The sequence below is a fragment of the Homo sapiens genome, chromosome 2, assembly GCF_000001405.40.
Source record: "Homo sapiens chromosome 2, GRCh38.p14 Primary Assembly".
In the NCBI taxonomy this organism is placed as follows: Eukaryota; Metazoa; Chordata; class Mammalia; order Primates; family Hominidae; genus Homo; species Homo sapiens.
Genome location: NC_000002.12, coordinates 239,588,253 through 239,852,852, shown reverse-complemented (window position 1 = coordinate 239,852,852; position 264,600 = coordinate 239,588,253). Strand labels below are relative to the sequence as shown.

At 49.7% G+C, this 264,600-nt stretch overlaps 2 long non-coding RNA genes across 2 annotated transcripts, besides 15 other annotated features; both read right to left on the bottom strand.

The window, feature by feature from the left end:
• Positions 20,969-21,484: an enhancer, noted in NCBI's record as "H3K4me1 hESC enhancer chr2:240753063-240753578 (GRCh37/hg19 assembly coordinates)". NCBI's record gives its function as "activates a minimal SCP1, AML or CMV promoter by ChIP-STARR-seq in naive H9 embryonic stem cells {active_cell/tissue: H9 hESC(naive)}" and the evidence as "EXISTENCE:reporter gene assay evidence [ECO:0000049][PMID:30033119]".
• Positions 33,044-33,544: an enhancer, noted in NCBI's record as "H3K4me1 hESC enhancer chr2:240741003-240741503 (GRCh37/hg19 assembly coordinates)". NCBI's record gives its function as "activates a minimal SCP1, AML or CMV promoter by ChIP-STARR-seq in naive H9 embryonic stem cells {active_cell/tissue: H9 hESC(naive)}" and the evidence as "EXISTENCE:reporter gene assay evidence [ECO:0000049][PMID:30033119]".
• Positions 34,262-34,848: an enhancer, noted in NCBI's record as "H3K27ac-H3K4me1 hESC enhancer chr2:240739699-240740285 (GRCh37/hg19 assembly coordinates)". NCBI's record gives its function as "activates a minimal SCP1, AML or CMV promoter by ChIP-STARR-seq in naive and primed H9 embryonic stem cells {active_cell/tissue: H9 hESC(naive and primed)}" and the evidence as "EXISTENCE:reporter gene assay evidence [ECO:0000049][PMID:30033119]".
• Positions 52,189-89,993, bottom strand: LOC150935 (uncharacterized). The gene is made up of 3 exons (NR_037808.1): positions 89,921-89,993; positions 72,428-72,549; positions 52,189-53,012 (listed from the first exon to the last, which is right to left on the bottom strand). It is a non-coding gene; the product is annotated as an uncharacterized LOC150935 (long non-coding RNA).
• Positions 94,995-95,931: an enhancer, noted in NCBI's record as "H3K4me1 hESC enhancer chr2:240678616-240679552 (GRCh37/hg19 assembly coordinates)". NCBI's record gives its function as "activates a minimal SCP1, AML or CMV promoter by ChIP-STARR-seq in naive H9 embryonic stem cells {active_cell/tissue: H9 hESC(naive)}" and the evidence as "EXISTENCE:reporter gene assay evidence [ECO:0000049][PMID:30033119]".
• Positions 99,335-99,904: an enhancer, noted in NCBI's record as "H3K4me1 hESC enhancer chr2:240674643-240675212 (GRCh37/hg19 assembly coordinates)". NCBI's record gives its function as "activates a minimal SCP1, AML or CMV promoter by ChIP-STARR-seq in naive H9 embryonic stem cells {active_cell/tissue: H9 hESC(naive)}" and the evidence as "EXISTENCE:reporter gene assay evidence [ECO:0000049][PMID:30033119]".
• Positions 100,973-101,042: a silencer, noted in NCBI's record as "silent region_12504". NCBI's record gives its function as "represses an Ori minimal core promoter by ATAC-STARR-seq in GM12878 lymphoblastoid cells {active_cell/tissue: GM12878}" and the evidence as "EXISTENCE:reporter gene assay evidence [ECO:0000049][PMID:35858748]".
• Positions 102,150-103,060: an enhancer, noted in NCBI's record as "H3K4me1 hESC enhancer chr2:240671487-240672397 (GRCh37/hg19 assembly coordinates)". NCBI's record gives its function as "activates a minimal SCP1, AML or CMV promoter by ChIP-STARR-seq in primed H9 embryonic stem cells {active_cell/tissue: H9 hESC(primed)}" and the evidence as "EXISTENCE:reporter gene assay evidence [ECO:0000049][PMID:30033119]".
• Positions 104,796-105,520: an enhancer, noted in NCBI's record as "H3K4me1 hESC enhancer chr2:240669027-240669751 (GRCh37/hg19 assembly coordinates)". NCBI's record gives its function as "activates a minimal SCP1, AML or CMV promoter by ChIP-STARR-seq in primed H9 embryonic stem cells {active_cell/tissue: H9 hESC(primed)}" and the evidence as "EXISTENCE:reporter gene assay evidence [ECO:0000049][PMID:30033119]".
• Positions 104,796-106,618: a biological region, named in NCBI's record as "CDK7 strongly-dependent group 2 enhancer GRCh37_chr2:240667929-240669128".
• Positions 105,419-106,618: an enhancer, noted in NCBI's record as "CDK7 strongly-dependent group 2 enhancer chr2:240667929-240669128 (GRCh37/hg19 assembly coordinates)". NCBI's record gives its function as "activates an origin of replication core promoter dependent on BRD2, BRD4, P300/CBP, MED14 and CDK7 cofactors, with strong dependence on CDK7, by STARR-seq in HCT116 cells {active_cell/tissue: HCT116}" and the evidence as "EXISTENCE:reporter gene assay evidence [ECO:0000049][PMID:35650434]".
• Positions 128,579-129,144: an enhancer, noted in NCBI's record as "H3K4me1 hESC enhancer chr2:240645403-240645968 (GRCh37/hg19 assembly coordinates)". NCBI's record gives its function as "activates a minimal SCP1, AML or CMV promoter by ChIP-STARR-seq in naive H9 embryonic stem cells {active_cell/tissue: H9 hESC(naive)}" and the evidence as "EXISTENCE:reporter gene assay evidence [ECO:0000049][PMID:30033119]".
• Positions 129,145-129,710: an enhancer, noted in NCBI's record as "H3K4me1 hESC enhancer chr2:240644837-240645402 (GRCh37/hg19 assembly coordinates)". NCBI's record gives its function as "activates a minimal SCP1, AML or CMV promoter by ChIP-STARR-seq in naive H9 embryonic stem cells {active_cell/tissue: H9 hESC(naive)}" and the evidence as "EXISTENCE:reporter gene assay evidence [ECO:0000049][PMID:30033119]".
• LOC105373966 (uncharacterized) lies at positions 190,448-196,445 on the bottom strand. The gene is made up of 3 exons (XR_924055.3): positions 196,114-196,445; positions 194,231-194,382; positions 190,448-192,165 (listed from the first exon to the last, which is right to left on the bottom strand). It is a non-coding gene; the product is annotated as an uncharacterized LOC105373966 (long non-coding RNA).
• Positions 191,869-192,368: an enhancer, noted in NCBI's record as "H3K4me1 hESC enhancer chr2:240582179-240582678 (GRCh37/hg19 assembly coordinates)". NCBI's record gives its function as "activates a minimal SCP1, AML or CMV promoter by ChIP-STARR-seq in primed H9 embryonic stem cells {active_cell/tissue: H9 hESC(primed)}" and the evidence as "EXISTENCE:reporter gene assay evidence [ECO:0000049][PMID:30033119]".
• Positions 207,537-208,062: an enhancer, noted in NCBI's record as "H3K27ac-H3K4me1 hESC enhancer chr2:240566485-240567010 (GRCh37/hg19 assembly coordinates)". NCBI's record gives its function as "activates a minimal SCP1, AML or CMV promoter by ChIP-STARR-seq in primed H9 embryonic stem cells {active_cell/tissue: H9 hESC(primed)}" and the evidence as "EXISTENCE:reporter gene assay evidence [ECO:0000049][PMID:30033119]".
• Positions 208,063-208,590: an enhancer, noted in NCBI's record as "H3K27ac-H3K4me1 hESC enhancer chr2:240565957-240566484 (GRCh37/hg19 assembly coordinates)". NCBI's record gives its function as "activates a minimal SCP1, AML or CMV promoter by ChIP-STARR-seq in primed H9 embryonic stem cells {active_cell/tissue: H9 hESC(primed)}" and the evidence as "EXISTENCE:reporter gene assay evidence [ECO:0000049][PMID:30033119]".

Sequence of the window (264,600 nt, the reverse complement as noted above, 5' to 3'; positions counted from 1 at the left end):
AGGACAAGAAAAAATCGAGAAGGATGCCATGTCATAGGAGGGAAAGACTCCTTGTTGTAAACGTATCAGTTCACCCCAAATTAACTTATAAAATCAATGCAAATCTAATCAAAATCGCAAAAATGTAATAGAAAAAAAAGAGTTTTCAGAGGATGTCAGCAAGATGGCTGATCAGAGTTACCTGCAGCATCCCCTGCCCCACAACACACACAAAAAGTACCAAAACAACAAATAAGCAACTGTATTTCAACCAGCATGACTGAGGATGTACACTGGAGAGCACCAGGGCCGTGGCACAGTCTGTGGAGCACAGAAGCCCAGGATAGCACCGTAAAGACGAGAGCAAGGCATCCTGCTTCTGCCACACTGTGTCCCCCGCCCAGGACTGGCTCAGAGTCAGGGCCGATTTCTTCTTACGGGTAATGGAGATCCACAGCACTCCTCATTGCTTTCACAAACACCAGCAATCCTTGCTACGGGAAGGGCCCCCAGTCCTCACAGGCCCCAAATCCAGTTTGGAGAGTAGCTGGGACTTGTTGCAGTTATATTACCTGAGTAGGAGCCTGAACTGAGTGCCCCCAACCCTGTTACCTAAGCTGCTGCAACTCAACACCATTTTGAAACTGAACCTACTAATAGGGTATGCCCTGTCCTGGGGATGAGTAGCAACCAACTATATCCATCCTTCAGGCCCTACTGTCACTACCATGTTCACACAGGTGCCTGCAGTACCTTGAACCCAACTTCCCAGAGCCTAGCCCAGACAGAACACCTGAGACCCCACCCAGCATCTGAACCCATGTGGCACACCATCCCCACCACCCCCCCACCCAGGGAACAGGTGGGCCTGCACAGCAGAGCAGTCACCCAACAGCTGGCTGGTCACCTCACCTACATGCACCTGAAATGCTTAGCCAGTCAGCCCTCTGAGCTTATGCATGTCTCTGCATAGATCAACAGCCAGCCCTGTGATGACCTTGCCCTGCTGGGTAGATTGCTATAAAGCCACCTAGCCCTACTGCATCCACATGTACCTGTCCCAATATCCAGTCCACCAGCAGCCCTGTTTCCCTAAAGAGACAGTACATACACAGTTTCCTGGCCAGCCATGCCCACGCATGCCTGAGTCTTGCATTTAATTCACCTTTTCTTGCTTCCAGAGAACCCAATGGACAGCTTTTTGGCCCTCCATATCCGTATGTGCCCAGCCCAACAACCAGCTCAGCACTCCCTCCCCCAGCAAAACCACACCACTACCATCACAAACTCCCATACCCTACACCACTGAGGCAATCACAGACCTTGATGATGAAGATTATTATATGATATGAGGAAACTATATGACAGCTGCACTACTGAGTCCACCCAGAACCAAAGCCAACATCCTAGGACATATCTACAGGAAAATGTCTTTCCCTATGAAACCTACTCCATAAAATTGGAAAAAGTGGCTATTCCACTAGATGCACAAATATCAATGTAGAAACATGAAAAAGCAAGAAAGCATGGCACCCCCAAAGGAACACAATAAATCTCCATTAGCAGACTCCAAAGATAAGGACATTTGTGAAATGCTTAAAAAGAATGTAAAATAGTGATCTTAAGGAAACTCAGTGAGCTACAAGGGAACACAGACAAATCAATAAAATAGTTTTTACAATTTCATGATTGGAATGAGAAATTCAATAAAAACACAGATAACATAAAAATAACCATATAGAAATCTTGGAGCTGAATAATTCAATAAATGAAGTTAAAAATACAATTGGGATTTTCAACAACAGAGCAGATCAAGCAGACAAAAGAATTTCAGAACTGAAGAACAAGGCATTTGAAATAACCCAGTCGGAGGGGACAAAAATAAGTAAGAATAAAAAAGAATGAAGAAAGCCTACAGGACTTATGAAACAACAACTAAGCAAACACATATTCATGATATAAGAATGTGAGAGAAAAAGAATGAAGAAAGGTACAGTAAATTTATTTAACAAAATAATAGCTAAAAACTTCTCACATATCAGGAGAAATATGGACATCCAGATGCAAAAAGTTCAACAGTCCCGAATTAGATTCTGCCCAAAATGACTCTCTCAGAGGCATATTATAATCAAACTCTTTAAAGACAAAGAGAGAATTCTAAAAGCAACAAGAGAAAAGCATCAAGTCACATATAAGGGAATCCTCTTTAGATTATTAAGAGATTTCTCAGCAGAAACCTTTCAGGGCAGGAGAGAATGAGATATTCATAGTGCTGAAAGAAAAAAAAAAAGCCTGTCAGACGAAATTACTATATCCAGCAAAGCTATCCTTTAGAAATGCAGGAGATGTAAAGACCTTAGACAAGCAAAAGCTGAGAGAATTTATTACCGCTAGACTGGTCTTACAAGAAATGCTTAAGACAGTGCTACAACTGGAAACAAAAGTGATAATTACCATTATGAAAAAATATGAAAGCATATAACTCACTGCTATAAATACATTCATAATCATACTCAGAATACCCCAGTGCTATAATGCGCTGGGTGCCATTATAAAGTTTTTTTTTAATTTTTTTTATTTCCATAGGTTTTTTTGGGAACAGATGGTGTTTACTTACATGAGTAAGTTCTTTAGTGGTGATTTGTGAGATTGTGGTGCACCTATCACCTGAGTGATACCATGAACCAAATTTGTAGTCATGTATCCCTCACCCCCTTCCCATCCTTTTCCCCTTAGTCCCTAAAGCCCACTGTATCATTCTTATGTCTTTGCATCCTCATGGTTTAGCTCCCACTTATGAGTGAGAACATATGATGCTTGGCTTTCTGTTCCTGATTCACTTCACTTAGAATAATAGTCTCCTGGGCTGGGTGTGGTGGCTTGTGCCTGTAATCCAAGCATTTTGGGAGGCCAAGGTGGATGGATCACCTAAGGTCAGGAGTTCGAGACCAACCTGGCCAATATGGTGAAACCCTGTCTCTACTGAAAATACAAAATTAGCCAGGTATGGTGGTGCATGCCTGTAATCCTCACTACTTGGGAGGCTGAGGCAGGAGAATTGCTTGAACCTAGGAGGTAAAGGTTGTAGTGAGTCAAGATCGTACCATTACACTCCAGCCTGGGCAACAAGAGTGAAACTCTGTCTCAAAAAAAAGAATAATAGTCTCCAGTCCCATCAAGATTGCTGCAAATGCCATTAATTCATTTCTTTCTATGGCTGAGTAGTATTCCATTGTGTATATGTACCACCACAGTTTCTTTATCCACTCATTGATTGATGGGCATTTGGGGTGGTTCCACATTTTTTGCAATTGCAAATTGTGCTGCTATAAACATGCATGTGCATGTATCTTTTTCTTATAATGACTTCTTTTCTTCTAGGTAGATAGTAGTGGAATGGCTGGATCAAATGGTAGGTCTACTTTTAGTTCTTTAGGGAATCTCAACATTGTTTTCCATAGTAGTTGTACTTGTTTACATTCCAACCAGCAGTGTAGAAGTGTTTTCTTTTCACTACATTCACACCAACATCTGTTATTTTTTTATTATGGGTGTTCTTGCAGAAGTAAGGTGGTATCACATTGTGGTTTTAATTTGCATTTTTCTGATCATTAGTGATGTTGAGCATTTTTTCATATGTTTGTTGGCCATTTGTATATATCCTTTTGGGAATTGTCTATTCATGCTCTTAGCCCATTTTTGATGTTTTCTTTTTTCTAATTTGTTTGAGTTCCTTGTAGATTCTGGTGCATTTAGGCCATTTACATTCAACATTAGTATTGAGATGTATTATTTCATTCATTGTGCTATTTGTTGCCTGTAAAGCTTAGGTTTTGTTTGTTTGTTTGTTTTCTGTATTTTATATGTCCTGTGAGAGTCATGCTTTAAAGAGGTTCTGTCTTCATGTGTTTCCAGGATTTGATTCAAGATTTAGAGCTCCTTTTAGCAGTTCTTGTAGTGCTAGCTTGTTAGGGGCGAATTCTCTTAGCATTTGTTTATCTGAAAAAGACCCTATCTTTCCTTCATCTATGAAGCTTTGTTTCTCTGGCTACAAAATTCTTGGCTGATAATTGTTTTGTTTAAGGAGGTTGAATATAAGGCCCCAATCCCTTCTAGCTTGTAGGATTTCTGCTGATAAATCTGCTGTTAATCTGATAGGTTTTCCTTTATAGGTTACCTGGTGTTTTTGCCTCCCAGCTCTTAAGATTCTTTCCTTCATCTTGACTATAGATAATCTGTTGACAATGTACCTAGGCAATGATCTTTTTGTGATGAATCTCCCAGGTGTTTTTTGAGCTTCTTGTATTTGGATGTCTTGGTCTCTAGCAAGACTGGGAAGTTTTCCTTGATTATTTCTCCAAATATGTTTTCCAAACTTTTAGATTTCTCTTTTTCCTCAGGAACACCAATTATTCTTGGGTTTGGTCATTTAACATAATCCTAAACTTCTTCAAGGCTTTGTTCATTTTTTAAATTCTTTTTTCTTTATCCTTGTTGGATTGGGTGAATTTTAAAACCTTGTATTTGAGCTCTGAAGTTCTTTCTTCTGCTTGTTCGATTCGATGGCTGAGACTTTGCAGAGAGTTTTGCATTTCTCTGTGTCCTTTATTTCCTGAAGTTGTGACTGTTTTTTATTTATGCTGTCTATTTCTCTGAATACTTCTCCCCTCATTTCTTGTATCATTTTTTTCCCCTTAAATTGGACTTCTCCTTTCTCTCATGTCTCCTCATTAGCTTAACAATCAACCTTCTCAATTCTTTTTCAGGTAAATCAGGGATTTCTTCTTGGTTTGGATCCATTGCTGGTGAGCTAGTGTGATTTTTTGGGGGGTGTTAAAGACCTTGTTTTGTCATATTACCAGAAGTGTTTTTCTGGTTCCTTCTCATTTGGATAGGCTATGTCACAGGGAGGATCTGGAGCTCCAGAAGGCTGCAGTTCAGATTCTCTTTTTTTTTTTTTTTTTGATGGAGCCTCGCTCTGTTGTCCAGGCTGGAGTGCAGTGGCATGATCTCAGCTCATTGCAAGCTCCACCTCCTGGGTCCATGCCATTCTCCTCCCTCGGCCTCCCAAGTAGCTGGGACTACAGGTACCCACCACTGCGCTCGGCTAATTTTTTGTATTTTTAGTAGAGACAGGGTTTCACTGTGTTAGCCAGGATGGTCTCGATCTCCTGACCTCATGATCCACCCTCCTTGGCCTCCCCAAGTGCTGGGATTACAGGCATGAGCCACCCCACCCGGCCAAGGCTGCTGTTCAGATTCTTTTGTCCCATGGGGTGTTTCCTTGATGTAGTGCTCTCCCCCTTTTTCCTAGGGATGTGGCTTCCTGAGAGACAAGCTGTAGTGATTGTTATCTCTCTTCTGGATCTAGCCACCCCGCAGGGCCACCAGGCTCCAAGCTGGTACCGGGGGTTGTCTGCACAGAGTCCTGTGATATGAACTATCTTTATATCTCTCAGCCATGGATACCTGAACCTGCTCCGGTAGAGGTGGCAGGGGAGTGAAATGGACTCTGTCCTTAGTTTTGGTTATTTAATGCACGATTTTTTTGCGGTTGGTTTCCTGCCAGGAGGTGGCAATTTCAAGAGAGCATCAGCTGTGGTAGTATGGATCAGGCAGTGGACAAGCCCTAGAACTCCCAAGAGAATATGCCCTTTGTCTTCAGCTACCAGAGTGGGCAGGGAAGGACCATCAGGTGGGGGCAGGATTAGGAATGTCTGAGCTCAGAATCTCCTTGGGTGGGGCTTGCTGAGGCTGCTGTGGGGGATGGGGGTGTGGTTCCCAGGTCAATGGAGTTATGTTCTCAGGAGGATTACGGCTGCTGCTGCTGTGTCATGTGGGTTTTCAGGGAAGTGGGGGGAAGCCGGCAGTTATAGGCCTCACCCAGCTCCCACACAGCCCAAAAGGCTGGTCTCACTTCCACTGTGCCCACCCCTCCAACAGCACCAAGTTCGTTTCCAGGTAGTGGGTGAGCAGGGCTGAGAACTTGCCCCAGGCTACCAGCCTCTCAGCTTAGAGAGCAAGCAGGTCTTTTGTGCCTCCCCACCTGTAGAGTCTGCACACCAGATTTATGCCTTCCCCCAAGTTCTGGCCAGGAGACTTCAGGTTTGTTTGGAATTGTTATAAATTGACTCAACTCCAGGTAAGGTCAAATCCTTCTCCCATGATCTAGATCTTCAGGTTCCCCAGTGAGGGTGTGTGTTCTGGGGTGGACAGTCCCCCTTTCCCACTTTCACAGCTTGGGCGCTCACGGTGTTTGGGTTGTCTCCCAGGTCCTACAGGAGTAATCCACTTCCTTCAGAGGGTCTGTGGATTCTCTCAGCTTTCCTGATGTGTTCCTGCAGTAGTTCTGGAGCAAAAGTTCACAATGCGAGTCTCCACATGCTGTTCTGTCTGTCTTAGTGGGAGCTGCAATCTAGTCCTGCTTCCTATCTGTTATTTCCCTCTCTGTCTATTATGAAGTTTTCAAGTCAAAATAACATCAGCTACAGTTAATGGATAAGGACCACACAATATATACAAAAGTAAATTAAGGGAACATTAATAATTTTTTTTTGGAAAGAGGGAAAAATCTAGAATATTTTCATGAAACCAAAGTTTAGTTGCTATCAGCTTAAAATAACATATTATAACTACAAAACCCTTTATGTCAGCCCCATGATAACCACAAAGAAAGAAATTACAGCAGATACACAAATGAGAAAGAGAAAGGAAACACAGCTTAGCACCTTAGAAAACCATCAAACCACAAAGGTAAACAACAAGAGAGGAAGAAAGGAACAAAGGATCAACAAAACAACCAGAGAAATGTTAACAGAATGGCAGGAATAAGTTCTTGTCTATCAATAATACCTTTGAATGTAAATGGATTAAATTATCTGATTAAAATATATAGAGTAACCAAAATTAACAACAAAAAAGACCCAACTATATGTTGCCTACAAGAGACTCACCTCATTGTTAAAGACAGACTGAGAATAAAGGAATGGAAAAAAATTTTTCATGCAACCAGAACCCAAAAGCAAGTAAGGGTAGCCATACTTATATCAGATAAAATAAATTTTAAGTCAAAAACTGTACAAGGAAACAAGTAGGTCATTAGATAATGATAGGGATCCCTATTTGATACACAGGGATCAATTCATCAAGAAGATATAAAAATTGTAATTATATATGCACCCAACACCAGAGCACCCAGATACATAAAGCAAATATTATTAGACTTAAAGAGAGAGATAGACTCCAATACAATAATAGTAGGGTATGTCAGCACCTACTTTCAACAACAGATATATTATCTAGACAAAAAAGTCAACAAAGAAACACTGGACTGAAACTGAACCATAGATCAAATGTACCTCACAGATATTGAAAGAACATTCCACTTGGAAGCTACAGAATACACATTCTTCTCAACTGCACGTGGAACATTCTGCTGGATAGATCACATTAGGCTACAAAACTAGTTAAGAAACTTAAGAAGACAGAGATTATATCAAGTATCTTTTCTGACCCCAGTGGTATAAAACTGGAAATGAACAATAAGAAAAACTTTGGAAACTTTATAAATACATGGAAACTTGTCAACATGCTCCTAAGCAACCAGTGGGTCAATGAAGAAATTAAAAGAGAAATTAAAAATTTCCTTGAGACAAATGAGAATGGAAACACATCATACCAAAAACCTATGGGACACAGTAAAGCAGTTCTAAGAGGAAAGTTCATAGCAATAAATGACTATATTAAAAAAGAAGAAAGATTTCTAATAAACAATCTAAAGATACACTTCAAGAAACTAGAAAAATAAGAACAAACTAACCCAAAATTTGTAGAAGGATGGAAATAATAAAGTTCAGAGTAGAAATAAATGAAAGAGGTTTAAAAAATTGTTAAGATCAATAAAACAAAGAGTTAGATATTTGAAAGGATAAACAAAATTGACAAGCCTTTTGCTAGATTAAGAAAATAAAAGAGAAGACTCAAATAAATAAAACCAGAGATGAAAAAAGAGACATTATACCTGGCACCACAGAGATACAAAGTATGATAAAAAATGATTATGAATAACTACACCAACAATTTCTTTTTAGACAGGGTCTCACTCTGTCACCAGACTGGAGTGCAGTGGCGTGAGCTGGATCATAGCTCACTGTAACCTTGAACTCCTAGGCTCAAATGATCCTCCTCCCTCAGTCTCTCAAGTAGCTGGGACTACAGGATTGCACCACCACAACCTGCTAACTTTTTATTTTTTGTAGAGATAGGGTCTTGCTATATTGCCCAGGCTGGGTCAACAAATTTGATAACTCAGAAGAAACAGATAAATTTCTAATCACATATAAACTACCAAGATTAAATTATAAAAAAATAGAAAATCAGAGCAGACTGATAATGAGTGAGGAAATTAAATAAGTAATAACAAGCCTTCCTTTAAAGAGAAGCCCAGGACCTGATGGCTTCACTGCTGAATTCTGCCAAGCTTTTAAGAATAATAATACAAATTCTCCTCAAACGATTCCAGAAAACTGAAGAGGAGGGAATATGTACAAACCCATTTTGTGAGGACACCATTACCTTAATTCTAAAACCAGACAGGGATGCAAAAACAACAATAACAATGAAAACTACAGGCCAATATCTCTGATAAACATAGATGCAAAAATTATCAACAACGTACTAGCAAATTGAATCAAACAGCACGTTAAGAAGATCATTCACTATGGTAAAGCACATTTCATCTTAGGGATACAAAGATGGTTTAACACACAAATCAATAAATGTGATATACCACATTAACAGAAAGAAAGACAAAAATCATACGATAATTTCAATAGACACAGAAAAAGCATTTGACTAAATTTAACATTTCTTCTCTCAAAAAATTTGGTATAGAAGTTATGTCCCTCAACATGATAAAGGCCATTTATGACAAACCAACAGCTAACGTCAGAATGAATGATGAAAATAATATCAGGAACCAGACAAGGATGCTCACTTTCACCAATTCTATTCAAGATAGTAGTAGAAGGCTTAGCCAGAGCAATTAGGCAAGAAAAAGAAATAAAAGGCATCCACATTGAAAAGGAGAAAGTTAAATTGTTCCTATTTGCATAAAATACAATCTTATGTATAGAAACCCCTAAAAACCACCAAAAGCCTGTTAGACCTAATTTTAAAAATTCAGTAAATTTGCAGGGTATAAAATCAACATAAAAAAATCTGTAGTATTTCTACATGCTAATAGTGAACCATCTGAAAAAGAACTGAAGAAAATAATTCCATTTAGAATAGCTACAAAAAATAAGCTAGCTAGGAATAAACTTAACCAAGGATGTGAAGATCTCTACACTGGAAACTATAATACTTTGATGAAAGAAATTGAATGGGACACAAATAGATAGAAAAATATTCTGCATTCATAAATTGAAAGAATATTTTTAAATGGCTATATTATTTAAAGCAATCTACAGATTTAATGCAATTCCTATCAAAATACCAATGTCATTCTTCACAGTCATAGAAAAAAAACCCTAAAATTAATATAGAACAACAAAAGACACTGACTAGCCAAAGCAATCCTGAACAAAAAGAACAAAGCTGAAGGCATCACACTACCTGACTTCAAAATTTATTATGAAGCTATAGCAACTAAAACAGCACGGTACTGGCATAAAAACAGACACATAGACCAGTGGAACAGAATAGAGAGGTCAGAAATAAATTCACACATCTACAGCCAATTGATTTTTGACAAAGGTGACAAGAACTCACATTGAGGAAGAGATAATCTTTTTAATAAACTGTGCTGGGAAAATTGTATATCAACATGCAAAAGAATGAGGCTAAATCCCTACTTCTCACCATATAAAAAAATCAACTCAAAATGGATTAAAAACTTAAAAAATCTGAAGCTATGAGGCTACTAGAAAAAAAACAGGGGAAACACTTTGCAACATTGGGTTGGGCAAGGACTTTTAAAATAAGAACATAAAAGAATAGAAAAAAAACCAAAATGGACAAGTGGGATTACATCAAACTAAAAAGATTTTGCATGGAGTGAAAACTATTAAGAGTGAAGTGACAACCTGCAGAATGAGAGAAAATATTTGCAGTCTATTTGTCTGGGAAGGGGTTAATATCTAGAATGTATGAGGAATTTAACACAATTCAGCAGAAAAAAAATTTTAAATGGGCAAAAGATGTTTTCTTTTGACATTTCTCAAAAGAAGACATATTTGAGAAATGTCAAAAGAAAACATACAAATAGCCAACAGATTTATGGAAAATATTCAACATCAGTAATCATCAGGGAAATGCAAATCAAAACCACTGTGAGATACCACTCACTCCAATTAGAATGGCTCCTATTGATAAAACAAAAGAAAACAAGTGTTGGCAAGGATGTGAAGAAAAGGAAACTCTTACACATTGTTAGTGGGATTGTAAACTAGTAAAGCTGTTACGGAAAACAGTATGAAGATTCCTCAATAAATTAAAAATAGTACTACTATATAATCCCACAATTCCACTACTGGGTATATATCCAAAGGAAATGAAATCAGTATGTCAAAGAGATATCTGCACTCCCATGTTGATCGCAGCAGTAGTTACAATAGCCAAGACATGGAATCAACTTAAGTGCTCAACAGTGAATGAAAGGATAAATAAAATGTGGGACTTATACACAATGGAATACTATTCAGCCATAAAAAAAGAAGGAAATCTGATCATTTGCAACAACTTAAATGAACCTGGAGGGCATCATGTTAAGTGAAATAAGCCAGACGAAGAAAGACAGATACCATATGATCTCACTCATATGTGGAATCGAAAACAAACAAAAAGGTCGCTACCACAGAAGTAGGGAGTAGAACATGGTTACCAGAGACTAGGGTGGAGACAAGAGAGGGAAACGGGGAGAGGTTCATCAACAGGTACGAAGTTGCAGTTGGGAGGAATAAATTATGATGTTTGTGTGCACAGCCAGGTGATGGTGGTTAATAGTAAGGTATTGTATATTACAACACAGCTGGAAGGGAGGCATTTGAATGTTCTCACCACCAAGGAATGATAAATACATGAGATGCTGGATATACTAGATACCCTGATTGAATCATTATACAACACAGATGTGTATCAAAACATCAAATTCTATCCCATAAGTATGTACAATTATGTCAATTAAAATTCATTAATTTTGAAAGATTTTTTTATAGAACTTGACAAAGTGATCCTAAAATTCATATGCAAGCATACATTTCAAGCAACTTAAAATAGAAAAGCAAAGAGTTTTGTTTTTAAAAATTTACTCTACCAAATATGAAAGAACAAGGTTGGTATTTACAACAGTGAGTGAGTCATAGTGTGGACATAGACACCTGTATCAGTGAAACAACAGAAGCTCCAGAAAGAGGCTGTTTGTATGTGTGACCTGGGTCCATATAGAAGCAGCCTCCCAGACCAGTAAGGAAAGGACAGGCCATTCAATAGAAAGTGCTGAGAAAACTGGTACCCATGTGGGAAACATTCTATTTCTACCTCACACCATAGACATAAATAAATTCCGGATATATGTAATGAAAAATGAAATTTTTAAAAATGGAGCTCTAAGATTATCTTATTTAAATGTAAGATACAATATTTTTCATATTTACACGTAGAAGACGGTGTTTAAAAAAGACTTCAAAGCAAAATTCATATAATAAACATATTGATAACACTGGTTATGTAAAATTTAGATTTTTGCATGACATTAAGATATAAAAAACTAAGCTAAAAATAAGAACAAATGGCCAGGCGCAATGGCTCACGCCTGTAATCCCAGAACTTTGGGAGGCCGAGGCAGGTGGATCACGAGGTCAGGAGATCGAGACCATCCTGGCTAACACAGTGAAACCCCGTCTCTACTAAAAATACAAAAAATTAGCCGGGCGTGGTAGCAGGTGCCTGTGGTCCCAGCTACTTGGGAGGCTGAGGCAGGAGAATGGAGTGAACCTGGGAGTTGGAGCTTGCAGTGAGCCGAGATCACGCCACTGCACTCCAGCCTGGGCAACAGAGCAAGACTCCGTCTCAAAATAAATAAATAAATAAATAAATAAATAAATAAATAAATAAGAACAAACTGGAAAAAATGTCATTGCTATCCAGGCAAAGATGAGTGATCCAAAACATATAAAGGGATCCTGCACACGCCCAAGAGACAAATAGCCTAGCAGAAAATGGGCAAAGATCTGAGTAGCAAACTGCATAAGAAGAAATAGGAACGGCCAATAAACATCCAAACAGGGGCTCACTGTCATTGGCAATCAGAGAGCTGCAAAGTAAAACAACGATTACACGACACTTTTCATCTGATTGTAGAAATGACATTGTTACAATATGAGATGGGAAGATATTAGGATGGGAAGACACTAGAATACCTGATTCTTTTAGACATCGCCGATGGGGCAAACGGGCAAAGGTTGCCTGGAGCTACCTATTAAAATTTTGAACTCACATACACTGACCCAGCAATTCCATTTCTAGGAATATTGCCGGAAGCTCTCACACACCACCAGGAGGACAATGCCATTCATCACAGCATGGCTGATGGTAGGGAAAATACTCATTGTTAGAGGAGTGGACGGACAAAATGTGGGACAACCCCTTTGGGAAGTTACATGGCATTATCTTAAAAGTGGACAGTACACTTCCAAGTCAACTCCCAGCCATCCAGCCTACAGAAACTCTCAGATAAGAGTTCCAGGGATCCTATATGAAAATGTTCCCAATAGCATTGTTTATTAAAAACAACAAAACAAAGAAAACCCAAATGCCCATCCACAGGAGAGAGGAGCAATACACTGTGCATATTGTATACAACACACTATGATGTGTGCATGACGGAATGTCAGACAACAGAGGCAATCAGGGCTCAGCAGTTGTGTCATAGCATGAATGTCCCCAGGAAATTCAGCATGATGCCAGGTAAAGAAGGCAACATGCAGAAGCCCTCAGAGAGCACAGTATCATTTTATAAGTTACCATTGAGACCAGCCCAAATTAAACAATCGATTGTTTAAGGCAAGACTTATGGTATAAATCCATAAAAACAAAGCAAGGGATTAGACCCCAACATTCTGGGAGTGGTTACCTCTTGGGAAGCAGCCTGGGGTGTGAGCCTGGGGCAGGGGTCTGGGGAGATTCCGGTGTCACCTCAATGTCCTGTGTGACATCTGTGCCTCACACTGTTAAAGGATCCCTGGGGTGTCACTTTGCCAGCCAGAAACCTCTGCGGCCACTGGTGCATTTGCCTGAGTTTTGCTCTGGCCCGCTGGGTTTGTTCTGCCCACTTAGCCTGGCAGGCTGTGTTCAGCTCCCACTACCAGCCTGGATCTCACACCTGCCAAGGGCGAGCCAGGCATGGAGCAGCAAGGGATGTGTGAGCAAGTGTGAGGTCCCACCATTGCGTGGTTAGGCATGCTGGCTCCCTGCAAGGCTACAGTTGGACCAGGTGTACCATAAGCAGCTTCCATGGCTGATACCAGGGAATCTGTTATGGCACCTAGAAGCTTGGAGATGCCAGGAACTGCAGAGCCCTAAAAAAGGTGTCACAGCCCTGGCTCAGGGCACTTCTAGGTCTGAGCTATCTGAAGGGCTGCAGCTCTTCTCTCCTTCTGTCTTCCCTCCCTCTTGTCACCCACAATGTGGTGGGCAAAGGGCATGTTTTAGCCCTGTTTGTGTTACATCTTTCTTTTATATATATATATTCTTTTATCATACTTTAAGTTCTAGGGTACATGTGCACAATGTGCAGGTTTGTTACATATGTACACATGTGCCATGTTGGTGTGCTGCACCCATTAACTCCTCATTTACCTTAGGTATATCTCCTAATGCTATCCCTCCCCCCTCCCCCCTCCCCCCACCCCACAACAGGCCCTGGTGTGTGATGTTCCCCTTCTTGTGTCCAAGTGTTCTCATTGTTCAATTCCCACCTATGAGTGAGAACATGCAGTGTTTGGTTTTTTGTCCTTGCGATAGTTTGCTGAGAATGATGGTTTCCAGCTTCATCCATGTCCCTACAAAGGACATGAACTCATCCTTTTTTGTGGCTGCATAGTATTCCATGGTGTATATGTGCCACATTTTCTTAATCCAGTCTATCATTGTTGGACATTTGGGTTGGTTCCAAGTAGTGCCACAATAAACATACGTGTGCATGTGTCTTTATAGCAGCATGATTTATATTTTTTTGGGTATATACCCAGTAATGGGATGGCTGGGTCAAATGGTATTTCTAGTTCTAGATCCCTGAGGAATCACCACACTGTCTTCCCCAATGGTTGAACTAGTTTACGGTCCCACCAACAGTGTAAAAGTGTTTCTATTTCTCCACATCCTCTCCAGCACCTGTTGTTTCCTGACTTTTTAATGATCGCCATTCTAACTGGTGTGAGATGATATCTCATTGTGGTTTTGATTTGCATTTCTCTGATGGCCAGTGATGATGAGCATTTTTTCTTGTGTCTGTTGGCTGCATAAATGTCTTCTTTTGAGAAGTGTCTGTTCATATCCTTTGCCCACTTTTTGATGGGGTCGTTTGTTTTTTTCTTGTAAATTTGTTTGAGTTCTTTGTAGATTCTGGATATTAGCCCTTTGTCAGATGGGTAGATTGCAAAAATTTTCTCCCATTCTGTAGGTTGCCTGTTCACTCTGATGGTAGTTTCTTTTGCTGTGCAGAAGCTCTTTAGTTTAATTAGATCCCATTTGTCAATTTTGGCTTTTGTTGCCATTGCTTTTGGTGTTTTAGACATGAAGTCCTTGCCCATACCTATGTCCTGAATGGTATTGCCTAGGTTTTCTTCTAGGGTTTTTATGGTTTTAGGTCTAACATTTAAGTCTTTAATCCATCTTGAATTAACTTTTCTATAAGGTGTAAGGAAGTGATCCAGTTTCAGCTTTCTACGTATGGCTAGCCAGTTTTCCCAGCACCATTTGTTAAATAGGGAATCCTTTCCCCATTTCTTGTTTTTGTCAGGTTTGTCAAAGATCAGATAGTTGTAGATGTGTGGTATTATTTCTGAGGGCTCTATTCTGTTCCATTGGTCTATATCTCTGTTTTGGTACCAGTACCATGCTGTTTTGGTTACTGTAGCCTTGTACTATAATTTGAAGTCAGGTAGCATGATGCCTCCAGCTTTATTCTTTTGGCTTAGGACTAAAATCTCCTTAAGCTGATAAGCAACTTCAGCAGTCTCAGGATACAAAATCAATGTGCAAAAATCACAAGCATTCTTATACACCAATAACAGACAAACAGAGAGTCAAATCATGAGTGAACTCCCTTTCACAATTGCTTCAAAGAGAATAAAATACCTAGGAATCCAACTTACAAGGGATGTGAAGGACCTCTTCAAGGAGAACTACAAACCACTGCTCAACGAAATAAAAGAGGACACAAACAAATGGAAGAACATTCCATGCTCATGGATAGGAAGAATCAATATCGTGAAAATGGCCATACTGCCCAAGGTAATTTATAGATTCAATGCTATCCCCATCAAGCTACCAATGACTTTCTTCACAGAATTGGAAAAAACTACTTTAAAGTTCATATGGAACCAAAAAAGAGCCCACATTGCCAAGTCAATTCTAAGCCAAAAGAACAAAGCTGTGTTATGTCTCTTTTAGCCCTCCTGTCCTGCTTCCAGGAAGAATGAGGTATGCAGAAAATCGGGGGATGAGCAGGATGAAGAGGAGCTTTATTGAGCAATAGAACAGCTCAGAGGAGACCTGCAGTGGGCAGCTCCTCTCTATAGCCAGAGTGTCCTGAGGAGTGTCCAGCTCTCAGCAGACAGAGCAGCTCCTCTCTGCAGCTGGTCATCCATCACCTCTTCAGCTCTCAGCAGAGAGGGTAGCCCCCTTCTACTAGGCAGGTCATCCTGATGAATGTCCAGTTCTCAGCAGAGAGGAGATGCTGGGGTGGGCGGCTTCTCTCCGCAGCTGGTCATCCTGTCATCTGGACTCTGGCTGAGTCTGGGGCTTTTAAGAGCCTCAGAGGGGAGGAAGTGAGTGCTGATTGGTTCGTGGGTGGCCAATGGTGGGCCAGAAAAGACACCACAAGTTCTCATTCCAGTTCATTGGACTGGCAACCTGGCCCCCAGGTTTTAGGTCCCCATCAACTTGAGGGTGGGGCTTCACCAGGGACCTACCCCCTTCTGCCCAGGATCCTGTCTGCTTTCTGCCACCATTCATGGTGCCCAGGCTGTTTGTGCCAAGGGGTGCATGTAGGTCAGTGCTGAGCTGCCCTCAGCACACTGTCAGTCTCCCTCCCATGCTCATTGGTGCCCAAAGTCCAGAGGGGGCCAAGGTGGCAGGGGGCTGGTGTGTCAGTGCTGCCCCAAGCATGCACACACCTAGCTGGGTTGTGACGGTGCCTAGGCTCAGTCTCAACTTTGCTCCATGATTGGAGCAGGTGTTGACAGCGGGAAGAGGCCAGGTAGTGGAACCAGACACCTCTGAGCCTGTGGGGGCAAAAGGGGGCCTTCTCAGGGTCCCTGAGAGTGCAGAGATGCCTGGGTCCACAGCCACAACTTGGGTATCTGCAGCCATACCTGGGAGGGTGAAGCTCCTTCCTGTTCCTGGCTCCCACTGGCTCTATGGAGCATGGCACCACCCTGGGCCCAGCTCCACCTCGGGGAGCACGGTTGAGGTTGTGGCTGAGGCTCTGGGCCTGGGAGTGGGTCCTGCCCTCACCACCACCACTGCTACTCCTGCAGCCACTCCTGCCACCACCGCTCGTGTCTCTCTGCTGCAGCTGGTGTGATGACAGCGGCCACTCCAGATGGCTCACTGTTGCCATCCACACCATCATCCATATAGGTGCATTTCATCCCAAACTATTTTAAAATATGGCAAGTTATACATTGAAACACATATGAACAAACTAGATTCATGAACATGGCTGAACCCTCAAGTTAGTTTTTAATTGAGGAAAGAAGCAAATTGTAGAATAACCCATATAACCTGGCATCATTTATGCAGCACATATGCACACAAAATAATTCTATATGTTTCCTAAGATGCAAACATGCTTTAAGAGGCCTGAGATGATATAATGAATAATGAATTCATAAGGTTGAATAGTGTTGGGAGTGGGGACAGAGTTTGCATGGGAGGGGCCTTGTTAAGAGGGGCTCTTGAGAGACCAGTTAAATTTCACCTTTTTTTTTTTTTTTTTTCCTGGAGACAGTCTCATTCTCTTGCCCAGCCTGGAAAGCAATGGCATGATCTCAGCTCACTGCAACCTCTGCCTCCCAGTTTCAACTGATTCTCTTGCCTCAGCCTCCCGTGTAGCTAGGATTACAGGCACGTGCCACCACGCTCAGCTAATTTTTTATATTTTTAGTAGTTTGTGGTTTCACCAATCAGGCTGGTCTCAAATTCCTAACCTCAAGTAATCCACCTGCCTGGAAGTTTTACCTTTTTAAAGTTAGATGAAGAGGAGGAGATGATGTGCAGCAAGATCAGGATAGGAGTTACTGAACACATTTAGAAAGACCATGTGGGGGATCACAACAAAAGTCCACGTGCACCCTACCCTTTCACTTGAACCTGAGCTGTGGAAGCCGTCCCCTGGCCAGCCGTTGGGTGTGGGCCACCACTGTTTCTTGGATTGGGGCAGCGGCTGCGTTCCAGGCCATCTTTATTGAGCCACCCCCCTAGTGCATCATCTCTGCTTCTCACTGCCATTAAAAAAAAACAAAAACAACAACAACAAAAAAAAAAACATTAGAATGAAAGCTTAGAGACACTTGCAGAATAACCTGAGTGTAGTTCTTCATCCTTACAATTGTTCTGCTGGCCTGTCTTTTACACACCTTTCCAGTACACAATTCAACTGCCTTTAGTAAGGCTTTCCAAAGAATGCAACTTGAGTTTCCCAAGAAATCGCTCTTTCAGCGCTCACCTTTCACCAGTGTGCGGATGTTAAAATTAAATGGCGCAGCAGACATGCAAGATAGCGGCTACCGCATGTTTTTTTTTTTTTTTCTGAGACGGAGTCCCACTCTATCTCCCAGGCTGGAGTGCAGTGGCGCGATCTCGGCTCACTGCAAGCTCCGCCTCCCGGGTTCACGCCATTCTCCTGCCTCAGCCTCCGGACTACAGGCTCCGGCCACCACGCCCGGCTAATTTTTTGTATTTTTAGTAAAGATGGGGTTTCACTGTGTTAGCCAGGATGGTCTCGATCTCCTGACCTCGTGATCCGCCCGCGTCGGCCTCCCAAAGTGCTGGGCGTGAGCCACCACCCCCAGCCATGATTTGCTTCTCTCTGCTGCCACCGTGTTCCCTGCCTCTTTAGAGACAGGGAAGGATCTTGCTCTGGAATTGGTACTCACGGGTCAAGCTCTGGGAATCCTTTGCACGTAGCCCTAGTCTTGGCAGTTGCTATCCCATGTGGGGTTCAGCACCCAGGCGGAGGGCTCAGCCTTTCTGCAGGCTGCCTGCACGCTCCCCTCGCCCTGTGAGCAGGCTCTGGCCACCAGGATGGCTCACGGGGATGCTGAAGACCCCTGGCCAGGGAATGTGGGTAAGGTCATCATCAGGAGTTGACGTGTTGGTGAAAAGAGGATGCTTTTGGTGCCGTTGTTTTCTCCTCCCTGCTCTGGTTCCAGACCACCTTGCTTCAGAGGCTTCTATTTGGTGACTCCTCCTATTTTTTTTCCTAGAAGACCATTATCCAGATGCAACTCCTGATGAATTTTGGTCCATGAGAGGCAGTTCTCACAGATTCGACTAGCTCAGAGGAGACGCTCTGAAATACTCTGCAGATGGCCACCTGTTTTCTGATGTCCTGAGTGCCCACATAGTGGACAGCGGCCATCGGAGTCTGACTCGGGCTCTACGGGGGGCCCACTGGCCTGCCATGACCAGCACTGTCACTTCCTCTGCGGTAGGGAGGGAAGGAGGGAGAGAAGGACTGGTCCTGCCATCTCCTTGGTGGGGTTGATGGTCCTGGCACCATGTCCCTCCCAGGGTGGAGGAGAACTCGATTTCCGAGCAACCAGCCTAGGCGTATGGTGTCTCTGCCCTTCCCTTCCCCAACCCACCTCCTCCCCCTCTTCCCCTTCTTCACAGGCACCCACACGCATGACCACAGATCTTAGCTGCCCCAAGCCACCTGGGAGCATGGCCTGCTCATTGCTGCCCCTCTGCCGGCCAGGGACAGCCATGGGTGGGGCAGACACTATGATACCCACAGCATCTTCATCTCCAGCTTCCCGGAAGGGCTGGGGTCTGTCCACTGCCTCCACCTCTGCTCATTTACTCTCTTCGCCCAGGGCCATCTCTCCCTGGACTTTCGTGTTGCCAACCCTCCCGGCTCTGCTCGATGGGGATGGCCTTTCTCGTTTGCTCCTCTGCTGCCATTGTCCCTGGCCCCATTCTCCATGTCCCCCGTGAGGCCCCTCACCTTCCTCTCTTCCTGACAAAGCTCTCAGCCATGTTCCTCCGGGAGCCTCCTCTCCAGGGGCTGCCACCAGCTGGATCCTCCCCGTGTGCCTGCTCCCAATCTGTGCCCTCTTCTGGGTGTGCTTACCTGGGTGTCCCTCAGCCCTGGAGCCCATGATCTGCTGTGGATTCCCCACTCTCTCCTCCGTGGCTGTACTAACTCGCCGTGGACCTGGGTGGAGCTGGTGACCCTCCGTACTCCCGCTTTCCTCGGAACTGGAAGAACTTCGATGAGGCTGGTGCCTTTCAGAGGGGCCAACTGCCCGGGCTGCTCCATCTTATTCTCTCCTCCCCAGTTTAACACCAAGGTCAATGCTCTGATGTTCCTCCTGTTGTAGCTAAAGGCAGAGAAAGCCACCCAGTAACTCTGGGATCCTCCCATCCCAGGCCAACCACAGGACACAGGGAATCTGTCCTGTACTAGCCTGAGGCTGTCTCCCCGGAGGAGAGCACTAGCAAGGGACTGCCAGGCTCCTGGGCACTGAGTGGCTGGTTTGCAGACGACCTTGACTTACAGCAGAGGCAGGGAGAGCAGCAGCAAATGTGTGGGGTTCCCCACTCACTCCTGCAGGCTCTCCTGGGTCCTGCCGGCCTCCCTGCCCTGGGCGTCTCAGGATGCCCCTGCCCCTGCCCCAGGGTAACACGAGGCCCCTTCCTTCCCTTTCCTTTGACGATCCTGTCCCGGAATCACAGGGGTGCTTCCCATCTGAGGCTCCCTGGCTTTGCACACACATGTCAGACTTGGTGATACCATATGCTAGTTATTTACCAAGTGTGCACCAAGCGTTACGCTTCTGTGATGAAAACAATGGAAAGCGAAGACCTTCCCTTCCCAGTGCATCTCACTGAACCGTGGGGTGCTAGTCTGGCCTCCTGGTTTTCCTTTCTCTGTCTTTTTTTTTTTTTTTTAATTTTTATGCTTGCTTGTCAGAGACCTGATTTCCTTTGACTTGCTTCTGATATGTTATTGCACACACTCTGAACTCCTGACCTCAAGTGATCCACCTGCGTCAGCCTCCCAAGATGCCGAGATTACAGGCATGAGCCACCGGGCCTGGCTGTACAGGAAAAAGGTTTAATGGACTTACTCTTCCACATGGCTGGGGAGGCCTCACAATCACGGTGAAAGGCAAGGAGGAGCAAATCATGTCTCACATGGATGGCAGCAGGCAAACAGAAAGAGCTTGTGCTCCCCTTTTCAAAATGATCAGATCTCATGAGACTTATTCACTCCCCTTTTTAAAACTATCAGATCTCATGAGACTTATTCACTGTCATGAGGACAGCATGGGAAAGACCCATCCCCATGACTCAATTACCTTCTACTGGGTCCCTCCCACAACATGTGGGAATTCAAGATGAGATTTGAGTGGGAACACAGCCAAACCATATCAGCAGGGCTCAAGAGATATTTGTTGAGTGAATAAATGACCTGGTTTGTGAATTTCCACAGTTACTTACTTCCCTATTCATTTTCTCAAATTGCAATATGGAGAATTCTCTGCTTCCCTCATGGGATGATAGTTTATATGTGACAGAGCTTTGTGCCTGGAGTGACTGTTTTCACTAAGGATAACCGAGCAGCCCGTGACCCCCCCAAGACCAGCCACGTCACCCTCACTGGGAGTTTGCAGAACAGCAGCGCCTCCCACCGAGGCCACCAGTCAGTATCTGCATCCGCTAATACCTGCAGGGAGGCGTGCACCACCCCCAGCCCAGAGGCTCCGTCTCGGAGGGAAAGTTCCCTTGAGGGAGCAGGGAGGCCTGCAGTCAGCATGTGAGCCCTCCGGGCTGTTCTGCAAAGCTGGCCAGGAGGGCTGGGCTCATGGGGCCAGGCCATTATCTCTCATCCCCCGGTTTACACTTTCCCCACATTCCTCCCAGCCCGGAAGGGTCAGCAGCTGGTTTCTTAGGGCCCCCAGGGGGCATGTGTCACAGAGCATGTGCAGAGCCTATTGTCAGCCGCAGCAGCCATCGAGGAGCCCTCCTCGCCCATTTCCTGTGGGCCATTGATCCTCTCATGGCCCTTTCCAGCTTTAGACCAGCTGGCTGCCATTCTAGGCACTTAGCGTGTGCGGAAAAATTTTATGTTTTCATGATATCAGCAGGAAAATAGGAAATGGCTTGGAAAACAGGGAGGCATAAAACAATGGTTTGAGGAGAGTGAGCCTTGGATAAACATCCCTGGTTGCCCTTTGGAATGTGTGGATTTAAACACACACTCAGGAATATATGCTCCGTGGTGTGAGAGATAAACATCCTGAAACTCATTAGGCCAGCAGCTCTGTTCTAGCAAACGCTGCTGAGGGACGCAAGAAGGGCTGGCCAGGGCCCAGCACAGGGTACCCTGCAGCTGCTTGGCCCTGCTTGTGAAGGCAGGGGACCTGCCATTGGCCTCAACAGCACAACCTGGCCCAGTCACCTAACAGGTGCAATGCTCCCCATGAGCTCTGCATGTACTGGGCCAGTGCTGGGAGCCCAGGTCCCTGCCAGGTGGGCTTGGGGTCTGGTGCCTGGGGAGGACGGTGGCTGGCTGCCAGAAGGGAGTTCACGTTGTGGTCTGCCTCTTTCTTGACCCATCTGCAGGCAGCCGGCTCAGGAGTCTGTGATTTTCTATAGGACAAGGAGATTTTATAGTTGGTTTTAAAGATACACTTACTCAAGGAATACAATACCTTGAAATTAGCCCTGAGGTGTTTGGCAGTGAGACTGAGGCATGGCCTGCACAGCTGGAGCTGAAGGTGACCTCAAGTGATTGATGTTTAATACTCCTAATAATAGCTTGCATGACTAAGTCTTAACCACACATCAGAGGCTAAGCTCTGCACACACTCTTGCATTTGACCATAGGTCAACCCTAAGTAGTGAGGACAAGCATTGCAACCATTTCACTTCTCAGATGAAGATGCGGGTGTAGGCCCAGGGAGCGGACGGTGCTGCTGGGGCCACAGGGACCAGAGCTGCAGGCTGAGCTCCCATAAGAATGGGGGCCTTGCTTCCCAGGGCTCTTTCTGTCATTGAGCCGCCTCTGCCATGGGGTGAGTGCCAGTGGTCAATGCCAGGCCAATGGGCTTGAGGGGCATCTCATCCAGTCTGAGAGCTGCAGGCTGAGTGCCACGCCCCCACTTGGAAGCACACTCCCTGGCCCTGCTGGAGATGGGTGGACAGTCCATGTCTGGGAGGCAGTCTCTGCTGGCACGTCTGGGGCTCCTTCCTTCTTGAAGGCTGCTGCAGCAGGCACAGCCCTCAGCTGCTCTTAGCCCACGCTGTCTACCTAGTGGTCTCAGGTACACCTGCCCTCGCACTCTCCACCTCCCTCCCCCAATTCGCAGACGTGAACAGCGTGGGAAAATATTTCTCAGTAATAATAAAAAATGGTACTTTGTTAAAGTTTACAGCGGCTTGCAGTCATGGGTTTGTAATCTCTCTTGTCCATTCTAAAAGTAGGTAGGTGGCTTTCAACAGACTCCCCTTCTCCCCATTAATGTTTTGTTCTGCTGAAGAAGCTTGGAATTAAAGGAGCTCCGTGTGTGGCTATGCCGAGACAGAGTTTGAGCCTTCTGCAGGCTGGACCCAGGCCTGCAGGCTCTTTTTTCCTAGAAGTGAAGGATGATGGAGTCCCAGATCTTAGAAAAGGACAGAAGAGAATGGATTTAGAAAAGGAAAGAGGAAAGTGTGGAAATATATTTTTAAAATGAAGTTTGGATGGGGGAGAGCTTCTGCTTTGCAAAATTTTCACCCTGGAAGGTTGAAACCTTTTTGTGGCCCGTGGGTTCCGTCCCCACCGCACCCCCGGAGGCTTGACAGCCGTCTCAGGACAAAGATCCCTGCCTCGCAAAGCTGCTCCAGTCCGGGAGATCTTGGCTTGCTGTTACTTCTCGTGGAAACCCAAAATAGCTCTTGGTGATCGTTGCCCGTTTTCTCCACTTCCCTTTGGACTCACGGCAGTCAAAGCACTAACGATTTTCAAATATTTGAAGATGCTCAAAGCTCGAGTCTCTTTCCCAGCATGGGTGTCCTCAGTTCTCCCGTCTGGCCCGCCTACAGCAGAGCTTCCGCACCCCTCCATTTCCCTTCCCAGGGTCCCCTCTGGGAAAGGGATGGTGGCAGCCACCGCTGGCCCCGGAACTCTTGGCTGTGCCCAGGGCCCCCTCTGGGAAAGGGATGGTGGCAGCCACCGCTGGCCCCGGAACTCTTGGCTGTGCCCAGGGCCCCCTCTGGGAAAGGGATGGTGGCAGCCACCGCTGGCCCCAGAACTCTCGGCTGTGCTGGGCCGCACTTCCAGCACGCTCTGCTGCCAGGGACCTGGGTGGCTGAGTTCTGGCCCAGAGAGTGTGAGGGAGCGACTCAGGATTCCTCCGCACCCGGCCCCGGAAGGCCCTCCCAGGTTCCTTCTCTGGGATGTCTGCTCTTCCGGCGATTAGGATGGTGGCCCAGGGTGCTTTTGGAAGCTCTGAGTTCCAGATGGCCACCCTTGATGGCAGGTCCTGAGTGACCACATGCAGCTGACCCCTTCCCTGCCCAGGTCTGGCCCGCCCTCGTGGTGAGGGGTGGGGAATGACCCTCCGTCCTGTGGCCCTTCCATGCTTGAGGGGTGGGGATGACCCTCCGTCCTGTGGCCCTTCCATGCTTGGCTCTATCTGTTGTCACAGCACCTCACGCCCCCTGCAGACACGTGTGCTCCGAATAACACAGTGAAGTGGCCTGGAGCAGCAGAGGCGAGTGCTTCTGTGCCACCCGCCAAGACCTCCATCCCTGCTGGAAGCCCAGGGGTTGTCTGGCCTCTCATTATCCCCAGGAAACACACCCTGCGGTGCCATTCACAGTTCGGTGTCCTCATAGCAGTGTTGGCTCTTGCAGAATCAACTCGAAGACCTCAAGTTTCTCTCTCCCAGATTCATCTGATGAGCAGGACCACCAGGACCTGGAGACTCCCCAGCTGTGGCCTCTTCCTGTGCTCCGGGCCCTGCAGCCACAGCTTGTGTTAGATTAGAACACATTGCCATGTGCCCATGGAGAGATTCAAATTATTTTTCAAAACGAGCTGGAGATCGGTGCGGGAACCCATGTGGCTGGTGGCTCTGGGGGAGCTCAGGGCCAGTCAGCAGTGCAGGGCACGGGCTCTCGGGAGAAGCAGTGAGCTCTGGCTCTGGGATACACCTCTTTCCCTAGAGGATTACACTTCTGATGGCTGGGTTTTATCCGGCATGAAAAGGAAGAGTTTTTCCCTGAAGGAGAAGGTAGCCAGGAGACTGCCAATTGCAAGAAAGCAAAATAATAAACCTCCGTCCCTCTCCCTTCACCTCATATGACATTTGTCCAATTTTATGGCCAGTGGTTCGGGCCGTCTTTTATTTTCCATTAAATGAAAATGAGAATTGTTCCAAGTGATGAATTATCTGGGCAGTCCTGCCAGAAATGAAGCATGCTCAGGTTGTTAAGTAAAATAAACTACGCGGACGTCCTTGCACAGGGATTCTCACGAGCGCGTCCTCTTTCTACCTGGTCCGGTTTTCCCACGGGAGCAGGAAAACACCTCCTGGAGACAGGGAGGGCATGGAGGGTGGCCCGGGGCCCCAGGGTGGTGGGAGCCTCACTGGGATTTTTGATTCCTTGTGGAAAGCTGGGAGCCGAACCCATTTCAACTTTCCCAGGCCTGGCCCAGCCCTTGCCCAAATCCTGTCGCTTAGTCACCCTCAGGAGCAAACCTCCGCCGCGCCACAAGCCCAGGGACGCACAGGGAGACACAGGCCCAAAGTGGGGTGGGGGAGACCAGCACAGGCATGAAGAATAGGAACCGTGCAATGGGAAAAGGAAAAGACGGTTTCCCCAGGAGTCCTGGGTTCCAGGAGGCACTTAGAAAGCCCCTCTCAGGGGTCCCCATATCTCCCTTCACGAAGATAAAGCTGTCTCAGACATGCAATCCGGGGACGGTTGTCCAAGGCCGTGCAGCCTGTGGCAGGGAGCTGCTGGGGGTGGTGCCTCCGCTCTGCCCGATGACAGAGGAGACAGAGCCCATGGCCTAATCCCGGTCTCCTCTACCCCACATGGGGAAGAACCTCCTTGAGGTTCCTCAGGAAACTCAGCAGGTCTCAAGTGGGTGGGTCCTTACAGGCCAAGGACTGGGGCAGGGGGAGGCAGAGACGCCAAGTGGGCCCGGGAGCTCTTGGTGCATCTCAGTTCCCTTTGTCTTCAGGATTCGACCTTCACATCATCCCGGAGCCTTTCCTGAAGGACCTAGCTAATGTGGCACCCCTCTGATTGCCTCTTGCCACCCCCAGTTTTACATTCCTTCCTAACCTGCATCACTGTTGGAGGATGAGTTCCAGGTTTTCCTCGCTGCTGTCTCCTCCCTCCCTGCATGGAATGCAGGATGGGGTTTTGTTCACTCGCGCACTTTTGTGCCTGGCACATTGCCCGGCTGTAGTCGGTGCTCAGTAGGTAACCACTGAGTGCACGGAGAGAGGAAGGACGGGCTCTGAAGCTTGCCTCTCCCCAGGAACAACTCCTGCTTATTCTTGATCTCTGACTATCAGGCTTTCCCGGGGAGCCCCACCCTTGTTATGGGACAGAAAACAGGGTCGATCACACCCCGGACCCCAGGTCACTGCCTCCAGCAACCTCTTCTGCTTTTATTTCTATTTTAAAAACCTAAAGCAGTGTTCTTGAGGTCTGAGTACATCCAGTAGGTTCGACATGGCTTTGGTGGAAGATTCCACGAGTACGTCACCATTCCATGGAAGACTAGAATGTTCTCAGCCTCCAGACTTGCCGTTCTGCCGCTTCATCCGCAGCCCACTGCTGGTCAGTTCACCCCTTGCGGTGAGTTTTGGAGGCTCTAGGACTTCGCAGTCTTGAGATTCTACGGCTTGTCATCTGGTGTCCGGCCTCTTGCTCAACATGTTTTCTGAGATTCATCTACATTGTGTGTATCGGTAATCCGTAATCTGTTCTTTGTTCTGTTTTGTTTTTTTGGAGATGGAGTCTCACTTTTGTCGCCCAAGCTGGAGAGCAGTGGTGCGATCTTGGCTCACTGCAACCTCCACCTCCCGGGTTCAAGCGATTCTCCTGCCTCATCCTCCTGAGTAGCTGGGATTACAGGTGCCCGCCACCACACCCAGCTAATTTTTGTATTTTTAGTAGAGATGGGGTTTCACCACATTGGCCAGGCTGGTCTTGAACTCCTGACCTCAGGTGATCCGCCCGCCTTGGCCTCCCAAAGTGCTGGGATTACAGGCGTGAGCCACCGCACCTGGCCTAATCTGTTCTTTTTTGTTGCCGAGTAGAATTCCTTGTGTAAATACATTGCAGTTTAATTGTTCATTTGGATAAACAGTGTTATAAGGACATTTGGATTGCTTCCAATTTGGGGTTCCTATGAACAAGGCTGTTGTGAGCATTCATGGACGTGTCCTTGCATGGATGTATGTGCTCATTTCTCACGGGAAAAATGCCTTGGAGTGGAGAAGTTGGTTCACAGCTGTGTGAGTGCCCTGGGGCTGCCATAACCAAGTCCCACCCACTGGGTGCTTTAAGCTACAGCAGTGTGCTGGGTCATGGTGCTGGAGGCCTGAAGCCACAGTCACAGTATCGGTAGGGCTGTGCCTTCTGAGGCTGGGAGGCAGCCGCAGCTCCAGGCCTCTCTCCAGCCTCTGGGGTTTGCCGGCAGCCTTGGTGTTCATGGGCTAGCAGAAGCACCACCTTGATCTGCGCCTTCACCTTCACGTGCCCTTCTCCCCATTTGCTTGTGTCCAAATGTCCCCCTTTTAGGAGGACTCCAGCCCGCCATGCTCCAGCATGACCTTATCTTAACTAGTAACACTGGCAATGACCCCATTTCCAAATCAGATCATGTTCTGAGGGGCAGAAGGTTAGGACTCCAACACATGAGTTTTGGTGGGACACAACTCGACTCTCAGCACTGGGTAGGTGGATTTGACCTTGATGGAACGCTGACAGCCGGGGCTATGAGTGGCCTTTCTTGGTTTTGAGGCTCCCCATGTCTGAGCGTGCCAGCCTTTCCTCCACCTGTTGCCATCTGTGGAGTTCCTGACCACCTCCCCCAGGTCCCCTCCCCACAGGCCCCAGGAACTTTGGAGCCTGGCTCACTAAATTTTCCACCCAAGTCCAGACACCACTGCAGATGACTTTGAAGCCCAAGAGGGTGGCACATGCATCATCCTAGCCCCAGGCCCCTTAGCTTTCTTCAAATGTGGACTCATCGTTACCCAAGCAAACATCCTCATGGCCGTGGCCAGATCTTGGCATTCCCCAGGACTTTTCATCTCTCGAATCTTCATCCCCACTGTCTGCTCCGCACCTTCCCAACCCTCCCCTCTGACAGCGGCTCCATCATTTGATTAAGAGGTCAACTTCCGCATGCCCCAGACTCTGACTGGCTCCCCCAACTGGCAGATCCAGGAACCGCTGCAGCCAAGGGCTCGAGAGACGCTGTCAGTCGTTTCCCTCTTTCTTTTTCTCTCTGTCTTCCTCCCTTCTCTCCATCTCAATTTGGATTGGCTTTCGTGTCAGTCCATTTTTGCATCGTATAAAGAAATCCCTGAGACTGGATAATTTATGAAGAAAAGAGGTTTAATTGGCTCACAATTCTGCAGACTGTACAGGAAGCATGGTATGGGTATCTGCCTCTGGTGAGGGCCCAGGAAGCTTCCAATCATGGCAGAAGGTGGAAGGGAGCAGGTACATCATGTGGCAAGAGCCAGAGCCAGAAGGAAGGGGGAGGCACCACACTCTTAAACAACCAGATCTTGCAGGAAAAAACTGAGGGAGAGCTCACTCATCACCAAGAGGACGGCGCTAAACCATTCATGAGAGATCCACGCCCATGATCCAGTCACCTCCCTCCAGGCTCCACCTCCCACACTGGGGATCACATTTCAATGTGAGATTTGCAGAGAAAAAACATCCAAACCACATCAGCTTTGTTCTTAAACAGGTGTCTCCACCTGGCTGTCATGGTGAGTACTGGACTGTTTCATGTCCAGATTCTTGTGGCTTGTGGTCTAGAAGGAAGAAAGTCCTCCTTGCAGAGTCCAAATATTAAATCTTGTTGAAGGACTGTGGTGGGCTGTGCTCGACAGACACACATTGGATTCCCCATAGGGGATGGTGTGGCATGAGCAGCCCACCTGAGCCGGCGGGGGGCTGAACCCCACGACTGCAGGGCCCTCCGCAGTGAGGCTGTTCGGACTCTGCCATTTTGACTCAGTGGGCATTTTCACCCTGAGAGCTCTTGACTCCAAGTTCATGACCCATCACGTTAATCAGAATTAAAACAACTGTTGACATTTGTCAAGGAAGCGTTTTCTGAAGCAAATTCCATGAACCCAGTTTAGTTTTTGGGTCAATTTTCTAACAGCAGTTAACCAAATTGTTTCCATTTTTATTTTTCGGTGATAACTTGACTCATCCTTTCTTTTTGTGGGCTTTTTGTTTTTTTTTCCTTACTCGAGTCTAATTTCAAAAAGTGAATCTTCTGCTCTAATGAGTCTTCTTTTTGTGGCCATTACTTCTACAAAGCCAAATTTCTCGAATAATTTGCACAGCTCTAAATTTAAAAAAAATTCTTCTTCTTCTGTCAATACAAATTTTAAATTTAACATCTGTATTTTTACATACTGTCAGTTGCATTTTCCACTGATAATTTCTAATTTCCCCAGTTCAATTTTTATAGTTTTCAATGTTAACAATGACTGATTGTTCAATTTTTAATCTAAAACAACTTTTGCTGTATGCTTCAGTTTTATAGCTTTTTAAATCTATAATAACTTTTGCTTCAGTTATTGTTGGCTTTATTTTGTGTTATGTCTGCTGTAATATTAATTTTGAATTGAAAAAAATGTGTTTGTATTTCTTAGGTAATCCTGAGCCATTACTCTTGATAATTGCTCTTGTCCACAGCTGGTCCACTTTATGGCTCATCAGGCTCTTTCATAAGTTTCTAACAGCTCTACGAACTCTCAGTAACCATCTGCTCTGTGGCAAATGGGCAAAGTATCTGCCATGGAGTCAAAACACCTCCGGGTAAATGTGGCAAGGTCAAAGGAACTTCTTTGATTCATCCAGAGCCACGTCCAGCAGATAGGGTAGTGGCCATTCCCTAGGAGAAGCTGGGTACTGCTCCTACAACAAGGGCGAAGGAAAATCATGCTTGGACCTAAGAAGGCTTTGCAAGGTCTTGCCTATCCACTTCTTAAGATCTCTCCTTCCCCCAGTCTTTATCCTGCCTGTTGCCCATAGCACACCTCCGTATCCCATGTCTCACTTTGGGATATGAACCTCAGTTAGCCCCCTCCCCAGGGTACTTATGCAGGGGCTTGGGAAATTACCAATGGAGGACCAGCCCAACACTCCCTTCTCTACTAGTACCCAACACCCACCTCCCCTCCCAAATCCAATGCTCTTCTTCCCTCCCATACCTAGCACTCCCTCTCACCTGTATTAGTCCATTCTCCCACTGCTATTAAGGAATACTTGAGACTGGGTAATTTATAAGGAAAGAGGTTTAATTGGCTCAGGGTTCTGCAGGCTGCACAGGAAGCATGGCGGCATGTTCTCAGCTTCAATCATGGTGGAAGGTGAAGGGGAAGCCTGCACTTCACATGGCCGGAGAGGGAGGAAGGGAGAGACGGGGAGGTACCACACACTTTTAAACAGCCAGATCTTGTGAGGACTCACTCACTGTCATGAGAACAGCACCCAGGGGGAACTCCACCCCCATGATCCAATCACCTCCCACCAGGCCCCACCTCCAACACTGGGGATTACAATTCTACATGAGGTTTGGGCAGACACACAGATCGAAACCATATCACCAACCATACCCAACGCTCCTTCTCTGCTAGTACCCCATGCTTCCCTTTTTGACTCATGCTTCAGACTGCCGCCCACTGCCAGAGAAAATGCAAACGCAACTGGCTGGGCCCCCAGGGAACAGGGAACGCAATCCTGGCTGCAGCCCTTGGCTGCACAGGACACCCTGTCTGCGCCTCTGGATGCTCTACAGTGACTCAGTTTCCCTCTCTGTGCACCCCACCTGCCCCTCACTCTCAGCTGATGCCCTGGCTCCCTGCTTCTCTGAGCAGACAGGGACCGTCCCTCAAATCCCTTCTTGCCTTCCTGCAACCCCCGACAGCCGAACTTGCATCCACGCTTTATCTTCTCCCCTGGTGCCCCAACGCCCTACGTATGGTTTATTAAGAACCGTTCCCCAGTGATGATCTCTCCCTCTTTGTTGTCTTCAGTCTTCTCTGTGCAAGGGGCACGGCACCCCTAAGGCACCCTTGAGTCCTGTTATCCGGGGACATCTCAGGCTCTCTCTCCAAAGCCCTGAGATCTGTTGTCCTGCCTCCTCCCTGTGCCGTGTGACTGCTGTCCTCTTGCACTCTCCTGGGCCTGCCACCTGCAGGGATCCTTGTCTTCCTGAGCCACCCCTTCCCTACCAGCATGGTGGCTTTTCTGCCTCTGCTCTCAGCCCTCTGCCTTCCAGCCAGAGCCCCCCTTTCCCATTGCCAGCTTAGACCCCAGCTGTTCTCCTGAGGTAGGGCCCTTCCTTGCCCAGGAAGGAGCCCAATTCCAGTATCTTCTCTTTGTCCTGGAGTCCCGTGGTCTTAGCCTCGGTCTTACCTGCTCCTGCCTGGGGCTGATGCTCCCATTAGGCTGCAGGTTCATGAGGGGTGAAATGGAGCAGTGTGGGATGTTTCTTGACCTTGGGAAAGTTGGGGAGGCAGAAAGCGGTGGGTCCATCTGCTCCAGCTGGCTGGGAAGCCTGCTGTTTGAATATGACCTGGTATATTCTAGACGTGGAGGCGTCAGATGGCCAGAGCTCCAGGACTACTCCACAGACACTCCTGTGCTGGTGGATGGCAGAAAGCCGGGGCTGGGCAGATCCGTGCTGCCTCCTTGGGCCCAGTGTCCACTCCTCTGGAGAAGCACTTGGGCTTCAGTGTCAAAGGCACAGATCCACACAGCAGCCCTGCAGCTCACCAGCTCTGAGAGCAGGCGCCATGTCCTTCCCTTCTGCACGGGGTGATAACAGCCTGGCCCTGTGACAGCTGGGTGATGTGGTGCTGAGGACTGTTTCACATAGAAGCTGGCAGGCTCCCTCCCAGTGCGTTACAGTGGAATCACTTATTTTTCCTGGGTCCCTGCGTGTTTTCTTCCTCCTGAGCACAGCATGCTATTGTGCCTGTCTGTGCTGTCAGAGTCACCGCCTGAAGTTAATGATGGTGGTCACAAAGTGTCACAACTGTCCTTGGCTTCCCTTGCCCTCATCCGAAGCAGCTCTGGCCCCAGCGGTGTCCTGGCCTTGGCTGGGATGACCCCTGTCTTGCCTTCCCTCCAATCTCTGCCTGGGAACTCTCCGCCCCGCCCTTGCCCCCACGTGGCCTTTCTAAGGTGACGCCATCAGACCTCTGCTTCCTCCCCCTCTCCTCTTTCTTGGGATCACAGCAGAATCCACCCATCTGTCCTTGGAAGCCCTGCCTGACACTGAGGCTGTTTGTCTGGATGACCTCCCAGCATCCATCTCTCTGATTTTGGCCACCTGCTCCTGATTCCCTGGGAGGTGGGTCTGATTTTCCCTCTTCTGTCATGGCCAGGATCAAATGCCCACTGTGTGCTCAGTGCTGGTGGCAGAGAGCTGAAGCCCCTGAGTTCCTACTCTCAAGGCATAAATGATCTAGAAAACAAGGATGTGGGTCATTTCAACACAGGGGACAGAGATTTCCAAAGGTGCAGTCATGAAACTGGACTGGAAATGCCATGGGGGGCTTCCCAGGAGAGGTGATACCCCCGCTAAATTGAGAGGAAGGGCAAAGTGCCCAAATCGAAGCACGGGGAGAAGGGGCTGAGGCCACAGGAACGGAGGTGCCAGCAAAGGCCCAAGCACTTGCAGCACGGATACGCACAGATCAGTGCGAGCTGGACGGGCACCTGCGTGGGGATGAGAGGAAGGGAGAGGGCACTGTCCCGATCCTTGGGCCAGGAGCGCCAGGCATCCCAGCTTTGACATGGCTCCTCTCCAGAAAAATCATCAGATACCAGATAAGGCAGAGGACGTGTGTGGGCGGCTGCATGGATGACTTCACACAGGCGGTTTGATGCTGCTGCTGATTGGATCGTGTTCCTGCTGCTACTTTCTGGAGTGGAACTCGAGGGAGAAGTTCTTTAAACAACCTGTTTCTGAGGTTCAAAAAGAGGCTCTGACACTCGGCCACTGTCCCCAGACAGAGCCTCTCCTCCTTTCCCTCCAGGTTCCTGGAAGACGGCCCCCTCTCCTCCAAGCACATCTGTCTCTTGGACTCTGAATTCCACCCCTTTGCCCCTGCAGACCCTGGGCACCCCTGCCTGGCACTGCTGAAGGACCACTCCCTCCCTGGGGACTCCCACCAGACCTGGGCGGTGGCTTCACCAGCCAACATGGAAGGGGCTCAGGGCAAATTGTCCTTGTTTGCAGATGAAGAAACAGAGCCTTGGTGTGCAAGACCAGAGTCCAGCCACAGAAGCAGCTGTGCCCCCTCCACTCCTCATCTTGAGAGACACCTTCCTTACACAATGCTGGGTGACCCAGGAACCCACATATTCAAGACAGAGGCCCCATTTATGGCAGCCGATGGCCCTGGGCAGGGGTGGGCTGATGTCTGCTGGATACAGACTGTAGGGTGCACTGGTTGTCAATTCTGGAATGTCCTGGAGAGCTGTGACTGGGAGGTGACAGCATCACCCACCCCGCTGGACACTTGTTCCCTTATGGGAAAGTCACAGCCCCTCTCGGGTGACCTTCTGAGCTTTAAGGCCTTCCTGCAGGCAGCTGTGTCCTCTGCCGGGCCTCCCCCGAGGTCCCCTCAGTGCTCTCCCATCTCAAGGCCGCACACACGTTTCTGGAGGCCTGGGCTGTCCTTCCTGGAGGTGCTGGAAGGAAGCACTGACTGCTCACCGTGTTCTGTGCTGTTTGATGCCTCCTTGGCCAGGGTTCATGACTTATACCATGTGCCGGATACTGTGGTCAGTGCAGGGTGTGTCATCAGCTTGCAGAGCATGCCCTCGCTGGGATTTGAGGACCCATGGGGCCCCCTGAGCCGATCCCAGCACCTTACTGGAGCTGAAGTACTTTTTCTGATTGAATCGTCATCTCCAGAGGAGCCAGGGCCACGTCTCAAGGTGGCGGAGGCAAAGGACTGGCCCTTCCCACAGATGCATCCGCTGAGTGACGTGCCAGAAAAGCCTCCACCTCTGAGAAGGGGCAGCTCCCCTAGACTGAGCCTGGGGTTCCTGCCACAGGGGAGGAGCCCAGCCGGGCAGAACCCCCAGGGTTAGTCCTGAAGGGAATCAAGGATGGGGAGGAGGAACTGGTGGGGTTGGAGGGACAGCGAGAGTGTGGCTTGGTGGGGAACGGAGAAAGGATCTATGGAGATCTCTGCAGCATGGGTGCCCTCTGTTACACGTCCAACTTGGCCTGAACTCTGATTGCTACTGTTTGGGGGAACAATGGAGCTTTGTGTGGGCCATGATCGTAGCAACACTTCCCAGGATCCAGGGCAAAGCCAGGAGCTCCCTGCTCTTCCCATGGGGGGCCCAGCTTGCCTGCCCTGGATGGGCAGTGTGGGCATCCTGCGAGGAGCCCAGCTGCCCTGGATGGTTGTGAAGGTGCCTGAGGGCTGGGGGAAGCTGTAGGAGGGAGGCCAAGACCCAACAGTGGGCAGCAGATGCCGGGTGGGTAGAGAAAGGCCCTGGATACAGGAGGCAGAGGCCGGTGCTTGGTCTGAGGCGGGACAGGACGGGAAGGGAAGAGAAGGAGCTTTCACCCCTTAGGCAGGTTCCATGTTTTCATGTTCGCTGCAGCAGGCCAGAGCACCCCTGAGCGGACAGGGCTGGGGCCTCGGGCTAGGAGGGGCCAGCAAGGCTGGACATCATGCTTTTGCTTTGGTGCCATTTATGTGACTTTTTCATTAGCTTCATTTAGCCAACCAGGAGTAAAAGAGAAATCAGATGGCCAGATGCTCTCTGGGCTGGGTCCTGGCAGGAGGGATGTGATGAGAGGTCAAGGGCCCGAGGGATTTAGGGTTCAGGTCAGTGTGCTGGTGAATGATAGATGAGGTCCAGGTCAGCGTGCCAGTCAATGATCAGATGGGGCCCAGGTTAGCGTGCTGGCCAATGATCAGATGGGGCTCAGGTCAGCATGCCAGACAGTCATCAGATGGGGCCCAGATCAGCATGCCAGACAGTGATCAGATGGGGCTCAGGTCAGCATGCCGGACAGTGATCAGATGGGGCTCAGGTCAGCATGCCGGACAGTGATCAGATGGGGCTCAGGTCAGCATGCCGGACAGTGATCAGATGGGGCCCAGGTCAGCATGCCGGACAGTGATCAGATGGGGCTCAGGTCAGCATGCCAGACAGTGATCAGATGGGGCTCAGGTCAGCATGCCGGACAGTGATCAGATGGGGCCCAGGTCAGCATGCCGGACAGTGATCAGATGGGGCCCAGGTCAGCATGCCGGACAGTGATCAGATGGGGCTCAGGTCAGCATGCCGGACAGTGATCAGATGGGGCCCAGGTCAGCATGCCAGACAGTGATCAGATGGGGCTCAGGTCAGCATGCCGGTGAATGATCAGATGAGGTCCAGGCTAATAGCCAGGGCTGGGATCCCAGGAGGGCAGGGACAGAACCGTGGGCAGAAGCTTGGAGTTTCCCTTAAGAGGGACCTGGGCTGGTTGGCATCTAGTACAGTGGTCAGGATGAGGAAACACCCCACTCAAGGGTTTAGAACAGGAAATGCAGCATAGTACCTACCTAGTGATGAGAAAAATACCACAAAGGGGAAGAAAAAGACCAGGACAAGCCTATGAAGCTCTCTGATCCTGAGTCCATCAGCTCAGCCACCTCGGGCACCAGCTGGTGGTGACCAGCCACGGGGGCTTAGATGTCCCTGGGATGACGAGTCCCACATGGCCTGGACCCCATGCTGGCGATGTGGATGGCAGACACCCCTGAGTGCACTGACTCCACTTCTCACCAGCCAGATCTGGGGCTTGCTGTGAGACAGCTCTGGAGATCCAAGGCCCCCTTGGGCCTCTCCACTCCCCAGGACAGGGCTGACCCTTCTCAATGTCTGGCCTCACCCACCTCTTTACCTAGCATAAAAGCTTAAGCCAGTCACCAATCGCATCATATCCACATTAGTGGGACGGCAGGGCTCCTGAACACACGGCTTTAGTAGATTAGATATCCTCGTTGGTCAGTGGTGCTGGTCACCAAGGGACCTTCAGAAACCGGGGAGAAGCCATGGGAGTGCAGAGAGCCCGTGTGTGGTCCTGGCATCAGTGGGCACAGAGGCAGGCCCTGGGAAAGTTGCCTGGACTCCTGCGGAAGGTTCTGATCGTGCCCGTTCTCATGTCCCTGAAGCCGGCCCTCTTGGTGTCTTCAGTTCAATGTGACAAGTTGTTTAATGTGGCAAATGGAGGCCTTATCACCTCTAAGGGATGTTGGGTGCAGCATCTCTGTCTGCTTATCATCTGTCACATTGCTGCTAGGATATGCAATCTCTCTCTGTGGGGGTAGCCCGAGTTTTGCTGCTAATATTAATGGTGCATGACATGTGTGCATCTCCATTTCATCATGAAGCACTTCCTCAGAGGTGGTCTCGGTAGTCCTCCCAGGCCTCAGGCAAGACAAGTCTCATGCACTAGGTGCCTCGAGAATGCAAACATGCACATGTCTCAGTCCCCCCACAAGAATGTAAACATGCACACGTCCCAGTTCTCTCTCAAGAATGCAAACATAAATGCATCCCAGTCCTCCCTCGAGAATGCAAACATGCACGCGTCCCAGTTCCTCCCTCGAGAATGCAAACATGCACGCGTCCCAGTTCCTCCCTCGAGAATGCAAACATGCACGCGTCCCAGTTCCTCCCTCGAGAATGCAAACATGCACGCGTCCCAGTTCCTCCCTCGAGAATGCAAACATGCACGCGTCCCAGTTCCTCCCTCGAGAATGCAAACATGCACGCGTCCCAGTTCCTCCCTCGAGAATGCAAACATGCATGCGTCCCAGTTCCTCCCTCAAAAATGCAAACATGCACATGTCCCAGTTCCTCCCTCGAGAATGTAAACATGCATGCGTCCCAGTTCTCTCTCAAGAATGCAAACATAAATGCATCCCAGTCCCCCCTCGAGAATGTAAACATGCACGTGTCCCAGTTCCCCCTCGAGAATGCAAACATGCACGCATCCCAGTTCCTCCCTCGAGAATGTAAACATGCACACGTCCCAGTTCCCTCTCGAGAATGTAAACATGCATGTCCCAGTCCCCCCTCGAGAATGTAAACATGCACACGTCCCAGTTCCCTCTCGAGAATGTAAACATGCACGCATCCCAGTTCCCCCTCGAGAATGTAAACATGCATGTCCCAGTCCCCCCTCGAGAATGCAAACATGCACATGTCCCAGTCCCCCCTCGAGAATGTAAACATGCACGCGTCCAGTCCTCCCTCTGTGTGCTCCCTGCGCCCTCTCTGGTTGTTATTGTGTGATCCAGATCAGGGGTTGGCAGAGGATCACCTGGGGCTGAATCTGGCTGACTTTTTAAAATAAAGTTTTATTGGCACACAGTCCTCCCACCATTTGTATGTTGTCTGTGACTGCTTTCCCACTGCCCTGGAATCAGTGAGGTGAGTTGTCCCACCGACGCTGTGTTGCCCAGAAAGCCTAAAGTGTTTCCTGTCTGCCTCTTCACAGAAAATAAATGTCTCCCCTGATCCAGATAATGGAAAGGAAGAAGTTGTTTTGATTTGGGAGCGCAGCCCCCAATTGGCACCCCTCTGGGGAGTAGTAAATACTCAGCTCTTTGGATGTTGCCATGGTGGGGGTTGTCTGTCTGTGTTGTAAGGAAAGGCAGTGTTCAGACAGCACAAAACCAACCATTAGCACACGACTGTATTACAGTGCAAGGTTTGCCTCACACCATTCCAGAGCTGTTATTTTCTGGAGGGCCATGAGGCACTCCAGATGTATGTGGATTCTATTGTCTTCCTGATTTTATAGATGACAAAGCTGAGATTCAGAAAGGTGGTGGTGTTTGCTCATGGTAGCTTCCAGTCTAAGACTTGATTTAAAGCCAAGACTGTTGGCCACAACCAGCACCTCCCATGCCAGGAGGGAGGCCAGCTGCAGTGGACACGACTGTGCAGCGGACACGCTTGTGTAGCGGACACACCTGAGCCCACCACGCACCTGAGCTGACCCCTGACAGGGCTCCTTGAAAGCCTTCTGCCTGCCAGGCTGAGCCGCAGCCCGTGCCTGTGATTCTGCCTCCCGCGAGCCTGTGTGTGCATGGATGACGGCATTGGGTCCACGTCACGGAGCCGCAGGCAGACATGCGGGCTTCATGCACTTGTGGCCTCAGCTTGTGTGTGTGGAGATGTGCGCCTGATCGTGCTCTCGTGCTGAATTTTAAATTAGTTTAAAAAGATTGTTTTATTATAACTGAAAGTGGAAAATATACCTCTGGAATGATATCAGCTAAACCTTGCACAGTAATAAATCTGTGTGCTCATGGTTTGTTTTTGTGCTGTTTAGTCGTTATGGTGACAGGCTGCATTAACTAATACGTAAGTTTGTTTTGAGAATTTTAACACTGGCTTGCCAAATGTTCTCTTTCTGCTGCGATCTTAGGCCTTTACAGTTCTCATTGGTGAGGATCAGCTTGGATTTCAGGGCCCTTCATGGTCTGAAAATGGCCAGAGCCCCCTCAACAACCCTGACTGGCACGTCTGAGAGAGGTGCCTTGTGTAAACAAGTGTAAGAGTAATGACACTTCAGAGGCACTACAGGGGAAAATAAGCAGCAAGACTCTCTCAGCCTTTGTGGAACACGTTTCCACACAGGAGCTGGGTTGTGATGGCCAGCAGGGAAGGCAGCCATCTCTCCCCGGTGGCCAGACAAGGGCTCTCGTGGACGGGGCACTGGTCCCAGTGGGGAGCAAACCTGACTGGGCCTTCCCCTGTCACCATCAACTGCTCAGGCAGGGCCAGAAAGACAGAAGAACTGCTGAGACACGGGGGCAGGGTGGCGGGGGTCCAGGCCGGGCGGGCAGCCTCTTGCCTGAGAGAGGGAGATAACAGTGAGGTCAGACGAGAAGGCCTGTGCTCCAGGTTTAGCCTAGGAGTCTCCAAACAGAGCACTGCCTCACAGCGAGGCAGCGTGGGGAAAAGGATGGGAAATGGGGGTGAATCAGAGGCCTCTGCATTCGTGCCGGGCTGTTTAAAATGCTCTGGGCCTCAGCATGCCCGCTTTAAAAATGGAGGAAGTATGTGGGAATGTGGAAACAAGTGAACGATTAATACTGAATTCCAGGAACGGCTGTGCCAGGAAGGAAGCCAACCTGGGAAGGGGCAGCAGGGGAGAGATGACTGTTTAAAAAATTGGCCAAGGGCCAGTCCTGGTGGCTCACGCCTGTAATCCCAGCCCTTTGGGACGCTGAGGCGGACGGATCACAAGGTCAGGAGTTCGAGACCAGCCTGGCCGATATGGTGAAACCCCATCTCTACTAAAAACACAAAAATTAGCCAGGCGTGGTGGCAGGCACCTGTAATCCCAGCTACTTGGGAGCCTGAGACAGGAGAATCTCTTGAACCCAGGAGGCGGAGCTTACAGTGAGCTGAGATTGCATCACTGCACTCCAGCCTGGCCACAGAGTGAGACTCAGTCTCAAAAAAAAAAAAAAAAAAAAGTTGGCCAGGGAAAGCCTATGAGAAAGGGACTTCAGGCCAAGTCTGAGTGGCGCGTGCAGGACCGTGGACAGGGGTGGGGAGTGTGGGAGAGGCTGTGTTTAAAGGGCTCCCTCAGGGGCACAGGTTCAGAGAGGCACTCGGAAAGCAGGTGCCATCAGTGCCTGGGAAGGGTGCTCTGCGTGTGCCGGCGGCAGATCTGACGCCCTCCTCCTGGGAATGGCAGGGCTCCTCCAGCAGCTGAAGGCACCCGTCACCCGGGCCTGTGGGGATGATGTGTTGGCCTCAGCAGGGGCTCTGGGCAGCCCGGCCTTCCCTTGAGATATGCCTGAGCATGCAGCAGTGACGGTGGCCCCGGGCCCTGGACGGCCTGGAGACAATGTAGCAAGGCCAGGCCCAGGCAGTTTTAACAATTCAGAGTCCTTCACATTCATTCAGAAAGTTGTTGACAATTGTTTGCAATTTTCTCTTAACATTTCTCTGCCTCCATCTCCTTAGCTGGAAAATGGGGAGCTCGTGTTTGGACAGTCAAGGATGGACATGGCAGGAGAATGGGTAGCCAGGGCGTGGGGCGCAAACGTGACCAAGATGTCCAAAGCTAAGGTTGACGTTCCTCCAGTAGACGTTTCCCCAGTGAGCTGGGCAGGGTGGCTCCCGCCTGTAATCCCAGCACTTTGGGAGGCCGACGGGGTCAGATCACAAGGTCAGGAGATCGAGACCATCCTGGCTAACATGGTGAAACCCCGTCTCTACTAAAACTACAAAAAATTAGCCAGGCGTGGTGGCAGGCGCCCGTAGTCCCAGCTGCTCAGGAGGCTGAGGCAGGAGAATGGTGTGAACCCGGAAGAAGGAGTTTGCAGTGAGCCGAGATCACGCCACTGCACTCCAGCCTGGATGACAGAGCGAGACTCCGTCTCAAATAAAAAAAAAGAATTGTCCCTGGTGGCCTGTGGGCCTTATTTTCGGGGTTTCTTGGGAGTGCAAAAGGGGCTAGAACATGGCGATGCACTCAAAAGAACCATTGTAACATATATTTTGGTGTGTCATTGATTTTGGAATTTTGAGTGGTGTGTGTGTGACTGCGTCTGTGTGTTTGGGACGGAGTTTGGCCTGGTTTTCAGGGTCATTTCCAGAAGTGACATTCGTGGATGTCTGTCATTACTCTAGACAAGGGCGCTGATAACAACAGGACAGAAACAGGTGGCCACGCTGGAGTACCTTTTCCTATGAGCACCGCCGAGAACCAAGATGCAAAAGCAAAGGGTTCCCCACGCACTACACTTCCGCATGTGACTGGGAAGGCCAGCCCTGAAGACCCTCCCTGGAAGCCCACTCCTTCTGCTCCACACACAAAGTACACACATCTGCTCACCTGCTCTCCTGAAGCACAGTAGATTAGACACAGCTCAAAGGCAGGAGCAGGGCTTTTCATGGCAGCACATTTGGAAGTTGCTGCTAGGATTAAAAAAAAAAAAAGAGTGCAAGGAAACAAAACATGGAAAATAACAAGGGCCCCTGACTGTCCTCGAACACGGGACACTTTAGGATTGGGGCAGCTACAGATTCCCGCGTGTGTGCCGTGACGGGACAGACCTGCAGCCATCATCCGAGAAGGTGTGTCATACAGGAACTTGCTGTTGGTGTCCTCGTGAAAGGAGGTACAAAGGCATAACACAAAAGGCGAAGCGTTCGCACTCACTCTGCTCTCCTGACCTCATCCACTCTGGCCCCTTAATTTTATAGAAAGGCCAGGCTCAGTGCAGACCAAAGTACATTGCTCATTGGTCAGCAGAGCCATACACAGCTCTGTCTAGCTCAGTATTTCTCTCTGTGGAAAAACGAGGCTGAGGAGCACGTGGACTGTCCCAGGTGGGGCAGGAGGACGATTGTTCCTCCTTGCAGGCAGTGCCTATGAACCCCCTCCCTAAGCCGGGTGTGTTCTAGTTGCAGGGTGGTGTAGGGATGAAAGCCAAGATTAGACCATTGGAACAGAAGGGATTGAACGCTTGGAACCCAAGGCAGCACGGGGCAGGGAGAAGGTGCCTCTACTGTGACATGGAAATTCCTCTCTGCTTAACGAGAATGTCCGTTAATAGTTCACTTCTGACCAGATTATTGTATCACTGCCAGCAGATCTGAGAAAAGCCTCTGCGTTTCCAAATTCTAAAGCCATTTCACTTTTTCCTAACGTCAGAAATTCCTTGATTCCTGTTCAAAGTGGCGATGGATGCCAACTCCGCTTAGCTGAAGGCTCTGAGCAGACTCCTCTGGCCCTATTTACAACCTCACGGCCATTTCCACTCGAGGTTCCTACATGGACCTCCACAGAGATGAGCCCTGCTGTCTGCTCAGAGGCCCTCAGAAGAGCTCCAAGGGGGCCTCTCGGGCTTAGAGGGGAGCTGAGAGATGTAGCCCCTGTCCTGGCCAAGCTGGAACTGTGCTTTCATTCCTTCTGAGCCCAGCTCAGCTCCTGGGACTTGGGGAGCTGAGGAAGTGCAGACCCACCCTCTGCTGAGAAGCTCCTGTCTTTGTTGACAAGAGGTGGGTCATGAGGGGACTGGCTAGAGTTCTTCTCCTAAATGGCATTGAGCTGAGGGTGTCTTCCTGGGACACAGACTGAGCCTACAGTTACCCTTTTAGCACCTGAAGGGAGCTTCTGTCGTGAACCCACTAATTGCCGGACTTTGAAATTCGTTATGCATTTGCACGAGGCTTTATGGGGTCTTTCTAGGCGTGTGGTTCCCTGGATGGTTGCAGCTCCCTGAGAGATCAGTAAGAGGGTCCCACCTGGGAGCCCTACAAGCACAGGCTGGGAGACCGTGGAGCAGGCGGCCCAGCAGGAATCTGCTCCCACTTGGAGCTAGAGCTGGGACCAGGACCGACGTTCTGATGACTCCCTGCCCCATGGGATGGAGGGGTCAGCCTGGCCCCAGGGCCACCCTCAAGTCAACAGCAGGAGTCCTTTAGTGAGAGCACCTCTCAATGGAGCCAAGGGTTCTAATGGGATGGAGAGAAGAGAGAAGAAAGGGAGCCGACTCGAAGGGGTGAGAAGCATGGGAGACAGGAGGCAGGAGAGTGGCAGTCTCATCAAGACTAGGACGGTGCTGCCAGAACGTGACTCCACAGGCCCCTCTCCGGGAAGTGCGCACGGCTCACACCCCTGCTGCCCGTGAGGGCAAAGGCACATCTAGATCCCAGCTTGCTCATGTGTGGTCCAGGAACCAGCAGCATCAGCATCACTTGGGAGGCTGTTAGAAATGTAGGCCCTCAGGCCCCACCCCATGGCTCCTGGGTCAGAATTCTCATTTCAGCACAGTCCCTGGGGCATGTGAGCATGTTGCAGCCCCACAAGCTCTGTTCTAGATGACATGGAAGAGTTAAGGGGCCAGGTGTGGTGGCTCACACCTGTAATCCCAGCACTTTGGGAGGCCGAGGGCAGGAGGATCCCTTGAGCCCAGGAGTTCAAGACCAGCCTGGGCAATGTAGCGAGACCCTCTCTCTACAAAAAAATTTAAAAATAATTAGCCAAGCATAGTGGAGTCTGCCTGTAGTCTGAGCTACTCTGGAGGCTGAGGCAGGAGGATCACTTGTGCCTGGGAGGTCAAGGCTGCAGTGAGTTGTGATTGCACCATTAAACTCTAGCCTGGAAAACAGAGTGAGATTTTGTCTCGAAAAAAAAAAATGTGTGAAGGGCAGATTGTGAAGGAGGCTTTCTCACACTGTGGCTTGGTGCCTTCTCAAACAGCCCTGATTAACACCTAATGAGCTGGGATCTCATTAAAACCCTTAAGTGAAAACATGTTTGCTCTATCCCCCTGTTTCATATAGTCACAGGGGATGCTGACTCCAGGTGATCTGATGTGCATTGAGGGAAAAGTCTCCCGGACGGAAATGGCTTTTGTTGGTTTCCTGCAGGATCACTGGGCCAGGGCCAAACACAAGACACTGACAAGTCGAGTGCCCCTGCCCCAAAGGAAACCATCCACAGGACAGTAGGGCACGCCAGGCAGCAGCGAGAGATGGCAGGGGCGACTGTCTCAGGGGAAGAAAGGGCCGGAGCCTAGTCACTGCCCAGCCACTCCCACCACTCGCCATCGACCGAGTCAGTCTCCAAGGCTGGCCCAGTCTCTGGGGAGGGAGCAGCGCCCACACAGGGAGGAGGGAGGAGGGAGGTGGTGGACACCTTCTGAGACTCTACACAGACCCAAGACAGAAACACAGACCCAAGACAGAAACACAGACCCGAGACAGAAACACAGACACGAGGCTGGAACGCAAGACCCTGGGCTCCAGGACACAGGGAGGGTCTTGGGTGGGGGAGCAGAGTTGGCTTTAAAGGAAGGAAGATGCTACCATGAATGGGTGCAGAACAGGAAGGGCCCTTAGAGAATGTCCAGGGTCCATGGGCTGCAGGATTCCTAGGAGTCTGTGATGGTGCCTCGGCTGGTTCCCTGGGGTAGCAAGAGGGTTATAGGGTACTTCGTATCCTGAATTATTTACTTCTGTACTTATCTATTATTCTAATGACAAGATAAGATGATGCTTATTATAAAAATTCAAAGATTCCTTTTCCCTTAAAATGGAAAAATGAAAATCATAAACTTCAAACAGAAAAATTGTAAAAAGGAGCCACGTCAAGTCAAGGAAGTAACATGGTCAGGAGTTAAATGTCCTTAAAGCTCCTGCCATTGCACGCAGCACTCATGGGGCAGGCTGGACGGACAGACAGACTGGCATCAGGGGAAGGGGTTCTTCAGACACATGACAAGGATTGAGTCTATCTTTCAGAAAAACATTTTGAGCCAAATGGCTTGGCACACGGAGAAAGAACACAGTTTGAATCTCATGTCTTTAAAACTCAGTAAATTCAGATCCATCAAAGAATTAAATATTAAAAACTAAAATGTAAATGTTCTAGAATCCAATGATGCTGAAAAGGCTTGGAGTTACTGAAGGAGGCCTTTTTTTAAGCATGTTCCCAACTCCAGAAATCATACTGAAAAATATTGATAAGTATGACTACATAAAAATGTAAAATAGCTGAAAAAAAAAACGCCTACAGCCAGGATGAAAATCAAATTTAAAAACTGGGAAGGTGTTTTTCACACGCATGATTGACAAGGTCTATTATGCAAAGGATATTTACAAATAAATTAGGAAAAAATCCCAATAGAAAGAAATGGCAAGAGGCTATGCACAGGCATACAAAAAGAAAAGAAAAACAACCAATAATTACAGAAAAGAAATGCAAAATAACAATAAGAGTGTTAAACATTAGCTATTGGATTGAGAAATATTAAAGATCAAAGAAATCTGTGCTGGCGAGTCTTCTTGTGTGCTTAGTAGCGGCTCACGTTAGAACCATCAAAAACACAGTTCCGAAACCAGCACCATAATGTGTGATGGCTCCAGCTTCTGCCTGAGTCGTTATTTGTTGTAAAGGTGATAACTGCACAAGGTTAAACGAGGGATGCACGAAGATGTTCATAGGAAATGATTTATTAAACAAAGGGAAAAAGAAAAACATGACATCTCTAAATGCTCATTAATGGAGATTGGCTATATAAGCTCTGATAAATCTACTGAAAGATCACATGCTAATTAAAAGCAATGACGTACATGTCTGCTTGTTGTGAACTATTTCTATATCATATTGTTGACAGAAGAAAGCTGATTTCAGAGTAAAGTGTACATGCGTACAGGATAAACTTGCATTTAGGTGGACAAGCAACCCTTTCCTCTCTCCCGGAAGTGCCATCGCCCAGGAACGTGCTTGGGAAAGAAAGAGGGGTGCTCGAGTATTCTTGCCCAGTTTGTTGACGTGAGCGCTGCACCCAGACCTGCCTGCCCCCTGCCCTACCTTGCTGTGGGTCCAGCATTGGTGGGAATTGGTGGGAAGCACTTTGCTCTCCCAGCTCCAATCTGATAGATGGAGGAACCCCGAGCCAGGGCAGCCGCAGCCATTTCTAGGTGGTTGAGCTTTAGTGGATTTCTACTTTCTGTTTTACGGATTGTGTAATTTTTCCCCCATGTGTAACTTCAAAAACAAAGAATAACTTTTCAAAGATAGGCACAGAGTGGTGTGTGGAGGGCTGAACATTCCTGCACCTGGCAGTGTGTTTGAAGAAGTCCAGGGCATTTATCAAAGCACGGCAGGATTTGAGAAGAGTGCCTAGCTGCTGTGAGCTACCAGCCCTGGGGTCCTGGTGATCCTTCCATTTGCGTCTTGTGCTCTGGCTTTCAAAGCCGCTCTCGTCCATGATCGTCTGGGGGAGTTTCAGAGGCGCCTGAAGGGAAGTGAATGGATACAGGGGCCTCTCTGGGCATTCCTCGGAAAGTCCAGCAGTGCCTCCGGGAGGCGTGGGTACCGGGCCTGGGTGCTGGCCTGGGGGCCCTGGTCTCAGGGACAACCCAGCCTGGAGGCAGCGTGAGGGGAGGACGCCTTTCTGAGTCTCTTCCAAGAGCACCTTCCATCCTGCAGCAGTGGGAGCGGTTCACCCTGGCTTTATTCTGTTGGCCCTCTCATCCTGTCCCTGCCGCTTAGACAAGGATCAAGGATGGGCCAATGGGATGCAAAGGTAGCTGAACCCACACCTGCCCCTTGCAGCACCCGTGGGGGGGCATGTCCCTACTCAGGACTGGTGGGAGGATGGGCATCAGCCAGGGCTGAACACTGAGTCTACCTCCCTCTGGGACACAGCCTGTGGCTTGGGCCGGGCAGTGGCCTCACTGCCACACATGCCCCACTCTGCCCCATGTGCCCCCGCTCTGTCCACGTGCCCCATGCTGTCTGACTTTGCTTTGATGTTGTGCAAGTGGTACATGGAGGAGTTGTAGCAAAAGTTGGCCGTGAAGTGCGGTCTCTTAGAAGCCCTTTGTGTCTGGCTCTCTGCATCCTCAAAGGCCTTTGTCTCCACATTTGCCCATTTTCACCCTCCCCTCTGAGGGAGTGAGGTCTGATGATCCCTGGTAACTCTCTGTAGGTAGTTTGGACTCAGCATCTCTCTGGATCCAGCAAAGAAACCAAAGATGAGAACCACCACGGCGACTTCTCAGAAGTTCCCCAGAGAGCAGATGAGAGAGAAGACTTCCTAACTGCCCGCTCTGCAGGATTGGTTCAAACCCCAACTCACTGGGCCCCTCTTCCTTGCCTGCTGCTCACTGAGTAGGTGGGACCAGTGAGGGCTCAGAGACCAGAAGCAGGTCCCCTGGGCCGGGGCTTGAGGGAGCTGGGTAGGACCGTCAGCTTCTTATCAGCCAGGCTCCCCTTCCCTCATTAGGCAGAAGAGCAGGGTGGTAATAAAATAAAGGACTGCCGAGTGCTCTCGGGGAGCTCTGAGCAGGGGGCAGTTGGCTTAAAAGGCAAAAAGGCAACCACGAAGCTCACGGCAAGGTGAACACCATGCGCCGTGAGGGTGGTGCTGCAGCTGGTGGAGCCGCACAATAGATAACACCCGCTCTGGCTGATCCAGAAGGCTCAGGTGTGTCATGATGCGTTTAGCTTTTTAATGTATGTCACGGCATATCTCAGGACCCAAGTTCACCGTGCCAAAAGGAAAAATAAAGCTGGATGGAAGCTCTGTCATGTTGTCATGTGAGAAACTGCCTTCCCTTTTTTTTCTTTTTTTTTTTTTGAGACGGAGTCTTGCTCTGTCACCAGGCTGAAGTGCAGCGGCTCACTGCAACCTCTGCCTCCCGGGTTCAAGCAATTCTCTGCCTCAGCCTCCTGAGTAGCTGGGATTACAGGTGCCCGCCACCGCACCTGGCTAATTTTTTTGTATTTTTAGTAGAGACGGGGTTTCACCATCTTGGCCAGGCTGGTCTTGAACTCCTGATGTTGTGATCCACCCACCTTGACCTCCCAAAGTGCTAGGATTACAGGCGTAAGCCACCGTACTCGGCCTCCTCTTGTTCTTAAGCAGAGAGCTCGGAGAGGAGGCCCGGGATCTGCACAGTGGCTCTGCTGTGCTTCCTGTGTCTCACGGAAACTGCTGATTTACCGAACGCCAGAGAAATGCACCACCCATTCCTCTACCTGCTCCTCTTCACGTATGACACGAGGGTTCAGTCACGTGACCATGCCCTCCAATTTCCCTCGCTGCCCCCTTTTCCTCTTAAAATATGGAAACCCTCGAAAGCCTCTTTGGAAAAAGCACAGATCACAGACTCTTCCTGTAGTTTTGTGTTCCTTTTTTCACAGTCTCATCCTTAACCCGGGCAAAATAAACCTCTGAGTAGACTGAGACCTGCCTCAGACACTTTATGGTTTACACAGTCAATGACAGCATACGAGCAGTTGAAGCTACCCATTTATTCTGAAAGGGGATTATCCGTGTGAATGTAAGAGTGAGGTCCAGGAGGAGATCCTCGGAGACCTCTTCTTCCTCGCTGAGCATCACCCTGTAGGAGCTGGTGGCCTGGGCGTCCCACTGCGCATCAGCCTCAGGTGCACTGGGCTGGGGGATCTCCGGAGGCCTGGGCCTCACAGACCGGACAGGTGGTGCCTGCTTGCCCCGCTACTCCTCGCTGGTTCAAGGCCCAGGCTCTGGGGAGCTTTGGGCAAATGACGGGGGACCGCCGCTTCCATAAAATCCTGCCGTGACCTGCCTACAAGGCTGGGTGAGACCTGATTCTTTCATTTTAAAACCGGGATGGAGCTGAAAGGAGCATCATGTCTTGGAGACTCTGAAAACTCAGCCCTTTTGTTTTACAGGGAGGGAGACAGAATCAGACTGTGGAGGAGGCGTGCCTGGAACTGGGGACTCCGGCAGCCACAGGTCTGGCTCCTGGCCCAGGATCTTTTGCTCCATGCTGCTGCCCTCGGAGGGCCCTCAGCTCCCTCTGAGACAGTGAGGATGCCTAGGGCCGTAGCCCCTCACTCAGAGAGCCTCAGAAAGCTACCAGGGGGCCTGAAAAGTGTCTCCAAATACTGGGCTCAAAGATGCCTGGCCACACATATGGCCCGTTGTCAGAACTGACCATTCACAGGTGGGTGGTGTCCACCATGGTCTGACCATCTCCAGAGACCCTGCCCTCCCCATCCTCTGCCCGTCAGCACAGCTGTGTCCAACGAGCCTGAGGCTGAGGCTACTGTGACTTGCTGGCCACATGTGCTTGGACAATGATTCTCACCACTGCACCTCGGTGTCGCACGCAGAGGTCTCTGGCCTCCCTGGAGTGAGTGGATGAGCTACAGGGACATTGGAGTTGCTGGCACAGAGCTGGGCCTCTGTGGGTCAGCTGGAGCTGCACCAGGCATGTCCCTGGGAGCCTCCCTAGGGCTGGCTCTCAGAGGGCAGCACCCATGTGGTACATGCTGGGGGCAGCGGGGCCCAGCTGGGGCCATCACATGCAGTGGCAGTGAGGAAGGGGCGTGTTCGCTTAGACACACCGGTCCGTGCCTCAGCCACCCCCAGCACCCGAGGGACTTCACACACCTGGGATATTTTCAAAGCCCACACCAGAGCTATGTGATTGTTCTTTGCAGCTTCCACACAGGTGCGTGGCCTCCTCGGCCAGCCAGCGCTAACCAGCAGTGAATTTGTCCCTCTCTTGGGAAGCATGACTCCAGCTTAATTTTTTTTTTCTATCTTTAGCATCTTCAACTTCTTTTCCCTTTATACGACAAGGCCGTCCTTGTCCCCACTCCCTGCTGCATGCAGCGAGCCCTGTGTTCCCTTTGTCCTTTCAGAAGCACTGGCTGCCATCTCCCGCACAGCAGTGGCTCCCTGCGGATTGCGGCGAAGGCGTTATTCCAGGGGAATAATAAGGAAATGGAGACTCGGAAAACAAGGCACTGGCTCGTCAAGCCTGCGAGACAACCACATTGGTTCCTCCTGAATCTTGTTAAGAATTTGCGGTAACATGTTTTGGCTGCTGCTGGAGCACTGAAGGGTCCTCCCTGGTGGCCGCTGGCAACAGAGGTGGTGAACCGGGGAAAGGTGTGCTGTGATGCTACGGCGCCAGGATAAGGACGCTACGGCGCCAGGATAACGATGCTACATCGCCAGGATAATGACGCTACATCGGAACTTAAAACCCTGTCAAATTCAGTGAAGACACTGAGTACTCAAGCGAGAACAGCAAGTGCGAGGCCCTAGGGAGGCTAGTGAGAGCTACGCTTCTGTATGTGGGGCCTCCTGGGAGTCAGACTCAGAAGTGAGCATAAGTCAGAGATCAAGCAGGGCTTCATGGAGGAGGTGTCCTTGCAGGGGCCTGTGAGGATAAGGAGGAGCTCACCAGGCAGCAGCAATGGAGGCAGAGGGACATCGCGGGTAAAGAAGGGAAGATGAGAGAAGATCCAGCCTGTTCCTCACACATGGTGTCCCCAAGGCCTCGGCAAGTGTGACAATGACACAGGCGTGTAGGGTACAGCAGGGACGGGGCAGCAAGGGTGTGGGGTTTATATCCAGGGATCTTCTATTTGATCAGCAGGACCTGGAGCACAACTTTAAATCTATGGAATCTATTATTTGTTTCCAACACTAAGAGCATTTCAGGCGGGGAAGGATGGAAGGGGCAGGGGCTCGGGATGACGGTTAAAGAGACGTTATCTTTATTTTTTATTTAATTTTTTTTTTTGAGACAAGAGTTTTGCTCTGTTGCCCAGGCTGGAGTGCAGTGGCACGATCTCAGCTCACTGCAAACTCCACTTCCCAAGTTCAAACAATTCTCATGCCTCAGCCTCCCAAGTAGCTGGGATTATTATAGGCGCCTGCCACCATGCCCAGCTAATTTTTTTTTTTTTTTTGTATTTTTATTAGTGACGGGGTTTCACCATGTTGGCCAGGCTGGTTTCAAACTCCTGACCTCAGGTGATCCGCCCACCTCGGCCTCCCAAAGCGCTGGGATTACAGGCATGAGCCACCGCACCCGGCCAGAGAAGTTAACTTTAACACTCATGCGTTTAAAACGAAGACTGGAACCTGAGCCAGCAGTAGGCTCATAGTGGCTTTTCCTCATAGCTGCTCGCTATTATGATACTCAGTATTTTTAAGCTTCTTGAGAGTGTGCAACGTGTGTACACAACATTTCACGGTTTCCCCGGGCCTTGGCCTGACCTTTGCTGATAACAGACTCGGGGCTTGCTTCAGCTCCGAGGCTTCTCCCTCCTGCCTGGCTGTGGCTGGGATGTGTTCCCTTCCCTCTGACGCTGTCTTCGCGGGGACCACTCCTGCGCGCCACGCCCAATCGTTCTTGCCCGTCGTCTTTGCCATCGTGGGGGGTTTTCATTTTGTTCTTTGTCCTTCCCCTCTACATCCCACGACGGTGTCTGGGGTTTGTCCTCTCCATCCCCAGCAGGTTTCTGCAGCAGCGTGGGGTCTTGAAGCTGAGTTCACAGCTTTGCTCAGGTGGAACTTCCCTTCCCTGCTGTCCCCAGCGCCTCGCCCAGCCTGCGTGTTCCTTCCTGCTACTCCTCAGCCAATTCCATTTTCATCCCAGTCTGTCACTTAGTTATCTCGCTCTCCATCTCTTTTCACAGAGTTTCCTGAGTCTTGTTGAGAACACAGAACAGATGCTTTCTAAAAATTGCCTTTTATCCCACGGTGAGCAGTGACTCTATACCATTCACATTCATGAATATATAAAGACACAGACGAATGGATACAACGAGCTCCCTCTCTGCAGCTCCGGAGCTCTGTGCAGGTTGTAGAATGACTTGTCCTGGAAGACAAACCATTTTCCCAGGCATAGCAGGTGGGCTCCCTGGCTCCTCGCACCATCCATCTGGCTGACTGAGGACCTTCGCTGCAGCTCACCTGCGGAGCCCAAAGGCCAGTGTCTGGCCTCCACCAAAAGGACCACCCCAGCTCCATGCAGAATTTCAGCCCCCACCCCTCAGTCATCTCACAAGGAAGAACGGAACTCACCTCCAGATAACTTCAAAGTTCATCACTATTCTCTTACCAGAAAGGGTCAGTCACCAGGTACTAGAACCCTGGGTTGCTGGGCCCACGGGCTCTTCCAGGGCGGCCGTTCCCTGCAGCCAGCTGTGCCTTCCCAGATGCGGTCTCTCCCTGGCCGCTCTCACGTGCCACCCAGTCCCGAGGTGGGACAGAAAATGGTTCCAGCGTGGTGTAGACATGAACATGTATTCATGGCCCGGAAAGTGGCAGACGCACAGCAGAGGGGGGCTGCGGCTAGGGGGTCTCAGTTCCAAGAATCCAACCCAAAGAGAGAGAGGTGCCAGTGGGGACCTGGTCGCACTCCAGCTCACTGACCACACCGTGGGAGACAGAAATCCCTGCGGCGGAGCACTGACCCATAGTCCTGGCTCCCAAGGCTCCTCCACGGGTATTTCAGTGGGGAGGTGGTGACGGGTGGTTGGCAGAGCGAGGGTCCAGCAAAATAGAAGCACCTCCCCCTTCACGCTTCTTCTCACCAGCTCATTTTCACAGGGCAAGAGGGAGTGGAATAAATGATTTGGGGTATTTTACGGCCCGTTTTACAGCACGATTAATGGCCCATTGACATATGAACTGGTTGCAGAACCAGTTGCCCACGCACGAAGAGACTGGCAACAGGGAGGGGGTGTGGCTTTGCTCACTCTCCTCTTAAATGAGTCTGGCTTGAGTTGGGTTCAGGTGGCAGTCGACGGGACTTAAAACTGAGTCTGGCTAGAGTTGGGATCAGGTGACAGTTGACTGGGCCTGAGATTTTGTCCGGAACTGGTTCCTTCCCGTGGGTTTCTGGTCCTGCTGACTTCAAGAACGCAACCACAGACCCTCGCGGGGAGTGTCACAGCTCTTAACGGTGGTGCGGACCGAAAGAGCAAGCAGCAGCAAGATTTATAATCAAGACAAAAGAACAGACCTGAGCATGTTCCCGCAGCAAGCTGGCAGTGGCCAGCTTTTATTCCCTTATTTGTCCCCGCCCATGTCCTGTTGATTGGTCCATTTTACAGAGCACTGATTGGTCCATTTTACAGAGTGCTGATTGGTCCATTTTACAGAATGCTGATTGGTCCATTTTTACAGAATGCTGATTGGTGCATTTACAATCCTTTAGCTACACACAGAGTGCTGATTGGTGCATTTACAATCCTTTAGCTAGAAAGAAAAGTTCTCCAAGTCCCCACCTGACCCAGAAGCACAGCTGGCTTCACCTCTCAAGATGTCATCACCAGGATAGAGAAAATTACAGAAGCAATTGAACAATTTAGTCATCAGATGTAGTCAGCTGAAGAGTTTGTCCCTGGATATTTGTACTAAAACATAGTAAAACCAAAAGCCAACACATGATATTAGTTAACAAATGGTTCAATTAAAGAATTCATTGAAGAATCTGACCTGCAATGGAAGAGCTGTTCAATGGATCCATTTTCTAAATACTTTCCTGGGCTTGGCTCTTCTGAGCTTAGCTCACTTTGGGGACAGAGGCAGGAGAAGGATGTGACTTTCATGTTCTAGATGAAGAGGTTGGTGCTTAGGGAGGTAGGTGCTTTCTGGTCTTCTGGCTAGTGAGCATCTGAGCTGAGGCTGAACCCACACCATTCTGCCTCCAGTGAGTGGGGTTGGGGGCTGGGGTTCGGGTTGATGTATAGGAACAGCATGCCAGTATGGATTCTAATTCTGGACATAGAGTATATGTGTTGCTTCCTACTCCTCTCAAAGATGAGGGCTTCTCTGCCAATTTCGGTGGCTGGCTTAGTATCCCTAATGGCTGGGATGTTATCGTGATCATTTGGAGATTTCATGAAATCATCCCTCTTTGGCAAAATGTATGAATCATCACTGTGTCTTCCTGGACTTCTGAGGTGTTGGGGAACCCGTGGAGAAGGGGGGCTCATTTTCCTAATGAGAAAAGAGACGAATTAAATGAGGACTTTGATGATCTGAGGCAGCACCAGCAAATGCACGGCTCACCATGGAGAGTTAGTACAGAAGTTAACCGTTTACTTAGGAAATTTCAGGAATGAAAAAAGAGAAAATGAGGCCAAGCAGGAGTCAATTCAAAGAAGTCTTCAACATGCTTATTTATTCTCGGCATATTTTCAACTTCTTCTTATGGAGAATTTTAAACATATAAAGAACATGTAGAATGCTACAGTGTATTTTCATGTACCTAACACCCAGCTTCAAGTACTGTCCTAAATCAATATACATATTTTTACATCTAAATTCTCTCAGCCTGGCCAATATGGTGAAACCCTGTCTCTATTAAAAATACAAAAACTAGCTGGGTGAGGTGGCGGGTGCCTGTAATCCCAGCTACTCAGGAGGCTGAGGCAAAAGAATCATTTGAACCCGAGAGGTGGAGGGTGCAGTGAGCCAAGATTGTGCCATTACACTCCAGCCTGGGCAACAGAGAGAGAACCTCTCTCAAAAAATAAATAAATAAATACATAAATTCCCTCACACTTCCCCTTTCCTCATATTTTTTAAGAAATAAACCCAAGGCATTATAAAATATCTTTTGTACATGTTTCTGCATGTATTTCTAAAAGGTAAAGGCTCGTGTTTTTAGGCAAGATAATGGTTATGTCCTTACTATTTCAAAAACATTTAATATCAAATATCATCAGTGTTCAAGTTTTCAATGGCCTCATAAATGTCAATTTGTCTTTCTTACATTTTGTTTGTTTGAGTCAGAATCCAAATAAGGTTGACACAGTGTGATTGATGGATGTTTTTAAAGTCTCTTTCAATCTGTAGATTTCCCTTTTCTATAATTATTCTTTGAAATATATCTGCGAAAGGAACATTCCTGCATATTTCATTTTGTGTAGTCATTGCTAGATTTCAAGATGAGAGGGAGAGCAAAGAAAGAAGGCCTGGGTCCAGTGGAACTCTCAGGGTTCTGGATAAATCGGTTTCTTATGGCTCTTTTCCAAGTGGGGAGTGCAAAGGAGGATTTGGGACATGTGCACTCTGCGCTGTCTTTGTTCTGGGTTAAAGCTCACATTTCAGCTCTCTGTGGCTGTCTGTAGAATGGGTTGAAATAAATGCAAGTCCCAACCTTTCGGAGAACCTTTCAGAGAACTTCCAAAGATAAAAATACAAAGACAAAAATATGAACCTCTTCAGAGGACCAGGAAGGTGCTTCAAGAAGCCAAAAACAATAATAAGTAACTGAGTGCCCGCTGTGTGGCAGGAACCAGGCTCAGCGCTTAGATTACCATTTGGATTTTTTTGCTGTTGACTATAATTTGATTTATTGTTTCCTTTTTAACAGGACAAAATGATGCCATCTAAAACTGTCTTTAAATTGTTGGAAAGCATTTACCCCTCTTCCTGATCATCCCAACGCCCCACAGGGAACAGGCCAGGAATGAATCATGTACTTCACCTCTAGTACCTTGCATAGAGTGGGCTTTTTATGAGTGGCCAACAGATGCCATTCATGGTCTAGGACTCCACTAATTTGAGAGGAAAGGAAGAAAAAATGAAGTTCATTTCTCTCACTCACCTGTATTAAAATGTCTAAGGGAAGGCATCCATTTTTTATAATGGTGAACTATGTTAACCATTGTCACTAACAAATCCTAAAAATCTAGATTAAATGTATCTTAAAAATTGGTTTAAAGGCACCAGAGGACTACCAAGGCAAAGAATAGTCCAGGGGTCAGGATCCTGGAGAGAAGAAAAACAAAGAGAAATGAGTCCAACATTTATCTCTTCTTCCTACGTGGAGACATTCATAATCTTTGGCCCAAACAACTGGTAAGTTGAGCAAATTGCCCCAGCTGAGAGCCTGAGAAGTGTCAGCCACATCATGGGGCTTGGAGGACAGCAAATGGAATGAAACTCCCATCAGAGAGTATGGCCTAGCAGAAATTCCAGTCTTCACCTGAAGTCAATAGTCAGCCTTCTCAATGACCAAACACCTCACTTCCAGGTGGGGCTAAGTGAGCTTCCCCTTCCCCTTAACTAGTTACCAGAAGCAAAAATAAATCCTCTTTGGAGGAAGATAAGTAAAAACCTCAAACTTTGATTTGCCTCAAATATTTATACACATTATCAACTGTTCAATCAAGATTACCAGACATGCTAGAGACAACAGCAAATGACCAAACACCAGTGGGGAAAAACAGAGGATAGAAAGAGATCCAAAGAAGATACAGATACAGAAGTTACTATGGACTTTAGAATAGCTCATGAATATGCTTAAAAATAGCTGGCAACACAAAAAATTTCAATAAAGAGCTGAAAATTTTGAAAAATTCAAATGGAAAATAGAATTAAATTAAGAAGTCATCAAATGGATTTAAAAGCAAATCAGACATGACAAAAGAGCATATTAATGAGCTAGAAGGTGAGTCAATAGAAAACAGCCAAAATGAGGGACCAAGAGGCAAAAGGATGATATGTACAGTATAAGAACATAAAAAGCACGTGGGAGATGGGAAAAATAAAAGCCTAATGTATACGCGGTTGGAGTCAGAGAGAGAGAGAGAGAGAGGAAAAGAGAGAATAGGACAGAGCATATAGAAATGTTGAGGATATGCTGGCTGGGCATTTTCTAAAACACTACGTGCATCAAGCCACAGAACCAGCAAAGTTACAAACTCCAAGTAGAATGAATAAAAAGAAAGCCACAGCTAGGCATATTGTAGGAAAACTACTGAAAACCAAGGACAAAAAGAAAATATTAAAGGAAAGTTGGGTCATCTCATACCCATTACGATAGCAACTACAAAAAAAAAAAAAGAAAATAAGTTTGCTGAAAGAGGTGGAGAAATTGGAACCCTTGTGTACTGTCGGTGGGAATGTCAAATGGTGCAGCCACTACCCAAAACAATACCGTGATTCCTCAAAGCATTAAAAATACTTTTACCATATGATCCAGAAATTCTATTTATGGGTATACTCCCAAAAGAACTGAAAGCAGAGTCTCAAAAAGATATTTGAAGATTGATTTTCATAGCAATATTATTCACAATTGCTAAAATGTGGAATGAACTCAGGTATTCATCAATAGATGAGTGGATAGGCAAAATGTAGTATACATATAAATGCAATGTTATTTAGCCTTAAAGAGGAAGGAAATTCTTTTTTTTTTTTTTTTTTTTTTTTTTTTATTGATCATTCTTGGGTGTTTCTCGCAGAGGGGGATTTGGCAGGGTCATAGGACAATAGTAGAGGGAAGGTCAGCAGATAAACAAGTGAACAAAGGTCTCTGGTTTTCCTAGGCAGACGACCTTGCGGCCTTCCGCAGTGTTTGTGTCCCTGGGTACTTGAGATTAGGGAGTGGTGATGACTATTAACGAGCATGCTGCCTTCAAGCATCTGTTTAACAAAGCACATCTTGCACCGCCCTTAATCCATTTAACCCTGAGTGGACACAGCACATGTTTCAGAGAGCACGGGGTTGGGGGTAAGGTCATAGATCAACAGGATCCCAAGGCAGAAGAATTTTTCTTAGTACAGAATGAAACGAAAAGTCTCCCATATCTACTTCTCTCTACACAGACACAGCAACCATCCGATTTCTCAATCTTTTCCCCACCTTTCCCCCTTTTCTATTCCACAAAACCGCCATTGTCATCATGGCCCATTCTCAATGAGCTGTTGGGTACACCTCCCAGATGGGGTGGTGGCTGGGCAGAGGGGCTTCTCACTTCCCAGTAGGGGTGGCCGGGAAGAGGCGCCCCCCACCTCCCGGAAGGGGCAGCTGGCCGGGCGGGGGCTGACCCCCCCACCTCCCTCCCGGACGGGGTGGCTGGCCGGGTGGGGGCTGACCCCCAACCTCCCTCCCGGATGAGGGGGGCTGGCCAGGTGGGGGGCTGACCCCCCACCTCCCTCCTGGATGGGGCGGCTGGCTGGGCGGGGGGCTGACCCCCGACCTCCCTCCCGGACGGGGCGGCTGGCCGGGCAGGGGGCTGACCCCCCACCTCCAAGAGGAAGGAAATTCTAACACATGCTACAACATGGATGAATCTTGAGGACACTGTGCTAAGTGAAACGAACCCATCACAAAAAGACAAAGGCTGCATGAAAGTATTTGAAAAAGGTATTCAAAGTACTTGAAAAAAGTATTAAAGAAAGTGGAATGGGGTTTGCCAGGGGCTAGGGGAAGAGGGATGGGGAGGGAGTGTTTAATGGGGACAGAGTTTCAGTTTGGGAAAATGGAAAGTTTCTGGAGACGATGGTGATGATGGTTGTACACATTCGGAATATATTTAATACCATGGAATTGTACACTTAAAAATGATTATTGTGGAAAATTTTATGTTATGTGTATCTTACCACAATAAAAATTGAGAGAAAAAAAGAAACTGGGGTTGGATCTGGGAAAGATAGATACATTATTTACAAAGAAATAAACCCGACAGCTACTTCCTCAACAGAAAAAAGTAGAAGTCAGGAGACAATTGAATGATGTATTTCAAGTGCTAAAAGAAAATAATTGCCAACTCAGAATTCTATGCCCAGTGAAAATATCTTCTAAACCTAAAGGTAAAATAGATGTTTTCATATAAAGTCTGAGAAAATTTGCAACTAAAACACAGACCTAAAGGGGATTATTTATTTATTCATTTATTTATTTATAATTAATTAATTATTATTTTTTTGAGACTGAGTCTCACTCTGTTACCCAGGCTGGAGTGCAGTGGCATGATCTCGGCTCACTGCAACCTCTGCCTCCTGGGTACAAGAGATTCTCCTGTCTCAGCCTCTCGAGTAGCTGGGATTACAGGTGTGCCCCACCACACCTGGCTAATTTTTGTATTTTTACTAGAGACGGGGTTTCCCAGTGTTGGCCAGGCTGATCTCAAACTCCTGACTTCAAGTGATCCACCCACCTCGGCCTCCCAAAGTGCAGGGATTACAGGCGTGAGCCACTGTGCCCGGCCAGTACAAGGGGATTCTTCTTGTAGAGGGAAAACGATCCTAGGTGGAATCTTTGAAATGAAGGAATAACGAGAAAAAAGGTAAACCTACATGGGCCAATCTAAGTGAATATTTAGTGTTTAGGACAACAAAAATCATGTTCTGTGAGATTTAAAATAAATGTAGAACTAAAATACGGTAGCATAGTAGCAACAGTAGCATAGAAGTAAATGGAATCTAAATATTCTTAGGCCCTTGCAGTGTATTAAAATTATTTTGGAGTTTTATTTTTATTATATAAACTCATAAAATTTTACTGTATGTTATGTAAAATGTACATAATAAAACTAGATCTTATAAATTTGTATGTAAATATATACTATATGAATATACATATTTTATAAGTGAAGGATACATTTTGAAAATCTCTAAGCCTAAGATAACCTCTAAAAGAAGAGTGAAGAAATGTACGATTAAGGAGTTTATAGGAAGGAAAAAATTCACAAAAGAAAATTAATACTGTATAAGCTGAAGGAGAGAAAAAGATACAAACGACATTGAGGAAAAATGGAAAAACAATAAAACAGTAATTTTAAAGGACAGAGTGTCCTTGCCATCCACATAACCCATGACTCATCCCAGAGTATGGAAGGACTCCTGGACATCAATGAGGAAACGTCAGAAAGCCGAATGGGAGATAAGCAAGAGACCTAACAGGCTGTGGATGAAAGAGGCCACACAGCTGGCCAGTGGACATCGAGGTGCTCAGCCTGGCCAGATGTCAGAGAAACACACATGAAGGCCACAGCATGGTGGAAAGGCTCAAAGACAGCAGCCTGCGCTGGCCAGGGCTGGCCAGTTGTGGGGCAGCGGACCCTTGCCTGCTGGGGGAGCCTATGGTGGCACAGCTATGTTGGAGGCCAGTCAGGGCATTGCTATACCCTAGCGTGCACGCTCCCCATCCCACCAATGGATCCCCATCCCAGCCAGAAGCCAGAAGCCATGCACACATACCCAAACCTGGGCACAAGGATGAGACATCCCTGAATAGCAGGATGAATGCATTGTGGCATCCAATTCAGTCCCAATCAGCAATAGCAATGAGTGCACTCACAGCATGCATGCACTCCCAGGCATGACTCTTACAGGTGCAATGGTGAGTAAAAGATGTCAGGCCAGGAGAATATATGCCACATCTTTCCATTCATGCAAACTTCAAATCTTCACATTCATACAAACTTCATGCAAACTTTAAATCTTCAAGTTCATACAAACTTCAAATCTTCACATTCATACAAACTTCATGCAAACTTTAAATCTTCAGATTCATACCAACTTCATACAAACTTCAAATCTCCATACAAACTTCAAATCTTCAAGTTCATACAAACCTCCAATCTTCAAATTCATACAAACTTCATATCTTCAAATTCATGCAAACTTTATACAAACTTCGAATGTTCACATTCATACAAACTTCGAATGTTCAAATTCATACAAACTTCAAATCAGTGGGATGCGTACCGTGGGGAGAAGGGGCCAGGTGGAGGCTGGGGAGGGCTCCAGCCCCAGGAGGCCCAGGAGTACCAGTAACACCCTGCCTGTTTGTCTGGAGGCGGTGAGACAGGTGCTGTGAAAATCCAGCATGCTGTACCCTGGTGATTTGGCACTTTTCTGTAGGGAAGTTAAACTTCAATAAAAGAGTTTATTTAGAAAAATAAAAGAGGCCAGGCCCATTTTTGGGGTTATGGTTATGTAAGTGCAGATATTCTAGGAAACTCCTTATTAAAAGCATGGTCTAGAGAAGAGATGATGTCATTCTGTCCCAGCACTGTGCGGGTATAAGGCAGCAATGTCAGGATAAAGTGGAGCCCAGCCTGGAGCGGGCAGCAGAGGGATGGGAGGATGCGTATGTTGGCGGTGACCCTGCAGGGCCTGGGTGGGCCGAGGAGCAGCTGCAGACTCCCACTGCTCTCACGAAGACCTGGCCAGGCATGCGCAGCGTGCTGTGGTGGGGGCAGATGTGAACAGCACTGGCCCCTCCCTGTCCCTGAGGGCCCTGCCACTCACCATGGGATGCCAGCAGTGCAGGGGCTTGACCTGCTGGGATAGACTCCGGCCGCATTAGGACCCCTGGCAAGGGGCCTTGTTTCCTTATTTGTTTGCTTGGACTTGTGAGTTAGGCTAACTTGATTTTTTTTTTTTTTAAAGTCACTAACCCTGTAGTCCATACGAGCCCACGAGGGTCAGCTCGGGCACTGGGAGACAGCCCAGGCCAGACACGGACAATGTGGATGATGTGGACGACGTGGATGAGGGCACCTGCAGGCAGCAAGGCCCCGTCCTGTGGGAAAGCAGGAGGCACTGAGTGGAGCCAAGCACAAGGTCCCTGCTCTCAGACTCTCCTTTCAGACAAGGCACGTGCACCAGGCAGGAGCATGGGGGACAGAGAGGAGTCCAGATGCCGCCCCTGGGCTTGCTTCCTGGGAAGGCAGAAGGGGCTGGGAGGGAAGCTCATCCCCAACATCCAAGGACCAACTCCCGAGCTGTGTGCTGTGTGGGGTTTTCCTGGGTGAGAGACTGTTGCAGGGACAATTCGTTTCCTTCCACGCAGCAGCCCTGAGCCCTCTTGCGAGGGAGACGAGGCAGGACTGGACCTGCTGCTGCAGGGGATGGGAAGGCAAGCTGCCGAGGCCCTGGCTGCAGGAGCATGTGGGCATGCTGAAAGGTCTGGGCGTGCAGTCAGAGGCCATGTCCTAGGGGCTCCAGTGACCCCCTTAGCACCTGATGGCCTCACTCCTCCTCCTCTGTTTCGGGTGGTTGGGCTTCTGTCCTCCTGGCTTCCTGGGGCCCCTAGAGCCGCATGCTTTAATTCCATGGCAGCCCCATTGCTCACCCGTGCTCCCCACCTCGTCTGCCTGGGCTCTCTCTGCGTCCACACCCATCCCTGTCAACAGCATGGCAGCCACCCCTGCTGGGGGAACGGGCACATCCTACGTCACCGGATTTTCCACAGTGCTTCAAAAACTGCCTGGAATTGGGAGTGCGGGTCCTCGCTGGGTTTATGAACTTGGAATTGCATTTCTGAGAAGCATCTTAGGCCGATAATAGCACTCCACCATGGAAACACTCCCAAGCTCACTGGCCATGGCAGTTTTAATGCTGCAGTTTATAAAAGAGTTTTTAATTATGCAATGCTCCCTTCCTGTGCGGTATTATGCTTGAGTCCTAATCCTTCGAATTAAGTGGCTAATCGTGAAAAATGCCTCTTGTTGTTCTCTGTAATACTTTAGTTCTGCTCTTTACAGGACTTTTTTTATTTTTTTTTAAGAGAGAAAGAGGTATTATATAATACTGATGTAATAGAATGCAGCTGGAGTTCCAGTATGCAATAGAGTAACTATGGTATTCTTGAAAAGGCTGCTTCTCAGTTAAAATCTTCCCATTTTAGAAAAACAAGGAGGCTCAAATTATGCTACGTTGATATCTGTAGATTGCTCAGTATTGTCCAGGACCGTGGGAGTGCATGAGCAAGAATGGGGGGGGCTCTGGTTCCACTTCCTTGTTTTACAAGTAAGGAAACTGAGGCACAGAGACATTCCCTGCTCAAGGTTCATAGCTGCTCAGTCCAGGTCCTCATAGCTGCTCAGTCCAGGTGCTCATAGCTGCTCATTCCAGGTCCTCATAGCTGCTCAGTCCAGGTCCTCATAGCTGCTCAGTCCAGGTCCTCATAGCTGCTCAGTCAGGTGCTCATAGCTGTTCAGTCCAGGTCCTCATAGCCGTTTAGTCCAGGTCCTCATAGCCGTTTAGTCCAGGTCCTCACAGCTGTCAGTCCAGGTGCTCATAGCTGCTCAGTCCAGGTCCTCATAGCTGTCAGTCCAGGTCCTCATAGCTGTCAGTCCAGGTCCTCTGCCTCCAGTATGCAGAACGCTGCACACGGGAGGAGGAAGCTTCCATCTGCGGCTCTCAGCTTCCTCTTCATCCATGAAGGGAGCAGTCGGCGAGTGTGAGTGGGTGTCCAGGCTGCCTCCTGGGGCCTCGTGCTTTTTAAAAAAACATCCACACTGTATCCTCCCCTACTATGCATGAGGAAACAGAATGATACTAGGTGGGATTATATGGTAGAGAATTCTTACCGAAGAGAAACCACAGAATTAACAGTGAACACTTGCTGGCCCACAGTCTGTTCGAATTCTGCCTCATAGCTCACACGCTCTGCAGGCCAGCCTGGGGATGACCTGAAACGCTGCCCTTCTCCCCTGGGGAGTGGGCATTCAACAGAACCTACGAGCTGCCTGAGCCGTGTGTCAGTCATCTCAGTGACAATGTGTGCCAAGTGCTGGTCGTGGGTAATAGCTTCGGAGTCCCCGTCTGCGGGTGGTTGGTGGAGCTTCAGCAGGAGTCAGCGGGGCCTGGAGGGCTCCATGCCCGGGAGGAAGAGTGCTCGGTGCTTCCCTGTCCCCTTCATGTCCAGCAGTCCCTGAGCCTGTGACTGCCCTGGTCCAACTTCCGTGAACTTCAGGTTTTAATAGTCTCCCTTAAGAATGTAAGGGGATGTTTATAAAATAAGATGCTGGCAGGGTGCTGGGTGCCAAGAAGCAGCAAAGATGGTGGGGCACAATCCCACCCTCAGGTCTTGCCATCAGCCTGGAGGGCACTGGTCTGCTCTTTGGAGCCTGTGTTTGAGAGACACGTTGTTAGATGCTTGCTCTGCGTTCTCTTTCTCCCCTTCTCCAGGATGTTCTTTTCTTTTATCATTGTTCTCTCCTGCATCCGGCGCACTTGAGGCCTGGCCAGACCCCCTGATTCCTTGGTTCTGCCTCCCAAAGTGAGAAAGTGGGGGTGGGCACTGCTGAGTGAACCTGTCCCCCACCTCCTGGACTTCCCACGACGCTGCCTCCTGGGAAGGACTTCAGAGGTCACCCTGTTCCACTCCTTCACTTTCCAGGCCAGGAAACGGAGGCTCACAGCTTCCTGCTGCTCACAGATAAAGTGAATTTCAGTCTGGGCCTTGTGGCGCTGCCCCCAGGATCTGGGGCGGGGTGAGAAAGCGCTGCTCTGAGAATTGAGCCTGGTGAGGGGCCCAGTCTCTGAATCTCAGACCTGCCTTTCACACTGTGCTCCAGGGCCAGGGGCCTGCAGGTGCAATTTTACATACTCCACTGTCCTTAATGTCTACAACTGTTGAAATTCCAAAAATACAACAATGACTTTCTCTTTTAGAAAAAAATCGACCTGTCCAAGACTTGGAAGCCCTAGAGAAATGTGGCCTGGTGCCATGGGACAAAGACCACACAGAGGCTGGCTGTGGCACACCCCCAGGAGGTAATCCTGCTCTCCTGAGGCCATCCTCGTGCTGGACATCAAGTATTCCCTCCAACGTCCGTGTCCCTAGGCACTGAGGACACAGAGATCTAGCCTCAAGTGGTTTCAGCAGGAACCCTGTGGGGTTAAATTCCCAACACGACTAATGAGGCAGGAGTAAGGGTAGGAGGCCATACTGACGGGTCTCCCTGTGGGAAGCCTGGAAGACTCTTCCCTGCACCTTCATGCATCAGCACCTGACTCTTTTGCAAGGTAAGCGCTCTTGCAGGATACCAGCCGCCTGCCAGATGGTTACCTGTTCCTGATCCCTGGCCCAGGAAAGAGAACAAAACCCCTTTTTCCTGATGTAGCTTCCTCAATCTCCAGCCAATCACCACCAAAAGCCCAAGAAGCTATTAGCTATAAATTCTTGCCTTGTGGGGGGTGGCCAGGGACTTCTCCAGGGTCCCTCATGTGCTAGGCTCAAGGTTTAGCTTATAGTGACCTTTTCTTCATTTTAGTAGTCCAAACACATCCACAGGTGGAGATTTCATATGCTAATTATGCATGGAATACGTGTTAGATCATGTAGATTCTGAGCACATGCGCTAGCCGCAGGTCCGCCTTTGCACACCTGACCTCACCAGTGTTTTATGAATATTCATACACAGCTCCCATAAGGGGAATTCCTCTTAAGGCACTGGCTGCTGTCTCTCCCTTTGAGAGGTCCACCCTGCCTCTCAGAGTGTACCTTTGCTTTGCAATAAACTTCTTTGCCTACTCTTACTTTGAACTTGCTCTCAAATTCTTTTTGTGACAAACTCAAGAACCTGAACCAACCTACCAATAACACTTTTACAACATGAAAATTCAAGCACAGCAACTAAATTAAAGTAGCTCGATGGCCTGATCCTTGGCTTTTCAGTCACGTGAATGCTTAGATCTTAACTGATTTCCTCAGGCTATTTTTAACAACAGTGGCTCTGTTGATATAGAATAAATACAAGCTAGCATAGCCAATGACTACTCATGGGAGCAGTAGGTAATATCAAGGTGTTTTTCCTCTTCCCCAACGCTGGAGATATTTATTAGAAAGGGAAAGTGAAGGGAGAAAGGATAACCACATGTTCATGCTAAGAGGACCCATCCATCACTTTAATTCAAGTCAGAATTTAAAAATATCGCACTACGTTCTTGTTTGTTGGATCCAGAGATCCAAGTTATTGGGCATTTCAATCTTGACATTTGCATCCAGACAGTTTGCAAAGGGTAAAGGTAGAAAATGCTGTAAACCCAATCAACTGCTGCTTGATATTCCAAGTAGGGTGAGTAACCTTTTCAAATAATAGAGGAACTTGTGAGTGATAAGATGAACTTTGACCTCTGGAATCACAGATTCTTGGTAATGCATCTCTTTACCTTTGACTTGCCTTCTTTATAAATACCTTGAGGTGCTGGGTTTTGATAATAAAGAAACAAGATCTAGTAAATCTTGTAGAGCTTACAGGCAAGATCCCATATGTCACTGTGGTGCTTTCTGGCTGCAACCGCAGCAACCTTCATGACACCCTGTCATCCTGCCTGGCCACACTGGCCTTTCCAATTGCAGAAACACTCTTGGGGGCTGGAGTGGGTGCAATCCTGCATCATGACCAGAGCTTTCCAAGAAGGGATCTTATTCCAGCCTGCCGATGTGCATGGGGCAGACCTGCCTCAGTCACCCTGACTTCATTTCTAATTGCTTTTTCTAATGACGTGGTGCTGTGGCTGAGATGGGCAGCCTCGCCATGGTGACACTGCCCGTGTAGATGTAGATGAGGTCAGCTCATCTACATCTGCCTCTGCCATTCCAGTGGCCCATGGAGCTTTGGTTGCTGGGTCTCCAGGGACATAAGGCACAGTAACCACTGTTCAAACAGGACAGTCCTCAGCGTAAAGAGGACAGTAGAAATGATAAAAATATGTAATGTTTGAAATATGTATTTATTAACCAGCAAATTGATTACATTACATTACTGAATCCATAAAATAGCTCCGTGAATAAATAAATTTCAAAAATAACATTCCTATTAAAAATAATGTATTTTCATGTTCATCAAAGCAAAATAATCTTTATATTGGATATCTGAACACTGAAAAAATAGCCAAACAGATTATTCTTGATATATATTCATATACTATATTTGAATCTGCTACTTAGCCATTTCTCTTTTCATGAAATTCATAGTTTATCTCTCATCTTTTTAATCTCTTCATAAAATTACAATCTTCTTTAAATTTTTGCTTTATCATTAATAAATTTAAAATGATAGACACCTTCAATGGACTCTTCTCTGCTGCCCATCGTATGTTAGAGAAAACATTCTCTCTAACCGTGCTGAGGTATCAAGTAAGTGCAGCAGAATTTCTGCTAAGTGGAGGATAATCTTAATTCTATTTCTCATATATAAGTGTGTAAATATTTCAGGCCAAATGTTTCCATAGATACTATCTTTATGCCTCCATTCAGAGTACATTTTTTTTGGCAAAGATAGGATAAAACTTGTCAAATAAATTGTGTCTATTTATGGTTCTTTTGAATCTCTCACCATATTTAGATCATGCAAAACTGTAAGACTTCTCAATTTAATTCCATTCTGGTACAGAGTATAAATTTATCCAATTAAAAATAGGTGCTCCCTCGAAAGATTTTTCCCACAAATTGAGATATACTAAAGCAAAGCCATACAATTTGAAAATTAAAGCTCATACATGGCTAGAGCTTTCACCAAGTTAATGTGTTCGATTTCTTCTTTAATTTTATTCCATTTACATTTAACACAATTACCAATAAAGTCTAACTATTTGCTTTCCATTTGTCCCATCTGTTTTGTTCTCTTCCTTTTTTTAATTAATAAAGTGCTATTGTAGTTATTGAATTTTGTTGGACATTTAAATGTGCATTTTTGTATTTTTCTTTTAGATGTTGCCTAGAGATTGCAGTAAGCATCCTTGATTTACTAGATCTACCTGGAAGTACTGCTTTTATTACACTCAGAGTAACACAAGTGTGATGGCCGTGGTGCTCTGAGGGTTCTCAGGGTGCTCAGAGAACCCACTGTCAGGAAAGTAGCTGGTGGATAGGTTCTAGCTGTGCACCTGCAGACACACCATAGTGTCATGCCAAGGCTTTGTTCCCCTCCCCGGGCTGTTCTCAGTCAATCATGGAGCATGGTAGGAGTGCAATGCTAGCTTGTTCCTGCCAACAGGGTTCCTTTGACAGACAATCTTTGCTGGGGCTCCCTTGCAAACTGGCTGAGACCACAGTCTGAGGCTCTTCCTGTCCAGTCCTTCCTCCTCTCCTCTCTTCTTTCACAGGTGTCAGACCAGCATGATGGTCTGAAGATTCTACGCACCCAACCCCCTTGTCCTCCCCTGTGTCTTTCACAGGTGTATCCCCAATACATCTCTGCAAGTCTCAGTTTTTAAAAAAACATCTGCTTCTTGGTACCAGATCTGACAAAAGAAGAATCTTACAGGAATGTAATTCCATTCATTCCCTTCTGTCCTTTTGCTACTATGTATTGTATTAGCCCATTTTCATACTGCTATGAAGAAATACCCGAGACTGGGTAATTTATAAAGAAAAAGAGGTTTAATGAACTTACAGTTCCACATGGCTGGGGAGGCCTTACAATCATGGTGGAAGGTGAAGGAGGAGCAAGGGCATGTCTTACATGGTGGCAGGCTAGAGAGCATGTGCAGGGGAATTGCCTTTTATAAAACCATCAGATCTCATGAGACTTACTCACTGTCAGGAGAACAGCATGGGAAAACCCGCCCCCATGATTCAATTACCTCCCACCGGGTCCCTCCCATGGCATGTGGGGATTATGGGAGCCACAATTCAAGATGAGATTTGGGTAGGGACACAGCCAAACCATATCATGTGTTTTACAAGCTTGGCAAACATAGTTGCTATTGTTGCTTTGCACAATTAACATCTCTCATATTTGTACACATATTTTATCTTTCTCCAGCTCTGTGTTCCTTTTGCAATTCCAATTTCCAGTTAGAATTGTGTTCCTGCAATCTGAAGAATTTCCTTTACTGTTTCTTGACGTATGGTCTGATGGCAATTCATTCTCTTTGCCTTTGTTTGTCTGAAAGTGTTGTTATTTTTACCTTCATTTTTGAATTTTTTTTCTGAATATAGATTTCTAGGTTGGCAGGATCCCCCCTCCACCCCTTTATTTAAAAATATCATTGCATTATTATCTGGCTTCCACTAGACCATCTACTATTATTCCACATCTTTCATGTTCTGTTTGGCTCTTTACCTTTTTTCTTTTATTTCTCTGTTTTATCTCGGATATTTTCTATTAACTTATCTTCAAGTCTACCAACTCTGTTTTCAGCAGTGTCCAGGCTATTTTTAAATCCATTGAATGGCTTTCTGATTTTGGATATTGTGTTTTTTTCTGCTCTAGAATGTCTGTTTGACTTCTTTTATAGATTTTAATCCCTGTTGAAATTCTCTGTCTTCCATTTTGTATATCTCTCCCTGGCACTTAACATATTAATCATAGTTATTTTTAAAACCTTATCTGCTAACTCTGATATCTGAATCACCAGTGAGTCTGATTTTCTTGTCTGTGGGTAAAAAATTATAGAGGAAGGCATGCTTTTCCTCCGAAGAGTTTGACATTTCCACTTTACTCTCCCATATTTCAATAATTATATCCCTTCCAGTTTCTTCTCAGTATCTTAAATTAGTTAATTAGAAAAACAATTTTTTTAGCTTTTATGATTGTTACTGGCAGGAGAATCAGAGAAATAGAAGCTACTTCATCATGATTGAAACTAAAGTCTTTTTCTTTCTTTTAGTTAGTTAAGTTTCAATGCCTTCCAATTATGGCTTTGTTTTCAATAATTGTACTTGCTTAAGTCCTTTGACACTCCAATTAGTTAACATTTTAAGCAAAGATTTCAAAATGTTTTTTATAATATATCATTGATAGCATTGCAGGATATTTAGGTTGATTTACAGAACTCACATATTCCTAAAATTAAATTTATGATAGGTAATAAGGGGAGAGATTTATTTCCATGATATGTATATTTATACAACATCAGTGTAACCATAAAACATTTATAGTTCAATCATTCCGTGTGTGTGTGTGTGTGTGTGTGTGTGTGTGTGTGTCTATAGTGTCAGTTTGAATGGGCCACAGGGTGTCCGGATTAACCATTGTTTCTGGGTGTGTCTGAGGGTGTGTCCAGATTGGATTAGCATTTGAGTTGGTGAATTCAGTAAAGTAGATTTCCCTCCCCAGTGTGGGTGGGCATTATCCAATCTGTCGAGAGCCTGAATAGAACAAAAGGTGGAGGAAGGAGAAATTTGCCCCTATCTTCCTGCCTCAATGCTTGATCTGGGAAAACTCATTTAATCTTCTTCTGCCCCTGGAGATGTTAACATCAGTACCCTAGTTCTCAGGACTTCTTTCTCAAAATAAATTAAATCCACAACTTTCCTGTGTCTGCAGCTTGCAGACACAGATTGTAATGCTTCTCAGCCTCCATAATCACTTGAGCCAATTCCATAATAAATCTCTCTCTCTACACACACACACACACACATACACACACACACACACATACACACACACACACACACCCCTATCTATCTATCTGTCTGTCTATCTATCTATCTATCTATCTATCTACTGTTGCTTCTGTTTCTTTGGAGAGCCTTAAATAAATGCATACATGCATACATACATACATATATGGACATTCCTCAGTGTCCACAGGGGATTGGTTCTAGCCCCTCTGTCTCTGGTAGATACCAAAATTCAAGGGTACTCAAGTCCTTTATAGTCAGACCTCTATATCTGCAGGTTCCACATTCGAAGATATGAAGATATGGAGGACTGACTCGCTCTCTGTCTCTCTCTCTCTCCACACACACACACACACACACAAATTTACACATGCATAAAATGATATATATAAATATACATAATTCAAAAACTTGATGGCTGTGACATCTATTTCAGTTGGTAGACTATCATACCTTGTTTGACAAAATTGTGGATTCTATTTGCACCACAACCAACTCCTGGTTTCCATCCTGCTGTGGTTTGAATGTGTTCCCCAAAGTTCATGTGCTAGGTTACATCACAAGGGCATTGCCCTCATGAATGAATTAATGCTCTTATTAAGAGAGTGGGCACCTGATGAAAGGATGAGTTTGACCCTCTCCCCTTCTCTCTCTCTCTCATACGCTCTTTTGCTCTTCAGTTTCCACTAAGGGATGATGTAGCAAGAAGGCCCTCAACAGATGCCGGTCCCTTGGATCTCCCAGCCTCTAGAACTATAAGAAATAAATCCCTGTTCTCTAAAAATTACCCAGTCCACATGTTCTGTAATAGCAGCACAAAATGGACTAAGACATGTCCTGAGGCTTCTTAGTTTAGCAAGAAACTTACCATAGTGCTGTACTCCACCAAACTTTGTATTTGTATTATCACTGCAAAACAACTAACTTTATCTCAATGTTGAATTGTTTGACTGAACTGCATCTACAATAATATCCGATGTTTCACTTCCAAGAGGATAAATTTCTCAAGGCCCTGCTTTGATTCCATAAATTAAATTTTGAAAATTGGAATCCTTTATTGGAATTAACGTAGTGGGTTTGCTGTTCACAGCATCTCATGGTGCTGGTTGAGTAATTGAAGAGCTGGCCTCTCAGAAGGTCTGTGAAGCCCTTCTTCTGTTACTGGAACCCACACGTGAGCAGCTAGGGCCTCATTCTTCATGTGTGCACACGGATGCTTAGAATTTGAAGTGAGCAAAATTAATTTAGAACAAGAATGAATTGATCTAAATAAAAAGTCATGCTTCATAGAATATATGTAAATGTGCCTTCTGTATCTGCATGTGTTACATTATGATTTTTGGTCACAGTTTTTTATGAATAACAACTAACTTTTTAAAGTAGATGCTGGTACATTTTCAGCAAATTTGTGTCTTCTACTTTTTATAAGTTCAGGATTATCACCATGGCTCCACAGTGAATGGTCCATGTCAATAAACATTTCATGCAGCTTACACATATTCATCATCACTGAGAAATAAATGGCATAGAATTTTGTGTTAAAAACAGCAACATTTTTAATTTTGTACTTTTTAAAGCTTATTGTACTGAAAGGATTCACTGCAAAGTTAAAAAGTTTTATCAAATGATAAATTGATTACCTGTATTCAACAATGGCAAAGCCGGCAAAGCCACCAAAGCAGAAGTCTCTGACCCATGATGCTCTGCAGTGGGGCCCACTCGGCTTGCACTTCCCTGCAAATGTGTATTTGTTTCTAGAGCTGCCCTAACAGCTTATCACAAATTGGAGCACGTAAAACAACAGAAATTGTATCTCTCACAGTTCATGAGGCCAGAAGTCTGAGACTGAGGTGTCAGCAGGGCTGGATTCTTCTGGAGGCTGTGAGGGTGCATTCCTTTCTCCCCTCTATGGCTCCTACCATGGCAGCAGCCCTTGGTGTTCCTTGGCTTGTAGATGGACCCCTCTAACTTCTGCCTTTATCTTTACATGGATTTCTTTCCTGTGTGTGTTTTCTCCTTGTCTCTATATGCAAATATCCATGCTATTGGATTTATGGCCCACCCTACTCCAGGATGACCTTATCTCAACTTGATAACATCTTTAGAGAACCTGTTTCCAAATAAGGTCACATTCACAGGTACTAGGGATAAGGATTTGAAATTATTTTGTTGGGGGGACACAATTCAACGCACATATACTTTCCTTATTATTTCCTATGTTTCCCCTGCATGGCAGCATCCTGCCACTGGGCATCTCACAGACCACGAGGCTTTGGGTCATGGCCCAACTGTTTGGCTCGGCCAGTGCCCAGCAGGGGCAGCAGCATCCGCACTGGAGGACTGAGGTCCTTCCTGCTCGCACCTGAGCACTGTACCTCCTTTAGATGTAAGAGCTGGTGCTATCCCTGAAGGGGGCATGTTAGTGATCATTGTCTGAAAGGTGTGGAATAGAGAGGCAAGTGTTTGAGGTATTCTTCCAGATCAGACCACCTGTTCTGTGCATGTGTGCCTCCTGCTGTTCTGACCCCAGGACACCCCCCTCCCCATGACCAGCCCCTTTGCTTTTCTCCTTGGGATGCCCAGCGACAGCCTCTGCCAGCCTGACCCAGGACAGGCATCCAGAAAGTGCGAGGAGGGATGTTTTGGAGGCTTAGGAAAAGCAACTGCAATGGCCTGAATGTTTGTGTCCCCCAAATTCGTGTGTTCAAGCCTAATCCCCAATGTGATTCTGTTAGGATGTGGGGCCTTGGGAAGGTGATAAAGTCATGGGGGCAGATCCATCCCGAATGGGATCAGTGCCCTTATAAAAGAAGCCACAGAGATCTCCCTTGCCCCTTGACCATTTGAGGACACAGGGAGAAGGCATCATCTAAGAACCAAGAAGCAGCTCTCAGCAGACATACAGCCTGTTGGCAGCTTGATCTTGGACTTCCCAGCCTCCAGAACCATGAGAAGTAAATATTTGTTGTTAATAACACACCCAGTTTTTGGTATTTTGTCATTTCAGCCCAAAGAACTAAGATGGCCACAGGCATCTCCAGCAGAACCAAGAGATGAAGAGGGGATTTGGACACAGGCAGATCTGGGCAGGGGTCCGAGTCCTGCCACGTCACAGTCACAGGGACCCTGCCAGGCCTTGGTGTGTCCACTCTAAGACAGCACCCAGCGCTGCCTCACTTCATCTGGGCACTGGGAGAATTCGTGCATGTGAAACTCTCAGCACAGTTCCAGCCGCTTCACAAAGGTCTTTTCCCTGCTCTATCCCCAGCACGTAGAACAGTCGGTTTCCCGCACATAGCAGACACTCAAAGCTGTGTGTTGAATTAACACATCGTCCTAATAGCCGTGATTATTTCTGACAACACTCTCGGGTGAGTGGCTATCACCCCCATGCCTGCCTTGTGATCCTACCATGGTCATTGCCTCCGACCCGACCCTGTCATACACACACGTCTGGAAAGGTGTCCACCTGGCTTTTGACAAGGGACCCCCCTGATCTTGGGCCCCCACTTGGCCTCATGGCACCCACCCCATGTGCTTGTCCAGTGGCGGTCAGGTGTCCTGGGCTTCTGCTGGTCTAGAAGGGGACCTGGAAGCATCCCATGGGCACGTGGTGGGTGTCCGGCCACAGCTGAGCCCCAGCCCCTGCTCCTGTGGGGAGAGAAAAGGCAAACGTGAGCATGCTCACTATTCCGGGTGATCCCCCTTCCCCATCACCAGTGTGGCCTCAGAACCCACCACCTTTCAGGGGTCTTTGCAGGCACTGGCGTCTCCTCCTTACCACTTGGTTGGAATTAGCTGAGAGTGGACTCCCTTCCCTATGGGAGAAGCTGTAAGCCTTGGTGTTAATTCCAGAGAGCCCCTCTGCTGGGCTACTTGGCATTTGGACTCTCTGTCAAGGGGGAAAGCCTGAGCCCTCCAGAAAGCTGAACCTGAGCGTCAGGCTTTGGTGCTAACTCTGAGAGAGGAGGGCAGGCCTGGGATGCAGGGAGGGAGGGAGCCACAGTCAGGCAGGTGATGGAGCTGGGCCCCGGTGAGTACAAGGGTTGCTCAGCCTCCTGGGAGAGACTGTCCCCTGAGAAGTGCCACAGAGCGGAGGGGAGGATTCTGTCCATGGGCGCCCACGTTCTGCTGGCCAGACCCCCCGCCTGTGGTACACAGGGCCACACGTGGTCCAGGGCATCTGTTGTTCCAGCATCGACAGGGGTGGGGTGTGGGCGACCCTGTGGTGGAGCTGATCTGGGGGCCACAGAAGCAGTGTCTGAGGGGTTGTGTGAGGGGCACAAGGAGTTAGCTGCTGCCTCCAGACCACCAGGAAGAGGTCAGAGAGAAGGACCCAGGAGGCAAGGCCGCGAGCAGAACTGGCCAGTGCGAGGCCGATGAGCTTTTTCTCTTGTCTGCACTTGGCCTAAAGACGGCATGAACTCAGAGAAGGGCTCCAAGAAAGGGTGGGTGCAGCACACAGGCTGCTTGGTGTGAGGTCTGGGGGTGTTGCTGAGATCATCCACAGGAGTCAGCTTCAGCCGTTCCAGGAAAGCAAGCCTGGGGCAGGGGTGCTGCCTCCTGGGGGTCTTCACCCCAAGATCCCAGCTGACATGGATGCTGTGTGTGGCCAGGGCAGGGCCTGGTGGCTGGGCCCCAGAAGGGATGGGCGGGTTGGGTAGACCTGGTTGGAACCCGCCTTTGCTACCTCCCACTGCACAGCCCCAGGCAGATGGCACAGACTCAGCCCAACACCATGTGCTGTGGATGAGTCCCTTGGGCACAGGGATGCAGGCCCTCGGGCACACAGAGACACCCCCTCCTGCATCTGTCCGCTGTGAGGGTTCCACCTGTCCTGTCACCTCAGTGCCTGCCATAAAGGCCGGGTTTGATAACTTGCCCCTGGGACATCAAGACCCCACCACCCTGACCTTCTAGCACCATGCCACAGGGGTTGGAGGGCTGGGGTTGGAGCACAGGGACGTGGGGACACGAGGTGGTCCCTCCTTTTTCCCTCCCAAGATGGGTGCTGACGGCGGCCAGTGTGGGAACCCAGCCAGCGCCTCCTGGCTCACTCCACTGTGCGCTTTCCAGCCTATCACAAATGCCATCAAAGAAGCAATTTTCTTCCTCCTTTACCGTGAGAAGGGTGGTCAGGCCCAGCCTCGACATGGGAAATGTGTTCCACGCCGACTGACTTCAAGTCACAGCACGGGCCTGCATCCAACCGTGGAACTAATTACTCGGCAGCCTGAGGGCGATTTCCAGCACAGGTGCGGCCGGCTCGCAGTGCTGTTCCCAGGCCCCGAGGGGATGCTGGCGGGAGGCTGGGGAGCTGCCTGGGTTTCACCTCCACTCCTGGGCCCAGGCAGGGTCCAGGCCTTCTCAGGTCACCCCCTAGGCAGCAGGCGTGACCCATCACAGCCTGCTTTGTGCCGAGTGCTGCACCAAACCCCAGGATCACTGAATCCCGCTGTCAGTCCCATGAGGATGGAGCAGCCCCACACCTGCCTGTTCCTGCACCAGGAATCTGAGGCCCGGGAGGGGCATGGCTTGCCCCAGATCACCGGGTTTGGAGCGGAAGTGGGGCTGCTTGTCCAGTCTAGTCAGTAGGAGCTTGGGCCCTGGGGCCAGGGGGCTTGAGTCCAAATCCAGGTCTTCCCTCCATGGCACCAGGACCTTAGGAGCAATTCCTGCTCTCCTCTGGGCCCGGGCTCCGCTCCTGGGAGTGGCGAGGTCATAGCTTCCCTCCCAGGGCAGCTTGAGCCCTGCCGATGGTGGCTCTCTGGGGCCAGCCCCAGTTCCAGCGTGGCACCCCTCAAGGCTCACGAAGCCTGTCAAGCTCATGTTTGTCGCCCAGGCAGCCTCCTCTTTCCCAGGCTCCCAGCAGATCTAGGGCATCTGTTAGCTGCCTTGAAGGTTTTGAACTTAATCCGTGTAAACCCATCCACAGAAGTGCATGGAAACCACCTACAGAAGCACCTGGACTGCTCCAAGCTCACCCTGGGCCAGCTCAGCAGCACGACAGGAGCTACTCCCTCATTCATTTGTTCAGTAAGTATTCGCTCAGAGCTGGACACCCCAGAAAGGCCTCCAAGCACATCATCCTCTCACTGCTGTCCTCAACCTCAACTTAAACTCAGGAAACTGAGGCCCAGAGATGCCTTGGCATTCCCCGGGTTCCATGCTCTCAGGACCCTAGCTTGGATTTGAACCTCAGTCCTAGCAATGCTTGAAGAGCACCCACCCACTGGGGTGGCACAGACCCTGGATGGGGCGGGGGGGTCTCAGCTCCCAAGAGGAGACTCAGGCCAGGGTGGGCCGGGGTGGGCGGGCGTACCCACCTTCTTCCACCCAGTGCATGCTTCCCGTTTGCTCCCACCTCTCCCGAGTGCAGGCGGAAGTTCCTCTGGCCTGAATGAGAACCAAAAACGCTCCCTAGGACTTCTGGATGCACAGCTGAGACCAGGAGGAAGCTGACGAAGGCAGCCGGGCTAGGGGCACCAGGCTTCTCTCCTCACCTCGCATGGCATCAAGACAGCAAAAGGGAATCAATGTGGAGCCCCCAGCAAGCAGGCGTGGCCTCAGGCAGGGCAGCGTGGGCTGGGGAGGGGGCTGAGCCCGGCTCCTCATAGACTTGTCTCCATCCCCAACCTGCCCTTGCCCAGGGACACAGAACTCCCACCAGTCAGACTTTGATCTCCCCCAGCCAGACAAGAAGGGGGCAGCTATTCCATAAAGAAATTAAATGCGTCGTTGAGGATGCTGTGCCTGCAGATTGATATTTATGGAATGAACAGGGAGACCCCCAAGCAGCCCGTATGTATGGCTGTTGATGTCCCCGAGCAAAGGTGTCCCCGAGGTCCTCTTTCTGGCATTCACCAGTCCCCTCTGTGCCCCAACTGGCATTTCCTTTGCTTCATTCTTCAAAATACCCGGTGATCCCGGGTTGTCCATGCCTGTATTTGAGAAAATCCACTACAGAAAGGAAAGAGAGGCAGAAAAATACATAGCTGACCCTGCAGGAAATGAACACAACACACGGAGCAGGAAGAAAACCCTTAAAAAGCCAGAATTCCCATCCTCTGTGGAACAGGAGGGTGGAGCCTTCCCGGACCCAGAACAGGGTGCCGTGCGAGGACGCAGGTGAGAGCAAGAACAGCCCCTGGAAAGATGCGCTTGCCAAGACTGAGACAGAACAACAGCCAGCTGCGGTAGAAGTCTTGGTGGAGAAAGTTGACGAAATCTTCCAGAAAGTCAGATGGAAAGACAATGAAATGGAAAACGTGGTAACAGAGGAGAGGAACTGAATTCTCTTGAGAAGAAATGAGACCCCACGTCACTCAGCAAGGAAGGCTTGAGCCGGACTCTGGGCTGCAGCCCACTGCTCGCTGGCGGTCCTGACCCCGCGGGATCCCTCCCTGGGTGGGCGCCTGGTCCCACTGGCCTCGGGTGGTGGCTCTGTGATTCACCGTCTTTCCTTTGTGCCCTGGGTGTCTCGTTCTCCCTGCTAGAACCAAGGACTGACAGGGTATTGTCTCTTATGTAAGTGAATCTCACAGCAATTTTATTCTTTCCAAACTCTGAAGGCATAAGAATAACAGGAAGGTCATGATGGGATGGGGCAGCGGCAGGCGTGGGGCCTCTGGGCTGTCTGCCGGCTCCTGGGGAAGTCAGCAGGCACCCCTGCCACCTCTGCTACTGTGGCCAATTCATGTCGCTGAGCATTCCAGCTCAGGGAAGGCTGGACTGAAGGGAAATGGATCCAGGGCCCCCTTAAAACCATGGAACTATAACCCAGCTGATACCAGGGGCCTCACCTCGGCTGCCTGCCCTGATTTTTTGTCTCATCTTTTAGGATTTTACTAGGACATTTAAATCAAGCTGCACGCAAACGTGTCAACCACAGTGCAATAAAGAAAAATGCCCTCCTATGATGAAAGAGCCGTGGTCTGCGATAAACATGAAGGCTGAGGCTCTGGTGGCATTTAAAACTGGGGAAGAGCTGAGCTGCAGTAAAGCATATCTGCGGTCGCTTCCCCATTGTCACAGCCCCCCGTGCATTTCTGAAAAATTAACAAGGCTAATGTTCGAGATCTAGAAAGCTGCCATTTCCCACATACCAGCGCTTTCTCATAATCTTTTTGTGTAGGAATCAAAGGGTAATGGGAGCCACGTGCTGTTTATGGAGCAGCAACGGGTTTTCCGTGCTGCCCCGTGACGGCGGCTCAAGGAAATGCACACTCTCCTGGGAATTCGACTTTCTGGCTTTATTCACACAGTGTCTATTTCAAGATGGGCTTTGTGGTTTTGGGTCAAGAAATGAGACAGATGAGTCTGTTCTGCACAGTTTTAGCGTGCTGTCAGAGAAGCTGGTGTGGCTCTGCACCTACACACGTTCCAGGGAGCCTCCGTGTCACGTCCTTCCCGCTGCCTCCAAAGGGCAACACGGCTTCAGAGTCATGTGGCTGACGGGTCCAACAGCTCTTCCAAAAGCAGGTTTTCCCTTCTGCTCATGCAGGAAACCCAGTCTCTTTTCTTGGGCTGGGAGCTTCCGAAGAGGGGTCCTCTCTTTTCAGGGCAGCTGGATGACAGCATTCAGGTGCTTCTTGGGAGATGGAGGTAGAAGGAACGGGGACGACTCCCTTCATGAACAGCTGAGAAAACTGAAATAGTAGGAATATCAGCTCTGGACCCAGAACGCAGGTCTCACCCTCTGTTCCTTGTTCTGTCACCTTTCCCTTCTTTTCTCACCCACATCAGAGCTCACGCTGGCTTCCAACTTTCCCCGTTTTCCCATCCGGTTCTGTGCGTGGCACACCCAAAACCCAAGACTCACTGGTCTTGGCTCTGGTGTTCCAAGGGTCCCAGGCACAGCCTCCTGCCCTCTGGGAGGTTTCCTCCTCCCCCTTCCCTCTGCTTCTATGTTGGGTCAGTCTCTGGCACCTCACACCCAGCCTCCTCTTCTCTCCCTGCTTCCAGTTCCACGGGTGACCCATCCATCCCAACCTTGGCTCCCCACTACGACAGAACTAATCTTCCAAAGCCAGCACCTTCATTGTGCCAAACTTCTGCAGCAGCCTAGAATCTCTCCTGAGGACCCCAAGTCACTAGCGAGGTGAACAGTACTCTGTTCACCTCCTAGATCCCAAAATCATGTCCTCCTAGCACCTCAGAATGTGACCTTATTTGGAAACAGGGTCTTTGCAGATGTAATTAGTTAAGGATCTTGAGATCGAGTCCTCCTAGATTTCAGGTGGGTCCTGAATCTAATAACCAGTGTCCTCATAAGGACAAGAGGGACACAGACACAGATGTGACATGGGGGCAGAGACCGGGGCAATGTGTCCACAAACCAGGGAATATCAGCAGCCACCAGGAGCCAGAGAGAGAGGCATGGCACAGGTCCCCCAGAGCTTCTGGAAGAACTAACGTTGGAGATACCTTCATTTCTGCCTTGTGTCCCCCAGAACTGTAAATAAATCCATTTCTACTGTTTTAAAGACTCCCTGGTTTGTGGTACTTATCTATACTGGCCCCAGGAAACTAACACTGATTACTTAGGCTGGACAAGAAAGCCAAGGTCTGCATCGGCTAGCCAACCTTCAACACCATCGGGCCATTCATGTGCAAGCCTTAGGGACAGAGTCTTAGCCCTGTCCCCCCTCGACACCATCCCACCTGTGACAGCATCCTGGCTCAGCCCTGGGGTCACAGCCCAGCTCTGCTGCAGGAGCCTTCGGATGCCCACAGCAAACAAGCCTACACTTGGAGCTTCAGGCATCATTGTTCCTTTGAGGACTCCAAGTCTTGCTTTCAGCCTGGCCCCTTCTCCAGGCAAGGCCCTCATTTTAAATTCCTGCAAGGACTTCCCCGTTGGAGACTCTGTGACAGTCATGCCCTCCTTCCATGCCAGCGCCTCTTCCTGTCCCGGGGGTCCTGGAAGAGGCATTAATGCAAACACAGTCTGCCAGACTCCCGGGTCAGGGCTGTATGGAGCATCCATCGGGAGATGTGTCCTTGACTTTAACCTGAAAGCGTGGATGGCTCCTGTCAGCCATTCACGCTTAGGGCGAGGAAACACCTGTTACAAAGGGAAGCTCTGATGCCTGCTAGAAACCACTGTCCCTATAGCCCTGGGAGGCAAGTTGAGACTCCAGCCTCCTTTGCTCCATGTTTAATAGTTTTTCATCTTCTCTGATCGCCTGTGATAACTCTGGCTTGATGTCTTGATAGAAAAGGTGTCTAAGGGCCCTAAAGGACCTCACCAGTAGGGTAGGGATCCTCTTGTCTGATGAGCCTGTGGCTCGGGCTGGAGCTGGCAGCTGCCTCAATGCAGAGGCTACATCTTTGATCAATATCTGAACTTAAAGGTAGGAGTCTTGGCAGGGGTGGAGCCCACGCTGTAGCCTGGCAGGGCTGGGCCAGCAATGACCTCCCAGCTCAGTGGACACTTCCTGTTAAGTTGAGCAAATGGGCTTTGAGTGAGGGAAATTACTAATGGGAAACATAAAGAACCGAGACTGTGTCATGGTGACAGCTATGGCTGGTGCGGAGGCTTCTCGTCTCTACAAATGAAATATGCTGTCAGGAAGGCCCTGCCTAGCACTTACTACTGGCCCCACACAGCCGTAAACACATTGCAGGGTTTAACTCATTTCATCCTTCCAATGACTGTTATGCAAGGAGGAAATACTCTGATCCTCATTTTACAGACAGGAAAACTAAGGCACAGAGTAGCAGTGGCAGAGTGGGGTTGGATGCAGCCAGTCCAACCCTGAAGTCCACACCCTTCACCACTGGGCTCAGCACTGGGATATTAAGCCAACTCCACACAAGGTTGGGGCAGTTGGGGATGTACCTGCAGGACAGAGGCAGCCCTGCTCTACCAGACAGTGGGATGCAAGCTGCTGTGATAGATAAACCTAGAAACCTCAACCGCTCAACGCAATGAGATGTGATTCTTGCTCCCATGAAGTCCAGTCAGTGGTGGCCGAGCTCCAGGCACAGATGTAGATGCTGCCGTCTTGAACCCCTGGCTTCCGAGGTCTCCCTGAGCATGGACATCCAGCCAGCAGTGGAAGGAGGAGAGGAGGAGGGAGGAAAGGAGGAGGGAGGATGGAGAAGAGATGCTTTGGTGGAGAGAGAGGTGACTATGGGCCAGGCTTGGTATGGTGGTCATGACCTCTGCTCATACTCCAATGGCTAGAATGAGTCACATGACCACTCCAATGCTCAGGGCTGGAAAATGTGGCTTGAGGGGCTTGGTGACTGACTGGGTGGTTCTGGTGGGCAGGTTTTCAGCTCCGTGCACCTGAGGCTGGTGGTGCTCCCTCCTTAGCTGCCAACTGTCTCCTGTCCCCTCCCTGCATTGTCAGTCTGGACCAGGACAGTAGCATGGAACTGTGCAGAGGACATTTTGGGGGAAAAAGACCCATTCCTGGGTCTGTGCAGTGGGACCATGGGGTCACTGTTTTCTGCAGTGGGAGGGGGATACTCAGGGCTACCTCTCCAGGCTTTCTTTTGGTGGGCTCTGGGACACTCGTCTCCCTTTGATTACCTGCCCCTCACTTTCCCTGTGAGATGGGGTAAGATGTCATGACCCAGTTTGAGATGTGGTATGAGCCAGGATGCTAGGTTGGCACAAGTCCTTTCACCAGTATGCCCTGCAGCTGGGCAGATGAAACCAGAACCCAGCAAATGAAATGTTCCTTTGCTGTTGTCCCTGGGTACTCCTGGGGACTTGCAAAGGAGGAGTGGTGTCTAGAAATAACAATAATGATTATGGTAAACAAACTTGATTGAGGGTTTCATTGACAGTGTTCTAAAAACTTGACATGTGCCAATTTGTCCTCCTAACAATGATATGATAAATATTAATATTGTCTCCATTTTACTGGTAAATAAACTTGAGACACAGATTTGTTCATATAACTAGTAAGCTTCATGGAGGAGCTTTAAACTCAGACAGTCCAACTGCAGGGCTCACACTCTGACTGTGATTTCCTTGAGCCCTGCAAATGACATTATTCAATAGGAAAAATGTTGCTCTCTCACTCCTACCAATTACACTAACAAAGCAGTATTTTTGGTTTACCCTGCATTTGTGAAATGACATTCTCTTGACTACTTCTAGAAGACCCAGGTATCGTTGTTTCTGGAGGCAGCCTGTGAATTCCCCAGCAGTCAGGGATGGTTTGATCCTTCTGTCCCTCCTGACCATCTGGAGAAGACAATCTGGAGATTGTCTGATCCGTGCAGGTTCATGGGGTTCTGGAAAGTGTACAGGGGAATAAGCCACAGAGTAAGAGAGGAGGGGACAGTCAGCATGAAGCTCCCTCAGGGGACCAGGGTGCAGGATGCAGCAGGAAGCCTAGGGGTCTTGGTTGTATGATTTCTATAGAGTCACAGACAGGCAGATTGCCTGCTGGAACTAAATTTTAGACACATTTTGACTGACTGAGCATTATTTTTTAGAGTTCAGATTGATTTAATACATTCAATAATCTAGAAATCCTGGTTTCTCTTGATAAACCAGAAGAGCTGGCCACATTAGGTTCAATGTTCCCCAGGACAATAAGCTGGGTTCACACGGCTCTTTGGGTGGGGACTGTGTACTGCCAGTCCCTGCTGACTGGGCCACATCCAATTGTTGACACCAGTTGGCCAAGCCCCTCACTGCAGACATTATGATCTGGGCCCTTTGGTATGGGGGCAGCCAGGTTCTGAAAACTGCTTGGGGAGGGCGTAGTTCTCAAATTTCTAATATAGATTAATGCAGTTGAATGTTTGTGATCAATCTCTCATAGATTTAATCAATAACATGAAGTCATATGTAGTTGTGTGGGTCCTACTTTACAGCCACAAAAGATCAGCTGTTTTTAGAAACTGTGAAAACTTATATCTTAATAATATATTTTTATGAAAAAGGTAGTTCCAGGAGTTCATGTCCCATTTTACACCTGCAGTTAACTAAGTCCTGCAGGCTCACAACCACTTCTCAGGGGATGTTGACGAAAATGGTATGGCCAATTGGTGTCAACAACTGGATGTGGCCCAGTCGGCAGGGACTAGCAGTACACAGTCCCCACCCAAAGAGCACCTAAGAGTCGTGTGAACCCAGCTTATTGTCCTGGGGAACACTGAGCCCTTTGTGGCCAGACCTTCTTGTTTATCAAGAGAAACCAGGATTTCTAGATTATTAAATATGTACTATCTACACTCTAAAAAATAATGCTCAGCCAGTCAAAATGTGTCTAAAATTTAGATCCAGCAGGCAATCTGGATCTATTTTTCTGGACCCACTCTTCAAATGTGCGCTCTAGGAGAGGGTCATGGCGGCGTCCACACTTATAAAGTGGACAGAGTTCAGAACAGCATTTGCCCTACCAAAGCATTTTTCAGGTGACATAAGGTCCACGGCCGTTTTCGCTAAACTGGATCCCTTCATTGTGTTTCAGGTCTATTTATAGCACCGGGAAATGCTGATGAGGTCAGTGCTCACAGGTGGGGCTGGAGACTGAAAAAGCACTTTTCCACCTGCAGGGGAATCTGAGCCTCCCAACACCTGTCAAGTGAGAGAGAACAGCTTCCACCTGAGACTCCTGGATGGGTGTGGGGGCAGGGGTGGTGAGCTCTGAGCTCTGGCCTCTGTCTGAAGGCAGCTGCAGAGGGGTTTTTGTCATCCTACCTCTGCTGCTGTGACCCTGAGGGACCCAGCGATATGACCCAGGAAGCCCAGGTGGCAGGGAGCCCTGGCCCCCTGCTCTCAGTCCCTCAGAGGCCGATGGCTCAGCTCCCTTCCTGGAGGGGGCAGTTCTGCTCCAGGCTATCTTTGGGCGGGACCTGAATTGAGTGAGACCACCAAGGCCATCTCTAACTGGATTGTAACATCTGCTGCCTCACTGCGAATGCCAGGGCCAGGGTGTCATGGGAAGATGCTGACTCTGGGTTTTGTGTCTGAGATGGCCGGAGCAAGTGATTGCAAAAGGCCATTTACCATGCTCACCCTCCACCGTTGACTGGGTCTCTTGGAGTGACATGGACAGTGTTGCGGTGACCAGTAATCAAATGCATCTTCTGGCCGGCCTGGCGATGACCCGGCATGCTGTCTGTCCAAACCCTGATGATGGCAGGTGTCAACCGAGACCCTGCACTCTGCCCCTGCCTCTGTGCCTCACTCTGGCGGGGCAGCTCCGAGGGGCTATGCAAGGGCCCCTACCTGGGCAAGACCTCTGCAGAGCCCAGCCCCAGCTGGCAGGGGTGTTCATGGCATGGAGTCCCCTGCCCGCGGCAGACAGCGATGTCTCCTGGCACCAAGGCCACTGCACCTGCGGTTTCAGATTCCTTCCCTGTCCCGTCGCTGGTGTTGTGGGTGATTTATTTGCTGCTTGGCAGAACTCAGCAGCCCTTAGGAAATGGATGTCAGCTTATTGTGTTTGGGGGAGGGATGGATATGTACTTTCCGCTACATAAACTGGAGGCTTCCTAGCTTTACGTCCGTCTGCCCACAGGCTGTGTTGGGAGCCTCGGCCTGGCCCTCACCCACTCACCTTCTTCATGGTCTTTGCCTGCCAACAGTGTCTGCAGCCTTTCCAAGCCCCAAGTTCATGAAAACGGCCCATAGTAAGAGATATTTGTTTTAAACATGAACCTGGATTCATTGTCATCTGATATTAGAAATCTGAATTCAAAGATTTCCTGGTGCGATAAGGAGAAGATGAGGCTCTCCTCAGGCCTGCTCTTCTTTGTTCCTGGCTGGGCACGTGAAGGTCTCAGCTCTGAAGACAAGGCTCTCCTCATGCCTGCTCTTCTCTTTTCCTAGCTGGGCACGTGAAGGTCTCAGCACTCACAAGACATATCTTCTCATGAATGACCTTGTGTTTGGGACAAGCAACAACAACACTTGGCTGGGTGGATGGAGCCCAGAGTCAAGAGATGTCAGGGAGACCTTGAGGCCAGGAAGGCCATGGGAGCGGCCTCATAGTCCCGAAAGTGCTCTGGTGCAGTGAGCTGTCCTCTGAGATGTGCAGGATAAAGGGAGGTAAAGGGAGGGTGAAGATGGGGGTGGCCAGTAGCCACAGGGTTATTTGATGTTGAATGTCTTGCTCCTTTGGTGGTGCGCGATGCTTGGGGAGTGCAGACACTCGCAGGCACCCTGGGCCCCACTCCACAGCCCGGCATATGTGCTGTCGACAAAGGCCCCATACACCTTTCCCCCCATCAGCCAACAGGCTAAACCTCAGAGCCGGGGCACGTGCGGGACCTGGATCGAGGATGTGTGAGGGACTGACTTTGCCGAGCCACCGTCCAGCCCAGGATGGGAGACAGTTGTCTCCTGGTTCCACTCAAGATGCTGCGTGATGCCAGACCTGACCGTGACCCTCACCACAGGGGGCCCAGGCTGCCACCAGGATGGAGAGTGACTCAGGAAGGCAGGCCACCCCCTGCTAACAAGACTCGGTCACTGCTTTGGGAGAGGTGGGCAGTGGCCCTGGGAGGAGAGGGTGGGGTCCGGAGCATGGACCAAGGACATCAGTGGGAAGAGGTGGGAGGTAGGACTGTGTGTGGACCCAGGCTCCACGCCTGGAACATGTGGTTCGGCCTCATTGGATTGTGCTTACAAAACATAGACTAAAGAAAAAGTGACCATAGGTTGCAGGGGCAGGACTGCAGAGCTCTGAACCCCGAGCATGGAGCCCTTCTGAGCATGGGTGCCAGCGCTCGCGGGTCAAATGCCCATAATGCTTGCCTGGTACCTGATGAGGTTTGGATATTCACCTCTCGTCCACGAAAAGTGCCACTGGGAGAGACAGAGCGCACGCCAGCGTGCCTGGGGCTGAGGGTAGAATTGGGGGCTGAGAGCAAGCAGACTCGAGAGGATTTTGAGGTGATGAAAAGGTTCTAAAACTGGAGTGTGGCAATGGCTTCACAAATCTGTAAGTTTACCAAAAAACATGCAATTGTATGCTTGCTCACGGTGGGGGAATTTTATGGCATGTAAATTATACCTCAATAAAGCTTTAAAAATCACACTGCTGGGCATTCAGAATTTGCAGAGCAAATGGTCAGCCACGGGGCTCTGCCTCTGTTCCCTCTTCCCTGCCTCGGTTTCCCAGTCCATGACATGGGAGAGGGATTTCTAGAGAACCTTGTGCTCTGCAACTCTGGGCCTTGTTAGCACCAAAGCCGCTCCCAGCCAGTCACTCCCAGGAGGAGCGAAGGCCATGTGGTGCCTGAGGTTGGCCCAGGAGAGGGGTCTCCTGCCCCTGGGAGGAGCACCAGGCAGCGACCACTCCTGTGGTTGTTCTGGAACTGTCGCCCAGCCTCCCGAGCTGTAGGTGACGGCAGGCTGAGGGTGCCCTATGCCAGGTAGTGCCCGGAGCCATTAAAGCACAGCATTGGTCTCAGTGCACCTTCTCCACCACCCAAAAGCTGCGCTTGTGGCCGTGGTGCAACCTCATAGCCCGGGCCCGTCAGGCCTGGAGCAGTGTTGAAGCTTCACATCCCATTCCAGGTGTGGTTTCCGGAATGCATCTGCTACAATAAACCCCTGGGGTTCAAATAACCGCCAGAAACATGGCTCTGTGTCAGGGCTTGCCATTCCAGCGTCAGTACCGAGTGCTCACTGCTGTGGGAGCGGCAAGGCAGGCGGGGAGCCCTAGGCCTGTACAGCTGCTAACCGAGCTCCCTCGCAGACACAGAGGCCCCGAGAGTGAAACCGTGAAACTGAACACAGCAGCCAGTGGGTAGGAGATGCTCAGCGCAGCTCTCCGTGCCTCAGCTCCCTGCAGAGATGCAGGAAAGCGGTCAGGTGTGGACCCTGCCCAGGGTCTCCCCAGAGGCCTGTGGATCTTCAGGCTTCATCCAGAACAGGTGGGGTCCCTAAGCCAACCTCCCCCAGCCCTGCAGGCACAGGCACCTTCACACAGAGGAGCAGAGGGAGGGAGTCAAGTTGGAGAGGCTGAACTTCTCCCTCATGGGCTGGTTGGCATTGATGCCACGGGCGGGATCTGCAGTCAGTCCGGGGGCTCCTTAGGGAGACCGGCTGTGCTGGGAGACGAAGACACCACTCCTGCCACATCACCTTGGCACGCGAGTGTGGTGGGGACAGATTTTCATCCCCACTATCAAGCACGTGTCACATGAATATTCAGCCACCAAAGGTATGGGGGAAAATTAATGGATTCTGATTCATCTGGAAAGCTCCCTTCCCCACTGACAATATCTTCGATTTTTTTTTTTTGGTTTATCTTTGCCAATGGCCAGCATGAAGTTAGTTAAACTAATATGAAAATATGGACATGCCCTCCTTGAGCCCCTGGGGAAAGACTGGTCCCAACGCAGCCCCCACCATGCCCCTGAGTGCACGCTGTCTCGTGGGAGGCCCTCAAGCTTCCCTGAGTCCTGACCCAGGTGAGTGGGCACCAGCGTCTTCCATTGCACACAGCGTTTCTCCTGAGTCCAGATTCCCGTTTTCTCTGGAGACTGCCAAAAAAATGTCACCTACAGCATCTGCCTTTCTTTTCTTTCGATTGAACTGGCTGTCCCCAGCAGATGAGTCTGCGGGAGCAGATGGGAAACTGACGGAAAGCCAGGGAGGAGGGGGAGGCAGGGTGGCCGGACACCTGGAGGCCAGGAGTTGGCCACTGCAGGGCACCCCTGCCTTTGTGGGAAGGAGCCTCCTCCCTCGAACCCTGCAGCCCTCAGCATGACTCAGAACACGCAAGTTTTCCCACTTAGAATTGCAGGGTGTGCTTCTGTGCTAAGGTGGCCACAGCGCACATGGACGTGAGGACTCAAGCACGGCCCAGAGTCAGACTACACTCTCCACCTCCCATCACCATGACCGCCAGCTTCTCCAACAAAAGGTTCTGGGTGCTGGCGAGGTCCCCAGGGCACAGCGCTGGGTGTGAGAGTGCACAGGCAACTCTGATACGGCCCTGCCCTCAAACAGCTCCAGGATGTGTGGGGAGAGAGACATCTGGACACCAGTAACATGTTTCGGTGGCACGGTACTCACAGGCCCGCCAGCCTCCAGCCTCTCTGCTCCATATGGGGTGCGGCTGTCCCTGGGACGGTCACCTACAGAGGCCAGCAGTTGGCAGGCCATCTTCATCTGAGAGGCAGGGAGCAGGACGGAGGGAAAGGCTGCTTTGAAATCCTGTCCCTTCACCCAAACCAAGGACACTTGACGATAAAGCAAAGCTCCCTAGGAGCGGACGCTTCAACCTGTCTCCCCAGGTACCTCCCTGTGCACCCCCCATTCAAACCTGCTTCCCATGGGGATGCCTGCAAGGACACACTCTGAAAACACATCCCAGGAGATGAGCGGCAGTGTGAAACGACCCTGCCCACGAGGGTAGGCTGCGTGTCCAAAGGAGACCGACTGCCCTGGGCTGCTGGGCAAGAGAGTGTGAAGGCTCTGAATCGGCATGCAGAAGGCACTCGGTAAGTGCTAGAGGAACTTGAATCTGCCACGTGGGGATGACAAGGTGCTCTGAGCATCTACTGCTGTGTAACACATGACGCCTGAACTTGGTTGAAATAACAACAATCGGTCACTGAGCTCACCAGTCTGCACTTTTGGGGTGAATGGGGCTGAGAGACAGAGACAGAAAGGGAGAGAGAGGGGAAGCTGGCCACGTTGCTCTGGGAAGACATGTCTGGGCAGTCCTCCCGTCATGGCAGTGATGGTGGGGTATGCTGGTCAGCTGTTTCTCACTAGAGAGAAGAACCCTTTCGAGAGGCCTCCCTCCCTTTGGCCAGGTCAAGAGCTAAGGCTGAATGTTACCTGGCATGCTGTGAAGTCCCATGGGCCTGTGGCCCTGCCTGACTCTTGGGGAGCCTGCAGAAGTGAGGAGGGGTGAGCAAGAGGACACCAGGAGGAGAAAGATCAGTTCGGGGGAATCAGCACCAGGCTGGAGGGCAGGAAGAACAGCCGTCCCCACTCTCCACTTAGGATGGCCAGGCCTAGAGCCTGCAAAGAGGTCAACCCTTGAAATTCAGAAGTCCCAGGCCAGGCTGCTGGCTCTGAACCTCACATATGAATTCTCCTGAGCCACTCCACATCCCTGAGACTCAGTTTCCTCATCTAGGAAAGGGTTAATCACTGCACTTTCTTCCCAGCTTGGGTGAGTGGCATGTGATGCTCGGGGCCCCGCTGCATGGCATGGAGACCCCTTTTCTGATCGTGAGATCATCTTAGTTTCCACGCAGCCATGTATTTTGTCCCTCACGTTCGCACAGCCTAAGATTTTGTCTGTTACCACCTACCCTTGAAAGGCCGGTGAACCTCAAGCCTCTTCCGTGTGCACCTGCAGCTGCAGCCTGAGTTGATGGCAGGGCCTGCTCTGCCCCCAGGCAGCAGTGGAAAGGGCCAAGGGTCCTTCATTTCCACACCTGGGTACTCCCTAACCCTACAGGATGGATCTTTTTTTTTAGCAACTGGGGCATCTAAGAAGGAAGTACAGTGCATAGGAGGAAGAAGTGACCGGTGAAGCATCTCAACTTCATATGCTATTTGCTAAAGGCCTTTCTGCAGCTGTCTCTGGATAGGAGGGCCCCATGTTCTCCAGTGGACGTGTGTGTATGAGGAGGTCCCCATTGGACTCAATCAGATCACAAAGAGCAGGTGGCTATACCTGCAGACTTTACCTGTGGGGTCACTTCTGTGGGCTCTGACTTTGGCACACCTAGGATGACCTTGCTGGGGACCTGGGAAGAATGCCAGGGAGCTGCAGAGTTCCTTTCTTGCCTCTTGACTTGTGAGCTGGACAACAGGCCCTCTGTGCCCAGGATCCATGGGGCTCCTTCACTGGGCCCCGATGGGCAGGTCACAGAGGGTCTCCAGAAGAAGCTCTCACCCTTCACAGGAGCTGCCATGAAGGGCAAGTGACACAGTGTGCAAAAACATTGTACAAAGCAAAGCAGGCCGCACAAATCCAGAAAATGTGGAGAACAGGGGGCTGCCCAGGAATTTGGTATCATTTGTAAGTAAGACAAGAACTGCAAGTTCCAGGAGGTGGCGGTGTGCTTGGCAGGCGCCAGGCTGTGATTCTCTGACGGGTCTGATGGTGCCTGAGGCCGTCCTCAGAGGAAGGGCCACCTGCTCCATGTTAGGGAGAGAAAGCACTGCCTGCACCCTGGGAGCTGATGTTATGCCTAAAAGAAACGCACACAAGCAGAAGTGTCCTCGGGCAGATTCTCCCTCACTACAAACATCTTTCAGCCAAAGAGAAATTCTAGTTGCTCTAAGGGCAAAATCTGCAGAGCCCGTCTGATCGCTGGCATTGCTGCCACCTTCTCATCCTGCCATGCAGCCCTTCCCGTTGCACCACCCTCTCTCCACCTCTGTCACCTGACAGGCCCCACTTTCCAGGAGCCCCTCAGCCAGCGGGATTGCACTCTCAATTTCACCGCTGGGCATTCCTAATGGAATTCTGCTTCTTTTCCATTTCTTTCCAGGCCTCCTTTTATCCATGAATCTTAAAATTTCCAAATGATTTAGCTAGTCCTTGGAACGGAATCCCTTGTATAGAAGAACATAACAGCTCAGAGAATAAAGACAAGTGGCCAAAGCCACAAACAAAGCTAAGGGCTGAATCGTGGCTGGAATTCAGGTTTCCAGGCCAGACCCTTCTTTGCAGCTTGGAGGAGAAGGATAAAACCTCAGCAGAAAGAAGGTGCATGAAGCAAGCTGCAGATGCTGCAGTTAGCAGGGGGAGTGAGCTGAGGAGGCACTCCTTCCACTCACGGGAACAGCCAGGAGCTGCCAAGTGACACGCTCTGACCAAGGAGAAATAGTGGAAGTTTGCCAGGGACATCTGAGAAAGCTTTTCCTTTCCTCATGGAAATGGCCAAACAGCTGGCACTGCCCTTTGAGACTGGACACAAAGCCTGGAGGAGCAGCAGACATCCCGCAAAGGCGAGAGAAAGGCCGGGAGAGCCACAGAGCCTCTGCTGGGATGTGCAGCTGCTGAGCTGACACCAACCAGCACTGACCCCCAAACCACCTGCCCGGTGAGAAAAACACACTTACTGGTTTACGCCATTGTTTTCCGGGTATTTGATCACATGCAGCCTCATTTATTCCCACATGATGCAGGCTTTTCTGCCTTGATGCAGCCCACAGCCACTCCATCTCAGGGGAGCGATAGACGCAGGAACAGCAACAACAAATTTCAGTCTGTCGACACAGTCGACTTTGTTGCCTCCTGACTGTCCCACACAGCAGGTGCTCCTGGTCCGTGGAAGCCTTCCTTCTGCACTTTTGCCCTCTCCCAGGAGGATGCTGCATTCAGCCGGCAGATGGGAAACATGGGACAGTTATCTATTGACACAGAACAAATCATCCCCACAACTCTGAAGCACAAACCGGTTTGAATGGCTTCAAACCACAAACCGTTATGATCTCACAGTTTCTGTGGGTTGGAAATCCGTGCACAGCTCAACTGAGTGCCTCCATCTTGTATTCTTGGATGAGGATGGAGTGAAGCCCTCAGCAAGGGCTTGGGTTTTATCCGAAGGTTCAACTGGAGAAGGTTCCATGTCTAAGCTCATTCACGGTTGTTGGTAGAATTCAGATCCTCATGGACTCTTGGACTTAGAGCCTTTGTCTCTGGATGACCATTGGCTCCAGTCTGTGCTCAGGCCCTTGCCAGGGGGGCCTCTGCCTGGTGTAGTGCACAGCATGGCAGCTGGCCTCATTAAAGCAAGGGAGGAAGGGAGAGAGGGAGGGTGCTGGGACAAGACAGTGAGAGCAGAACAGAAGCCACTGTCTTTTTATGTCCCATCCCATTACTTCTGCAATGTTCTGTGTAGTCCCCTCCATACTCAAGGAGAGGGGTCCCACAGGGTGTGAATGCCAGGAAGTGGGGATTGCTGGGTATCTCAGAGGCTGCCTCTCACAGGCATAAAGGCAGGCCTGTGCCTTGTTCACCTGTCCTGGGGTGGCACACTTCACTTTTGCTATCTGTCTCATCAGGTGACCACGACTGACCACGGGGACGCTGGGAAGGCAGTCTAGTGGAGGTTCAGGAGCCACAGGATATGGTGAGAAGAGTGACCACAGTCAGGCTCTGCCTCACCAGGTGGAAGCTCCCTTCCTCCAGGACCTGCAAGGCTCCCTGCCCTCATCAGCCCCCCAGCCTATGAGATGCTCTGTCTCACCTGCTGGAAGGTATTTTCCCCTTCATGCTTCTGGCTAAGATAGTTTGTACTTCGGATTCTCGCTCTTCCACTCAAACCTAGGGCTTGGGTTTTTGGAAACAAAATCCATAAATTCTTGCGGGGGATGAGATTTCTGCTTTGACTAAGTCATGACCCTCTGTGAGGCTATAAGCCTGGTGCTGCTGACCACCTGCTTGAATTGGAGGATGGACAGAGAAGGAGAGATTATTGGGGCAAAAGCAGAAGGATGGATGCCCTCCAGGGAACACAGCATAAATTCTAATCCCTCAACCAAGGACTCTGATGGTATCAGGCAAGCCTGTGCTCCCCCACAAATACCTGACCTCTGCTACTCAGGTGGGAGGTGAGTCTTGGAACCACATGCCTTTCCACATCGGGCTGTTGGGAGTGAGTGGGACCCATGTGTTCTGTGGAAACTGAGGCTCTCAACAGAGTCCAGCATCTGGGCGGGGCTGCCTCACTCAGAGGTAAGAACGGGGGTCAGGGTTGATATTCCCTGAGAAAGTAATTTTAAAGTAATGTTGACTTGCTCCAACCAACACCCCCCCAGATATCTTCACCATGCAAAAAGAAAGTTGTGTCTAATGCATGTGTCCCGACAATGAATCACCTCACTGGGGCATCTTAGAATGCCTGGCACACACACCACGTGGCAGCCTGGGTCTCCCCACAGCACTGTTCCAGTCCAGCACACTCATCCAGAACGTGCCACCACTCCCCCCAAGAAGCGAATCTCTTTCTTCTGCTCTTGGAACTCATGAGACTTGATGGCCACCTCATTGAATAAAATGCTGCAGAAGTGACACCATATGACTTCCAAGGCCAGGACATGCAAGATGAGACAGCTTCTTCTTGGACTTCCTTTCTGTCAGGACCTCGATCTTGTAACCAAGCCACCATGTTGTGAGGAAGCCCAAGTGCTCTAGCTGACAGTCCCACCAAGGTCCCTGCCCACAGTCAGCATCAGCCACCCGACATGAGTGAGCATTCAGGCAACTTCAGACCCAGCCCGTAAACCCTCCCTGCTGGTGTCCCCGGCTCGGGGAGGAGCCGTCCCACCCAGCTCTGCTTCAATTGCAGATTCATGAACAAAATAAAGGTTGCCATTGTTATTAGCAGCAAGAGTTGGGATTTGTTACACTGCATTGGATAACAACCATGGCACATGCTCCCTGGCTCACTGGCCCAGGTGAATAACTTGTGACATGTACAGCGAGAGCCACCTGCTTGTGGAAGGGGTGACAGTAGGCAATAAACCAGTGAAACCAAACAGAAGCAGATTCAGTTTAGCACCGTTTTTCCATGGTCTTGCACTCTGACCATGATCTCCTGGGAGGCCAGGGCATAACGATCAAACCATGTGCCCGTAAATGAGGTTGGAAGAGTGGAAGTCATGTCCGGGAAGGAGCACATGAAGACGCTGCAGAATCCTCCGTTTTCATGGCGAGCAGTTCTGGCACAGCCTCCCCGCAGTGTGACACCTCCCTTCTCCGGGAAGGAGCTTCTCCTGCGGGTGGAGATCAGGGCATGTGCCCAGAAGAAAATTGCAACCAATTATGACACTTTAAAAGCTGACAAACACTACAAGCATCACAACATGAAGAAAAATAGCAGCAACAGTCATTTAATAATTATCAGCCTGTTGTACATTTCTCTCCAACTGTTTATCTGTATACTTCTTGATGGTCTCTTCATACAAGTACACAACATCATTTCTATGAAGAAAATGGAAAGATAATCCAGTCTCCTTCAGCATGAGTGACCTCTTTTTTATCTCAGTTGTTGAAAGTTTAGAAAAGTTCATTTTAACTTGGCAGCCCACTATTGGTAATGACGAGAAATTTTAGGATTCTTGTCAAATTTAGGAAAATCTCTATCATATTTCTTTCACACCCAATCTGTAAAATATTAATGCTTTTTATGTTTTCTTGGGTAGTGAATACTCTTAAATACTTTGGATTGATATTTTGAACTAATTTCACTTTTGTTGAACAGATAGAGGGTTTTCAGGTGGCAAAAACTACAAATTCCTTATAAGAATTTTTTCCCATTGGACGGGAACTACACATTAGAGCTCCTGGAACTTCAGTCTTATTAGCTTCATGCAAATTCATCTGAGCTTGTGTGTCCCCAGGCAGGAGAGCCTCTCAGCAGCAAAGTGAGGGCTGTGCCATCGCCCACCACACAGGGCTGTGGAGAGTCAGTGCGGCCGTGCAGGTGCCAGCCCACTCCTAAGTGCTGGGTACAGGTGAGCTTTATCATTACTTACTGTTGTAAACCCTGGCAAATGTCTCCACAAGACTGTAAAGTGAATACTGGCAGCATGTGTTAGAGCAGCCTGTATAGTTCTCCTGCAAAACACAGACCTTGGAAACCTCGGCTCTTTTTTGTTTGTTTGTTTGTTTGTTTTTTTGAGACAGAGTCTCACTCTGTCACCCAGTCTGGAGTTCAGTGATGCGATCTCTGCTCACTGCAACCTCTACCTCCCATATTCAGGTGATTCTCTGGCCTCAGCTCCCCGAGTAGCTGGGACTACAGGCATGCACCACCACGCCCGGCTAATTTTTGTATTTTTAGTAGAGATGGGGTTTCACCATGTTGGCCAGGCTGGTTTCAAACTCCTGACCTCAGGTGATCGGCTTGCCTCAGCCTCCCAAAGTGCTGGGATTACGGGCATGAGCCACTGCCTCAGCCTCCCAAAGTGCTGAGATTACGGGCATGAGCCACTGCACCCGGTCAGCTAACGCTTCAGCTGTCACCCAGTTTTTAAAGGACAGCGCTGTCTTTCCACCCCTAATGGAAGCTAATTTCTTGCTTATAAAGAGTTAACTAGAAATTAGCTTCCACTAGGTGTGGAAAGACAGTGTTGTCCTTTAAAAACTGGGTGACAGCCCTACCAGCACAGCCAAACACACCTATTGGAACGGTTGGTAAAACAGCACACGTGCAGGTGAGGACGCTGCTGGGGGGAGTGCAAAAGGGGGATAGCCTCCTGGAGAGTGGCTTGGCTGTGCCCTAAAACGTCAGCCACATACCACTACATGACTCAGCAGTCTGGGCCCCTGGGCATTTTCTCTAGATAAATAAAAACCTGAACGTGGATGTTTATAGCAACTCTAGTCATAATCACCAAACACTGGAAAAGCCCAAATGCCCTCTAACAGTGGAATAAATGACGGCACATTCGTGTCATGGACCGCTTCCCAGAAATAAAAACAAACTAACTTGATACAGGCGACAACCTGGGGTGGGTCTCAAGGTGTCACGCTGAGTGAAGGTAGCTCTGCACTGTGGGGCTCTGATTCTGCTCCATTCTTGAAGAGACACCACTGGAGGAACGGTAAATAGGTCAGCAGCCCGGGGGTTTCGGTGCAGGAGGGTGTGGCTACACGGAGCAGCAGGGGGGCGTTGTGCGGATGGAATGTGGTGGTGGTTACACAAATCTCTGTGTGCATTAGAACTCACAGAAGCATGCACAGACAATCAACGCTACTGCGGCTCTATTAGTCTGTTCTTTGCTGCTGTAAAGAAATACCTGAGACTAGGTAATTCATAAGGAAAAGAGGTTTAATTGGCTCATAGTTCTGCAGGCTGTACAGGAAGCATGGCTGGGGGGCCTCAGCAAACTTACAGTCATGGCAGAAGGTGAAAGGGAAGCAGGCATGTCGCACGTGGCTGAAGCAGGAGCAAGAGAGACAGCGGGGAGGTGCTGCACTCTTAAACGACCACAACCCGTGAGAACTCACCCACTAAACAGTACTGAGAGGACGGTGCTAAGTCAGGGGAACTCCACCCCCATGATCTGATCACCTCCCACCAGGCCCCACCTCCAACACCGGGCATTACAATTCGACGTGAGATTTGGACGGGGACACAGGTCTAAACCATATCAGTGACAGTGACAACTACACAGCCAGGGGAGCTCCCTTCTGGGCCCAGATGCCCAGGACCTCAACCAAGTAGCTCGCGGGGTAGCGAAGGCGGCATGCCAAGCAGGGTTTAGGCGTCTGAGCCTTGCTCGTTTCAGAAGCACACGTGGTGGAGGAGCAGACAGACTGGGGTCGGGGCTTGCGGGCAACCTCCTCCGAGGGCAGGGCCGGTATCCAGGGGACAGGAGAGAGGGGTAGCCAGGCAGTGCCTCGCAGCCATGGGAGGAGGGAAGGAGTCACGCACGTCTGAGAGGCAAGAAGATTGCCCATGAGGCTGCCTGGCCGGGGACTTGGCAGGGGGAGCCACAAGGGTCCAGGGCCCTGAGCAGCCTCTCGTGTGGTGGCATGGGTCAGGCCTGAGTGGGCAGTGCTTGGAGAGTTGATCCTGAGATGTGGGAAGGTGCTGAGGGCCAAGCCCTCTGAAATGCCAGCAAAGCGCTGCTCATGTGAGAGTGGGAAGTGGGGTCAGGGAGGGGACTGCTGTGTCACCAGGACACCCGGCTGGCTCTCCGGTCCTGGGCCCCTGACCACCTCTCTCCCAGATGCCTCTGTCCACGCTTCCTGAGAGGCGACCCTAGCTTGACAGACAAACCGTTGGAAACCACGAACACCAGGAGGCCTCCCATGCAGAGGGCTGGCCAGGGTCTAAGGAAATTGGAGAGAGATTTTGTCTACCCACACAGAGTCCCTCTGATACGAATCCACTGCAGGATGCGGTGCGGGCCAGGAGCACCCAGCCCCAGCCTGGAGAATCGATGAGAGCGACGGGAGCAGCCCATTTCATGGTATCTATCCCGTGGTACGTGACGTTTCTAATTTTAGACGCAGGTTGTCATGGCAACAGGATGTGTTTTTTTTGTTAAATATAGCAGCTGTTTCAGTCTCACATGCCCTATGGTCAGGAGTATGCTTTTGCTTGGAAAGCACTCGGATATTAGGTGTAAGGAATGAGGAATGAGAAACATTGGCTTTACACAGGAGAATGGAGGAAGCCTGCCTGATAAACAGTGTTTTCAAAGCATCAGCGCAGAGGTCGTGCAACTCCAGGCCGGGGGCTTCCCCCGACTTGCCAGCGCACCAGTGTCTCTGAAATAAGACTGCACTGCAGAAAACCTCACTCCAGCAATGCCCAGGAGTCCAGGCTTTGGGGGCTACCAACAGGGGTCACTGTCTGGGGCCCTCTACACTGGGCACATCACATGAGTTTTGCTGGTCCTGGTCTCTCCATCTGCAGGGCAGAAAGGCACCAGCTCCCAGTGCCCTGGTTCCTGGGCAGATCCTGCACCCACTGGCTCTGGCACCACTTCATAAACGACAGACCCATTTCCGCCGTGAAGAACAATGAACATTGATGCGAGTGAACACAGGGCAGCTTCCTTCCCACGGCCGTGTGTCTCCTGCGAAGGAGGCTAACAGAGCCATGCTCAGGCCTCCCAGGGAGGCTCCACTCACTGACCAAGCAGGCTGGGTCCAGGCCCTTTTAGAGGAAAGGCTGCTTTCCCTGGGCTCCATACAGAGACACTCCTCAAGCACTTTGCCCACTTCTCTATTAAACAGCAAATCCCCCATATTAATTTTCTGTTTCTGCTACAGAAAATTGCCACACATTTAGTGGCTTATGACAGCACGCAGTGATTACTTCATAGCTCTGTTGGCCAGAACTCCAGCTCAGGCTCACTGGGCTAAAATCAAGGTGTCTTCAGGGCAGGGCTGTGTTCCTTCTGTAGGCTGAAAGGGTGAATGCATTTCTTTATCTTTTCCAGTGTCCAGAGGCCACCTACGTTTCTTGGCTTGTGGCCCCTTTATCCATATCTGAGGTCAGCGATAACGCATCTCTCTGACCCTTCTTCCACTGTCGTTTCTCTCTCTGACTGCAGCTGGGAAATGTTCTCCACTTGATGATAACTGGCGACATTCACAGATACTTACATCCCTAAGCAGCTCTCAAAAAATCCTTTAGAAGAGACCATAATCGTCAACGCTTGATCACGCCTGACTTTCATTCTTTCATCCACTCATCCATGCACTTACCCATCCATCCACTCACGCACCCGCATACCTACTCATCTGTTCATCCACCCGTCATTCATACATCCACCTGTACATGCATCTAGCCATCCACCAGCTCTTCCATTCACTCATTTACCTGTCCATCCACCTACCACCCATCCATCTACTCGTCCTTTCATCCACCCATCATTCATACATCCACCTGTACATGCATCTAGCCATCCACCAGCTCTTCCATTCACTCATTTACCTGTCCATCCACCTACCACCCATCCATCTACTCGTCCGTTCATCCACCCATCATTCATACATCCACCTGTACATGCATCTAGCCATCCACCAGCTCTTCCATTCACTCATTTACCTGTCCATCCACCTACCACCCATCCATCTACTCGTCCGTTCATCCACCCATCATTCATACATCCACCTGTACATGCATCTAGCCATCCACCAGCTCTTCCATTCACTCATTTACCTGTCCATCCACCTACCACCCATGCATCTACTCACTTGCCCACCCACCCATCTATCCATCCATCCATCCACTCACCCATCCTTTCATTCATTCACCCATCCATTCACCTATCTATCCATCCCTCCACCATGCATCAGCCCACCCACCCACTACCCATTTATTTGTGCAACCATCTATCCATTCATCTATTCATCCATCCATTTGTCCATTCATCCTTCCACCCATCCATCAACCCATCATCTATCCATCCCATCCCTTTCATCCATCCATTCATCTATCCATCCACCCATTCACACATCCTTTCATCCATTCATGCATCCATCCACCTATCCATCCACCCACCCACCCATCTACGCATCAATCCACCAATCCACTACCCATTTATTTATGCAACCATCTATCCATTCATCTTTCCATCCATCCATTTGTCCACCCATCCATCCACCTACCTATCCATTTATCCCATCCATCCATCCATCCATCCACTCACTCATTCTTTTGTTCATTCATCCATCCATTTATCTATCCATGTACTTATCCATCCACACACCCACCCAAAAATCAATCCACCCATCCACTACCCACTTATTTATGCAACCATCCATCTATTCATCTATCATCCAGTTCTCCACCCATCTATCCATTCATTCATCCACCCATCTATCCATCCATCCCATCCATCCATCCATCCATTCATCTGTTTATTTATCTATCCATCCACCACTTATCAATATCTTACTACAAGCCAGGCCTATGCTAAATTCAGGAGAAAAATAACTGAATAAAATGACTCTTGACCACCAGGAGCTCACATTCTATTGGGGACTAAGGCATGCCAATAAGAAACTTCTACACACCCACACAATTATCTCAGAACAGAATCGTGTGGGGCATGGAAAATTTCTTCAGTTTGGGGAATATGAGCATTATTCAGATGAGACTGCTGCCCCCCAGCAACTGAGATCTAGCTGGAGACTGAGAAATACCAGAAATCATGAGAATACAAGTCAGCGAGAAGTTGTACTAGGAAAGGCCAAAGGGAGGCACAGAACAGGTGTTGTAGCAGTTAACAGGAGGGGGTAATTGTGTCCATCGTCACAATGCCACCCTGGCCTCCCACGGGATAGTTGCTCCTTAAGCTGGCCTGGATTGACCTTTTGAGAAACATTCTCTTCTTGTGCTGTGTCTGCTGACAAAATGTCTTAGAGCAATATTTAGATTTGAAATTCTAGCTTTGGGATATTAATTTCTCTGAATCTAATTTTTCTCATCTATAAAATGGAGATAATTATACTTATTTAAGGAATGTTGTCATGAACACACAAAACAATGTGCACTGAGTGTCTTGCTCCCTGCTTGGTGCCTTCCTTGGTTGATTCACTCAACAGATACCAGTGGACACTTACGAGGGCTGAACATGCTTGGTGGAGAAGAAGCAGGTACACCGTTAATGAGAAGTGTACCTATGTAGGGGCATGAGAGCTAAGAAGGGACAGACAAGTGGCAGCAGTGCACAATGCCGAGGCGACACCTGCTTGGACAGGGCACCAGGAAGATCTCCTTGGACGCAGCACAGCCAGAGGCTGGGGAGGAGCCCGGGCTCCGGGCAGAGGAATGGCGTTGGGCAGTGCCTGACAGGTGCTGGCTTTCTGTATGCCCCTGCCTCCTGCTTGGCCTGGAGTAAGCAGCTGCAATCAGCCCCGGGTCCCTGCGGAGGCTTGGGAGGGGAAAGAGTCATTATGCACATTTTATCGAGTGGAGGATGAGGTCACCGGTGATTGATGCCTCGGTTGCTCCCAACACAGACACGTTGGGGGCTCTGGAAGTCGAAGCCAGTGCCATGAGGACAAGGCTGGGGGGAGACGGCTCCCAGGGCCCCTCCCTCTGTGCTCTGTGAGGACCATTACAAGGAGCGAGGGTAGGCGTCTGGAGCAGGTCCATTAGGCCCCACAACACAGCCCAGATTGATGCCATGGAGGGCGGAATGGAGCAGCAGGGAAGGGGTGGGCCGCTGTCCCCACTGGCCAGACACGGAGAGCACGAAGAACACATGGAGGGGCCCAGGATCTGACTTGAAATGTGCACGGACATCCGGGGGCACTTAGGCCACGTTTCCTCCTGCTTCCATAAGGCTGTGTTTTCAGAACAAGGATGACTATGCTCTCTCCCTGGTCAGGAGAGGATGGCGAGGTGATTCAGAGGAAGCAAAAATTCTCAGGCACTCTCCAAAACGCAGGGCATTGCAATGGCAGATTTACTTCCTGCTTACTCAATACATTAGGTCTAAGCACAGGCCTCCTTGGTGCGTGTTCCCGAGGCCCGTTCCTGAGAACTGCACACCGCAGGCTGAGGTACTGGGAGCGTCCAGATCGGAGGGTGAAGGGGGGACCACAGGGTGTATGTCACCCATCAGGAGGGTGAGGAAATCCCATTATTAGGGGCACATTAAAACCTGAATGAGAATGATGGCCCAACCCTTCCTGAGCTACAAGCTGGGGAACCGGCTTCATGGGACCTCCCAGTACCAGCCAGGCCCTGATGTAGCCTCCAGATTCAACGCTGTGCTGCATTCAGAAAATCTGGTGGACATCTCCAGACACCCCAATCCTGTGGCGTCCAGGCTAAGAGTCTTAACCTCTCAGGGGCTCAGAGAGGTGCAGCCACATGTGCTCAGGCTCACACAGCAGCATGGCCTGAGATGGACAGCCGGCTCCTGAGTTTGGGACCAGGGCTTCGACGCACCAGGACCCACAGAGCACCCTGTGCCCACAGGGCCAGTGTGCTCTCGGGGGCTCCACGTGCAAACCACTGGCCGGCCTGCTGCCACCAGGCCTCTCTCTCCCACTTTCCAGACAGTTGGCCTGCCCCTGTTTGGAAAACAAGTGTGGAAACCCAGCCAGGCCACCTAATGTCTTCCTCATTCACACCCTTCCCTCTCCGGCTCTGTGGGTGATGCTAGAGCTCACGTATTAAACGTTGTCTGTAGAGTTGGTGATTTCTTCCCTAGATTACTCGGATGGTGTTTATTTTTATTCCTTTTGTCCATCGCGCAGTGAGTTTCTTCTCTCTTTAAAAATGCTTCACCCATGAGTTGCTCAAAACAAGGGGCTTCTGCCAGCACCGTTCCTATGCACGGCAGAGTTCCCACGCAGGACAGAGCTCCCACGCAGGGCAGAGTTCCCACGCAGGGCAGAGTTCCCACGCAGGGCAGAGTTCCCATGCGGGGCAGATGTCCAGGAGTCAGCCTGGGCCCGGTCATGGTGGGTGACGTGGGTCTTCATGTAGCCCCGCAGATCCCACCCAGCTGGGCAGAGTCATCCTCAACCCTGGCAGAGTTGGTGCTACCATCTCCACAGCCTGCTCCTGCTGGGAGCGGCAGAGTCGCTCCTGCTTTTGTGGTGACTTCCAGGCTGGCCCAAAACCCCTCTGCTGGGCCTCTGGGTGCCGCGGCCCTCAGCTCAGCCTCCCTTCTTCCCCAAGCCTGCACAGTGCAGGAAGGCTGCCCTTCCCCCTCTCCGCCCACACTGCAGGAAGTACATACCAGCTGCAGAGGGGTAGGAAGGGCCCCGGGCCGCGCTCCAGCGGGCCTGGGGTGCTGGCAGCCAGGATGAGCTTGGTCAGCCCGGGGTTCACCTGGTGTTTCTGTACCAGGGTATGGAGGCAGCACAGAGACGAAGCCCCTAGCTCTGCCCCCGAGACCACCAGAGGGCCTGCACTGCACTACCCCTGCCCTTGGGGACCACTCCTCACACAGAATGGACCCAACGACCCAGCTGTGCGGGCCAACGGCCCCCTCCTCCCTGGCCTGGGTGTCCCCTGGGTGACGTCTACTGCCCGGGCTTTGGAGGTGTAAAGTGACTGTGGCCACGTGCCTGCCCTGTCCAGGAGGGGCTCCCCCATCAGGGAGGGGCTCCTTCCCAGGCCGCAGAGGCCCATCCTCCCCAGGCTTCCTGTACCCTCTGTCTGGGAACCAGCAGCCGCAGCCCCTGTGCCACCCCGGCCATGTGTGGAGGGCAGTGGCTGGGAGCTTGGGGGCAGCATCATGCGGTCCTTCAGATGCCACCTCCCACTTGGTGGGCTTGTTACCTGGCTGAGCCTCAGTTTCCTCGTTGGGATCTTACCTTTCTGCCATGGCTAGGTGAGAATGACCTGAGGTCATGGTGAAGTGGCCTGGCAGGGACAGGGTGGGTGCTAGGATGGGGAAGGTGCCTCCGCTCCTGCCTGAGTCCTGGAACAGGACGGCTCCCTGGGGATCGGGCAGGGGAATGGGGAGGAAGTCGTCCGTGTGAAACCTTGGAGCCTTGTGGAGAGCCGGGCCTGCAGAGGAGAGCTTCAGAGCAGACCCCGGAACCCACCGGACCCACTGGGGTAGACACGGCCACGGAAGAGCTCAGGAGGTCCCCCCAGCAGCCTCTCCCAGGACAAGGCCACATTGTGGTCTTGGGGACCTGGGCAGCCCATTGCCTCTCTCTGTCTTTGGGCTTCACTTGTAAAACACAGAGCCTGGGATGAGCAACAGCTGACGTCTGTGGGAACATTCCGGGGGCTCCTCTCTGGCTCTCTGGGCAAGAAAACCTCCCACAGCCCAGGGACGCTGCCCGAGGAGGCTAGGACAGCCTGGATGTGCCAGGCCCCACGCCCTGGGCTTGCCCTCCAAGTGGAGGTGTCCAGGTGGGGAGGTGGGCATCCAGGGCCTCTCCAGGGCTCCTGCATGTGGGATGTGGATGATCCTCGAGGTGGTCCTGATGGGCGGTCCGGACAGCGCCGCTAGGTAGAGCCTGGGAATGAGTGCGGTGCTCCCAGGAGAATGACCCGCCTGGCTTGGCCCTGCCCAGGGAGATCCCAGGGACAAGCGCCGATGCCTGAGAGGCTGCAAAAGAGACCAGCCCAGCGGGTGTCGAGGGCCTGGGCCCATCCAAAGGCCATGCTCGTTCTGCAGGTGTGAATGGATGTTTGGGAAAGGAGCCCATAGAGGAGAAGAAAGCGGGGAGCTTGGTTGGGGGGTGTGCTGGTGCCAAGGCGGAGCAGGCAGCCTAGAGAGCAAGGGGCAGCCATCAGGGTACAAGGAAGGGGTCTGGACCCCTGGGACGGCGGCTGCAGGATGAGCGCAGGGGACGAGGGGGGCCAGGGCATTGTCACCGTGATGGCTTCCCGAGCTGCTTCCCATCCACCCTCCTGCAAGACCTGCGTGTGGCCCTCCCGCCTCAGACAGCCCCAAGCTTCCAGGCCTGGATCTATGTCTGCCCTGTGTCTGGGGGTGTCCTTGGACGCCGTGAGGAAGGGGGTAAGCGTCCCAGCAGATGGAGAAAGCCCCAGAACTGAGGGCTGTTGCCTCAGCATCTGAAAATGCCTGAATTCTCATCCCAGCTCACAACTGCTTCCTGACAGTCGCTGGTTCGTTGCTACTGCTGTCTGCTTTGCAGTTGTGATGGAGAATAAGAGAGAAATATATTTGTTTGTTTTTTTGGAAGAGAAGCTTACTGTTTGTCCTCCCTAGTCCCTGCTCAGAAGGTAGCATCTCTGCAGCCCTGGCCCCAAGACAGCCTCTACTCTGAGCACCACTAGCAGAGCTGCTCCAGAGGTGCGGGGGCAGCTGCTCCCAGCGGCCCCCAGGAGGCCATGGCTGCTGCAGGTAGTTATTCTAAAGAGCTGCTCCTCCCACTTGCCAGAGCTGAACACAGGTTCTGGGAGCTCCTCCAGCCAAGCAGGAAGATGGGAGATGCTGGCCTTTCCCAGTCCCTGCCTCCAAGGCCCCAGGACTGAGGGGTGAGGGACTGAGCAGGGCTGTGCTGGAGGCCAGGGCTGGGTGACGGGGCCAGAAAGACGGGCCCTGCACGGGGAGAGGGGCAAGCTGTGCAGCCACACATGGTGTCCACTCCTGCTTTCAGGCTCGGTAGCAGATGCTTCGCCAGAGTCGAGACTCCGCCCCTCAGGGGTGGTCTTGGTGCACCCGCAGCCTGGCTGGTGTCTGAAGGAGGGGCTGTCCACCCCCAGGCTGGGTAAATGGCTCTAGTCCTGCAACTTGTCGGGGAGTTAGGCCACAGCTTCTGTCTATGGGGCCCTCTCAGCTCCAGGGATGGCCGGTCAGCACCTCTGGCCACCTTTGGGAGTCTGGGTGCTCACTGAGGATCCCGGCCCACTGCACACCCCGAACAATCAGCTCACGGAATTTGGGGTGAGGGAGCTTCCCCAGGCCCTATGCATAGTCCTGTGTGTCATCAAAGGAGGGGTTTTTACTTCCACGAAGATGTAAAACCTACCAGGGCTTTCTAAACTACCATGCTCGGCCCAGGTGACTCTGCGCGAGCCGGCTGGCCAGTTGTTGCAGATGATGAAGTGGCCAGCCTGGGGTCTCACCCGGCCACCACTCAGCTGGCCTGTAGGCCTAGCCCTGTCACAGCCCAGGGTAGATCAGGGTAGATCAGGGAGGCTGGCTTCCCGGGAAGATCATCCTGAGCAGGGGCCCCTGGGTGGCCTCAGTGGCGAGCACTTTGGCATTGGGTGGAGTCATAGAGCCCAGCTCTGCCCTTGGCTGCCTGAGACTCTTTGGGTAAGGAGCTTATTAGTTCTGAGTTTTGCCTTTCTGTAAAATGGGAACAATGGCGTCTCCTCCAGAAGGTCTTCACAGGGATTAAACGAAAGATCGCATGCGAAGCCCTGGGCACGTGAGTGGAGCATGCACCACATGACAAGATGGTAGTCATGTGTGCAATCAGAAATGTCTGCATCTGCTCAGAACATGGGAGGGAACAGCCCATGTTCCCTCCCCCAGGCAGAGCCAAATTTTCAGAACCAGGGCTCAGAGCTTTGGGGGCAGTTGGGAGCCATTTGTTGAGTGGCATCTGGTTGGTGCAACCATTTTTACTCTGAGTGCAGACCTGTCAGGGGCACGGCCCCCACCACCTGACCACACATTGTCCCCCCACACCGTGCCTGGACAGGCACTCCAAGGACACCCAGACTCTGCTCTGGACCAGAGCCCTCCTCTGTGGACCACCCCCCGCCTTCATTGGCAACACTGACATTCTTCATGGTGGGCTCTGGCCAGGGGTGGGAGCCCACGTGGTGGCTGCATCTGCAGGGCAGGTAGGCCTCAGTTCTTCCACCAGGATCCCCAACACAGTTCAGAGAGGAGAGGCCAGTTGAGCAGATTATTAAGCTAGTTTAAAAACCAAACATTTGCTTTTTGTCTTTGGTTTGTGTCTGTCTTGTTTTGGGGGCTCTGTGAGGAGCAATGTGACTTTCCACACCTCAGAGGCTGCAGAAGGAAAGGCTAAACTCCAGCCCAGGTGAGCACAGGTGAGGAGCAGGTGCGTGCAGGTGAGGGGCAGGCAGGCTGAGTATGGAGCTGCTGCCCAGGTGAGCACAGGTAGGCTGAGTGTGGAGGTGCAGCAGAGGTGTGTGCAGGTGAGGGGCAGGCAGGCTGATTGCGGAGTTGCATGTTCCTGCACTAGTGGTTCTAGCCATGTGGGGTGTGGAAGGCAGGATTCCAGAGTCCCTGGGGTGAAGAGGTTGGAGAGAGAAGGAGCCTTGCGTGGGCGACACAGACTTGAACTTGGTGCCTCTCAAAAGCCCCCCGGACTCTTCCCCCTTGTCTCTGAGAGCCCTGAGGGTGAGCACCTTCTTCAGCTTTGGGCCTGCTCTGGGCCTGGCCCTGACTGTGATTCAGGGGTCCTTGGAGAACTAAATTCTGAGTAGCATGCAAACCTGTCACACGAGAGGGAAGAGACATTCTGACTCTAATGGCAGAACTCACTGGTGGGGGCTGCTGTAGGGTCAGGGCTGGGGTGTGGTGAGCTCCAGGGCGGGGCTTCCGCTGTGGGCAAGCACCGGGCACTGGGCGTGGGCAGAGGTGCTCCGCACAAGGGGAGAGTGGGAGGAAGTCAGGACGCGGGAGCCGTGCAGTCAGACCATCAGGGCGGGGTCCGGGCTGTGAGCACACGTGCTGTTGAGGATGCTGGGGAAGAAGCGGCCACAGGGATGAGGGCAGCAAGCCAGAGCAGCAGGGGACAGGCACTGCGAGACCACACCCACCCCGGCACCTTCCCCTCCTGCTTAGCAGAAATTTGGATGCGGGCTTTTCCCTAAGCAGTGGGTTTTGGAGGTTCCCAACAATTGTGCCTTAGGCTCAAGAGATGGGAAGAAATCAAAATCCCATCGGGGTCACACATTTGGAGGTTTCCGAGTTTCCTGAACACTGGACACAAGCCCAGCCTCCACCTGCTGCTACCATGGCCCAAGCGCCTTCTCCCCAACAACTCCAGGGTCTACTAAGCAGTGGGCACCGCGCCAGGCACCCAGCGGGGCACTGTCAGGGGTGCAGAGATGAACCAGACAGCGTCTGTGCCCTCAAGGAGCTTACCAGAGGCTGGGAACACAAGACAGCTGCCCTGTTCCACGTGTATGGGGTGACATCAGACACAGTCCATCCATTGTCCATTAGAAGCAATCCCCCAACTCCCAGCAGGAGGGCCGGGAGGCTGTGCCGGTTCAGGGGTGCACTGGAACCCCGAGTCCTTTCTCCATCCTACCTCACCTTCCCCCGTGGCTTTGCTTCATCCTAGAACTAGAGCAAGACCACAGCTGCAGCTCCAGCCGGGACAATGCCCTAGGAAGTGGGAAGTGGCTCTCTGCCCAGGAGACCTATTAGACAAACAAACAACAAAACAAAAAAGAAGCTTTTTGTGATGGCAAATTTCAAACATGGACAAAAGTGGAGAGAACCGGAGAATGGGCGCCAGGCCCCACCTCGGCATGTGGGTGGTGCTCCCTCCGCCTGTCCACCCTCCTCTCCTCTCTCCTCATGCCCCAACCCGCCCCCCACACCTGTGGAAAATGCACACTCATTCCTCAGTATCGGGGTTCACATTTTCCTGATGGTCTATCCTTTGTTTTACAGGTTTAAAAACAATTGGAATCAGGACGCAGTTAAGGGCCGTGCATTGTGATTGGTTGGGGTATACGTTTTAGCCTGCAGGTCTCCTTCCACATCTGTTTTTACATTAACTTTTAAAATGTTTTACTACTTATTTGTTTGTTTTTGTGGTGGTGGTTGTTAAAGAAATTGGATCATTTCTCATTTTCTGAGTTTTGCTGAATACATCCCAAGGGTGGCATTCAACCTTTTTCCCTGTCCCCTGTAATTCCTGAAAGCTGTCGACAGGCTCCGCCGGGTATTTTGGGGAGGCTGCGCTTAGACCCTGCTGCTGGCTTTCATCTGGAGGCACGCGGGGTCCTGCTTTCTCTGGGATGTGTGCAGCGGCTGATTAGCTGCCTCGGTTCATGGCTTCCTCGGGGACTGCAAAACAACAATATCCTAACTCTAGGCTTGCTCCTGTGTTTATCAGCTGGAACACTCCCACCAAAACAAACTTCCCTTTCATACCAACTTAGCTGCCCTGAGGGACGGTTTGCATAGAGAAGTCAGTAAAGGCTTCATTTTTATCCTTTACTTATCCGTGTTCAGAGTAATGAGGTGGTTCTCCAGCTGCAGCCGAAGTTGACCAATTATCTTTTTGTTTTCTTATGAACTCATGGATGTAGACACAGTGGCGGTGTTACGATTCATTGCGGCTATCATTCTTATTCTCACTCAATCGTATCTGAAGCTTTGGAACAATGAGGAGATCTTCTGGGGCTTCTCTGACTGGCCCCTCCCCACGCCCACATCTCCTCATCCAGAATCGGGTCTGAAGTCCACGCCTGATCCCCCATCAGCCGGAGAGTGATGACGGAGCCCATCGGACTGAAGCTCTGGGGCTGGGATGGGCCAGCGCCCTGAGGAGTGTGACCACCTGGAGGACGGACACACCTGATCAATATGGAAGGGGATGGAGGGGGAAGGAGACAGGGAGCTGGGGCTGGGAGCCCCTGCCAGGGTGGGCCTCAGGCCTTCTGGGGCATGGGCAGACCAAGTGTATTCATGTGTGGGAGGCCCCTGGAACAGTGCAGGGACAGGGGGGCTCCATAAATACTCCCTGCTGTTACCACTGCTGTGGCCAAAAGCACAGTCATTAAAAAGTCGGCCCTGAATGTGCCGACTGTGAAGAGCCCGCGGACAGGAAAGTGACCCTGTGCCCACCAACAGGCTTCAGAGCGGAGGGTAAAAGTGGAAGCTGGTGGTGCCAGCCTCGAGGACTCAGCGCCGATGCTGTCCCCCAAGTCCCTGGGCTCGGGCGCTCGGGAGCCATGAGGGTGCTCGGAGCCACCTTTCCTCCTCTAAGCTGCTGCTGCCGCAAAGGCGCAGCGCAGGCAGGGAGCAAGGCGGAGGCTGACCTGGCTCTACGACTTCCGGGCAGAGCTGGTCCTGGCTTCCAGACGGCCAGACTCTCAGTGCTGTCTCTCATGGGCCTCACGGGAGGGCAGAGATGCTCCAAGTCCTCTCCGAGTCAGAGAGGCTTCCGATGTGCCTTGTGACAGTGACCCTGCAGTCCTTGGGTGTTCTTGTCCTGTGACAAGTCCCACAGCCTCAGCCTGACTCTCTCCAGGCTCCCCTGCACAGCCCCAGGCCAGAGAGCCTCTGCCAAGCCCCCAAGTGACAGCACTGCCTGTGCCTGACATCCCCAGACACACAGCAGGTGTGCAGATTTATGTTTGTATAGCGATAGATACAGATATTGGTATATAGATAAACATGACTACATTAAACTTATATATGATCATTGCTTCCCAGAAAAATGATGACTATATTCTTTGAATCTGTTTCCGTGCATATGCATATATCTGTATTATATATATATGTATCTTGTACACTCATTCATATATATAATACACACATTTTTATATATCTATAGTTACATATAAATTATATATGTGGGTATATATGCTTGTTTATATTTGCTTATATATTGATGTATTATATTATGTAAAACCATATGTGGTCAAATATAGTTATTGGTACAGTGATAAACAAATATGGCTGTGGACCACATCCCCTATAAATACGAAATTTAACATAGGGCAAGAATGAATAGATTGAAACAGCAGGTACATGTGTGAGCACGTGGAGATCCACATGGGGCTTGGGGGGCCTACCTGCTCATTTCCCGCTTCCTCTTGTTCCTGGGGTCACCACCCTGGGCCTCCTTCCATCTGTGCCCACTGGCATCACGCTGCAGGAATTCCTGGCCTCCAGGTGCATGGATGATGCCATCTCAAGGTCCAGTGCCAGAGTCAGACATGCCGCTCTCATTTGCCATCAGTTCTTTCCATGTGACTCCAAGAGGGGCTCTGTACACACCCTGCAAAGAACTTCTCCCAGAGGAACTTCTCAGTGGTACTTTACACCTCTCCCTCTGACCCCCATTTGGTTTGAGGAACATTCGTTCTTCCTCCGGAGGCATGTTCTTCTCTCTCCTCAAACCTGTGAGAGGAAAATACATCCCAGGATCCCCAAATCACTAAGCCAAAGGGAAAAGTCAAGCTGAGAACTGAGAACTTAGGGCAAACCCCTTCTATTCAAAGTCATCTCTCTGCCCACTAAGATAAAGGCATATCTGATGGCCTCCTTTGGAGAGGCTAATCAGAAACTCAAAAACAAAAAAAATATGCAACCATTTGCCTCTTATCTACCCATGACCGGAAGCCCCATCCCAGCTTTGAGTTGTCCCACCTTTCCGGACCAAACCAATGTACATCTTACATACATTGATTGAAGCCTCATGTCTCCCTAAAATGTATAAAACCAAGCTGTGCCTCGACCACCTTGGGCGCATGCTGTCAGCACCTCCTGAGGCTGTGTCACAGGTGCGTGCCCTTAACCTTGGCAAAATAAACTTTCTAAATTAATTGAGACCTGTCTCAGATACTCTTTGGTTTACAAACCCTATTTCTTGAACTTTACATGTGAAATTTTCATACTATAGAAGTAGAGATTCTACCCAAGAGAAATGGAAACTTAGATCCACGCTGAGACTTCCTCGCAGCGTTACTGATGCCAGCCCATGACAAGGAGCCATACAAATGCCCATCACCTGGGGGGCGGCCAGACCCAGTGGGCTGCAGCCAATCAGTGGGGGCTCCAGTCATGAGAAACGCAGGTGAAAGAGGCTGGACCCAGTGGGCTGCATAGCCTATGATTCCATATATATGAAAGGTCTGGAAAAGGCAGGTATTTGGGCAGAGAAGTAGATTGAAGACTGCCGGGGCTGGGTGTAGGGTTGGGGATAGCTAAGAACGGGAGGGAGGGGGCTGACTGGGGGGGATGTCCTCAAACCGGTTTAGGGTGACAGCTCCACCACGGTAGTTACCAAAAATCACTGAGCTGTATACTTGGAAGGGGTGAATTTGAGGATACATAAAATATGCCTAAATAAAATGTTATCTAATACCAAAGCAGCAAGAAAAGGAAAAAACAACACATAGAGAAGTGACTCTCCCCGACGCCCACCCCCAGCTTCCACATCATCACCCACAGCCAGTCTTCCAAGCCTCGTTCTTCTGTTTTTCTTGTTTTTTTTTTTTCCACACTAGGTCTTGGTGGCCAGGTAAGCCCAGTGCCCAGAGTGTCAGCAGCCACTAGGCTAATCCTGCCGTCACATTGGACCGGGAGGGCCTTGCCGTCCCACCCTCCCGGGAGCAGGAGGAGAGATCTGCTCTTCATCCTCTGCTGAAGGTCGGGGCATTGAAAGTTGCTCTCTAGGAGGTTCTGTTCATCTGCTCTGGGGGAGGCAGACACGTGTTGCCATCAGACTTCTAACGGGAGTCCCGTCCCAAGGCTCCCTGGCAGGGGAATGGCACGCGGCCGTGGTGAGCAGCAGCACAGAGAGCAGGCAGGTCTGCTGGGAGCAAAGGCTGTGGGGAGGGGAGTGGCTGCTGGGCAGAGGCTGGGTCATGGTCCGGGACCGGCGTTCAGGGAGCAGAGAGGCCTTAGCGAGGCCACCGGGTGAGGGGCTTCTCCCCGGGTACTCACTGAAGAAGGGCAGAAGCTGCGTGCAGAATGAGGGTCCAGGTGCAGAAAGCGGCCCTCTGCAGCCTAAGGCATGGCAGTACTGGGCGCAGGGACCAGTCTCCTCAGTCCTGGTGTTTGCTAGCCTCAGTGCCAAGAAAGGGGGTGGCATGAGGACACCCCAGCTCCCACATCTGCATCCCAGAGAGCTTCATTTCACCATCCATGGTGCTCATAGCACGGAGAGAAACCTTTGCTCACAGCTCCTGGCTCCCTTACAAAGTCCAAAGGTCACCCTTAATTAGGGTACCTGGGACTGTCCTGGTTTTAAAACTGAATCTCCCTCATCTTAGGAGGGCCCATTAGTACTGATCAAACTGGGATGGTTGGTCACCCCGTTGCTAATGACCGGGATGTGGATTTTCCCGCCTCCTGCTATCAGAATCCAGTGTGGACACACACACTGAAAGGTGCCCACCACCAGCAGGGCCACGGTCAGCTGTAGGGCACTGCTGGCGATGTGGCCTCCCAGGCAGGATTCCATGGCATCTGCAGGAACCCCTTGGGGAGACATTTATGTCTGCACACGACAAATCCGAGACCCAAGGCGACTCAGGTAATATTGCCAGGAAAAAACACAACCCAGGTTTCCAACCAAATACCAGTACCCTTCCCCTGGAGCTGGGACATGTGTGCTCATAAGGCCATGGGGCTCATCTGGGTGAGACGCAGTGGCCAGGGCAGAGTCGGGCACCTTCTGCCCCGTCCAGGCTCCACCCAGCTCCATGTGTGTGGATGGATCTCCAGCTGCACCTTGGTGCTCTGTCTGTGGGCAAATCTTTCCCATGTATAAAACTGATGAAACTGAGATTCTATGAAAGTGGAAGAGGTCAGATTAGAACCCAGGCAGTTCCAGGTGCGTGTGTGTGCATGCGCATGTGTGTTATTTTTAGTAACTTTACCGAGTGGCACCTGTCACCATACATGGGTTTTAGAACATCTTCATTTCCAAGGGCCCGCTTCCCTCATGTGTCAGACAGATGGCTCTGTGGAATTCATTTCCTTTGAAAAGCAGTGATTTTTGAAGGAACATTGTTATGAAGGCGGCCACCCGGCTGTCCCTCATGCTCTGAAGTAGGCCTGCAGCTTCCACTTTCACCTGCAAGTGCCAGGGCATGGATTCTAAGTAAAGTCTAAGATGCCAGAGGTCGTGTGCCTCCCCAGCATCCTACCCACAGCCCACCCACATCACTGAGAAAACCAGACCTCAGGTCTTCCAGCAAAGCTCCTGAAACATTCCTTGTGCACCCCGCTCCCAGCCACAGTCATAACAATGCTACTATCTTCTGGAGTGCCAAATTGGGGTCATTCCTCTGTAACAGCCACATCCACTACAGCATAGGGAGAGACCCCCAAGACGCCTCCTGGAAGGGCTCTGAGCACGTGTCCACCAGCCTCCTCCTCCTTTGAGATGTCTAAACAGCCATCCTATTTCTCTACAGCACCCACCAGGCAAGCTGCTACATTACTTGATTGCTCACTCCTGGGCTCTCTCCCCACTGCATGGCACGGAGGCTGTGTTTTCTTTCCTGACATAGCTCAACACCTAGACCAGTGCCTTGTCCACAGTGTAGACGCACAAATGTGAGTGTCGAATGTGCAGATCCGCACAAGTCAGTTCTTGGATTGCAGAAAGCACCTTGGAGAGCTGTGAAGGTGCTGTGGGTGGTGTGATCTATTGACAGTCACCGCTTCAGACATTCTATGGTGGAAGTGTTCAAATAGACAGAAAAAGTGAAAGCATTTTGCAATGAACATCCCTAGCCCATCGCCTGGTCTCTTCATGTCTTTCTCCCCTTGGGCATCACTGATCACTCCATCTGTCTGTGTCTCTAGCCTTTCATCAATACATCTTTTACTTTACGCATTCAAAGTAAGTAGGAGACATCAGTGCCTTTCTCCCCAAGTATTTTTGCATAATTAACTAGAGCTCAACAGTTGGTGATGGGCCTTTCTGCAAGTTCTGCATTCAATGAGATGAATAGATTTCCTTCTTTCTTCATCAGCCCAGCTAGAGGTTTGTCAATTTTCTTGATCTTTTCAGAGAACCAATTTTAGCTTTATTCTCTACAGCTTTGCTTCTCTCTACTGCACTTCATTATCCCCTTCCTTTTGCTAAGCTCTTGTTGAGTTTACTTTTCTCTATCTCCTGAAGGTGTACAGTTAGGATATTGATTTGAGACCTTTCTTCTTTTTCAGCATAGAACATGGACAGCTGTAAGTTTTTCTCTGAACCCTGTCTTCACTGCTATCCATAAGTTAGTCATCCGATGAGTTTCAACCAATCCATGTGCCCACATAATCCAAACCCCTCTAAAGACACAGCACCTGCCACCACTCTAGAACGTTCTCTCAGACCCCTTCCTGGTCAAACCAGACCCCCGGAGGCAAACACTGTTCTGCTTGCATTCATTGTAGATTAGCTGTACCTATTCTAGAGCTTCCCATGACAGGATCATACAGTGTGCACCCTCCGATGTGAGGCTTCCTTAAGTGGGCACAATGGTTTTGAGATTCACGCACTTTTTTGCATGTCGGCAATCTGTTCCTTTCTGTTGCTGAGCAGTATCCTGTTGTATGGGTATTCCATAGGATGTTCACCTTCCTCTGTCTGTGGAGGAGTATCTGGACTATGTTTAGTGTTTGGTTTTTATGAACACAGCTTCTAGAACATTCTTGCCCAGGTCTTTTGGTGGAATTCCCGTATTATAAAGTAGGGGAGAGTTTAGTTTTATAAGACAGTCATTTTTGATAATAGAGAATATCTTAATGATCTCTTCTAACACTCTTGTTTGGAAATCATTTCATCTCTTTGTCCTTTAGTTTCCTTGACCCTTAGTTACTGAGCTTTCAGCTAGAACAGTTGTGAAAATTATAAAATTCATTTGCTCTACAAATATCCAAGAGCATTTCCCATGTGACAGGCCTAGCACTTGGCTGCAGACACAACATGCTGAGATTCGGTCCTCGCCCTCGGAGGTCCCTGCGGTGGGAGGGAGTCAGACCCAGCACGCCAGCCCACAGCGGAGGCCAGACCTGAGGTTGCTCAAAACTTGGCAGCTACAAATTGTGATGCCGCAGGGAGTCCTTCTGACCTTCAGGAAGTGGCATCTTAAGGTCACCTTTGGTGGCATATGGTTCTTTGTTTTAGGAAATAACTTTAACGGGTCTAACAATATTATATTCTGCAACAGAAAAGTTTTAGTCTACAAGGAGCTAAATTGCTTCGTGTAATGAGGTAAACAGCCATCTTCCTAGTGGTAGAATTGCATTTATGTTATGTTTTCTTTAGGAAATTTATTCTAAATATGGATGTAATTGACACTGTTCCTGAAATTGGCTGTTCTTAGATGTGAGGGTGTATGTGTATATTTGTGTGTGAATGTATTTACGTGTGTGTTTGAGTGCGTGTGTGAGGGTGTATGTGTGAAGCATATGTGAGTGTGTGTGTATCTGAGTGGGGTGTGTGGAGTATGTGAGTGATTGAATGCGTGCATATGAGTGTGTGGGTTTATGTGCACCAGAGTGGGTTGTCTGTGTGTTTGTGCAAGAGTGTGTGCGCATGAGTGTATGTGTGAGTGGGTGTGCGTGTGTGCACGTACATGTAAATGTGTGTGAGTGTGGATGTGAGTGTATATAAGTGTGAGTGTATATAAGAGTGTGTGGATGTATGTGTATATAAGCGTGTGTGGCTGTGAGTGTGTGTGTCAGAGTGTATGTGAGCGTGTCCGAGTGTGCACATGCAACTGTGTGTAGGAGTGTATACAAGTATGTGTGCGAGTGTGGGTGAGTATATACATGTGTGTGTGTGAGTGTGGGTGTGAGTGTATACAAATATGTGTAAGTGTGGGTGTGAGTGTATATGTCTGTGTGCGTGTGTGGCTGAGTGTATATAAGTATATACGTGTGCCTGTGTGTGTGTCTGAGTGTGCACATGCACATGTGTGTGTCTGTGCCCGAGTGTGTGTGGGCATGTGTGAATGTGTGAGCGTGTGTGCATTCACTTGCGCGTCCTTGTTCAACAGTGGCCGCAGGGAGGAAGGGCAGAACTTTCTTGCTGGCAGGGATGGGGCTGGGCCTGGGCCGGGGCTGGGGCCGGGGCTGGGCTGTGGCTGGGGCTGGGCTGGGGCTGGGCCGGGGCTGGGCTGGGGATGGGGCTGGGGCTGGGCTGGGGATGGGGCCGGGGCCGGGGCCGGGGCCGGGGCCGGGGATGGGGCCGGGGCCGGGGATGGGGCCGGGGCTGGGGCCGGGGCTGGGGCTGGGGCCGGGGCTGGGGCTGGGGCCGGGGCTGGGCTGGGGATAGGCTGGGCTGGGGATAGGCTGGGCTGGGGATGGGGCCGGGGCTGGGCTGGGGATGGGGCCGGGGCTGGGGCTGGGGCCGGGGCTGGGCTGGGGATGGGGCCGGGGCTGGGGATGGGGCCGGGGCTGGGCTGGGGATAGGCTGGGCTGGGGCTGGGGCCGGGGCTGGGCTGGGGCTGGGGCCGGGGCTGGGCTGGGGCTGGGCTGGGGCTGGGCTGGGGATGGGGCCGGGGCTGGGCTGGGGATGGGGCCGGGGCTGGGCTGGGGATAGGCTGGGCTGGGGATGGGGCCGGGGCTGGGCTGGGGATAGGCTGGGCTGGGGATGGGGCCGGGGCTGGGCTGGGGATGGGGCCGGGGCTGGGCTGGGGATGGGGCCGGGGCTGGGCTGGGGATAGGCTGGGCTGGGGCTGGGGCTGGGCTGGGGCTGGGCCGGGGCTAGGCTGGGCTGGGGACGGGGCCGGGGCTGTGGCTGGGGCTGGGCTGGGGCTGGGCTGGGCTGGGCTGGGGCTGGGCTGGGGCTGGGCCGGGGCTAGGCTGGGCTGGGGATGGGGCCGGGGCTGTGGCTGGGGCTGGGCTGGGGCTGGGCTGGGGCTGGGCCGGGGCTAGGCCGGGGCTAGGCCGGGGCTAGGCCGGGGCTGGGCTGGGCTGGGGATGGGGCCGGGGCTGGGCTGGGGCTGGGCTGGGGCTGGGCTGGGGCTGGGCTGGGCTGGGGCTGGGGCTGGGGTTTGGGGTTGGGGTGCGGCAGGAAGAGGGGATTGCAGCCTCCTGCATGCTGTGGCTGACAGAGGTGGGATGGGCTGGGCATTGGTACGGGGAGGGGTGATGAGTCCTGGGGTCGTTGTGTGGTGGCGGCAGCGGGGCCCCGGGGCCTGCAGCTCTGTGGAAGTGCCGGGCTCCACTCCCTGCCCCCCGTGCCCTGCTGCGACCTGGAGAGAAGCACTCAGGAGCCTGACTTGCCTGCAAGGGAAAAGCCATGTCTCCTTTTCCGGGTATTTCACTGGCAAGAATTTGAGGGCGGGAGTCAAAGGCTTTTTCCACCGCTAGTTTTGTTGCGTCCATTTTTCAGAACCTGTGAAGGAACCAGGTTCACGTGACTCCGATGACGTCAGAGCTCCTGCCTTGAAAGACCCGGTGCTTTTGAGGATGGGCTTGTCTGTGTCGCTGGGCGCCACATTCCGGAGGCCGGAGGGGAGAGGGAAGAAGCGAGGCGCTGGGTTGGGGGGCGTTGGGTTGGGGGCTCCTGGGGGTCCTGCCTTGTCCTCAGGGTGGAGGGTGGGAGGAAGACCCCGAGTGTCTGCCCAGCTCACCAGCACCTATCGGGGCCAGTGGCCAGTCCTGCTGCCCGCCTCCCTGCCCTGACTGATCGCACCTGTCAGGGTGTGAGCCCTTCCTATCTCAGGGTGCCCGACAAAGGTGCAGTTCCAGGTCCGAGCACACAGGGGCGCGTTGACCCAAACACAGATTGGCCAACCAGCCATGCGTGGCATCCCGTGTCCTACCGAGACCAGCGACTGCCTCCTACCCTCCTCCCGTGGGCATCGGAGCTTGAGCAAAGCCGGGAAACCAGTCCGTCCCCCAGACACTTTGCTGCCTCCACACAGGCCTTGGGGTACCGACAGACATCACTGCCTCCACGCGACCTCACCAAGGAGACGCAGCCCGGGGTGGAGAGAGCAGGGCTCAGGCCCAGGGGCAGCCGGGACTCCAGGCTCTCCCAGTGGTCTGGGCTGCGGCCTCCTCGCTGCACTGCCCAGTGGGGACCCAGGTGACAGACCACGGGCAGAGACCACAGCCCGCTGCCCACCAGGGCTGGCCCCTCTGGAGTCTCCTCCTTGGAGCCAGCTCCGGGCTCTGGGACCCGCAGGGGTGCTCCTGGTCCCTCTGTTCATGCACTGGCATCTTCAGAGAGGGGAGCCAGGCTCCTCCTGCCGGTCTGTGCCTGCAGACATCCTCTTGCATCTCCAAGGCAAATTCTAGGGTGAACCTGGAGTGATGGTCCCAGGACCATAGCATCAGGGATGCCCAGAGAACCCTCCCAGTCCTCATTCTCCGAGAGAAGTCCTCGCCTGCACAGCTCCCATGACGCGACCCACCCAGGCTCAGCCATCCTGCCCCATGCTGCCTGGTCACACTTGGCCACCAGCCCAGAGGGGCCCTGCCCCCGGCCCGTCCCTGCCGACAGTGCCCCTGAGGTCAGAAGGCAATCCAGAGGCTGTGCTGGCCAGCCTTTTGCTTCTCTCTAGAGTCGACCCACGCTGCTGGCCTCGGCAGAGTCGGTGGGTTCCATGGAAGCCGTCTGCTCCCAGTTGGGAGCTGGCTGTCACTGCAAGGCAGCACTGGCATTAAAGAGGCAGTTGGCAAGCAGGGCCCAGACTCGATGCTGAGTGCCCAGGGGTCTTGGTGTTCACCCACAGGAGCAGCTGTCTTCAGGGCCTTGCTGGGGTGGGTGGACCTGCAAGGCCTCCAGAACCCCCACCCGTGCCGGCTGCCTGCAGCTCGAACTGTGCAGCTGGAGGGAGCGAGGCTCAGGCTCCGCATTGTAATTCCACCGCTACTGCGCCCCGCTGCTGCGCCCCGCTACTGCGCCCCAGAAGGCATATTTTATTTATTGGACAGGGCAGGAACAATTTATGAGCAATCCTCCAGCTCTGCACCCCTTGGTGGGAGGGGAGCATCACCAGCTGCAGGCTTTTCGCAGGTCCCGGGTGGCTACAAGCATCTGTCACGTGACGACGCACTCTCCAGGCTACACACAGCAACGGCTTTCTCCTGGCCCCGGCAGGGGGCCCTGTATGAGTGCCGGCACTGGAGGCTCCAGGACAAGCCCAGCCCATGCACCAGCCCAGGGAAATTCACCTCTCAGGCCGCCCCCACTCCTATTTTAGGTGTATCCTAGACCATAAGCAGCTACTTTGGCCTGGTTCTCAGAGAGACTCCTGGAGAGCATGGCCCAGATATTCAAGTTCTGAGCCTGGGGGCCGGGATCCTGGTGCGAAAGACACTGGCCTCCGGTCCATGTGTAAATGGGGCATTTCCTGTGCTCCAGGGCAAGCCAAACCTGACCCCAGCCTCTGCATGCTCCTGCATAGGGGAGGTGGCTGGGGATCCTGGGGGAGGCCCTGGCAGACTGCGGCTACCCATGGGGGGCCAGTTTCACCCCTCACAATGGAGTCATCCCCCAACCAGCCTCAGTCTCCTCATCGGTAAAGTGGGTGCCACAACCTGGCATGCCCACTCCCAAGACTCCAGAGAAGGCTCAGCAGAGGGGTGGCCCTAGGTGTGCACTGGCAAGACAGTGGGCCCCCCAGCCCCCTCACCCCACCGCCTCTGCCACACATGCAAATGAGCCTTTTACTAGAGATGAATATCATCCTTCCAGTTTCCTGCTTGCCAGGAAAGGCCCACACCGATGAAGCAAGAGCCGATGACAGCTTCCCAGACTGTTTCTGGCCTTCACTCTGCACCCTGGGCTCTTCACTTCACTGGCTCGGTCACCTGTGGGTGACAGGACCAGGCCTGACCCGCCCCCATGGCTCACCAGGGACCTAGGACAGGGCTTCCCAGAGGCCACTGTGTTTCCAATACTATCTGCATCTGTATGGTTTGGCTCCGTGTTCCCACCCAAATCTCATCTCAAATTGTAATCCCCACCTGTCAAGGGAGGGACCTGGTAGGAGGTGATTGGGTCATGGGGGCGGTTTCCCCCATGTTGTCCTCATGATAGTGAGTGAGTTCTCACGAGATCTAATGGTTTCATAAAGGGCTTTTTCCCGTTTTGCTCAGCACTTCTCCTTCCTGCCACCATGTGAAGAAGGACATGTTTGCTTCCCCTTCTGCCATGATTGTAAATTTCCTGAGGCCTCCCCAGCCCTGTAGAACTGTGAGTCAATTAAACCTCTTTCCTGTATAAATTACCCAGTCTGGGGTATGTCTTTATGGCAGCATGAGAATGGGCTAATACAACATGACGTGTTGCTGCCTTCATTCAGCCTCAGCCGCCACCAAGGGAGAAACTAAGCATCAGAGAGGGGGCAGTGACTTGGCCAAAGTCACACAGCAGTTCCATAAGAGCTAAAGCAGGAGCCACCCTTCCCTTTCCCCCAGAGGTGTAGTGTGGAATGGGGTCCCCTTCCTTGAGGCCTGAGCTTTGGCTGGGAGTTGAGTTGGGGAGAAGATAGGCTGTTTTTTAAACTTTTTGCTCCACTGGTAGAGATTAGGCGCTTAGAGAAGGGATGGGCTGAAGCTTTTTGTGAATTAGCACACTCCAGCCATTGACACGGGGCCTGGACACTGCCTTCTCTCCATCCGTGTTTGCTGTCTGTGGGCCAGCATGAGTCTCTGTGAGGATTGGGGCTAAGGACATGGATTGGAGGGACCAGACCTGCTGTAGAGCTGGACTGCCCCGTTCACTATTCCAGGGTCCTGAACCCCTCCACTCCCTATTCCAGGGCTCTGAACTCCTCCACTCCCTATTCCAGGGCCCTGAACTCCTCCATTCAGTGTTCCAAGGCCCTGAACCCCTCCACTCACTATTCCAGGGTCCTGGACTCCTCCATTCACTATTCCAGGGTCCTGAACCCCTCCACTCACTATTCCAGGGTCCTGAACCCCTCCACTCACTATTCCAGGGTCCTGAACCCCTCCACTCACTATTCCAGGGTCCTGAACCCCTCCACTCACTATTCCAGGGCCCTGAGCCCCTCCACTCCCTATTCCAGGGCCCTGGACTCCTCCACTCCCTATTCCAGGGCTCTGAACTCCTCCACTCCCTATTCCAGGGCCCTGAACTCCTCCATTCAGTGTTCCAAGGCCCTGAACCCCTCCACTCACTATTCCAGGGTCCTGAACCCCTCCACTCACTATTCCAGGGTCCTGAACCCCTCCACTCACTATTCCAGGGTCCTGAACTCCTCCACTCCCTATTCCAGGGCCCTGAGCCCCTCCACTCCCTATTCCAGGGCCCTGGACTCCTCCACTCACTATTCCAGGGCCCTGAACCCCTCCACTCGCTATTCCAGGGCCCTTAACCCCTCCACTCAATATTCCAGGGTCCTGAACTCCTCTACTCACTATTCCAGGGCCCTGAACTCCTGCGTTCACTATTCCAGGGGCCGTGGACTCCTCAGTTCACCAATCCAGACCCCTGGACTCCTCTACTCAGTATTCCAGGGGCCTGAACTCCACTCACTAGTGGTCGGCCCTGGACACCCCCACTCACTATTCCAGGGGTCTGGACACCCCGTTCACTATTCCAGGGGCCTGGACTCCTCCGTTTCCTGTTCCAGGGCCCTGGACTTGAGTGTCCTTCTGCTGCAGGTCTGCCAGGTGAGGCCAGTGTCCCTCCCCACCCTCCCAGGCTGCAGGGTTCCCGAGCATGAATCCTTCTTCCTTCTTTTGACTGGGGAGTGGGAATGAGAGAGCTCAGTGCTGGGGGCTCCCAAGCCTCGAGGGTGCCGGGGAAACACAGGGTCCCCAGGTGGAGCTCTGGGTTTTGCCCCATGCTGGTCAGAGGTCCTGAGAGCAGGGAGCACTCTCACCCGCTTCAGGAGGGGTGGAGGAGCACAGGAGGCATTGCCAACGTGACCACCCCTGCCACCCCGGTGGTTCACAGCTGTGCCCAGCATGAGGCTCAGGCATCACCCAAGGACTCTTGGGGTCAGAGCCCATGCCTTTAGGAAGCCACCCAGCATGGGAGAACTTGAGGAGGGAAACCTGTGTGTGTCCCCTTGCAGGAGCCGGCTTGTATCCCTCCAGGTCCGTGCTCTGGAGAGGCTCTGGAGAATTCCCTGTGGGTCCAAGGAGGCAGGATGGGTGCCTCACTGGCCTGGCAGGGAGGAGGCTGGAGGGCAGCAAGGATGGTAGAGGGTGAAGGTGGAGGATAGGAAGGAAGGTTGAAGGTAGAAGGTGGAGGAAGGAGAGGGTGGAGGGTGGAGGGAGGAAGGAAGGTGGCAGGTGGAGGGTGGGAGGGTGAGGTTGTAGGTGGAGGGTGGGAGGTGAAAGGTGAGAGGTGGAGGGGAGGAAGGAGGGTTGGGGGTGGAGTGGGAGGGTGGGAGGTGGGAGGTGGAGGGTGGGAGGTGGAGGGTGGGAGGTGGAGGGGAGGAAGGAGGGTGGGAAGAAGACCTCGAGTGTCTGCCCAGCTCACCAGCACCTATTGGGGCCAGTGGCCAGTCCTGCTGCCCGCATCTCTGCCCTGCCTGATTGCATGTTTCTGAGTGTGAGCCCTTCCCGTCTGTCTCATGACCACAACCCTCCTCCAAACTCTGCTGTAGTCTTCTCTGTAGGGAAACACGTTTGGCATATGGGGGTCACACCTTACCCGTACCCTGGGTCCTTCCTTCCCAGCAGCCTTGGCACAGAAGAGTCAGCGCTCTGGAGGGCACAGGGGGTCACTGCTCAGCCCTGGGGTCTGGAAGGCCCACTGGAGCCAGGAGTGCGCTCCCAGTGGCCACCAGGAGCCTGGCCGAGGTCTGAGTGAATGCACCGCACATTGGAATGTAAACAGGCGGGCACCTGGTGATTGGTCTACTTAAACCCAAACAGGACCCCAACGCCCTCCACGACCCACAAGATGCACTCTGGGGCTGAGATGAAGGCCCACACACCCTCCAGGCCCAAGCTTCCCTCTTCTTGTTCCACTGTTCCTCCGTCGTCTCCCTGCTTCCTGGCTTCACCAGCAGATGCTCCCCCAAACCCCATGGTGGGAAAAGCTCAGGAATGAATCAAGGACGAATCCCATGGGACTCTGTGGGAGCCACATCTTGGGTGTCATGATCGCAATGCAAAGCAGGCAGTGTCCAGGGCGGGCAGGACAATGACTGTGGACATCCAGGGGTGGGTGGTGATCCTGTTGGGATGAGGATACAATTAGGAAAGGCAATGAGACCCTTGAGGAAGGGCAGGACTCAGGAAGATAGGACAGGGGCTGGGAGCCTGGCTGCAGAGACCAGCAGAAACAAAGCAGGAGAGGTCACCCAGCCGGGAAGCAGAGAGACCCGCAGAGGCTGGAGCAGGGCCAGGGGGAGCAATGGGGAATCCAGAACCTACCATCGATGAAGCGATAAGACCGTCGGGCAGGACCAGATGTGAGGTAGACAGATGTGGGAGAAAAGAGACATAATTATCAGCATAAGTAAAACGACAATATCTAACTTTTTGAGCACAGATGAAGCCCCAGGTGTGGTGCCGAGGCTTTACACACAATATCTCATGGACCATAGTATTATTCCCCTTGTGCAGACAAAGAAGCCTCCGCACAGAGAGGGCAGGGGAACTCCCCAAGTTCTGTTGCAGTTCTGAACTCCCTAACAGCTGTTGGAGAAGGTGCAGAGCCCCATGAGGAGCACACAGTCGTGGCTGCAGTACCGCACAGAGAGGTCAGGGGAACTCCCCAAGGTCACACAGCGGTTGGAGAAGGTGCAGAGCCCCATGAGGAGCACACAGTCGTGGCTGCAGTACCGCACAGAGAGGTCAAGTTCAGGGGAACTCCCCAAGGTCACACAGCAGTTGGAGAAGGTGCAGAGCCTGTGAGGAGCACACGGTCGTGGCTGCAGTACCGCACAGAGAGGTCAGGGGAACTCCCCAAGGTCACACAGCAGTTGGAGAAGGTGCAGAGCCTGTGAGGAGCACACGGTCGTGGCTGCAGTACCGCACAGAGACGTCAGGGGAACTCCCCAAGGTCACACAGCAGTTGGAGAAGGTGCAGAGCCTGTGAGGAGCACACGGTCGTGGCTGCAGTGCTGCTTCCTCCAGTGGTGGTCACAGCTTTCTTCCCGTGGACGCCTCTGAAGCCCACTGGGTAAACTCACGGCCTCCATTTGATGCTGGGGAAATGGAGAAGCAGGAAGCCCATGTGATGTCCAGGGTAGAGGGCTGAAGGGGCTGGGGCTGGTCTCAGTCTGTTTGGAGAGCCGCAGTCAGGGCTAACCACCCACCTTCTCCATCAGCTTGGGGTCCCATCCACACCAGCAGCCCTCCAAGCCTGCCTCCTGCACCTCGGCTTCCTGCACCACTGGAGGAAGCTCCAGAGTGAGCCCGGCACACCACCCTGTAAATCCAGCCTCGCCCCAGGCCCCCAGATTTCTTTCTACCTCACCCAGGGATCAAGAAAGAGCTTTAATGACACGGTCCCTTCCAACGCCAGCAGCAATGATCCCAGGCAGGGAAGTTCTCATCCCCAAGGACCCCGGGAAGCGGAGTGTCAGCGGGTCAGGGTGGAACCCCTGAGCCAGGGCACCCCAGCTGAGAACCCCTTTCCCTTGCCACCCCGAGGGCTGCCCTGGCCTCTGGCACATGGCTCAGAGCTGACCAGCCTGGCAGGGCCTATGCTCACCTGTGGCAGTGCCTGCCTGAGGCTTTGGGGCTAGGAGTTGGACCCGTCCTCCTCCTCAGGTAGCACCTCCCTGCCCACGGCCTCACCAACCTCTCTGCCAGAAGGCCCTGGGACAGGGTGTGTCTCCAAATACCCACTGGCCTGATCTCCTTCAACCCCACCCCACGAGCAGGACTGTCCCAAAGGGCTGAGCTGCTGTTCAAAGTCACACAGCTCAAAGGTAGGACTGGAAAGGAGGTGGCCCCACCCCGCCTCCCTCTGCCCCACCCGGTGCTCCTCAGGTCCTAGCAGCAGGGGAAGCGCTTGTGAGAGGCCAGGTTTCCCCACGTACGAAGGACCGAAGGTGCCCTGGGATCCCGACAGGCTTCCCCTGGGATTCAGACAGCCCCGCCCTCAGGTTAGACCCCGCAGCCCCCAGGGGACCCTCGGAGCTGGCTGGAGCTTCCCCCACCCACAGCAGGCCCCAGGTCCTGCAGGAGGCTGAGCCCACCCAGAGCTCCAGGGGCCCGACCCACCTGGCCTGGTCTCCCGGCCGCGTTGGCGGTTCTCCGACCTTTTTCTCAACATAAGGGAACGTTCCATGGGCAGGTGTCAGGCAGTTGTCAGGCAGGGCATTAGGAACATTAAGGACCCAAGAGTTTGAAAAACTGATGCTGAGTGTGACAAAATGAAAATCGCAGGAAGGTCTTGATCTGGTGAGAAGGTCTGGGCAGAACTGGTTTCAGCCAGTGAATTCACAAGCTGCTTCACACCTCAGCCCCATGCCCGATGGCACCTGAACGCCAGCCCCAGACTGCCCCTGTGAGATTAGATCAAACCTCTGAGCCTGATCAACCTCCTGGCCCGTGGCTGGGTCTGTGCTGGAGAGGGGAGAAAACTGCCCAGTAATGATCGCGTTTCATGGGTGATGAGAGTCCCATCGTTTCATGGGTGATGAGAGCCACGTCGTTTCATGGGTGATGAGAGCCCCGTCGTTTCATGGGTGATGAGAGTCATGTCGTTTCTGAACGTAACAGACGGAGGTCCGTGCTGAAAGAACACTTTTCAAGACAGGAGCAGAATCATCTTGCTAATGCTTGTGTGATCAGGCAGGCAAGGAAGGAAGGGGCTGCAGGCACTGGCCTGGGGTCAGGAGCACGGCCACTGTCTCCATGAGACGGGACCACACGGCAGCACCTCTGACCTCCACACAGCCACTGGGGCCTTGGGGACTGGCGCTGTCTCACAGTTCTCAGCTGTCTCTCTACATCCTCCGCTCACAGGTCCCCCTCCACACACACGCATGTTCCCCTCCTGCGTAGTAACAGTTCCAGCCGGGAGAGCGCGTGCTGGGGCCGGGGCTCGGCAGAGACAGCCCAGCGCCTCTCGGACAACTGTCCCTGCCTGTGCACAGGGAGCAGGCCCGTGATGGCCGACCTCAGCCCCAGTCATCCTCCTGGGACTCTTTCCACCAGCATTGATGGAGCGCCGCCAGAGCTACGCCGCGAGGAGGAGGAGAGCTGGACTTGCTGGTGCTGAACTCAAAGGCCCAGGGCAGAGTTGGATGCTAAAGCAGTCACTGCCTGTTGGCTCCCTTCTGCGAAGCAGCCAGGAAGACGGGAGGCCCACTGGACACCTGGCTCCTTTGCGTTTGTGCCCAGCTGGGCGTCCTGCAAAGCCAAGGTGCCCCTCCACTCATTGCCCTTGAAAATCACAGGGTGGGGGCATCTCGGGGAGGAGTCTCAAACAGGCAGGCTCTTCAGCCCTTTTAATCCCAGACGCCAGGATGCTCAGGCAGACGTGGAGCTGCAGTGCTGCCCGCAAGGCTGTGGAGTGCTCCTGCTTGCCATTGCTCTGAGTGGCCCTCTGAGGCCAGTGCTGTGAGCCTGTTCCACAGGTGAGCAGCCTGAGGTGGGGAGGGCCTCGGCTGCTCTGAGCCCCAGCTGCCTATTTGTAGAACTGGGTAATGAGAGTGTGGGTTGTCCTAGGGGTCAGATGAATGGACATCTGCGAGGTGCCCGGGAAGCACCAGCGGCCCATCACTGAGGCAGCCACTGAACAACAAGAAAGGGCAGGTGCAAGGAGCCCAGGGGTGAGGGTGTGGGTGGAGGTGAGCTCACCCGAGATAAACGGCTGGACCACATACACGCAGGTGCTAGCAGGACCCTGTCACCTGGTGACCCACATGGCAGACAGGACTCTGCCGCTCTGGCCCGGCTGCACTCTCTCCTCACTCACCCGACACCCACCTGATGCTGCACCCGGGTGGAGGTTGCTCTCTGTGAGAAGTGGGTGCCCTGGCCAGGGGCTCAGGCAGCCAGAGGATGAGGATGGCCTGTCGGGTGCTGGCTCCCCATAACCTCCCCTCCAGAAGCACAGTGGGCCCCTCAGGGCTCGGCACAGAAGCACTCTGCCCTGCACAGGGCCTGGCCCTCCCAGCAGGTGCGAGCCTGTCTGGGAACCCTGGGCTTTTGTTCGTGAGTGGCAGACGGCTCGTTAGGCCCGGGTAAAATGAAGCAAGAAAACTTCCTTGCTGGCTTATGCCCTCCGGCCGTGTGTGCTCCTCTGCTGTCTATCTCAGACCTGTGCCTGGTAAAACAAGCACCATGGTCAGACAATGTCCTGAGCCCTCACGAACTGCAGAGGGCACTGAGCCAGACGGGGTGGGCACTTCCCTCGGGGTTCAGCCTGCATCATGGCTCCAGCCCTGGATGCACGGGGAGGCAGAGAGGACTGGGAATCTCAGCCTTGGCGCACACCTGGGGCCACGCGGCCTCCACCTTCTCACTGCAGGATGGGGAGGCCAGGCCGGCCAGCCAAGGGGCTGACAGAGGAGGGCTGGTGTGGGCCAGCTGCTTGCTGCACAGGGAGTGCTGACCATCAGAGGCCGTGGGATCCCCACAGGGCAAGGCAGGCCTTGGCCACCCGCTATGCCTGAACACCAGCAGCTGTACCCTGGGGCCTGCCACCCCTGCTACTCTGGGCATGTTCATCACATGCTTGACCATAGCAAGGCCTCGACACCCAAGGGCTCAATCCTGCAGGTTCAGAGGCTGGACCTCTTCCCACAGATTGAGAGCCAGGCCCTGTCTTTCAGGTCAGCCTCATCAGCCAAACTCAGGAGACTGACGTACAGGCTTGGAAGGCCATGGTGCTGATGTGGGCGCAGAATTACAGCAGACCATGGGTGGGACTTCAGATGGGAGTCACTTCCATGGAGAAGCTTCCCATCGCTGTGGTGGAGCCAGGTGTCCCTGAGACCTCCCTTACCTCACGGGCAGGCCACATCGCAGGGAGCTGCATTACTGTCTTCTGATGTCCGCCCAGCTGATGGGGGTCGCAGTGGGGCTGTGTTGTCCTCACGGGCTTGTGTCCGGGTCTGCACAGCCCTGATCTCAGCTGTGGGCCCTGAGCCTGCCAAGAGATGAGCAAGTGCCTCCGTGTTCCCTGGGGAAGAGGTGCTGGAGGGCCCGTCTCCAAGAGCACCCTCCCCACACTAGCCGCAGGCGGGCTCTTCACATTCCTCATTCCCAAGCTGAGCACCGCCCCTCCGACAGGCCGAGTCTTTCTTTAAACACAACTGTTCCTCTTTGCTCAGGCTCCGGAACAGGCTTGCGGGCTCGTCTGCAATTTACTGTCACCTACAGGGGCAGATTCACCCAGTCCCTGAGTCCTGGGCACAGTGCTGCCCTCTGGGTGAACAGTTGACCCAGAGGAGCGGACGGGAGTGCCCCTGCAGGGGTGTGGCCCCCATGTCTGAGAGGCCTTTTGCAGGGCTCAGTTTGTGAGGTCAAATGCTCAGCTCTCACCCCAGGGTGAGGAGGATTCCCTGGAGCCAGCTGGAAGAGCACCCATCATAGAACAGGCAGCAGAGTCACGGTAGCTTAGGGACCCAGGAAGAAGACCCTTCCACACCAGGGCTGTCCACCAGGCAGGTGAACCCAACAAGGACCTAGGCATATGACCCCTTCCAGGACCCAAACAAGTAACCCCACCCAGGCCCAGGCTGGAGGCTGCATCCAGACTCAGGTGGCCCCATCCAGGTCTCAGACAAGTGACCTCCTCCAGACCCAGGCAGGTTACCCCATCTGGGACCCAGGCAGTGGTCCATGAAGTCATCCACACCAGGCACCACAAAGGTGCAAATGGCCGGTCCACACGCACGCCGGTGCTGGCAGGATCTTGTCACCTGATGGCCCACATAGTGGGCAGGACTCCGGCGCTCTGGCCAGCATGGACGCCACTCCTCCCTCACTCACCTTCTCCCTCCTGAAGCTGCACCAGGGTGGAGGCAGCTGTAGCCACAGGACGAAGAGGGCCTGCTGGGTGCTGGCACCCCGTAGCTGGGGCTAACATTCCTGTAATTAGCATGAGGAGAGGCCCCAGCTGCTCCGGAGCGCTGAAGGCAGGGATGGATGTAGCCTAATTGCCAGCTCCCTACACCTCCCAGGACTGCCCTCTATGCTCAGGGTCTGTGTGATGTGGCAACTCAGATGGCCCCACAAGGGTAGAGGTGTCCCTTCCCTCCTCAGGCTCCCCTGGTGCCCACTGCCCAGTCACTCCCATCAGCCTGTTTGAGGCAACCTGCTCCCCATTCTAGAGCCTCTGGGTAAATGAGCGCCTCTCCCAGGAAGGCTCCTGCAGTCTCATCTGGACTCAGGGCGGAACTGCAGGTAGGTTTCTGCATGGCACCTGTGGGCACAATCGACTGACTGTAACTGCCCAGGGCTGTTGACCTGCTGTAAACTCGGGGCCTCCTCCTGTCTCTGCCTTGTCTCCACCTGCATCAGCCTCTCCTGGCAGCGGGGAGACAGGCGTCGGGTGCCCACACAATTGGCAGGAGGGGGAGGAGCAGAAGCACTGGGATCCGAGGGCAGAAAGGCACAGATCGAGACATTCCCAGGTATGGCTGGGAAACAGTGGGCCAACCCCACATTCCCCAGGTAGGCTAAGTCAGCGATGCATTAACAAGGGGAAAATGAGCGTCATGACCTCCTACAGAGCACCCCACTCCAGAAAACTCCTACGGGTGGGTGGGAAGATGCCAATTAACCCAACCTCTCAATGGCTCCTTTTAGCCAAGTCCCTGCAGGCAAACACCTGCAGATGCCCACCTGGCTCCTGGGGAGAAAATTCCCTGCTGAGTCCCGTCCTTGGCCCCGGGATTCTCAGGGCAACAAGGTCTCCTTCCAACAGAGTGGGGACACAGCGGCAGCTCAGCCTTCCCGAGGCTTAAACTCGGCCAAGAGGAGCTCCTGGGGAGAGGCTCAGAGAAGCCAAGATAGGCGGGGTGAGTTTTCTCGGCACGGCCTCCCGGAGCAGCTGGCTAAGGAGAGACAGGGTTTGCAGGGCCCGGCCCAGCCCAGCATGGCAGAGCAGAGCAAAGCACGGGCAAGAGCTGAGGACCAAGCGCCCAAGAAGTGGCACAATAGCTTAGGGACCCAAGAAGAAGACCCATCCACACCAGGACTATCCACCAGGCAGGTGAAGCCAACAAGGACCTAGGCATGTGACCCCTTCCAGGACCCAAACAGGTGACTGCAGATGCTGCTCAGCTGGCGACTGAGCTCGCTCACACACACTCACACACCCTCATGCAAGCTCATGCAGTTATGCACACTCACACACGTACACTCGCACATGCTCACACACATGCATGCTCACATACATGCACACGTGCACACACAGCTCACACACTTATGCATGCTCACATGCATGTTTACGCACATGCACACACATGCTCACACACTTATGCACACTCATGCAGTCCTGGACACTCACACAAGTACACTCACAATGCTCACACACACGCTTACACTTATGCACACTCACATGCACACACATGCACACACATGCTCACACATGCACACTCATGCAGTCAAGCACACTCACACGTACACTCACAATGCTCACACACACTCACATGCACTCTCACACATGCACACACACATGCTCATACACTTATGCACGCTCATGCGCACACACAGTCACACACACACTTGCTCACTCGCATGATCACACACACATGCTCACTCACACACAGCTGCACAAGCAAGGGCCTGGTGCCTAGGGCAAGAGCAATCAGGAGGTGGGCAGTGGCCCCTCAGTGTTCTGGGCAGGACAACTTGGAAGAGCCACAGAGGAGCCTGGAGTTGGAGGTCTAGAGGTCCCAGTGTTGCACCTGACAGCTGGTGACCCTGGGGCAAGGCACTGCAGTTCCCAAGTCCCAGGGCAGCTGGGACTCATCCAGGGGAGTGTGCTACAGCCTCATGCCCTTGAGTCCTCTGCCACCTTTAATGTCCCCTGAAAGCAGTTTCCACAAGTACAGTAGAGGGCAGGGCGTTTCCTAAGGCATGCAAATCACAGGGTGCAAGAGGTACCACTGTGGAGCTGGCAGTTGGCCCTGGAAAGCAGGCCTGACATCCTCACGAAAGCCTTGTCCTGGGCCCAGCAGCCGCTCCCAGGGCCTTCAGGCTGTGCGTGCTTCTCTGGGCCCCCAGTGGGACCTGCAAGGCAAACGCATCCCTGCACTGCAGTTCTAGGACAGAGCAGGAGGCTTTCTGGACACACAAGTCCCAGCCCTTGAGAAGAGACCTCCAGCTTGGAAGTGTCCATGTGTCCCTCCTTTCCCTTCCATGTATTAGAGACATGGGCCACAATCTGTCCACTTTGCTGCGCCCGCCTTCTCCACCTGCCCCTCGTCTGTGCTGGCCACCGTCCCTGTCCACCTTCTGCCAGCTGGAAAGCAGGAGGCCGTGCCTCTCCGATGCCCAGCCCCCACTCCATGGCCCTATCACACACCAGACAGGAGAATGACAGCCGTCTTCCCCCATGTGCCAGCCCTTCAGCGCCCCTCCCCACCCCTCAATGCCCCAGTGTCCAGGTATTTCTCATGGGAGGGCATGGTGTCACCTCAGCTGGACTTTGGCCATCCCCACTGGGCCGAGTGCTGTCATGCACATGGAGCTGCTGCCCTCTCTGGGGCCTGCCTGATGATGTGGGCAGGCGGGTCACCCCCCGAGGCTCAGGTACCACCTGAGTGGGGCCGGGTCACTCAGCCCACAGAGATGCACCATCACTGACCACATCTCCTGCAGGGCCAGGTGTGTCCTCTGCTACAGCCAACACCCGGACACTGAGGCCTGCAAGGACCCTCAGGCCACCACCCTTAGCTGTGGGGTTGAGCATGGAACTCCCCCTGCACCTCAAGGCCGGGGCTGCCTCCCTCAGCTGTGGGAAACAAGGAGGCAGCTGGATGGGGAGACCTCCCCAGGCTGTGGAGCCCTCCAGAGCTCCAGGACCCCACCTGAATGGTGTGGGGTGCAGCCATCAGCTTCGAAGGCCAGTAGTCCATCCCAAATTCCAGCTCCATCCATCCCCAGTTGCGTGACTGTGGGCGGGTGCTGGACTCCTCTGAGACGGATCTCCTGACGGGCTGTTGACAGCTCCAGGCATCCACACAAGGTGCAGCGTGTGGCCCGGTGCTGCCGGGCTCTCATCCTGCCTGCCTATCCCGGGAGCAGGGCCCTCTGGCCCTGTGGAGCTGTGACAGACCAGATGGCTCCACAGGCGCTTTCCGCACCTCTCAGGCTGTGGGGACGTCTCTCTGCCTCTGTGGTCTCAGTCCAGGGTCCCATGCTTCAGACATCTCCTGGACCACCCATTTCCTGTCCTGCAGGGCAGCCCCAACACGTCCAAGCCCCCAGCCCCCACCTGTATATCCAGGAGCAGGCTCCAGAATCCAGGTGTCCCCGGAGCGACTCACTCTCTCTAGGCCTCAGTTTCTGTAACACTGGGGATTTGGACTACGTCACCTCTCAGGCCCTTTCTGGAGTGGAAATCCTCTCCGGTGCTGATGAGACGAAAAGCTTCACGTGCCCCTCTGAACAGTATTCTTTTCGATATAAATTAATCAAAAGAATAAATGAGATGAGGTTGCTGGGGCGGATCCTCATCTTAGGTTAGACTCTGAGGCGCGAGGTTTGTGAATCGTTGATCACACCAGGGCCTGGGTGGGGCAGGGAGAATGGGGCTGCTGCGTCACAGTGACAGAGGCCTCTGAAATCCGGTGAGGGTGCATTGGGGTTGCCCCAGCCCAATGTGGGGGTGGCTCTGGGTCCATCGCCGGCCAAGAGCTGCCCCCCAGGCAGGGGAGTAGCCTGGGGCAAGGCGACTTCACCTGACTGAAGGCAATTCCCAGAGACAACAGCTCCCCGGACATTACTGCAGAGCTCACTCCCTATCACAGGTCTCAGATGCAGGTGCTGAAGACCCAGAGTGGGTCCCTGGGACCCTGATGGGGCCTCTATTGAGAGCAGGAAGCTGCTACTCGGAAGAAAATGCCTCTCTGAAGGACTCACACACTGAGAATTATTTCCTGGAATTTTTCCACGATTGTTCTGCCCTTTCCTTGTCTCCACATAAAGGGAAAAAACCCAGAAATGACACCATCCCCACATGGGCCGAGGTTACTTTTTGAATCAATAACTGTGGGTCGGCCCCTCATCTAAGTCTGTTCCCTAGAGCAGAAGGAGGCCCCTGCCAGGGCAGGCCCTGCCTCTGCATCTCTTTGGCCATCTTGAATTCCTCTCGGGCCTGGGCCAGGCTCAGAGGCCCTTAGCTGGCACCAGGGTGCTCCAGAGGCCCTGCTCCCCAAGTCCAAGGCCATCTCCTGACACAAGGGAAGGGGCATGCCAGCTCTAAACCCGGCCACATTGTCATGGGGTCACCATTGGCTCATGTCCTAGCTCCCCTCCAAATCTCCCGATGCCAGCACCGCTGTTGCAGGCAGCCTCACACTGAGAGGGTCCACCCATGCCCCAGTTCCCCTCCAAACCTCCTGATGCCAGCACCGCTATTGCGGGCAGCCTCACAGCGAGAGGGTCTGCCCATGCCTCAGCTCCCCTCCAAGCCTCCCCAATGCCAGCACCACTGTTGCGGGCAGCCTCACATCGAGAGGGTCTGCCCATGCCCCAGCTCCCCTTCAAGCCTCCCCGATGCCAGCACCCATGTTGTGGGCAGCCTCACATCGAGAGGGTCTGACCTGCAGTTCTTCTGGGGACAGATTCCTTTTCTGAAATCCTGGATCAGGACTGAGACCAGGGCAGGAGTCCAATCTGAATGGAAACCCTGGCCGGGCCGGTGCGTTCTCCCTTCCAGAAGGCACTGGCGTGGGGCGAAGTCTAGGTTGAGGCACTGTGGTTTCACAGCTGAAATCCAACTCTGGAACCACTTTAAAGTGTCTAATGGGAACGGGATGGAAGGGATGCATGGCCCGGCTGCAAGGAGAGGAAGGGCCGTGGAGGCCGTGGCAGAGGAGCGGCTCCTTGTTCATCCTCCGACTCTACAGACCTGCCCAGCCAAGCCCTCCGGGCAGAAGGAGTCCAGCTCCGCCTGAGTGCATGTGCTTTGTTTGCTTTTGCTTATTTTTCCCAATCCAGACTCAACGAGCAAACCCCAAGGTGACTCCTGCCAGCTCAGGTTCAATCCTCCCATGTCCGTGGCTTCATGGTGTCCTCAGGACACCCCATGAGGTGAACAGTTTCATGTGGTTTATAGATGCAGGGGATGGCCACCCAACTGGACAGTCACCTGGATGGACGGACACCTGGATAGACGGTCACCCCGCCAGACAGTCACCTAGATGGTCACCTCGCTAGACAATCACCTGGCTGGGTGGACACCTGGATGGATGGTCAGCCAGCTAGACAGTCACCTGGATGGTCACCCATCTAGACAGTCACCTGGATGGATGGTCACCTAGATGGATGGTCACCTGGATGGACAGTCACCCGGCTGGATGGCCACCTGGATGGACGGTCACCTGGACGGATGGTCACCTGGATAGATGGTCACCTGGCTAGACAGTCACCTGGATGGATGTTCACCTGGATAGATGGTCACCTGGATGGATGGTCACCTGGATAGATGGTCACCCGGCTAGATAGTCACCTGGATGGATGGTCACCTGGATGGATGGTCACCTGGATAGATGGTCACCCAGCTAGATAGTCACCTGGATGGATGGTCACCTGGATGGACAGTCACCTGGACGGATGGTCACCTGGATAGATGGTCACCCAGCTAGACAGTCGCCTGGATGGATGTTTACCTGGATAGATGGTCACCCAGCTAGATAGTCACCTGGATGGATGGTCACCTGGACGGATGGTCACCTGGATGGACAGTCACCTGGACGGATGGTCACCTGGATAGATGGTAGCCTGGCTAGACAGTCACCTGGATGGATGGTCACCTGACAGACAGTCACCTGGATGGATGGTCATCTGGATGGATGGTCACCTGGATGGATGGTCACCTGGATGGATGGTCACATGGATAGATGGTCACCCGGCTATACAGTCACCTGGATGGATGTTCACCTGGATAGATGGTCACCCGGCTAGATAGTCACCTGGATGGATGGCCACCTGGATGGACAGTCACCTGGACGGATGGTCACCTGGATAGATAGTCACCCGGCTAGACAGTCACCTGGATGTATGTTCACCTGGATAGATGGTCACCCGGCTAGATAGTCACCTGGATGGATGGTCACCTGGATAGATGGTCACCCGGCTAGACAGTCACCTGGATATATGTTCACCTGGATAGATGGTCACCTGGCTAGATAGTCACCTGGATGGACAGTCACCTGGACAGATGGTCGCCTGGCTAGACAGTCACCTGGATGGATGTTCACCTGGATAGATGGTCACCCAGCTAGATAGTCACCTGGATGGATGGTCACCTGGATGGATGGTCACCTGGATGGACAGTCACCTGGACGGATGGTCACCTGGATTGATGGTCACATGACTAGACAGTCACCTGGATGGATGGTCACCTGGATAGATGGTCGCCTGGCTAGACAGTCACCTGGATGGATGGTTATCTGGATAGATGGTCACCCGGCTATACAGTCACCTGGATGGATGGTCACCTGGATAGATGGTCACCCGGCTAGACAGTCACCTGAATGGATTGTCAACCAGCTAGACCGTCACCTGGATGGATGGTCACCTGGATGGACAGTCACCTGGATGAATGGTCACCTGGCTAGACAGTCACCTGGATGGATGGTCACCTGGATAGATGGTCACCCGACTAGACAGTCACCTGGATGGATTGTCAACCAGCTAGACCGTCACCTGGATGGATGGTCACCTGGATGGACAGTCACCTGGATGAATGGGCACCCAGCTGGCTGCTCTGAGTACAGCTCTCACAAAACCTTTGCTTCCCCCCTCCAAGTTCACGACCTTTCCTCCACTCTTCCCTGCCCAAGCACTTCTAATTAATGTAACTTTGCCTAAGCTGAGATCCTGGGGTTCTTTCAGTACCTGTCCCAGGCAGTGGCAGGGCCAGGAGAAGGGAGATGGCTGAGTATAGGCAAATGTCTCTATGCCACACATATATCCATCCCGTTTTCCCAGCTGGAAGTCGCAAATCCTTTTCTTCCTGTTTTCAGATCTTCTGATGTGTCTTCAGATAGTGTGTGTAGTTCATGTAGTCATGTTTCTGTTTGGGAATTTTTTTTCCCTGGAAAATACTCAGGGCTCTGTCTTTAAATTGAGGGCATCTTAACGTCTTCGAAATGTGCTTTAGGGCTAGAAAGATTCCTGTTCAATCCTGGCCCTGCTGTTTACATCTGTGTGACCTCAGCAAATCATCTCACCTAGCTCAATCCTCTCCCACCTGTATTTTAATTTATGTGGAAAACAAAACATAACATCATCCAGAAAAGCCACCTTTCCTGTGGAGACAGCTGCCTTCCTCGGCCCCCTCGCGCCCTTGCCGGTGGTGCTGTGTGGCACGCCCTAACCCACGAAATGGTGGAGCCGCGGTGCCCGGTCTCACAGGCCCTGACGTCCTGGGGCCGCACACCTCACACAGCTCCCCAGGCATCAGTTCAGGCCTGCGCCTCTGGGAGGCAGTGAGAGAAGCCTGAGGGTCCGCAGCGATAGTCAGCTGGGCCCAGCTGCAAACATTCAGCATTGATCCTGCCTTGCCGCCCGCCCACCCGTGGCCCAGGACGAGTTGTTACCTGGCCCAGCTCGGTGTCCTTGCGCAGAACAGGATGCATCGCCCACGTCCTCAGGGGTCTGCTGTAGTGGTCAGAGGGTAGCACTGTACTGGCAACATCACAGCATGTCTAAATGTCAATTACTGCCATCATCATTCTTGTTTTTATTTGCTAGTGTTGATTAAAAGCTTGCAATCTGCCAGGCACTGCCACCCCCATCCATGGGCTGTCTCCGTGCTGAGAGATCTCAGTTTTACAGATGAGGAAACTGAGGTTCAGACAGCATAGGGCACCTGGGACGAGTCAGGGGCATGTGGGGAACCCATGAGTTCTGACTCAGAGCCCGTTCCTCACTCCAGGCCCTGACCACCAGCCCAGCTCAGGTGGAACTTGGGTGTGAGTTGAACTTCTCAGGTGCCTGGTGTGGAAGAGCCAGGATGTGGGCTTGAGGATGTGGGCTGTGCCTGCGTCTCCTTCTCCCTGAAAAGAAAAAAAATCCCAGAAAGCAAGACACTGGGCCCAGGGATGTCAAGTTCACGTGCTGCCAGAAACACTTCGGTGTGACTGTGAACGGCTGTGCCCCTTTCTTGCAGAGCAGCTGCCCTGCTTATGTGGCACCAAGAAAGTGAGAGAGAAGGTCTCTCTCTCAGCTCAGAACCACCACTTGGCAGGCCAGGCAGGCAGCTGTGATTCAAAACACACCCGTGGCTCTGGAAAGAAGAACTCCAAAGCCTGGGATGGCCTGGAGCAACACAAAGCCACTTGTGTGGTGTTTCCAATTCTCCTTTTAAAGCAATTATTAAGTTCATCTGAAAGTCAAATAAGAGCCACAAATCAAAAACAGAATTAACAAGTAACAGCGGGGCTGTGAAATTTGATCTGATGTGTTTTCAGGGAAGTGGGCGGAGTGCCCACTCACATCTGGTCAAGTTCAGCGTCACTGGAGGAACCGCTGGCCGGGGTCAAAACCTTCCGCATGACGGATCATGGAATTAGACGTGACATTCACAGGAACGACAGTGAGCCCTTGGCCAGTGAATGTCAGCTCTTTGCTTACGAAACTGTGATCCTTTCAGGAAAGCCAGACACAGGGTCCTCTAGGTTTGCCAGGCTTTGCAGGGCCTGTGTTCTAAGGCCCTTGAGAGGCTGGAACCTCCTTCTTCAACAAGCTCTCCCGTAGTGGTCGTCCAGCCCAGAGGGTTTTAGATCTCACACTGGTTGTTTGCTCCTCACTGAAACCCTGTTCACAAATTCCAACATTGCAGGGCCAGGTAGTAACTGGGGCAGGGAGCACTGAGAGTCCCCGGGAACTCCCCCAGTTCAGGTCCCCATGTCCCAAGAGAATAACATAAGATGGGCTCACATTTGTGCCCAGTGACCCCTTTGAGCAACACCCATTCCCTCTCGGCTTTGGTGTCTGTGCTGCTCTTGCTTTTAAGAAAAATGTTTCTACTCTTACGATTTTTCCCTCACTTTCCAAATGTTTTCTGTTATCCCCCCACACACGCACACCCTCACACATATGCACACACAAACACACACATACACACACACTCACATACATACACACATGCACACTGAACCAACATACACACGCATATACACGCACTCTCACACACATATACACACAGGCACACAGAAACACACACACACAAACACCCTCTCACACATATACACATACATGCATACAGAAATACACACATATACACACTCTCACACACATCTGCACACACACACACACAATCTCAAGGTGGGAGAGCAGCATCTAGACTCGGCCTGCCTGGTCCCCAGCACCAGCTCTGTGGTCACTCCCTGTGGAGAGACGGCACGGCCAGCAGGCACCACCCTCTGTCCGGCAACACAACAGCAGGCAAACTGTGCATGTGAGCAAATGTGTCCCGTACCCAGAATGCCCGCCAAGGTGAATACGAAACACCTGCAAAAAGCCAGCCCAGCGGGGCCTTCGCCCCTGGTCCAGGGGAGCAGAAGGGCCAACCTGAGGACCATTCTCGGGGACCTGCTCTGCTGTGGCCTCCTGGATCTGGCTTCCAGGGCTAGGAAACCTGGTGAAAAATCTCTGTGGGAGGATTGCGGGGCTGATGCTGGGCGAGTGCAGGGAAGGGAATGCAGAGGCCGGAGCCGGCTGGCATTACGGAGGCCGACTCTTCCCCAGCCTTTTGATTCCACGGCCCTGCAGCTCCTTTCAGAGTAAGATGCAGGACAGCCAGTGCTCCTGACTGTGAGCTGTGACCCAATATAGGCCTGCACCCCAGATGAGTGCTCAGGTGCTGCTTGTGTCCCCAACAAACACACTCTGCGCTGGGCACCCCCAGGACCAGGGAAGCACTGTTCACGGCAGTGCAAGCAGACTGCCCCGGCAGCTCCACATCTAGGGGAGAGGCAGGCAGCAAACCCGCAGATGAGCAAAGCAACAGTGTTGCCTCAGAACCAGTACCATGGAGAAACTGACGCCGGGAAGGGAGAGAGGGGCTGCTGGTGGGTCCACGGGGGCTACACTGTCTGACCAGGCGCCAGGCATAGTCTCTCTTCTGGGCTGGCAGGGGAGGGGCAGTGGCTGAGTGAGCCTGACAACGACCTGGGGGAGACCAGCAGCAGGGAGCACAGGAGCATGTCTGAGTGGCTGCCCCTGCCCCTGCGGGCCGACACTTAGATTCTGACTTTTTTTTTTTTTAGGTTGGAGTACAATGGCATGATCTCGGCTCACTGCAATCTCCGCCTCTGGGGTTCAAGCGATTCTCCTTCCTCAGCCTTCTGAGTAGCTGTGATTACAGGTGCGTGCCACCACACCCGGCTCATTTTTGTATTTTTAGTAGAGATGGGGTTTCACCACGTTGGCCAGGCTGATCTCAAACTCCTGACCTCAGATATCTGCCTGCCTCGGCCTCCCAAAGTGCTGGGATTACAGGCGTGAGCCACCGCGCCCAGCCTAGATTCTGACCTTTTAAGTGAAAGCATGCCGCCCAGCATCCTTAGAGCATCCTGCTTGCTTGCACCTTGGAGGGTCTGATGGGAGATTTTCTTCATTGATTTACCTTTCTTTGTGTTTCTTGTGTTGTGATATGCAGGATTTTTGTGTTTATGCAGTCAAACTTATTCATTATTTTCTTATTAGTTTTTCAACAATAGGATGAGATGAGGAACTTGCCTGTAGTTACTTCTAGTTGATGCATGTCCCCATTTTCACAGTGATCTCGGTAATTCACCTGGAAGGTATTTTGGGCTGGGATGTGAAGGAGAGCGCTTAGGTTTGGTTGACCAGACGTCCCAAAAGCATCCAGTATGAATTCTCTTTTGAGGCCGCCACCCCATTCCCACCATGTTGTTAGTGTCTCTGCAGTGGGTCTACTTTGGAAGCCCTGGCATTGTCATCTGCATCTACAGGCCCGGATCTGTGTTCTGGATCCAGGACCACCCCCCTGCTCTGCATTCTGGGTTCTGAGCCACCCCAGTGCTCTGAATTCTGGGTCCAGGGTCTCCCCTACTCTGAGCTCAAGGGAGCATCTCACATTTTCCTCCAAAGCAACGGAGTGCGGTCCACAGGCTGGCCCGGGCCACAGACCACCTGTTGGGGCCTGCCATGAGTTAAGTTTAATAATGTACACTGTTTAGAAACTTTGTTGTAGCAATTCAACTTTGTTGTACCATTTCTACTGAATTTTGCAAAAGTGTTGGTCCTCAGCAGATCGGAGGAAGAAACTAGTTCTTTGCCATGAGATCTTGGGAAGCCTGGTCTCCATCGCTGACACCATCTTCCTCTGCATTGAACCTGACCATGTCGGATACAGATGTTAATGCTGTCACTGCTCTTTTTCTTTAACTTGTCTTTATTTCATTTACTTCCTGCCTGACTTTGAAATGAAAGGGGAATGAGTTAATGGGAAGGCAATTTTTTTTTGTATTACATGGTCTTCTTTCTTGCCTTGTTTCAAAAACATTTAATATATGTGAACATTCAGCCTAGATATTTTCTCAAATTTCTTATTTCTGTACCTTTAACATTGATTCCCTTTTGTAAAGCAGTAAGAAAAAAGGTCCCAACAGTAAAAGAGCAGAGGACATGAATAAGCGGCCCTAAACATATCAAAGCAATTTTAATGTCACGAAAAGTTAAATAAACACAAAGTAACACACAAAAATGAATAATACTTTTTAAATCTATTCCATTGCTAGAAATAACTGGAAGACTGAATTCCTGCTCGTGAAGCAGCACTGAAGTGGGAACCCTCCTGCCCTGTGTAGACAGGGAAACGGACACAGCTTCCCAAGAGAAACTTGGCCACAGAAACCAAGGGCAGAGACAAGGTACAGGTTTTTGACCTGGCATTGCTGTTTTTAGAAATATGTGCTGAGAAAATAACCAAAGAAGCAGACACAACTTTAGTACAATAAAGTCCTCAGGGTCTAAGGCAGAATGGCCAAAACAACCACCCACAACAATCACAACCAAATCTGGGAAGAGCTTAAATGCCCCATCAAGAGACAGTTAAATCCAGCTGTACCAATTCCATGGACTAGTATACGGCCATTAAAAATCGTGTGAAGGGTTCAAGAAATGGGGAAATGTTCTTGACATATCAGCACCTCGCAGATAGTACAACAGTACATTCCCAGACACATTCACACACACACACACGTGCAAATACAGACAATGCCAGAAGGCTGAGAAATAGCACCTTCTTAATTTTTGCTCACTCAGAATATTTTCTAACTTCCATGTTAGGCTGATTTACCCTCAGTTATTCCTGGGGCTTGTCTCCGATAACACTCTTCCCTCTGTGATCACCTACCACGTACCTGGGGTTCTGCAGGTGTTTTGTCATGTCATCACATTTATTCAATTTCTAGGGACAAGGCAGCTGCTTCCCCCAAGACAACTGGAGATGCCCACTGCCCTTTGCTCTGTCTGCTGAGAGGACCAAGAGCAATGACACTGCAGTAGCAGTGAGCACACCCAGTGTTCAGATCTTGGTTTCTAACACCATCTCCAATTAAAAGAACCAGAGGGAGGCAGAGGTCAGAGGGGAGCAGCCACCTGTGACTTGAGCAAGGACCTGAGTGAAGTGGCCACAAGCCCAGAAGTGCAGAAGCTGCCAGAAAGAAGTGGAAAGAGGAAAGGAGCGGATTCCCCACGGATGCCTTCAGAAGGAGCCACCTTGACTTTAGCCCTGTGAGTCCCATTTCAAATTTCTTGCCTCTAGAAAGGTAAGAGAATAAATTGCTGTACTTCTAAGCCATTGGGTTCTGGGCATTTGTTAGAGCAGTGGCAGGGAAGTGCATGACCCACTCATGGTTGCCTCTGGCTCTCAGCTCCATGTGCTGAGTGACATGGGTGCAGTTTGCAGCCCCACTCAGGTTCTCCGGAGCACCATGCAGGGACCTCGACAGAGGCTCGTGGCCCAGGCTGCACCCCTGCTTTGGCTGGACACTGGGCACCCCTCCCTCTTAATGTGGGAGAATCCCACCCTGCACAGCACCCTGCAACCCCAGGCAGGCTCGGTGGTGGCTGCAGAGGCTCTCCCTTCCTTCTGGAACTTAGTGGGATGCACCCACATGTGTGCTCTGCACACACAGAGGAGCTGTCTCAAGCCAGCGGCCCCTCGCCTGAGCTCTCACCAGTGCTTTCCTGGCAGGACTTTGTGCCCCCTACCCCCACTGCCAACCATGGCGCCACACACTGTGGATAGGTAGACACTAATCCTTGTCAGGTCTTGGGGGGGGCACCCCTCACTCTGCTGTGGGGCAAGAGCCAGTGCACACCTTGGCCTTGAGACCTCTTGACAGATGTCTCCCAGATGCCGTTGTCACCTCTTCTATCCTGAGTGGCTACACCCTTGGTGTGCTGCATTGGCTGGGGGTCTCACACTCATCAGATTCAAGCCTGGGTATCTTCACATTCACCAACTTGCTGCAGTCACATTGTAGGAAATGGTTTGAAGCAGAAGCTATGGGGCCAGGAGGGCTGGAACGGGAACTGACTTGAGAAAATGGTATCCCTGGAGGACATGGGGAACATGCAGAGGAGGATAAGCTAACCAAGGGCCTCCCAGGTGCAGGACACAGATTCTGAGGAGAAAAGAGGAGGATGGGAGGCCGGAGGGCAGAGGGCAGACAGAGGAATGTATGACATGGGCCAGGGAGTGAGGCTGGGCCCAGGCCAGCCCAGATGGCCGTGCACAGATTTGTGTCTCCACCCAGAGAAGGGGGTGATGGGATCCACTGTGGATTGAAAGTCCACTATGAAGTGTAGGGAGCAGATTTGGGGTCGGTGACAGGGCCACAGGAGCCTAGTGAGGACGCCAATGCTATCACCCAGGCTGGGTGTTGGTGGCCAGGGACAAAGGAGGAGGAGGGGCTGGCAGGAGGCAGCAGACTGTGAGCTATCACAGGACAATGGGGAGGCCTGAAGGTTGAATGAAACTGAAGGGGGAGGAGGAGGGGCACTGAATGACCTCCCCAGGCTTCTGCTTGTATAACAGACTGGATGGGGTCGGGGAGGTTAGGAGGAGAAGTTTGCAAGTTGGGTTTGGGCAAAGTGAGTCTGCAATGCCTTTTAGACATTCAGGAAGATATGTCCAGGTCATTTGGCTGTTCTGGTCTAGAGCTCAGAGGAAGCACCTGAGCTGGAGGTCCAGGTGGGCCCCTGGCATGTGGGCATCACCTGGAGCTGTGGCCGTGGTGAGAGGTCACAGGTGTGAGCCCCAGGAGCTCCAGGACAGGAGGAAGGTCCTACAGAGCAGTCACAATGGAGGAGGAAAGGGAACACAAGCAAAGGAGCAGAAAACATCAAGGAGATGCCTTCAAGGACTATTGACCATGTAGGGATAAGAGATGCGAACTCACACACACTGGCTTGTAGGAGGCCAAGGAAACCCAAAAAACTCACAGAAGCAGATTCTGCCTGTGAAAACAAGGTGCCGTGTGCTGGGCTCTTTCTTTGAGATGAACAGAAGGCAGTCACAAAAGAGACTGTCTTAAGAGGAGGACAATTTGCAGAAGTGGCAGCTTTCCCCTAAACAAAGAAAAAGAAAAAAGATAATGAATTAGATTGAGCAGTAGCTAATAGAAGTTGATAACTGAATAAATAATATATTTATTATGTGCCTAGGTACTTAGATTACCTTATATTTTAATACCATATTGTGAATTTTCATTTAAAACAAAATAAAATTATTAGTAAAGAGTGATCTATTTTACTTTATTTTTTGTAATGCTAAACTAAGACATAATGAGAAAGGCATAATGGTTTGGATTATGTTTACATGTTCTTCAAAAATTAATATATTGCAAACACATTTAAGAATGGCATAATATATAGAAAATCCTAAGGAATCTACAAAAAACTGTTAGAACTAATATCACAGTGAGGCTGGAGAATAAAATATCAATTTACAAAAATCAATTGTAGACACCAGCAATAAACAATCTGAAAATAGAATTAACAAAACAAATCCATTTAAAATATTATAAAAAAGAATATATACTTAGGAAGAAATTTATCAAAGAAGTACCAAACTTATACTCTCACATACTCTGTAATCTGAATATTACAAAACTGTTTAAAGAAATGAAAAACATTCAAATAAATGGAAAGATATACCATGTTCATGGATCAGAAGACATATTATTGGCAAAATGACAGGGGTGGTTAGTCTTACATGTCAACTTAGCTAGCCTACAGTCCCTAGATATTCAATTAAATACTAACCTTGATGTTGCTGTGAAGGCATTTTAGATGTGACTGAGTTCCATAGTCAGTTGACTTTAAGTAATGGAGCATACACTAGATAATATGAATAGACCTGATCTGATCAGTTGAAAAGCTTTGACAGGAAAATTGAAGGTTCTCTGAAGAAGAAAAACTTTTGCCTATGGACAGCAGCTTCTGCTTGTGCCCAGAAGTCCTAGCCTCTTGTGATTGGCAACCTACTCTATGGATTTCAAACTTGCCTAGCCAGCCTTCAAAACTGCTAAGCTAATTCCTGCAAATAAACAAACATTCTGCTGATTCTTTCTCTGGTGGAACACTAACTGATACAATGGCAATATTCCCCAAATTGATCTACAGCTCTAATGCAATCCTTCTCAAAATCTCAGCTATTGACAGTACATAAACAACAAAAGATAGCATAGATAAATTGGACTCCAACAAAATGTAAAATTTTTGTTCTTCAAGAAATTTTGTGAATCAAAAAAATAAAAAGACAACGCACAGAATAGGAGAAAATATTTGCAAATCATACTTTGCATAGAGGACTTGCATCTAGAATATATAAAGAACTTTTGTAACTCAGTAATAAAAAGACAAATAACTCAAATAAAAAATGTGCAAAGAATTGATACACTTTTCTTCAAAGAAGATACACAAATGTGCAAGAGTAACCTGAGACGTGCAAATCAAAACTAGGAAGACACCACTTCATACCCACTAGGATACCTGTAATGGAAGAGATGGATAATAATAACTATTGGCAAGGATGTGAATAAATTGGAACCTTCATCCACCGATAGGGGAAATGTAAAATGGTGCAGCCATGTTGGAAAATAGCTCAGCGGTTTCTCAGATGGTTAAGCCTAGAGCTACTATACAGCATAGCAATTCCACACCTAGATATATACCCAAGAGAAAGGAAAACAGGTCCACAGAAGCCTGCACATGAATATTCATAGCAACACTGTTCAGCAGAGCCAGAAAGTGGAAGCAACCCACATGCCCGTCAACTTATGAATGGACACATTAAATGTGGTGTATACATAAAAAGAACAACCACTCAAGTGTTGTGCACACGGTAACAGGGATAGATCTTGAAAACATTATTTTAAATGAAAGCTTCCGGTCACAGAGGACCACATACCATATAGAGACAGAAAGTAACTTAGTGGCTGAGCCGGGGAGTTAGGGGAAATGGCAAGTTACTACTCATGGGCACAGGGGTCCTCTGAGCATGTGAAAATGTTCTAGAATTGACCGTGGTGATAATTGTACAACTCTCTAAATATGCTAATATATATGTTACTATAATATATAGTAATATATACTACTAATATGCTAATTTAGTATATATTAGTATATATACTAATACACATTATATAGTATACAATTTATATACCATATGTATATAAATGTATAGTATATAATTTATATACCATATGTATATAAATGTATAGTATATAATTTATATACTGTATGTAAAATTTATATTATATATAACTGTATATCATATATAGTTATATATTATAGTTACATAGTTATTTAACTATATAATATATATTATGTACTATAATATATAATTTATATATTATATAATTTATTTATTAGTATATAAAATTAGTATATATACTAATATATAAACTATTAATATATAAATATATAAATTATGTATTATATACATTTATATATTATATACTATATAAATTATATATAAGTATATATAAATTAGCATGTTAGTATATATTATATATTAATATATGCATAAAATATTTATATATTTTATTATATATTTATAACATATAAAATAATATAGATTATATACTAGTATATATAATATACGTTAGTATAAAATAATACATTATATATTGATGTATATATAAGTACATATATATTAGTATATATTTTTATCTATTTATAACATAAAATAATATATATTAGTATATAACATATATTAATAATACATATTACATATTAGTATATATAAATTAGTGCATTAGTAAATGTACTAAAACCACTGAATTGGATACTTTACGTGAGTGAATTGTACGATATATGAACATATCTCAATGAAGCTGCTATAAGGAAACCATGATTAACTGGTCCTATTCATCAGAAAGTCTCTGTGAGTTGAAAGAAGCAGATCTAAGGCTCCCCATGGCATAAAAAGAAAACACATTGAAAAGAACTCGGTTGTTTTCAGTGGAGACCTCAGCTAGAAACTAAAACTCTGTGAGAATGGATTGGCTTTTAGCTTCCTATGGAGCTTCCTATGCCCTTCCCCAGGGCAGGGCAGGGCAAGGCAGGGCAAGGCAGGGAAGGGCAGGGCAAGGCAGGGCAAGGCAGGGCAGGGCAGGGCAAGGCAGGGAAGGGCAGGGCAGGGCAGGGCAGGGCAAGGCAGGGCAAGGCAGGGAAGGGCAGGGCAAGGCAGGGCAGGGCAGGGCAGGGCAAGGCAGGGCAAGGCAGGGAAGGGTAGGGCAGGGCAAGGCAGGGCAAGGCAGGGAAGGGCAGAGCAGGGCAGGGCAGGGCAAGGCAGGGCAAGGCAGGGCAGGGCAAAGCAGGGCAGGGCAGGGCAGGGCAGGGCAGGGTAGGGCAGGGCAGGGCAGGGCAGGGCAAGGCAGGGCAGGGCAAGGCAGGGCAAGGCAAGGCAGGGCAGGGCAGGGCAAGGCAGGGAAGGGCAGGGCAGGGCAGGGAAGGGCAGGGCAAGGCAGGGAAGGGCAGGGCAAGGCAGGGAAGGGCAGAGCAGGGCAGGGCAGGGCAGGGAAAGGCAGGGCAAGGCAGGGCAGGGCAGGGCAAAGCAGGGCAGGGCAGGGCAGGGCAAGGCAGGGCAAGGCAAGGCAGGGCAGGGCAGGGCAAGGCAGGGCAGGGCAGGGCAAGGCAGGGCAGGGCAGGGCAAGGCAGGGCAGGGCAGGGCAGGGCAGGGAAGGGCAGGGCAAGGCAGGGCAAGGCAGGGAAGGGCAGGGCAAGGCAGGGAAGGGCAGGGCAGGGCAGGGCAGGGCAAGGCAGGGCAGGGCAAGGCAGGGCAAGGCAGAGCAGGGCAGGGCAAAGCAGGGCAGGGCAGGGCAGGGCAGGGTAGGGCAGGGCAGGGCAAGGCAAGGCAGGGCAAGGCAAGGCAGGGCAGGGCAGGGCAGGGCAAGGCAGGGCAGGGCAGGGCAGGGCAGGGCAGGGCAAGGCAGGGCAGGGCAGGGCAAGGCAAGGCAAGGCAAAAGAAAGGCAGGGAAGGGAAGGGAAAAGAAAGGCAGGGAAGGGAGAGAGGTAGGGAGGGGAGCAGGGAAGAATAAAGAGGATTAGCTCCACACCAGGAGACGGAGCACACTTCCCCTCTCTGACTTTCAGTGTTTTAAACACCTTCCTCCTCCAGAGTGCCCTCTGGCTCCCTCTGACCTGGATTCCCAGCTCTGAGTTTTTCATGTAGGATGACCCGTCCCCCTTCCCACGCCTGTCTCTGCTGAGTCTGGGTCAGATCCAGACTGGCCAACTTGAAGTCCTTGAATTCCACACTTCGCCAGCCAGAAGCTGCTTTTGGCAGCCCTGGAGGTAGGTCAGAGGGCAAAGAGAGAATCTTGGAGGAAGAGATCCCAAAAGTTCCGAAGTTCCAGCTGAGTTAGCGTTTTAGAAGAGCTAGAATGACCGACCCTTCGTGGGAAAAGAGTGCTGTTCAACTCTAACAAGGCCTTAGGGAAAAAGAGAGAGAGAAAGAGGGGGAGACAGAGGAGGAGGGAGGGAGAGAGGGAAGAAAACAGAGAGAAAGGGGGGCAGAAAGGAGGGGTAGAGAGGGAGGAGAAGCTCAGAGGAGGAGGATGGAGCTGTGGTCGGCATCAGGGGTCCCCTCTTTACACAGCCCACTGTGGTATCCCTTTCATATGAGCAGCCAGCCCCAGGGTCTGCAGGGTGCATAGTTTTTTTCTAATTAACAACAACAAAAGAGCCCCCTTGATCACCCACATTTGCATCCCCTCCCCACACTCAGGGTTCTGATGGTGCAGCCAGGAGCTCCACCCTGAAACCCACCCAGATGTGAATCCCCCAGGCCTCATCAAGTGGTCCCCAGAATCTTCCTCCTCCCATTAGCACCTTCCCAGAAAAGCTCTTACGGTCACAGCCTTCCTCTAAGCAAATGGATTCCCACCAGAGGGTCTGTGTCTCAGGGGCATGAATGAGTCTGGGAAATCGCATCCACAGAGTCAACTGTGTGGCCCTTTTTCTCCTACTGTTCTGGTTCTTAACCTACATACCATCAGATCATAAATTTGCTATTGTCTTTAATAAAAGCTAGATTCGATGGGCACGGTGGCTCATGCCTGTAATCCCAGCACTTTGAGGGGCCGAGGTGGTTGGATCACCTGAGATTCGGAGTTCGAGACCAGCCTGACCAACATGGAGAAACCCCAACTCTACTAAAAATACAAAATTAGCCAGGCGTGGTGGTGCATGCCTGTAAACCCAGCTACTCGGGAGGCAGAGGAGGATGAGAATCGCTTGAACCCGGGAGACAGAGGTTGTGGTGAGCCAAGATCAGGCCATTGCACTCCAGCCTGGGCAACAAAAGCAAAACTCCTTCTCAAAAATAAATAAATAAATAAAAATAAAAATAAAAGCTAGATTAAATGGCTGCTGTCCCAGACACCTGGGTCTGGGTGGCCAAGTCTTCGGAGATGCCTTCAGATTGTGTCCCCTCTCGCTGCCTCAAAACACAAGGGGATTGTCATGCCTCCTGTCATGGTCCTGCCATTTGAAGTAAGGGTTGAAAGAGCCTTAGAAATGCAAATGGAATCTGCATGCAGGTCCTCTCTTCTAGTCTAGGACAGCTCCTGAACTGGGTTTTCTCCCTATCTGCATTCCAGCACTGAGGAGACAGACGCTCCTGGAGGTGAAGGGAGTCACCTCAAACTCACACTTGCCCATGGACAGGCTGGCACTTGGATCAGGGTCTCCCCTGTTGTCGGTACCCCATGGGGTCTATGTTCAGTTCTCCGGGTCCTAAATAACCTACAACATCTTTCTAGGGAGAAAGGGGATGTTGGGTGGGAGGAAGAAGCAGAGGTGCAGGGAGGGGAAGTCATTCGTCAGGATGTTAGGCTGGTGTGCAGGCAGAGCCTATCCTTGGAGCCCAGGTTCTCAGAACTGCCCCGCAGGGGCCTCAGAGCAGATAGCGGCAGTGGGTGCCGAGGGGAACTGTGGAATGGGGCCTGGCCAGTCAGTGAATTTTCCAGTCTAAGGTGGGGGAATAACAAACCCCTTCCTTTGCACCCACACTTGTCTATACCTCCTCTCATCTCCCTTCTACCCTGCCAACCCCTCTAAACTTGAGCAGAGAGTACCATGGACTCTGCAATATGTCACCTAACTCTCTTCTCACTTTGCCAGTTCCTTGGTCTGGGTGAGAGGTGGGCTTTGTTTCTGGCTGTCCTTTGCTGTGCAGTCTGCCCTGGCTTGGGTCCTCTGACTCTTCCCGGATGAACTATTCCCTCTTTCATCTCTCCAGACACTTCAACCATGCCAAGAGCCTCTGCTCTCTTCCCCAGCACAGCTTTCTAAGGGATAACTGCACTCTGGCCTACAAAGGCATGTGGTTTCTTCCTTGATGGAAGGCACTTTCTTCTTTTCCTCATCTCTGATAAGTCTCACTAGGAATGCAAACAGTGATTAATGGACAAACAGACCTGGATTGCAATCCTAGATCTTTCTAGAGACTAGGCAACTCCTGTAATTGTTCTGAGCCTCAACTGCCTCTTCTGTAAACTGGAGATAGTGTCCTGTGCCTACGACTGTTGCAGAAGCAAAATTATGCAACATGTGTGGAAGTGCCTGGAAAAAGCTCAGATACTAGTATAAATACTTGTGTCTACACAGAGAAATGATGGGCACCTGAAATGGAAATGTTGTAGGTAAATATAAAATACTTTTTTTGTTTTTAAAATTATTTAAAAGATAATTGGCTGTTTAATGCAAAAATAATAGAACTATATTATGGGGGTTAAAATATCAGTAAAAGTAAATTTAACAATTACAATAAATATAAATGGTCTAAACACTTCAAATAAAAGGAGTAAACTGTCAGACTGGATAAAAAGAACACAACCCAACAACAAGCTGTCTATAAGATGCGTACTTCAGGCCAGGAGTGGTGGCTCACGAACTTTGTGATCCCAGCACTTTGTGAGGCTGAGCGATCACTTGAGCCCAGGAGTTCAAGACCAGCCTAGGCAACATAGTGAGACCTCATCTCAAAAAAACAAAAGATAAAGGCATGCATTTTAAATATAAATACACAGATAGATCAATGGTAAACAGACCTAAAAGAGATATACTATGTAAACTCTAATCATAAGAAAACTAAAGTGGGAACATTTATATCAAAGTTGACTTCGGGACAAGGACTATTACCAGGAATACAAAGAAACATTTTCTAATGATAAAATGGTTAATTCATCAACAGGATATAACAAACTTAAATGTAGGAAACAAAAGCTTGTAGAACTAAAACATCAAATAAATCTACTAATACTATTGGAGAGATCAGTGTTCCTCTCGCCTAAGGGTAGAAGAAGTAGACAAAAAGTCATTGAGGATACAGAGAAGTTGGAGAGCAGTATCAAACAACTTGACCCACAGAACTTAGCAAGCACCCCACCCACCAGCAACAGAATCCACATTCTTTTCAGGAAGAGTTCTCCAAATATGTGAGGCCTGATATAAGATAGGGATAGCATTGCAGGTCAGTGGGGAAATAATTGAATAAATGATGCTGAGAAGTTTGCTATCCATGTGGAAAAGAAAAATAAAATTACATCTCTGCTTGCATAATCCCCAAAGATAAAATGTGGCTGGATTAAACATAACTGTGGAAAGTACATTTTTAAAACTGTTATTCAAAAAAATAAATATTTTGTGACCACAGAGTAGGGAAAGATTTATTAAGGAAGTACTAACACAACAGAGGTTCAACACAAAGGACAAAAATGATAAATGTGATTGTATCTATAGTTCAGATTGTACACGAAAGGACATCACAACAAATTTACTAAAACACCACCACATGGAAGATGTCTGTGTCACGCAAAATGGCTGAAGGGTTAAAATCTAACATATGTCAAGAATTCCTACAAAAAGTACAAAATAATAAACAACAGAAAAAATTTTCAAGGATTCAGAAGGGCAATTTATGGAGGGAAAATTTCCAATGGTAAATAAACTTGAAAATATGATCAATCTCACTAAAGGTCAGATAAATCCATATTAAACTACACTAAAACTCCAAAACTGCCCACAAAAAGCAACAGAAATTTAAGTCTCATCACTTAAGTGCTGCAGAGGATGTAGAGAAAACAAAACTTTTATATACTGCTGGTGGGAATATAGATTGACGTAATTACTTTGTATAACAAATTGCCAGTGTCTAGTAAATTTGAAGATGCCTCTACCTGGTGAGGAACAATTTGCTCCTGGGCATATGTTAGAAGCTTAGAGAAACATTAAGTGCACAGGAAGAATTTTATAAAACTATTCCTAGCAATATTACATTTTGTTGAGGAATACATGCATTCATAATGAAAGTGGTTAGAAACTCAGGGTGAGGATAAACACCCAAGTCAGGATGGTGATCCTCTCTTGGCAGGGGGTGTGAAGTGGAATAGGACCAGGAGCGGTACATGGGTGGCTGCAGACATGGATTCCACATTTTATTTCCCAGGCTGCTTGTTGGGCTCATGCATGCACATGAAAGAAAGGTGGAACCTCCCTTATCAAAAATGCTTGGGATGAGAAATGTTTCGGGTTTTGGTTTTTTAAGAATTTGAAATTTTTCTTTTACATAATGAGATAGCTTGGAGATGAGACTGAAGTCTAAACACAAAATTTATTTATGCTTTATAGACACCTTATACAGATAGTTGGAAGGTAATTTTGTCCAATATGTTTAATAATTTCGTGTATGAAACAAAGTTCGTGTTCAGTGCTTGTGCGTAGAATTTTCTAATTGTGGTGTCATGTCAGTGCTCAAAAAGTTTCAAATTGGCTGGGCGCGGTGGCTCACGCCTGTAATCCCAGCACTTTGGGAGGCTGAGGTGGGCGGATCACGAGGTCAGGAGATCGAGACCATCCTGGCTAACACAGTGAAAACCTGACTCTACTAAAAATACCAAAAATTAGCCGGGCGTGGTGGCAGGCGCCTGTAGTCCCAGTTACTCAGGAGGCTGAGGCAGGAGAATGGCGTGAACCCAGGAGGCAGAGGTTGCAATGAGCCAAAATTGCACCGCTGCACTCCAGCCTGGGCAACAGAGCGAGACTCCATCTCAAAAAAAAAAAAAAAAAGTTTCAAATTTTGGAGCATTTCAGATTTTAGATTTTGAGATGAGGGATGTTAAATATATATTCATTTTTTATTTTTAGATGTCCAAAAAGTTGCGTAAATTATAGTTAATTTCAGATGCTTTGGAAACTTAGTTCAGTTAAATACATAAATCATAAAACTGCAGTTAATGTGAAAAATCACCAATGTTTAACTTCTATCATTTGATGCAAAATATTCGTCAGTAAACTTACTTTAAATTGTATTGTGTTAAAAAAATTAGATGATAAAAAGGAAAAAGGAAATAAAGACATGAGACTGATTCTATGATGTTTTGGCTAAATCAATATTTTTCAAACTGTGGTCAGGCCCCTGGGGGTCCCTGAAACTTTCTCAGAAGTCTCTGAGGTCGAAACTCTTTTCATAATGCTAGGAGGCCACTGTTTTCTTCACTATATTGACGTTCGCATTAATGGTACCAAACAGCCTCAGTGCTGGGCCTGGAACCAAAGCCGGAGCCACACCACACAGCAGTCACTGCATGCGTCACTGCCAGGCACTCACGGGGAGGGACAAAGAACATAACCTCCGTGTTACTTAAGAATGTTCTGGGTGAAGGAGAAAAATTATTTATGTTATTAAAGCTCAATGCTTGAGGCACATGCCATTTTAATATTCTAACTAAATAGAAAGTACACACAAAGCCCGTCTGCAAGCTGAAGAACAATGGTTCTCTTGAGAAAAAGCGCCATGTGACTGAACTAAGAGCTCCACTACCCACTTTTTTCATGGAATAATGTTTTTACTTGAAAGAATGACTTACAAACTATTCAGAGTTCAGTCTTTGGCAGATTTCTTGAAAGCAAATGAAGTGAACCAGCCTTTTCAAAGAAAACCATTGACAGTATTTGTTGCCAATGCTAAAATGTGAACTGGAGTGTAAATTAAAATTTTGGAAAGCATGTATTCACCACCAACGTCTTCATAGCTTCCCATTACTTAAAGACTTCCCTGGTGAGATGGGTGGTGATATTAGCAAATATGATTTTTTTGGATACTGAATAATGAAACGTGTCTACATTTGAAAACACTGTATAACTCAGTGAGTCATTATTTTCCAAATGACCAAGATAGGATGTTATAAAATCATGCAAAGTAAAAGATCCATTCAAAGTTAATGATAGGGCTATGCATTTTAATGTAACAGAGATGAAAGCGTTCATTAACAGGATTCAGACTCTACATTGTAACAAATCTTCAAGAAACTACCAATTTTTGTGTATAGCATAAGGGTCCAATTTTATTATTTTGCATGTGCATATCCAGTTTTCCCAAGAGAATATTCTTTCCCTATATGTATTTTTGGCACTCTTGTAGATCAGTCAACCATATACTGTGGATTTATTTCTGGGCTTTTGGACCAGAAACTATAAATCTTCTAGAAAAAAACATATAGGAAAGGCTTTCTGGCATTAGTCTTGGAAATGATTTCATGAATATACCAAAAGCACAGGCAACAAAAGCAAAAGTAGACAAATGGAACGTCAAATGTAAAAGCTTCTGCACAGCTAACAAGCAACAGATGAAAAGGCAACCTACAGAATGGGAGGAAATATTTCCAAACCATAGATCTGATAAAAGGTGAATTTCCAAAATATGTGTGAAACTCCTACAACTCAATATCAAAAACACCAACAACTCAATTAAAAAATAGGCACAGAGCTTGAACAGACATTTCTCTGAAGAAGATACACAAATGGCCAAGAGGTATGAAGAGGCTCAATGTCACTAATCATCAGGGAAACGCAAATCAAAACCAACCTCCTACCTGTGAGAACAGCTGCTAAAAAAGAAAAAAAAAAGACGCGCATCGGTGAGGCTGTGGAGCAACCAGAAACCTCATATACTGTTGTTGTTCAGAACGCAAAATGGTACAGCCATTGTGGAACACAGTGTGGAGTTTCCATCGGTGAGGCTGTGGAGCAACCAGAAACCTCGTATACTGTTGCTGTTCAGAACGCAAAATGGTACAGCCATTGTGGAACACAGTGTGGAGTTTCCTCAAAAATTAAAAATAGGGCCTGGTGTGATGGCTCATGTCTATAATCCCAGCACTTTGGGAGGCCGAGGTGGGTGGATCACCTGAGGTCAGGGGACCAGCCTGGCCAACACGGTGGAACCCCGTCTTTACTAAAAGTACAAAAATTAGCTGGGCATGGTGGCACATGCCTGCAATCCCAGCTACTTGGAAGGCTGAGGGGGAAGAACCGTTTGAACCTGGGAGGTGGAGGTTGCAATGAGCTGAGATCGCGCCACTGTACTCCAGCCTGAGCGACAGAGTGAGATCCATCTGAAAAATAAAATAAAAAATAAAAATAGAACCACCATATGATTCAACAATCTCTCTTCTGGAATTTAACCAAAAGATTTGAAATCAGGACTCAAAGAGGTATTAGTACTCCTGTGTTCATTGCAATATTACTCACAACAGCTAAGATGTGCAAACAACCTAAATGTCCATCAACACATGACTGGATAAAACAAACGTGTACACACAATGGAACATCATTCATCCTTAAAGATGAAGGCAATCCTGCCATAGGCAGCCACACATGATGAACCTTGGGGACAGGCCATGGGAAATAAACCAGCCCCAGAACAAATACTGTATGACTCCATTCCCACCAGGTCCCTAGAGGATTCAAATTCCTAGAGGGAGAAAGTAGAATGGTGGGTGTTAGGGGCTGGGGGCTGGGGGGCAAAAGCTGGGAGTTGCTATTCAACAGGCTTAAAGTTTCAAGTATGCAAGATGAGTAGGTTTTATTGATCTGCTGTACAATGTTGTGCCTATAGCTAACAAAATTGTGTTGCATACTTAAATATTTGTTAAATGTTTTTACCACAATAAAATAAAAAACACTACCAGTCAGACAGGTTGGTACAGAGTCAAAGCAGAAATGCACAATTATATATATAAAAAAAAAACTATTAAAAGAGTTTTATTCCAACAGACCTATCTGTCAGATTTTCTTCATGTATTTCCACCAAAACAACATATTTAACTGATGGCTGGAGAAACAGGCATGAGACTCCAGCTACCATCTATTAACCCAGACTTTTAAGGAGATCTGTGCAATTCTAAAGCAACACAACTCACTGTTTTCACTAAATATTTTACATTAAAAAGTATAGCTGTTTTCCCAACATGTTATTTACATTAACGTATAATATGTTATTATTGTTATTTTTAGGGAATACATCTCTGAGATATTTAGCTTTAATTTTTTATATGATAGACATTGCTAGATATAACCTATGGGAACTAAACCTGTTTGGGGTCCTTGATGGTTTTTAATGTAATGAGGCTTTGAGCCCAAAGCAGTTGCTATCCACTGGGATGAAACATCCATACCACGTCCCATGCCTTCTAATTTCAAGGACAAATGCCCCTGAAAACACAATCAGGGAAACGAATGTTTTCTAGAGACACGTCTACACTGGATTCCAGGGTCTGAGTGTGTGGGTGTAGAAATGCATGCTTAATTGTGTGGAAGAAGGTTGTTCAGATGATAAGTTTGGGAGAGGGTGTGTTAAACAGCCACGGCTTTATTTCTGATAGAGAAAAAAACATACTGATCATTCTTTTTATTTAAAATATTTAAGCTGGTGATTCTGGCCACGTGTAAACATGGCGCTGCTCAGCACTGAGCAGGAGGGAAAAGGGGCGGGGCCTGCCGCCGCGAAGAGGAAGGGGCGTGGGCCCTCCAGATGCGGAGACATTAGAAGAAGGGGTAGGCCTGGGCCGGGACGGTGCCCTCCCCCACGTTAGCCCTGCAGTGACACCGAAGGCTTTGTGCATGGTGGGCCCAAGCACGACACCCTGTGGCCTTGGACCTCAGCCTGGTAAAAAGCTGCCTCCCGGGTGTTCCCAGTGAGTTTTTCACATCAGCGTCTATGGCCACACACTTTGCTCTCTTGGTGAAGTCGACGCTGGTACTCTAAATCAGGGTTCCCCAACCCCTGGGCCATGGACAAGTACCAGTCTGTGGCCTTTTAGGAACTGGGCTGCACAGCAGAAGGCGAGAGGCAGGTAAGCGAGCAAAGCTTCATCTGTATTTATAGCCTCTCCCGACTGCTCACATTACCACCTGAGCTCCGCCTCCTGTCAGATGATTCTCACCAGAGTGCAGATCCTACTGTAAACTGTGCATGCAAAGGAATTAGGTGTGTGCTCCTTATGAGAATCTAATGCCCGATCATCTGTCACTGTCTCCCATCACCCTGATGGGACCATCTAGTAGCAGGAAAACAAGCTCAGGGTGGGTTCCCACCAATTCTACATTATGGTGGGTTGTATAATTAATTATTTCATTATGTATTGCAATGTAATAATAATAGAAACAAAGTGCACAATGAATGTAATGTGCTTGAATCATCCTGAAACCATCCCCTCTACCCCAGTACATGGAAAAGTTATCATCCACGAAACCAGTCCCTGGTGCCAAAAAGGGTGGGGACTGCCGCTCTACATGAAGAAAATCAAGGGGCTTACACATTTATACATTCATTCATCCAGATTCTTCCCAGTACTTATTGATCCCATCTCACGTAGCATGCCTGTGCTGGGGGCTGGGAGCGTTTCTTTCCTCAAGGAATTCGCTCTGCTGGGAAAGTCAGAGAACAAGCCATAAATACGAGAGCTTTGATTATAAGCAGCAAGAAGGAAATCAGCAGCTGCTCTGTGGTGAAGGACAGTTGGGGCCTGGGTCTGTTGCGGTGGACAGAAAAGGCCTCCCTCAGGCCAGGCCATGGTGGTGGAGACCTGGGGCTGAGCAGAGCAGCCTGTGAGGATCTGGGGGAAGAATTCCAGGCAAAGGGTGTTAGAGTAGGTGGTGCGCGTGCAAGCTGGGCAGTCAGGAGCTCCTCAATTGCAAGATGTGCTTCCAGGCCAAACACCAGCGAACCCAAGACAGACAATGAGCAAAGTAGGGGCCTGAGAGGCCCCTGGGGAGGCAGAGCGGGGTTGGGGGTGCGTCCTCCGTGCCCCGTGTGTCCCTGCAAGACGTCTCCAGCCAGGAAGGTCTTCTGAGCATATCTGGACCACTGCCAGGGACCCTATATTCTCATCTCTAGAAGAAAGAAGATTGTTCACTGCACACCTATCAGAATGGCTAAAATAAGAAATGCAGTTTACACAACATGCCATGAGGATGTAGAGACACAGGACACTCATGCACTGCTGTGCGGGGCAGGGAGGCAGAGCTGCCCAGGAAGAGCATGGCGGCTTCTTCCTGAATGAAACATGTTCTTCCCATGTCACCCAGGCAATGGTTGCCCTCCTAGGCGTTTATCCCAGAGACCTGGAGACCTATAGTCACACAGAAGCCCACACATGAATGTTTATATTGTCTTCTTTCACAAGAGTCAAAAACTGGAAACAACACAAATTTCCTTCAACAGCAAAATGGTTACACTGCGGAACGCCTGTACCAGGGAATACTACTCATGAAAGGGAACAAACTGTGGATACAAAAATTCAGAACATCTCCAGGGAGCCACGCCAGGTGAAAAAGTCAGTCTAGAAGGTTATGTCATGGAGAGTAATCTTGAAATGATAAAGTGATGGAGGTGAAGAAGAGATTAGGGGCCATGGGGGGTGAGGGACAGGGAGAAGGCCGTGGTTCCACAGGGCAGCCGCAGGGGTCCTGGATGGATGGTTCTGTGCCTTCACTGTGGCGGTGGATACGCGAACCAACACAGAATTAACCCACACACAGGCAAGTGCGTGTGACACTGGCGACATCTGAGTGTGGGGCGTGAACAGCGCTGAGGTCAAGCTCGAGGCTGTGGCTTTGTCCTGTGGTTACCTAAGACGGCACCTCTGGGGGAGACGGTGGAGGCACCCTGATCACTCTCTAGTGTTCCTGCAACTGCATGTGAATCTACAATTATCTCAATGCAAAAAGGTATTTGGTTATTTTTTTTAAAAGAAGACTGAGACAAATCAGTGGATTATAAACTGTCTCCGTGGAGTTGTCAGGACCAAAACAGAGAAGCAAGAGCAGGACTAAGCACTTCCCAAGAAGGAGCATTCCGGATCAGCCGGTAGGGTGGGAGCCTCACCCAGGGCTCAAAGCCTATGTTGGGGCAGGGATGGCAGAACTTGTGTCTACTCCTCTCTCTCCCTGCCCTCTGGCTCCGGCAGGGTCCCTGGGCACCATGGCTGGGTCTTAGCCACCCATGAAGGAGCGTGGCCAACATACACAGTTGCCAAACACTCAGAGCTTAGCCCTGGAGATGACTACATGAGCTGGGGCCAGGGAAGATGGATGAGAACTCAGGAACTGCCCCCACTACCCAGGACCACATGAGCTGGAGCACAAAGGAGCCCGATGGACAGGAATCAGGACCTGTCCCCACAGCCCAGACCATGTGAGCTGGGGCAGGACAGGGCCAGAGAGGGTGGACAGGAATCAAGGCTCATCTCCACACCTCAAGTGGCCACCTTTTCCCAGCCACATCTCTCACTGTCCCTTCCTCACACACCACCATTGCCACGATCATCACCACCCACAGGTGCAGACCACAGCTCCAATGCTGGCACAAACCTATGAGATATACTTGCCCAAAACTCTCTGGAACCTCCTTAGTGTTTTCAAGTGCATATTCTGGTGCCAAGCAGTGGGACTCAAACCCACCGTTCTCTTCAGTTTACAAAGACTGAAATTTTAATGGAACTGGTGAAAATCATTTGGCAACATCTGTATCATTCCTCCTTCTCAGAGCACGGTATGGGTTTAGAAGAGAACACCCCAAAGTGCGTGATGGATTTGCCAAGCCACAAGTACTTAAAAACTAACTTTAGAACCTTGCCAAACCCCTAAATTCCGTGGCATATTTTGATCCTTATTAAAGGCATATAAAATAATACTACTCATGAGGGGCTCTCTGCTGCATTCCCCAGGTTCTGTGAGATTGCCTGTCTGTTCACCAAAGCAGCGCCTGCTCTGAAGGGCTTGTGGCAGCCCCGTGCCACCCTCCTGAAGGAGCAGGCACCCTGAGCCTCATGCCTCCTGGGCAGCCTGGCAGCCACGGCCCTCAATCCAGGAGGCCAGGAGAGTGGCAGCCTTGGAATCTGGGCTGGATCCTGGCTGCACTGACTCCTTGGTTCTCCCTGGTGAATGATTTCACCCATCAGGCCTTGGTTTCCTCATCTGCAGTGTACATAGAGTGCTTAGCACTTGGTTATAGAAACCCCAGCTCTTCCAGCTCTTCCCTCTGCTCTGGTGGCTTATGTTTAATTTTCCCTGGAGAATTGCTCACCAGCCTGTGGGAAGCACCGTTTGTGCTTATAGCCTGTTCTCTGCAAAATTGCAAATCCTCTGCTGAGGCTTCTGTCCTCCATGGAGATGGCTACATCGGTCAGTGGGACAAGCCTCTGTCAGGCCTGTCTGACCCCTTGACTCCACCATATGAGAACTGAGGCCTCGGGCTGTTTATACGCCTTCTGAGTGGCTCCCCAGCAGGTGAGGGTGCCAATGTAGATGAGGCACACACTGTAAAAAGCCGTGGCCTTGGGCCCCCACTTCCTCCCTCCCGGGTGGGCTCATCTGCAAGTGTGATCCCACCGGCCTGCTCCCAAGAGGAACTGGCAAGGGTTTGAGTCACATGGACTTTTTGGCCATAGGGGTGGGTGGGTGGAAAACTCAGCCAAACTTACATAAGCCAAAGAGGGAGTTATTGGAAACCCAGGGCTGGTGCACCATGGGTCCTCGTGGTGCCCCAGAGGTTCAAAGTTGGGTGTGGGCCGGAGCTCTGCTCTCCTCCTGTCTCTCCTGGCTAGGTACAGAGGCTCAGGTCCCCCCATGGCCCTGCAGCCCTGGCAGCCATCTTTCTACTTCTTTTTTTCCTGGCTCACGTCTGGCCAACCTTCTAGACAACCACCCCTAGACCAATCACCACAGCTGTGGAGGGGGTGAAGTAGAAGAAGGGGAACCCATTTGCCACAAATATTAGGGAGAAGATGGAGGGAAAGGGAGGAAAATACAATTCCCAGGAGAAAGAAAGTTCTGCCAGATCAACATAAATGCCTCCATGCGTACCACACAGGAAGCACAGGCCTGCTTTGAGGAACACACGGTGGCACACATCCAGGGCAGAAGATTTGCAGATGGCCAACAAGCCCGGGGAAAAACGCTCAAGGTCATCCGCCGTCAGGATCCAAACATCGAAACCACCATGAGGTGCCACTTCACAGCCATGAGGGTGCCTAGAATCAAAGGGACAGAGAACAGTGCTGGTGAGGATGTGGAGAAAGCGGGACCCTTAGGAGCTGCCGGGAGACTGTGAAACCCTGCAGCCACTTTGGAAAGCAGTCGGACAGGTCTTCTAAAGGGTAAGCACACAGTTACCACATGTTCCAGCAACCCCACTCCTCGGTATATACCCAAGAGAAGCGAAAACACGTGTCCACACAAAAATCTACGCAAGCGTGTGCATAATAGCATTATTCATGGTATGTAGCCAAAAAGTGAAAACAACACAGTGTCCATCGACTTGTGAATGAATAAGTGATACATGGTCTACATACTCTGGGATATTATTCAGCCATATAAAAAAGAATGAGGCACTGATTCGCACAGCAACATGCATGGACCTTGAAGGCATAATGCTAATAAAGGAAGCCAGAGGCAAAGAACCACATAGCTTCTGAGTGTATGATTGCATTCGGACTGAAAAGTCCCAAACAGGAAAATCTCCTGGGACAGGAAGTAACTTAGTGTTGTCTAGGTTGGGGTGGGGGACTGATGGGAGATTGGAAGGTCATAGCTAAAGGGGGTGGGGTTTCTTCTGGGAGGTAATAAAAATGTCCTAAAACTGATTGCGGTGGCAGTTGTACAATACTAAGAATATGTTAATGCCACTGAATTCTGCACTTTAAATGGATGAATTGTGTGGTGTGTGAATTACATCTCAATAAAGCTGTCACCAAAAAAAGACACTCTGTACCAGAGAGTGATGCTAATTAGCCTCATTAAGCCCTCCCCCTCACTGCAGGCCCAGCTCAGAATCAAGTTCTTCCAGAAGGACTCCCAGGCAGCTGAAGCCCAGGGATCTCTCCCCTCGGATCTCGCATTTCTGCGCCACCTGTGCAGCCCTGGATATCAGTTTCCTGTGCTGCTGGGACATGCCCAGATGAAAGTAGCGGCCCGTGGATCCTGCCCTGTGAGGGCACCAGTGAGTCCCTGGCACTGGGCAGCCACTTGGCCAAGGCTTCACTGATGTGGACGAGGCTCATCGGTGGTAAGAAACGACATGTGAGGAGAAGCTGGATGCAAAGTGTGCAGCCCAGGTGTCAGGTTCCCATGCTTAGGGCCTGGATGTGACACTGCCAGCCCCACCTCCTCCTGGCAGGGGCTGAATAGGGCAGTGGGGACAAGTCTCCTCACTCCGTCTTGATCCCTTGGCTCCCGCCTTATTTATTCAGGGAATAGGGGAAGCTTTGGGTGGCCTGGGTTTGAATAAGTGGGTGGGATGTTAGTGGATGGGCCAACAGTGGGGATGCTGAGGGTGACTGCTGCTAACGGGGGATGCAGCCCTGCTCAGCGCTTCTCTCCAGAGGCCATGAGAACCCTAGAACCCCAGGGCTGCGTTGTATATGAGCCTCCGGGATCAGAACAGAGGACAGAAGTTACAAGCAACCAGGTTTGGGCTGAAAAACATCTTCGGAATAACTCTCTCTCGCAAGCCGTGGGTCTGCCTCCCTCTCCCCGAGGCAGTCAGAATTCAAGGCTGACAGGGTCTCATCTCATGGAAACAACACCCGCACGAGGAAAAGGGGGACTGGACGAACTTGACTGTCCCTGCTCCTGGAAGGTGGGGGGCCTTTCTGCTGTGAGCTGCCCCAGCCAAATCTCACATACATACACTTCGGGGTGCCCAGGGGCCATTCTGGGGTGACTGGCGGAGGGTCCCTGAGCCCACAGCTAAGGCAGGAAGCCTGTTCCAGAGATACTTGGGGTGCTCTGATGGTGATGGCCATGCTGCTGTGCCATCTTGGCAGGCCACTTCTCTCCGAGGGTGTCTTCTCACCCTCTGAGCAAATGTGCTCAGCCAAGGGAAGCCCTGTAAGTGGTTTTTGAATGAATAAGATCAGGAAACAGCTCTTCAACCCCCAGGTTCTGTTCTGCGTGGTCCCCAGCCCTCCCCTGCCGTGTGCCCAGCACTGGGGTGGCCCATCCCGTCTTTCCCTGGGAGGCAGCACGCCCCGAACTGTGTGTCCCTGAAGCTCAAGCAGCTTCGCCTTTCACAGAGACCAACACACTGTCCCTGCTGGCCAGGGCTGCAGCCCAGCCCAGCCTGTGTGCAGGTCATTTCAGGGCACTGCCTTTGGAGAGAGACCGAGGTACATTCGATCCGCGGCTGATCTGCTCTCTACCGGCTCAGATAACAGCCCTGGGCTGCTGCTCCTGGCCCAGAGCCCCAGCAGCTCCATCGAGCCCTTCCTCCTCAGCCCCTCGCCCCTGCAGCACAAGCCAGCCCCATGATCTGATCACAACACACAAGTCAAGCGTCCCCCAGGAGCAGAGGAAATGTGTCCCCAACCTCGTAGGCTCCAGTGTCTGGTGGGGCCCTGAGCAGATGCTCTGGCCAAGTTCAAATCCCACTAGACTCTGGGATGGGCAGTTTGGGTTTGGGTGACTCAGAAGGCCCAGACGAGCTGCGGCAGATTGATAAGGCAAGAGTGATGACCATGGTCCTTCCCGCGGCCCTTCTTGCGATTCCTGAGGGGCTGTGGCCTCAGTCTGTCCCATTTCTCAGAAGGATAAAGCTGAGGGCCAGAGGGTTTCTATGACTGCACTGCTGCAAAAGCAGTGAGCGGCAGAGCCCGCCCGGGACACCAGGGTGCCCTGACTCCTCCGCCCGGGATGCCAGGGTGCTGACTCCGCCCACCCGGGACGCCAGGGTGCCCTGACTCCGCCCACCCGGGACGCCGGGGTGCCCTGACTCCGCCCACCCGGGACGCCGGGGGGCCCTGACTCCGCCCCCCCGGGACGCCGGGGGGCCCTGACTCCGCCCGCCCGGGATGCCGGGGTCCCTGACTCCGCCTGGCTCTCGCTGCGTCCGGCTCCTCGGCTCAGCCCCACCCCTGCACCCACCCTGGTATTTTTTTCAATATTTTTTTTCTTTCTGAAAAGCAGTATTGACTTTTATCTGCTAAAGAAAAATGATCTAAAAAGTGACAGCCCTGGGAAAATATTATGCTATAATTTTTAAGGAATAAAAGAGGATGCAGTAAGAAAGGGTTTGTGAGCATTCATATGGATCCGCACCTGGCAGGCTGGAAGCCACACACGTTGGAACATTTGATGTTTTTATTTGTTTCCTCATCATTGCATGCATTTTAAAAACATCTGCAGCACCTTCCTGACTTGTTTATGCATGTATTTCTTTTGTCAAAGCCCCCTCCGTGGCAACCGCTCCCTGGTCTACTGGGCCCTGAGCTGGGAAGGGCCCCTGGAGAGCCAGGTGAGTTTGTTGCTACTGGAGGCCCCGGGAGTGGCCCAGGCTGAGGCCGGCTTTTAGGATAATTTTTCTTCTTGAGGTTCCCATGGCATATGAGTGGTAGAAGTTCAGACTCACTGAAAAGTTTGGGAGACTTTGTATTTTCCCCTCATGGGAGACTTGTTTTCCTTTCAGAGGCAGAAGCAGCCCGAAGCATCCTGTCCCAGAAACAGGGCTGGAACCAGGGCTCTGCTCTCTGGGCCAAGACCACACTCCTGCCAGCCTGCTTCAGGTTTCAGGCCACGCAGGTACTGCCTTTTCTTTCTTTTGAACTCAGCTATATCTTTTTTTTTCCTTTCTCTGAGCCAGGACCTTACTCTGTTGCCCGGCCAGGCTGGAGTGCAGTGGTGTGTTCATGGCTCACTGCAGCCTCGAATTCTTAGGTTCAAGCCATCCTCTTGCCTCGGCCTCCTAAGTAGCTGGGACTACAAACACGTACCACCACACCTGGCTAATTATTTTTAAAAGTTTTTGTAGAGATGGGGGTCTCCCTGTTTGCCCAGGCTGATCTCAAACTCCTGGGCTCAAGCAAAATCCTCCTGCCTTGTTCTCCTGAATGTTGGGATTATTGGCCTGAGCCACCGCACCTGAACAGCTGTATCCTTAAACACACACTGGTGCGTGCACACACACGGGCCCTGCCCATGATTCTTGAATATTTTTGGCTGAACCAGTTCCCACTTCAGCGCTGTCCATCGTGTTATGGGAAATCTGTATGTTTATAATTTTAGAAAAATAAGTTTGCCTTTTAAATACACCTGTTTATGCCCTGTGTTCCTAGATGCTGGCGACATGAAATATATAAAACAATAGCTTTCCTCGGAGGTGCATTTCAGTACAAACCCAATAAAGGTGTGACGAGAGCTGAAAATGAGGAATAGTGAGTGCAGATACATTCTTAGTAATAAGTATTAAAACATGGGGTTTTGTAATTTACTTCCAGACACAAAAAGTCTGGAATTCCATGGTGTACTGTGCAAGGAAAATATAAATGACCCATCTCCACCTCCACACAAGTGATGCCCTCACCGTGGCTGCTGTGAGAACCCCTGTGAACACTTTGGGGAGACCACACACTCCTCATACCCGTGCCCTCCATGGGAAACGTAGCATGAAGCAGGCACCCTGGGCTGGGATTCGGGTCCGAGGAAGCAGCCCCTCCTGTGCTCCCCCCATGCCGGCCCTGGGCGTGGGTCCAGCTCAGAGAAAATCATTTTCATCTGTGTGATTTTCGGATTTTTCACCAGTAGTAAGGGCTGCATTAGACAAGGAGCCTCCACACCAGGTGTGCAATGAACCCCTCGCTCAGAGAAAGCCACTTCCCCACCCAGGAGAACTCTGACACCAGCTATTCCAAGAAAAACATCTATTTGCCTCATCTTCCACAACTGTACTTACAGCAGACGCCAAGTTTTGTGCTCTGCATTTTTCTACTTAACAATACATCACAAACATTTTCCTTGTTGCTTCATAATCTTGGGACTTCTATGAGATGACATCTAACATTCAATCCATCGGGCATCATAAATTACCTAGCCCTTCCCCTCCCGACAGGCATCCAATTGACTTTGTGAGTTGTATAATTCTGCAATAAACCTCTTCATGCATAGGCTTTTGGCCATTTTTGGAATTTTCTTTTAGAATGATTTCCCAGAAATGTCGCCATGAGGTCAAGTGGAACAAACAATTTTACGATTCTTGTTATGTGCTGCCAAACGCTTTCCCAAACAACTCGTCTCCTTTTGCAATGCCAGGAGTGTGGGAGTGGGCAGGTAGGCAGCCGCCCCACCACGGAGGTGGTGGTTGGAATGTGGAGTGGGAGAGCTGCTCCTGGCTGAGGGTCCTGAGATGGTGAGGGAGGAGCTGTCCAGCAGGTCTATGGGAGCGGTGGAGCTGCGTGCAGGGTGCAGGGTGGGAAGCGCCGCAGCTGGTGGAGCCTGGCTGCTGCAGGCTAGGGGAAGAGCCCTGCAGGGCAAAGGCGGTGCACACCAGGGAGGCACAGCCGGGTGCCTCTGCCTGACACCGGGGCTTTGGGATTTTACCCAAACTACTGTGATCCCACTGACCAGCCTGCCCCTCATCCTGCAGTCTCTGGGACCTGTGTGGCTCTATGGGGTGGCACCCGGGAGGCCTCTATGGAAACAGTCCTTCAGTGGCTGAATGTGTGCCAGTTTGAGCATCACAATAAACACAGTGGTAACAGATTATAGCCCACAGCTGCATCAAGAACCCAGGAGCTCATGCTGATGTAAAGCCAAGGGGACAGATAATTAGTGGAAGGGGGAAGCTCTTCCTCACAGTAGTATGTGGACTAACTCACGGAGACGGACGGGATGAGGGAGTTAGGGTCACGGCTTCACAACCAGCAGAGTGAAAAAGATTCTGACAGGAATCCTCAATGGCTACTGAAATGGCTGGGGGAAAGTCTGACGGGGAGTGGGAGTCTCAACGATGGCCTCTCAAGTTCTAATTAATCAGAAAGAGGGACTAAGAACCAACAGAAAAGCTGAGGACACCACCCTAACTAGTGGCCGGGTCTGGGGACATCACCAGCTTCCTGCTGCACATCCCTTCCCCTGGGGAGTCCCTGCCAGAAGGCACCACCCACATCCAAGCCCGGGGCATCCTGCAAAGTAACTGCTCCTCACAGCAGTCACCTTCAGGGATGACAAAGAGAGGCCGAGACATTTCCAGAAGAAAACAGTCCAAAGAGGCATACAGTGTGTGATCCTGGAAATTAACTACAATTTGTGATCCTAGACTGCGCAAAAATGGCTGTAAAAGAAAACATTAGGACCAGGCACAATGGCTCACGCCTATAATCCCAGCACTCTGGGAGGCCAAAGCAGGTGGGTCGTTTGAGGTCAGGAGTTCAAGACCAGCCTGGCAAATGTGGCGAAATCCCGTCTCTACTAAAAATACAAAAATTAGCCGGATGTGGTGGCAGGTGCCTGTAATCCCAGCTACTCGGGAGACTGAGGCAGGAGAATTGCTTGAACCCAGGAGGCGGAGACTGCAGTGAGCCAAGATCATGCCACTGCACTCCAGCCTAGGTGACAGAGCGAGACTCCCTCTCAAAAAAAAAAAAGAAACAATAAATGGGATAATTAGTGAAATGTGAATATGAACTCTATACTCTATACATATAATGCTTAAGAGTATTATACGATTGTGTAACTTTTGTTGAAAATATCTCTATTTTTAGAGAATGCCTACAAATATTTAGGGGAAGGAACATGATGTCTGCAATTTACCCTCAAATAGTTCAGGGGGAAATATATCTATAATTGTGTGTGTGTGTGTGTGTTTGTGTGTGTGTGTACACACATAGAGACAGCCCTCCACATCTATGGGTTCCCCACTCATGGATTCAACTAACTGTGGATCAAAAATATATTTTTAAAAAAGGATGGTTGCATCTGTACTGAACATAAGCAGCCTGTTTTTTCCCTGTCATTATTCCCTAAACAATACAGCATAACAACTATTTACATAGCATTTGCATTGTGTTAGGTACTATAAGTAATCTAGAGATGATTTAAAGTATACAAGAGGATTGTGTATGTTATATGCAAATACTACATCATTTATATAAGGGACTTGAGCATGTGTGGATTTTGCTATGCACGGGGCTCTTGGAAGCAACTCCCTGTGGATACTGAGGGACAACTATATATGTGTGTGGGCATCTGCATCTATATCTCTATACCTCTATCATCTGTCTATCATCTATTTATCTATTATCTATTTATCTTTCTATCTAGAAGGGAAAAGCCAATGGAGGAAAATAAGAACAGTTGGTCAATCTCAGTACAGGTCATATGGCCATTCTCTGTATTACTGTTGCAACTTTTATGTAAGTTTGCATTTGTATACAAGGTAAAAAGTTACAACCCCTAAAAAGATGGGACAGCACGAACACTGAGGCATCATTTCCACCTTGTCATTAGCAACTGTGTTGCCAGGTGGCATGGACAATGCTGGACTGATAGTTCATCCCTTCCCACTGGAATGGGGCTCCTGTCACTCAAGATCATGTGACATCCTCAAACTCATGCAGGACTTCTGGCTTCTCTAATGTCACTCACACCTTATCAGGCTCCTGCAGAAGAAATCAGTAACTCACAGAACTGGAAATCCTGTTGGTCAGGATCTTTGCACGCACTGCCTCTTCCACTTGGACCCTTCCGACCCCATCCTCCTCCCAGTGCTTGCTCAGGGGTCATCTCCCTGGAGGAGCTTTCTCCTTCTTTGTCAAACAGCGGTGGCCTCTGTTCTCCCTCAGCCTGTTGTGAAGCCCACCACCATGATTGTCAGAAGGTCCTATAATTCCAGGGTCACCTCCCACCTCCCTGACACCCCACGAGCTCTCCCAGAGCAGGAAACAGACCTCGTTCATCTCCATGGGGCCAGCACCTGCCATGGTGCTTGGAACAGGACTGTTGCTCAATCAATGCCTGTGGAACAGACGGATCCTGAGTCTGTCAGTCTTCTCCATGCCTGGGTGGGTTCTCCTTGCACTACAAAGGAGTGGAGGAGGAAAGTCGTCCACAGAGTTGCAGAGGCACACAGGGGTGAAGTGGGAATGCAGCCTGCGTGTAGGTCGGGTGTGATGCCATCACGGCTTCACTTCTCCCCATGAGGAGGTGAGCCTCAAGCGCTGTCCCTGCCCCCGGCATCCCTGGCTTCTCAGCAGTGCTGTGTCCATGCATTAACAAGGGTCTGTCCTGATGGATCAGTCCAGACGGGTAATTTAACTGAATGCAGAATTCAAGGGGAAAATGTATCTATGAACATTTTCAGTGACATATCTATGTATATATCTCCGTTCAGTGATTATATAAACATGATTATTAAGTTTTCGGCTTCAGGAAAAGCTAAGGCAAAATCAATTCAATTCAGCAGCTCCCACCCCCAGGTGTCCTCGGTACTGCCTTCACTGCTATTTTCCACCATTTCAGTGTCTTCTTTCTAAAGGGTCATGGTTGCAAGCTTTTTCCCATTTTTGAGCCCTGGGGACTCATTTTCTCATAGAATTGGCTGAAATGTGTGGTTTTCCTGGGAAAGGAATCCATGAAAAAGTGAAATAACACTTTTTTTCTTTCAAGACAGGGTCTTGCTCTGTCACCCAGGCTGGGGTGCAGTGGCTTGATCATGGCTCACTGCAACCTCTGCCTCCCTGGCTCAAGCGAGCCTCCTACCTCAGCCTCCTGAGTAGCTGGGACCACACGTGCACCATGCCCAGCTAATTTTTTTATTTTTATTTTTGTAGAGACAGGATTTAGCCATGTGGTCCAAGACAGTCTACAACTCCTGGGCTCAAGTGATCCTCCAGCCTCAGCCTCCCAAAGTGCTGGGATTATAGGTGTGTGCCATCATGCCTGGCCAGAAATAAAGTGAAGAGAAGTAGCAGTTGAGTGAGCCATGCACAGTTTTGTTTTGCAGCTCAGAGCTGCCTATTCCCATTAGGCAAGAAATGGCTCATGGGATTTGAAGACCAGGCCGCCCTGCATCTTCCTTCTGATGGGTGGAATGCAATTCCCACCCATCTTGGGTTTGATGCAATTCCACCAGCAGCATTGACTCATCAAGCTTCCAGGGAAGGCAGGATTAAGTGGAGGTTAATGAGATGTCAAACAACAGTCATTCTGGAAGCTTCCATATGAGCTCTGCTCACCAGCATTATGCTCCAGTTCAGGCAGTCACAGGTGGAGAGTGGACCTGCCTGAGAAGATCCAGAAGGAAGAAAGGTCGGTCGAAAGGAAAGCAGCCAGCCAAGAGCTAGTGGTGAGGACAGTGAAGACTCCTCATGGACTGTGCTTCAAACTAGAGAGAACGACTGGCAAAAAGGTAGATCACAGCATCAGACACTCAGAGAGATACAGATAGTGCCTGCCAGCCAGCGTGTGGTTGTGAAGGGCGAGAATGAATAACTGCCTAACAGTCAGAGCTCCCGTGATTTTTACACTTTCTTCCCATTTGAATGGGCATTAACTAGGTCGGACACAACTCTGAAGCTGGGGAAAGGAGAGGCCTGAAGTGGTTTTCTCAAGGTGATACAGATAGTATGTGGCAGAGTTGGGTTTTCGATGTAATTCAAATGGCGAATTAACATGGGTACTACTGATTTGGGCACTGAAACTCAATCTCAGCAATGCACAAAAACAGAAGGAAGTTAGTGGATCCATTAAAAACAAAAACCCACCTCTTCCCTTAAAACATTGAGAACTCTGGGTACTTGGGCTTCTGGGATGGGGTAGTATAGGGAGGAATTATTGCCTAGAGTAGAAAAAAAGAGACTCCAGAGATAGGATGTGGGGAGAATTTTCCTGGTGTGTCTTTAATCCTTCTTCCAGCACTGGGCAGAAGTTAAAAACTGGTCCATCTACTATCCCTAACCACTGTAAGGGTTTCAGTTTCTAGGGAGTTTAGAGTAAATATCAACAGTTCACTGCTCCGAACACAACTAGAAAAATAAATTGATAAATTATAAAGATTATAGTTGTAAAACCATTGATTAGCAGTGAAAGTAGAAGAACCAAACAAATTAAAATTCCAGAGCAGGAAGAGCCCTTCCCAGCTGAGCTGCAATCACTGACCATTTTGTCCCTGGGGGCGGGGGTGGGAGAGATTTTCTGAATCTGGGAAAAGGCTGAGGTTTAAGCTTTTCCTAGGCAGAGGGGCTCTTTTGAGGGAAAGATAAGTCAGTGGCTATTTTTAAAATAATTTGAGCTGGGCTAAGAGATCAGAATCTAGAGGAGCTCAAAACACTGAGCTGTTTTCTCCTGTAGGTTTATTGCTGGCTTCTGCAGTGGTACAAGAAGGGTGGAGGCACTAGAGAGGGAATGAGATCTCCCACTGCCCCACTTGCCAGGCCCACCGTCTGGCTTCAGTCTTCAGACTTGGAAAACAGGTGCACTGCTTCTCATGTTGTACCCCAGACTCAAATCAGCTCAATCCTGAATTGTGTTGCGGTGATTAGCACCTAATCCCCATCTTCCAAAAAAAGGTGGGTAGGGAGAGGCAGAAATTGTCAGAGAAACAGTAGCAACAACTTTAGTTTCCATCATCTTTGTATACACGACGACTTTCCTGTAATCAGAACTTAGATGAATGTGAACTAGGGAAACATGACTAATGATTGATAAAAAGCTGTCAATAGAAGCAGATCTGTAAATAATCCAGATACAGAAATTAGCACACAAGGACTTAAAATTATCAATTATAAAGGCATCAAAGCCAAGAGGGGAGAGATGCACTAAGCGGCTGAAAAGATGGAGAATTTCCCAAAAAAAAAAAAAGTTTTGGAATCTGTAAAAAGAATCAAATAGACATTCTGAGTAAAAAATAGAATATCTGAAATTGAAAACTCATTAAATAAACTTCATAGCAGATGGGGCACAGTAGATCAGCCAAGCGAACAGAAAGACCAAAGCTCAGAGAGAAAGAAAAGACTAGCAAGAGCAGACATGTAAACGGTGGGCAAGTGGACCAACACACTTCTATCTGGAGTCACAGAAGAAGAAGACAAGGAGAATACACCAGAGTTAATATTTGAGGAGACTATGGCTGAGATTTTCCAAAACTGATGACAGACTTCAATCTACTGATTTAAGAAGCTCAAGGAAGCCCCATTTACCCTGTGTGAGGAGGGAGCAGCCATCCCAGTGGTAGCTGGTTGGGAGGATAAATTAAAGATTCTACTACGCACAAATTGGATGAAGGATAATTCAAAACACATTCATCCAGGCTTTCCAGCCACAGAGTATTCCTTTATCCCTGTACCCCCTTCACAGCTCCAGGATTAGGTAATCATGCTCAGGAGAGAGTTGCTTAAGTGAGACCGGTGCCAAGGGAGAGATGTAATGTGTAATACCAGATGCTCTTCACCAGAGGATGCATCCTCCCTCCATCTCAAAAAATCCTCAGAAGCAGAGAAATTGTCTACATGGGTTTCATCCCCTCCCCTCAAATATCCACTTCCAGCACAGATAGATAATATCTCAGAAGGGTGTATTAGCTCAGTAAAAGTAATGAGACTTCTTAAGAATACAACTGCTATATAGAGAAAGACAACAAGAAGAGAAATTCATACCAGATGAAGCAGAATAAATAGAACAGATGGAACAAGAGTTTAAAATAAGCCTGTTTAATTTCCTCTAAGAAATAAGGCAGGGGGTACTGGGAAGATTTAAAAAAAAGAATAAGAAATTATATATAAAAATGATTTAAAAAATCTATACACACACATGCATACACACACACCCACACACATACATTTAGCCCGTGTGTGTGTGTGTGTGTGTGTGTGTGTGTATGTATATGGTATGTGTGACACACACACATATATATGGGCTAAATATCAGAATGAATTTAGCCAGAGATTAGTAAGCACAAAGATCTGTCTTAAGAATTCTCCAAAAGAAATAAAGAAGATATTAAAAGGATTTTTAGAAGTGGAAAGTAAAGAGATATAGAAGACTGAAGTAGAGCCATCTGTTTATACATTAGAGACTCAGAAAGGAAGAAAACAATAAGGAAAAGAGAGAACATATATGAAGATTTATTGGCCAAGAATTTCCCAGATTTGAGAAAGATGTACAATCTCAGAGAAGAGAGAGAGAGACAGACAGAGAGAGAGAGAGAGAGAGAGAGAGAGAGGGATCTCAGTACACTACAGAAATTTATGAACATTAAAGGAGAGGAAATTATAAAACTTTCAAAGTGGGAAAGAAATCAGTAACTTTCAAAGGAACACAAATCACATTGACATTGTATCTATCAACAATAGTGGATGCAGGAAGAAAGTAGAGTGATAGTCCCTGTATTCAAGGAAAACAATCCTGAAACTCAGAATTTTTATATTTAGCTAACCTGTCATTTATATGCCTTGGCCAAATAAGGATATTTTCAGATATGTAGGGCTTCAGAATTTTTATCACACAAAGACTCTTTAGAAAACATTTTAAAAGATCATCCTATTTCAAGAAAAGAAATGAACATGAGCAATATGAGAAATATGGGTGACTAAATCAGTTATTAAAGCAAGGACTGAAACAAAAGTATACATGTCAATCTACAGCCGAAATTCTAGGTGATACTCGCATGGTATAGGAGAGAGGTTGGGATGTGAGAGATTGTTCAGAGAAATAAGAGAGTAGCCTCAGGTACTTGTCTTATTTACAGGGAAGAGATAGATCATGGTAAATTTAGGAAATTGTTGGGGAGAATAAGCATAACTATAGATCTGAAGAAGTTATGGGTGACCACCCAAAGAATCAAAATAAAATATATTATGTCAAAATCAGCAAAAAAATTGTCTGTTCAATGGAAGTTAGGAAGGAAAAACGAAATGTACATAGAATATGAGAATAAAATTGTGAATAATAATTGTGAAATAATTCTTAATATAACATTAAGTATAGTAAATGTGAATGAATTATACTAATCTCTAATCAAAAGACAAGTTCTCAGAACAGATATTTTTAAAGAAATAGTAATTTAATATCTACAGGAGACACATAAGAAAGAAAAAAGAAAGAAATTGAAATGCCTAACAGCCAATGTTTTCATATAAGACTAAAAAATCTGTTTAGGTGAAACCCATGCCAGTAATCAAAGAGGAGTATTATGGACACAACATAAACAGTAATAAAATATAAAAGAAAATATAGTTATTATGGACATATATGCATCAAATACTATAGTGTCAATATACATAACAGCTGATAAAACTATGTAGTTGTTGTACAATTGTAGTTGGAAATATTAACATACACACTCAAAAACTGAAACATCTAGGAGTATGTAGGTCACAGAGAACATCTGAAAGAACAGAAGCCATGTCCCAGCCCTTAGGAAAATAGGACTGCACCCACTCTTTCCCATTGTCCCCATGGATGTGAAGCCCTCTGAGTTTCCTCCCTGTGAAGGACCTCTTATTGATTCCTAATACCTCTCCCTGCCCTAGATCCTATTATGAGTTAAGTGCTAATCGATAAGGAATTGACTTCTGTACAAGATTCCAAGAAATTCATCTCTGAAGAGATCCCCAGGTGTGGGATAAGAAGAGACTGCTTCTAGCCCCAAGAAGAGGGTTGCATAAGACCTTTGTGGGGCTCCTGAGCCTAATTCCTTCTAAGAACTGTATAACAAGGCAGCAAATGGAGGCAGAACCCTAGCTGCACCATGAGGCCAGAGGGAGGCTTCATGCTGGAGGTGCTTTCCCTAGACCCCTAGCTCAGAGCTGTAGACTTGTACAAAGTATTTCTGCTGACAGAGGTGAGCCTCCCAGTGCATGCTGAGCTGGTCAGAATTGGCAGACCCACCTTGTGGAACTAAGATGCCAACCAAGTCTGCACCTACATGGGGCTGAAACTAGCAAGGCCAGAACTCAACACCCACCCAACCCCATCAGCAGCCATCAACCCTGGCGATTGCTCTAATTTTATTCAACTGGCATTACATGCTGACAACTTAGGCATGATCTTGTTCTCAAGAAACTTAACTGTCTAATAGGGGCACAGATATGCAAACGTGTTTCAGACATCCATAGGGGTTAATGGTGTGACTCAGAGTAGCATCTTGGATCTAACACTCACTATCTGTGTAGCTTTAGACAAAGTCATTATTCGCACTGGATCTCACCTTTCCCACCTGGAAAATGGGGATGAAAATAGCAGTACCAAGATAAAACAGTTCTTGTTAGAACTACATGAATTAACACATAGAAATAGTCAAGCACGTAGCTTACACCTGGCAATTATCATCCTGTTGTAACTCATACCTTAAAATGGTGATTATTGATGAAGAGGAAGAGTGGCACATGTATAGTTTGAGACACTATATTTGGTATTTTTATTGCTTCGTTATTTACAAAGTCAACAGAATCTTTGTGGCTGCAGTGGCTTTGTTTGAAATACAGAGAGAAGCCTTGGAGGACCATGGGTCTGAGCAGCAGGACAATGGGAGTGAGGAGGAGGCCGGGCCGATGAGGAGATGGCTCTGTCTGGTGATAGAAGGGGGTTACGAAGGCCCCCGGTACAAAGTTTGAGGTGAGACTTGAAAGAGGACGAGCCTGGGGAGCACGGCGCACCACAGATAAGAGACAAGAGCCTTCCATGGAAGGACACAGAGAGCTGGGGCCCCGTCTGGGCAGCTTGTCCACAGGGAAGCAGTGGTAGACAGGGCTCGGGTGCCACTCGGAGAGGCAGGGGCTTTACCCATGTGCAGGAAGGAGGTCTGGTCAAAGAGGATTCCAGTGCAGAGTTGGAGACAGAACTGGAGACAGAACACTGGGCAAGAAGCGATGAGCGGGATGGCCCCTAGAGTAGCCACATGCGAGGAGGGGGACACACTCTATCCTCATGCAGCGCTGACCCCTATGCGAGAGGAGAGGGACAGAGGGGGTCACACCGAATGTGCGCGCAGCCCAAAAGGCCCAGCTCTGTGTCCTGGGAGAGCGACGCTACCACAGAGCCTTCAATCAGAAGTGTGCAGCCGCCCTGCAAGTGAACGCCTGCAAATACTCAACATTTTATTATAAAAGTGCACCTCCAGCCATTTGCATAGTTTTGACTTTTCATTGCTCAAAAATAGACAAGAATGACTACCCAACAGTTGCTATAGATATGCTCTAACCAGTACTAGATTTTATTTTCAAAAATAATTGGCTTTATTGTGCTAGAAATAGTTGCGTACATATTACATGTGTTTTAAAAGTTGGCTTGCTTTGACTTTCATGCACCCAATAAATAAAACTAATTCCACTTTTTCATGATGAACTAAGTTAATTTGTTAGGCAAATAATTGGATGAATATTTCGTGCATAATTGCCCAGTGCTCTTGCTGAGTGGCTCCCGTGCCCCATCTGGAGGGCCCTGGAGGCCCCTCTTCTGCACCACGATTGCCGGATACATCCAGGGTCTCCAGGAAGGTGTCGGCCCGAGGGAAGCCCTCCGAGCTGTCATCAGAGAGAGACTGTGGAGTCAGAACAGGGTGTGGAGCTCGTGAAGAAGGGGCGTCCGCTGTGCTCAGAGACTCTTGTGGGACCCGGAAGAGCTGCCAGGCTGAACGGGTAAGAATACGCCCACGGGGACTGACCAGCACAGCATGATGGGCCGGAGGTGCTGACCCACCGAAGGGCATTTGACCAAGGGATTGCGCATCGGCCACGCTGGCTGGGACTCAAGAGTCCCGTCTCAGGTCAGAAGGGTGCCCTGAAGCGGGCCTCCTGGGACCTCAGGTACCCAGGCCAGGAGAAAGGAGGAGAGAGTGGGCTCTAGGGGCCAAGGCCTGAGGAAATCCACCAGGCCTTGAGCCCAGGATGGGCGGGAGCTGAGAGCACAGAAGGCAGTGGGGCTGGAGAGCCTGTGATTCTTAGGGCCTCCCGCTCAGGGAGAGTCTCAGCAGCGATCTGGGTGCAGGGGCCAGGCAGTCCTGCCCCCAAGCCCTGGAAAGGATTCTGGAGAGAGCAGTGCAGGGCCGGGCCCCAGGGCTGGTGTGGGACAGAGAGGCAGTGGGGAAGAGGTAGCGGAGGGCCCCCCTGGAGGAGGTGTGGGGACACAGTAGCCATCCCAGCTCCCTGAGGTGGGGCAGGGAGGCCGGGCAGGGGAAGGCGGCAGCGCACACCCAGGGAGGGAGGGAGGTGCCAGCTGTGTGTGTGCAGGGGCCAGGGAGCACTGCTCTCAGCCCTTGCTCTGGTTGGAGCCCCTGGGTCTGGGCTGGGCACAGTGTCCTGGAGACTTTTCTGGGCCCAGCCCTGGGAACTGAGGAGACGCAGCAGGGACAAGGCAGGGATGCCCCAGGTGGAGCCCAGGAACCAGGTCATGACGACAAGGGCAGAGACTCCCTGTTGACAAGTGACCCCCTAGACCCAACTTCCCCCTCTCTGAAAAGCCCCCGGCATGTGGCTGGCTAGTGGTGCTCCCGTGCAAGGAGAAGCTTCGCGGCTGAGTGCAACTGTGCGGAGAGACTTCTAAGCTTCGTGGCTGAGCGCAACTGTGCGGAGAGACTTCTAAAGCTGGGGCCTCAGAACTGCTGCCTTCTGCCTTCCAGAGCAGACTAGTGGGTAGGAGACGGAGAGGGGCTTGTCTGGGGTGGGGCCCAGCCTCCCGTCTTTCCCTGGTGCTCCCTGCCCTTCATGCGCTGGGAACAAGAGGCGCTGCTTCATGGGCCAAGAACTTGGTTTTGTAAAACAAACAAACAAAAAACACTAAATAAAAAACACTAAATATTGTATTCCCTGTGTGTGAGTGGTGTGTGCACGTGGTGGGGGTGCACATGTGTGGGTGGCAGGGCATGAACATGGGGGGTGCACGTGAGTGGGGGTTTTGAGCAAGTGGGTGTGGTTGGGCTGGGGAGGGGTTTGCACATGGCCCTAGAGGCACCAGATTTGGCTGTGCCCTCTGCAGACAGCTCCTCGGCCAGTCTCTGGCTCCCGAGGTTGGAGGATTGGGGCTGGGGGACTTGCAGCTTGCTCTGCCCGGCATGGGCAGCAGTCCCCGAGAAACAAACAGAGCCTCTGAACCTCTGATTCTGTGATCTGTATCACCCCACAGCCTCCAGGGACAAAGAGCTGTGTCTGTCCCTGGACTAGAAAGACGATGGTGTGGCACATGACCACCAGGGTCAGACAGGGCAGGGGCGGGGTGGGGAAGGGGGTGCCCAGGAGCCCCCTCCTCACCAGACGACAGATGTTTCTCCCTTACCACAGCCAGGCCCTGCCAACACTCCTCCCCGCACCCCTCCCTGCCTGCATGCGGCTGGAGGCCTGGGCCCTGCCTGGTGTCAGCCACCCTCCCGCCCTGCCGGATGTACCTGCGGCTCAATGTGACCTCCTCCAGTGCAGGACCCGCTCCAGAGCAGGGCTCCCACCAGAGGCCAGAGCCCAGCCTGTCCCAGAGTTGCACCAGCCCTGCCAGCCCCTGCACGAGCCCTAGCTGGTAGAGCCCCCTCATGCTCCCACTGAGGTCTCATTCTGGATCTTAGGCCCTCCCCATTTGACCCACACATCCCGTGGAGCTGGTCCCCATCTGGCCAAGTCAGCTTTCAGCACCTTTATTTATGCTCCGGCATCATCAGCATCAGCATAGTCCATGTGAGCAGCCAGCCCATGGGCGGGGCCCCAGGAGCCCCGTGTGGATCGGCTCTTACCACGCGGGCCTGGCCAGGGGGCCAAGGAGACCGTGCAGGCCAGATCCTGAGACACTCCTCCTCTCCTCACTCAGCAAACCCACATCTGCTTCGAGGGCCCCATGAGCAGGCAGCCTGCAGGAGGAAGGACCCAGGCTGAGCAGGGATGGACTGGAGGGGCAGGAGGCGGGGGGCACGGGACTGGGCTAGGATCCTGACAGCATCTTAGTCAGGAGCAGCTGCTCCCCAGGCAGTACACCGGCAGGAAGAACATCCCAGCAGAGTCGGGGCTGAGGATGGAGAAACCACACATGTTAGAGACACCCGGGCCTCTGGGCAGGGCTGGTACTCAGGGTTTGGGGAGTGGGTGGAAGATGGGGGTGCAGGGGTAGATCCGCCGAGGTTCGGTGCACCCACCAGAACCAGCCCCTGCTGCCGGCCCATCCTGACTCATGGGTGGGAGAGGCAGCCTGGCCAAGCTCCTCTGTGGGCCCCAGCTTTGGCCTCTTCTCCTGAAAAGCTAGTTTCCCCCCACTGGAGAAGAAACAGGGTGAAGCAATTTCTGGGAGGGGCACCCACTCTGACCACTCCCCCAGCACCATCACCTTCCCCTACACGCAGAGCTTCTGCACCCAACCACACCTAGTTTCCCGGCTACCCCATCAGGTTCAGAATGGGGCCCGGTGCATGTGCTGGACCCTGTCAGGCACCGCTTCCAACATACTGAGCCACCCTGGTCTCCAATACCAGCTCCTGCTGCCTGGGCCTGTGGTGGCCCCCCTCCAGTCTGAGTGCCTCCCCAGGCCCCAGCTGTGGGCCTCTTGCCCCACACTGGGGCTTCCCTGTAGATATCCCCACAGGATGCCAGCCACAGGCACACCTCCCTTTCCCCCAGACAATCTTCAGACAAATCCACCAAGGCTCCTCTGATGCCCCATCTGGGGCTGAGCGTCCGGCTGCTGGCCACACCACGATGTATCCTTACTCCCTTCCTCACCCCTTCCTCTCGAACCGCAGAACCACGATCCCCATGAAGGGTCCCCATGAAAGGCCATGCTTGGGAGCCTCTGGGCCATGCTGCACTTCCTGCAGACAGGGCCAACACCAGGCCCACCACACTCCTGGAGGACACCCCACCCCCTGCTCCCCCCAGGCACAACCCAAGTGCCCCTCCACGTGCTAGAACAGAGCCCAGCCTGCCCGGCCTGTCTCCTGGGATTCCTGCTGCCACCCCATCGCTGGCCTGGATGCTGGAGAACACTGCAGGCTACAGGGAACAGGCCAGAGCCAGGCCCGGCCCTAGGCACGCTGGCCTCACAGGAAGCTGTGCAGGTGCAGAGCAAGCCCAGAGCTCCGCCCCACTCCCCTGATTCAGGAGCCCTGAAGTAGCTTCAGATCAGTTTCTCGGGTCCGGCCAAGACCTTAATGTTTTCCCTCCACTCCTCTCTGCTTGTCCACCTGGGTCTCACGTGCCGGGGCTGCTTGTCCACCTGGGTCTCACGTGCGGGGGACTGGCCTGACAGGGCTCATTCTGACACCCACACCTTCCCCAGGGGTTCCAGCCCAGAGATGGGACCCCCACACCACAACTCTGCCTCACCAGGGTCGGCTCTGCCACAGAGAGAACCCTAAGATGAAAGGGGCCCAGGGGCTGCCCCACCAGTGGGTCCTCAGGCCCACGGTAGGCCCCACCCACTGCTTGCAGAGAAGGGCTGGCCTGGCACCTCTATGGGACTCTTCCTGTCAATTTTCCACCAGCTCGCTGCTGCTCTAAGAGCTGACCTCCCCAGCTCCACCATCCACCAAAGTGCCCGTGTCTTCCTGTTTTCCCGCAGCCTGGCAGAGATTACAACAGCATTTGCTACAAGCACAGCAAATGTCTTCTCAGACACTGATCTAGAAGAGCCTCATGACTTGTCTGAAATATGTACCCAGCCAGCTCTTCAATGAAACAAACAAAGAAAATTCAGTTGCAAATTTATTGGAGATGATTATGTTCCCAAGATGATGTTCTTGCAGACAGATGGCATTGATCATGTTGTCTATGTGGTTAAGGTTCGGGTGACTTTGGGCATGGGGCAGGCAAGTTTTCTTAAGCCTGTGTCAGAAGTAGATGGGGACAACCACCTCCACGCCCTTCCCTGCCTCCAGCAGTGAGTTAAAGTGCTGGTCCATTCACAGGCCCACGGTGACCGCCCACCAGCGCAGGGCAGGTCCTGATGGAGAGGATGCATAGCAAAAGCAAACAGAACGAATGAATGAAGAATGGAACCAGTGACAAGCCCCTGGCTGCAGGCGTCTCCTGGGCCGGGAGACCCAGCTTAGACCAGGAAGAGCTTTAACACGAGGAACTGGCAGCCTGGGGGGAGGGCGTGCCCCACTGAGCAGCACTTCTCAGACTGTGGGTCTCAGAACCCCTCCACTCTCCTGAAAATGCTTGAAGACCCCAAAAGGTTCTTGTCTATGTGGCGTACACCTATTGATATTTATCATATTAGAACTTAAAACTTAGGATTTTAAAAATATTTATTAATTCATGTGAAAATAATAAACCCACCACAAGTTAGCATAACCAGCATATTTATTTAAAAAATAGCGTACTTAAAATAGTAATGTAGTGAGACGAATGGCATCGTTTCACGTTTTTACAATTGCTTTTTATGCCTGGTCTGATTGAAAAGACAGCTGGTTGCTCATATCTGCTTCTCTACTCAATCTGTTGCAATATGCTGTTTTGGTTAAAGGGAATAAAGAAAATCCAGCCTCACCAGATATGCAGCTGGAAGAGGTGAAAGGATTTTCATGGCTCTTCCAGATAACTGCGGACCATCTTCTTTGATACTACACCCAAACTTGACAAGTGGTGGCTTCTTAAAGTTACTCGAATTGTGGAATCTGAAACCGTATTAATGAATTTTTGCACTCAAAATGAAAAATGAATTTTGTACTCACAAAATCCATTGGTCTGTCTTGTACTTCGAATAATTCTGTTACTCACGCATGATTTCATAACGTCATATATGGGTCATTGGAAAATATTTCTTCACTGAGTTATGCAGGTTTTCTGAAGAATATTGATACAATTTATTTTTTAATATTTTAAGAAATCCCGCTCACGAATATTTCCATCAATTCATCAGAAAAATACTGCAGAGCCATCAAGATCCTGGTGGGGATGCACGTTTTCCAAAATCCTAAATTTCATTTGAAAAAGCTTGAATGTGATCATTGGCAACAAACGCTGTCAGTTGCTTTCCTTGGAGGGGTGGGCTCACTTCATTCATTTGTTTTTCTTGCACTATCAGAGCGGTTGGCATTCATCATCACTCCTTCATTCATCTTTGGGAAGACATCACCCAAGTCTGAATGATGCTCCCTGAAAACCACGCATGGGCTGGGCGAGGCGGCTCACACCTGTGATCCCAGCACTTTGGGAGGCCGAGGCAGGAGGACTGCTTGATCCCAGGAGTTCAAGACAAACCTGGGCAGCACAGAAAGACCTTGTTTCTATGAAAAAATTTAAAATTAGCCAGGCGTGGTGGTGCACACTTATAGTCCAAGCTACTGAGGAGGCTGAAGCGGGAGAATCGCTGGAGCCTGGGAGGTCGAGGCTGCAGTGAGCCACAATCGCACCACTGCGCTCCAGCCTGGGTGACAGAGAAAGACTTTGTCTCAAAACCAACAAACAAAACTGCTCAGATGGTTCTATGAAACAGGTGCATTTTTGTAGAGGTCCATTGTCTCTCCGTGTGCAACACCACAGATGAGCACCCAGCCCTGTGAAAAAGAGAGTGATTATGTAAAACAATTCAGACTTTTTTTTTTTTTTGCTTATCAAGGATATCCTTAAGTAAAGCTAGAATTTTTAAAAATGTTGATCATGACAGTGGAGAATTCAAGGACTGCTTGTACCGCTGGGGTCCACCGACTTGGTCCAGGAAGCGAAGGCACGGGCAGCTTCATCATCATCATCACTGCCACACCATGAGGGCAGAAAGGAAATAACTTCTGAGTACTATGATGGAATAGTTTGGACCCCTCAAAACTATGTGGACCCCTCCAAAGGGGAGTCTCCCTCGCCCAAGAGCCACAAACCATGACCCCCTGAGCATCCTTGCTGTCAGGCTCCCAAGCCTCACCTGGAAAAGCACATCTTTCAGAATCTATTGCCTTTTTATTTTTGCATAAATATTTAAAGTGTCTCCTCCCATTGTCGCTCTTCTATGTGTTTGTGATGAGTATTTATTTCAAGATGAAGAAACGCACCTCGTCATCATTACTGACATGCAGTGAGCAGTGAGCATCCGCAAGTGTGAGCTGTCTGAGCCTCTCTACTTCTGAGTGTTTTATAGACAACCTCATTTTCTAAGGCAGCAGTTTTGTCCCCGAGTCCGGGGGCTGGGCAACAGACACCCTGCTCGGAGAGGGCTCGGGCCCAGACCACCGCATGGCCCTCCCCTGCCAGTCATGTTCTTTCCGGCTCTAACATGGGTCTGTAGTGCACAGTCCCAAGAATCAAGTGCAGGGGACCTGCTCTCACAGCAAAGGAAGGTTGGCATGTTTCTATTTCCCACATAAGTCAGTATTCTGTTTTGTTCCCAGTAAATATATGGCCTTTGAATTTCTAAACATTCTGCAAATGAGCGGCTCCAAAACACGTCTCCTCCTCAAAAAGGACAGAGCATGCAAGCGCACTTTCACAGCACCCTCTGCCCGGCCGAGGCCCCTGCACTGAGGAGGCTCTGCGGCTGAGTTTGGGTGCTTTGCACCCCAAAGGTGGTGATGTAGGGTGGATGAGCAACAGTGTGTGTGAGGACTGGGGGGGTTCTGGGGCGACACTCTGGGGTGAGCCATTGGTGGTCCTGCTTAGCGAGGAAGGGAGGGGCCTCTGCAGCCAGGCTGTGACACACCTGCCTAGAGGGGTGGTCGACCTGGGCAGATGTGTCCCCAGCTTCATGATGCAGGAACTGAGGCCCACTTCCTACCTTTGCAGAACACCAGGGCTTGAGAAGGAGTATGAATTCCAGGGGACCCCATGAAAGAGTTCCAGTTACTACTTAGGGAATGAATAAGTGGGTGAATGTATCAGACTTTCACAAAGTGTTTGCTGAATGAACGGCTGAGTGAATCCATAGGTCCCCACAGTCGGTGGCCCGTCTGCTCTGATTCTAAGTGGGGCTCCGTTCCTGCATAGGATCTTCTGTGGGACCCCCTTGAAATATATTCTAAGAACAAACTTCTAACTACAGCCAACAAGGCCCTGCAAAATCCATCTCCCACTGGACTGCATCACTCAAGGCCCAGGCAGGGAACTGGAGAGCATTCTAGGTCTTTCAAATAGAGGGGATTTATTATAAGGAATCGTTTCCCAGGGCATGGAGGAGCTCAGATGCCAAACAAGACAGTGATGCAACCCAGACTTTCCATTAGCAGGAGGTAGCTGAGCAGGGAGAAGGCTGCCCTCTAAGCCTAAGTCCTGGAGTAGTCAGCAGGAGCCAGGACCACCCAGAGGACCCTCGGGAGGCAGATGCAGCTACAGCAGGAGACGGCACATGAGGCAGAGGGAAGAGAAGTGTCCTGGCACCTCAACTTCTTCTGTCTTATCATCTTCCAACTGTTCCTCCGTGGCTGAAACTATCCAGAAATCAGAGGCAGAGCCTGGGGAACTGCAGTTCCTTACAGCACAGGCCAGGAGCAGGGTTGGGCATGGAGCTGGGCATCCAGCGAGGAGCCACCATCCCCGAGTTCTTCATCCTCACTCGTCTCATGTTCGCCCTCCCGCCCAGTTCCACATCCGGCTCCGCGTCCCTTACCTGCTCCTGCACAGCCACCTTCTGGCCTTGCTTGGGGAGGTGGGTGCCCCATGCTCGGCATCCTTGGCCCTGGCTGGGCTGGCAGACACCAGAGAAAAGCAGCAGGAAAGGGGCCTGCGGCACATTCATCCTCTAACTCCCTCCTCACCTGTGGCAGCTTTGCAGCGGCATCCTCTCCACGAGCTGAGGGCCTCAGTCCTGCCTGGCATCCCTCTCCCACGGTGGCCACAGGTCGCTCTCACCACCCCGCCATGTCACTGTTCTCAGCCCCAGATTTCTCTAACTCTGCCCCCACTTCTGACCAGGGCCCTTCATACACTCAGTCACCTCCTCTGAGGGCGCTGCCTGGTGTCCTGTGGGGCCCCGGCTGAGACCAACTTGCCCAGTGTTCTTCAGAGACAGCCCCACAGGGCACTAGAGGGAGGGAAGGCTTCCCAGCCCAGCCTCATCACCCTCCCGGCATCCCCTCTCTGGTTGCCACCCTCACACAGGGCACACAGCTCCCAGATGTTCCCTCCTTCCCCTTGTGGCGAGCCCTGCTTGTCAGCTCACTGCGGATTGCTAATTCAAGAAGAACCGTGGATGCTTCACCTCCCAGGGACCCTGCGTCCCCTGGGGCAGAGCCCTTACAGCCCATGCTCCAGCTGGGTTCATTCATAATTGGGGCCATCTGTGAGTACCAGGAAGGAGCTGGGAGACAGAGGGGACTCCCTCAGGCTCAGGCCCTTCTAGAAGCTGGCCCCCATGTCAGGAACTCAGACACATTTCTGTAGGTGCTGCATCCCCCTAGAGTTTGGGAGCTGGTGTTGCAAAGTGGGCGAGAGGCTGTAGTGTTGCAGCAGCCATTTCCAGGGAAAGAGGGAGGTTTTGGGGAGGGCTTGTCCACCCAGGAAAGCATGATGGCGTCCCCAGGGCTCCAGAGGTCTTGGTGTCGGGCAGGGCAGGAGGTGGCTGATGGCACATGGCTGCTGTCATCTCACCTCTGTGGTCTGGTTGACTTCATGTGCCACTGAAGAGGTGAGGGCTTCCCATACCAAAGGCCAAAGGTTGAACCTTTGCCCAATAATCCAGAAACTGGAAGCACCGCTAAGGAGAGCAGGGGCGTCTGCTCTGTGTGTACCCTGAGTTGCAGTGAGGCTCAAGGCTTTTCTAGGCAGTCGTGTTTAGCCAGAGCCTCTCCATATTTGAGGTGTGTGCATAAGTTAGAGCATGTGTGCAGGCCTGTGTGTGCATGTGTGTGAGTGTGCATGTGGAGGTGTGCTTGTGTGTATACATATATGTCAGTATATGCATGTATATCAGGGTGTGTGCATGCCTGTGTGTGTGTATGCATGTCTGTGTGTGCATGTGGAGGTGTGCTCATGTGTGTATCCATACATGTGAGTATATGCATGTGTTTGAGGATGTGTGCATGCCAGTGTATATACACATCTGTGTGTGCATGTGGAGGTGTGCTCATGTGTGTATACATACATGTGAGTGTATGTGTGTTTGAGGGTGTGTGCCTGCCTGTGTGTGCATACACATGCGTGTCTGTTTGCATGTGTGGAGACCGCAGCGTTATCCTATCCTCATCAGGTACAGAGTATAAGGAAACTGCCTACCCATATGCACTGTGTCAACTCATCCTCCTTCCAAGGTGCACGTGGGCAGGGTGTGCCAGCCAACCCCTCTGGACCAGCTTTTCTCTGCACTAGGAAACCCATGTAATCCCATCCCTTCTTCTGGGGCCTTGGCCTGGACCAGTTTGGTGAGAAGTGATTTAAACTCAAGAGACATTCAAATGCTGGAAATGCCCAGGCCTGTGGGCCCCTCTGGGTGCTCTAATCATTGTGTTTACTGAGCAAGCCATGGTAGGGGCCATGCGGGGCCCAGCCAAGGAGCACTGCCACCCGTTGCAGCCCATTCACCACTGTTGTCAGCAGGTCCTTTGCAGAGTTTGTTTCTCTTGGCTGGAGGAGGAGGGAAGGGAGACCGAGGGGTCTGGCTGAGGGAAGACAACACTCTCTGGAGAGCTCCTCCCTTGCCCGCCAGGCAGGAATTGCCGAGCTGTCCCAGAGTTGGGAATGGGCAAATTGTCTTCATCCAAAACCCATGCAGACGCCACCCAACCTGGCTTGGCTCTCCCATAGAGAAGCTAAAAGCAAGCCCCTCTTATACAGAAAGGTTGGCAGGGGCCCCGTGATGAACGGAGGTGGGAGGGGGATTGTTTGGGTCTCGACAACCAGGCAACAATCAAGTTTGTTTGTTTGTTTCTCTTCAAGACAAAATGCCCTGAGCAGTCATCTTCAGTGCTTGCTGTTCCGGGAATGCACAGGCTATTTTTACTGCACCCAAAAGAAAATATAAATTCTCTGTCTTCTGAACCAATGCCATTGTTCTGTGTCCGTGGACCCCTATGGATGCACATGTGTCTCAGCCCATCCTCTTGCACCTGTGCAAAGTCTCGCACCCCTTCCTTGGAGGAGGAGGCATGAGGGAGGAGCTTTTGTGCCCAGACATTAGACTTACAGGAGACGGGGCCGGCACTTCCACTTGCCAGCACCCCCAGGATCAGACTTCTCATCTGCACCGTGGGGCACACAAGCACCCCTAGACCATCGCTGCCAGAATTCAATAAGACAGACGATGCTACTGATGCTGGCACAGTCCTAGGGCCCCAAGAGCCAGAGCGAGGGTCCCCTCGGCTGGTACTGAATGAGGGTGACCTTCACAGCAATGGATTTTAAGAGTTTATAAATTTCAAAAAGTGAGTAATGACATTCTTGCAGTGTCCTAGCTTCCTCCCACCTACACATTTGCCCCACATCTCCTCACATCTTTCTTTGGTTCCTTCTGCAACTCATCTGCCCCAGGAGATGATAAAATAAACACATAAACAGCAAACACGCAGGAACAGAACACGCAGCAGCCCTGACCCAGCGCAGTGCAGTGCTTTGGGGCCTGGGGGACATGTTGCTGGCAGAGTGACGATTTCGGGTGGTCAAAGATGCTGTCCAGCCTGAGGGATGGAAGGAAGTGTGTCACCAGACCACACACTGAGCAAAGGTCTTGCTTGCCTGCTGCCTGGGGCAGGAGAAGAGTAAGGTAGAGGCCCCTCGTGGCACCCTCACACCAGGCTGGGGAGGCACCCTGGAGAGAGTGAGCATGGTGGAGTGAGCACGGTGGCCCTCTGCCTGCTCTTTTGGATCTAGCTGACTGTGCATGTGGGGCAGGGAGAAGGAGGAGGTGGCTCCAACCACCCACTCCAGAGATCCCTCATTAGACACATCTGAGCAGAGGGCTGGAGGGTGGGGCAGATGGAGATAAGATGCACCGACTGCTGGGGCTGCGCTGCAGAGGCACGTTCTGGCCAGCCCAGGGCATGGTGTTTGGCGGGGGGCCAGGGCACTGAGGCCTCATTTGGAGAGCAGACTCCATTGCCTTCCTTCAAACAAAGATTTCTTTTCCCAAAGTAAGTCTAAGAATGGAAAGAAGAAAGGAGCAGGTGGGAGGCAGGAGGCAGAGCAGGAAACTCCCGTGGGAGGAGGAGTGTCTGGGTCTTTGGTGGCGGCTGGAAACATCTCCCTGGAGCGTCTCACCAAGGTGTGTTCGCTGCCTTTGTGAATCTGAAGAAACCTTCGCAAGCCGCGCCCCGCCTCCCACACTGAAGGGTTATAGCCGCCCAAGGTTTCAAGCACCTGGTGAACCCCAGGAACTCCACCACCGGCCCCATCACCCAGGTGTGTGCCTGGGACTTCACAGATGCTCTTCGGACTTGCAGGTGGGGCTCCTTCAGTCCTCAGCAGCCTGGAGGCAAATTGCACCATCGTCATTCTACAAATGGGGGCTCAGGAGCTTGGAAAGGGACTGGTCGTGACAAGGGACAGAGCAAGAACCCAAACCCAGGACTCCAAGTCTGAGGCCAATTCCACCTCATTGACCTGCCCAGACCTGAATCCCAACACTGAGCCAGGGCAGAAGGGCTGGGGGTTCTCAGCGCTGCTGCACACTGCAGGGTCTGCTCTGTCCCAGTTCTGTGACAGGTGCAGGCGCTCTGGGACCGAAGGTGCCACAGAAAGCAGGGCAGACCACCTCACTCCCTTCCCCATAGGCTGGACGCTACATCAGAGAGGCAGACAGGGACCACGTCACCTACTAATGTGACAGGATGGAGGATGGTGAGCAGAGCTCCAAAGAGGGCCCCACTGCCCCAACCAAACTTTCTTTTCTTTCTTTCTTTTTTTTTTTTCAAGATGGAGTCTCACTGTGTTACCCAGGCTGGAGTGCAATGGAGCAGTCTCAGCTCACTGCAGCCTCTGCCTCCCAAGTTCAAGTGATCCTCCTGCCTCAGCCTCCCAAACAGCTGGGATTACAGGCTCACACAACAACGCCGAGCTAATCTTTTTGTATTTTTAGTACAGATGAGGTTTTGCCATGTTGGCCAGGGTAGTCTTGACCTCCTGACCTCAGGGGATCCACCCACCTCAGCCCCTCAAAGTGCTGGGATTATAGGCGTGAGCCACCGCGCCCAGCCCCCAAGACAAGCTTTCTTAGGGCTGTGCTGCAGCCACCCACTCCTCCTTCCATCCTCCTCCTCACCCCGCCCCTTCACAGGGGCCACCCTGTGGGGTCTCCGAGACCCTGCCCACCCACTCCTCCTTCCATCCTCCTCCTCACCCCGCCCCTTCACAGGGGCCACCCTGTGGGGTCTCCGAGACCCTGCCCACCCACTCCTCCTTCCATCCTCCTCCTCACCCCGCCCCTTCACAGGGGCCACCCTGTGGGGTCTCCGAGACCCTGCCCACCCACTCCTCCTTCCATCCTCCTCCTCACCCCGCCCCTTCACAGGGGCCACCCTGTGGGGTCTCCGAGACCCTGCCCACCCACTCCTCCTTCCATCCTCCTCCTCACCCCGCCCCTTCACAGGGGCCACCCTGTGGGGTCTCCGAGACCCTGCCCACCCACTCCTGTCCTCGAAGGCCTCTCCCCAGTAGATCCCAGGCAGGTCGACTGAAGCCTTGATGGCCACTTCTCGGGGGACTTGACCTGCTTTGCCACTTCCTGCTCAGCTTCCCAGGACTCTGTCTCCAGTGTAACAAATACCCTATATTAAATCCCTCCGTTGCAAATGCCTAGAATGTTTCTGTCTTCCTGCCTGAACCCTGACTGCTCATCACAGACCAAAATAATGGCTGCCTGCATGACCACCGGGAGGTAGAAATGAAATTATTTCTAGAGGTTCTCTGTCAATCACAACAATAAAAACAGCTATTATTGAGCACTCCCGAAGTTCAGGCCCCTGTCTGAATGTTTTCCGTGTGTTAACTCATTCCATTCTCGTGGTAATCCTAAGAGGGGGGATGGTGATTGTCTTCATTTTACAGATGGGAGACATAAAGCACAAAGAAGTAAGTTCACTTGCCTCAGGTTACACAGTAGGGAGCAGAAGGAGGCATGGCCCACATATTCTCCTGCACCGGCCTCCCCACCATTACCATTTCCCAAACACGTAAGACACTTACCTCCATACTTGATGTGTAGTCACAAACATCCAGTGGGCTCCTGTGGCCCTGATACAGGCCCAGCCAGTGTCCTCCAGTCCTCCCACACACCCAGGCATGGCACAGCAGTGACACACATAACCGGGGCACAGGGGACAGTTCCATCATGATGCTTCAGCCCTGGCCATTCCTACTTTCATCACAGAGGCCACCTCCCCCCATCACACTCACCAGGAGGTGGCAGAGGGGTCTCCAGCCTGGGCTGGAAGAAGGTCACACCCTGCTGTTCCCTACCACTCAAGAAGGCCACTTTGTCCTGGCCTTTGCCAAAGCGGGCTCAGGCCCCCAGGCCCCCAGACCCCCACCCCTCGCTTCCCTTGCCATCCTCAGGCTGCTCTGTTCCCTCTCAACCCTGGGGTGTCCCTCTACCTGGAACTAAAGGGGATCCCCTATCTGGGCCTCCTGGCTCATCCTTCTTTGGGACCCTCCTTACATGAAAAGCTATGAGAAGAGCTTATTCATTCATTCATTAAAAAAAAAAAAAAAATGGGCCAAGCCCACAGCTGGGTCCCGTGGACGAAATTGACTCAGAACTCAGAGTCTGGTGGCAAAGACAGGGTGGCAGACACCATCGGTGCAGGAGGTCACTGGAGAGCATCTGTCCACATCAGTCCTTCATGGACCTCTGCCTGGGGCTTTTTCTGGCCCAGAAAAGTAAGTGTCCCAGACTCCTAATACTTTGGGGAGATGAATTCCAGGTGGGTCCTACACAGTCCTCAGAAGGGGTTGGTGGGGCTGAGTAACACTTGTCCTCAGGAGAGTCCGTCTTATTCATTCACACATTGTGTCTTTTCTTTTCTCCCTGTCTCAGTCCCCTAAATAAACTGCCTGTACGCAAGTCCTGTCTCAGGACCTACTTTCAGGAAAACCCAAACTGAGACAATAGACAAGTTCAACGTTGGTGACATTAGGATGTTGGGGTGAGACCGGCCCAGTAGACACAAATGCAAGGCCCCTGTCCCGGGGACTGTGAGGCTGAAGGGATCCTCGTTTCCTGCACATCCCACTGCACCTCCCTTAGTCACATTGGAAAGATGGGCTGGCAGGGGGATGACCTGCCCCCGCCCAGGAGTAGACGCTGGCCTTAAATTCCTGTATCCTGCTACCCCAAGCAGAGCCAGGCTGGCTGTGTCAGCCAAGCCCAGCTGCAAACCAAGAGCCAGCCTCAGACCCCAGCTCTGTTCATGGAAGCTCCCTGAGACCCAGGAAGGAGAGGAGAGATTGTCCTGACCTCGCTCACTCAGGGGCAACCTCGGGATCCCCTGGGAGAGCCCCTCCACCCTCCCAAACAAGCAGTCTGTCAGGTGAAACCACACACTGCTGCTGCTGATGTGTAGATCACCCAACCCTTCAGCCCTTCCCCTTCTTTGGGGACCCTCCTTTCATGAGAACCTATGAGAAGAGCTCATTTATTCATTCATTTTAAAAAATTCCTCTGCTTGAGCCTTCCTCAGGAGTGTTGTCGCCAGAGGCACCCCCAGTCCAGAGGGAATCCAGCTTCCCAGTCTCAAACCTGCCACCTGTCCAAAAGTTAGAGTTACATTTACATAAATCGGGGGTTGTTTTGATCCAAAGTACCCATTTTTCATCCCATCTCTTTGCCTTCATTTCAGTAGTCAGGGTTGTCAGGAATGTGCTCAGTTATTCAGATTTGCAAACACTATAATAAACACAGGGCGAGCCGTCCGTGGACGTTGTCTGCCTTCTTGTTTCGTTCCACGGTTGGCTGGAGAGCAGGGCAGTGATGTGAAGGCTCCGGGGGGGGCTCCAGCTTCACCACTAACTGGCTGCGTGTCTGGGGCAGGTTAATTATGCACCCAGTGCCTCGTCTTTCTTTTTTGTAGAAAAGATAATGATGCCTGTCAGTCTCAAAAGGGCATGCAAGTGTGCTGGACACAGGGCCCACGCTCTGGCACATAGCAGGTGTTTGACAAAGTCATCTTAGCAGAGACACAGACTCCACCAGCGAATAACCCAGGACCAAGGAAGGATTTTGTTTTTTGGTTCTCTCTCAAGTTCTGCTGTATCTGCAGAGACCAAGTAACAGCCTGAGGCTGATAAGAAAAGTGTTGAGTGATGACAATGAGATGACACGTCCTAGATGCTGCAGCAATGAAAGTCCCTTGGCGTGTGTTGGGTGTAAGCTGAGTCCCTCAGGAAAGGCACAGGAAATGGAGGAGCAGAGTGGAGAGGGAGTGAGCTGGCACAAGAGGATGGGCTTTGGGGAGCGAGAAAAACAAGTCAAGACGCCTTTCAGGAGTCTTTCTGCAGGAAGCACCACACCCACCGCCTCCCTGCCCCTTTAAAAATACTCCCGAAAGATACATTGTATCTTAAGGTGTATGAAACAGATCACAAGTTTGTCCCAATAGGCAGAGACTGTGCCACATGGAGCGCTAAGATTTGTTTGGGTTTCACTGACTATTATTTTTCTTTGATAATAAAGAAACTGGACATTTTCACGGTGAGTCCCACAGTGGGGGTTGGAGCATCTGGGAGTTAGTACCTTTTAGCCAGGGATTTAGCTGTGGCATGCATCCTCCAGCTGACAGTAAGTGAAAGGCTTAACTCAAGAAGAGAAAGGACATCGGTGACGGGCAGGCAGGTGGGGGCTCTGCGGTGCTGCGAGGGTGCTGCCAGGATGCTGCCAGCTCCTGGGGCCACAGTGTGGGTATCTACCTGGTTTCTTCGGCAAACAAAGCATCTGACCCTGTCCTCTTCAAGCATCTGGTCAGCATCAACAGGGTACTATAAACACATTGTCACAGTGTATCAGGAAGGAGGGCGGGATTCAGAGGCTGTCAGACTTTTGTTTCTTACAGTGAAAGATTCGAAGATGCAGACAGCATTACTCACAGCATACAAACCCAGATCCACGCAGGGTCCAGCTGCTTTCAGGTGGCGGATATGCCAAACCCCCCATTTTGGTACAGCCAGAGAGGTATGTTTACCTGATCTACCTCATGCAGCCTTTGAATGCTAAACATTGGACATTGTGACAATGAACTTCCCCACAGAATCTGATTAGAAAGAACAAACAAGGGCAAAGGAAGGGGCTAGGGAATGCTTAGCACATGCCCTGTACTAAGCCCTGAGGAAGCCCTGGGAAGGAGACAGAAGAACCCGACGCGGCTGCTGCCTTAGAAGTTCCTCCAGCCCCATAAAAATCATAGCTAATTAGTATAGTGCAGATTGTGGTCAAATACCACAAACAAACACTCCTGAGGAGGCAGGTCAGAAAGGCTTTCTGAAGAGGGAGGTTCAAGGCGAGCCTTGACTGTCAAGCAGAAAGTGAGAGGCAGAGATGAAGGAGTGGCTCACGCTGGTCAGAGGAGAGGCAGAAAGCCATCAGAACACTGAAGAAATCTCACTGTAACTTTCTTATTTTAGTAGACACCACAAAGAGAATCACGTTGCTGTAAAAAAAAAAAATTGAAGTTTTTCCTAGACTCCTTGCAACATAAGGACCCTAAAGTAATCAGTGACCCTTGCATCCATATTGGGCCATTAAAACTGTTGACTTCTTTATTCCTAAATTGATGCCATTTGAATTCAAAGCATAAAGGCACCGACCTAAAATGTGATGATTATTAAAAGTTCCATGGCTCATCGCTGACACCCTCAGCTAATTTTATTTTTGGTAATTGCGTCAATCCAGCTTCAACTCTTCCTGTTCTAAACTTGTTCCGTGCCTTATGTTTTACAAAGCACTGTCTCACACATGCCTGCTTTGACTTCATGCCCACAACAGCATCGAGTGAAAGAATTTGAAACAGAGAGCGGCAAACTGGGGAATGCACGGCGTCCCCACAAATGGCACATGTGGACTCAACCCCGAGTCCCCGTTTCTTGGTCCAGCATGAAGTGTCTCATCAGCCACCTCCAGCTTCTTCTTCCACCGCTGGTCTCGGGGGGGAACCCAACAGACTCACATTTCATGTGAAAGGAATTTCTGCGGATATGGAAAAAGCAATGGCGGATCTCCACCCTTGAAACTCCAACAGTCTATGGTAGCGATGAGATCCAAACCTGCGAATATTTAGATCATAACAAGGTTACTAACAATGCCGCCTCACACCAGAGGGTGTCTCGTCGGTACTTGACAAATGAATCACCTAGGAGCTTCTCCGTAGGTGGCCAGGTGGAGAGGTGACTCAAGGCTGGGTGGCGAAGCCGGCTCTGGACTGGTGCCCGCCTCTGATGAGGGAGGCAGAGGGAGGTGTCTCAGGTGGGGAGGGCTGGAGCTCAGCATGGATTCAGGACAGCAGGAGGAGGGGCAGTGAGCCCCGCAGTGGGGAGCAGAGTGGGGAACTGAGTGAGGAACAGCTGGGGCCAACCCCAGAGTCACAGAAGTGGCCTAGTGTGGCTCCACCTAGTCTGGGGGGCGGGCGGGGGGTTGCTGGACATTTACTGAGATGGAGCTCAGCAATGTTTTATGAGAAAGAACCTAACACGATGTGGGGCTCAGCAATGTTTTAGGAGAAAGAACCTACCCCGACGGTGTTGGAGCCTGCGTGGGAGGGGCGGGGGAGGACCAGGCAGTGGGGGAGGAGTCACCGCGCCAGCCGGGCCTGGACCAGAGTGGGGGCTGTGTGAAGGGAAAGGCAGGGCGTGGTGGAATAGATACAGTGACAAAACCCTCCACACAACTGCCCCACTACCAATTGACCCAGACGCAAGTTTAGGGCGGAGGCAGGGGTGTGGTCAGTCAGCTTCGAGGCCCCACACAAGGATTCTATTGAGAGAAATCAAACAGAAAACGTGAGGCCAGGCCAGGCGCGGTGGCTCACACCTGTAATCCCAGCACTATGGGAGGCCGAGGCGGGCTGATCATCTGATGTCAGGAGTTCCAGACCAGCCTGACCAACATGGCGAAACCCTGTCTCTACTAAAAATACAAAAATTAGCTGGGCGTGGTGGCAGGTGCCTGTAATCCCAGCTACTCAGGAGGCTGAGGCAGGAGAATAGCTTGAACCTGGGAGGCAGAGGTTGCAGTGAGCCGAGATTGCGCCACTGCACTCCAGCCTGGGAGACGAGAGTGCAACTCAAAAAAAAAAAAAAAAAAAAAAAAAGGAAGGAAGGAAGGAGGGAGGGAGGGAGGGTGAGGCCAGATAGGGTCACAGTCTGGCTGGATGACAAGAAGTTCTGGTTTAGAAAGAAGGGACGAGGGACAAGTGGTGTGGCTCACCAGAGTCCAGGCCTGAGGTGCAGGCAAGTGAACATGTGGGCTCCCAGGGGCACAGAGGAGAGCAGAGGAAGGGGAAGGTGTGAGGGACACAGAAGACAGGAGGGAGGGGAGGGATGGGAGCAGCGGAGAGCAGGGAGGGGAGAGACGGGAGCGGCGGAGAGGAGGGAGGGTAGGAAGGAGAGCAGAGGAGAGGAGGGAGGGAAGGCATGGGAGCCTAGGAGTGGAGGGAGGGGTGGGAATGGAGCAGAGGAGAGGAGGGAAGGGAGGGAAGGGGAGCAGAGGAGAGGAGGGAGGGGACGGAAGGGGAGCAGAGGAGAGGAGGGAGGGGAGGGAAGGGGAGCAGAGGAGAGGAGGGAGGGGAGGGAAGGGGAGCAGAGGAGAGGAGGGAGGGAAGGCATGGGAGCCTAGGAGTGGAGGGAGGGGTGGGAATGGAGCAGAGGAGAGGAGGGAAGGGACGGAAGGGGAGCAGAGGAGAGGAGGGAGGGGACGGAAGGGGAGCAGAGGAGAGGAGGGAGGGGAGGGAAGGGGAGCAGAGGAGAGGAGGGAGGGAAGGCATGGGAGCCTAGGAGTGGAGGGAGGGGTGGGAATGGAGCAGAGGAGAGGAGGGAAGGGAGGGAAGGGGAGCAGAGGAGAGGAGGGAGGGGACGGAAGGGGAGCAGAGGAGAGGAGGGAGGGGAGGGAAGGGGAGCAGAGGAGAGGAGGGAGGGAAGGCATGGGAGCCTAGGAGTGGAGGGAGGGGTGGGAATGGAGCAGAGGAGAGGAGGGAAGGGACGGAAGGGGAGCAGAGGAGAGGAGGGAGGGGACGGAAGGGGAGCAGAGGAGAGGAGGGAGGGGAGGGAAGGGGAGCAGAGGAGAGGAGGAGAGGAGGGAGGGGAGGGAAGGGGAGCAGAGAGAGCCAATACTAACCCTGGGCAGTAACAGCATCCAAGCTAGAGGGAAGAACGGCCTTTGGCAGAAGTCCGGGGGAATGGCCAGCGGTCTTTAGTGGAGGTTCAGGACTGCACCAGTAGGGCCTAAGGAAAGAGCTTAAGGAAGCCCACAGTCCTAACAGTGGCTGGCTGGGGACATAGAGAAGGCCACGAGAGTTGGAAGAAATAGCCAGAAATGATGACAGAAAGTCATTGGTTGGCTCAAAGAGAGTAGTTTCTGTAAAAATATTTTTTAATGAAAAGAAGAAGCCAGATACAAAAGGTTCAAAAGAGAAGGAGATGGTGAAGTCAAGGCCATGAGAGTGGGGCAGACACAAGAGGGGACGGGGCGGGGGTCGGGGGGCAAAGGCAGAAACGAGAGCACCTCTGAGACCCTTGCGGGCAGGGTGCCAGGCAGGTCTGTTGGCCTAAGGGAGAGGGCACTGTGGGGCTGGCAGGGCCCGTCAGAGTTGCACTGCATTCCTCCAAATGTCAGGGCCCCCATGCACCTGCCTTGATCTGACATTGAATGTGACCATCCAGGAAGGCAATGAAAAACACACTTCCACAGAACTGTGCCAGGACAGTGAAAACCTCTCCAACAAAAACTTCTCCCTGATGCCACAGGAAATTAAAAACCCCTTTGAAACAAATACTGCAAGAAGAGATGCAAAAAAAAAAATTCATCTTCAAGAGACAAAAAAAAAAAAAAGTTCTGGAGCCCAGACAAAGAAATGGAAGAGAAAGTTAAGAATATGCAGAAATAAAAGCTTCAGTAGAGAAAACAAAGAACAGATGCTGCTAAAACCAGAAATAGGCAAAGATAGAGCAAAACACAAGGAAAAACGTTAAAATGATGAGAAAGAAAACAATAGATCTGGAAGACAGGCAAAAAAAGGACATAACATGTTCATACATGATATTCCCAAAGCAGAGAACAAAACAAAGAGAACAAAAAAAAAAAATTAAAAATGCAAAGATAGAATAGAAGAAAACTAGAATAAAAGAAGGCTTGAATCCGCGTGGTGAAGGGGAACACTATATCTCAAGAAAAAATTTTACAGAATAAACACATTTTTGTAAAATCACAGGGTTTCAAGAATAAATTATTCTATGAACTCCAGGAAAGAAAAAAAGTGAAGATTCAGTTGGCACCAGAGGATGGAGAAGCCTAAATTTGTATTTTCTTCATGTCTACAGAGCATCTCCCCAAAGTGTTGCTCAAATGTAGAGAAAACAGACAGACATTCTCTAACATCCAAAGACTTCAGGAATGGCACCTGTGAGCTCAATTTGAGAAAACAACCTGACAAACTCCAGACAAGCAAGAGACAAAAAAGACATTAAGTAATGATGATACACTAAATTTAAATCCAGAACTATGGCTAAACTTCTACATAAATATTATTTACAGAGTAAAATTAATTTTATAAATTTCTCAATGAAGAAATAATGATATAACAACAACAACCAAAAAAAAAAAAAAAGGAGGTAAGGTGGGAAACAGATACTTAAAACTATCTCCTAGATACTTAAACTGATATATCAAGTATAGTTTGAGCATCTTTAATTTGAAAACCTAGAATCCGAGACGCTTCAAAATCTGAAACTTTCTGAGCACTGACATGAGGCCACAAGTGTAAAATTTCACACCTGACTTCATGTGATGGGTCACAGTCAAAACACAGGTGCACAACCGTTTATTCAGCATTCCCCAGGGGAAAAAGACCCTCCATCCACTTTCAGTGGTGATATATCTTCTCTGCACACACCCAGATTACCCCACACAAGCACGTCCTCAAAGGGTAAGAAAATGGCATGTGTGCAGGCTGGACATGCCAACAGCGGGTTCCCAAATGTCCCACGTAAGCCAAAACCTACCTGCATGACTCACTGTTTTGTTTTGTTTTTTCTTATTCTCTGCTCTGTGGTGTAAAGATATTGCTGGAAATATTAAAAAGGGCTACAGATACCCCTTTGGGCAAACGTAATAAGAAAAAGACAAAGCATTGATTTATGGCACAGAAAGTCCAGCTGTTGGGGAAATAGGACCACAGCTTAAGTGTGAAATGTCTTAGAAAAGAGCGTGGTGTTGGAATGACCACCATACGTGACCTGAAGAAACAGAAGGACAGACTGTTGAAGTTTTATGACAAAAGTGATGAGCAAAAGCTAGTGACAAATGGGAAAACACTACGTAAAGCTAAAAATAAAGATCGGGTTTGTGTATTGAAAGAGAGGATCTGTCAACATCACAATGAACACACATGCCACTTAATGCCATGCTGATTATGAAACAAGCAGAGACCTGTCACAATGAACTGAAATTAAAGGGAACTGTCCAACAGTTACATTGCAGAAATTTAAGAAAAGACACAGCGCTATTTTATTTTCATTTTTATTTTTTGAGGCAGGGTCTCACTCTTGCCAGGCTGGAGTGCAGTGGCGTGATCTCGGCTCACTGCAACCTTTGCCTCCTGGGTTCAAGCAATTCTTCTGCCTCAGCCTCCCAAGTAGCTGGGATTACAGGCACCTGCCACCATGCCTGGCTAATTTTTGTATTTTTAGTAGAGACGGGGTTTCACCATGTTGGCCAGTCTGGTCTGGAACTCCTGACCTTGTGATCCACCTGCCTCGGCCTCCCAAAGTGCTGGGATTACAGGTGTGAACCACCACGTCCGGCCACAGTGCTAAATTTTTAAAGGTTTATGGTGATAAATCATCTGCTGGTCATGAAGCAAAAAAAAAAAAAAATTCACTGATGACCTGATGAATTTGCCAAGGCCATCACTAGTGAAAATCTGATGCTCAGAAAAAGTCTATAATGTTGATAAAACATTACTGTTCTGGTGTTATTTCCAGAGAAATACACGGACTACCGCTGATGACACAGCTCCTACAGGAGGGACAGAAAGACTTTGCTGGGATTTGCAAATGCAGCAGCCATGTGTACGTGTAAGCTTGCTGTGATAGGCAAGAGCCTGCATCCTTATTATTTTTAAGGAGTGAATTTCTTACCAGTTCATATTTTGCTAACAGAAATGCATGGATCACCAGGAACATCTTTTCTGATTGGTTTCATAAACATTTTGTACCAGTGGCTCATGCTCACTGCAGGGAAGCTGGACTGGATAATTGCAAGATTTTGTTATTCCTTAACAATTGTTTTGCTCATCCTTCAGCTGAAATTCTCATAAAAAATAATGTTTATGCCAAGTACTTTCCCACAAGCATGACTTCACTAATTCAGCCACATGACCAAGGTATCCTTAGATTAATGAAGAATAAATAGAAAATCACTTTCTTAAGGAGCATGCTAGCAGCAGTAAACAGATGTGTGTGTGGGGAAGGTTTTCGAAAGGAATTTAGCATGAAGGCTGTTGTTATATGCTGTTGCCAACCTGGAACACAGTGACCAAAGACACAGTCATGCATGCCTGGCACAGCCTCTGGTGTGTAACTACGTTCAGTGATGATGATGAACAAGGTGGTGACTTTGAAGGATTCCATATGTCAAGTGAGAAAAAGATGATGTCTGACCTTCTTACAGATGCAAGAAATATACCTACACAGTCCATCGGCAAGCGAGAAGAAGTGGATTCCAATAAGTCTTTAACATTCATAATGAGGCTTCAGTTGTGCATTCATCGACCAACGATGAAACAGACAAAAGTTCTGAGTCAAGGTGATGATGATAATAGTGATGCTGAGGATGACGTTGTTAACACTGCAGAAAGGGTGCCTACAGGTGCCATGGCGAGAGTGTGTGTTGGGCTTTTTGAACGACTAGAGCAACATGAATTCATAACAGAGCAAGAAATCATGGCAGTTTATAAAATCCTAGAGAGACTTCTAAGACACACACACAAACGTTACTGACACAGATGACTCTAGAGGAAACATTTAAGAAAGCCATCCAGCAGAAACCCTCCACATCCCTAGAGGATCCACCTCCCGGTCCTTTCCAACTGTTTCTGATGTTTCTTCTCACCTAAAAAAAATACTGCATACAGCAGCCTTGTAATCAAAATGCAGCATTGTAGGTGGTGGCTGGAAGCGGCCATTGTTTGTTGCTGCTGAGGTTTAGAAGCTAGTGCAGGGGTGCCAGTGACGCTGCTGTGCTGCTGAGATACCCTGAACATGATATTTTCTCACTGTGTTAATGGCGTGTCATTTTTTACTGTTAAGTACTTATATGTCAGTAAGTGTAAGAAAATGGTGGCTGATCAGTAGCACATAAATCCAGAGTCAGGAATGATGGTGATGCCAGACAACCCCAGACTGTCCACACCAGTGGCTGAGATAGTGGCACCTTTGCTTTCTAATGGGTCAATGTACACAAGCTTTGTTTCATGCACAAAATTGTATAAAACAATGTATAAAATTGCCTTCAGGCTATTTGTATAAGGTATATAAGAATCATAAATAAATTTTATGTTTAGATTTGGGTTCCATTCCCAAGATATCTCATCATGTACATGCAAATATTCTAAAATCTGAAAAAAATATGAAATCTGAATCACTTCTGGTCTCAAGCATTTTGGATAAGGGAAATACAGCCTGTACTAGGAATTTTAGTATTTCATACAATTATATAAAGATAACCACAGGAAATTAAAAATATAGCATAAACTAAATTGGAAGGTTAAAGGGAAGGAAGTAAGTTAAGAGAAAGGATAAGAGAATAAGTTTCTTGGAGTTAGGAGAGATTATATAAAATCTAACACTTTTCATTAAGAAATAGAGACTACACTATAAGCATGCAAGCTATTAAAAATTACACACAAACACACATAGCTTATAGTAGACAAATGATCTTTAATAAAACAAGATGACAAAAATATAAAAAAATTATATCAATAAACAAATGGGAAAATTAATATATTAATAGGAAATAAAGTTCCCAGGGTTAAAATCCAAAACTTATCAACAGGCCACATACAGTACATGAGCTGCATCTGAACAAAGTGACTCAGAACAGAGAAAAAGAATAGTGGGAAAGGCAAAATAACAAGAAAACACACAAAAATAAAAATAACAATCTACAATAATGATCTAATATTTTTCTGTGAGAAGTAATATTACATTAAAATGCTTAAAGCAAAAACTTCAAGAAACACAAGGATAAATATATCTAGGCTTCACGGAACAAACCAGCCTAATGCTCTCTGAACTGTTCCAGAGAATAGATAGAAAAGTAACACACCAGAACACTTTTTATAAAGTCACCATAACAGTAGCACATAAAGCTAATAGGCAGACACAAAGAGAAACTTTAGACCAATCACATTCAGAAATATCACTGTGAAAATTACAAACACGTCGAATGGAACAGGGCGTTTTGAAAGCATAGCACCCTACAAACTGGGTTCCTTTGAAGAAGAAAGATTGGTCAACACAAGGAACTCAATTTCATAATTTGCTAATTAAATAGGTCATTGGATAAAAGCCATTTGGTTAGCTCTTCTGATTTTTTAAATTAAACTTTTTAATCTAGAGATAATTGTAGATTCACATGCAGTTGTAAGAACTAATACAGAGAAAGCCCATGTGCCCCTTACTCAGTTTCCCCCATGGTAACATCCTACAAAACTCCAATATGATACCACAACCAAGAGACTGATGTTGATGCAGACAAAATAAAGAACATGCCCGTTGCCAGGGACTGTGGCTCACACCTGTAATCCCAGCACTTTGGAAGGCCCAGGCAGGCAGATCACTTGTGCCAAGGAGTTTGAGACCTGCCTGAGTAACACTGTGAGACCCTATCTCTACAACAACAACAAAAAATTACAAAAATTAGCTAGACGTGGTGGTGCACACCTGTACTCCCAGCTATTTGGGTGGCTGAGGCAGGATAGCTTGAGCTCGGGAGGTGGAGTTTGTAGTGAGCCGAGATCGCGCCACTGCACTCCAGCCAGGGCCACAGAGTGAGACCCTGTCTCAAAAAGAAAAAAAAAAAAATAGAACATGCCCATCACAAGAATCCCTCATGCTACCCCCTTTTTTTTTTTTTTTTGAGACGGAGTCTCGCTCTGTCGCCCAGGCTGGAGTCCAGTGGCGCGATCTCGGCTCACTGCAAGCTCCGCCTCCCAGGTTTACGCCATTCTCCTGCCTCAGCCTCCCGAGTAGCTGGGACTGCAGGCGCCCGCCACCACGACTGGCTAATTTTTGTGTTTTTTTTTTTAGTAGAGGCGGGGTTTCACCGCGTTAGCCAGGATGGTCTCGATCTCCTAACTTCGTGATCCGCCTGCCTGGGCCTCCCAAAGTGCTGGGAATACAGGCGTGAGCCACCGCGCCCGGCCCATGCTATCTTTTTAAACCACACTTGCTTCCCATTTTCCGCCCACCCATCCCCATCCCTGACCCCTGGAAACCACCAACCCGCATTACTCCTATACATTTGTCATTTTAAGAATATTACATAAATGTAATCATACACGACATAACTTTGGGAATAGGGTTTTTCCACTGAGTCTAATTCTCTGCAGATTCACCTGAGCTGATGTGTGACTCAATAGTTCAGTTATTTTCATGTTGAGTATTATTCCATGGTGTAGATGTACCACGGTTTATTTAACCATTCACTCCTTTGAGGAGATCTGGGTTGTTTCCAATTTTTGGCTATGATGAATAAAACTGTGATGAATATTTATGTACAGTTTTCGTGCTAGCATAAGTTTTCATTTCTCTGAGGTGAGTATCAAAGTGTACAATTGCTGGCCTGTACAATGGCAGCATGATTCGTCTTACAAGAAAACGCCAAACTGGTCTCCAGAGTGGCTGGATCATTCTGCATTCACACCAGCAATGTACAAGTGACCCAGTTTCTCCACATCCTTGCCAGCATTTGGTGTTGTCACTATTTGTTGTTGTTGTTTTAGCCATACTGATAGTTGTGTCATAATTTTTATCATGTTTTAATTTGCACTTCCCCAATGGCTAATGATATTGAACATCTCTTCATGTGGTTATTTGCTGTCTTTAGTGCCTTTTCTTTGCCCATTTTGTAATTGGGTTCTTAATTGTTATTTGCTGTCTATAGTGCCTTTTCTTTCCCCGTTTTGTAATTGGGTTCTTAATTTTTTATGCTGTTGAGTTTTAGGAGCTTTTTATATAGTCTAGATACAAGTCTTTTGTCAGATAGGTAGTTTATGTATATGTCATTTCACTCAGTAGCTTATTTTTTCGTCCTGTTCCCAGAACAAAGAGTTTTAACTTTAATGAAACCCCATTTATCAAATTGTTCTTTTTTACTTTTGGCCTTAAACCTAAGAATTGTTTGCCTATCCTAGGTCCCAAAGATTTTCACCTATTTCTTTTTTCCCCTAAAACTTTTGTAGTTTTATATTTTACGTTTAGGTCTGCAATGAGATTGGAGTTGGTTTTTGTGTACAGTTAAGTTTGAGGTTCATTTTTTCTGCCTGCAGATGTCCAATGGCTTCAGCACCATGGTTGAAAAGACAAAAGACTGCACTTCTCTTCAATCACTTTTGTGCCTTTGTCAGTAGTTGCTTGGAGATTTTTAATTACAGATTCAATTTCTTAATTGTTTTAGGACTAATCAGGCTGTCTAGTTCATCTTGTGGAGTTTGATAGTTTGAGGGTTGTGAAAAATTGGTCCATTTATTTTACATCGTTAAATTTTGGTCTGCCTGAAATTGGTGACTCATGTCTTTTCTCTTTTTATGTAAGTCAGTCTTGCTAGAGATTTACCAATGTTATTGATTTTTTTCAAAGAACCAGATATTTGCTTTATCGATTTTTTTTCAATTGCTTTCCTATGTGCAACTTCACTGATTTCTGCACTTATTATTTAGTTTCTTCTGGTCGTTTGGGGTTTGTTTTGTTCCTTTTTTTATCATTTCTTAAGATAGAACTTATATTATTGATTTGAGATTTTTCTTCTATTCTAATGTAAGCATTTATAAATTTACAAAATGTACTCTCAGCTGCATCCCACATGGTTTTATATGTTGTGTTTTTATTTTCCTTCAGTTCTATGCATTTTAAAAAATTTCCTTAGAGACTGCATCTTTGACCCATGAATTATTTTGAAGCATTTTGTTTAAATTCTAAGTGTTTGGAGATTTTCCTGTTGTCTTTCTGTACTGATATCTAGTTTGATTCCATTATGGTCAGAGACCATATTGTGTATGATTTCAGTTGTTTTAAACTCGTTGCAGTTTGCTTGAAGGCCCAGGCTATAATCTATCTTGGTTAATGCCCCACGGTTGCTTGAAAAACTGTCTATTCTGCTGCTGCTGAGTGGAGTGCTCACTTAGATACCATCGGTTGGCTGTGTTCTGGTTTTTTGTCTAAGAGTTCTTTCAATTGCTGAAAGTGAAAGATTGAAGGCTCCAACTATAACCTGAGGGTTTATTTTTCCCTTAGGTTCTCATTGGCTTTGCTTCATGTATTCTGAGGCTCTGTGTTTGGTGCATGCAGATTTAGGATTTTTATGTCTTCCTAGTGGATCAATCATTATGTTAATATGGACTGTCTCTCTTTGTCTCTAGCAATTTTCTTTGATCTCAAGCCCCCTTTACCTGACATTAATACAGCTACTCCTGATTTTTTTTTTTTTTTGAGACAGAGTTTCAATCTCGTTTCCCTGGCTGGAGTGCAAAGGTGTGGTCTCAGCTCACTGCAACCTCCACTTCCTGGGTTCAAGTGGTTCTCCTGCCTCAGCCTCCCAAGTAGCTGGGATTACAGGTGCATGCCATCACATCTGGCTAATTTTTGTATTTTTAGTAGAAACGGGGTTCCACCATGTTGGCCAGGCTGGTCTCAAGCTCCTGACCTCAAAAGATCCACCTGCCTTGGCCTCACAAAGTGCTGTGATTACCTGCGTGAGCCACCATGCCCAGCCTACTCCTGATTTTTTTAAATTAATGTCTGTATGATATGTCTTTTCCCACCCCTTCTTGGCATATATTTATTTGTGTTTAATCTATTTAGCATCTATTCAGCTTACTGAATCTGTAAGTTTATGTTTTGCATCAGATTTGGGGATTTTTCAGCCATCGTATTCTGGAGTACTTCTTCAGTCCCATTCTCTGTCTCCTCTTTCTCTGGGACTCCAGTGACACAAATGTCAACCCCCTTGTTACTGTCACGTGACTGTCTCAGGCTTTGTTCTTGGCTGTTGTTATTCTGTCTTCCCTCTATTCCTCAGATTGGGGTAATTCAGTTGATTATTCTCAAGTTCACTACCTCTATTCTCAGTCATTTTCATTCTATGATCAAGTCCATCCAGCAAGGTTTTTATTTTACTTGTCGTATTTGTTAGTTCTCTGATTTTCTTTGGTTCTTTCTTGTAATGGCTACTTATTTGCTGAGATTTTCTTAAAAAATGTTTCAAGAGTATTTGTAACTATTTGTTGAAGCATTTTTATGATGTCTGCTTTAAAATCCTTTTCAAGTATTTCCAACATCAGCTTCATCTCACTGTTAATGTCTGTTGATTTTGTTTTCTCATTGAACTTGTGATTTTCTTGGTTCTAGATAAGACAAGTCATTTTTTATTATCTTCCAGACATCTTGAATATCATATGATGAGACTCTGGATCCTATTTAATCTTTTTGTAGTGTGAGGGTCAGGTGGGTGTGTGTGTTTAGCTTCCTACTGGGCCCCCCAGCACAGGTGGAGTTCCAGCTCACAGTGCCACACTGCAGACGTAAGGGCCAGCTGTTCAGCCCCTGCCAGCCCCATGGATGCTTTTCTGACTCTCACTGCCTTAATGCCTCTGAGTTTGGGTTAAGATCAGCTCCCCGCTGGGCCCAGCTGCCACCAGGAAGCAGGGAGGGTATGGCTGACTCATCCTGCTTTGTTGCTATAGGATGGGGGCAGAAGCTCAGCTCCCCATGGGGGCCCACTGACACCAGGATGGAGGATGAGGTACAGCAGTGACAGCTAACCACCCCCACAGCTTCTCTCAGGGTCACTGCTATTGGGTGGTTGTGGAGGTGCAGGTCCTCACTAGACCTCATGACACCCAGAGTTGGGAAAGGTGGCAGCTCTCTAGCCCCAGCCTGTGCTTGGCATTCAGTCTTGACTCCAGGTGGGGTTAGAGACTCAGCAGCAGTGAGACCCCACTATTAGTACCCCAAGGTAGGATGAGACTTGAAGTACTATCTGCTTCTGCTGGGCAAGGAATGAAAAGTCAGCTCCCAGCTGGGCCCCACCAGTGTACCCCAGCAGAGAAACTGGAAAGTCTCCTGCTCTCACCCAAAGAGAAGTGGAAGGCCAGGTCCCTGCTGGACCCCCTCACACCACCTCACACACCCAGCACAGGGGAATCTGAGCAGGCAGCTGGCAGCCTGCTCAGAGGCAGGGCGTGTGGGGAGTGTCATGGAAGATCAATGTCCCACTCAGCCTCTTGAAAACTAGGGGATGGAGGACGTGCAGGTTTTCTGTTAGTGTTTGGCTAGAGTGGGGTGGGTATCACCAAAAAGTTTTTCTACTATTTATTAGGCTCCCCTATTCGGGGTCCTTTTCAGGGGGAACTTGTGCTTTTTTCTTGGAGTGCCCTTTTGGTCTGTGCTTGTTTTCAGGTCAAGGCTGGAAGTAATAGGAACCCAGGGGATTCCCTCCATGTCAGTCTTGAGGCACTGCTCATCCACCTTCTTCCTCCCACTCTCCAGAGTCTGCCCTTGCTTGGTGCTTGTGTATGTCCAGAGATGTTGAGTTGCAAGAAGGAGTATCTGGGAAAAATGGGGCTGCTCAATCTAGGTGGACCAGGAAGTCTTTACTCCTCAGACTTTGAAAGCCAATTTGTAAAATGCAATATCCATCCTGGCTTCAAGCACTTAATATTAGTAATAGGAGGAGTAGTAGTAACAATAGAATTTTGGATAATTCCTCAGGAATATCAAAATGTTTATCTCAAATTAAAACCAAAATCACTCTTAGTGGGAAAACAAACTAAATAACTTCCTTAAAGCTCAGAACATGCAAGGCAACCCAAAGCAGCACTGCCATTTAACATTTTTCAGGAAGTGCTAATTGATGTAATAAGAAAACAGAGTTGCATGGGAGAAAGTGAGCGGCGTCTCGTTATTTGCTCATGATGTGCAAATACAGCTGAAAATGTAATTGAAATAGAAATTTAATAAACATAAAGGCTGGTCACAAAATTAATATGCCATACTCTTATGCAATAATGCTACGGTCTAAAAGTTTGTGTCCCCACAAAATGCATATGTTATGAATCCTAATTCCCAAGTGATGGTAGTAGGAGCTAGGGCTTCTGGGGTGATTAGGTCATCAGAGCAAAGCCCTCACAAATGGAACTGCATGACCTCTTGCCTCTCCTGCCACGTGAGGACACCGGGAGAAGGCGTCATCTACAAACCAGGAAGCAGCCCTCATCTGACACCAAATCTGCCAACACCTTGATCTTAGACCCGCAGCCTGCAGAACTGTGAGAAATAAGTTTCCTTTGTTTACAAGCTACCCAAGCCTATGGTATTTGGTTATAGCAACCCGAAGGGACTAAGACAGATGATAACCTCCAAGAAATAGATGAAGGAAGAAAAGACAAAAAAAAAATCTCTAGGAATAAATTTAACAAGAAACTTGCAAAATTACATTAAGACAACTTTAATATCTTACTCGAGTACAGAAAAGGAGACTTGAGTACGTGGCAAGATATATCTTATTCTTGGAGAATAACTCTATTTTCAGAAGACTTGCTGTATTAATAATTTTTAGAAACCTTGAGGTGATCCTAATAAAATAACAGCAGGAACTTGACAAGCTAATTCTAGAGTTTATATGGAAAATAAACATAAAATTACAGCCATGAAAAGTCATAAAAGGCAGGAGAATGAAGAGCTAGTTGTCACGGGGCAGGAACTGCTGTTCCCACCACAGTGGAGAGTAGGAATGGAGTTTATACTTCTCATCTCACAGAGTAAAAGGAACCCACTCATCATTTCTACCGTAGAGTATAGACTCTGGCTTTCATCTTCCCAAGGTGGAGTCGAAGAAACTAGGTTTATCCTTCTGACTATGGAGTAACCGGGATGGGGTTTCTCCTCTCTCCTGAAATAACTGTAAGCCTGGACAAAATATGTGAAACGATGGTTTTGAAGACAGTGGACAGTAGATGAGGAAGGACAGTGATCGCTGCGGGCTGGGAAGCAAACAAGGTGTCCCCGGGGCTGCCCCCAGATCAGCTCTGGAAAATGTCCAGCCGCACAGCCCGGGAGCTGGAGATGGATTCTGGAGAGGCCAAAGGGGCCGGCGTGAGCGAGCAGAGCCCTCAGAGGAGCACAGTGTACAGAGAGAACATTCTGGAGAACGTGCAGAGGCTCCCCTTAGGTTTGGAGCTGAGAGCCCATCAGAGCATGTGTGTGAGGAAATCCCTGAGAACTGGAAAAGGCAACGTCCAGGCACACAGGGGAGGCGCAGCTCCTACTCCCGCCGGCTGAGTGGATGCCACCCTCGTGGGCACTGGGTAAGCACTCAGAAGGGCTTTTTTGCCCCAGGAAGGGGCAAGAGTAGCCCTAGATTCGATTCTGCTCAGGTCCCAACTAGCAAAGAAACAAAAGGACTAAACTTTCTTTGCAGTTTAAGCCCTTCCAGAACAGAGCTCAAGAATATTTATAGGAAGACTGAGATGCCCAGCGCCCTGCAAGGTAAAGTCACAAAGTCTGAGCGTATTCCCAACTTCAAACGCTGGCATAGCCCAGACGCCCCTCAGCAGGCGAAAGACCCACACGCTTGATATATCCACAGTGCAACTCTATCGGCCACACGAGGACCACACTATCAATGCATACGAGCTTGTGAACAACTCTCCAAGGCAGGTGTTGGTGAAAGAAACTGGTCACAAAGGCTGCCGATTGTGTGATTCCATGTATGTGCCATTCTCATTTTCAATAATTAAAACTATGGTGGAGGAGAACAGATCGGCGGGGGGCGGGGGGGGGAGGTAGTGTGTGACCATAAAGAAATAGCTGAGGCTGGGCGCGGTGGCTCACTCCTGTAATCCCAGCACTTTGGCAGGCCGAGGTGGGTGGATCATTTGAGGTCATGAGTTCAAAACCAGCCTGGCCAAGATGGTGAAACCCCGTCTCTACTAAAAATACAAAAAATTAGCTGGGCATCGTGGCGGGTGCCTGTTATCCCAGCTACTCGGGAGGCTGAGGCAGCAGAATCGCTTGAACCTGGGAGGTGGAGCTTGCGGTGAGCCGAGATCGCACCACTGCACTCCAGCCTGGGCGACAGAGCGAGATTTCACCCAAAAAAAAAAAGAAGAAGAAGAAAGAAAAAGAAAAAAAGAAAAGAAATAACACAAAGGATTTGGGGGCAGGTGGAGCCCTGGACCTGTTGTGGTGATTGTAACTGATCATGTGTTTACATGCATGGAACTGCAAGCTAAAATGAAAAAATCTATATGACTATATGATGACTTTAAAAATTAAAAAAAGGAAAAAGTGTTCATACTGCGTTTCTTGTTACAGACATTTCTAGAAAATGAAAACTGATCTGTGATGTGAGAGGCAGATCAGCCATTGCCTGTGGATGGGGCACTGGAGGAGGAGGGCAGCCAGAGGCAGGACAGGTGGGTCCCCAAGGGGCACCAGGGAGAGTGGGGCGGCAGGACAGGAAGAGTGCTTGTGGTCATAACTGGATGGACGGCTTCACCTGTGTGTATCTACGCAGACGTCAAACGTCCCAAACTGTGGTCATAACTGGATGGACGGCTTCACCTGTGTGTATCTACGCAGACGTCAAACGTCCCAAACTGTGGTCATAACTGGATGGACGGCTTCACCTGTGTGTATCTACGCAGACGTCAAACGTCCCAAACTGTGGTCATAACTGGATGGACGGCTTCACCTGTGCGTATCTACGCAGACGTCAAACGTCCCAAACTGTGGTCATAACTGGATGGACGGCTTCACCTGTGTGTATCTACGCAGACGTCAAACGTCCCAAACTGTGGTCATAACTGGATGGACGGCTTCACCTGTGTGTATCTACGCAGACGTCAAACGTCCCAAACTGTGGTCATAACTGGATGGACGGCTTCACCTGTGTGTATCTACGCAGACGTCAAACGTCCCAAACTGTGGTCATAACTGGATGGACGGCTGCACCTGTGTGTATCTACGCAGACGTCAAACGTCCCAAACTGTGGTCATAACTGGATGGACGGCTTCACCTGTGTGTATCTACGCAGACGTCAAACGTCCCAAACTGTGCACTTTAAATGTGTGCACTTGTCAACTACACTTCAATAGAGCTGTTACATTTTTCTTGACTCTCAGATGCTCCAATACAGGGCAAAGCTACAGTGCTTGAAAACGTTGGACAGCTCCCTGGGGACAGCAGCCACAGCTCCTGCTCTCCACGCCACCCTCAGTCCAAGTGCAGGGCACGTTGGGGCGTGAGCACAGGATGTGTGGCTGTGCACAAGTATGTACACATGCACACACAGTCACACACACTGCACCACCCCACACACACAACCACACCACACACGATCACACACAACACATACACACGACACACAATCGCACACACCACACAAACCCCACACATACACACAATATACAACCACACACATGCACACACAGTCACACACACAATCATACACACTCAACACACCCCACACACCACATACACAACCACACACACCACACAATCACACCACACACAATCACACACCACATTCATACAAACACACGACACACAATCGCACACACCACACAAACCCCACACACCCCACACATACACACCATATACAACCACACACATGCACACACAGTCACACACACAATCATACACACTCAAAACACCCCACACACCACTTACACAACCACACACACCACACAATCACACCACACACAATCACACACCACACTCATACAAACACACGACACCCAATCGCACACACCACACAAACCCCACACACCCCACAGATACACACTATACACAACCACACACATGCACACAGTCACACACAGAATCATACACACTCAACACACCCCACACACCACACACACAACCACACACACCACACAATCATACCACACACAATCACACACCACACTCATAAAAACACACGACACACAATCGCACACACCACACAAACCCCATACATGCCACACATACACACCACACACAATCACACACATGCACACACAATCACACACCACACACACACACCACACACCACACATTCTCACAGTGAGCAGACATCTTACCCCAGCTACACTTTACACACCCTACAGAAAACTCTCTCACCCCACACTGCACATCCCCTCACACTGACCACACAAACCTACAGAGCCCACGTCCCCCACACCCAACATACACCCTACACACACCCTCCCATGCACCTGCACAATCCCCACAGTGGAGGAGACCTTTTCCAACCACCCTGACAACTCCCCCTTCTCACACCCATGCTGTCCCCCTTATCTCCGTCCACGATTGCCCAATGGCCTGGCTCTGCCCTCAAATGCCATGGCTTCCATTTCCCTTGGAACAAAGTCCACAAACACCCCACACAGCCCACACATACACACCACACACACAATCACACACACTCCACACACCCCACACACCACATACACAGAATCACACACATCACACACAATCACACACACCACACTCATACAAACACATGGCAGTCACACACCATACAAGACCCACATACCCCACACATATACACCATAATCACACACACCCCACACACCACACACACACATGCACAGACATGATACACACAATCACACACACCTCACACATACACATCACACACAATCACACACACCACACACATACACATCACACAATCACACCACACACACCTCACACACCACACACAATAACACACACTACACATACACACACCACAATCACATATACTACAAACACCTCACACACCCCACACATACACATATACCACAAACACCTCACACACCGCACACATACACATACCACAATCACACCACACACACCACATGCATGCACAAACATGACACACAATCACACAGACCTAACACACCACACACATACACATCGCACACAATTACACACACCTCACATGTACACACGACACACACACTCCCACACCCCCACACATACACACCACACACACACACCACACACCACACATTCTCACAGTGAGCAGACATCTTACCCCAGCTACACTTTACACACCCTACAGAAAACTCTCTCACCCCACACTGCACATCCCCTCACACTGACCACACAAACCTACAGAGCCCACGTCCCCCACACCCAACATACACCCTACACACACCCTCCCATGCACCTGCACAATCCCCACAGTGGAGGAGACCTTTTCCAACCACCCTGACAACTCCCCCTTCTCACACCCATGCTGTCCCCCTTATCTCCGTCCACGATTGCCCAATGGCCTGGCTCTGCCCTCAAATGCCATGGCTTCCATTTCCCTTGGAACAAAGTCCACAAAGATCCCGTAACAGGGGAAAGCGCTTTCTCTGCACGTGAATGTGTATCGAAGGCTGCAGCCAACAGCAGCCAGCTGTCATGATGGCCGGTCAAGGATGCCGGCCCACCTGGGGGGACGCACAGAATCTCCAAAACCCAAGGAGATGAAGAAGTTGGCCAAGAGGATGTGGAAGAAAGGAGCAAGAACGTGCGGAGAATAAGAACCCCCAGACCACTGGCCAAAGAGGTGGGGAGTGAAGTTGGCAGAGGGGCTCCAGGGTCACACACACCAGGCAGTGCCAGGCTGCGGGCGGAAGGTGCAGACCCACTGTGTGGGCCTCAGAAAGCCCCAGACCATTCTGCAGTCCAGCTCCACATGGCATTTCCAGTGATTCTTTTTAACAAACATTGAAATAGACGACTGTGTTATTTTGCAAACCTGGTTTGGGCTGGGGTCTGAGATGTTTGTTTTAATCTGCTTAGTTGAACAAGGAAGATGAGAGCTTCCTTTTCTAATTGACTCTTCACTGGAGGGCAATTAACCTCAAGAATGTTTACTGCAGGGGATCTACAGCGTCTCTTAGATATAGTAATTTGAAGGATGGGTCTATGTTAGATTAAAAATCTTTCTGTGTTTGCCATTACCCTCTCTAAACACGGGAAGGCCCTACATTGAGGATCTCAGATTTGGTATAATTAACTTTTAAGGGCTTGAACCTGTCTGGATGTGTAATTTCTTCCCAGAACATTTGGGAACTATTATGTAGCCCATGATATCATTAACATAATTATTGTCAGCACTTCGCGTGCAGTTTCTCCATCTTCGAGCTGAAGTTGCATACATAATCATTTCTCCGCCTGTTGGTCACATTGCTTTCCTCTGTTCCTCGAACACCGGACACGGGTCCCTGTTTCCTGCAGAACAGAGTCCACTCTCCTCAGCACAGGGCTTGAGGCCCTGGGGTCTCCCATGGTTCTACCTCTCCCTGGTGAAGTGTCATGCACCAGAGATCCAAGGAAGACCACTTCTGTGACAGGTCACATGCATTCCTCGGCCTGGAAGACCCCTCTTCCCACATCCTGGTCACTGCCACATCTCACGGCAGAGTTCAAATATCACCCCCTACAGAAGACCTCCAAGATTCCCACACTGTGGTTCACACAGGACTGGCCCTGACCCTGGAGAGATGGAGTTTCAGGTCTGAGGAGAGCTCATTAAAGTTCTAGGTCCAAGGGGCTCTGTGGGCACTGGAGGGCTGGGCCAGGCTCCCACTCCTGCCGGCTCACAGTTAGTTGTTGGACAGGACCCCTGCCCACTCCCAGCCGAGCTTCCTCCTGACATCAGAGACATGGTCCCTTCAGGAAGCAGTTAGGTGAGTACTCATGCGCAGTGATGACTGGGGTTAGGATGAGTGTCGATTTGCCGGGTGCTGTACTATGGATCAGGCTTACATTCGGCCACTGTTGTGGACAGAAGACAAAAATAGTTTTATTCCTTGCCTTTGGGAGCATTTTGCTATGACAAGTTAGCCTTCAGTTCACAATTTCAGGGGATCCTCACTAGCAAACAGAAGCTACTTTTAATCACTGGTGAGGGTCTTTGGGAGTGTTGGGTTAATAATGTGTATAAGATCAACGAAGAGAAAAAGGAAAGAGGCAGGACCTGTGGCCTGGCGTTGGTGTCTAGCCCAGAGTGAATCCAGGTGGCAGATGCTGTTGGCTGATCACCCAGTGGCCCCATACTCTACTCTCTGAGGCCCTGGCCCCTGGCTTCTGTGCACTTTGCTTTCAAAGGCTTTGTGCCTGGGAACTCCAGAGAACCCTGGAAGTGTGTATCCGGGAGCTCATGTCTACAGTCAGCCACTGATGACAGGTGCAGGGGTGTGGAGGCCTCGCTTTCTAACCTGGAGACAGGGCACCCTCCAAGGTACAATTCTCCCTCCAGAGCTCGCACAGGACCAGGCTGAGGCTGGGTCTCCACCTGAAATCACCCTCTCTAGCTTCCACCCCTCCCCTGCCCTGCTTCCCCTCAAAGTTGCCATTTTCTCCAGAGGACACTTTTTAGATGAATTCCTTGCTTGCATGCTGCATCTCAGGGTCTGCTTGTCCCAAACACAATCTGAGATTCCTGAGCCAGTGGTGAGAGGCAGCCAACAATGACCTGCAGGGGAAGTTCCACACCTGAGCATTCCACACCTAAGCACAAGCCCAGAGTGCCAGGGCCGGGACGGGGAGGCTTGATTCTGGGTCTTGTGTTGGAAACCCATGCAGCTGAAGGTGTGTGACCAGACCCCCAGGACCCTGGAATGGGTCTACCCCATAAACATCAAAATGCATGCCAACTGAAAAAAAAAAACACAATTGTATAAAGTTAGAAAGGAGCCTTTATTTCTTATAAAGGTTTACAGGCTGCAAGGTAGCCATCCTGACAGGCTGGGAAATGTAGCCTCCAGCAGAGACTCAAAAGCAGGCACTTCAAAGGAGGGGGTGGGTGGGGCATAAGCTTCATGCTGAACAGATGGACTGAATACGCACATTCAACAGGCTGCAGGAGGAGCCATGAGCATTCACCAAGGGGTTCCTGATGAATAGCATTGAACAAACATGCATGTGACATGCAACACACGTTCACTGTGGGATGGAGACATCGAAATGCATTACAATTAGGCCCTGTACATCCAAAGGTGAAGCAGGGACAGGAAGGCACTCCATGGGTAGCCTCTGTAACCACCAGAACCAGTCCCTGGTCAGTGGTCTCTTACTAGGAGAACGTTACGGAAATGAGTCTCTTGTCCAATCACAGTCATGGTCTGGCGGAGCAGGGGTCAGAGAGTCAGTGTCTGGCAGGGGTGGCCTGCCCCTGGTTTAATGTTGTTTATCTCAAGGCCACTGTGCCTTTAGCTGCTAGAGAAAAAGTGAAAAAAACCTCGAGAGAGTTAAAACAGTTTATCTTTTAAGTGTACGGTGTGTGGCTTAACCCTTTTTCTGTCATGGCCTTAAATCCTGTGTACAATTTGATATTTTGACACAAACAGTCCATCCACCAGTCTTTTTTTTTTTTTTTTTTTTGATATGGAGTCTTGCTCGATCACCCAGGCTGGAATGCAGTGGCATGATCTTGGCTCACTGCAACCTCCACCTCCCGGGTTCAAGCAATTCTCTTGCCTCAGCCTCCTGAGTAGCTGGGATTACAGGTGCACACCACCACGCCCAGCTAATATTTGTATTTTTAGTAGAGACAGGATTTTGCCATGTTGGTCAGGCTGGTCTCAAATTCCTGACCTCAGGTGATCTGCCTGCCTCAGCCTCCCAAAGTGGTAGGATTACGGGTGTGAGCTACTGCACCTGGCCCATCCACCAGCCTTATTATCTCTATTTTAACACTAATGCTGGTCAGTTGTTGTGTCTAAACCACAAAAGGGAGGGGGTATAAAGAAGCGTGTCATGGCTGGCAACTCAATTTTAAGGTTTTCCTGGGGTCCCCTTGGCCAAGATGGGGGTCTTTTCCATGGGTGGGTGCTTAGGATTTTATTCTTAGTTCTCAAGTCAGACTTGCAAGGGGAAATGCAGGGCTGGGTCACCAATCCACTCATAGCAGGTCCTGAGTTGCAGTCCAGGCATTGACTTACTCAGACCAAGTCATGGAGTCCCATGGCCTCGTGCTCCTCACGGCTGTGCAGCTTTCCTAACCCACTGGACACTAGGAGAGTAGAAGAGGATCAGAATGTCAGAGTGAATCTCATGCATGATGTATTTATAAATGACTAAATTAAAAATTTCAGGTGGCTGTACTAAGGGAAACGTTCTATAATGTGATTCATGAGGTATGATAAGGTCTGTAATTTTGGAGGGAAAGAGAAAAATGTGTTTCCTTCAGAGCAGACCCAGGGCCAAAGTTGCTGTCACACCATAGAGGTCAGGAGTTGGAAGTGGAAATCCCCCACTGGAAGCCTAAGAACAGATGACACCCTCAGGTTCCAGACTCCATGCTGAATAAAGCGGATGGAACTCAACCCCCCAGTCTTGCCAGTAAGGAAGCCAAGACCCACAGTGGCACAGTGACTCGGCCGAGCTCACACAGCACAGTGCCTAGACTCTGAGCTACAACCTGGGATTCCCAGTGCGGGTCTCCTCCCATGTGCTGGGCTGAGTTTGCACCTGGTGGAAGATGGAGGGTCTTTCCTTAGGGGAGCCTGGGGTGGGAGATTGGACACAGCAGGGGATCTCCATTGCACTGATAAGGACAGCAAGGAAAGGGCTCCAACACCTCTGCTTCCTTGGCGCCTACAGGCTGTGTGATCTGATGGTACAGATGGGCTGCGTGACCTACCCAAGTCTTCTGCTCATGTTTTGGGTCACTTTGAGTGGCTTGGCCAGCATGTCAGGCAGATAAACAACTCCTCAGTTTACTTTCCCACCCTTGTTCAATGTGGAGAACATTTCTGTTTCCATTGGGCTAAGCACATTCTAGCAATAAGCTTTTCCCCACCAGGCATCCAGGGACTTTTTCCCAAGGCGCGACACTGTTTAGACAGCGGCTCTGAACCATGCTATTTGCAGGCTGATGGTTAGCTGTTTGTTTCTTTGTTTAGTGTCCTTAATTTCTGGCTCTGTGACTTTTGTCTTCTTGTTATACCTTGTAATCATTTTTGATTATAGCTCTTGTACCAACTTTTCATATAAGCTTGTCTCTAACATTCACAGGCAATTCAGTTACTTACATTGCTTAAAAAATGTCATTGCCTCATTTGGTTGCCAGTGGCTCCTCCAGTCAGTTTTCTGGGCATTTGATTTCCAGGAGGCAGGTGTGGGACCCCCTGGGAACCACAAGAGGACAGAGATGTGCTCTGTCAGCCTCTGAGTCTCACCCACTTGGACTTGTGGGCACCAGCTTCAGGGAAAGAAGGGGTTCATTTGAGCTGAGATAGCTGTGAAGGAAGAGCCAAGAGGCAAGCGTCCTTGATTTCTGTCAGACCAGACCCTGAGCACAGATACCCAGCTCTCTCTGCCTCCCCTCCGAGCACCTGAGCCTCCCCAAGGAATCTCCGGGCTTCCTTCTCAACATTGAAGAATGGTGGCTCCCAGAGTCCTTACCCTCCCCCACAGATGCTGTAAGACTACAAAAATAAGAAGGAGACTATTCAACAGTTACTGAATGAGTCACTACTATTTTCCCAGCAATGTTCTAAGCACTTAACTCAGACCATCATTTCAGTAACCCCACAAAGTGAGCAGCATTCTTGTGCACACTGTACCAATGGGAAGATGAAGGCTTAGAGAATGTAGTTACGAGCAAGGTGTTCCTGCCACAAAGAGACAAGGCTACACACACTGGAATGTGGAGTCTGAGCTCAGATTTACAAGGACACCTGCTCCTAATGACTGTGACAAGCTATGTAAAATGGTATCACTTCAACTGGACCAGAAGGTGACATGCAAAAGACTGAAGGAGAATGTGCTGGCTATTGTTATTTTTTTAAACTCTCTTTGCAGCTTTGATAAGCCATTGTATTAATTATCTAGCATAATAAGCTCTACACATTTAGCAGCTTCAGCAACACATATTTATGATCTCAACATTTCTGTGAGTCAGGTGTCACAGCTTAGCTTTGCATCCCACAAGGCTGCAATCAAGATGTCAGCCAGGGCTGTAGTCTCATCTGAGGCTCAACTGTGGAAGCATCTGCTTCCCTGAAGACTAAACAGGCATAAACACCAGGAGGCAGGGGTAACAAGAGCCCATGTAAAGTCTACTCTCATGCTGTCTTCTCCACAGGAGACCTGGTACCATTGATTCTGCACAATGTGCTGTGGGATCTCAGAGGCCAAGGCTAATAACTCTGCCTGAGGCTCCTGGGAGTTCTCTTTGGGTGAAGGAGGTGAGCTCAGAGTGGTCACGGAAGGATGTCAGATGAGACCGGCATCCCAGCTCTGGGACCAGCAAAGGCACAGGAGGTTGAGGAGGGGGCATGCTGGAAAATGACAGCTGGTCCAGAAGGACCCCAGTGAGTGGTGAGGGGATCATTATCCAGAGGCAAAGGCTTAAGGGGACAGCAGGATGAGGACAGGGCCTGCATAATATGCTCCTATGGGACCTTGACCCTCTAATAGACTGCTTGCTTATGAGATGGTGAGTCACATTTAGAATCCATCATTGCTGGGGCCATGTCTCAGTTATCTATTGCTGCATAACACATTTTTCAAAAACTTAGTGGCTCAAAACAGCAAATCCTTGTTATCTCACAGAGTTTCTGAGGGTTGGGGTCTTGGAAATGGCTGAGGTGGGTAATGTTGGCTCGGGGTTTCTCATGAAGTTTCCATCAAGCTGTCAGCAGCAGTTGCTGTCATCTGAGGGCTCAACTGCAGCTGGGAAATCCAATTCCAAGTCACACACATGACTGTTTGCCAGAGGACTTGCATCCTTACTCTGTGGACTTCTCCTTGACAGTTGTCTTCCCCTAGCATGAGGGAGTCAGGAAGGTGAGAGGGCATCTCAGATGTGTCTTCTGCAATGTAGTCATAGAAGTGACATCTCATCACCCTCAGTCATCAGATCATCCCTGCGAGCCACTCAGGGGGTGGGGAGATGGGTGGCATATTGGAGGCTGACAACCACAGGCCACCTCTTGCTGAATTTGCAAGGGCAGGCAGCTCAGAATTCAAAGTATTAATAAAAATAACAATGTATGTGCATTATATCACTTTACATGTGACACAAATATAGCTCAACCCTCCCAGAAGCCTAAGAGGTGGCCAATGTCACCATACCTGGGCATGGTGGTGAAAAGACAGTCCCACTGGGGATGGAGGAGCTTGGAATTGAATCCAGAGCCTGCAGCCACTCAGAACCCTCTGTGGTGAAAGTGGACTTTTCAGAGACCCATTGGCACCTCACCCATTGGCACCTCAAGCTGCACACTGGAAGATGGGGTAAAACCCCCCCTTGCACACACTGGGGCATGGGCCCAGTTGGGAAGCTGAGCCGGAGGGGGATACAGTCCTGAGTGGTGACCTGTCGACTCTCCTGGCTCTGTATGTGGGCTGAGAACACCAGGTCCATCTCAGGCTGGACAGAGGAGCTTGTGCCCCTAACACAGAGAAGGGCCTTTTGAGGTGCTCATGGAGAATAAATGAATGTGTCCCAGGGCAGCACGTGACCAACGACGGACAGGTGTGGGAGTATAAATACCCCAGTTCCCCCACCAATACAGTTCTTTTTCCTAGAACTTCCCCTAAAGGATTAAGGTCCATTTGCCATCTATGCTTACAATGCTCCCCCTGGAGGGTCACTGTTCCTTCCTCAAATCACTCCCCACCTCCCTGCTGGGGTCCCTGCACCATCCAGATGAGCTACACACAGCATTTCCTTACCTCAGTCTCCTCTGGAGACACTCAAAACTAAAACATGTTCCATCCAGCATAGGCAATGTCAGGGAGAAGAGATGACCATGGTCAGGGTGAAGTCAGAAAGCAAAAAAATCATTGTAGAAACCTGTGAGTCCAAGATCCAAGCCACCAAAGTGGAAGCTAAAAAGGGTGATGCTGACCAGACACTGTAGTCTGAAGGTTTGTGTCCCCTCAGTGTTCATAGGTTGATGTCCTCACCCCCAAGGTGATGATATTAGGAGGCGGGGCCCTTGGAAAGTGATTAGGCCACTGGAGAAGAGCCTCATGAGTGAGGTTGTCCCCTTATGAAGAGCCCCAAGGGAGCATGGTTGTCAGTTCCACCATGTGAGGATGCAGTAAAAAGGTGCCATCTATGAGAATTTGGGCCCTCACCAGACACCAAATCTGCTGATGTTTTCATCTGGGACCTCCCAGTCTCCAGACTGAAAAATAAATTTCTGCTATGTGTAAGCCACTCAGTTTATGACATTTTGTTTCAGCAGCACAGAAGGACTAAGCCCATGCCTCAGGGAGGAAGAAGATATACTCACAGCCTGTGTGATGGGCTTGAGGTGATGAGGAAAGGACCTTGAACCAGAGGGATGGGTTTGGGCATCGGGGCCAGGCTGGGCTGCCCATCTCCCTTGCCTCCCCAGTGAGGGATGGGTTTGGGCACTGGGGCCAGGCTGGGCTGCCCATCTCCCTTGCCTCCCCAGTGAGGGATGGGTTTGGGCACTGGGGCCAAGCTGGACTGCCCATCTCCTTGCCTCCCCAGCGCCCCAGCGTGCTGATTCCTGAACTTGTCTCCACCATGACCCACAGTCTAGGTCATGTTCACATTCAAAACAACTCCCTGGGGCGCCAGCTCCAAGTCCACCCTTCCCTTCCTACTCTGAAAATCACATTTGGATGCTGGCAACTGAGAATGGTGTCATTATAGGGATAGGAACCTAATTCTTTAGATATTCTTAGTGGAACATAACACACGTAACCCACCTCAGAACTGGGTTTGACCCACAAGCTCCTGCCCTGGTCTGGCAGCTTCTGATGGTGGCTCCAGGAGGGGTGTGCCTGGGGAAGGTGGGAAGTGAGGAGGACTCAGGACTTGGGCTGGGGCCAAGAACCTCTACACTGTCCAGAAGCAGCCCCATGGTGCTGCCACAGTCTCAGCTCAGGTTGACGGTAAACAATGATGACTTTAATAAAGAAACTTGAAAAGGTGAACCATTCTTCTCCAGGGCTCAAGCAAAGACAACCATAAGAAAACAGAGCAGAGAAATAAGAAGGAGCCAAGGCATGGATCTTCTGCGGAGTCAGGAAGGTGTTTTGTAACTTGATATATGCCAAACTTCAGAACAGCCGGCCTTTGTTGTGTGAATGGGAGAATTACAACTCTCTCACTCCCCACAAGAGGTCCCATTAAATTTCAGCAACCATTTGGTACTTGGGAGCTCCACATTACAAATCTAATTAAGACTCCATAAAATAAAATAATTCAAGTTTGCATTCAACCATTCCATTATCTCACATGCTATATGATTGCTGCTTTATTAAACAACAAAGAAAAGCGAGTTCCAAACGAGTCTGGCCATTTGTTCGAGAATTGGCAAAACAATATGAAGCTCAATCACCCACAACAATGTGTTGCGTCTTCAGAAGGTTTTCAGCTGCGGCGTGTATTATGCTCACCAGACAGATTCTATGTGTAGGTTCATGGAGCCTTGGAAATAGGAAAAATAGAGAGGGATTATCTCCACGGACTGTTCAAGGGCTGCCTCCATTTGGTCTGGGATCCCAGAGATCTAAGATGGGCTGGGTGTGTTGGTGAGTAGCTCATCCCAGGCCAAAATGGCTCCACAGGTGGCTGCAATAAGGACCCATCTTTTCCAGGGAGCAGATGGCAGAGGGCAGCCTGGGATAACAACCCAAGGATACGGAACATGGGATGGCTAATCAATGAATCACAGTCCTTAGAGAAAGTGTAGTAGAAGAAAGGGGCTGCATGTCCTTCAGAGCGCAATGCAGAGATTCACCTGGAATGAAGGTTTCATTTTCTTTCACAGAGGTTGCGATGGCTTTCTGGTCACACCCCAACTCCAGGTGTCTAGGGACATGTCTTTTTGGCCTCTGGATCCTCAGTACCAGGCACCCTTTCTGGAAATTAATGAATACTCACTATTTTTACAAAAGAAAGTATTTGAAACCTAAAATTAACCTTACAATGTCTTCATCAGATTAAATTTGTCCACTGGTTCCTTCCAAAATCCAGGCAGAAAGGAGTTCCATGCTTTCTGCGCAACTTCACTTGAGAGACGTGATGATGGAATGCAGCTCCCAGGCTGCACTCCCTTGCACGGAGGGAAGCACACCCACGGCCTATGCCCTTCCTGGTTCAAGGCCATACACAATATGCAAAATGGATTTCTCTCCTTGGTGGGTCTGATCGAGGGACTCCAGTTGTCTATGCATGGGCAGTTGTCACGTAAGTCCTCTTTAGGGATAAACTTGATGGATTTTCTTTTACTATAAATATGAAAAACCTGAAATGACCAATTCCTTTCCAAATTTGGGTGACAGCAAAGGGGCAACCTAGTAAGTTGTTGTACCATACTAAGTTACAGTACCTTCAAAAAGCCTTCATGCCCAACTGCACCCTCCCTTCCTCTTGGGAAGACAGAGGAGCCTCAACTAGAATGGATTTTACTAATGAATCCTTCCCTTCAGTGGGAAAGGATTTTCTCTTAAGAAACAGAGTAAAGTCCTTAATGTGTGAGAAATAATCGACTAGCAGCTGAGATGGTAAGTTCTCACTAGGACGCACCAGTAATTCACTGTGTGCCCACCAGAGTAGGTCCTTAAATCTTTCCAGTTCCCATGCAGTAAGCTGCACATTCATTCTCACAGGTCAAATCCAGGCCCGGTGAAGTACTCAGAGGTGTTCCTGCCATTAGTCAAATGCTGAGGCACACAGCAACAGGCTTTCTCTAAAAAGGTGCTTACTGGTTATTGTCACCAACAGACAATCTGTGGCCCAACTATTTAGTTGGAACCAGTGGATCAGTAAATAACCAGACTTATTTACTCAATGAACCTGTAACATGAGTCTTTAATTAAATGAGTTCTAAAATATGTAAATAACTTCAGAATGAATATTTTAAATACTAGTAATAATAAGAGCTTTGGCCTATTCAACATCAACCAATGATATTCACCTACCTCCATCAGCCCATCAACTTCCTCCTTTGGAAACGGAGGAAATGGAGCAAACCCCTGTTTGAGGAGCCATTGTTAAAATTAGTGAAGTGATTAAATTGGTCACCGTTCTTAGATGCAGCCTTAAGTATTCACTCTAGCTGGCTTAGGTAGGAAGGGGTTATTGATAAAACTATTTGGTAGTTTACAGAATTCCTGAGGAAGGTATAGATGAAGGTCTGAGTGCCACAACAGCAGGAACCTTGCAGGCAAAGATCACACTTGGGGACAAATAGCCCACCATGCATGGTTCTGGGGGAAGGAGCCCTGCCCCTCGCTGCATCTTTAATGCTGATGATGGACGCATAAAGCTCCACCACCTCCTGGCTTGCCTCCGTGCACAGGGCCTGCTGCAGTGACTCACTTCTGCTCTGAGCGTTCCACAAGGTTGTCTGCTGGAGGGAGCCAAGTAATCCTCCCTGCAGGGGCATCTGGAGAATGCCAGGCTCCAGAGTTAAGCAACCTATGAGGCTGTCGGAATGGGGTGGAGTGACGCACTGGACATGAGCCACCTGGGCGACTTTCCTCAATTCTCTCAGTTGCTGATCAACTCAGAAAGATAACAACAACAACAAAAAAATACAGAACAGGACTGACTCTTGGCCACCACTCCACATGGCTTCCAGAACCAGAGCAAGAGAAACAGAGAATCCATGCAAAGGAAAGTCATTTAACATTTTTTTTAAATAAAATAAGTGTTATGTGAAAAATAGTTCTGTGTCTGCTCAGCGTCGCTGTGGGAGCCCTGCTTTGGTTATGAATCACTTTTCTCCGTGAGGTTTCCACGTGCCAGCCTTGCTGGGGACCAGCTGCCTGACGTTGCAGCATCTTGGATTCCCAGGGTCTAACTTCTCCTCCGTTCTAGGACCTGCCAAGCTCTTCTTTGTTTTTCCAGAGCAGCCTCCCTTTTCTGGCCTTCCTGGAACACCTTCCTTCTGAGCAGCCTGAGGTGAACCTCTTTTCTTTCCTGGCAAAAAAAAAAAAAAAAAAAAAAAAAGAAAAAGAGGTGTCGGCGTGTGACGTGACATCACTCTCAGCTGTTTTAAATTAACCTTCCCTTTGGTTGTGCCAAGGGAAAAGATGAAACATGATTCAGTGAGAAGAAGCCTGTGTGAAACTGTGGGTTTTTTTTTTTAACTGTTCTGTTATTTTTTAAATGTGTTAAAATGCTCATGAGAGAAAAAGTGTAAAGTTTTTAAGAAGCCATGTTTCAGAGAAAAAAGAAAGAAACCTCAAAGGTGTGTTAATGATCAATGTGGTCCCTGAAGGAGCACTCACACAAAGGCCACCACCAGTGGAACAGAATGTGGTCACCCATGGAAACACCTCCATTGGAGGCTGGAGGAGGCGGCACTGGGGAAAAGAAACAGAAGAGCAGGGATTTTTCCCATATCTCTGTTCTGACCTAAGAGTAGAAACAGCACTGCTGAAAACCACCATGGCTGGGAAGTGGAACCTTGTGCTTCTCAGGCACAGCAAGCCTGTGTCTTGCCAACTCAAGGGTGCCTTGATGCTGTACTACAGTCGCCCGGGCAACCTATGCTCTCTGGAGGGTTTCTGACGTTTCAAACATAAAATTCTGGGTAGTTGAAAACTATTTCCTCACAATCTGGGAGATAAATTCATGAATAAAGTAAGACAGAAAAATAATTTTAAAATTCACTTTTCTATAGACTGAGTGTTGTATATGGGTTTTACATGGATTATTATTTAACTTCTCATAATGTTTCTGTGAAACACACAAGCGGGTACCATTTTGCAGATGGTGAAATAGAATTGGGTTAGCTAATTGGCTACTGGCACAAGGCTGGTATGTGGGAGACCCAGGACAGAGCCACGCTGCCCCCTGGAAGGCATCCACGTTGAAAGGGAGGAAAATGAGATTGGTGCCATGGTGCTGTTTCTTTCAATCTTGCTTCAAGTTATGTTTTTCTTAATATTAGTGTGTAAATAGGTTACATTGTTTATTCTTTATGTAATAAAATAATCTGTTGTTAAACCTCAAAATTCTCATTAACTGTCTGTAGTTTGTCCATCACTGCATCCCCAACATCCACACATATCTTGAATAGAGTGGGAATTCACTGAAGATTAGGTGGGTTAGTCAATTCATGGCAATATCTATCAAATATGTGACTGGGCTGCTGGCTATAGAGCCTGTGGTGCTAACACAGGCTTCAAAAACGCCTCTTTCCCTGGTCCCTTCCGGAGAGGGAATCTTAAGTACATGACCTGCCTCAATCCCAGGAGACATTTAATCTTGTAATTTAATAACTTCACGAGTTACCACGAAGTTCAATGACTCTTGCACATGGCTCTTCTCCTTCCCCCTCCATCCCTCTCACCACAAAACACCAAGTCATTCACAAATCTCTCCAAGCAAACAGCAGAACCACTGCACTGAAGAGAGACGCTGCTTCAGTGACCATTGGAACCACCATTTCCTAAGAGCACTGGGAGCAGAAAGAATTGTCATAAAATATTTGCAATTAAGACTGGAGTTAGGCCAAGCGAGGTGGCTCACGCCTGTAATCCTAGCACTTTGGGAGGCTGAGGCGGGCAGATCACCTGAGGTCAGGAGTTCGAGACCAGCCTGGCCAACATAGTGAAACACCTTCTCTACTAAAATTACAGAAAATTATCCGGGCGTGGTGGCAGGCACCTGTAATCCCAGCTACTCGGGAGGCTGAGGCAGAAGAATCACTTGAACCCGGGAGGCAGAGGTTGCAGTGAGCCGAGATGGCACCATTGCACTCCAGCCTGGGCAGCAAGAGCGAAACTCCACCTCAAAAAACAAACAAACAAAAAAAACACAAACAAACAAACAAACAAAAAGACTGGAGCTAAATGGAGTTGCAGAGATGCGGCTGACCATACCTAAGATCTGAACCCTAAGCCACTGTGAGAAGAGACAGACTTATCTGCCGTTCATTGAGTTATCCCCCAAGCGTGTGTTGGGTGTCCATGATATCGTAGGAGCCATTACAAACACTGGAGACCCAGCATAACCCGGCATGACCCAGCATGAACAAAAACAGCAAAGTCCCCCTTGCTTCATGAAGCTTACAATCAATTGAATAGGAGAGAAAGGGAGAGGAACACACATATCAATGTCAGAGAATTAAAAGGGGTGATATGATAGTGCTGCCTGGCTATTATAGAAAAGAGTCTTGGTCTGGGTGTGGTGGCTCACACCTGTAATCCCAGCACTTTGGGAGGCCGAGGCAGGTGGATCACCTGAGGTCAGGAGTTTGAGACCAGCCTGGCCAACATGGTGAAACCCTGTCTCTGCTAAAAATACAAAAATTAGCCAGGCATGGTGGTGCATGCCTGTAATCCCAGCTACTCGGGTGGCTGAGGCAGGAGAATTGCTTGAACCTGGGAGGCGGTGGTTGCAGTGAGCCCGGATTGCACCACTGCACTCCAGCCTAGGCGACAAAACAAGACTCTGTCAAAAAAAAAAAAGAAAAAAGAAAAAAGAGTCAGATAAAAATCTGAAAAAGAAAAGACACTTAAACTGAGATCTGAATGACAATTACAAGCCAGGCGTGGAAAGAGAAAATAAGAGCATTCCAGACTGAGGAACTTCTTAGTGCAAATGTTCCTGGGTGGAAATCAGCTATTTGCACTCATAACTCAAAACATTTTTAAGTGGCCATTTCTGCACAGACCAGACGGGCAGAACCTGGAGCAGGGAAGATGAACCCGGTGGGCAATCTCCTCCAGCACGCCTTTCCCTGTCCCAGAACCAAATGAGATTGCACAGGCAGTTTGCTGAACATGTTCATTTTCTTAATTTAACATTTTGGTAAAGTCAGTTGCAGCTCTCTTCACAATGTGGTGTCCATCATTACTGTCTCACAATGGAGAGAAGACTTGGGCCCCCAAGTGGGGACCCCTGGCCACACTCCTTGCCCAGGTAGTCCCCATCGTAAGCACTATGGAAGCTCAGTGTGGCTGCTGCTCCAGATGGCATATGTGATCAAAACATTTTCAGAAGTTGGGCACCAGTCAAGGAGGGGTGGGCACTGGCAGGCTGTTCACAGGGCGTGGAGGGCACCTGAGCAGAGCTGTGGCCTGGAGGAAGGCCAGTGTCAGGACCAAGTTCAAGGGGAATGTGGGAATCCTGCCCTCCCGGTGTCACAGCAAGACAAAGGCTTTGAAGCTCGTACAGCAGCAGAGAGCGCAAAGGTGGGGGTGGGTAAAGGGGATGAGGCCCAGAGGCAGCACCTGAGGCTCCTACCCATGCCAGGGCCCATGCACACACACACACGTACACACGGCACCCACATCCTTGGGGGAGTCGGGACACCTCAGCAGGAATGCAGCCCCAGAGCAGGACCACATCCCCGCCGGGGACCCTGGCCAGCCACACAGGGAGCCCCCGGCACCCCTTCCCGGGAGGCAACAGATGAGAGTTTTTTGCACACACGGATGTGAGTCACCAGCTACTGGCAGTGGTCCTGGCAGGCCCCCCTTGGTTGCAGGGCGGGTGAGGCGTCCTGAAATACAAGGATTTCTGTCGGCCAGCCGGGGGCACACCCTGGGTGGGGGTTGGGTTGGGGGCCTGTCAGCCTCCCTCTGGAAGTGAGCAAATGTGTCCCTCTTCTAACTACTCTCTTGTCAGTGCGCAGAATCTAAAACGGGGCAGATTTCATCCTAGAAGGTAACTCTGTGGGGCTTAGTTTCCTCGTATTTAAAATGGAGATAAAAATAATACTCCATATGTTTGTCATGGGAAATGGATAACTCAATTTACATCAAAGAGCTTATCATCAGTTAAGGACAAATGATAGTTAAATTTCACCCAGGAAATTCAACCAGTGTTGAGACATCACACAGAAGAACACACTGGGGAGGGGAGCTGGGCCTCAGGAGCTCAGCAGTGCGGTGCTCTGGGAGGAGTCAGGGGACTGGCAGGGGGGGGTCCACACCCCAGGGAGCCTTCATGCCCCAGGGGAGTCTCCCCACCCCAGGCCTCACTATTTCCTTTGGTAGAAGGAACAGGTTGGCCTAGAACAGGAGTCCGCAAACTACAACCAGTGGGCCAAATCTGCCTGCTTTTATAAATAAAGTTTTATTGGAACACAGTAATGCTCATTCATTTGCATACTGTCTGTGGCTGTCTTCCAGTTGTAAGAGTAGAGCTGTGTACTTTTAGTAGAGACTGCACAGCCTGCAAAGCTGAATGTGTTTCCTGTCTGGGCCTTTACCAAAAGTGTTCTCTGAGCCCAGCAGAGCCTCAGAATCACCCAAAGACGGGCACTGAAGACACAGCTTCTCCAACCTTGTTCCATCTCTGGGGTGGTCAGAGGGTGTTGTTCATGAGTTCAGCAGAGAATGCTTTGCAGCCAGCCTGGCCTGGTGGGTGGGCGGGAAGCACCAGCCCCATGGCCACCGAGGGCTCCTGTGCTCTGACACTCACATGCATGCACACACACGCACACACACATGCCATCTGCATCCAGCAGCCCTGCCCGCCCCGGGCCTCACTTTTAGCACCAGCAAGAGAACCAAGCTTCCACAGTACAAACCCTACACCACACTGCACATTTGTGGGTAACACCACAGTTGACAAAGCGTTTTCATAACTGTTGGAGGTTTTAGGGGAGAGACATGGGTCATGATCATTTTGCTGAGGGGAAACTGAGGCTGGGAGAGGAGAAGAGGCTTGTCCAAGGAAAAGAGCTCCATGTGGCCAACCCTAGGTGTGACCACAGAGGAACGGTCACCTACCTCCCCTCCTGACGCCATCACCTACCTCTCCTCCTGACTCCATGGGTTAAAAGGGAAGTGGGTCTCTCCTGCTGACATTTCTAAAGTGTCCTTCAGCCTCTCAGGAAGCTCCCCGAGTCTCCCTACAACTATTGTGCAGAGAAAGCAAGGTCACCGAGACAGGGAGGCGGGCTCTGTGGTGCCTTAGAGAAAAGGTCCTCCCTGCAAGGACCCGGTGCCCACGTGTGTCTTTCATGGGCGGCGAAGCCACGAGGAGGCCAGGAAATTCTTCCCCTTAGGCGGCCTTGGAATGGACAAGAACTTCCAAGGTTGCGAACCCTCACTCCCTCCCTCATTCAGCACAGCTCTAAGTGTGTCCATGTGTGTTGGGCACAAAGGCGCTAAGACACAGCCCCGCTTCTCAGGGGCAGTATGTGTCTGCTCGGGCTGCCATAACTAAGTGCCCCAGGCTAGGAGGGTTTAAACCACAAACACTTATTTCCTCACAGTTCTGGAGGCTAGGAGTCTGAGATCAAGGTGCCAGCAAGGTTGGTTCCTTATGAGGCCTCTCTAGCTTGCGGATGACTGCGTTCTCCCTGTCTGCACCTGTGTGTTCCCCTATACATGTCTGTGTCCTCATCTCTCTTCTTAAGAGAACATCAGTCATATTGGGTTAGGGTCTACCCTAATGACCTTGTTTAATTTTAATTATATTTTTAAAAACTTTATTTCCTAAAAGAAACATGTACAACATACCGAAATCTCTGAGAAGCGGTCAAAGCAATATTAAGAGGAAGGTTTCTAGCACTGAACACCTACATCAAAAAGTTAGAAAGATATCAAATTAACAATCTAACATCAAACCTAGAGAGACTAGAAAAACAAAACACTAACCCCAAAGCTAGAAGGAAAGAAATAACTAAAATCAGAGCAGAACTGAACAAAAGTGAGACCTAAAAATCAATACAAATAATCAACAAAACCAAGAGTTGGTTATTTGAAAGGATAAACAAGATCAATAGAATGCTGGTTAGATTAACAAGAAAAAGAAGGAAAAGATCCAAACAAATACAACTAGAAATGACAAAGGTGACATTACAACTGATCCCACAGAAATACAAAAGAACTTCAGAGGCAGTTATGAGTAGATCTATGCACACAAACCAGAAATACAAAGGAAATGCATAAATTCCTGGAAACACACAAGGTCCCAACATTGAATCAGGAAGAAATTGAAATCCTGAACAGACCAACATCAAGTTTTGAAATTAAATCAGTAATAAAAAATCTACCCACCAGAGGAAAAAAAAAAAAAAAAAGCCCTGGGCTACATGGACTCACAGCTGAATTCAGATTTATGAAGAAGAGCTGGTACCAATTCTGTTTTGTTTTGTTGAGTTGTTTGTTTGTTTGTTTGTTCGGGAGGCAGAGTCTCACTCTGTTGCCCAGGCTGGAGTGCAGGGCCACAATCTCTGCTTGCTGCAACCTCCGCCTCCCAGGCTCAAGCAATCTTCCCACCTCCCAAGCAGCTGGGACTACAGGAGTGCCCCACTATACCTGGCTAATTTTTGTATTTTTTGTAGAGATGAGTTTTTGCCATGTTGCCCAGGCTGGTCTTGAACTCTTTGGCTCAAGAAATCTGCAAGCCTCAACCTCTCAAAGTGCTGGGATTACAGATATACACCACCATGCCCAGCTGAGCTGGTACCAATTCTACTGAAACCATTCCAAAAAATCGAGGACAAGGGACTCCTCCCTAACTCATCCTGTGAAGCCAGTCTCACCCTAGTACCAAAACCTGGCAAAGACACAATGAAAAAAGAAAACTACAGGCCAATATCCCAGATGAATAGACACAAAAATCCTCAACAAAATACTAGCAAAATCCAGCAGCACTTGAAACATGTCATTCATTGAATACAACTGTCTAGCCACGTGCAGAAGAATAAAAGTGGGTCTCTACCTCTCATCATATACAAAAATTAACTTGAGAGATTAAAAATTTAAATGTAAGACCACTCAAACTATCATAATTCTAGAAGAAAATCTAGAAAAAACCCTTTTCAACATCATCTTTGGCAAAGATTTCATGACTAAGTTCCCAAAAGCAATTGCAACAAAAACAAAAATTAACAACTGGGACAATTAAACTCAGGAGGTTTTGCACAGCAAAGGGAATTGCCAGCAGAGTAAACAGACAGCCTGCAGAATAAAAGAAAATACTGCAAACTATGCATCTGACAAAGGTCCAATATCCAGAATTTATAAGGAACTTAAACAATTCCATAAACAAAAAACATAGGCAATTAAAACATGGGCAAAGGTCACAAACAGACACTTCTCCAAAGAAGATGTGCAGGTGACCCACAAACATGAAGAAATAATCAACGTCATCAATCATCAGAGAAATGCAAAACAAAACCACAGCAAGATACCATCTCACACCAGTCAGAACAGCTACCATTAAAAAGTCAAAAAATAACAGAAGCAGGCAAGGCTGCAGAGAAAAGGAAATGCTTCTGCACCGTTCGTGGGAACGTAAATTAGCTCAGCCACTGCGGAAAGCAGTTCGGAGATTTCTCAAAGAATTTAAAATAAAACTACCATTCGACCTAGCCACCACTGGGTATATAAACAAATCATTTGGCCGGGCGCAGTGGCTCAGGCCTGTAATCCCAGCACTTTGGGAGGCCGAGGCTGGTGGATCTCTTAAGGTCAGGAGCTCAAGCCCAGCCTGGCCAACATGATGAAACTCTGTCTATACAAAAAATACAAAAATTAGCCGGGCATGTTGGTGGGTACCTGTAATCCCAGCTACTTGGGAGGCTGAGGCAGGAGAATAGCTTGAGCCTAGGAGGCGGAGGTTGCATTGAGCCGAGATAGCGCCACTGCACTCCAGCCTGGGTGACAGAGAGAGACTCTGTCTCAAAAAAAAAAAAAAAGAAAGAAAAACAAACCTTTCTACCAAAAGGACATATGTACTGTATGTTCACAGCAGCACTACAAATAATTATAGCAAAGACATGAACCAACCTAGGTGCCTACCAGAAGTGGATTGGATAAAGAAAATGTGGTCCATATACACCATGGAATACTACTTAGTCATAAAAAAGAATAAAATCATGCCCTTTGCAGCAACATGGATGCAGCTGGAGGCCATTTTCCTAAGTGAATTAACAGTAGGGCAAAAACCGCATGTTCTCACTTACGAGTGGGAACTAAGCGTTGGGTACACGTGGACATAAAGATGGGAACAATAGTCACTGGGAACTACTAGAGGGGCAAGGGCTGAATAACCACCTGCAGGATACTACACTCACTACCTGGGTGACGGGGCCTTTCATACTCCAAACCTCAGCATCACGCAATATGCCCACGTAATAAACCTGCACGTGAACCCCCTGAATCTAAAATGAAAGTTGAAATTGTTTTTTTTTAAAAAATCTCTTTGGAGTTGAGTGCATAGAAGAATAAATACATAAATGAAAATCTTCTTTCTAAGGGCGGAAGCGGGGTAAGAGTTGAAAAATTACCTACTTGGGACAGTGTTCACTAGTCAGGTGAGAAATACACTAACAGCCCAGACTTCACCATACCATATGTGGTATATGTAAGAAATCTGTACTAGTACCATCTAAATATATAAAAATTGAAAAATAAAAAAAATAAAAAAATAGAAACTAATTTCCATGGAAAATCACACTCTGAGGTACTGGAGTTAGGACTTCAATATATGAATTCAAGGGGACACACTTTGGCTCATAAAGGATAGAGAAGACTCAGTGAGACAGAGCGAGGTCAGGTGCTGTGGGAGCTTGGAACCACTGAGGATGGGCCAGTATCCCTGGTGGATGGCATTGAGCCGAGTATCAGAGGATCACACCGACCAGGGCTGCAGGAGTGCCCGGGTCCACAGGAAGGTGGCAAGGCACACAGCAGCTAAGCCGTGGGAGAAGCACCGCATGCGGAGGGTGGGAGTGCCTGACTCTCTCCCACCCACACCCCCAGCCCCAGGCTGCACCCGCCTCTCCAAGCAAGCATGGCCAAGCACTGGGATTGAAATCCAGGCAGACACCAACCCAGTCCTCACCAAGTCGATTAACACTGGACTGAGATGGTGGAAAGGAGTTTGGCTAGGACAGAGGCTGAGATATTAAAGACTAGAGTGCCCAAAACTTGGGGTTCAATTTGAAGTATTTGAGGGGGTAAGAGAGAGGACCAAGAACAGCTCCCATGTTAGAAAGATGCAGCTCGAGGTTAAGGAGGAAGCAAGCAGACATGAGCACTCACAGTTGAGCCAAAGTGAGGGTTAGGTGCCTGGGGCTGTCCAGGCAGTGATGGCCAATAAGCAACGGTCAGGCCGAGCTCACGTGGCGCAGCAGGGCTGGGGCTAGTGACACAGAAAATGCAAATGAGATCACCAGGGAGATTCATTGTGTCATCCACACAGTCATTTATTCACTCAACAATATTTATTGAGAATCGAGTGAGATGATGCCTGGACATAATGCTGGCTCTGAGGATACAGTGGAAGTGATCAGGAGAAATCAGGGACTGCCCTCACAGAGCTTGTAGGCCTGTGGGTAAGCCCAGTTTTGAGGGAATCAAGCATCAAAAACACTTTGGCATTGGAGAAACCCACTCCCAGCTTTGAGGGAAAGAACATTGTCAGCAGCGTTGCTTGTGAGACCAAAAGACTTGGGAACAATGTAGATGTCCACCAACTGCAGAAGAAATAAGTTATCTGTGATTTACTCAAACATCAGAATGCAGCATGGTGGTGAAAACGCACTGATTCTTGCTAAATGCATTAACATGGATGAATCTCAGGAACATTATGTAAAGTTGAAGAGCAGGAATCCAAAGAACATATTCAGTGTAATTCCATCTACATGAAGTTTTAAAACATGCAAAGCTAAACATATATGGTTTAGGGATACTATAAATAAAGTAGTAAAACAAAAAGAAATGCAAGAGAATGTCACATAAAATTCAGGGAGATGGTTACCTCCAGGGGAAGGGAGGAGAAGAGTCCCGGGAGGGGCTGCACACAGAGGGGCTTCAAAGCAACACTCCAGGGTTTAATCTGGAGGTGGTTATGCAGACATGCTCTGTATTATAATTATTCCTTGCACAAAATGTTAAACGTTCTTTTGTATCAATTCAATATTAAATTTTAAAACAGGTTTAAAATTATTCATACAAATGCTTATATAATGACAATTATGATGAATCCTAGAAAGGAAAAGAACAGGGTGGTGGGAGAGAGAATGACAGGGTATCCTCTTTCTCTCAGGGGGCCAGAGAGGGCATTTAGGAGGATGTCACATGGAGAATGAGAGCGGAGGGGATAAAGGAACTGACTCCGAGAAGGGCAAAAGAAGGAGCATCTCAGGGGGAGGGGACTGTCCGGGCCAAGGCCCTGGAGTGGAAAGGGGCTTACTGAGGATCTGGGAAAAGGCAGTGAGCTTTAGCACCAAGATCAGGCTTCCAGGGGTACCAGGCCAAGGCACCGAGATTTTATTCTAGGCCATGAGAAGCCACTGATGGACTCTAAACAGGGAGATGTGTGATGCAACTCAGTTTGGTAAGCTGTATGCAGCCACCTGCAGAAGCAAGAGACTCTCCTCCCAAACAGGTTCCACTATAGAAAATGTAACTACGGGTGAAATAATTACTTTTCAAAGGACCCCAGGGACATGCATGCTAACACTCCACAGTCAAATACTAACAGACAGTGACGGAGAGGTAAGATATTCTTTTGTGTTCTCAATAAAAATTAAAACAAAACACTTTGGCTTGATAAATATTAAATTGTAATCCCATTGCCAATCCTACTCAAGGTGGATGCCAAACCATGGAAACCACATACCCTGGGATGAGCTAATAACAATGAAGTTCAAGACATCACTTACTTGGGTCTAATACCTGCCTCAAATCAATAAACAGTTTAAATAGATCCCTTTGCAATGGATAAGCCAAGATAAAATTAGTATGTTGAAAAAGTCCATATCAAACTTCCAAACTCCACTTGCTCATTTTATAGGAGGAAAAACTGAGCCCCAGGGAGGAGGTGGAATATACACACTGAGCTATTGGCAGTAACGCCTGGGGTAGGGCAGGCAGGGGTGTGTAGAAAAGCAGATTTAACATCAAGGACTATGTACCATACACAGGAAGCCTTAGCTGCTAAATATAGACATAGCAAATAGAGTTCTCTATTAACCTGCATAGATCAATTGCATGAATCCCAGGGGTGTTGGTATTCTGGATGGTCTCCACTCTAAAGGTTCCTTGACACCATCCCAGACTCCTGGGAAGCTATGTGTCATAGACTGTGGAGTTGGCAAGAAGATAAATGGGGCCTCAGGGACAACAAGTATCATAGTTTTAGCCATTTTTGAGTCAGTAACTACCAAGTAAACATAGGAAACATGAATTCAAAATCCAATCAAAGGGGGGCCTTTCCCTTCTGGTTATGGCACAGCTAGTTTCAGATTAACCAGCCTGCATATAGAGGCTGGACACAATGCATGAAAATGGCTGGGTTGGAAGGTGCTAGAGAAAAACAAGGCAGCCAGGACTTCAGAGGCCACGGTCCTGGAGAGGAGAGAGTACACTGAAGTGAGCCCACAGGTATACACCCTTCCTTTCTCTGAAGCAATTGCTAATCAGCAGAACAGGACATGCAGATAAAACAGTGGATTAGAGCTTGCAACGGTCATTTGGAGATGGAATTGAAGTTTAGGCTACCAAAGAAACCACTGCGTAAGTGCCAAGATCCCAGAAGAAAGCAAATTCTGGGAAGGTGAGCCTAGAATTCTGCACTATTAAGACATGTTCAGATGCCTAAGTCACACAATTCAGTGTGAAACTTCACAAAACCAAGCAGAGAGCAGCTTCTAAGAGGCTAAAGGGCTAAACAGAGATTACAACAATGCCACAGAGCTGGAATGACAAAAATTGGAGTTCAGAGTCCACCAGGGAAGAGGGGCTCCAGTAATAATCTAAGCTTTCAGTTGAGACCCCTGAAATTCTCTGCCCTTGTAGTAAGAAATAGCTGAAATAGATCAGCCCTAAAGAGGTCATGGTGAACTACCCATATTCATCTGTTTGCCATATATACATACATACTATATATATATGTATATATGTTGTATATGTATATATGCATACATATGTATATATGTGTGTGTATATATATATGTTGTCTCTGAAAGATGATCAACTCATTTGGGGAACTAAAAAATTTTGCATTTTCAATTAAAAATTACAAGCATGCCAAGAAATAGGACCAAATGGCAGAAAACTAAGAGAATAGACTGTAGAAACAGTCTCAAAGGGGATCCAGGTCTGAGGCATTGAATACAGAATTTAAATCAAATACAGAATTTAAGTAAGTATGATTATCATGTTCAAGAAAATGTGGAAAAATATTAATTTCATCAGAGAGCTGATGAATCTATAAAAGTAATCAATTGGAAATCCTAGAACTAAAAATATATATAATATAATAAATAAAATTAGGAATTCATATATTGATTTAAAAGAAGATTGGATATGGCAAAAGAAAGGATTAGTGAATTGGAAAATACATCAGTGAAAATATTCAGATTACAGCATAGAAAAAAAAAGGGGTTGAAAATGCAGGGAAAAAAAGAAACATATAGAATATGGTAGAAAAGTCTATCATAAATGTAACTGGATTTCCAGAAGAGTATGAGAGAAGGACAATTGAGCAAGAGCAATATTTGAAGATATGCTAAGAATTTTACAACAGTGATAGTCTATATACCCAAGCTGAAAATAATACAATAAAAAAATACACCTAGGCACATCATAGTAAAACTGCAGGAAAATGAAGATGGTGGAAGAAAAAAAAAGGCCCAGAGGAAAAAGACCCACTACCTTCATAGAAGCAATAATAAGAATGTAGCTTTCCCACAGAAATGGTTAAAACTAGAATATGACGGAATAAAATCTTTAAATACTAAAAGAAAATAACTGCCAATAAAAATTCTATATCTACTTCGAATATCCTCCAAAAAATTAAGGTATATAAAAAAACCTTCAGACAAACCAACACTGAGCAAATTTATCACAGACCCTCAAGTAAATACTACAGAAAGTTGTTCAGGCAGAAGGAAAATAATTCCAGGCAGAATTATTTCAGTAGAAGTGAGAAAGTACAAATATATGGTTAAATCTTAGTGAATATTGCATGTTTAAAACAATAATAGAAATGGATTCTAGAGCTTAAACATAAATTTAAAATTATGATAACAATAGTACAAACTTGGGAAGGATAAAAAAAGTTAAAGTGTTGCAGAATTCTCACATTATCTGCAAAATGATACACCTTCCAATTTAAGGTAGAATCTAACAACAGTATGTCAAGGATGCATTTTGTAACCTCTAGGAAAACTACTGACTAAAATGTTTTAAATAGATTACTAACAAACCAATTGAGCAAAAAATAGAATAATGAAATTATATCAATTCAAAAGAAAAGAAAAAAGGTGAACAAATAGGGCAACAAAAATCAAACATCAAGCTGGGCACAGTGGCTCACTCCTGTAATCCCAGCACTTTGGGAGGCCGAGGCAGGTGGATCACTTGAGGGCAGGAGTTCAAGATGAGCCTGGCCAACATGACAAAACCCTGTCTCTACTAAAAATACAAAAATTAGCCAGGCATGGTAGTGCACACCTGTAATCCCAACTACTCAGGAGGCTGAGGCAGGAGAATCGTTTAAACCCAGGAGGCAGAGGTTGCAGTGAGCTGAGATCTTGCTACTGCACTCCAGCCTGGGCAACAGAGCAAGACTAAAAACAAACAAAAATCAAACATCAAGATGTTATATTTAAATCTAAAATAAAATCAATGGCATTAAATGTAAATGGGCTATATTCCTAATAAAAAGCAATGACTGTAAGAATGAATTAGGAAAACAACTATAAGTTAAATACAAGAGACACATCTTAACTATAACAGGCCAAAAAAGAAAACAACTGATCAAAACAAAGCTGCAAAATCTAATGAAAAGAAAGCTGGTAAAGCTATCCAAATATCAGACAAAGTAGACTTTAGGGTAATACGTTCTACTGGAGAGAAAGGGGGATATTTCGTAATGACAAATTGGTCAGTCCACGAGGTCAAGTCCTAAATTTGCATGCACCTAAAATATAGCCTTGAAATATAAAAGCAAAAAGTAGTAGAAACAAAAGGAGAAAGACTAATCCATAATTATAGTTGGAGTTTTTTGTTTTTTGTTTGTTTTGAGACAAAGTCCCACTCTGTTGCCCAGGCTGGAGTGCAGTGGCACCATCTCAGCTCACTGCAATCTCCACCTCCCAGGTTCAAGTGATTCTCATGCCTCGGCCTCCCAGGTAGCTGAGATTACAGGCATGCACCACCACACCCAGCTAATTTTTCTATTTTTGGTAGAGACAGGGTTTCACTATGTTGGCTAGGCTGATCTCAAACTCCTGACCTCAGGTGATCTGCCCAGTTCAGCCTCCCAAAGTGCTGGAATTATAGGCATAAGCCACCGTGCCCCACCTATGGTTGGAATTTTTAACTCACTTTTATCCACTGAATAGGACAAGCAGATAAAAAAAATCAATAGTGACATCAAATGTTTAAACAAAATTTACCTAATTGGCATGTATAAAACACTGCACCCAACCACAAAAGAACACATCTTTTTTCAAATGTGCCAGTAACATTTCTTAATATAAACTGTATGCCAGGCCATAAAACAATTCTGATTAAATTTCAAATTTATGTTCTTATGATTAAAATTATAATATAATTAAAATCAAAATATAAATATGCTAGACACAAATAATTTAAAAATAAAAATGCAAAGCAATATCATAGATAATAATAATAGCATCATTAAACACCATATATCTGAGGATAATAAAGTATATATGAGACCTTTATATAGAAAACTACAAACATTAATGGGAGAAATTAAAGAAGTCTTAAATAAACATAGAAATATATCCTATATCATGTTCATTGACTGGAAGCTTCAATAAATCTATAGAGTCCATGCAATTCTAATCAAAATCTCAGCAGATTTTCAATGAAAATTGACAATTTTATTCTAAAATTCATAGTAAAATTTAAAGTGTGAAGAATAGGCAAGGTAATCTAGAGGAAATCAAAATTAGAGGAGCCAGTTATCTATTACTGTGACACAAACCACTCCAAAACTTAGTGGCTTAAAACAACAATAATTTATTTAGGAGCAAAATTTAATGGGAAGCACCTGTCTCTGATCCCAGTGTTTGGAGCCTTATCTGGAATACCTGTGCAACTCAGGGATAAAATGGATGGGGACTGATGAGGCACCTCACTCTCATCAGGTAGTCTCAGAATTAAATGTGTCTCTTCATAGAGTCTCTCTGGCATGGTGGCCTCACAGTAGTCGGACTTCTTATGTAGTTTCTCAGAGCTCCAAAAGCAAAAGACCCAAGAGACAAGAAGTTGAAGTCACCAGTCTCTCAAAACCTGGCCCCAGAAACAGAGTCAGCCTTGCTGCTGCCTTTCTCTATTGGTCAAGTGGTCACTGGGTCCTCCAGACTGATGAGTGAAGTTCCAAAATATTTCTGATCATCTTTGATCCCCCATATTGAAGGACATACACTAGCAGGTACCAAAAACTTACTTTAAGCCTAAATAAATGTAAGAAGCAAGAATAGACAATTAGCTAGAATAACAGTACAGAGAGCCCAGAAACAGACCCATATGATCACATGATTTATGACAAAAATCATGAAATGCAGTGGGAAGAGATGACCTTTTCAAGTAAATGGTGATGTACCAATTGGATACTTGATATCATAAGCTTCAATCCCTGTCTTACACTATACACATTTTGTTTGTTTGTTTGTTTGAGACAGGGTTTTATTCTGTGACCTAGGCTGAAATGCTTACTGCAGCCTTGACCTGCTGGGCTCAAGCGATTCCCCCACTTGGCCTCTTGAGTAGCTGATGCTACAGGCATGTCATCAGTCCTGATTAATTTTCGTATTTTTTGTAGAGGTGGGGTCTCATCACATTGGCTAGGCTGGTCTCAAACTCCTGGGCTCATGCAATCCTCCTGCCTCAGCCTCCCAAAGTGCTGGGATTATAGGCGTGAGCCACAGCGTTCAGCCCCCTACACAGAATTTAAGTTCTCACGAACTGCAGGCCTAAAAGTGAAAAGTAAAAGCAAAAAAGCTTCCAGAGAAAAAAAAGAAAAAGAGACTATTTGTATGACTTGAGATCGGTAAAAACTTCTTAAACAGAAAATAAAAATAACTAGCTGAATAGAAGGGCAGATTTTGAATGTTCTCAACACAAAGAAATCATAACTGTTTGAGGGGATGACCCTGATCTGACCATTACACATTGTATGCTTGTATGGAAATATCACAGTGGACCCCATAAACATGTACCATTATTATGTGTCAAATAAAAGCAATAATAAAAGAAAAAAAGAAAAACTAATAATTTATTGAGCAACTACTGTGAGCCTGGCTCTGTTTCTGACATGGGAGACAGGGAAATGTCAAAACAAAGACCCTCTCCTCATGGAGTTTTTTATATTTGGAGACAAACAATAAATAAGTACAATTTAAAAACAACTAGCTAAAGATTAAAAAATTGATGAATTATACTTTATTAAAATAAATAATGTCTACTTATCAAAATACACACGAGAGTGAAAGGCAAGCTGCAGTGTGGAAGAAGATATTTGCAGTACATATAACCAACAGAGAACGCACATCCAGAATGTAAAAAGAACTCTAACATATCAATAAGACGTTTCCCCCAAAATGGGAAAAATATTGACTGTTGATCATTAAAAAGGACATGCAAATGTCAATATGTACATGAAAGGTGTATAATATGATTACTCACCAAGGAAAGTAAAACCACAATGAAATTCTACTATGTACCTGTCAAAATACCTAAAATTACATTTATATTTAATTCATAATATATGAATATATACATAAATAATATATATGAATATGCATTCATATATATTCATATACGTACATTCATATACATGTGCCTAGAGTGTTGGCAAGGATGTGGGGCAAATGGAACCATCATACTATGGTGGGAGTTTAAATTGGCACAACTACTTTAGAAAACCTTTTGGCAGTATTTATTAAAACAAAACATGGCTAGGTGCAGTGGCTCATGCCTGTAATCCCAGCACTTTGGGAGGCCTAGGCAGGCAGATTGCCTGAGGTCAGGAGTTCGAGACCAGCCTGGCCAACATGGTGAAACACCGTCTTTACTGAAAATACAAAAATTATCTGAGCATGGTGGCATGTGCCTGTAGTCCCAGCTGCTTGGAAGGCTGAGGCAGGAGAATCGCTTGAACCTGGGAGATGGAGGTTGCAGTGAGGTGAGATCACGCCACTGCATTCCAGCCTGGGTGACAGAGTGAGACTCCATCTCAAAATAAAATAAAATAAAATAAAAAAACAAAACAAAACAAAACAAAACATACACACACTCTACAACCCAGTAATTCTCCCCACGGGAATATATTCAGTGGATATACCTATACCCATGGATCAAACTATTCATGGCAACCTTATTATAATAGCCAAAAAATGGAAACACCCCAAATGTCTTTTCACAACAGAATGAATAAATAAATTACAGTCTGTTCATGCAATAGAATACTAAAGCAACTCATGATTAAAAGAATAAATGGCTGCTAAAGGTAACCAATGGCTAAATCTCAAAGGCCAAAAGACTCTGGACATAAAGAAGATACAATGTATTCAATAACATTAAAAAATGGACAAATTAACCTATGGTGATAGAAGCCAGAATAGTGGCTTTCTTTAGAGGAGTGATGACTGGGAATTAGCTCTACGGTTCTAGGAAAGTTCCAGGTCTTGATTGGATAAAATTTACATGGGCATATAAAGTACAATGAGCTGTACACTTCAGAAGTGCACTTATTGGTATTCATGTTATATTTTAATACAGAAGAATTACAAAGAATTGGAAATTTATTTTTTAATTTCCAGTTTAAAAAAGAAAGCCTGAGGAGATCATTTCTCACACAACACAGCTACAGGGGAACAAGTCCTGCCCGGGTCTGCTGAGAAGCAGGCACCAAGACAGAATTCGATTGCAGGAGATGTTTAGGGGCAATACCTGTGAGCAAAAACGCAGAGGTGGTCAGGTGAGGCTAGGAGGGCTGTCACACCACAATTCGGGGCTGACCCCAGGAAAGGGAGAAGGAATGAGAGATGTTTGGAAGCACCTCAGACTTCCATTCTAGGACATTGCAATGCAGTTCCAAGAGAGTTTAGCAAGGCCGTCAGACTTGGAGCAAAATTCACCCGTCCAAGGTGCCCGGCACCTCCCTGGAGCCAACCGCCTTACCGTCCCTGTCTCACTGTTATTAGCGGCCGGCAGCCATGGCCAGCGTGGCCCTGGGATGGGCATGGTGATGGATTTCATAGCCCAGCAGCTGGGTCCTCAGGCAATGTCTCTCCCCACAGTCAGAGGGGCACGTTGCAGGGCCACCACAGTCCACTCCTTGTCCCCTGGGGTCTGGGACTGAGGGCAGCTTCTCCACGGTTCCCTGGGTCCCTCTTCCTGTGGCGTCACTTTGGAGAGCAAGGTTGGGGGGCAGCTGCAGCCTTTGTCATGCACAGTTCATGTTGGGACCACAGTTGATCTTCATCCTCTCCTCCTCTGGCATCCACACTGAAGCCCCCTCCCTCAGCAGTCACCAGAGTGACCCTGCCCTTCATTCCTGCAGGACTGAGCCCTTGGTGGCTATACCTTGCTTAGGCCAGGGAGCCACACATATCCATTCAGAGTGAGGAAGTGAAAGGGAGTCCCTGGAGGGACCAGGAGCATCACCTGGGCTCACAGGGATGCAAATCCTCCGGCCTCCTTCTGCCCACCAGGTGCCATTACCCCCACCAAGATGCTGCCTTGTGTGCCCCAACCATGAGGATTCCAAAGCTCCAGCAGCAGCTGGGACTGGCAGGGCAATGGGATCTTCGGTGTGACTGGTGGTGCAGTGGCATCCTCAGTGTGACTGGAGGTGTGATGGGATCCTCGGTGTGTCCCCAGCAAGCACACCCGTCAGTGAGCCCTCCAGTGATCACAGGAGTGATGGCGAACGGGCAGCTGCCCCTCCCACCCCAGGGCTCCTGGGTCTGCTCAGGGCCCCAGGTTTTCCTCAGGGCTGGGAGGTTTGCATGACAGACCTGCTATGGCTGAGAATGGCAAGCATGCATGCAAATGTTTCCAGAGCCTGATTCTCACAGTGACACCCTCAGGCTGCAGGGCTCAGTCTGGTCTGACCTGCAGAGACTGGGGCCTCTCTGTGCTGTCAAAGAACCCACTGGCTCCCAGACACACCTGGCAATGGCTCCGCCCCTCAGTTTTATTATGCTCCTGCAGGTGCCAAGACAGCTTGGTCCACCTGTCAGCTCCACTGCGCTTGTGGCTTCCTTCCTCCATCCAATGCCGGCATCGCTGTCCTGCCGCACTGTTCCCCACCATCAGGACACTTTCCCAGGTCCCAGCAGGGACTCTGTGGCTCTGAGGTATTACTCTGTGCGGGGACCTATCCATGAAACATTTGACACCTCAGCGCCTGCTGGCTGGAGTGAGATGGTCCCAGGTCTTCATGTCAATACCTGTCTTCTTGGTGCCACTAGTGTCAGTTTGTGTCCTCTGAGAAGCAGCTGTCAGATGGGATTTGCCATGTGGGTGATCCTGGGGTTAGGCCTGCCTCATCTCCCTCCATATCCAGCCAGTCAAGAGCTGGAAGCAGCCCTGGGTTGTGTGATCATGGTTGCAGCTGGGGTGCCGGGCACAGCAGCTGGGGCTGTCGGGGCCAAGGAGGCACACCCCGCCTCAATGTGACTGTACGAGCCCTTGTGGGGATGCACTGCTCCTGCTAACAGGTGAGTGGGAGCTGCTCACCAAGGAAACAGCAATCCTTCTCAGAGCCTGAGGGTCTCAGTGCCAGAAGTCCCTCAGGGTCCAAGAGTTCCAAGACTGCAGCTGACATCCAAAAGAATCCAGCTTCCTTGGCACATCACTAGCAAGGGCCCACCCTACCTGCTCACACCTGCCCAGAAGCACCCATCCCTCCTAAGCGGCCCCTCCTCCCTGCCTCCCTGCATCCACACCTGCAGCCTGGTCAGTGACAGTCTCCTGCCATGTCCACCCATCACCTCCACATCAAGGTCATTCTTCTCTGGGGGCTGTGCTGAGCAAGGAACTGAGGCTTCAGGGCCGATGGACCCCGGCTCACAGTCTCATTATTCCACCTTGACACCGTTATTTAAAGTCTCTAAAGCTTGGGGCTTATCTGTGAAACAGGACCAAAATCCAACCTTGCCGGGTTGTCAGGAGGCCTCGATGAAATGGAAGGGAGAAAGTTCACCCTCCTCTCGCTGGTCTTCTCTTTCCCCATGGAGAAGCCCAGTCCCTTCAAGGGCTCCTGTGACATCCCCCTACCCCTTTATCTATGGGGGAACCTATTCAGAACGTCCTTTCTCTAGCTGGGTTTTTTAGGGTGCCAGGCTCTGGCCATCTGGGCCCTGAGCACGACCGACACCTCGCACACTGTGAGCCCTACTCCTTGCCCCAGCTTCAAAGTCCCAGCGGAGCCTGCACCTCTGCCCCTGATGGCCCCCAATCCCTCGCGCCTCGCGGAGCACAGAGGAAGCTGGGTGCAGACATGCATCTCAAGGAGAAATCAATCAGACCCACTAGTGCCAGCCCAGTTTGCACTCTGGAAATTTATTAAACCCTTACATTATTCATTAGAAATCTCAATCCAGGTTCCATTGATTTGCGTGGTGTCTAGGAACCATGCCGAGCAGTTATTACAGAGAAGAGAATTGATGGCAACAGCTCCGTCTGCCAGCTGCTTGTCCACATCCGCTGCACCGTGGTTCTAGGTGTGAATGGGGTGAGAAGACGCGGCACGCACAGAAGACAGCAGGCGAGGCCGCGGTAAATGCCAAGCAGAGAGGGCACACTGCCTGCCGGCCAGAGGACTGGATATCACTGATCAGAAGAAATCTCAGGCCCGCCTCTCTGCCAGGGAAAGTCTCCTCCCGGGTCGTGCTCCTGCCCAGCCCTGCACCTGTATGTGGCTCCCTCAGGACGACCGCAGGAAGATATCATCACCTGGCATCAGGATATCATCATCTGGATTCAGGTGCCAGTGGAGCTTGGGGACCTCCTGCCTAAGAAGAGGGGAGGTGGATGGTTCCTGTGAAGGCTGCCATTGTTCTCAATGCAGATCAGCCCCCACAGCTCCAGGCCACCAGGAAGCTGAGTGCCGTGACTGCCTGGGGCCTGCGTCAGCTATTCCTCTCCCAGCCTCGCTTTTCCCACGCCTGGCTCACAGTGATCAGACTGTCCCTCATCCACCTGTCCCTCAGCCTTCTGGCGAGACTCCCACTTCACGCTGGCATGCATTAGACACCGAGAACAAGGCTGGGGCCGGGGCGGCACAGACGGGCCCTGCCCTGGGGAACCAGGCTGTCTCAGAGATCAATGTCCTGTTCCTCTCACTCACTCCCCCATTTGACTCATGATCACCATAAGCCCTGGACAATGGCCGTGATCATCACCAACCAACCCAGAGTTTCTGACTCAGCAATGCCCCAAAAGTCATGACTAGGTTGGTGCAAAAGTAAGTGTGATTTTTGCCATTATGTTCAACAGCAAAATCTACCATTACTTTTGCCCCAATCTAATAATAAAATGGTAGTGACCGGCTTTAGGTGGCAGAAAGCACGTGTGGCAGCAGCCCTGACAATACCCAGACAGGATGGGGGGCACCCACTCAGGGCACCGTGGCCAGCAGACTCATTGTCTGCCGCACGTGGCGCTGCGTGCGTCCTTCTCCGTGGAGAGGGCCCCTCAGGCAGTGACCGGGCGCGACACTGTTTCACTTGTGTGGGTTCCCGGCCCTGCTCCCCCAGCTCGCATGTGGCTGGTGGGCTCTGCAGCCGAAGCCCCGCCTGGTCTGGTCCTGGGGACCTTTATAGCTTTTCTGTGTCCAAGTGTTCTTTTCTATCTCATTGATTTTTGTCTTCAGGGCAGTGAAGCTTCATCGTAGTTTCATTGTCAATTTAGCATCTCCCCTCATGTATAATTAACACTTCTTCCCTGATTTCTCAGCGCTCTCAAAGACAGCATCGGCATGTCTACACCTCTCAACAGTTTTAAATTTTTTATTAAATATTAATAAGGAAATAAATACTCAAATGCCTGGCAGTTTATGTAGCATGTATTTTATTGTGTTCAAAATAAATGGGAAGTGTAAATCTTACTGATCAGAATTCTAAGGTCAGCTTTGAAGAGATTAGGGAAGTGACTTCTTGAAAAAAACGTTTTTTTCATCAATAACCACGCTTTCCCTGTTACCCTCCGGTGTTAATCTTTACAGATTAGCTTGTGTTGTTTTTATTTAGTAGCTGAATAGTTACAGATAGTCGCTCATTGCCAGGAGCAATCATGTGAAAAACTCCCTCTGCTGAAGTTGGGGAAAGAAAGCATGGGGCTGGGAGGAAGGAAGAGAAAGAAAGAGAAGAGACCAGAGGAAGAATGGAGAAAGGGAGTGTAAAGGGGGGGAAGGAAGGGAGGGAGGAGGGAGGAGAGACAGAGAGAGGGAGGAGGAAGGGACGCAGGGACACACGCGCAGACTTGAACGCACACCAGCACTCCCTCACGCCAGCCTCGGCCTCTGTCGGACGTCTCTCCTTCGACCTCCTAGGCTCCTCCGACGCAGGGTTGATCACCGCAGCGTGACCCTAGAAGCTGTTCTGACGGACAGCCACAGCCTCCTTGATTAATCTCCAGCCCTGCAGTTTCCTCACCCTCCTCCTGAGCCAGCTCACCCGACACGGTGGTCTGACGGGCCCGTCCAGGCCTCTCTGCAGCCAGCAGGCTGAGAACCAGCAACCTTCTCCCTGTCCTCACTCCTCTGTCTCTCTGTCCTTCCTCCCCAAGGCCCATCTCGTGGCTCAGCCCTCATGTCCATGTCCTGACCACACATTTGCACTCAGCTGCCTACCCCTCGCTGCCCCGTGCCTCTCGTCCTGGGCCCCAGTCCCACTCTGGGGCTCTCTCCTTTTGTCCCTCTGCACCTGAGCAGCTGCCCTTGTTGTCACAGTTGCTGCAATGCTGCCTCCAGTCCCCTCGCTCGTCCTTCACAGGTATGGCCCTCAGTCCATCTTTTGCTTCTTTTCTTGGTATCTGCTCTTTGGAGGACTCAAATGGACATGATGAGTGTGACCCTCACAGGAACCTCAATGCCATCCAACCACACCCCAAGACCAAGGACTTGCAAGGTGTGTCCTAAGGATGAGAAAAGCACACAAAGTGAGAGGAAGCCCCAGAAATGCACAGCACTGTGGTCCCTGTGTTGCATGCAAGTCCAGGCTCAGAGGACCCTCACCCAACAGTGCCCGTGGACTGGCACACGCAGGAGGCTTGCCATTGTCACATGAAGTATGACCACGTTACAACATGTGACTTTTTAAAAAATGTTTTTATTGTAAAATACACAACATAAAATGTACTATCTTAACTAATTTAAGTGCACAGTTCAGTTTCACTAAGTACATTGAAATTGTTGTGCAATCATCACTGCCATCCATCTCCAGAACTTCTAATCTTGCAAAACTACACCTCTGATTCCATTAAACGCTAACTCTGCATTCCCCTCCCCCCAGTCCCTGGTAGCTACCATTCTCCTTTCGGTCTCTGTGAATTTAACTACTCTAAGTACCTCATGTCAGTGGAATCATACAGTATTTGTCTTTCTGCCTCTGGCTTATTTCACTTAGCGTGATGTCCTCAAGGTTCTTCCTGTTTATGGCTGAATAATATTCCCTAGTGTGTAAATACCCCATTTTTTTGTATCCATTCATGGGTTGATGAACATGGGTTGCTTCTGTTTTTTAAGTCTTGTAAATAATGTTGCTAGGAACATGGGTGTACACATATTTCTTCGAGTTCCTGCTTTTAATTCTTTGGTGTATATACCTAGAAGTGAATTTTCTGGATCACATGATAATTCTATTTTTGATTTCTTGAGGACCTGTCATATTGGTGTCCGCAGCAGCTGCACCATTTTACATTCCCACTCTCACTGTCCAAGGGTTCCAGTTTCTCCACATCCTCACCAACACTGGTTACTTTCTGGTTTTTGATAGTAGCCGACCTAATGGGTATGAGGTGGTATCTCACCGCATGTTGGATTTACATTTCTCTGATGATTAATGACGTTGCGCATCTTTTCATGTGCTGATTGACCATTTGTGTATCTTCTTTGGAGAAATGTCTATTCAAGGATGTGTGATATCTTCAGGTTAGTTTGTCAACTGTACCTAAGAAATATGTAAATATCTGAAAAAATGCAAATATGTATTTATTGTTACCATTTGTTGCTTTTATAATTGTTTTAAGTCTTAATTAAGACTATTTTTTAAATGTGTACTTTAACATTCTTAGCTAAATTAGGGAAGTAAAATTTGTATCATTATTTTTAGCTCTACTACGTGATTGTGCAATCAGTTTCACTGGACATTTGTCAAGGAAGGAGACTCCTTTTTGAAATGCAGCGGAAATGGCCAACCAAATGTCAGTGATGAAAGTGATGCCAAAAGAAGAAAGCCACGAGTGGGGCAGGTTGCTCAGAGCTATGATCCTTCATGCATTGAGCTCAGTGTTGCAGCCATCATTGACGGGGAAGTGCTAAAACCACGTTCTGTTATTTGTGGAAATGTAGGAGTAGCTAAAGAACCAGTGAAACTATCAAAGCTTAAGTGGTGGTTATATACAAAGCATGGAAAAATGCAAAAACAAAGCGTGTTCTTTGAAAGAATAAGAAGCTGAGAGATGTTCAATATTTTACACATAGACCTTAGTGCTTTCTGAGTTTCTTACAAAGCAGCATTTTGAGTCGCGAAAACCAAATAAAATCACCGACGCACTAAGGAAAGATGGCATCAGAGATGTTTTCAGGAAAACGTGGACAGAATCCATGACAAGGAAGGCGGCTCAAGTACCACTTCCCAACGATGCCAAAGATCAATATATGCATGAACTGGCTGGTGGTATAGAAGACCAATCCACAGAGCAAGTAAAGCTAGCAAAATATTTCTCATTAAAATTCGACGATAACACAAATATTGCTAGCATGGCAATTCTTTGAGCCTGTATGTGATTTGAACTTGATATGAAGGAAGAAATTTTTTTCAGCTTCATTGCCAACAAATACAACTAGCTTTAAACTGTATAAAACTATGAAGGATTGAATTGTCAACAAATATGGCTTGGAGTAGGAGCTTAATTTAAGGAGCTAACGCTGGGATCTAAATCAGCACACTGCTTCCTTCATCAAGAAAGTCTTGCTTTAGGAAAAAAAAAAAAACCCCACTGAACTAGATTATGCTTAGGAGCAAAGTAAAAATTATGTGTTTTGCAGTAGTTGGGCATGGTATACTTATATTACAATATGTATTATTTTAAGGCTGTGTGTTAATGTTGAACTTTATCTCTTTGTAACGATAGAAGGTTGATTAAGAACAACTGTTATTACAAGCTGAAGTGCAATGGTAATGAGAAGATCTTTGTCTAGATTGTCTGACATATAGATTGATCTCTTAATACTTCTGAAAGATAAGAAACCAATTAAGTGCCAATGATTTAAATATTTGTACAGCCAAACTTGCTTATTTGTATGACACCTTTGGGATTTTAAATATTTTTTCCAGCAAAGAAGAAATACAACACATTTGGCAACTAAGAGTTGAAGGCAAATGCAAAAGTTAAAAGCTTGGAAGAATAAAGTTTCTTCAATTATTGTGACATAATTTCTACTACTTAACAACAACCGTCAATGAAGTACGACGTGATCATGATATTTCACATCCACGAAAAAAAGTTATCATCCAATGACTGAGAAGTTTGATAGAACTTTCTGAATTTTGCTTTCTACCAGAAGAGGTCGATGCATAAGAAATTCATGGACCCAGAGTCCATTTCCTTCATGGAAAGATGTTTCAAATGTAACTAAAAATCTACAGAATAAATTGTGAAACTAGCTAATGATGAAGGATTCAGTATGGATTTTGAAAATACATTATTTTCTTTATTTTGGATAAAAGTTTAAGATGAATATTCCATATATGCTGAAAGTGCTTTAAAATCTCTTCTGTTATTTCCATCAACATGCATTTTTGAGGCTCATTTCTGTTTATGTTATTAAAACAAGACACTTAAACAGTTTAATATACATCATTCCCTATGAGCAGTATATCATCACCAGCATAGACTAAGTAAATATACAATTCTTAAAACCTGAGCTCATTTGCTGTATTCAAAGCCATTAATGTTGGCATACATAGGTTTGTTCATAGATGTTTGTATTAGTTATCTGTGGCTGTGTAACAAATTACCCCCCAGAAATTAGTAGCTTAAAACAACAAACATTTCTTCTTGTGCAGTTTCCCAGGTCAGGAATCTGGATGCAGCTAAGTTTGGGGCCTCTCCCAAGGCTACAGGCAAGCGCTGGCCATGGTTGTGTCTCATCTGAAGGCTCAAGTGAAGGAGGAGCTGCTCCAAGCTCACTCATGTGGTGGTCAGAGGATTCAGTTCCTTGGGCTGTTGGACCAAGGACCCCGGTTTCTCCCTGGGCTTCCCCCAGGCTGCAGAATGTCCTGAAGGAGAGGGAAGTGGTCTGTGCTCTGAGGACCCCTCCCTGGAACAGTGTCTTCTGGTTAGAAGGCAGCAGTGAGGGGCTCCTTCCAGAGGCGACCTGGAGCCTAGAGCAGAATGAAGCAGCAGAGTGAGCGCATGGAGGCCTGTGGGGCAGGTGCAAAGGCCCCGTGGCAGGCACATGCTTGGCTGTGGAGCCTGAGGATGGACTCCACAGCTGGAGGCTTCACTCAGATCTTTGCCACATGGGCCTGTCCGGAGGGCAGCTCACAGCATGGTAGATGGTTCCCATCAGAGGTAGCAGCAAGACCAGAGCCAGAATCCTCCCATAACCTAGTTACAGAAGTGGCATTCCATCGCATTTGTCATATTCTAGTCCTTACAAGCAAGTAGTCCAGGCAACACTTGGAGAGAGGGATTGCCCAAGAACGTGAATGCCAGGAGGTGGGGACCCTTACACGATCTCAGAGGCTGCTGGCCACACCTTTTAACAAGGAGAAATGCTGAATTCGCTTTTAACTTCCTGTTCAGTGACAGAGAGTGACAAGAGTGACTCTATATTTATCACAGACCTGCACACTTTCAATAATTTATTATAGAAACAACATAATTTATTTCTTTTTCTCTGTATTGTCTTGGTTTAATATTCATGAAGATGTGGTTTTATACCTGTCGAATCTAATAATAAAAACAATTGGGGCTGATCTGCTTTTTTATTTGATTTCTCTAGTGATTGACTGTATGTTATGAAAGCAGGCTCCCTGCCCCAGGTGCACGGTGAGGTGTGGGAGCTCCGGGGAAAGGCCCCTGTGCTGGTGGCTGGAGCCGCCCATTCCCCGAATGGTGGCCGTAAAGCTCTCGTGGGGTATGGGTCGGGTCAAGCCATGCTCCACTCAGAGCCCTCGGTGGCTGTCGCCTTCTTGCTTGGAATACCATCCCCAGCCGCCTCTCAGATCTCCCAGGCCCTGCAGTGTGGCCCTGACTCCTCCCTACTTTCCCTCCTCGGCAGCCACAACGCCTGTCCTCAGACTCCACAGCCAAGCATGCGCCTGCCACGGGGCCTCTGCCCCTGCCCCCAGGCCTCCGTGGGCTCACGCTGCGGCTTCATTCTGCTCTGGGCTCACAGGTCCCCTCTGGAGGGAGCCCCTCACTGCTGCATCTAACAGGAAGACCTTGTCCCAGGGAGGGTGCTGGAACAGAGGCTGAGGGAGCCCCTCACTGCTGCATCTAACAGGAAGGCCTCGTCCCAGGGAGGGTGCTGGACCACAGGCTGAGGGAGCCCCTCGCCACTGTGTCTAACAGGAAGACCTTGTCCCAGGGAGGGTGCTGGACCACAGGCTGAGGGAGCCCCTCACCGCTGCGTCTAACAGGAAGGCCTCGTCCCAGGGAGGGTGCTGGAACACAGGCTGCTGCCCTTTCCTTCGGGATGCTCTGCAGCCTGCACTGGGCCTCTCTGCTCTTTGCTTACTGCCCAGCGTCGCTTCCACGCAGACTGGAATGTGATTTTGTGGGTGGTTTGCTGCTGCATGCCGGGGCCTGGGTAGGGCTGGGACACGGCGGGTGTTGCCTGAACACCTCAGAATGAAGGAGCAGTGAGGAAGGGCTGAGTCTGGGAACCAGCTCTGCTGTGGAGTTGTCTAAGGAAGCTCCGTTATGCAAAACGCCTCATTGAGGGACCACACCCTCCCCAGCCACACACCACAAAAGGCTCCTGTTCAAGGGTGTGAACACCTTTATAACATCAGCTGAAAGATGACTGACAACTGAAAGCCAATGGCAGAACAGCACACGGCCTCTCAGGAAGCAACTCGGAAGAGTCGCGGTGCTTGGGATTCAGAGACACTGACAGGGCCAGGGAAGGAGGGGACCTGTGTGACGAAGCTTGTCCTGAGCTCTAGTCTCTGCCCCCAAAGACCCTGAGACACAGCGTCATCATGTGTCATGGCTTTAGGACATCCAGTGTCCCTCCCCCAAGTTCAAAGACCCCAGGGAGAGCCAGGGGGCCCAGGAGGGACCAGAGGAACAGGGAGCCGGGAGGAGGCCAGGAAGGCCAGAGGGTAAATGGGAAGGGTCTGGAGTCCTGGGCGTCCTGGGACCAGCCATCTGAGGGTGGCTGGCTGGCTGCAGCTGGTTTTAAAGATTTAGTGGACAACTGGAGAAACCCCAGTGTGTGGGTAGAAGCTAACCTCTGGGCAGCATCCTCCAAGAAGCGTCTCAACTATCTCAGTGTCTGCGATGTTGCAGATCAGAGAGCCACCGAGCTACTTCTAAGCTTGGTACCAGAGGAGCCAAAGCAGCCACGGGGCCGAAGTCTCCCGGCAGCACCCCTGTCTGCTCCTGACGGGATAACTGGACCCACAAAAGGCTTTGTTGCTGCGGTTCCCCACGGTGGTTTCCTATTGTGGAGGAAACAGGCTCAGGTCAGGAGATCCAAACAGTCAAAGGACCCAGTCCTCCTAGCAGGGCTCCCTGAAGGGCGCGCAGCAAGTCAGACGCTGTGAAAATCCAAACTGACAAAGGACAGAGGCCGGGGTGGGGAAGCAGGCAGGAGCTGGTCCTTTGCCTCACAAAAGGGCACCTGCAGGGGAGAGGCCTGCCCTGCAGTGGGACTTTCTTGTTTGGGGAACAATGAGGTGACCCGGGGGAGTCTAGGCAGAGCAGGTGGGGACAGGCAGCCTGGCCTTGAAAGGCTCAGGTCCAGGGAACCAGCCAGAAGCCGAGATCAAGGACCTCTGAGCCCCGACAGTGCCCCCACTCACCTGGTGGAGACTGGATTCATGCAGGGCTTTGCAGACTCTGGGGCACTGGGGCCTGTGAGCCACACAGTTTGCAGCTGTGCTGGCGGGAGCTTGAGAGGGTGGGAGGGCTCTGCAGGTGAGGAAACTGAGGCTGGTAGGGCAGAGAGGCTTCCCTGTGCCAAGCCTTGCCCAGCGCTCCAGAGCTGCGTGGGGCTGGGACACCTACAGCCTGGTAGCCTAAGAACTGAAATCTGAAAAATGTAAGTTTTATATAAAACAAGTAGATTATGGCGAATACAAAATCCACATGCATCTTTGAAGTCCAGTGTGAGGTTCAGAGAAAGGCTTGGAAGCTGCAGGCCACATGGACCCAGCCCAGATCCCAGGTCCCTGTGCTCCAGCAGCAAAGTGGGGTGCCCTGGATGAGCAGTGGGAGGCCCAGGGAGGAAGAGGCCTCCATCCATGTCCCCCTCTGAAGGTGAGCGGGCGGGAGGGGAAGGAGGCCACCGCTGCCTGAGGTGGCCCTGGGGGATGTGGCCTGAGTGCAGCTGGGCCCCAGGACAGGGGCTGACGTGGTCTCTGTGGCCTCTCCCAGCCCTTTGCTGTCCTTTCTCAGCTGCTGCTCTTTCCTAGATTCTCATCCCCCAGTGTGGGGTGCCTTTTCCCAACCTCCCTCTGGAGCCTCCCGTCAATCACATGAAAAAGAGAGAGAGAACTGCCATCCCACGGAAAACTCGGAATTTCCCTTTCTCCCTTTCTTTCTCTGTGGCAAGTCTTGGCCAGCACCCTGAGCCCACAGGCAAGATGCCTCACTGTGCCCTCAGCCCCCTTCCCACTCTGGGAGCAGGATGGGGTCTGAGGGACCCAGTCTTCCCGGCCACGGACCATTATTATCGAAGTAGGAAGTAATACTCCAAGATGGATTTCACTCTCAACTGGAAGGTCCACCCCATTCCTCGCTCAGCAGGCCAGGGAGCCGGGACTCCAGGCAGAACGCTCAGACCCTCTTCCCCGAGCAGCCTCTCCAGCCAGAGTGAGGAGCCGCACACCTCATTATCACCCACAATCCTCCAGCAGGTGCCTGCAGCCACTAACAGTCCCTGCAATTCAGCAGAGCCTGTGCTTTAATCGTCAACAAAGCAGTAACACCACAGGCAATTTCTGAAACAGCAGCCCCCAGGGAAGAGAAACGTGCACGTCTCTGGAGAGGTACGCTTCTCGCCAACTCATTTTCCAGCCTGAGAAAAGGTCATGTGGCTTCACGTGGAGCATTTCTCACCAGGCTGTGGAGTCCAGCAGGACAGCATGGGAGGTGAGTGGGCACCTTACCAAGGAGGTGTTCCTTAGCATCCCTGAGAGAGCCCCACAGGGCCTTCCGGGCTGCTGAGTTTACATGTCTTTAACACGGAAACATGGCGCTTCTTGAGAAAGAAAAGTTTCCAGATGGCAGGGCTCGAGCACACTGAAAAGGATAAATATTGGTGGCCTGTAGTCCTCCAAGCTTATGGGGGCCCAGCAAGAACAAGAAGGGAGGGAGATTCACTGTTGGACAGTGGGGAAAGATCTTCTAGGATCTCATTCATTTATCCGTCGGATGAATACATGAATTAATGAATTAATGAATTAATGAATTAATGAATGAACATGTGGGCTGCGGCACTGGGCTTCCAGAACTCACAAGACACATCCCTGTCTCCTATGAGAAATGCAAAATACATCTGTGAAACATGTGAGCCAGCAGTTGAGGATGGCGCCCGGCGTGTGTGGAGTGGCAAGGCTCACCCTGGGAGAGGTAGCTCCAGATTCCCGCCGTGGTGAGATGTCACCGAGCTGGCCTGGAAGGATGAGTCGCAAAGGGGAGGAGGGCATTTGAAAGGAAGAGAACAGCACATGCAACGTCCTGGAGGCATAAAAGCAAGGTCCACCCAGGAGTGAGGAGGACTCTGCCCGGCACATGAGGAGGCCAGTGGTGTCCACGGCCAAGCTGTCGCACGGCTGAGTCTTTTCTCTACACAGATGAAAAAAATGGAAGAAAAATCAGGATAGACCGGCCTGAGCAAGCACCCCTGAATCTTTTGGTCAAAGTCCTACTGGAAAGATCTGTCATAGATTGAACCGTGCTTTAGTTCAGAAACTGTTTATAAAGTGTCAGCAGTATCTCGGCCAGAGTGGCTCCAAGGCAAGTTGACACCACGATGGAGACTCTCCCAGGGTCATCTCCATCACCCCTGGGCTCTAGAGGGTCCCAGGATAGTGAGAAGAGAACAGGAAGGCTTGTGGAGTCTTAGCAGCTTCCACTGGGAGACACAATAGGGAGAGGAGGCCTATTGCAGGCCTGGCTGGTGGAAGAATCTCTGCAGCCTCATCCATCCTCCATTCGTCTCTTCCCCTGCCCACTGTCCTGCCCTCCTGCATCACCCAGAATCCACGGGAACGGCTGGGGCAGGGCTTCCTCCCGGGGCTTGTTCTTCTGGGCCTGAGGCCTCTTACTGATGAAGCAGCTGCCGTGGGGCATTCCTAAGTCTTATCTCACCCACCAGGTATTTCAGTGTTGTCCTGCATCTTTGAGATTTTGGGAAAAATATAGGTTGTAGTGGAGTTGTAGCTAAGCAGTTATTTCAAAACCAAGACAAACTATTATGTGGAAACAAAGTCATTCGATCAGGTGAGAACACTGGGAAGGAGGGAGGCAGCCCGTTCTCCACACCGCTGCTCTTAGCTCACACCACAGACCTCCACGTGGCTGAGGACGGACGGCCCCACACCCCCTACACCCAGGAAGCTTGGCCACGGTTTCAACCATGTGGTCGGCCTCTTGCTGTGGGAGGGAAGGTGAGTCCAGTGACAAGGACCCCTGAGTTTCACTCTCAGTTCTGTTGCTTATGAGTCACATGAACTTGAGGGTAACTGGCGGCAGAGAGGGTAAGAAAGTTCATCTGTGAAACGGGCACGATACTCATCGTGACAGTTAAGTTTCTGCATCAACCTGACTGGGCCATGGGGTGTCCAGACACAGGCATCATTCTGGGGGCGTGTGTGAGGGTTTCTGGAAGAGACTGAACGTTGCATCAGTGGACTGAGTCGAGCAGATGGGCCTCCCCATGTGGGTGGGCCTCATCCAATCAGCTGAAGACCCGAATCGAGCGAAAAGGCTGAGTAAGCAGGACGGCTCCTGCCTGGGTGCTTGCCCTGGCCCCCGGGTCTTTTCCCTCCTCGGACTGGCACCTACACCACTGGCTCTCCACTGACTCAGCCTGGAGCTACACTCCGAGCTTCCCTGGATGTCAGGCTTGCCAACTGCTGATGTTGGGACATTTCAGCCTCCATAATCGTGTCTGCCAACTTCTTATCATTGTAGATTCTTTCATCTAAATCCACAGCCACATCGCAGCTATGTCTACATCAGCTCCTTCTCCTGGCCCCGTTTCTCTCGGGAACCCTGGCTGATATGCCCACTGTATTAGGTCATTTTTGCATCACTATAAAGGAATACCTGAGGCTGGGTGATTTCTCGAGAAAAGTGGTTTATTTGGTTCATGGTTCTGGAGGCTGTACGAGAAGCAAGCATGGTGCCAGCATCTGCTCAGCTTCTGGAGAGGCCTCAGGAAGCTTTCAACTGTGGGAGAAGGTGAAGGGGGAGCAGGCATGTCACTCAGCAAGAGAGTGAGGGGGAGGCACACACACTTGAAAACAGCCAATCTCCATTGAACTGAGAACCCACTCATCACCAAGGGGATGGCACTAAACCATTCATGAGGAATCGCCCCATGATCCAATACCTCCCACCAGGCCCCACCTCCAACCTTGGGGATCACATCTCAACAAGAGATTCAGGCAGGACAAACGCCCAAGCTGTGCCAGCCACTTGCCATGCTGCTTTGACAGAGGACTTGCATCAGGCTCAGCCCCCTGGAGCCACTCAGCCAAGGTCACCGTCAGTAAACCTGTTCCAGCCTCCACCTCTGCACCCTCCTGGTGGGTGGTGATTCCCTCGCTGGCACCATAGGGATAGCCAAACACCAGCACTCGACCCCGGGCAGATGAGATCAATGGCAGTTTAATAGTCATGGGTGCTCATAACCCAGTGTGGAGGACCCTTTCTGGGGAGAGGTCACAGGCCTGGCCTTGCTTCTTTGGGAAAGGGGCACTGAGAGGTTGGCTGTGACTCTCTATAAGCCTCAGAGACCGCTTTTGTCCTCAGCTCCTGTTTTCAGAAGATACGGTCAAAGTCATGTCAGGAAAAGTCCATTTTCATGTAGAAATATGTGCACCCATCGGTCCTAAGGGCACTATGAGGACCTACCCAGGATACAGTGAGGACCCGGAATGCTGGATCCAGACGCTTCACCAGCTCACCCCGGGACCCCAGGCCGGTCAGTGGCTGGCCCTGGCCCTGAAAGATACCTGTGGCACCCCGTGATTCCTCCCTAACTGCGCTTTGCCTCTGTGTGAGTTTCCTGGAGCTACAGTGACGACATGTTCTGTTTGGACCGCAAATCCAGTGGCTTAAAACAGCCCAAATTCATTATCTTACAGTTCTGGAGCTCAGACCACCAAACTCAGCCTCACTAGCCTAAAGTCAAGGTATTGTCGGCAGGGCTGGCTCCTTCTGGAGGCTTCAAGGGAAAACCGGTTTCCTGGTCTCCAGTTTCTAAGAGGCTGCCTGCCCCCGTTCCATGGTTCCTGGTCCCTTCCTCCTTCCTCATGAGGTAGGAGGCAGGACTGACTCCAAAGATGGGACTCAGACACCGAATCAGACTGAAGACTAGCTAAAACAGGGCCTGGGGAAAAGCAGTTTTCAATCAGACACGCCAACCAGTGTGCTCCTTAATTTACTGTTGCCATGGCGACAACCAGGAGTTACCACCCCTTTCTGTGGCAATGACCCAATGATTACTCCCCCTTCTCTAGCAATTTCTGCATAAATCACCCCTTAATCTGCATGCAATTAAAAGTGGGTGTAAACATGGCTGCAGGCCTGCCCTGAGCTGCTGCTCTCAGCCTCCAGGGTAGCCCTGCTCTGCAGGGACAGTCACAAAGCTGCAACACCGCTGCTTCAATAAAGCTGTTTTCTTCTACTTCTGGTTTGCCTTTAAGTTCTTTCCTGGGCAAAGCAAAGAACACTCAGGGGCTCAGCCTCACTCGGGGGCTCGCCTGCCCTGCATCACCCACAGCTGGCAGCACAGCACCTTCCCCTTCTTCACTGGCTTCTGACCTCCTCCTCGCCTCATAAAGACCCTTGTGATGACATTGTAACCCAGGATATCCCATCTGATGATCCTTAATCTAATCATGTCTGCCAGGTCCCTTTCTCCACTTCAGGCCCCGTAGTCACAGGTTCTGCGGATGAGGACGTGGACGTCTTTTTATTCTGCCTGTTACAGCCTCCATCACTGAACTCCTCACTTGGGTCTGGCCTGCCTCACCTGGCAGACTGGGGCCCCGTGGGTACAAGGATTGGGTCCTGGTCATCTCTGAGCCCCCCACATCACACAGGAGGCATCAGGCAGAGCAATGCATCATTCACGCTGGCTGCTCGGCTGCTGAGGGCTATTTTCCTGCATGAGTCCTGGGCCCGTTCAGCCCTCCCACTTCAGCTGTGGAGCAGGAAGCCCAGGAAAGGCATCTTCCAATGCCTGATGGGACTGACTGCCAGGGACATGGGTGCAATCGTGTCAAACAACAGTCAGAAGACTAGGTAGATGTTCACTGAGACTGCACGATGTCGTTCCAATGCAGTAGCCCCTGAGCCCCCCTCCCAGGGTCTCCATGTCCACCCTGCACAAGCACACACAAAGTCGGCATCCGTCCGATCTGACACCTTGACTTCATCAGATGCCCAATATGCGGACTGAGAAATAGTCCTGAGTTCAGGCTGAGACTCAGGAGGTCCAAGCGGGAGTGCGGTGAGGGTACATGCGGGTAGGAGGCCGGCGTGCTAACCAAGAAGCAAATGCAGGTGACCTGACCATCCACTCCAGGCCACTGTGCCCTGATGTGGGGATGAAGGCCAGGGACAGCCCCTGCCCGTAACAACCGTGGAGTCGCCTCCTTACCTCCACTCTGCACCTGTTGCTGCCAATGCTCAGAGGTGGAAGCAAGAAAAACTGCCAAGTATCTGGAGTCCTGTGCTCCGTGCACTGCAAGAAGGTTGACCTGAAACAGGCCATGCCTATGCTTTGCCCCGACACCCAGCCCAGCCTCAGCCGTTGCCACCTCTCCTACTGAGCTCCCTCAAATCCAGCTACTGCCACCAGCTGGGAACAAGCAGCCCTCTCATCTCCTGGGGCCTCTGCGATGGCCTCCTGGCTGGTTTCATTTGTCTGTTCCCGCCCTCCTGCTGTGCATCAGAGACCTCTCCAAAATGCACACAGATGGGATTGTCCCCCCAGCCTCCACCACCAGCAAAACCTACAGGAATGCCCAGAGCCCATAAGATCACCAGCACACTCCTTCCTGGGGCCAGACGGCACCTGCCAGGTGTGAGCGCCCAGACACACCCACCTCTCATCACCCTCCCCTTGCCCTTTGCAGTTCCCCCTCTTGGTGTACCCCCACCCCGCCACATCAGGGAGCCTCAGACTGGCTGACCACCCTCCGAACTTTGTTCTCACGCTCCCACTCTGGGAGCTTCCATGGCCGATCCCCTCCGTCCTTGCTCAGGCCCAAGGCTCCTGCATCTGAGGGCTCCTCTGCACCCAGCCTCACCTGCAGGCGGGGCTCACCGTGTGCTGTGGGGCCAAATGATGTCCCCACTGCTGCCCACCGTGCCTGCTGTCAGAGCCCAGCTGCTGGCCATGGTGTAGCAAATGAACGCCACCTCCCGGGGCTCCTCTGAGCTCCTCAAACAGAGGCCTGACCACCTACGAGGCCTCTCCGAGCAGAGGGGCCCCAGGAGCAGGGCTGGTGTTTGAATCTGGTTGGTGTAAGTCTGTATTCAGTGTTGGGCTCACATCTCAGGCCCACCAAGCCCCAGCCTCTGATCTGGGAGTACTTTCCTAACCAGCCGCCAGGGCTTTACCCACTTAGTGAGTTATGATCCCTCCAGGAATCTGCCAGATGGCTGTGTTTGTTTGTTTGTGCTAACATTCCCGGGTGCTTATTATGTGCCAAGCAGCCAGGATCAGCCAGCCCAGCTCTTACGACAAGCTCAGGACAGGGTGTTATTTTCCCTGGGTGAGCTAATCAGCATCATGATGTTAAACACCATCCGCACGCTGATAGCTCCCTGAGCTCTCTCCCCAGGCAGTCCTCTCCCCAGGCCCGGTCCTCCTGAGGCCAAGCCACTGTGTTATCCATGGGCCCATGTGCCCATCCATGGCCCAGTGTGCTCATCTATGGCCCAGTGTGCTCATCCATGGCCCCATGTGCCCATCCGTGGCCCAGTGTGCTCATCCATGGCTGCTGTGTGCTCATCCATGGTCCTGTGTACCCATCCATGGTCCCATATGCCTATTCATGGCCCTGTGTGCTCATCCATGGCTGTGTGTGCTCATCCATGACACCATGTGCTCATCCATGGCTGTGTGTGCTCATATGTGGCTGTGTGTGCTCATCCATGGCCCCAAGTGCCCATCCATGGCCATGTGTTCTCATCCATGGCCCCGTGTACTCATCCATGGCCCCGTGTGCCCATCCATGGCCCCATGTGCTCATCGATGGCCCTGTGTGTCCACCCATGGCCCTGTGTGCTCATCGATGGCCCTGTGTGCCCATCCATGGCTCTGTGTGCTCATCCATGGCCCTATGTGCCCATCCATGGCCATGTGTTCTCATCCATGGCCCCGTGTACTCATCCATGGCCCCGTGTACTCATCCATGGCCCCATGTGCTCATTGATGGCCCTGTGTGTCCATCCATGGCCCTGTGTGCTCATCTATGGACCTATGTGCCCATCCATGGCCGTGTGTTCTCATCCATGGCTGCGTGTGCCCATCCATGCCCCGATTACACATCCATGACCATGTGTGCTCATCCATGGCCCTGTGTGCCCATCCATGCCCCTGTGTGCCCATCCATGCCCCGATTATACATCCACGGCCATGTGTGCTCATCCATGGCCCTGTGTGCCCATCCATGGCCCTGTATGCCCATCCATGCCCCGATTACACATCGATGGCCTTGTGTGCTCATCCATGGCCCTGTGTGCCCATCCATGGCCCTGTGTGCCCATCCATGCCCCGATTACACATCCATGGCCGTGTGTGCTCATCCATGGCCCTGTGTGCCCATCCATGGCCCTGTATGCCCATCCATGCCCCGATTACACATCGATGGCCTTGTGTGCTCATCCATGGCCCTGTGTGCCCATCCATGGCCCTGTGTGCCCATCCATGCCCCGATTACACATCCATGGCCGTGTGTGCTCATCCATGGCCCTGTGTGCCCATCCATGGCCCTGTGTGCCCATCCATGCCCCGATTACACATCCATGGCCATGTGTGCTCATCCATGGCCCTGTGTGCCCATCCATGGCCCTGTGTATCCATCCATGACCCTGTGTGCTCATTCCTGGCCCCGATTACTCATCCATGGCCCCAAGTGCTCATCCATGGCCCCGATTGCTCATCCATGGCTGTGTGTGCCTATCCATGGCCGTGTGTGTTCATCCATGGCCCCGACTGCTTATCCATGGCCCCGATTGCTCATCCATGGCCGTGTGTTCTCATCCATGGCCATGTGTGCCCATCCATGCCCCCGTGTGCTCATCCATGGCCCTGTGTGCCCATCCATGGCCCTGATTGCTCATCCATGGCCATTTGTGCCCATCCATGGCTGTTTGTGCTCATCCATGGCCCCATGTGCTCATCCATAGCCATGTGTGCCTATCCATGGCCCTGTGTGCTCATCCATGGCTGCTGTGCGCTCATCCATGGCCCCGTGTGCTCATCCATGGCCCCGTGTGCCCATCCATGGACCCGATTGCTCATCCATGGCCATTTGTGCCCATCCATGGCTGTTTGTGCTCATCCATGGCCCCGATTGCTCATCCATGGCCATTTGTGCCCATCCATGGCTGTGTGTGCTCAGCCATGACCCTGTGTGCTCATCCATGGTCCTGTGTGCTTATCCATGACCCCGTGTGCTCATCCATGGCTGCGTGTGCTCATCCATGGCCCCGTGTCCTCATCCATGGCTCCATGTGCTCATCTATGGCCCCGTGTGCTCACTGCTACCTGCACTGTCTCCCTCCAGAGTGAATGGAGCCATGCTCTTCCAGCCAAGAACCACAGAGTGCTCCTGGGTCCTCTCTTCCTCTCACATACCCAGCCAATCTGTCAATGAGTCCTGATGAGTCCTTGTTCAAAACCTCTCCAGGCTCTGATGGCTCCCATGGGTCCCAGCCATCCTTCCTCAACCAGGCCCTCAAGCCCCTAAACCCCCTGCTTCCTCTTCCTCCTGTACCTGCAACTCCTCCCCATCAGCCAGAGTGACCCTTTCCAAACATCAGACAGATCATGGCAGCTCCCCTACGTCCCTGCTCCACTCAGAGGACAAGCCAAAACCCTCACTGCAGCCCATGTGTCCCTGCGGGACCTATGACCCTGTGGCCTCCCGACCTCCTGGCCAGCCACCTGGCCTGCTTATGGCTTCAGGTCTCCTGCCTGGGGCCTTTGCCCTCTCTGCTGTCTGTCTGGAGCAATCTACACCCTGCTGGACCCCGGCCTCCCTCCCCCAGATCTCAAGGAGGCACCGCAGCCCGACAGGCTTCCCACTGCCGTCCACACCTCCTGGCCTCTTGGCTCTGCCGAGCTCTCCTCATGACGGAGGGAGCTACGTTCAGCTTCCCCTCAGTGCCCCTTAACACTGGGTTCCACAGGGCTCCATGTTGTACTCAGCACTGCAGTTCAGCTCACAGGGGCCATGCCGTAGATGTTTGTTGAATGAAAGAATGAATGAATGCCCATTTATCGGATGAAGAAAGGACCGTGGTTGTCTGAGGTCACAGAAAGTGGTGGAGCACAGACCACGAAAGAAAGCCTGACTGCAGGCCCAGGCCCTCCTGGAGCCCACACAGCCTTGACTGTTGGCGCTTAGCACCCCATCTCCACCTCCCAGGTCCTTGACCCCAGGTAGCCTGAGGCAGGAGTAAAGGAATGAGTCCATCAGCAATGAGGCCAAGGCCGCAGTAAGTGCTGTCAAGGAAACATGGAAGCCGCCAGAACAGGAGATGTACCCGGTGGCCACAGTGTGCTGGGGAGGAGAGGGCAGGGCTCCGTCAGGGCACGGGGCTGGGAGGAGCCTGGCCCATGGGAGGGTTGTGTGTGTGTCTGTGTGCATGCCTGAGTGCATGTATGTTTACCTGTGTCTATGCGTCTGTCATGTGTATCTGTGTGTATTAGTACTATGTATGTGTTATGTGTATATGAATGAATATGTCTGTATGTGCAGATGTGTATGTGTGCATATTTGTATGTGCATATGTGTATGCATTATACATGTCTATATGTGTGTATGTATACATGTATCTGTATGTGTCTATGTATGTGTGTACATTACTATGTATGTAGACTGCTTGTGTGTGCATGTCTCTGTGTCTGTGTGTGTATGTGTTATATGTATATGACGTGTGCATGTGTGTCTGTATCTGTGTGTATATGTGAGTATGTGTGTTCTTAGTTGCACATGTATATATGTATGTGTGTGTCTGTATGTGTATATATATGTTTGTGTGGGTGTGTGTCTGTAGGTGTGTGTATATGTGTATGTGGGTATGTGTATGCATGTGTGTATGCATGTGTGCATATGTTTGTGTGTGTGTGCATGTGGCTACAGCAAGCCCGTGAAGCCCCTCGGAGGTCAGGTGTGCAGATCCACCTGACGAGGTGCCTTCACCTTTCTGATAACCCAGGTGGTCTGCAAGGAGCCCAGACCTGCCCACTGCAGGCAGTGCTGGCGCCTTCAAGACTCTGGAGGGCAAAGGACTTCTTGCTCATCACAATGGCCCCTGTTATAGATCCCTGTGGAAAGTCCCACAGGGTCTCTGCAGGCAGACATATTTTCAGATGCCACAGACTCTCTGCGGGCAGACATGTTTTCAGATGCCACAGGCAGGCCAGGTAGATGCTCTGCTCTCTGAGGCTGAAGGTAGACTCTTTGGAACAGGGCTGGAGACCCTGGCCTTGTTTTCCAGCCCCTCCAGCTTCTCCCCAATGCAGTGAAGTGTGGCAGAGCACTGAGCACAGAGTCAGAGCAGCTGGATCCGAGTACCGGCCCCTCCTGGGTGGCCTCGGGCAGGAGCTTAGGCTCCCTGAGTCCAGCCTCCTCGTCTTCCAAACATGCTGTGATCCCCACGCGCCACTGCACAGGGCCTCTGTGGGGACCTTGTGGGTCAGTGCACATGCGAGCATTTTAAGTGACATCAAGATGCAGGAGATGCAGCCAGCTGCCCGGACTGCACCCTGCCTCCGTCTCTCTGATAGAGCCTGACTATCCTTCAGCCAGCTCCCCAGCCTGCACCCCTACCTCCATCCCTGCCGATAGAGCCTGACTATCCTTCAGCCAGCTCCCCAGCCTGCACCCCTACCTCCATCCCTGCCGATAGAGCCTGACTATCCTTCAGCCAGCTCCCCAGCCTGCACCCCTACCTCCATCCCTGCCAATAGAGCCTGACCGTTCCATTCTTCAGATAGCTGCCCGGCCTGCACTCCGCCCCCTGTCCTTGCTGACAGAACCTAACCATCTTTCAGGCATCTCATCTCCAGGCCCTACCCCGCAGCCAGGCTGGCATCATGACAGTGTTAGTCAATAAGATGAAAGTGAAAGTCAGCTGAGGACTGTCAGCTTTTGCTCTCCTAATAAAAAGGACCCCCACCCTGCCCCGACACTGCCTCTTCCCACTTCCTTCTCCTTCCTCCTTCCAAACTGATCCACACTAGCAGCCACCCTGGCAGAGCTCAGCAGGTAGGGAGGAGAAGGTCCCATCTGTGGGCTCCAGAGCTAACTGCTCTGTTTTTGGCAGCCAGTTGTGTCCCCAAGGGCTCAGGCGGTCAGGAGGCTTTCTGCAACCTCCCCTCTGAGCCTGGCCTCCCAAGGGGAAAACCTGAGGACAGGCATCTCCCCCACATCTTCCTCACTGTGGCAGAGCAGCTGGGAGGACCCAAGGGTCAAACTCTCTCCAACCAGGGCCAAACAACGCCCTTAGCACAGCCTTCCAAGTGTGCAGGGCCAAAGCCACAGAACCAAGATGGCTCTAGTATCCCCTCAAGGCAAGTAACAGAGATAACACACCCCCAGGATCCCCGCTCGATGCCAAAACTTCACTGGCCTGGGGCCCCAGGGCTCAAGCTGGAGGCTGTTCTACAAAAGGCCTGGCTCTGAGAGATCAAAGCACCAGGGAGGGGTGCCAGTTGCTGCCAGCTCCCACCAGCTGGAGCCCGTAGAGTGGCTGAGACTCAGGTGGGAGGAGGGAGAGTTCTGCAGCCCAATAAGGAGGCCAACATCAGGGGCTCCAGGGCCCTGCGCAGGGAAGAGGCTGTAGGCCCAGCCCAGGCTGCGAGGAACCAGCCCAGGCTGCAGAGGCTGAGCAGTGCAGGGTGCCTGGGCATTTGCTCTCGTTCAGAGCACTGGATGAGATCTAATGATGGGGTACCCCTGTAGAGGAGCCCCAAGTACTCACACGGGGGAATCAGCCAGACTGCCAATTGGAAGCTGGAGCTGTGAGGACCATGGGAGCCTGGGCCCCTGGGGTACCAGCTTGCATGACCTTCCACTGCCGAGCCCAGCACTACACACAGTGCCTGCCACACCAGCCCCAGGGAAGGAGGGTCTCCCAGTGACTGGATGTGGGGACAGAGAGGAGTGGGGCAACCGACCGGTCAGAGACCACCCGGAAGGGAGGCTTCACTCTTCTTCATCTACTCTACTTGACTTGACTCTCTCCATTTGGGGGCGATTCAGAAATGACAACACATAGCAAAGAGGAGTGTACGGGGAATGTACAAATGGTGTCAGTCTTGACCGTCCTCTGGGTTCCTGCTGCCTCCCTGGAGTGGAGTTGGAGCCACTCCGTGGTTAGCTTCTGGGCCTTTTATCGTGAAGACCTGAGCCTCTTCAGGCTGGGACATCCCTGTCACAGCAAAGGCCAGGGGGCAAGGC